This window comes from Pinus tabuliformis, chromosome J (genome assembly GCF_031772625.1).
Source record: "Pinus tabuliformis cultivar Carrire ecotype Pingquan chromosome J, CPIR1, whole genome shotgun sequence".
NCBI lineage: Eukaryota > Viridiplantae > Streptophyta > Pinopsida > Pinales > Pinaceae > Pinus > Pinus tabuliformis.
The window spans coordinates 1,419,539,313-1,419,827,670 of record NC_142295.1 but is presented as its reverse complement, the minus strand read 5'-3'; the positions used below and the strand labels follow the sequence as shown (position 1 = coordinate 1,419,827,670).

At 40.7% G+C, this 288,358-nt stretch overlaps 2 protein-coding genes across 4 annotated transcripts; both read right to left on the bottom strand.

The window, feature by feature from the left end:
• Positions 1 to 71,705: 71,705 nt before the first annotated feature.
• On the bottom strand, positions 71,706 to 198,313 carry LOC149232657 (putative proteasome inhibitor). 3 transcript variants are annotated; one of them, XM_089379472.1, is made up of 9 exons: positions 197,998 to 198,313; positions 197,648 to 197,846; positions 196,995 to 197,141; positions 126,873 to 126,983; positions 72,954 to 73,040; positions 72,625 to 72,659; positions 72,397 to 72,466; positions 72,143 to 72,220; positions 71,706 to 72,018 (listed from the first exon to the last, which is right to left on the bottom strand). In XM_089379472.1, the coding sequence occupies exons 1-9, from the start codon at positions 198,161 to 198,163 to the stop codon at positions 71,952 to 71,954; spliced, it is 960 nt and encodes a 319-aa protein (XP_089235598.1). In that variant the 5' UTR covers positions 198,164 to 198,313; the 3' UTR covers positions 71,706 to 71,951. The 3 variants fall into 3 exon arrangements, with proteins under 3 accessions (XP_089235598.1, XP_089235599.1, XP_089235600.1); XM_089379473.1 differs by having other exon boundaries at positions 72,954 to 73,031; positions 197,998 to 198,311; XM_089379474.1 differs by lacking the exon at positions 126,873 to 126,983 and having other exon boundaries at positions 72,954 to 73,031.
• On the bottom strand, positions 107,252 to 108,258 carry LOC149232658 (uncharacterized). The gene is made up of 3 exons (XM_089379475.1): positions 108,138 to 108,258; positions 107,913 to 108,054; positions 107,252 to 107,808 (listed from the first exon to the last, which is right to left on the bottom strand). The coding sequence occupies exons 1-3, from the start codon at positions 108,253 to 108,255 to the stop codon at positions 107,325 to 107,327; spliced, it is 744 nt and encodes a 247-aa protein (XP_089235601.1). The 5' UTR covers positions 108,256 to 108,258; the 3' UTR covers positions 107,252 to 107,324.
• Positions 198,314 to 288,358: the final 90,045 nt, after the last annotated feature.

Here is a 288,358-nt window from a genome sequence, read left to right as displayed (position 1 = left end):
GGAGAAATCATTGAATACAGGATTCCTCAATAATCAAATTCCCGCTCTGGTTGTCACAAAGAATCACAATGGTATTCATCATGTGTACAAACAGATCACTTAAGAGCTTCTGCAACCAGGCAGCTTCACACAAGATCATACTCGTAGCTATTTATTCGGTCTCGGTGGTGCTTATAGCAACCGAATTCCGATTCCTTCTCATCCATCATATCAAAGTAGAATCCAAAGAGAACCAGCGCTGAGAAGTGCTCTAGTGATCCTCCACACTGCCTGCACAGTCAACATTCAAATAATCATGTAGTTTCATATTTATGGCAGTGTATCTCAATCCATGAGAGGTTGTGCCCCGAAGATATCTCAGAAGATTCTTGGCACCAATCCAATGAGGCTCAACCAAATATGAGCTGACCATGCTAACTGCAAAACATATATCCGCATAGAAGTTCACCAAGGACATCAATGCAAATGAGTTTATGAAACTCAGAGGCGTTTCCCAAGTTTGGTCCGTCATCACCACCATATAACTTCTAAAATTTAAGCTCCTTGAGGTAGTCACTGGCTTGTAATTTACCATTCCCCATCCAGAATCCAGCTCCCTCTTACTTCTGCAAGTGAGAGGCTCTGCACCTATCATAAATAGGTCGTCCTCAGAAGGTGGCAATATGAGAGGTCTATCATCCACAACTTTCGAGCAATGGTTTGGATCGGTTTCACTCCTAGTGAATCTCAGCTTCTTCAGACAGTTATCAATCCTCTCATACTATGCCCGAGGTGTTTTGCTTCAAGACATATAGGGGTTTCTTCCACCTGTATACATGAGATTCCCTGATCGTGAATCTCAAACTCCTCGGGTTGTTCCAAACCTGTGGACCAGCTACATGAGGGGAATGGTCCCCTTGTGATATTTTCCTTCAGTACATCTCAAACATGTACCTTCATGCTCCTTTTGAATTCAGGCATCCCTGTCGTCATCTTTCCATCAATGAATGCCACCATGAAACCTTTGACTTCCATTACCGAAATGAACACCGGGTTCTTGCGATCAGGTACATAAAAGAGATTTTGTAAATGAATCGAGTTACCCTCATTCAATTGAAGAGTAACATCCCACACACTTTTCGGAATAGGTGGCATTGGCTCCAAGTATAATCCCATGATTGCTTCCATCTCTACCAAATTCGAGAGAGCACCCTTCTATCCAATGAGGTGCCTTGAAGTACTACAATCAATAAGCCAAATTCCCAAAGAATCTGAAGGAGAGGGCCAATACAAGATAATGCTTCTTTATCTTATTAGAAACAACATTTGATTCCTCATACCTGAGTTCCTTGCTTTCATTGAAGGGTCGGTTGTATCCTTTGTGACCTGCATTACCTGTCATTCCTCTGATCATTGAAAATGTCCCTGGAATGATTATTATCATCATCAAGAGATGTGTCCCTGCCAGTCGAACACATCAAGACATCAAATGTACATCATTGTTGCACAGATAATCATCCAATCAAAGGGATGATGGCTCTACCAGAATCATCAGTCTACACTCAAACGATTGTCTGTCCTACGTACATGAAAATGAATTTATAACGTTGAGCATGGGAATGCCCGCCTCAGCTAGATCATGAAAATATTATGAAGATAATGTATTGTATTGTATCTTATTACAGGTCTCCTCCCAGCTTGAAAGAACTTCGGATCCTCATGATAAAGCATTTCACCCGACATCAAAAAAAAAAAAAAGATTAATGACCTCATGCTCTAGGGGGCAACTGTTATAGACATTTTTGGGCACTGCAACCCCAAGCATAAAATGTCCATAAACCAAGGGCTCCTAGGTCCCTAAAAGTGTTGTTCCAACCCCTAAAGGAACAAGGTCAACTAATTACAGCTTCTCCCATAAGTTCTCCATGAAAAACTACACAGAACTAGTCAAAACAGGATCATTTCACCTGCTCCATAGGCAAAGTGCGTTGCATCTCACCTAAGTACACTCAGTGGGTGCATTGCATTTCAAAAATCCCTTCTATGGGGTGCGATGGGCGAGAAGAGACAAATGGCAGTGTCAATCCGCGAGGTGGAGAAGCATGGAATCTTCCAGAAACTTCTCCTGTGACACTTGACATTTTGAATTCGACCAAGGATGAGTAAGAGATCATCAATCTCCAAGTGGAAGCAAGAACTATCAGAGGGAAGACACTAATCAAATCACAAGCTGACTCATCTCTCTTACAGATATCTATATATGGATCCCTCATCCCAGAGATCCGGAGGCTGGAATTTTGCATCTTGTAAGGAATTGCTATTGGTTTCTTGAGGCAACATCATAGTGTTGGGTGATCTAAGCTTTGCATGAGGTGAAGAAGGGCTTACTAGCTGAGAGGATGATGCTGGGTTAGAACAACTGGTTGTAACTCTCTTGGCTCTTTCTTGATTATCAATAAAGCTATTCAAGTTTTCCTCCATACTCTTGTGTCATTTATGTTTCATGCATTTGTATGGTCAATTTACATCTGATCCTAGATTGTTTATGATAATAGATCCATGTTCTTGTATAGTGTTATGCTGCTTTGATTCTACAGGTACTCTGTGAAGCTGGGTGTACAAGGAAGCAAGTAGCAAAGGACTATCAGAAGAGAGAGGAATCGAGCAAGGAACCAAGCACAAGACAGAGGTTGGTCTCCCTTATTCTTCTCTCATCTATATTTCATAAAGGAAAATGAAAGTAGTTTTACTTTGTTTGTTTCTAAGGTAGCCACCACACCTTAGTGGGATTAGCAGTTCTGCATAGACACTTTTCCCTGTAACAAGGCCCTCATGCAATCAAACCACCATGACTAAGCTCCAAGGGGACGGAAGGGCTCCAGTCATTTATATGTTATTTAAGTCGTGAGCTAGAATTTTAGGGCTCGAAAGAGCCAGGAAACTCACGCCTGGGGACGCCAAGTGACCGTGTGTAATGACCATGTGTGTCAACCTGTGAGATTTGGGGCATTGATAAATAAGTGTCCATGGTTGTCGAATGACCCTAGAAGCTTGGTAACTAGGAGGTTTTGTGGGGATCACCAAAGGAAACTCTCAGGATCAAATCCCCCGAATGATGTGTCAAGGAGGGGCCAAAACTCGAGAGTGCCACATACACTTTGGAAAGGAGGAGAAAAACCCGAAATTTCTTATAACGGGAAGACTGTGAAACACGAGTCGAATTCTAAGTGGAACCATGTCTGTGTGGAGGGTATGATGCAAGATGATTTCACCACAGATCCCAAACCCCTGAGGATTTAGATGCAACGCATGGCGGAACAGTCGAGATTCACTCCACGACATGACATGGAAAGTGAAACCCTTTTGGTGGGGGTCAGTGTCAATGCGTGGTGGAACCTATAGTTACTAGGAATGTGGCAAGGGAGGCATGACAAAGGGTGACTTCACCCCGGATCCCTGGACCCCAAATATTTTGGATGGAGCACATAGTATAATGCACCGTATTTAAGTCTCGGGGTGACTTGGTATGTGGGGCCATTTAGTGGGGACGAGCATCACAAGCTGTAAATACCTTGGCGCTCATGTCTGGTCAGTGGTTGAGCCTGAACACAAAGTTGGCATTGCCAACACAGCCAAAGGACTAGCCCTAGTTGTTTTAGTGTAGAGTGAGACGATAACCCTCTAAAGATTCTTTGCAGCAGGGTGACGTGGTTTTCGAGGGGCCCACACTCGTATACCTCTCTTATGGCACACTTGTTTTCTGAATTTGGTCACGCATGCTACATAGTGAGTTACTACATGACCAGTATGAGAAGTTCGATAGCTAAGGTAATGCTACCATGTGGCAGTGAGAAGCGGACAAGGACAGCCACATGGGCACCACATGGCAGGTTGGTGAAGTGCCATTGTCTTATAGGATAGTTTTCAAATGGACATATCTCTCAATCTGGGAGTCAAATTGAGACAAGTTTTATGACGTTGGAATGGTCTCGACGAGACAAACACAAGGATGTTATCTATTTTTTGTTTTGAAGTCGTAATAGGTCGAAACGTTTAGACCACAATGCCATGACATGAATATGGGAGTTGGGCCAACATAGTAACCACCTCTTGCTAACTTGGTTGGGGTTGGGTTTAGTAGGGAATATGTTACATAGCGATATCAGAGCTTCCAAGTTCAACACTTAGACTAGATGGTCTTTATCGCAGAAGTAACCAAGTGAAGGTTGAACACTAAACTTTGAAAGGTCCAGTGAGGCCTTAAAGCTTCATGACAAGCATTAGAAATTTGGTTGTTGTGTATTGATTATGAATGTTGCTTGGTGCATTTTATTGTGATATTTTCATGTGGCATAGTATTAATGATTTACTAGATTTACTAGATTCTAATGCACTAACTAAGGTGTAATGTTGCAGTTAGTTTTACACGAGTAGAATTCCATCAGCAATCCAAGGTGATAGTGTTTATTACGTATCTGAATTTTGTTAAAATATAATAGCTGTGTGTGCATGACAACACATAAAAGACACCCAAAGAGATGAAGGTCAAGCACCACAAGCAAAGGGTGGTATAGCATAGAACCAATAGACCAATGAAAGAAAAGTAAAATGGTGCAGTATAGCTCCAACCAATCATAGCAAAGACACGAAGAGGAAAGATCAGTTGAACGAGGGGTAGACTCTCCTGATTGGGTGGACACGTTGAGAAGCTTAAGAATAGAGATAAGGATTTGTAAAGTCGATAATGAGAGGCATGTCAAAGCACAAGAAAATTAAGTTGAATTCAATGCAGTCATACTACAAACCCTATCAGACTTGCGAAGGCAGAGGCAGTATGAGATAAGGACTAGCCATAAAGACATGAAAATCCCATTGGGGCAAGAGGAAAGAACCAATGGGGAAAATGAGAGAAGATCTAGAAAGAGGCACCAATTGTCCAATGAAGACACAGTGAAGGTCGCATCATCGTCGCTATCATCATCATCATCATGGGATAATAAGGGAAAGAGAGTATATATCATAGGAGTTTAAAAAGGCTAAGCCTCCTACCTTTTATGGTGAAATGAGGAAATCTGATGATGTTGAACCCTGGTTGCAAGGAATGAAGAAGTTTCTCCAAATCCACGATTATTCAAAGAACATGAAAGCAAAGGTACCCACTTTTAGCCTAAGAGGAAAGGCTGATATATGGGAAGATCTAAAAATGTAAAGGTAATAAAGGAAGAAGAATTGTCCTGGAAGTAGTTTGAGGAGTATTTCAAGAGAAAATATCTATCTGAAAGATACTTTGATAGCAAGGAGAAGGAGTTCTATGAGTTCAGATTGGGACAAATGATAGATAATGAGAAACTAGGGCCAAAATTCATGTGAGTCATCTTATTCATGGCTGATAATATGTTTATTAGATTCCTCTCATCGAGAGGTGTAGGAATGATATAAATATCATCCGATTCCGATAAGTATTCATGGAGATATGAATTTATTTTGATTATGGAATTATATCAAGCCGACCTACAACTCATGTAGGCTCAAAAGCCCAACAATCGCATCTATTCAAACACCAACATTGTGTATAAATATAAGAGGACTTTTCCTCATTTGCACTCACTCTTCTCATCACATCTCTCTCTCTCTCCACTGCGCAGAAATGAGTCTCTTCTCTACTGCGTAGAAATAGGTCTCTCTCTCACACATGTGAAGTCGGAAGCTGTTGAACCTGAAGCTACAATTGCAGATCCAAAGATTGACCTGCGTGGCCTAGAAGATCTCCTCTTTGGAATTGCATTGTAGGTCCATCTGGATCTCCTCTTAAAGCCGCAACTTTTGGTGGTGGAATGAAGTCAATCCGACGAACAGTTTGCAAGATATAGACTGCCCTAGTTTGAAGCCGGAAACTGCTGAAAATGAAGCTACAACTGCAGAAGTAAAGATTGACCTACGTGGCCTAGAAGATCTCTTCATCTGAACTACGGTGTAGGTTCATCTGAACCTCCTCTGAAAGCCGCAACTTTTGGTGGTAGAATCTAGTCAATCCGACGGATGGTTTGCAGGATATCGACTGCCCTAGTTTGAAGGAAGCTGCCAAAACTGAAGCTGCAACTGCAAAAGTAAAGTTTGACCTGCATGGACTAGAATATCTCCTCATCTGAACTGCGCTGTAGGTTCATCTGAACCTCCTCTGGAAGCCGCAACTTTTGGTGGTGGAATCAAGCCGATCTGACGGTTGGTTTATGAGATATGGTCTACCCTAGTTTGATGATGAAGCCACTAATGTTGATGCTACTGATCTAGGGCTTGCTACTGCTGATATGAATCATATTTATTGTACTATTTTTCTATGCTGAATTATTGAAGATAAAAGAAGATTTGATCAAAGGGTTTCCCCACACACTGTGGGGTTTGTCCCTCGCTAGCCGCCACATCTTGTGTCTCTTGTCTTGGCTTGTTTTCTGTCGATCGTTTAATGTTCTATCTGCACTTTACTTTATGTACATGTGATTGCTAATCTGTGGAATATAATAAGAAAAAGAAGTAAAGTGTTATATGCATAGAACATACCATAACTTAACATGGTATCGGAGCTGAGGTGAAGGCAAAGCCCGAGCAAGAGCAAGAGCAATCACCGAAGAGAAGATTGGCATGGCTATCCTAAAAGAACTATGGGGTCCTCAACACTCCTTCCTGCCGAAGACAAGCTCCGTGAGAAAGATGACTATCACGCATGGAAGATGTCTATCGATCTAACCCTAGAAGATCCAGGAGTGTTGGACCATGTAAGAGGCAATATTGTTGAGTCTCCATCAAATGCATCCTTTGTTGCATGGAACAAATGGAAAACCGAAGAAGTCAAAATAGAAGATCATACAGGACTCTATCGACAAGCACTTGGTGGCCTACATCTCTGCACTGGACACCTCCAAGGAAATCTATGATAGACTGGGAAATGGCACTCATGACTCTTGGAGGATTACCATCTGAATGGTACATGTTCAGGACTCTCTTCTAAACAATAATGTAACTCCTAGTTTCAAGGAATTAATGGCTAGATGCATTCAAGAAGAAACAAGGGAAGAAGAGCAAGAAATGCCCATGCCTAAAGGTCCTCATGCTGCCTTTTCTTCTCATGGTAAGAAAAGAAATAATTCAGGGACTAAATCAAAAGGAAAGGCTGGACCTAAGGGTGGAAGAAAAGGACGATGTTACATCTGCGATAAAACAGGTCACTATGCAAGGGATGCCCTGATAGAAAGGACTCACACTGGGACGATGATCAAAATCCCTCTGATGGCAATCAAAAGAATGAAAAATTCAATAACAAAGGTAAGAGGAGAGTTGGGAATCAAGGAAAAGGACAACCATTCAAGAAGGCTAGAAATTCTAGGATGTATTAAATGCACCTGACCTCAAAAAGAACCTGGTGTCCATCTCGGCAATGGAAGACAAAGGCTACAAGGCAACCTTCAGCGATGGCAAGGTACGTATATGGAAAAATAATGTTAAAGATGCATTTACTCTTGGGTTTCATGTTGGCAAGGTACGTATATCAGGTCGATGGAAGACCGCTAGGTGTCATGTCTTATGACACATCTCTTTAGTCCGAACCTTGGCATCAGAGGTTTTCCCACCCTCAATATAAAGCTCTACCCGGTGTAAGACAAATGGTGACAGGGATGCCCGAATTCCGAGTAGAGAAAGAAGGTGTATGTCCAAGATGTGCCGAAGGAAAGCTCAAAAGGGGACCATTCCCCTCAAGCCAAAGCAAGACCTCCGATATATTACAGTTGGTTCACTCAGGCATATCTGAGGCTGGCATTAAGAGGGAGACTACTACACCACATACTCCTGAGCAGAATGGTGTGGCAGAAAGGAAGAACTGTATGATTGTGGAAGCTGTCTCTATGGATAGATGATGCCTGATGTGGAGGAACCCATGGAGCCTCCCTCTTCTAGGAAGAGGCCTTCATGGCTTAGGGGGATACTTGATGATGCTGAAGGACATGCTGCACCCCGACGAACCTTCCGTGAAAGTAAGAAACCTAATAGGTATCAGGTACACCTGACCATCATGAGCACGATCATACAAAATGAGCCTTCATCATTCTTAGATGTCGTCAAGCATCAAGTATGGAAGGATGCTATGACCATTATGGAGAATGATGTCTGGGAAGTAGTTCCCAAACCCTAGGACAAGACAATTGTTACTTCAAAATGGATTTACAAGATAAAGTTGTAGCAGATGGAAGTACAGAATAGTATAAGGCTTGTTTTGTGGCTCGTGGTTTCTCCCAGAAGAAAGGTATAGACTATGATATGATATTTGCACCTGTTTCCAGATATACGACCATCCGCTTGATCATAGCCCTTGTGGCTTCACAAGGATGGAACCTACATCAGATGGATGTCAAGACCGCATTCTTGCATGGTTCGATCAAAGAAGAAGTCTATGTGGAGCAACCCGAAGGATTTGAGATTTATGATTGAAAATATCATGTATACATGTTGAAGAAGGCTCTCTATGGGCTGAAGCAAGCACCCCGAGCATGGTATGAGAGGATCGATAGCTACTTGATGAAGCTGGGATTCACTAGGAGTGAAGCCGATCCTAACCTTTACTTTAAGGTTGAAGATGACAAGCCTCTCATACTGGTATTGTATGTGGATGACCTCTTTCTAGCAGGTGCATACCCTATCATTCACAAATGTAAGAGGGAGTTGGCTTCTGAATTTGAAATGAAGAACCAAGGACTTGAAGTGTGGCAGAAGCGAAGGGAAATTTTCCTATCTCAAGGAAAATATGTGGTAAAGATATTGGAAAGATTTGGTATGATGGACTGCAAGCCTGTGACCACCTCGAGGATCTTAACTTTTAGAAGTTATATGGTAGTGATGTCGGACTAGATTTGGGAAATGCCTCCGAGTTTCAAAAACTCATTCACGTTGATGTTCTTGGTGAACCTCCGTCTGAACATATGTTTTGAAGTTAGCACTGTGAGCTCATATTTGGTTGAGCCTCACTACATTGATGCCAAGAATCTTCTAAGATATCTTCATGGCAGAATTACTAATGGATTGAGATACACTACCGGAAATATGAAACTGCATGATTATTCGAATGCTGATTAGGCAGGTAGTGTGGAGGGTCACTGGAGCACTTTTTAGTGCTGTTTCTCTTTGGATTCTGCTTCGATATAATGGATGAGCAGGAAGCAGAAGTCAGTTGCGATAAGCACCACCGAGACCGGATACATATCTATGAGTATGATCTCGTATGAAGCTGCCTGGTTGCGGAAGCTCTTCAGTGAGTTGTTTGAACACATACCATTGTGATTCTCTGTAACAACCGGAGGTGGGATTTGATTACTGAGGAATCCTGTATTCGTCGATTGCTCCAGCAGATAGACATCATCTGGGGTATGGTAAGTCGATGAGCAAGGAGGCTCCATCACATTAAGATGATGTACAAGTCGATACACCTTGTCAAAGCCCTGAGGAATGATCTAATCTGTGATTTTCCCAAATGACTTGGAGTCGTCAAGAAACCCTTGTACAAGGGTCCTGCATGTTGCATATTTGAGCTCTAGGAGCTCTGAGGGCTTGCGGTTCTTACTGGAGCAACAAACGACCACAGGGTGACTCACCTCCCCTGATGGTGCGCACTGGAACAAGATGATTCGCTCTCTTGTGGGATAAGATGATTCACTCTCTTGTGGAACAGGATGATTCGCTCTCCTGTGTAGCAAGATGATTAGTTCTCCTGTGAGGCCTGGATTGATGTGTTCTCCATGGTGATTGTAGCAGGATTGATGTGTTCTATTGTGAGGCCTAGATTGATGTGTTCTCCATGGTGATTGTAGCAGGATTGATGTGTTCTCCTGTGAGGCCTGGATTGATGTGTTCTCCATGGCGGCCTGGATTGATGTGTTCTCCATGGCGATTGTAGCAGGATTGATGTGTTCTCCTGTGAGGACAGGATTGATTAGTTCTCCTGTCGAGGCATCCTACCCATGCAATTTGGGACTCATGGGAAGTACCTCTCATCTGATCAATGAGCAGGGAAATGAAGTTAGGGACCATAGTAGTACCGATGGATGCATCGTTGTATCTACCGTACTCCCTATGCTAGGATGACCTCAATTGATCTGGGATCAATGATACTGGTCTGGGACCAGTGGTAGGAGTTGTACCATACTATGACGCTGACTTTGGGTCGGCTGAGACTGGTCTGGGACCAGTGGTACATACTCCGAGACTGACTTCGTGTCAGTGCAGTACTGGTCTGGGACCAGTGAGAGTGGTACATACTATGACGCTGACTTTGGGTCGGTTGAGACTGGTCTGGGACCAGTGGTACACTCTGAGACTATGATACTGGTCTGGGACCAGTGGTAGGAGTTGTACCATACTATGACGCTGATTTTGGGTCGGTTGAGACTGGTCTGGGGCCAGTGGTACATACTCCGAGACTAACTTCGTGTCAATGCAGTACTGGTCTGGGACCAGTGAGAGTGGTACATACTATGACGCTGACTTCGGGTTAGTTGAGACTGGTCCAGGCCCAGTGGTACACTCTCTGAGACTGTGATACTGGTCTAGGACCAGTGGTAGGAGTTGTACCATACTATGACACTGATTTCGGGTCGGTTGAGACTGGTCTGGGACCAGTGGTACACTCTCTGAGACTGCGATACTGGTCTGGGACCAGTGGTAGGAGTGGTACTTACTATGAAGCTGACTTCGGGTCGATTGAGATTGGTCTGGGACCAGTGGTACGCACTCTGAGACTGACTTTGAGTCAGTGGAGGATGATACTGGTCTGGGACCAGTGGAGTTGTACTCACTATGACGCTGACTTCAAGTTGGTTGAGACTAGTCCGGGACCAGTGGTACATACTCTGAGACTGACTTTGAGTTAGTATGATACATCCTCGATCATTTCTTCTTCTTCATAATTCGGACAAAAGCATAGCAGAACAGAACAATGCAAGAGCAAAGCAGAACAGAGCAGAATGATACAGATCAGTACAAGGCAGAACAAGACAAAGCAAAACAGGCAGAATAGAGCAGAGCAGGGCAAGGGTCAGGCTATACAGGGCAGTGCATTTGATGGATGAATAGTAGCGACCAACAGAGAGATTGCAAATGAAGTTATCCCTAGTTGAGAGGGAGTGTTAAAATTGGCAACTAGGGCCAAACTTCATGTGGGTCATCTTATTCATGGCTGATAATAGTTTTATTAGATTCCTCTCATCAAGATGTGTAGGATTGATATAAATATCATCCGATTTCGATAAGTATTCATGGAGATATGAATTTATTTTGATTATGGAATTATTATCAAGTCGACCTACAACTCATGTAGGCTCAGAAGCCCAACAGTATCATCTATTCAAACACCAACGTTGTGTATAAATATAAGAGGACTTTTCCTCATTTTCACTCACTCTTCTCATCACATCTCTCTCTCTCTACTATGCAGAAATCAGTCTCTTCTCTACTGCGTAGAAATGGGTCTCTCTCTCACACATGTGAAACCGGAAGCTGTTGAACCTGAAGCTACAACTGCAGATCCAAAGATTGACCTGCGTGGCCTAGAAGATCTCCTCTTTGGAACTGTGTTATAGGTCCATCTTGATCTCCTCTAAAAGCCACAAATTTTGGTGGTGGAATGAAGTCAATCCGAACAGTTTGCAAGATATCGACTGCCCTACTTTGAAGCCGGGAACTGCTGAAACTGAAGCTGCAACTGCAGAAGTAAAGATTGACCTGCGTGGCCTAGAAGATCTCTTCATCTGAACTGCGCTATAGGTTCATCTGAACCTCCTCTGAAAGCCGCAACTTTTGGTGGTGGAATCAAGTCAATCCGACGGACGGTTTGCAAGATATTGACTGCCCTAGTTTGAAGGACGCTGCCAAAACTAAAGCTGCAACTGCAGAAGTAAAGTTTGATCTGCGTGGACTAGAATATCTCCTCATCTGAACTGCTTTGTAGGTTCATCTGAACCTCCTCTGGAAGCTGCAACTTTTGGTGGTGGAATCAAGCCGATCCGACGGTCGGTTTGTGAGATAGGGTCTACCCTAGTTTGATGATGAAGCCACTAATGTTGATGCTGCTACTCTAGGGTTTGCTACTGCTGATATGAATCAGATTTATTGTACTATTTCTCTCTGCTGAATTATTGAAGATAAAAAAAGATTTGATCAAAGGGTTTCCCCACACATTTTGGGGTTTTTCCCTAGCTAGCCGCCACATCTTGTGTCTCTTGTCTTGGCTTGTTTTCTGTCGATCGTTTAATGTTCTATCTGCACTTTACTTTATGTACATGGGATTGCTAATCTGTGGAATATAATAAGAAAAAGAAGTAAACTGTTATATTCATATCACATACCATAACTTAACATCAAACAAGCGTGATCTATATAAAGGACCAAAGATGACCGAATCAGGTTGTTGTTAACCATTAGTTGTTGGTTGTAGATTGAGTTGAAGATAGCAGAGGATTCAAAGTTTTGTTAGTTCTTTGTTGTGTAATAACTTGTTAGAGTCTAAGTCTTCTCTCTATGAAGTTTTGTTATGTTTCTGTAATGCAATGTAGTCCATAGTATTAATATCTCGCAGCATGCACGAGTTTCTGGTGTAATTATTTGGCCAATGAATGAAGGAGTTGTTGCGAGAATGAATTGTGAATTGATGGTTGATGATTGTGTGCCCCTTTTAAAATTTTAATTGTCTTTGCATGATTATTCTATTGTGTTTAGATATGAATGTTTAAACTGCATGTCGGCTTTGTTGCAATGGTTAATGAAATGCTCAGAATGAATGTATAAAATAATGATTAAGACTTCTTCACTGCCAATCTAGATCCCTTCTCTCTCTCTTGTTGTTTCAGAACGCCTCAAGTGAGGCATTCCTTTTTCCTAAAAGAGGATTGAAAATGTCGGCGATAATCTAGACTATGATGATGCTTTTTGTTGGCAACTTGAGGTTGTGTTGAAAAACGTGTAACTAGGTTCGGTCTTCCAAAGTATGAAATGTATTCTTGTAAATTATAAAATGAAAAGAAATTATTATTACTATTGGAGCATGGGTTTCATGCTCAAGTTATTTTATTTTATAGGTCAAGCACCCATTGAGTGCTTCTAGGGTTTTTCCTAGGTTTAAGATTCATTGTCATATATTGAAGACCCTATGGGCACATTGTATCTTGTAAATAAAAAATTATTGTCTTTAAAGTATCAAAATACCTTGAAGATCAAGTCGACCTACATGAAAAGCCACATCTACCTTTAAAAGAGCTTATATGTAGATAGGAACTTGTCCTCCATTAGACACACTCACTCACACTCATTCTATGTGAAATAGAGGACAAGGAAGAGTCGAAGAAGAAGGATGAAGAGGAAGTCGAAGAAGTCGAAGTGTGTGGGCTAGTTCTCTCTCTCTCTTGTGAAAGTCGAAGTCAAGGTTTCTGCGTTGGGGCTATCTTTGGTTCGATCTTGGAGAAAGAAGAGAAGGAAAGTCAAGTGAAGGTCACTTAGGGTGTCTCACTAGCCCTAGGTCTCAAGAAAAGGCAAGTGAAGGAAAGATAAGGCTATACGAAAGATATCAAAGTCTCTAAGAGGTGCAGCAACAGTTGCAACAGTTGTTGAGAGACAAAATTTTGGATCCACAATAGGAGGTCGAAGTCCTTGCAGTGGGAGGCCAAGTTGATATTGATCCTTGAGGGTATTTGTCAAAGTCATTAAGTCATGATATTTGTCAATTGAAGATCTATAAGAAGAGAAGAGATTTAAGGGTTTTCCGCTCAAGAAGAGGGGTTTTGGCCCTGACTTGCAGCCTATATTTTGTGTCATTGTTCTTCGTTTTGGTACTTACTTGATGTATCTCACACCGTAATAATAAGGAACTAAGCTAATAAGGTAAAAGGTAACACAAGAAGTTATCAAGTTAAAGAGAATTAACATATTCCCTATTAGTCAAAGAATCAAATGAAGGACTCTTCTTGGCTCTCTCTGGCACATTCCAAGATGAAGACATTTGGGTGACTGACAGTGGTGCATCAAGGCATGTGACTAGCCATTCCAATCTATTAAAGACCTTATCAAAAGGAAAATCCGCTTATTTAGTGGAACTTGGAGATAACAAGAGCTATCTTGTGAAAGTAATTGGATCAACCTCCATAAAGCTCAAAGACGGAAGCAACATTCACCTCAACAACATTCCATTTGTTCTAGGTTGGCACAAGAATTTACTTTCAATTTCAAGTCTAGAAGATAAGGGTGATAGAGTAGCCTTCATTGATGGAAAGGTCGATGTATGAAGAAAAGACTCAAATATAGATCAAGCTAAAGTGATTGGCACTCGAGAAGGAAGACTCTACAGACTGATATCTCTGATGGCCCAAGCCCTAGTTCACATTGAAGTTATCCCATGTGAACTTTGGCATAGAAGATTTGGCCATCTACACTTTAAAATCCTTCCAACTCTAATTTCCATAGTAGATGGACTTCCTAATCTAAAGGAATATCATGAAGTTGTTTGTAAGGGATGTGCATTGGGTAAGAATGCCGAGAGACCATTTGGAAGCATTCCTTCACGGTCAAAAGAAATCTTGGATCTCATTCACTTCGATGTATCTGGCCCTATGACTCCCAAATCACTTGGGCGTCATCTATATTATGTCACATTCGTATATGATGATTCAATAACGAAGTATTTACAAAATTTCAAGAATTCAAAGTTGAAGTGGAGAACCTTACAGAAAGAAGAATCAAGATATTAAGATTTGATAATGGAGGAGAATACACATCCAAAGAGATTATAGCATTATGTAAGGAGTGTGGGATTAAGAGGGCGCTGATAGTCCCATATAATCTCGAACAAAACGGAGTTGTAGAATGGAAAAATAGATCCATTGAATAAAGTGTAAAAGAAATGTTACACAATCAAGATCTACCTAAGTTTCTATGGGTGTAAGCCACGAAGATAGATGTCTACATTCAGAATTGAAGTCCCCATAGATCTCTAGACAACAAAACTCTGGAAGAAGTGTTCACTGGAAAGAAGCCATCTATAGATCATCTCTAGATATTTGGGTGTCATGTATATAGCTATATACCAAAGAACAAAAGAAAGAAGTTGGCTTCGTCCGGCATGAAGGGAATTATTGTTGGGTATAGCAACTCATCAAAAGCTTATATGATCTACATGTAAGATGGACATCACATAGAAGTCAGTCGTGATGTCATATTTGATGAAAGCATAGCATTCAAGGAATCAAAAGAACTTTCCATAGACTCTGATGATGAAGAACTTCTGATATTAGAGGAGGAAGTTGACAAGGGGGAAGAAGAATCACATCATGAAGAAGGTCCTAGTGAACCTGTTCAACCTGTGGTCATCCCTGAAACGAGGAAAAGACCTAATTGGTTGAAATCTACACTACTTGATGCAAAAGGTCATGGAGGAACAAAAGGCTCATTTAGAGAAAGCAAGAAACCCAAGAGATATTATGGATATGTTTCATACATTAAAACACTAGTAAAAGAAGAACCATCCACTTTTGAAAATGCTGTAAATAATCAAGAATGGAAGGATGCCATGAATGAAGAGTATCAATCTATAATGAAAAAAGGAGTCTGGGAGATCATACCTAGGCCTAAAGACAAATCTGTGCTTACTTCCAAGTGGACCTATAAGATCAAACATGTGGTTGATGGAAGTACAGATAAGTAACGCAAGAACTGTGGCTAGGGGCTTCTCTCAACTTGAAGGCATCGACTATGAAGAGATATTTGCACCTACATCAAGCTATACAACGATTTGATTGTTAGTCTCTCTGGCAGCATCGATGGGATGGAACATCCACCAAATGGATGTCAAAACTGTTTTTTTGAATGGCACAATAGATGAAGAAGTCTACATCGAGAAACCCTTGGGATTTGAAGTTAAACATGGGAAGGCATATGTTTGCAGATTGAAGAAAGAATTATATGGACTCAAGCAAGCACCAAGGGCATGCTATGCTAAAATGGATCCATACCTACAAAGAATAGGCTTCACAAAAAGTTTCGTTGACTCAAACCTTTATATAAGGTTGTAGATGGTGAATCTATAATCATTCTTTTGTATGCAGATGATCTTCTCTTGACAGGTGTAGAAGGTCGAATTGAAGAATGTAAGAAGAAACTAGCAGCAGAATTTGACATGAAGGATCTTGGGTTGATGCATTACTATTTGGGACTATAAGTTTGGAAAGTGCCTGATGAAGTTTATTTGGGTCAAGGAAAGTATGTGATCAAGACGCTGAAGAGGTTTGACATGATGGACTGCAAAGTTATGACCACTCCGATGATCACAAACTTGAAGAGACTAAGAAGTTTTGAATCAAGCCATGTGGATCCTTTCAAGTATAGACAACTTATTGGCTCACTGATGTACTTGGTGAATACTCAACCAGACATATGCTTTGCAGTTAATGTTCTCAGTCAATTCCAAGTGGAGTCAAAGCATGATCATTGGATAGCAGCAAAACATATTCTGAGATATCTGCGAAGAACCATTCACTATTGTCTGAGGTATGATAGAAGAAGTGATGTCCAACTAATTGGATATACAGATTCTGACTTGGGAGGCAGTGAGCTAGATGTAAGGAGCACTACGGGAGGATGTTTCAGTTTGGGATCCTCCATGGTTTCATGGATGAGAAGAAAGCAAGACACAGTTGCTTTGAGTAGTGTTGAAGCATAATATGTTGCAGCCTGAGAAGTAAGAAAAGAAGCAATATGATTGAGGAAGTTGCTATCCAATTTGTTTGAAGGACCAATTAACCCTACAGTGATACTTTTTGATAACACCAGGTGTATACGCTTGTCTCAAGATCCAGTGTTTCATGGAAAGACAAAGCATATAAACTACAAGTATCACTATATTCGAGAGCTAGTACAAAATGGTGAGTTGCAGCTATAGCATATCTCCACTTATGAGCAGGTAGCTGATATATTGGCAAAATCACTTTCAAACAAGAATCTTGTGTATTTGAGAGACAAACTTGGTTTGGTTGGTGTATCCTCCTTAATTGAGAGGGAGAGATAGACACTACATTCTTGTCTTCACTTGGGAAGAAAGAATCAAAGATTGGGTAACCATCTGGCATTCGATATTCTTTAAGAATGTGGTAGGGAATTCAAGGCAAGAGTAGCCGTAGCCTAGTATTCTTTGAGGACTAGCTATCTAAGATAAGAATAGTCCAAAGGAAGGTCATAATCGGTGAACACCCAGGTGGAGTATGTACCTCGAGAGACAATGATGATGGTGTCTATAAATCATTGGTCTCACCAAGCATTGCGCTCTGATCTTGTGGAGAGATAGAGTTGTTAGTCAAGGCCTTGCTATGTGACAATGTTGGTTAAATATTATGCTAGACAGACGGGTTACAAATCTGACACTTTTTATGAGATATCTTCAAATTGAGAATGACTATGTACCTCTTATGAATACCTCCCTAGTTAAGAGGGAGTGTTGAAAAATGTGTAACTAGGTTTGGTCTTCATAACTATGAAATGTATTCTTGTAAATTATAAAATGAAAAGAAATTATAATTGTTATTGGAGCATGGGTTTCATGCTCAATTTATTTTATTTTATAGGTCAAGTACCCATTGAGTGATTCTAGGGCTTGTCCTAGGTTTAAGATTCATTTTCATATATTGAAGACCCTATGGACACATTGTATCTTGTAAAAAACAAAATATTTTTTCTTTAAAGGGTCAAAATACCTCCAAGATCAAGTCGGCCTAGAAGCTGTCAAGTCGGCCTACATGAAGAGCCACGTCTACCTTTGAAGGAGCCTATATATAGAAAGGAACTCGTCCACCATTAGACACACTCATTCACACTCATTCTATGTGAAGTAGAAGAGAAGGAAGAGTCAAAGAAGAAGGACGAAGAATTCGAAGAAGTCGAGTGCTTGGGCTAGTTCTCTCCCTCTTGTGAAAGTCGAAACTATGGTTTCTACGTTTGGGCTATCTTTAATTCAATCTTGGAGAAATAAGAGAAAGAAAGTCAAGCGAAGGTCACTTAGGTGTGTCTCAGTAACCCTAGGTATCAAGAAAAGACAAGCGAAGGAAAGAGAAGGCTATATGAAGGAGATCGAAGTCTCTAAGAAGTGTAGCAGCAGTTGCTGGGAGACAAAATTTCGAACCTACAGTAGGAGGTCGAAGTCCTTATAGTGGGAGGCCTAGTTGATCTTGATCTTGGAGGGTATTTGTCTGACTCATTAGATCATGGTATTCGTCAATTGAATATCTATAAGAAGAGAAGATATTTAAGGGTTTTCCCCTTAAGAGGAGAGGCTTTGGCCCTAGCTTGCAACATATAATTTGTGTCATTGTTCTTTTGTTTTGGTAGTTGTTTGATGTATCTCACATTGTAGTAATAAGGAACGAAGCTAATCAGGTAAAAGGTAACACAAGAAGTTATCAAGTTAAATAGAATTAACATATTCACTGGCCTATTGAATTCTCAACAGGTTGAACCATGGGTCTCTGATAATTAGATTTTACGCCAACAAATGGTTTTGTTGCCAGGTGTTATAGATCCATTTGGGCACATCAACCCCAACTTATAGATCGATACTATTAGGGCCCATCAACCCCTAATGCAGTTGTTACATACCCTAAAGAAGTTGAACATCAAAATGTGTCACTTCCCAAAATGTTCTATCACTGAAAACATCCAGAAACTGCCTCTAAGAAGATCAGCGCAGATAGGCCTTCATTAGGGTGCGCTACAATGCAAACCATACACTGTTAGGGTGCTATGCAGCGCACTTGGTCCCTCTTTGGCCTGCACTGGGTGAATTTGAGCGAATTTCTGTGAGGGTTTGAAGATTCCTTATCCATTGGAAGCCTCTAGAATTTTCTCAAGGCTAACCACTCCTTTGAGTTTGCATTTGTATGAGGAAGGGAGTTAAGGAACATCAATCCCCTATCCCTTCTTCCATGGAATTGATTTCTAAATTTAGAAAGGCATTCATTATCACCATTGATGACATAACCTCCTTCATTCACCTATAAAAATACCACTCATCTAAGTGATCTGGGGGCTGAAGATTGTAGAGAGATGTTGTTGGTATGAGATTTGAGTTGATTGAAAGTATTGTAATGATGTCAAAGTGTCTTGCTTGTTGTGAGGAGAGGATGGGATTGAACTAGAGGAGTGATGCTGAATCAGGAAAATTGGGTTGTAACTCTTCCTTTTACTAATAAAGTATTCAAATCTTTTTCCATATGCTTGTATTGTCTTTTGATGCTTTCATATGCTTATCATGTACTTGATTCCATGCTATGTTTAATCAATATATCATTATCATATGCATTGATGGGTTCTTGTTTCTATCTGTGTGCAGGTACTTCTCAAGTGGCTTAAGTACGGGAAGGAGCGACAAAATCGGTCAAGGGAGATAAAGAACAAGCGGAAGTTACAAGTAGGCTCTCTGTTCTCTTATTTTATCTATTGTTTATAGAAAAGGTAGAAAATGCTTTATAATGTTGTTTCTAGATTGAGCTACTAGTCTAAAGGGCTAAGCGTTTGTCCAAGAACACTAAATTTTCCCAAAACAAATTGGCGACTCCACTGGGGAAAGATCACATTTCCTAGTAGCTTATCCACCTCCTTAGACACCTTGACATACTTTACTTTTTGTAATTCAGCCTTTTGCATTGAATTTTGGTCAAAATTTCAGGTTAGATGACTCTTGAGTGGCCTCAAAAGAATCAGCGCAGGCTAGCTTTAGAGACAGTGCTCTGTAGCACAATTAGGCCTTCTTTGACCTGCATTGAGTAACCTTGGAATATTTTAATCAGTGCAGTTTGGTCCTCTTTGGCCTGTGCTGATCATTCTTGAAATCATTGAAATCAACGCAACCTTTAGTGAGAGACAGTGCTCTACAGCGCAGTTAGCCCCTCTTTGACCTGTGCTAATCAAAATTAGGTTAAATTCCCACCTTTCGATTGAGTTTTTGCCAAAATTCTTCTAATTTCTTGCTTGTTGAATATCAATGATGTCTTATCTCTGAAAACAATCTTTTCATCTCCTTAGCTAGCCCTACTTTGATTGGATTGATTAATGTTTCTTTAATGTTTTCTTTGTCACTATCATTCTATAGTCAAAGTTAGTTTTTGGTCAATTGATCTTTGTCGAAAGAAAGTGTCGTAAAGTCGTCTTTTCCTTTGAAAACTGAATTGTCATAAATTCTTCATTCATAAAATATTGATTAACTGATGTGTGCATATGATTAATCTTTGTTCGAAAGAAAGTGTCGTAAAGTCATCTTTTCCTTCGAAAACTGAATTGTCGTAAAGTCTTCATTCATAAAAGATCGATTGATTTATATGTGCATATGGTTTGTCTTTTCGTCGAAAGTGTCGTAATTCCTCATTTCTTTGAAATCGAAAGTGTCATAAATTCTTCATTTCCTTGAAAAGAAATTGTCGCAAAATCGTCATTTTTATGAAAAGAGATTTTTTATCGATTATGCATATTTCCTTTTTGTTCATCATAACATTAAGGGATTTGAAAAGAAAAACATGCATTGTGCATATTAAAGTTTGTGAATGCTTGAAAAGAATAGTGTAAGGAATTTTCATTTAGATTGTGCTCTTTGCTCTATGATCAAAAGAAATCTGATTGCTCTATCCCTAAGTAGTTAAGATTTTCATTGTTAAAACTGAATGGAAAGAATGCTTATCATGATAGTTGCATTCCTAGGAATTTCAGAATACATCACGTGGTGAACTTGAGTGGAAAATTCCTAAGCAAGATCAACTTAAAATGAACATCAATTTACCTAATGGAGCATTGTCATTAACGAAAACATTTAGTGGTTCTAGGCTAGAGACGTGTTCCGGCATCATTAAACCAAGCAGTTGTCGCTAAATTGTCTGCAATACATCTCAAGTGTGATACCTCATTCCAATACGTGATTATATCGTAGCTCGTCCACGTACCTTTGGGTATATAGGGCGGTGTTACAGTACGTAAAGTATATGGGAATGCTCTCACTGTGCGGTTTTGCATTAGACGTCGCTTATACGGATTGGGCCTCCATGTACCTTCGAGTATATATGGGAGGACAACTCTAGGTTGCTATCCATCCTTAGGTAACCGATTCGGCTGCCTTGTAAACTGTGATACACCGAACACAGCATTCGGGGAGATTGTCTGCCCGTACTTCTTGGTTCGCCAGGAGGTATTCTACAGTTCACAGTTGCTTGGTAAACCTTTTGCCTAGATCATCCCTCTTTTGTTTTGTTATGTTACTTTGATTAAAATAAAATTAATTGACTACGGATAACATCCTCCACACTCACTCCTTAGTTGATCTTAGGTTGAAACATATGGCGACAAATCTGGAGTCCACCGATCAAGGAATTCCTTTTGATGGGAATCCTAGTCCTTTTCCTCCTTTCGGAAATATTGGTGCTCCATATATGGCTACATTGTCCCTTCCGGGATTTACCATTGGCTTGCCAGTATGGTTGTTTTCAACCTCCTTGGTTCAAAATGTCATGATTTCTCCGCAATTGAGTACACCTCCAACTGGACAAAATCAACCTCCAGTTGATCCTAAAGTTGACCCTTTGCCTTCTTCCTCGTTTGTTTCTTCCTCCTCTTCTTCCTCTTCGCTTGGTGAAAGTATTGGTACTAGTAACCAGGTGGCTAAGAAGAAGAAGGAAGGGAAGAAGAAGAAGAAGAAGAAAATTCAACAGAGGAGCAACCAAGAAACCATTGCTTTGAATGCAACATCTCATGACAAACCGTCTGTCAAGCCTCACAAAGTTCGATATCCATGCAAACTTTGTGCGGGAGACCATCTTCTTTGAAATTGTATTGATATTCCTCAGATCTTAGAAGAATGGTCTTCTCGTTGACATCATCTGTGTCATCAACTTCTCGAGATCATGCTGGTGACACACCATCAACTAGTGATAGCAAAGTTGATGGAAACAAGGGTAAAGTTAAGTTTCCCTGTAGGTTGTGTGAAGGGAATCACCCCATTCACCTCTGTCCCTATCTAGATGAAGCCAAAAAAGTGTTGGATAACCGTCTTGCTTCACTGCAGTGACTTCCATTTGGTTACATGAAACTATCCCTAAATCCTTCACTAGTAGATGAATTTACTGACCAAAATCAACCGTCGATCAAACCCACTCTCTCTGAAAGTGAATCCTATGAGTCTATACCCGACCCAAATCAACAGGTCAAGGTAATAGTTGACCCGATTTCACCTTCAGTAAATCGTATCTTTCCCGAAGAGAGTGAATATGATACCACTCAAGTTCTTTTTGTTTCTTTAGTTTCTAATGAGCTTGGGGGCAGTGCTCCTGTTCCATCAAGACAAGAGGAAAATCATCTAGTTCTCGTAACTCAAGGGGTTAATTCTCTCGTTTCTACGGTACCCCCTCCAAGTAGTCTAGTCACTTCTTTTGATTGGAATCAACTAGTAGGTTTCTGTCTTCCTTCTTATGTGTCTTTCCAAATCATAGTACACTTTTGTAATATGACTGTATCCGACACTATTATAGATGAAGACGCATCCGTGAGTATCATGTCCTCAACTGCTTGGCAAGCACTTGGTTCGCCTCCGCTTGTGCCTCTTACCTAGAATCTGTTGGGTTTTAACAGAGGAACCAATCAACCATTAGGGATCCTCCCTTAGTCACCTATTACTATGGGAGGAAAAGTCATTTATCTAAACATGATGGTAGTCCCAGGCCCTTTAGATTATAACTTACTTCTTGGGCACAACTATGTTTATGGCATGGGAGCTATTGTTTCAACACTCTTTCGAGTGATTTTTTTCTCGTATGAAGGCATAATTGTCACTGTTGACCAGCTTTCATTTCCTAATCCAAATATGGCTTCCAGTCAACCATCTTCCGTAAATGGTCCTTTTGTACCAATGGTGTCATCCCCACCATGGGCCAATTATGTGGCAACCTATTCCAAACCTACATCAACTAACGATCAATTCAGTGATGTTGTACATCATGTACTGGGGGCATTGGAACCAGATCTCTCCTTCATGACCACTTATGAGTTGTGATCGAAAGATTTGAGGATAGTTTTTCATTGTGTCAAACTCGTTAAAAAATGAAACAAGTCCATGAGGATAGTTCATTGTCATGTGTCAACCTCGTTAAAAAATGAAACAAGGGTCCATGAGGATAGTTCCTTGTTTTGTGTCAACCTCATTAAAAAATGAAACAAAAATATGAGGATGGTTCTTTTACTGTGTCAACCTCATTAAAAAATGAAACAGTTCCCATGAGGATAGTTCTTTTATTGCGTCAACCTCATTAAAAAATGAAACAGCACCTATGAGGATAGTTTTTTGTCTTATGTCAACCTCGTTAAAAAATGAAACCAAGGAAATGAGGATAGTTCCTGGTCTTGTGTCAACCTCGTTAAAAAATGAAACAAAGAGAATGAGGATAGTTCCTTGTCTTGTGTCAACCTCGTTCAAAAAATAAAACCAAGGGTATGAGGATAGTTCTTTTACTATGTAACCTCATTAAAAAAATGAAATAGGCCCACGAGGATAGTTCCTTGTCTTGTGTCAACCTCATTAAAAAATGAAACAAGGAATATGAGGATAGTTCTTTTACTGTGTCAACCTCATTAAAAAAAAAAACAGCCCCCATGAGCATAGCTCCTTGTCTTGTGTCAAGCTCGTTAAAAAATGAAACAAGGAATTTGAGCATAGTTCTTTTTCTTGTGTCAAGCTCATTAAAAAATGAAACAAGGTCCCCTGGAGCAAAGTTCCAAGTCGAGTCTTTGAGTAGATCTCGTAAAATCCCAGTCGAGTCTTTCACTTGATCTTGTAAAAGAACCTTCATTCCATCCACTTAATAGCCACAAGTACTCTACTTAGGTGAATGTAATGAAGCTTGGGGGGGCATGCACCTAGTGGTAAAGTTAAGTTTCCCTGTAGGTTATGTGAAGGGAATCACCCCATTCACCTTTGTCCCTATCTGGACGAAGCCAAAAAAGTGTTGGATAACCATCCTGCTTCACTGCAGCGATTTCCATCTGATTATAGGAGACTCTCCCTTTCATCATGTTGGAGGCATGTAAACCAACTTCAAGCATAGTTTTTCCTCGTTTCCAGCTTGTGTAAAAACCAGTTTCAAGCAAAGTTTTTTCTCGTTTCAAGCTTGTGTAAAAATGAAACTAGTTCCAAGCATAGTTTTTCATTTTAAGCTTGTGTAAAAATGAAAATGAACCCAAGCATAGTTCCCTATGGTTCAAGCTTGTGTAAAAATGAACCCATTTCCATTTTTAACCCTCGTGATTGCCATTCTATCAGCTTTTTCGTCAGATGAGCCTTAGTTGTTTTCATCCCATTGCCACCATCCCTTTGGCCGATCATACGCTTTCCCTTGGTTGTTTTACCTTTTTTGAGGAACAGTTGCAATGAGTGGTCTTATTAGCCATCCTCTTCACATCAATCAACATGTTTTGAGAAGTTCCTGTTGGAAATAATACTGAGAGGGGGGGTGAATCAGTGTTATTAAATCAATAAAACTTTTTCATTTCCATACTTAGATACATATACGCTACTTCAATTAAGGGAACCCGCGTGTATACGCAACTATGTCTAATGCAACTAGCGTATATCCAGAATACTTATGATTCAGTTAATCCATTAAATGTTGATCTTTAGTTAGTGCATCAGAACTTCATTAACCATATGTATAGTAAGCAGGTGCAGTAAAACAAAACAGATCATCACACACAAGAAGCACACATGAACACCATGATATAAGGTGGAAACCCAATGTGGGTGAAAACCACCTGCTGCAAGTCGTCTCTATCTTCTTTTAATAAGAAACTTCATTTTACAATAGTTTTGTATTGGTGCAGTCTTATACCAGTACGCAAGCTTCTACCTGCAGAGGGCTACAACCCTCTCTCGTTTTCTAGACTCTCCTGGATGGGAGCTACAACCCCCTTAGCTCTTGTACTAGCTGATCCATTTACTAGTACGTAGGTGCCTGCCTACTGAATGCTCCAATCTTCACTTGTTCTCTAGCTGCTACTGGAAGGGAGCTACCACCCCCTTTTCTCTTGTACTAGCTGATGTACTAGTACGTAGGTGTCGGCCAACAATCTCCTTTCATCCTCCAGGGACCACATTTCATACATTTTCAGACTGGATACTCCTGAAGCACAACACTATAATCTGAAGGCCATGTTTCATCCAATTTTCACACTGAACCCATCAATATCATTGAAGCACAAAAACAATCAATACTAGCATCATCAGTCTATGAATCACCCAATATTGAATCATTGAGACCCTGTCAACAAAATGCAGTCACCAGAACACACAGAGCATAACACTGAACTCTGCAACCATATTCAGAACCAACTATATCATCAAAATCATGCATCAGAGTGCATACGCTACTTGGAAGTGCCGAAACAACGTGTATACGCAACTTCACCAAAGCGAACCAGCGTATATGTTATTAATTACTTATTCATAACTTCACTGCACTTCCTGACTTCAGACATACCCAGATCATTACATATACAAAGGTAATACATGTGTTAGCAACCAGATCTAGTTCATCAGATCACATAAGGATAAGTCATTCTGATCCTGATCCACTATAGATCTCATCCATCAATACTGAAGCTAAACATAATCAACCAACCTGAATATGCAGAATACTGACACCAGTAAACAGTCATCAGAACTCATCATCAACCAGAATCACCTGTAACTTCAAACATCATAGCTCAAAATGTATACGCTACTACAATGAACCAAACCGGTGTACATACGCGCTTTCACCAAAGCCAACCCGCGTACATATCTATAAATATTGAATCATGACTTGCAGCGATTTCAAACTTAAGTTATACCCAGTTTAGATCATTACATGCGTCAGTATACAGATCTAGAATAAATATAATCAACCATATATAGATAGTTCATTTCAAACCATTTGATCCCGATCTATCCTTAGATCTTGTTCTCCATCAACTGGTGAGATCCCTCCTTAGCTCAAATCAAGAAATGCATCATAAACCCATAACCTGCATACTAGATCTCATCCTTCATTAGATATTCAAGACTTTTTTGATACTCTTACCTAATGATCTTCTTCTCCTTTTATAGTCTTAGGCCTTGCTCAATACCATGGTCCAAAACCATAACAAACCAATACCATGGACCCAATACTTGGAATCGACACATCTGACGAGATACTATGGTCCAAAACCATAGGTTCAAATACCAATGACTAACTACCACGGACAAAAAGTAAGTTCTCCAACATATACGCGCTTTTCCTTGCATGAAAATGCGTGTATACGCATACGCGACTTTGTAACGTCTAACCCGCGTGTATACGCCGCTCGATCACGATGAACCTACGTATATATATTTTCTCTTCATTCTTGTAGTCTGATCATCAAATCCTTATTGTTGACCTACTGCACTATGATCTGTCATCTGTGTGATTTGCCATCAAGGACAACACTTGTCTCATAATGCCAACAATCTCCCCCTTTGGACTTGATGGCAAAGCTAACTTGTCACACTTAGAACTATCATCTGATTCCTTTGAGTTGTCCTGCATCCCATGCATCCAGTGACATCTGATATCTCTTCTGAAGATTCATCTAGTTATAACTAAGTGAGATGTTCTTCTATGAGTGGGTTGCCATCAAGTACAAAACATGCATCATAATGCCAACAGTTCCAACATCACCGGAACCAGTTGCTACACTAAACACCACTCGTTCCTCAAAACGGAGTCCTCTTTAAGCTTTTTTTAGACTCTCTAAACATGAAAAGATTGTCGAGCGCTTGTCCTTTCCAGCTCGTTAACGGATTGGAAACGATATCTCTCTTGTATTATTTTACGCTTTTTCGGACTTGAGAGATTATTTTACGAAAAAGAACTTGTGGAGTTTTCTTTTCGTCCCTTTTCAAACTCTTTAAACATGAAAAGGACCGAGTTGTCTTTGTCATTAAACTCGTTAAAAACATCGAATAGCGACAAACTTGTCCATCAAGACAAGACCTAGTTTCACCTTCGCTAAACTCGTTAAAGCATCAAATAACGATGGATTCGCCCGAAGGGTGAAATTATACAAGCATATGTTATCCTCCTCAAGCTTGATAAAAAATAAAGAGGTATTGGTCAGCAATGACTGGGGAAAAATGGAAAACCCGAGAAAACTTTATGGTAGCAAATCGCTCTTGAACATGACACTTTCACCTCGTCATCGTGACTATGTGGGTTGGGTCATTTAGCTTGATGGTTATCACATCGTTGGTCTATCATACCATCCATTACTTTGTTTTGGGTCAATGCTACCGATTCATCTTAGTGTCGCCGACATGTTCAAGAGAAGTCATTTAGTTCAAACTTCATCCTTTGCAATACTGTAAACCTTCATTTTCATGACCGCCATTCCTAAACTTTTTGTCGTCAGTCGATTTTTCATCTCTAAAATCATTTACCTCGTTTCGTGTCATAGATGTGGGATATATCAAGGTCCTCCTGCGACGAGTCACTTCTTGTCGACATCAGCACATCATCCAAGAAGTTGACTTAGAAACACCCCTTCAGTAACTTGAAGCTTGCATACATCAATGGCAGGTTCCTCGCTTCGATGATAGGTTGACATCACTGGCCTTCGACCGAAAGACTTTGTCTGGTGTTCGACATCAAATCATTTATTCACACCATGCGAAATGTATTTTAGTACCTTGAGGGTCATTATCATTATTGGTGATTCCTCTCACGCATGTTAACGGCTTACATCATTGGTTGGTAATCAGCCGATGCCTTTCCATGTTCGACTTCAGAACATCTATTCACATGGTTAGACTTGTACTTGAGCAAAATATTGAACGAGATTGAAGACCCCAGATCTAATTTCATCTATCTGAGCTGCGATTTTTTCAGTTGTACTAAATCAATGTACAATGGCCTTACATTCATGGTCAAACATTCATGGGTCTATATCTATAATTGTACGCTGAGCATGGAGATGCCTTCCCTCAGCTAGTTCATGAGAAAAATCAAATTATCATGATAGATGTATTGTAATTGATGCAGGTCACCTTCCATTTCGAAACCTCCTCTCCTCATGATAAAGCATTTCACTCGACATATATATTTACGACTTCATGCTTTATGGGGCAACTATTACATATCCATTTGAGCACATCAACCCCAACTTACAAATTGATACTATTAGGGCCCATCAACCCCTAATGCAGTTGTTACATGCCCTAAAGAAGTTGAACATCAGAATGCCTCACTTCCCAAGAAGTTCCATCATTGAAAACATCCAGAAATTGCCTCTAAGAAGATCAACGCAGATAGGCCTTCATTAGGGTGCACTATAATGCAAACCATTCACTGTTAGGGTGCTATGTAGCGCACTTGGTCCCTCTTTGGCCTGCGCTGGGCGAATTTGAGTGAATTTCCATGAGGGTTTGAAGATTCCTTATCCATTGGAAGTCTCTAGAAGTTTCTCAAGGCTAACCACTCCTTTGAGTTCGCATTTGGATGAGGAAGGGAGTTAAGGAACATCAATCCCCTATCCTTTCTTCCATGGAACTGATTTCTAAATTTAGAAAGGCATTCATTATCACCATTGATGGCATAACCTCCTTCATTCACCTATAAAAAGACCACTCATCCAAGTGATCTGAGGGCTGAAGATTGTAAAGAGATGTTTTTGGTATGAGATTTGAGTTGATTGCAAGTATTGTAATGATGTCAAATTGTCTTACTTGTTGTGAGGAGAGAATGGGATTGAACTGGAGGAGTGATGTTGAATCAGGAAAATTGGGTTGTAACTCTTCCTTTTACTAATAAAGTATTCAAAGCTTTTTCCATATGCTTGTACTGTCTTTTGATGCTTTCATATGCTTATCATGTACTTGATTCCATGCTATGTTTAATCAATAGATCACTATCATATGCTTTGATGGGTTCTTGTTTCTGTCTATGTGCAAGTATTTCTCAAGCGGCTTAAGTACGGGAAGGAGCAACAAAATTGGTCAAGGGTGATAAGAAACAAGTGGAAGTTACAAGTAGGTTCTTTGTTCTCTTATTTTATATATTGTTTACAAAAAAGGTAGAGAATTCTTTGTACTGTTGTTTCTAGATTGAGCTACTAGTCTAGAGGGTTAGGCGTTTGTCCAAGAACAATAAATTTTTCCAAAACACCAGGACCCATGAAAATTTCAAAAGGGATCTAGATCATGGTGTCGAGGACTCTTAGTTGAGACATTCAAGATTGGTGGCATGAGAATATTGTTCACCTTATTTTGCAACAACCTTAACTACAGCTGAGAAATTTAGATTGGGTTATGGAGGAGATTTTGTATTCAGAACCTGCTTGAGATCAATAGAAATTATTTTGGTGCAAGTTCACTGAAGAACTACATAATTGGTTGAGGAGGCTACAAGTTAAATTCGGAGAAGGGAATCACCTCACGCTTCGCAAAGATTGCACTACGGCGAATTTGGCTAAGTTGCACAAGTTAGATACTGAACTAACAAGACTTGTTGATTTTTACATTCATGCAACACTAGAAGGGTACATTATTGAGTTTACAGCTAAGAAGCATCAATATTTTTCTAAGACTGAAGCAGTATTTAAATACGAGTCGCAAGGAAGACTGTTGAAGGAAATTTCTTTGTGGATCAAAATTTTGTTGGTCGAAGAAAACGTTGTTGTTCCAAGAAAATAGGATAGTCGCTTAAAACCCTCGTTGTTGGGGGTGTTACACAGCAATTTGTCACCGTTTGTCACCGTCCCTATTACCCCTCACCCGCACACTGGAGGACTCATTCCGGGACCTGTGAGAAATGACATAACCTGAAACCACTTGCATCATATTCCTCTAAGTATGAGCTTCATATGCCCTGAAGACATCTCCTGTAGAATACCCATGAAAACAGCTCTTTTTGCATTAGGATGGGTCCACAATTTACTGCCCGCGCCAATGAGGGAAATCCTCTAAAGAGGGCGCACTATTGGCGCTCTGTCTCAGAGTCGCACTCGTGCCAACCGAATTGAGTAAAGTTTTCAACCAACAAGCTTCCGAAGGTTCTCCTTAACCCATTCACCAACTGAACCTATGTTGAGCTAGGATGGTTTGGCTTCGAATCTCCATAGAAGGGAAGTGGTTTGCCACCTTTCATGGAAGTTTCTAAGTGATAAAGCCCAATCCCATGAATAATGTGGTTGATCCTATCTCTTTCCTCTCTATCTATAAAAGCTTGTCTCTATGCCTTGAGCAAGCTAGTTCCAGTTCCAGCATAGTGATAGAGAATACCAGGAATTCAAGAGTTTGAAGCTGCAAGAGCCTTCTTTGCACCCATAAGGCCAAATCTAAGTGAGGAGATTCTTGTCACCTAAGAGAGAGAGGCTTGTTTCCCATCCCAACAAGCTTTGCAAGACTTGTGTAGCTGACTACCCAGCCAAAGGAGGATTTGACGTCAGAACAATGGTTGTATTCTTCTTTGTTATTTATCAATAATAGATGACTATCATTATGGTTCCACTCTCATTGTCTTATGATTGATGTTGATTTATATCTTTTCTGACCGATATATAGTTGCATCTATTGGATTTTATGCTTGTATTTGTGTTGTTCTTTGCATGTGCAGGTGTCCAATCACGGAGATCGTGGGGATCGTGACCGGCTAAGGCAAAGGAACGAGGGCGACGTCTCTTCTACGAATATTAGCGTCGGAATCCAAGTAGGTTCTCATCATCCACTTTTAATTTGCAATTAGGAACTTGCGTGGTAGCATTGTTTGATTGTTGCTAGACCCGGTCTGGGCTAGTAGGGATCGTCTCTGTCCGCAGAGAGGATTTACCTCCACAACAATTTGGCGACTCCACTGGGGAGTTAGTCTTGTCTCTTTGGTTCTCTTGTTTGATTGCTTAGATAGCTTTCTGGGTTGGATTTCTTGTTGTCTCTTGCTTCCTGGTCTACCTGGATACTGTTAACCAAGCCCTGAACTGCTCGTTTTTATTTTTGGCTTAGCAAGCTTGATTAGCGCGCTTTTTAGCCTGACAGTCGCGCCAATTGGCGCATGTTGCTCTAAGACAACCCGCGCCAATCCCTTAAAAGCACGAGTTACAGCCTGACAGTCGCGCCAAGCCTGTTAACTTTTCCAGTTTGCTTGTTTTCGAGCCCTCTGAGTTTGGATTTGTATCTTGCTGCGACTTTTTCAATTATTGGAGTGTGTTTGATCCTTGTTTGACTGGTTTTAGACCTCCATCCTTCGGGTGTTTGCCTCTTTCTATCGATTTCACATTTTAACCCTAGGGCATCTAGTGGCCTTATGTATCGAGCCTTCCGTAGGAGTCTTAGGTTCTTTGATCGTCCGGTCAACTTTGTGATTACTCGTTTGCATTTGCTCAGTAGTTGTCAAAGCTTTTTCTTGTTATTCAAGTGATTTGCTTCTTTTTCGCTTGGGTTTCGCTTGGCTTCGTTTGGGCTTAGATCACATAGCTCATAGAGGTCTTTGTGCTTTCTTCTTGGTTTGAAGGACTGTCTTGGTGTTTTGGGGATTTGATTGTGTTCTCATTGAGTGAAATTTGTCTCTTTTACTCGATGTTATTATCTCTCAAAATTTGTTTAGTGCACTTTGCTATTGAAAAGAAAACGAACAAGTCTCTTTTGCGTTGAATTAGTTAATGGAAATTAGAGCTTTTCATTGATTAGTGATTTTGGAAAAAAAAAAGTTTCGTTTATTGCCATTAGCTGCATTAGAGTGGTCCTTGATTATTTGTGGTCATTTTGTTTGATTGAAAAATTCTTAACCCTCTCGTAGTTAGTGTTCATCGAACGAAATGATATTCTTTGGCATATAGCTTGCATTTAGGGAATTGTGAGAGATTACATACGGTAGGACCTGGAAATCGAAACCTAATCAAAGATCAACCATAAAATGAATTGAATGAACTTAAAAACGCATTGGAACATAACGCTCACTGTTTAGAGGTCTAGGCTAGAGATGTGCTCTGGCGTCGTTAAACCTAGTCACTGTTGTTTCACATTACGGTTGGGTGATTCCTCCTCTTGTGACTCGATAGTGGTCTAGCACAGACTTGAGCTCCCACGTACCGTCGCGTATATAGGGGAGACCCCACTAGGTTATCATCCTTTATCCACAGGAAGCTGTGTCTGCCGCCTTACAAGACGTAACGCACCGAACACAGCATTCGAGAAGATTGACTGCCGTCGGGAAGTCCTTGGTTTTCATATAACTGCCAAGGTGTATATGCAGTTTTACGGATTTGTTTGGTAAACCCTTTGCCTAATCTCTCCAGAGTAGTCACTTTTGATCATTTTCGGACTCCTTAAAAGAAAAGGCTCACTAGAGCAGTTTGTCACTTCGGGCTCACAAAACATTCGAAGGCGACTAGAGTCACCTTTTTGTCCTTTTCTCGACTCTTAAAACATGAAAAGGTCAAGTTATGTCCTTGCGTCTTAAAATTTATTTGGCCGCGATTAACATTACCTGGTTAGATCTTGTGTGCGTTAGTTTGAGTAGGGTCCTTTATCGTTAGATTCCCTTAGGTTTTGTTTGAAGTTTGTCATCCTAGTTGAACCGTCGACTCCCGTTCCAAGTGATCAAGGGTCTCCGTCTTCCGTTGCTCCTGAGGTACCGGTTGTGAGTGATACTCTTCCTGTTATCCCGAGTATCCAACCGATCAACTCTCGTGCCCCGGACGACGAGGATTACGAAATTCATTGGAACCCCATCTGGGAGCCTGAAGAGGACGATATTCCTTTTACCCCCCCTGGTGTCTCATCTTCAATGTCTACCTCTCACATGGATGAAACATCTCCTAGAGTGAGTGAGACACCCGTTTTGTCGAATATCGACACTCCTATCCCGGCTACTTCTCTAGTACCCTCACGCTATAAGTCATTGAGAGACAATATAAGTGCCAGGATCCCTGCTTCGAGTATGTGGGACCCCCATATCACTCCCACTACGGGATCTTTTGTTTCACGAGTCCACAGTACACCTGTCACTTCAGTTCCAACGAATCCAACTGTTTGTGTAGCACATTCAACTCCGATTATTAGTGCCGTTACTGCGTCTTCAGCGCTGGATACTAGTGCTGGTCCCCCTCACGTTCAAGTGAGTAGCGGCCAGCCGGCACACACACCCAAAGTTGTTCACCCTACACAAAGTGCACCACCCTCTTCTGCTCCCGTTCCAGAAGGGGGGCCGTATGATCAGTATGGGCAAGCTGTTCAGGATCCGAACGTGCAAGGTCGTTTCTATTATTACGATTCTACTGGTCAGTTCCTTTACCGTTCCGGACCCTTGCTTACTCAACCTATTGTTGAGGTTTCGGTACCATTATCCGTTGCTTGGAACGCCACCACTTTCCATGGGGGCCAAGCAATTCCTGCACAGCTTCAGGGACTGCCTAACCAAGGCCAGCCGTCTTATATGCAAACCCCCCAAGGGCAGCAATATTACGGCCAGTCTTACCCAGGACAACCTGGGGGCCCACAAGGACAACCCTATCAGGGACAACCTTCGGCCGCTGGTGGTCCATCCTTTACTTATCTGAATCAACCTTCTGGTTATCCGGGGCACCCTGGTACCCAGCAAGGTTACCCGTCTGGACAACCAGGACAACCTTACATCCAACAAGGTCAACCTGGTGTCCAGCAAGGTTATCCCTCTAGACAAGCAGGACAAACTTATATTCAACAAGGTCAACCGGCAATCCAACAGGGGTATCCTTCTGGGCAAGGGGGGCAGCCTTACGTACAGTAGGGCCAACCCACTGCCCAGCCTAGCCATCCTTCTGGGCAAGGGGGTCAGCCTTCCGTACAGCAGGGCCAACCCACTGCCCAGCCTAGTCATCCTTCTGGACAAGCTGGCCAACCTCAAGGTCAACCGGCCGTCCAGCCCGCTCAACCATCTGTTCCGCAAGGACAACCCTTGGTTGCACAAAGACAACCTGCTACCCAACAAGCTCATCCTTCTGGGAAAACGGGTCCGTCCCAAACCCAACCAAGACAACCTTCCGGCCAGATGGTCCAAGCTCAACCTGTTCAAGGACATCCTTCTGGGCCCCAAACTCAAATTGGTTATCAGATGCAAGGTGGGTTACAATCCCAACCTTCTTACCAAGCGCAGCCTTCTTACCAGGCTCAGTATGGAGCTCAGCAACCGTACGGTTACCAGCAACCCCAGGGGAAAACTCAGTTTACCCCTTATCAAAATTATCAACAAATGCAGGTCACCCCTTATCAGAATTATCAGCAACAGTATGTTGCACCTGCAAGTCAAGTTGCTAATCCATGGGGTGCTAGGGGGCAGATCCAGGGTCAGTTGTCTGCTTATGGATAGAATCCTTATGGACAGAACCCCTATGGGCAAAATCCCTATGGGCAGAACCCTTATGGGCCAGGCCCATCTGGACAAAGTCCATGGGGGCAACCACCACCTGGTTGGAATCCTGGTACTACCTCTCTTCCACGGCCACAAATGTCCTTCAATCCTCAGTTACCTTTCTTAGCGACATTGGAACTGCCAGATGTGTCCAAATTGACAAATGATCCCATTCTTCATAATCCATATTGGCCACCAGTTCCAACTAAGATACCCGGTGATTGCCCAAAATTCGATGGCAAAGCTGGCGAGGACCCTCAAGCCCATGTTATGACCTATCACCTTTGGTGTTCATCCAACTCGTGGCTTGATGATTCCATCCGGCTCCGCCTCTTCCAAAGGACTCTCACCGGCTCGGCCGCTAAGTGGTATATTGAGTTGAATCGCGGAACATTTCAAGATTTCAACTCGTTGGCTATGGCTTTCCTAACTCATTTTTAGTTACCCATTCGGTATGAGACAGGGACACATCTCCTTACGTCTCTGAAATAGGACACGGCCACGCATATATCCGATCATATACATGAATGGAGACGGCGTCGTCGCTTGATCAAATTCTGGATTCCTGATTAGCTCCTAACCGATTGGTTCACAACCTCCTTTGTCCCCGCGATCGCGCGAGACATAGCCATGGGAGCTTGTGTAACTGAAGAGCAAGCTATCGCGCGTGCTTAGTACCTCGACTTAGTTTATTCTCAGTCAGGTACTTTATATGATTATTTGCCAGATGCCCCGAGACCCGGAACATCCAAAGCTCCGCCAAAACCATCTGTTGACGGTGTTATTGGCTCTGTAAACGCATCTTCAAAGAAATCATCCGCGAACCCTGGGAAGCAAAAGCCGAATGCTTCTAGCGAAAACACTTCCCAGGGTCAATCTAATTCTGGAAACACTTCCGAGGTTAACGCCGTCCAGTCCACCACGGCAGATAAATCCTCGAAAGGGAAAAAGAAAGGGAAAGCCAAGAATAAATCTGAACAGCCCAAACAGGACTCCTCTAAACCTCCACCTGAGGAAGGAGCCAAACGTAAACCTAAGTATCCTTGTCTTATCTGTGACGAGGATCACTATACCAAGGACTGCCCCAGGCGGTCCGAAGTTAGTCGATTGTTGAAAGGTGCTCCTGGGACCCCTGCTGTGCTTAAAGAACCTTTCCCTTCAAAGCAAACTCAAATGGTGGCGGATCCATCGCAACCCTCTTCTTCGTTCGGCTCTCAAGTATTTATGGCTGGGACGATTCCCGTCCATATCACTACTCGAGCAAAAGAATATCCATCTCATGTCGGGAAATACCCTGAGGTTTCCCCTAGCGCTCCACCGTCCAGTTCTGGCCCACTCCACATTGAGAGACCTAGCACTAAGATGACTATCTGACCCCCTCCAAAAGGTGTACTCCAGAAGTCTTCTTACAACCCTAATGCTCGTGCCGCCCAGCACTACAGCATCGTTAAGGACTTAGCTCAGGCCCCATCTGCTATGTCCGCTCTAGAAGTACTCCAGAGTTTCCCCTCCCAGAGGAAGTCCTTGCTATCGGCCATCAGTGGCATAGACCCCGCTGACTCGGATCTGATTTCTTTCGACCTCGAGGGCCATACGCCGAGACTGCCTCACCAAGTCGCTTTCCTCATATAGGTTATTATCAATACTAAAACGATTCGTCGTACAGTCATTGATGAAGGTGCCTCAACTTGCATCATGTCTGTTGCCTGTTGGAAAGCTATTGGTTCTCCGACATTGAGCCAGTCTCCTACAACATTGGAAGCCTTCGACGGAAGAGAGTCCCGTCCTTATGGTATCCTCCAACGGTTGCCCATCTCTTTGGAAGGGAAGACGGTAGAAGTGGAGGTCGAAGTTGTCGACGCTAATCTTACCTACAACCTCCTCCTCGGACGTAGCTGGACATACGCCATGCAAGCCGTGGCCTCCTCTCTTTTCCGTGTCATTCGTTTCCCCCATCAAGGGAAGATTGTCACTGTGGACCAGCTCTCCTTCTTCGCCTCCTCTTCCGAAGGCAACGTGCCTTTCGTGGAGCATACCTCTAAATCGTGTGAGAGCGTGGGAGCCGGACTCTTTAAAGATCCCGCCCTGATGGGTGTCTTTCCCCTCCCACCTCCCAACCTCGCTCCTATTAACATGATTTTCGTGCGCTCTGATCCGTGGGTCCTTCCTCCCGCCGATCAGATAGAATCTTGGGGCGATATGATGCCGTTGAGTCCCGCCGATCTCAACTACGTCGAAATCGTTGCCGCATCGGCTCCACCTCCCGAACCTGCTCCTTCGAGTGGTGTTCCCGACCCATATGTTCATTCCCCTTGGCTTGGAGATGATGCTACTTAGGATCCATTAAAGGAAATATTTCCTTCCGATGAAACCATTATAGAGACTATGTCTCTTGAGAAACCCCCTTGGTCCGATTATCACCACCGTTCCTCGTTCCTCCCTGCCCATCAGGAAATGATCGCCTGTCTCGAACGGTTTGCTTCTTGTATCCCATTTCAACCCCTTCAAACACCTATTCAAATTTATCAAGTGTCTTCTGAAGGCAATATGGGAAACATTACGCAGACCCAACCCATCAACATCTCTGTGAAACTAAGGATTGTCGATCATATTCACATTGGAGTCACTTGCACTCCAGAGGAAGTTCAACTCTACACAGATCTGTTTCACGAATTTCGTGATGTCTTCGCTTGGTCCTACGAAGAGATGCCCGGCATTTACCCTAGCATAGTGGTGCATGAGATACCTACATATCCGGGTGCTAAGCCCGTTCGTCAATGACTACGCCCCGTGCACCCCCGAAAGGCTGCAGCCATTAAAGCAGAAGTCGAAAAGCTTCTCAAGGCTGGTTTCATTTACCCCATTCCACTTACGGATTGGGTTTCTAATATAGTCCCTGTGAACAAAAAGCAGGGCACCATTCGAGTCTGTGTTGATTACCGTGATATCAACCGCGCCTGTCCTAAGGATAACTTCCCCACACCCTTCATCGATCAGCTCATTGATGAGTGTGCAGGAAGTGAAATCTACTCGTTTATGGACGGTTTTTCTGGGTATAACCAGATCAATATCGCGCCCGCTGATCAGCATAAGACGGCCTTTATCTGTCCTTGGGGCACTTTTGCCTACAAGAAGCTCCCTTTCGGTTTGAAGAATACCGGTGCTACCTTCCAGCGTGCAATGTCCTATGCTTTTCATGACATCCGTCACATTGTACAACCGTATCTGGATGATCTTCCAGCTCATTCAGTCAAACGTCAGGACCATCCTTCCCATCTTCGTGAAATCTTTCTCCGTTGTCGACACTACCGTATCAGGCTTAATCCTCATAAATGTGTCTTCTGCGTTGCATCAGGCCGACTACTCGGGTTTATCATCTCCCGAGAAGGCATCCGTCTGGATCCCCTCAAAGTCGAGGCTATTCTGAATCTTCCTCCCCCTGCTTCTTTGCAGCAGTTGCAGAGCTTGCAGGGCAAAGCAAATTTCCTAAGACGATTCGTTCCGAATTATGCCGAGGTGGCTAAAGGTTTTACACGGTTATTGAAGCAAGACACACCCTTTCATTGGGATGCTATCGCTCAGGAGTCTTTCGAGCGTCTCAAGGGTCTCCTTGTTTCCGCTCCATTATTGAGACTTCCGAATTACCATCGTGATTATACTTTGTATCTGGCCGCCACCGATACCACTATCGGCGTGGTTCTCGTGCAAGACGATGATGATGGCAATGAGCACGTTATCTATTACCTCAGCGGCAACCTCCTGGATACGGAAACTCGCTACGCTTACGTCGAGAAGTTGGCATTGGCCGTCGTTTATGCCGTCCAACGCTTCCAGCATTATATCTTGTTGCGCACCACGACCGTGATTTCTGACTGCAACCCGATGATGTACATTTTGTCACGTCAGTCGTTGGGGGGCAAATACTCAAAGTGGATCGTCATCCTCCAAGAGTTTGACTTGGAATTTACTGCTGCCAAGTCTAAGAAGTCCCTGGTCTTTGCTGAGTTACTTTGCTCGTTGCCATCTCCTTCTATACCCTCTCTTTCAGAGGATCATATCCCGGACGAAACTCTTTTTCTAATCAGCACCCTCGATCCCTGGTACGGGGATATTATTGTCTATTTGCAGACGTCCTCTTTCCGCCCCGCTGTGTCCAAAGATGCTCGGCGGCGGATCCGTCATCAATCTCAACCCTATCGTATCATTGGGGACACCCTGTACCATCTCGGCGTTGACTCCGTCCTCCGCCGATGTCTAACCCTCGAGGAAGCTGAGAGAGTCCTGAATGACTGCCACTCTGGCGCCTGTGGTGGTCACATGTCCGGATATGCCACAACTCAAAAAATCCTTCACGCTGGTTATTTCTGGCCCTCCATTTTTAAGGATTGCATTCTTGTCGTCCGTTCGTGTCATGCATGCCAGATATACCAGCGGAAGATGCGTGCGCCACCAGCTCTGCTGCACCCTGTAGTGACCGTTGGCCCTTTTGCAAAATGGGGCATTGATTATACAACCTGTAAGCCTCGCTCGGCCAGGGGGCATGGGTTTATTATCGTTGCCGTCGATTACTTTACGAAATGGGCCGAGGCGATGCCCACACTAACTGAAGACGGTCACACAGCGGCACAGTTTTTGTTCAATCATGTTATTACGCGGTTCGGAGTTCCACAGGCCATTGTCACAGATCACGGAAAGCATTTCCGTAATCACATGATGACCGAACTGACAACCCAACTAGGCTTACGGCATGATAGTTCGACCCCGTACTATCCTCAGTCCAACGGACAAGTTGAAGCCATTAACAAGATTTTGGTCACGATGCTTCAACGTACTATTGACATACATAAGTCTAATTGGCACCTGATGTTGTTTCCCGCCTTGTGGGCCTACCGAACCTCTGTGAAGGATGCCACCGGTTTCACTCCATTTCAGCTAGTTTACGGATTGGAGGCTACCCTTCCTATAGAATGTGAAATTCATTCGTTAAAAATAGTCGTCGAGTTGCTTCCCAACACTACTCCGGTAGAGGAACGGCTTCTTTATCTAGAACGGTTGGACGATACCCGTCGCCTAGCCTCTCTAGCCATCGAAGCTCAAAAGAAGAGAGTCAAAACTCACTTCGACCATACCATCCATCCTCGTTCCTTTGTTGAGGGAGACCTAGTCCTGCTATACGACCAAGCAAATGACAAGCTGGGGGCAGGGAAACTCGAGCCCATGTGGCTAGGCCCTTATATTGTAAAGAAAGCCTTGCAGAAGGGGGCATATGAGTTAGTTGACTACGAAGGTAATCCTCTTGATAAGCCCCGCAATGGGCTGTACTTGAAAAAGTACTATGCATGATTCATGCACTTCAATTTGTACATGCGTGTGTGTGTGTATGTGTTTTCATGTTTTTGGCTTGGTGTGAAGGCGTGATTGCCCCTTATTGTGTTTTGTCTTCTTGTGCAGATGTCAAGTGCACCTTATGTTGGTTTCGTTGTTGGTGCCTGCCGCAGCACTCGCAATTTGTCCTCTGCGGCGTGGGTGATCTACGATCCTCACGGTGAGTTGATAGATCTTCAAGGTGTGTGTTTAGGCTGCACTACAAACAATGTTGCTGAATATAGTGTTGTTATTGAATTATTAGCCGAAGCGATTAATCTCGGTATTCGTACATTGGTTGTTAACCTAGACTCTCAACTTGTCGTCCATCAGCTCAATGGGCGATATTCCATCAGAGACCATCACATTTTAAGGTTGTACTTACGTGTTAAATTGTTAGAAAGGAATTTTGACTTTATCACATATCAGCATATTCCACGACGATTAAACACATTATCTGATGCATTGGCCAATCATGTATTAGATAGACATTTGCGTAATTTATAATCAAAACATCATACAAGCAAGCACATAAAAGCACAATAATAAACCATAGGCATATGTATATATATATGTGTGTCATAATGTTTGCACCGCGTGCGTTACAAAACCCAAAAAATAATACATGTTCATCCTGATACATCCTGGGACGACATGTCCCTCAAAAAATATGCATGAAAAAGCCTAGAAGTCTAGTCGCGGTGGTGCTCATGATAGCACGTCACCGCGCGCACCAATCGTCTCAACAGACGATGAATGCGAGTCGGCACCCCCACTGTGTGCCTCTGGTATGCAAAAGGCACGTCCGCCAATCTAGCGTAACCCAGAATCCCTTGGGTGAGTCCCTCGAGATTCTGCACCAGCTCTTCCCCCACGGCACCTCCTGCCTGAGGGTCAGCTACGGGTTGGCCCCTCCGCGCTATAGGAGACAAGCCAGCTGGTCGCTCTGGGCCTACATCTACATATACATATGACTGTCATCAGAACATGCATGTATTAACAAAAAAATGAAAATACATAAAACATCGAAAATGAAGAGATCATACCTAACTCCTCGTCCCACTCCTCTCCCTCTGGCAGTGGGAGGTTTGGATCCCCGATGAAATTATTCCCCGCGTATGGCCAATCCTCCACGACGATCAGTTGATGACGGAGCCATATGAAGAACTTGGGCCGCCAAGACATCTGCTGGCCCCCTCCTCCTCTGGGCATCAATGCTGCCCAGCGGGTCATCCTAGGCTCTCATGGCAATGCATCAGCCACTACAGCTCCCTGAATCTGAAAGAGAGGTAATCATTCCAAGAAGAATGACACCACAATTGAGCCATACCCGAACTGTTTCACTCCTCTGCGCTTACACTTTGTAAGCTGTCTTTTGATGTTGGTAGTCACCGCTGTAGCCCAGTCAAAGATGGTGGGGCTGAGGCATTCTGTCGCTAGTAACAGATGATTCTTGCTAGCCTCATGGGGCGCCTATACCCCAGCTGCACGCGTGATGGTGAACAGTATCACCTTAAGAACCAAGTCCTGGATGGTGGCGATATCCACCTTGGCACTGTTTCTCCCAAATTGTGCCTCTGGACACACTCGAGCCTTCACTTCACCTATCTTCTCTCCGGAAGGTCTGCTTCCGGTCAAAATAGGGTTCGCCCCTCTCCGTGACAGCCCAGTAATGAAATACACATCAGATACGTCCAGCTCTAAGGTTTGGTCCCGTAAGCGAAATACTTGGTCATCAGCATCCCAAGCATCAACTATGAACTGCAATAACTCGGGCTGAGCTCGCAGGTAAGATGTGAGGAAGAATTTCTTGAGGCCACAGTCCCTCAAAGCGTTCATGCATCCCTCATCCTCTATGGCCAAGGCATCTACGGCATCATGTTCCCGTTCTTTCCATTCCACCACCATTTTTTCTTGTTTCCTGCACCCACAAGGATGAATAAATCATTATTAGAACTCTGGTAAGCTTACAAACCGGACAAATTTTAAAAATAATGACAAAATTCCACGTAAAAATTAGGTCGCGCGGTTGGCGCGACTGTTTCTAAAACAGTCGCGCCAATGGCGCGGCACCTTTGGGCAAATAACCCCATTGGCGCGGATCCGTGCCGGATACCCGCGCCAATGGGGCGCGGCCCTAAATTTTAAATTCCTCCTTGCAGAGGCTCAATCAGGGAACAAAACGCGTAAAAAAGGTACGGAAATGGAGCTAAGGAAAGCGCCTCTTACCTGGAACCGACGAAATCCCGAATGGTTGCACAGATTGGTTGAAATCACCGTCCGAAGTTTGCTCCCCAAATGGACCACTCCTACTATTCAAGAGGTAAAAAGTAAAAGTGATTCTATTTTTTACATTTTCACCATATTTATAGACTTTTTGACTTATTTTTAGGTTTAAAAAGTTATTTTTTGAATATTTTAATATATTTTGGTCGAGAATGGGTTTTACACTTACTTCTTGTGCAGCGACAGGTCTTTTACGCAACTTCGATGGTGAAACGAGTTGTATTTTATACTTTTTCGGACTCGGTAAATACACGAAAAAGTCACTGTGGAGTCATCTTTCAGCTCTTTTCTGACTCGCTAAACATGAAAAGATCGCCGAGTTACCCCTCTTGACTCGTTAAACATAAATAAGAGGCAGTCGTCTTTAAACTCTTTTCCGACCGTGTAAAAAATGAAAAGATCGTCGGACCCTTGTCGTTTCAGGTTCGTTAATGGTTACGAAACGACGTGATATCGATCGCTTTTTTACTTTTTCAGGTCGGTGTCACTACATATGAAAAGTACTCCTCGATCGTAATGATCGGGCGGTTCTTTCGAGCATTGTTTTATACTTTTTCGGGCTCGGGAGACACAACTTTACGAAAAAGGACCCCCCTGGAGTTTTCTTTTCTGCCGTCTTTTCAGACTCTCTAAACAGGAAAAGACGCCGAGTTCTTCCTTTGTCAGACTCGTTAAAACTTAATGACATCGGATTCTGTCCTACAAACATATGCTATCCCCGTCAAGCTTTTCATCGAAAAATAATCAGGGTACTCGCCAAAAATGGTGGGGAAAATGGACCCATAATTGTCGTCGTGTCGGCAGTATGTCGCTCTTGAACATGGCACTAGTCTGCATTCGTGTCTGGGTGGGAACATCTCATCTTGTTTCACATTAGCCTCTGTGGGTTTGGGTTATCCTGTTTGACCTCTCATCTGCTCATTACCTTGTCACCATGACCTCTGCCCATTTAATGTCAAACACTGCCAAGTCCACTATCGTGTCGCCGATATGTTCAAGAGAAGTTGACCTCTGCAGCATTACAACCTCCCTCTGATACCTCGCATAATTCTTATTCACCACAACATTCTTCCTCTGTCTCGTGTCAATGATGTGGGAAACACTATGGCCCACCTTTGATCAAGGTCACTTCCTGTCGACTTCAGCTCATTATCCAGGAAGTTGATCTAGAGACTCCCTTCCGGTACCTTGGAGCCTGCATGCCTCAATGGCAGGTTTTTCGTGTTCGACGCGAGGTTTTCATCATTGGCCTCTGATCGAATGATTCTACGGGTGTTTGACACCAGCTCATTGATTCACACGCCGTGGATTGTACCTATAGTACCTTGAGGACCATTATTATTATTGGTGGTACCTCTCGCGTCTGTTAACAGTTTTCATCATTGACTGGTAATCAGACGATGTTCATGCGTGTTCGACTTCAACTCATGTATTCACATGCTTGAACTTGTACTCTGTTCGGGTCGAGATGGAGCGCAAGACCCTGGATTTTGTTTGTTGGGATCCAGGTTGCGATTTGTGGCTTATTATGATCATTACATGACTCATTCACTGGATGGCTGCGACCATGCCTGAGTCTATTTATCGATCCTCTCTAGATGGCTGCGCCCATACCTTGGATCTAGATTGTTATGTACTCTGTTACGGATGGCTGCGCCCATACCACATATATCATGTACTTGAGATATCAGTTGTACTTCTTTACGCAGGTTCTTCGACGGCAGTGTTTTCGGTTACGCATGTTCTTATAAAGCATTTCACCCCTCTCTCCCTCGAGCCTCATGCTTTAGGGGGCATCTGTTACACAGCAATTTGTCACCGTTTGTCACCGTCGGTGTTACCCCTCACCCGCACACTGGAGGACTCATTCCGGGACCTGTGAGAAATGACATGACCTGAAACCACTTGCATCATATTCCTCTAAGTATGAGCTTCATATGCCCTGAAGACATCTCCTGCAGAATACCCATGAAAACAGCTCTTTTTGCATTAGCGTAGGTCCACAGTTTACTGCCCGCACCAATGAGGGAAATCCTCTAAAGAGGGCGCGCTATTGGCGCTCTGTCTTAGAGTCGCACTCGCACCAACCGAATTGAGTAAAGTTTTCAACCAACAAGCTTCCGAAGGTTCTCCTTAACCCATTCACCAACTGAACCTATGTTGAGCTAGGATGGTTTGGCTTCGAATCTCCATAGAAGGGAAGTGGTTTGCCACCTTTCATGGAAGTTTCTAAGTGATAAAGCCCAATCCCATGAATAATGTGGTTGATCCTATCTCTTTCCTCTCTATCTATAAAAGCTTGTCTCTATGCCTTGAGCAAGCTAGTTCCAGTTCCAGCATAGTGATAGAGAATACCAGGAATTCAAGAGTTTGAAGCTGCAAGAGCCTTCTTTGCACCCATAAGGCCAAATCTAAGTGAGGAGATTCTTGTCACCTAAGAGAGAGAGGCTTGTTTCCCATCCCAACAAGCTTTGCAAGACTTATGTAGCTGACTACCCAGCCAAAGGAGGATTTGACGTCAGAACAATGGTTGTATTCTTCTTTGTTATTTATCAATAATAGATGACTATCATTATGGTTCCACTCTCATTGTCTTATGATTGATGTTGAGTTATATCTTTTTTGACCGATATATAGTTGCATCTATTGGATTTTATGCTTGTATTTGTGTTGTTCTTTGCATGTGCAGGTGTCCAATCACGGAGATCGTGGGGATCGTGACCGGCTGAGGCAAAGGAACGAGGGCGACGTCTCTTCTACGAATATTAGCGTCGGAATCCAAGTAGGTTCTCATCATCCACTTTTTATTTGCAATTAGGAATTTGCGTGGTAGCATTGTTTGATTGTTGCTAGACCCGGTCTGGGCTAGTAGGGATCGTCTCTATCCGCAGAGAGGATTTACCTCCACAACGGGGGGTCAGATCTAGGAGGAATGTTGCGCAGTTGCAGAAGATGAGGAGTTGTTGCAATGGATCAAGAGCAGTTATCGAGGCTTAAGAGTGATACGGAGGGCACGGATATCTCATGAGTGGAGGGAGGGAAAGTTGTGGGCAATTAGGTTTAGAAGAAGAGAATTGCAAATGATAAGAGAAGCAGTGATGAATCAAGCGTTGCGGAAGGAAGGGATAGATAGTTCAGGGTTGTAAGGGAAAGGAGAAAGTGAAGGATCTCCTTCTGGCAGAATAGGAGGCTCCAACAAAACTGTTGTGGAAAGTTCAAATGGAAGAGATGGGCCCTACCCTAAGTCAGGAGTATTTCATACGCTCGAACCAGTCAAACAGATGATTACGATGAGCGATGAGCATACTCCAGTAGACGGTGACGTGCATTTTGTAATAAAGAGATTATTTTTTGAGGATGACTCGGTCCCTGTAAGTAACAGTCAGCAAGCTAGTGGTGCAACTATTCCTCTCCTTAACCGTCCCCTGGTACTCTATCAAGATCCAGGTAACTTTTTTTCTAAATTGTATAAGACTTTAACATTTCAACAAGTGCACTTTAGGTACGCAACAGGTAGTTCTAGTGGAGCATAGTTCTGGTAGTAGTTTTCAGTCAAGTTCAAGTAGTTATTCTCAGTCGGGTTCCCAAGTATTTGTAATAGTTCATCCAGGGAAAATAACTATGGCTGGAAATATCACAAGATTACTTACCCTGTATCTAATGTTTTCAAGACAAGGTGGTGAAGACGTTGACGAGCATTGGTACTTATGTGACGCAGTTTGGAGGGCAAGACAGACTCTTGAGACCGCTAAGCTCATTGAGTTCCAAACGACTTTTTGAGATCACGTTATGCGATGGTTAATTAAATTGTTTGATTTCAATCCAAACCCCACCATGGATCAAGTTAAACAAGATTTTCTTCAAGGATTTAAACTCCCTTAGTCAAATCAGCAAGGTTTAGCAGAGTTATTGGATATTAGGCAAAGAGAAGGAGAATCTGCTTGGCAATGCATGTAACAATTTAAATATGCAATTATGAAATTATCTTATCCAGTCGACCATCATCATCAAAGAAATTGCTTTATTAAATCTGTGTTACCAATGACTAGGATTTCGTTGTTGCAACAGAAGATTAACACTTTGCAAGATGTTTTAGAGCATGCAATGCAGATTGAGGTAATGGCGGGATATCTGCAAGACTATCGACCAGGAAGTACTCCCATTGACCCTACTATTATGGGACTCCAAAATAAAATTGTTACTTTTCCAGAAAGGCTACGCCTGCACGACCAATGAGGACCCACGTTTGGTGTACCAATTGTCAAGTTGAGGGACATCATGCCACAGAATGTCCACGGTTGAAGGGTATGGGCCTGACTACTATGCCTATGGGACCCCCTCTATCGCCGCACAAAGCTGGGTTTGCGCAAATCTCTTCAACCATGCCATTCCAAGGGCACACTTAGTACCATGTGTTTCCTAATCACCAAGTTATGTCTATGAATGAGTATTGTGAAATTTGCAGATCTTTTTGTCATTTGCCACGTTTGTGTCCTATTTTACAGAAGTATTCAAATGTGCCAAACAAAATATTTTGTGAATCTTGTGGATCTCCTATGCACTACACGGATCAGTGTAGATATTTATATCCTCTAGCAAATCGTCTTGATCGTACAGCATTTAAAGTGAATGAAACTCTGCGTCGTTGAGGAGGAGGTGCTCCAAGGGGAAGAAGGACTAGAGGCAGAGGTCCGATCAGATGCTATAATTGTGATTAAGAGGGTCAAGTTGCAAGTGACTGTCTGATGCCAAGTAGGCTTTAGTGTTCGCATTGTCGTGTAAATACACATGCCACTGAGGATTTTCCATAAATCATTGCTCGGTGGGAGGAGTAAAATCGAGTAAAAGGGGAAATTTTGATCAATGCAAAACCACGAGAACCAAAGCCATTTGTGCAACCTAACATAAATATAGTTATCTAAGGAGGAAAAATAACTGGAGCCGATATTAGAACATCTGAGAACCTTGTTGTTATAAGTTCAACATCACCAAAAAGGTCTTATGACCCCAATCAACATAAAGAATATTATAAAGATGCAACTGAAATCTTCATACAATTGGTTTCCTCTCACAGCCCTTATGCAGAGCAACAGGAATGAGTGCAGGCTAAGAGTCCTAGATTTTCACAGGAAATGTCTCAAACTATTCTAGAGTGGCTCCAGTTATTCTTACAAATTATGAATGATGAGCAGTTGATTGACCAATTGTGCAAGAAATTGAAGGCAATTTCGCAAGATGACCCACTCTCAGAAAAAACTATTTCTGATAATTTACTTGAAATACATTCTCGAAGAGTTTGGCAGAATAAGAAAAGAACGAAGGGAATTCGAAGTGGATGCACAAATTGTAGGATACCATATTAAATATTTTATTCTAGACCTGGGATCGAATGTGAATATTTTGCCAAGGAAAACTTGGGAGGTGTTGGGAAGACCAAAGCTAGTTTTTTCTCCAATCCAGCTACAAATGGCAAACCAGTATTGCATCTTGCCTATTGGTATATTAGAGGATGTTGAAGTTGATATTGCAGGTGTTAAAACATATGCAGACTTCGAGGTGATAGACATTATGGGCGATAAAGATTTGTATCCAACCTTGTTGGGAATTGATTGGGCATTTGAGAACTATGCAGTTATTGACTTGAAGAGGGAAACTGTGACTTTTGAAGTAGATGGAGTTTGGGTCATACAGCCTTTAGACCCTTACCAAGGTCCAATATTTACAGAGCTTGTGGACGATTTGGAGCAGTGTAACTTATTGGACGAGTTGGATCAGCTTACTATTGGAAAGAGGGAAGACTACATCAATCCGACAGTGGTTGGTTCTATTACTTAGAGAAACATTCAAAGTACTGAGGTTGGTTCATACATTGCGATGGACGACTGGTAGCAATGAGATCATAAGCTTCATTCTCGGCACTGCACAATTGTCAGATTTTTTCAATGGATTGTTACGGAGGTACAAGAATATCATACTTTTAATGGTCTTGAATTTGTAAATTTTCTTAAATAAATTGATTCTAAAATTGAAGAATGTCAAAAGATCCCTTTGATGAATGTTTCTTTGCAAGCGATCCTTGCGAGATGGTGGGGAGCCCATCACGACCACCTCCATGATTGGGAAACTATTAAGCTTGCCATGATGTGTAGATTTTCTGCTCCAGAGAGTCCCTTTAGTAGAATCCCTATATATGATGGGTATACCAGTCCGCAAAAGCATATACAAACTTGCAATTATGTTTGGTCAGAAATTGGCTTACCAGTTGCGATGTGGACACACCAGTTCATCCATACATTGGGAACTTTACCATGAGACTGGTATTTGAAGGAGGAAATGAAGAGGCAGATGATGGATTGGAATATGTTGACAACTCAATTTTGTAAAGATTTCTCATTTTCAGATACAGATGTGAGGCTTGTTGAAGCCTTAAAATCTATTAAAAGGTTGTTGTTCCCTTTTGGAAAAGTTGTTGAGGAATGTAGCAGGTATGCAAATTTTGCACATCAATATGACTTGGGTTTTCATAAGGCTATAGCTTGTGGAAAATTTGATAAAGAACCTGATGATGACTTAGAATAGTTAAGGCATCTATCTTTTAAAGAATCTGAGGGGGAGAGAGGGATAAATGAGGATCTTGTAAAGGATGCCCCTCATTTGAAACCACTCAAGCTACAAAAATTGAACATTGGGATCGATGAGAAACCCAAAATCACCTCTACTGGTGATTATTGGGATGAGCATACCACTAAGGAGATCTTTGACTTGTTAAAGGAGTATGAAGATTTGTTCCCTGCATCAGTCTCGGAGCTTAAGGGGATTAAAGGAGACTTGGGTGAGATGAAGATAGTTTTGAAACCTGATGCAAAGTCGATTAAGCATTGACCATATCGATTAAATCCTCGAGTCAAAGAAAAGGTGAAGAAAGAGATTGATAAGATGTTGGCTGCGAGACTCATGTTTTCGATTGATGAAGTTTAGTGGATTAGTCCCATTGTGATCCGGGATAAGAGAGATTCATAGGAGATCTGAGTCTGTGTGGACTATAGGAGCCTTAACAACGCTTGTGTCCATGATCTGTTTCATACTCCTTTTAGTGATGAGGTCTTGGATAACGTAGCAGGTAATGAAGCTTATTCCTTTATTGATGGGTTCTCTAGCTATCACTAATTCTGTATTACATAAGAAGATAAGAAGAAAACCATCTTCACGACGAAATGGGGTTCCTATTCTTATAATGTTATGCCCTTTGGCCTAAAGAATGCTCCTGTTGTATTTTCACATATTGTGATTGCAACATTTCGTGATTTTATTCATAAGTTTCTTGAAGTATATATGGATTATTGGACGATTGATAGTTGAAGAATCATTCTAGTTTGCTCATAGTCATGTTTGATCATTGTAGGCAGTTACACATTTCTCTTAATTTAAAGAAGTGCATTTTTTTTCCCTTTTGGAACATTGCTAAGTCATATCGTTTGCAAGGAGGGAGTATGTGTAGATCCTGCCAAGGTTGCAGTAATATTGAATATGCCACGACCAACTAGTTTTAAACAATTAAAATCCACTCCCGGTCATATAAGATACTATCACAGATTCATTCGTAATTATGCTCTCATTACTGCACCACTGGAGAAATTTGTTTGGATTGTTGAATGTGACTCTGCATTTGATCCCCTAAAGGAGAAGCTTGCAAGTGCATCAATCCTAGTTTATCCAGATTGGAATAAAGAATTTCATGTCCATATAGGTGCATCATGGATTGCCTTGGGAGCTATCTTGACTCAGCCTGGCGAAGTTAATTTAGACCATCCAATTTATTTCACCAGTAGAAAACTTTCTACTACAAAGAAGAACTATACCACTACTGAACGAGATGCCCTATCCATGGTGTATTCATTACAAAAGTTCAAACATTATCTGTTGGGTGGTCCCTTTAAATTCTTTATAAACCATTTTTCTTTGAAGTATTTGGTTAATAAGTTTGTCTTAGAGGGAAGGATATGCAAATGGATCTTGTTCTTTCAAGAATATTCATTCGTAGTCATTGTCAAGCCAAGTCACTCGAATGTGGGTCCGGATCATTTATCCTGATTGGAATCAGGGGAATTTGAAGGCCTTGTTGAAGACCAATTACCGGATGCACATTTATTCAAAGTTAAATCAATCCCAAATTATTTCAAGGATATGTCATTGTTCCTCGCCACTGGTAAGTGCCCAAATGATTATACAGCCACTCAAAAACAGCATATGGTTGTCTAAGTTGTCGATTATCAACTTATTGTAGGGCAGTTATATAAAATGGGGCTTGATCAAATCTTGCGTCGTTGTGTTTTGGACCATGGAAGGGATAATATTTTATGGGAATGCCATGCAGGAGTTGTTGGAGGTCATGTTGGAGGTAAAGCCATTGCTCGAAAACTTTTGCAGGTTGGTCTGTGATGGCCAAAAGTATTTTCCAAGATGCTAAATAATATGCTAAGAAGTGTTATATATGTCTATGTTGGTCGACCATATCAATGGGATGAACTTCCTCTTCATCCCGTCAAAGCACTAAGCATTTGAAAAATGGGAAATTGATTTCATAGGGCCGATTAATCCACCTGCACAACACTCACATGCTAGGTAGATCATCACCACAACAGATCATCTGACACATTGGGTAGAAGTTCCTCTTGTTAAGGATTGCATTGCTAATATGGTTGCACAATTTATATTTGAAAATATCATTACCAGATTTGGTTTTGCGCGAAATCTTACCAGTTACCAAGGCTTGTATTTTATTAATGAGACATTTAGTTCGCTACTCCGCAATTTTATGATTCAACACCACAAAAAAAACCCTTATCACCCACAAGCGAATGGAACTATTGAAGCCTTTAATAAAATTCTAGAGAAGGGCCTCACTAATTTTTTCTCCATGAATAGGGATGACTCGGATGAGCAGATTCCAGCAACTTTATGGGCTTATCACACTACAGTTAAGAGATTGCACAAGTATACACCATTTCAATTTTTTTATATGTGGGGAGCAGTGGTTCCAGCAAAATTCATAGTCCCCAATCTCTTCATTGCTCAAGCTACCAAAATGTCCGATGATGAGTCCATTTTTGAATAATTATAGGAGTTATGGCAATTGGATGAGAAGCGGTTCCTTGCAGAATTTCATCACACAATTGAATAAGAAAGCCAAAAAGCTTGGCATGACAGGCACATTAAGAAGAAATCATTCTTAGTTGGCAACCAAGTACTACTTTATGACATCAAATATCTTAAGTATCTATCCAAGTAAATTACAAATGCATTGGCTTGGACCATTTTATGTTGCAGAGATTCGAGATTTTGGAGTTGTCAATCTTGCTCAGTTGGATGGTATCCTATTGCCTAGTTGGTTGAATGGTGCGTAAACCCAATTTGATTTTGCATGCTCTATGCACAGGGAGTATTAGTTAGGTTTAGTGTTTAGTCAGTTGCGTCAATCTTAGTCAGAGTCTATGTTTTATTTGGTCTTGTCTTTAGTTGCATCAATAAAATTACTTTCGTTTAGTTATGCCCCACCGCAACTCATTGTGGTCGGGGAGGTGTCATCATGATCAGTGTGTCAAATCATCAGTTATAAATATGTGTATTTTTCGTCATTAAGTCTTGTCATTTCCGTAACAGTTTTCCTTTGTATTAAGTAATATTTCCATATATAATTTAGTTAACATCCCAGTCTTGTCAGTCCATGGTTTAAATTCTTCAGGCAAGTTGAACAATTCTATTACTCTTTGTGCAGATTTTTGAATTCGCACTGATTTTCTCACGTATTGCTTCCATCAAGTAACGATCCAGTCTTTTTGAAGTCCCGCCATGTGTTTTATACATCCCTCGCTGCTCGTCATTTCTTTATCGTTGCACTTGTGTTTTCATCGAGTTTTCATCTTGGCTCCTGTGTCTTCTACCTTTGTGTCTCCACCTCGTTGTCGACCCATTGTTCATCTTATCTACACCTGTCACTCATCCTCAAGGGGTTGTTCTTCAAAACTTGTCGTTCACATGTTCCCTTTTGACTCTCGCATTCACACCACAGATGACCTTTTGGGGAAATATGAAAAAGCTAGCCTTGTCAACAACGATTTGTCTGACCATGTCCTCTTTCCTGCACTCTTCTCTGATGTATTCATGCAGTTGAATACACGACCAAGTACTTGAGCCTCTCATAAGATCAAACGATACTTCTGCCCTCTGAAGCTATCAACCCCAATGATATTCTGAGACCTACCTGTCTTTGGTACCAAAGGATAAGTTATGTGTTGCACCAAATTCTTGATCCACAAACTTCAAGGGGTTCCTTATGGTTAGATAGGGAATACCTTATTCATGTTGAGGATATTTACAAGCTTACAGGATTATCTCCCTATGGTAAAGATGTTTCTACAGCTTTTCAAAGCATTTCCAAGCACAGCAAGGAGATAGTTGATAATAATCTTTATACGAAATATGGCACCCAGCCCAAAGGGCATGGAGCAATAATTGATTTGATTAATAATGCGCAAATTAAGTTTGATTGTTATATTATTGTCGGTAAGCTTATGCGACATTACATGAAAATGGAATGTTCCTTGGATGTTATCTATGTCGTTGAAGTCTCCAACAATGGTGTACAACTCAATTAAGCTTCTTGTTAAATGAGCTCTTCGAGGCATGCAAAGATGTTCATAACCGTGTGCCACATATTTTATTTTTGGCTACTTATTTATTCCATTGGCTATGATGAAATGGTGTCCCCCAGAAGTCTGAGACCTTGCTAAAGTTGCAGATGGAGAAACCTACACTTATGCATATACTCCTTCGAGAGTTGTCGTTGACTCCGCTAATAAGGAATATAATGAACAAGTTTTTACAAGTGGTGCAATAGAGGTCACATGCAACATATCCAAGGTGCCTTTTCCTTTAATTAACAAATATGTTTATCATATATGGTTTGGTATCATCCACGGCAATTACCATGTTCGCCCTCATATTGTGAATTTGGCGACCTTCTCTATGTGCATATTACCTTTCTACCTAAATGATGAGGCCTTCCACACTGAAGTAATTTCATGGCCAAGCATCCAAGATATGGTGACAGAGGGTGAACGTATCTACTCTCTAGAGGGAATGATGTCACGCAGTACTGGGGATGACACTTTGTCGTCCTCGAAGAAATGTGTAGTCGATTTTGAGCAAGAACTTCAACAAATGCTAAAGAAAGCCCAGGAGTTTGTCTCGTTAATCTACAACACTATGTTCGAGGTAGGTTCTCTAATATACTCTGATACACCCGCCTTCGTTATTAGTCCCATTTTTGTTGCTCCACCTACCATCGCTGAAACCCTTCCTATGTCCACGACTCCAAATACGTTTTCCCCTAGGATGCGTCCTCAAAACCCCAAACCTATGAATTCTAGTGTCATTGATCTTACCAGCAAAGGCACTATTGATCCTCATGATTCTATTGTTGTTACTGAAGAGAAGCAAACCACACCCACCCCCCATTCTCATAATTATTCACCTCAAACCACTTCCGAAGCAACTATCTTTGACCGACCTGATCCTAGTACTACCCTCGGCCACACTGTCGATATGGAAATTGAGTTTGTCTTTGTAAACCCCATTATTGTACTTGAGACCGCTGCCCCTACATAGACTCAATTGGAGGAAGTCATATTACCATTGGTCTCTTCACCCATTGTCCCTCCTTCGGAGCCTACTCCATTACTGTCCATCGAGCAAGTCGCTACATTTTCTATTGACCCTAAAAACTATCATGAATTTATTTCCTTGGTTGCCCAACAACAGGATATCATCCCTCTACTACCTGTACCAATTCTTGCTCAATTATGCACGGAAATTCAGAAGGAACACAGTCAGGATTGGGAATCCTCACCCCAAGTTCATTCAAAAAATTCGGTTGACAGCAAAAAACCCCTACAAGCTCGATTCCCACAATTAGATACTCTTTCCGCTGATGATCTTCAAAGCTAGTCAACATCAAATTTATTTCAATTCATCATAGCTTCGACCACGCAGTTAGAAGGCCGCCTCACTCTTGCGGATTCCAAATGTAATGAACTTTCTGCCACGTGTGAGCAGCAGAGGCAACAACTCTCTTTGGTTACAACTGAGCGAGAGCAGTGGCGTAGAGAGAAAGAGCAGTTGGAAAACCATATTTTAGATTTGGGCTCTAGGTTTCAGAAGATGTGACTCACTATTGTTGAATTTGTACCTACGCCTCCTGAAGACATCTTTGTATGTTACCCGATCAAATGTTGCGATTATGTTAAGTTTGCCTGTCTCAGACTTGTTGCAGTGAATTAGGAATTGCAGGGTACTATTGTCGAACTCCGCCAAGCACTTCTAGATCCCTCCGTGTAGTATCGAGAAAGGATTACTCGGGAAATTGTTGTAGCATCATCAATTGTATATTCCCTCAAGAAAGCCATGGAGGAGGAGGATTCCCGGGCAATTTTCAATCAAGTTTCAAATTGGAGCAGTGTCCTTGCAAAGAAGAATCAGTGGGTGTACATGCTCCGTGAGACTATGAAGAAATTATTTGATCAACCGATGCAAACTCCTAACTTGGGTCAACAAAAAAGTCTCCTCGAGCAAGTTGATATTTTGGACGCCCATATCCACCAAATAGAAGAAGCATCACAAGCAACCAAGCGCGTCTGAAGGGACCTCTGACCTATTGTGCAGAACCACTTTGTAACTATGTAGGCCCTTAATGCTACAACGGACAGCCAATTTTAGTAAGTCTTTCAATCTCAGCCCTCTGAGCCTACCGTAGAGGCTACTGAGCATTTTTTCGGGAAGGTCATTGTTATTTTGGATAGTTAGAAGGTTGTTGTTCATACATATACCAGTTTCAAGGAGAATGTGTTGCATGATGTGCCAGAGTTGGGTCTTTCGTTTGAAGGAGAGACAACAACGCAGACAAATGAAGCAACAAGTGAAGAAATACAAACAGATGCAGGATCAAATGTGCCAACAGCAAATTAACTCGAGGACGAGTCAATAGTTTTTGGTCGGGGCCTGTTGGGTCCTTCATTTTTTGGAAGAATTTTGAAGAATATGATTGAAAAGCCATTGGAGAGAAGAAATGGCTAGACTTGCAGAAGCGGCCATTGAAAATTAGCAAGCAACAAAGAATTGAAAAGGCAGTTATCTTGGGATTTGCAAAGCCACGAAAGAAGGAAGCATGGACCAGATTTTGAAAATATCAATGCTGATAAGGACAAAAGCACCAGAACTTGTCAAAGGGGACCCGATCGAGATTGGGATCAAGGAAGTTACACGTTAGACCAGATCAAGCGAGCGTGATCTATAAAAAGGGCCAAAGATGAACAAATTGAGTTGTTGTTAACTATTAGTTGTTGGCTATAGATTGAGTTGAGGTTAGCAGAAGAGTTGAAGTTCTATTAGTTCTCCATTGTGTAATAGCTCGTTAGATTCTGAGTCTTCTCTCTCTATGAAGTTAAGTTATGTTGCTATAATGCAATGCAGTCCATAGTATTAATATTTCACAGCATGTGTGAGTTTCTGGTGTAATGATTTGGCCAATGAATGAAGGAGTTGTTGCGGGAATGAATTGTGAATTGATGATTGTGTGCCCCTTTTAAAATTTTAATTGTCTTTGCATGGTTATCCAATTGTGCTTAGCTATGAATGTTAAAATGTATGTCGACGTTGTTGTGATGGTTAATGGAATGTTCAAAATGAATGTATAATATAATGGTTAAGACTTCTTCAATGTCATTTTAGATCCCTTCTCTCTCTCTTGTCGTTCTGGCACGCCTTAGGTGAGACGCTTTTTTTCCTCAAAGAAGAGTGAAAATGTCGGTGATAAGCTAGACTACGACGGCGCTTTTTGTTGGCAACCTAAGGTTGAACCTTGGGTCTCTGATAATTAAATTTTACACCAACAAGATTCAATGGAAATGCCAAGTTTAAAGGGAAAAAGCAAAAGGCAATTAAAGGAGCAAGTGTGACCCAACGCTTCTACTCAAGATGAAGCCAAAAGTTATGGGAAATGTCCATATAAGTATTGGACTTGTGGAGAAAATTGTAGAAATTCCCACTGTAGATCACCTGGTAATGCAATGTACTAAAGCAAAACACTTGATCTACTTCTAAAAACAATTGAGCGGAAGCTTAATCGAACAAGAGCAACATCAAGCATGAGCATATAACTGAGAATGAGAAGTAATCAACCATAACACAGAAGATATATCACTAGGGAAAGCACCAGCCTAAAACCCCAACTCTGTATTATCATACAAGTGGAAATATTGTTCAAGTTACAAAAAGAATTAGCTCCCAAGCTATCCTGATCTCTCTGCACTCAAAACAATACAGCTCACATACTCAATAGACATAGAATATACTTCCTCAAGCCCTCCAAGCCTCCTATTTCCTTACGCAATTTTGGTTGGGGTCCAATGATATCACATGTGTGAATTGGCCTCATCACACTCACTGTAACCTCAGGTCCAACTGCACAATCCATAAGGAATAATATTCCTTCTGCATGCAAGGAATATTCACAAAGGAATATCCTAGCAACTGATAGTACATTGTCCCTCCATCTGATCTCAATTGGGTCTCTGATTGAACTGACATGCATGAGTTATCCATGAGTGAACACTCAGTTATCTGAATTACAGTGGTTACATGCATGCAAGCATTAACTAACTGAACTCTCATTAATTTAACAAACTGTTAAATTAATCTAACTGGACTTCACTAAGTTAAACTAAGTCCACTGATTACAACTCAATATTACAACTCACTCTTATCTCTTTAGCTAAAGGTTAAATTCCTCAATTAATGGAGACACTGTTGCATGTGCTCACATAGACTTCAAGTTTGATTTTCCTTAACTAATTAACTCAAGATGAATTAATTAATTAATTTCCAAATTGATGTTGATATCAAATTCGAATTTTACTTCCTATGTTTACTCCAAGGACTGACTAAAATAAGAAGGGATCCCAAAATGCTCTTTTTAGAAAAGTTATTTTTAACACTTTCACTTTTCACCCATTGTATCTAAGACCTCCAATGGTTGAACTGCTATTTATAGTCTGGCTATTTATAGCAGTGCTATTTTTAGCATTTCTTGTTGCACACTTTTCAACACTCCCTCTCAACAAGAAAGGGATTATCAGCAACCTCGATCCTGTCTCTGTGGAACTCGAACTTGCATTTTGACAATGCCTTTGTCAAAATATATGCATCTTGCTCCTCGGTCAAAACATACTGCAACATCATGATCCTCTTGACCACACAGTCTCGTAGATGATGGTAAAGGATATCTATATGCTTGGACTTGTAATGAAACATTGGATTCTCAGAGAGTTTTATGCAACTCTGATTATCACAGTATATCACTGTAGGATCCATCATCTGACCAAACAATCCCACTACAAACTTCCGCATCCAAATGGCCTCACATGCTGCCTGACTCACAGCCATGTATTCAGCCTCTGCTGAGCTATGTGCCACTGATCTCTGTTTTCCTGCTATACCAAGAAACCGCAACTAAACCAAGGTTGAAGATTCCTCCAAAAGTTCTCTTCCTGTCTGATGGACTACCTGCCCAATCCACATCCGTGAAGCCTTGCAGCTTCACTCCCTCTGTCCATATGTACCATAATACGTGCCGTGTGGTGCCTCTAATATATCTAAGCACATGCTTCGCTGCCTTCCAAAACAGCTTGGTAGGCTGAACCATAGCTTGACTCAGCTGGTTCACCGCAAAGCATAAGTCGAGTCATGTGTTCATCAGATACATGAGTGAACCCACCAACTGCTGATAAACAGTAGCAGCTACTACCTCACCTGAAGTAGCATCCTCCTTCCTCCACTTCCCAGCTAGAGGAGTCTGCATGAGCTTGCACTTCTCCATGTGAAAGCGCCTGAATATCTCATTGGCATATTTGCCTTGAGACACAAATATTTCCCCATCTTTATGCCACACTTCCATGCCTAGAAAGTAGTGCATAAGGCCCATGTCCTTCATCTCGAACTCTCTTGCAAGGTCCTCCTTTCAAGACTGTATCAGCTGCTCATCACCTGTCAAAATCAGATCATCGACATAAAGTACAATAATCAAGGGCTTACCATCTACCATGATGTGGTATAGGTTCGCATCTGCTTCACTCTTGGTGAAGCCCAACCCAGTGAAATAGTTGTCGATCCTAGTATACCAAGCACGGGGTGCTTGCTTCAGCCCATATAGTGCTCACTTGAGCCAGCGAACATGCGACTCGCGATCAAAGGTCTCAAATCCTTCGAGCTTCTCAATGTATACCTCTTCCTCAATCTTCCCATTGAAAAATGTCGTCTTCACATCCATCTGATGGATCTTCCAACCCATCTGAGTTGATAGAGCTAGCATCAATCTGATAGATGAGTACCTTGCTACGGGAGTAAAGGTCTCATCGTAGTCGATCCCCTCAACCTGTGAAAAGCCTCAGGCAACAAACCTTACCTTGTGTTTCTCAACACTGCCATCAATTGCCTGCTTTATCTTGTAAAGCCATCAGGAACTAACCACTGACTTGTCCCCAACTCTAGGGACAACATCCCACACACTGTTCCGTATGATAGAGTCGTACTCTTCTACCATTGCATCAACCCAGACCGGTCGCTGCACTGCCTCTTGAAAAGAAGAAGACTCGGTCGCTACAAACTCCCCAACCAGGGCCATGTAGCCAGTGAATCTCTCGGGAGATCTCCTCTGTCTGCGATGAGAGGATGGTTGCCCCACATTATCTCTCACATCCTGCATTAATCTGTTAGCTTCCCACGAGCATTTCCGCCCGTCTCTAGAAGACTCTCCAGGAGTGGTGGTCTCCACTACTGGATCCTCTGCATGTGGTTGATCCACATCATCAGGAGGCTCCTCCTCCTTTGGAACTAAAAGTTCCTCATCACCATGCAACTTGAGCTCCCTCTCAAGTGACACTTGCATGGCTCTCTGCTCGTCGAACTTCAGATCCCTGCGCACTACGGTCCTCTGACTGGCAGGCAGAAACACACGATAGTTGTGGGGTGTATCTGTGTACCCCACAAGTATCCCCAACTCAGCTGTTGGGTCTAGCTTCTTTCGAGCATCTTTGGTCACATGACAGAAAACTGGTGATCCAAAGATACAGAAGTGACTCACATCTAGTCGCTTCCCCGAAAAAGCCTCCATAGGTGTCTTCATCCCCAAAATACGATGAGGACTTATGTTCTGAAGATACACTGTTGTATTACATGCCTTAGCCCACAGATGAAGTGGTAGGCTTTGGTCATGCAACATCACTCGAGCTGCTCCCACAATAGATCTGTTCTTCCTTTCGGCCACCCCATTCTGTTGTGGGTTATGAGGTGCCGTCAGTTCTCGTTTAATTCCTTCTGCTGCACAGAAGTCTTTAAACTGCTGGGAAATATACTCTCCACCATTGTCTCTACGCAAGGCTTTTACTTTCTTCCCAGATTCTCTCTGTCGAGGCTTTAAACTCACAAAACCTCAAGAAAGTTTGATCCTGCTTTTGCATAAAGTAAATCCAACATCTACGAGAAAAATCATCAATGAAAATAACATAGTACCTTTGTTTAGCGATGGAGGTTGTAGAGAATGGTCCACATACATCTGAGTGAACTCGCTCCAGTATTGCTCCGGCTCTACTATCCCGATCCTAAAAGGAAGCTTTCGCATACTTACCCAGGGTGCATCCTTTGCATGTGTCTGTTTCCTCTAGTTTTCCCTTGGGTAAGCCGGTAGAAATTTGCTGCATGATCTTCAAGCCCCATGATGCAAGTGGCCTAGTCTCTTATGCCATAGCTCACCAACATCTTGGCTTTGCACCACCTCTGCTTTGGAACTCAGTGCAGCGCAGTCATCTACCTCCAGCTTGTAGAGATTCTTTACTCGAATCCCTATTCGCTTGGTTTGTCCGGTGCTGATATGCCTCGGGAACAGTTTTCTTTTCCTAAAGACTACATCATAGCCTTTATCTTCTAGCATAACAACAGACACAAGATTCTTTTTCAAACCTAGTACATATTTAACAGCAAATAGGGTGAGAGGAGCACCATGCTCCCTCTAAAACACAATTGTACCTTCACTTGAGACACAGTACTTTCCATCATTGCCCATCTCAATCCGCATCTAGAGATCCTTCTCCTCCAATGTATTGCAAAGATTCTTGTCACCCGACATGTGGAAAGAAGCTCCACTATCCAGGTACCAAACACATCCCACCATAGATGAAACCATGCATGCGATAAGCAAGAAATCCATCTCAAATTGTGAAGCTAGTGCATCACCATCAGATCCCTTTGAGGAACCCTTCTTGGATTTCTTCTGTGGACAATTCATAGCATAATGGCCCACTTCATGACAGTGAAAGCATCGCACCTTCGACTTGTCAACCTTCTTCCCACCATGAGAAGATTTGGATTAAGACGCCTTCCCTTTCCCTTTCTTAGCTTTACTCGCTAAAGCTAGATTTTCTTCATCATTTTGTTTTGATGAAGATCCATCCCTGGTGCTTCGCCTTATCTCCTCCTGCATTAGTTCCAACCAAAGTCGTTCCCAATCTAGCAGTTTCTCTCTTCCATTAACCGAGTCCCGGTAGCTATGCCAGCTCTTTGGAAGACCGAGGAGTGCTAGACTCACCATGTCGTCATCAGCAGTCACGACCCCTACACTTGCAAGCTCATCCCTGCAGGTGGTGAGCTTGTTCAGGAACATAGAGATTGTGTTGCCCTTTTCGCACTTGATCTTGCGAAGTTTGTCCTTCAGCGCCAGCTTCCTCTGATCGCTGCTATTATGATAAAGATCTTTCAATGTTTTCCACGTCGAAAACGGAGTCTCTTTCCCATGGAGGCTCGAGACAATGTGATATCCAACTCCCTCCAGGAGGATTCTCCTTGCTCTAGCCACACACTTTTTCCCTTCCGCTAGTTGAGTAGCATTAGTGGGCTTTTGGACTTCTTGATCAATGAAGTCCTTGAAACCGTTATCTTCCAACACTGCCTCCATGCGATCCTTCTAGGCTATATAATTCAAGTTGCTATCAAGGGCATATTCGAGTCTTAAACCACTGAACGCCATCGGTGAAATAGATGTGATAAGAACTCAATTCAATATTCAGAAACCAAACTTCGTACTTCTCCTGCTTGTATACTGTTCTTCCTTGATCACCTTTGCTCCGATACCATGTAGAAATTCCCATTGTAGATCACATGGTAATGCAATGTACTAAAGCAAAACACTTGATCTACTTCTACAAACAATTGAGCGGAAGCTTAATCGAACATGAGCAACATCAAGCATGAACAGATATAACTGAGAATGAGAAGTAATCAACCATAACACAGAAGATATATCACTAGGGAAAGCACCAGCCTAAAACCCCAACTCTGTATTATCATACAAGTGGAAATCTTGTTCAAGTTACAAAAAGAATTAGCTCTCAAGCTATCCTGATCTCTCTGCACTCAAAACAATACAGTTCACATACTCAATAGAGATAGAATATATCTTCCTCAAGCCCTCCAAGCCTCTTATTTCCTTGGGCAGTTTTGGTTGGGGTCCAATGATATCACATGTGTGAATGGGCCTCATCACACTCACTGTAACCTCAGGTCCAACTGCGCAATCCATAAGAAATAATATTCCTTCTACATGCAAGGAATATTCACAAAGGAATATCCTAGCAACTAATAGTACACTGTCCCTCCATCTGATCTCAACTGGGTCTCTGACTGAACTAACATGCATGAGTTATCCATGAGTGAATACTCAATTATCTGAATTAAAGTAGTTACATGCATGCAAGCATTAACTAATTGAACTCTCATTAATTTAACAAACTGTTAAATTAATCTAACTAGACTTGACTAAGTTAAACTAAGTCAACTGATTACAACTCAATATTACAACTCACTTTTATCTCTTTAACTAAAGGTTAAATTCCTCAATTAATGGAGAAATTGTTGCATGTGTTCACATAGACTTCAAGTTTGATTTTCCTTAACTAATTAACTCAAGATGAATTAATTAATTAATTTCCAAACTGATGTTGATATCAAATTCGAATTTTACTTCCTATGTTTAGTCCAAGGACTGACTAAAATAAGAGGGATCCTGAAATGCTATTTTTAGAAAAGCTAATTTTAGCACTTTTACTTTTCACCCATTGTAGCTAAGACCTCCAATGGCTGAACTGCTATTTATAGCCCAGCTATTTATAGCAGTGATACTTTTAGCAATTTCTATTTTTAGCATTTCTTGTTGCACACTTTTCAACAAAAATCACCTAATGAAAGATTGTCTGCATCACAAGCATGTTAGACCAAAATTGTATAACACACAGGATGCAGAGACAGTGAAGGACGTAGCTCAAAGTATACCCAAAATTTACGCAACAATGGATAATCGCCAAGTTGATAATTAGGCAACGATTACAGAGATGGAAAGTATGATCCATGACCAGAACATTTCTATTTTGATTGACCCTAGTTCCAATTTTAGTTATATCAATCCTATTATTGTTGAGAAATGTTCACTAAAGAAGGAAGCACACGATGAGTCTTGGCTAGTTTAACTGGCCATAGGGACGAAAGGAAAAGTGCAGCATTGGGTGAAGGCTTGCCCAATCAAATTAAATAGGATGACAACAACGATGAACCTCAATGTGCTGACATTGGGAGCATATAGCGTATTGTTGGGCATGCACTGGTTATATGCACATCGAACCAAGGTCGATTGCTTTAAGAAGATCATTGAATGTTTGGATGAAGCTGGAAGGCCTAAAGTATTGTAGGGAAAGATGAAACCCACATTAGTGAGATTAGTTTCAACCATGCAAGCCAAGAGAATCCATATAAAAGGATGCCTTTTATTTTTTGTACAAATATCTAGCAACGCTGAAGCTAATGGTGGTGTTGAGAATGATGACATTGATGTCTCGAGGAAACACCCTATTTTATAGCAATTTTCAGATGTATTTCCTGAAGAAATTCCTGGTTTGCCTCCTCATTAAGAAGTATAATTTTCCATCGAATTAATGCCAAGCGAAGCTCTGACATCGAAAGCTCCATACAAAATGAGCACTCCATAATTAAATGAGTTGAAACTACAACTCAAGGAGATGTTGGACAAGGGCTACATAAGGCCAAGTGTGTCTCCATGGGGAGCACTAGTTCTATTCGTGAAGAAGAAGATGACACACTCAGGTTGTGCATTGATTACAGACAACTGAACAAGGTGACCATCAAGAACAGGTATCCATTGCCACGAATTGATGATTTATTTGATCAGTTGAGAGGAGCAGCAGTCTTCTCTAAGATTGATTTGAGATCAAGCTATCATTAGGTGCATATGAAGGATGAGGACATCCATAAAATAGCCTTTAGAACAAGGTATGGGCATTATGAATTCGTGGTAGTGCCCTTTGGGCTTACCAATGCACCTGCAACTTTTATGTGCCTTATGAACAATGTGTTGCACCCCTATTTGGATAATTTTGTCATAGTCTTCGTTGATGACATTTTGTTCTATTCAAAGACCAAGGAGGAGCATGAAGAATATTTGGCCGCAGTACTACAATTGCTAAGAGAGCATAAGATTTATGCAAAGCTTAATAAGTGTAACTTCTTTTAGTCACAAATTCATTGTTTGGGACACATTGTCTCAAGGGAGGGAGTAGCAGTTGATCCAAAGAAGGTTAATGCCATCATGGAATGCCAACACCTAAGAATGTGGTTGAAGTTAGGTCCTTCATGGGACTGGCAAGCTATTACAGGAGATTTATTAAAAATTCTCCAAGATCAGTTGTCCACCTACTGCCTTGCAAAGGAAGGGAAAGATGTTGGAATGGACAGTTAATTGTGTTGCAAGCTTCAATTAGCTTAAGTAGTTGTTGACCAATGTTCCAGTGCTAAGAATCGCAGACCTAGAAAAGGATTTTGTTGTATGCATAGATGTCTACAAAGAGGGACTAGGTGGAGCCTTGACGCGGGAAGGCCAAGTGGTCTACTCTGAATCTTGAAAATTAAATGAGCATGAGCATAATTATGTAACTCATAATCTAGAATTGGCTACCATCATTCATGCCCTGAAAATGTGGAGACACTACCTTCTTGGTAGGAAATTTACTCTAACAATTGATCAATGAAGGCTGAAATATTTGTTTGAACACCCCAAGCTAAACGGAAGGCAAGCTAGATGGTTGGCCACGCTAAGCGAATTTGACTTTGAAATCAAATATATAAAAAAGCAAAGAAAAAAGAGTGGCAAACACACTCAATAGAAAATTGCAAATAAATCGTCTAGCAACTATAAGTTCCTATGGGACTGATCTTGATGAAAAGATCAAAAATGTTGGGCGGCCAGATGAAAAATACCAACAGTTGACAAAGAAGTTGCAGCAAGGTTTTTTAGAGAACGGAGAATAGGTAATATAGCCTTGTTGAAAGAAGACTGATTAAATTTGGAATCAAAATTTGTGTCAAATAACAACGACTTGAAGAAACTCATATTATAATATTTTCAAGTCAAGCCATATTCTAGTCACCCAAGTTATCAAAAGGCCCTCATGGCCATCAAGAAGTTTTACTACTAGCCTGATTTGAAGGGAGAGGTAGCCAATTTTATCTCCAAATGCATAGAGTGCCAATAAGTAAAAGTTGAGTGCAAGCACCCAACTGGTTTAGTGCATCCCCTTCTCACTGTGGAATGGAAGTGGGAGGTGACTTCTATGTATTTTATTACAAGGTTGCCAAAGACTTCAAGGCAACATGATGCAATCATGATAGTGATCGACAAGTTGAGCAAGGTGGCTCACTTCATGGCTATTAAATCTACAAATGCTCAAATTTGCATAAAGGAAATTGTAAGGTTGCATGGAATTCCCAAGAAAATCATCTGAGAAGATGCCAAATTTACTTTGAAGTTCTGGGGAGAACTATTCGCATGCTTGGGAACAAAGTTGGCTTTTGGCACAGCGTATCATCCTCAAACCGATGGGCAAAAAGAGAGAACAAAGAGAATTCTAAAGGACATGTTGAAAATGTATGTAATGCACCATCCAAGGAAGTGGGAAGAATACCTTCCACTTGAAGAATTCGCATATGACAATGGGTATCAAGAGTCGCTAAGAATGAGCGCATTTGAAGCACTTGATGGGAGGAGTTGTAACACTCCTATCAACGGGAGCAATCCAGTGAATAGGGTCCTTATTGGGCTCAATCTGTTGAAAGACATGGAATAGTAAATGTAAACCATCAGAGGAAATTTAAAGGTGGCGCGGGACAAGCAAAAGAGCTATGTGGACCAACATGGAGTTCACAAGGAGTTTCAAGTTGGGGAACATGTTTTCTTGTGAGTTAGACCCAAGAAGAGATCCTTAAAATTCGAGTCATGTGCCAAGTTCGCACCACGATTTTATGGGCCTTTTGAAGTGCTCGAAAGGATAGGACCAACAGCATATAGGTTGGCTTTGCCTCCAACCATTAGAATGCATGATGTTTTCCATGTTTCATTGCTTAAAAGATGTGTCGGATGTTAATCATGTAATTTACTGGTCTATGTTACAGGTAGAACTAAAGGGATAGCTCCAACTGAAACCTATGTGCATCCTATATCAGAGGTGGCTCACACTCTAAAATCGAGCAATAGAGAAAGTCGAAGTGTAGTGGAGGCACTTTGACCCCGAGGAAACCATGTGGAAAATCGCTGACCAGATGTGGGCAACATATCCTATCTTATTTGTTGAGTAGAAGCAAATGTAATTACAATGTAAATGTTGTACATAGTTGTGTATATAAAGCTCCATAACCAACAATGCTTGGTCTACATGTTTTGTTGTACAAGGTTTGAAAACAGAGGACGGTGCTCCCCCTAAGGAGGAGGGGACCATGACATCCCCTGGTTAATGTTTCTTCCATTGTAAATAAATCGTAATTAATTAAAGGCTAAGAGAAAGGGACACAAATTCCATATTGCTTGAGGAGGGAGATTGCTTGAGGAAAGGGTTGTTTTAAATATCAGTGTTCACTAATTGACCGATTTTAATTGGGTTGACTGAGCAATAAATTTAACTAAAGAAAGAGGACAGGCCCGAGTGTCCTTTAGCTCCAACCATAAGCTGAAAAGGACAAAAACTTAAACGCGTAATGGGTTGTGTTGTCCTGCGCAGTTGACTGGCATAGAGTTGAGATAAAGACGGACAGTTAGTCTATTTGACAGGACACGCTCCATATGCATATGCAACAGGGAAGGGCATTCTCTCACGCTATCATGTGAATGTAGAGAGAGAACGCAGGGGCCATGAGAGAAGGGACGCACGCAAAGACAATGAAGGAGAGTGCACAAAGAATGGAGAAGAACATTGGAAGACTCATAGAAGACTACAATCAAAATTGGAAATTAATCAAGTTGTGCAGATATTAAACCAGTCGAAGAACCCTCATAGAGCCTTGTTGGATAAAAGCAATATAGAGAGTGGTGGCTTGCCTGTAATGCTGAAAAACCCATTGGAAGCTTGTGGATTGAGGAACCTACTAGATTGGGAAGAGTCACTCAGGTGCTTGTGAGGGTTGATGAACAACCAATAATTTTCTTGGGGTTGAAGCTCTAGTGCTTGAATCACTGATGAGCTACCTGGAAAGGTGACCTCTTAACCCAATAGTAGCTTATCCATTGATGAACCTTCCTTAATGTGGACTCTCTTCTCAAGAAAGTGAACTGAGACTCCCTATAATATGGTATCCTGGCATGAATGGTAATTATGTCTGAGAAAACTGAATGAAAACTTGTGTAGTTGGTGGATGAATGTAGTGTGGCCTTGTGACATCCTATTTTAGTTATCTATATTGGTTGAAGTTTCCTCTCAGAAGCACTCCACCTCAAGCATTGGAATATGGCTCAGGGCTGACAGCTACAAGTAACAATGCTTGTAGGTTCGGTGGAGAAATAAAGTCCCACTCTTAGTTGCCAAAACATTTATAAGTACAATCTTATATTTGCGCTTGTGATCACTATCATGTTTCTGTCAATTCCATCAAAATAATGTGAGGAGTGTTGTTTCTTGCATAAAGGAGGAATGCCAATGTTGTGTAAAGGTTTTATGAAATAGTCCACTCTTCGTGGATATTCTAAGCTTGAGATGACTTAAGAATGTTAGAGCCTAAAGAGATAGAAATCTCTATTCAGGAGCAATTATTGACACTGGCCTGTTGGTGTATATATATATATATATATATATATATATATATATATATATATATATATATATATATATATATATATATATATATATATATATATATATATATATATATATATATAAGGTCATTGTGTTAATATCTGATTTATGTTAATAGTAAGGAATGTGGAGTTCTGTGCAGAAATGCTCTTGCATGTTTTCCCCTTGAAATAGTTTATTCTTATCACTGTCCCGAGTCTGTGGAATTAGTTTTCATGACCTGCATGTAAAAGGTAGATAACCTTTGTTAAGTAATTGATCGACTGCATGAAAATGATGAGACCAGTGGGGCTTAGCTTATAAGTTGTAGTCTCAAGGGGATGGTATACATGCTTATGTATGTAAGTACACTCACATATGTTTTGCAAACCAAGTTCCTGTAACCTCAAGAGAGGTATCGATGGGTATATATATGTAAATATACCTATATACATATGACGGGGACAAGGGAAGAGTTCCTTGAAAACCATTGGGTTCAATTCCTTCCATGTTTATGCATATGGGCACCAAGCAGGGCTAAATCCTCAATAACCTATAAGCTTAAGCATTAAGCCATGATAGGCCCTCATGCAATCGAATCACTATAACCGAGTTCCAAGGGGGCGGAAGGGCTCCAGTCATTCATATGTTCTTTAAGCCACGGGCTGGAATTTTAGGTCACAGAAGAGTTGGGGAACTCATGCCTAGGGGTGCCAAGTGACCGTGTATTGTGACCACACACATCAGCCTGTGAGATCTTGGGCGTTGATGAATAAGAGTCCATGGTCATCGGATGACCCCAGAGGCTTGGTACCCCGGAGGTGGTTTCGAGGGGAGCACCAAACGAAACTCCCAGGATCAAATCCTCGAGATGATGTGGCAAGTGGGACCAAAACTCAAGAGTGCCGCGTACACTTCAATGATGAGGAGCAAAACACCAAATTGCTTATAACGAGAAGACAGTGAAATGCAAGAGTCGAATGCTAAGTGGGACCCTGTCTATGTGGAGGGTGTGATGCAAGATGAAGTCACCCCAAATCCCGAACCTGGGAGGATTAAGACGTAGGGCATGGCAAAACAAGTCGGGATGCACTCCCTGGGATGACATGGTGAGTGGAGCCCGCTTGGTGGGATCATTGTCAACGCGCGGTGGAACCCATAATTCTAAGGCACATGGCAAGGGAATTGTGACAAAGGGGTGACATCACCCTGGATCCCCAGACCCTAAAGATTTTGGACAAAGCACATAGTATAACACGCGAGATTTAAGTCTTGTTGTGTCTTGCCATGTGAGACCATTTAGTGGGGATGAGCATCACGAGTGGCAAAGACCTTAGCGCAATAAGTATGGTCAATTGTTGAGCCTGAACACAGAGTTGGCGTTGCCAACGCAATCGGAGGAATAGCCCTAGTTGTTTCAGCATGGAGCGAGACGATAACCCTCCAAGGATTCTTTGCAGCAAGGAAACGTGGTTTTCGAGGGGCCTGCACCCATATACTATTCTTGTGGCACACCTATTTTATGAATTGGGTCAAACCTACTACATAGTGGATTACTATGTGGCCAGTATGAGTGGGTCAACAGCTAAGGTAACACTGCCATGTTGCAGGGAGAGGCCAACTAGAAGAGCCACATGGGTGCCACGTGACAGGTTGGTCAAGTGGCACTATCTTATAGGCTAGTTCTCAAATGGGCGTCTCTCTCAATCTAGGAGTCGGATAGAGACAAGTTTTATAACATTGGAACGGTCTCGACGAGACGAACACAATGATGTTATCTATTTTAGGTTTGGAAGAAGTTGTAAGAGGTCGAAAGATTTAGATCCCAATTCCATGACATGACTATGGTTGTCACGTTAGCATAGTAACCACCTCCTACCAACCTGGTTGGGGTTGGGTTTATTATGGGGTATGTTACACAATCTCTCCACCATTCTTTGCTACAAGATCAAATTTTGATTGGAGGATCATCTTCATGAGGCAAGACAAAGGCTTGAATTTTAGTTTTTGTGGCAGAGAGGGTTGGATTAATCACTTTGAGGTAGCAAGTCATCTTCTGAGGCAAGCAAAGGCTAGAAACTCAGTTGTTTGTGGTAACGAGGGTTCGAATCAACCCTATAAGACAGCAGACCATTGTTCTGAGGCAACGAGAAGGATGGAAACTAATTCTCTATGGCAACGAGGGTTGGAGACCCTTCTCTAAGACAGCGAAGTTGATATCCCACCTTTTCTGAGACAGTGAAGGGTTATATCTCGCTTGTTGAGGCAACAAGACGCCAATACAAGCCTGTCTAAGGTAGTAGGTAGTTGAGGATCAATTTCCTATGGCAGTGGATGATCATGAAGTGATTTCTAAGGTCGAGAGTAGCAAAAGGGGTTACAAATAGAAGGTCACAAGGATTTAAGGTGTTTTGGCTTACTAGAATCTGAAACATCCAAGGTAATTAACAGTACGGAATAGCAAGCAAGGTCGACTGGTATGATTTGTGACAGTGGGACTGAGACAGGACCCTAACCTATGATGATTGCCTAGAGTCTGGTAAGCTATGTTTATGATGATATATGTAGATCTTTGTAAGTCTGTAATTGCTTGTTAAATCAACACTAGTTTATTGACGGTTGTTTGTGGAATCAATTGATTGCTTAAATTATTTACTATACTACTGTGTATCCAATTAAGATCATTGTTGCTTCATAGATTAATGTTGTTATGAAATTCAATTCTTTCATGTATCCATTGAAAACCCTGGCTCATAATTGCATCCCAAGGGAAATCTCCCCATAGGGACATTACGTCTCCAATTGGAAAATGGAATGACACGTGTTGATCTTTCGTTCTTATTATCATTACATATCAAAACCTAAACAAATGGGAAAATAATGTATCACCCCTTATTTGTGTAACAAGATATCCCTCTATCCAAAGATTTGAGTGTTTAGTCTAAGAGATTGTACATACCCAGCCCTCTCAAAATCGAACCTATAACATATAATGAGAACAAATGTTCCTAATTGTTAAACCCACTCAAGTTGTACACATGAATTGACCCAATATTCTTAGAAAAGTATTTTACCAACCAAAAAAAAGTTCTTTCACAATGAAAACATGGGATAAAAAACTAATAAGAAATGCTTTCAAAGTGAAGATCTAGAATCCAAGGCGCTGTCATAATGAAAAAATAGAATCAAAAACTACAACTAGTTTACCAACCAAAAAAATCTTTCACAATGAAAACATAGGATCGAAAATTAATAAAAAATGATTTCAAAGTAAAGATCTAGAATCAAAGTACTTTCAAATGAATACATAGAATCAAAAACTGATAAGAAATACTTTCATAGTAAAGTCTTGGAATCCAAAGATAATATAGACATAAAACTTGAGTTAACAACAAACATCAGTAAAAAAAATAATAATAATAAAAATAGAGAAATTGCCCTAAATTACCCATTTAAGTTGTACACATGGTCTAACCCAAAGTCCCTATAAAAAATAGTTTACCAGCCAAAAATAAGTGCTTTCACAGTGAAAACATAGGATCAAAACCTAATAAGAAATGCTTTCAAAATAAATACCTGGAATCCAAAGCTAATGGAGACATGAAGCTTGAGGTAACAACAAACATCGATAAACATTGGTTAAAATAAAACATAAAACAAAAAACATTGGTTAAAATAAAACATAAAACAAAATAAATAAATAAATAAATAGGACATTGCCCTAAATTTAGACCTTACATATAAACATTGGTCGTCAATAACTAGGGCAGAATATGATAACCAGCTTTGGTCACTGGCTTTTATTGAGTTCAATCTATAGAACGGTAATTTTTGTAACGATGATTGGTTCACTAAGTGTTCTTCTCACCAATTTATTAAATGTCTCTAATAAGTACTTTCAAAGTTAAGAACTAGAATCCAAACCTGACATAGACACGGAGCTTGAGGTCATTGGCCCAAATTTGGAACCTTAACACAAGCATTGCTCGTCTTTAACTAGGGAAAGATATGATGCTCGTCTTTAACTAGGGAAAGATATGACCATTTGTTTTGGTTGAAATGCATATAACGGTAATTGTTGTAAAAATGATTGCTTAATTGAGTGTTCCTGTCACCCATGTATTAAACGTCTGCCTATCCCATTGTTCGTAAGTTATAAATTTAGTAGAAAGAGATTTACTCAGTGAAAATTTTATCATTTTCAGATGAAAATATATATATATATATAAAGTGAAACTAATTTAGCCTTTAGAAGCTACATAAAACTTCAAATGACTGGCCACTTTGAATTCGTACAAAAATGACTGATTAACCATATATTCCTTATGCATGAGAAATTTAAATTGATTTATTAAAGTAATTGATCATAATCCACCGCAGGTTGTGGCAAAAATCTACCAGCCAAAAAACTTAGTTAAACTACTAAATTATTTGGATAGTGGACACTGATAACAAGCCTTTCGCGACAAGACACTACCTTATTATGTATGTTTTTCAGGTCATCTGAATTTTAAACTGATACATTTGTACATGTAGAAATTTTTTCCAAACTTTTAACATGCCAGCATTCGTTCTCCTACCCAAATGGCGAGAAGTGTTCAAGATCTGGATGAGTGCCACGTCCAGGTGGCCGCCGTGGATCTCTGCAAACATTTGAGGATAAACAGAAATAAGCAATTTGGTAGCATGATTTTTCTTGCGGTCAGAGTAACTTAACCCTGATGTAGGAAATTTTTAAACAATTATTTATTAATCTTATACATGTACCTAATGAATCGATTGGGTTCGAAACCAGGAACACCTGGAGGTCCAAATGGATCAAACCTAGCACCAGGTGGAACGCCCCTGTATCAACATAACCTCCAGTCCTTAGAAACAGTTTTACTCTTCATATATTAGATACTCATACTCTATGTGAAACGAAATCTTCAACATGTAATATGACACTATAGAGAGAAGAAAGTCGGAGAAAATATTATATTGAAGTTGGAATTTGCAATGATAAAACCATGACATCATACCGGATTCCACCGGGGATCTGTGGTCCCCCCACCCCATCTGTACCAATACGCCATCGTGGATCATTAGGTCCTGCAAATAGAAAAATAAAGGACAGTTAAGCACGGACAAAATAGTTCTAGAAGTCCTTAGACTTTAAGAGAAAGGTTTATGCTTATTGAAACGAGAACTATGAAACCCACTAGTTTGTGCTCTTTGTTTTATACGAAGGAAAATTCACAGCAACCTACCTAAAAGCATGCTACCTCCAATTCCAACGTCACCTCTAGAATATCAGCCAAGAACATTGCACCACAGTTTTAGTTACTTGGTTAAAATTCAAAAAGTAACATTCGCACAGCTGCCTATGAAATTTTGCAAGAATCCCTTTCTTTTCATAATTCCTAACAAAGATTTTCCCAAAGCTGCACCGTTTTATCTATTTTTAAGCATCCCGTGTTATGAACATGAACTTTTTAACGCACATTTCTACAAAAAATGTCCTTAATTACAGCATTTACATTAACATGCATTTACATTAACATGATTTCATAGATGGGAGTTGCTAATGGTGTACTACCTGTGAGGATAAATGCCAGCCCCAGGGCCCGGAAAGAGATCACTACCGCCAATTGGAGGAACAGGAGGGTACACAAGCCTGTCAAAACTGTTTGATGTAAGAAAGGGCAGTCTAGTAAATCTGATTTAAAATAAAATATATCAACTAGAAAATTTGATTACGTAGCATAATTGTTCTAATCCTTTTTTTTTTTAGAGAAGTTATTGTCTTGGGAAAGCTATAAGCTAAAACATCTTCACACATAATTTGAAAAATCGAGTATACAAACTCAATATGAAATATAAAGTACAGAGGTAAGTGTTGCAACCCCTTAAAGTACAGATTGTTCCTTATTTACACAAGGAAAATTAATGTTTGTCAGTTACCTGTCCTCAACCATCAGGCATACGATCTGGACAAAACTATTGAAGCTAGGTATGCAATTGATACTTCAGAAAATATTGAAATAATGATGCCAAACCATGATTATGACATCATAAACACTGGAAGAATACATTGCCACTGATTTCATCGGTGTATTTGGAGTAATCTAAATCAAGTGATACGGAATGCCAAATCAACCAGAGTGTTACTTTGGTTATGCTGATAAGAGACATCAAATGTACATTGCTGAAAATGTCCATTCTTTCCCAGTATTTTTTTGGATGGGGAATTAGCAACCTCCCCATATATATGGAACAGCCCACAAACCACATATATCAGAAACTCATAGTCCAGCCTAGGACCGAGACGTCCGGAGACCACCAGAAACTGGAGTCAGGATCCCAGACTCCAACGGGACGCCTATCCTTCCAGCGCTACTATGACAGGCCATGGTGCCCCCCATGAGATTTGAAACCGGGTGAGGGGATAACATCCCAGTGAGACAACCACCACGCCATTCCAGGAGGAGACCAATCCTTCCCGGTATTAACAAAAAAAAAAACATATAAAGGACAAACCATAAAATTCCAGGTTATGATCCTAGAAATATATAGTAAGAGCCAAAATAGTTTCTCATTCTAAGAACACCATCTTACACACAAAGTGAATTTTTTTTACAATGCATTTTTGCCTACAGAACCTTTACAGTAATCCAATATATTGGAAAGTGAGCTGTGGCATAATCTGATCGAAATGCAAATAAAAAGCAATTTCCCAAGTTCATTGAGAAAAGGAGAACTATTGAGCCTCCAACAAGCAAATAGTGTGAAGCATAATATGAAGTAGGAATGATAAACATGATCATTAAAATGAGAATTGCAAGTTGCATCCTCCAAGTGATAGTTCAAACCAAGCCAATGCCCATAATATACCAGTGAACTGGATATTTGTGCATCTCTTGCATCAAGTAATGCCAAGCAAGAAAGAAATTGAACCTTAGACTCAAAAAGTGTTGAAATTTGGGCAGCTTCGGCATGAATTCCCCAAAAATTTCCCCAAAGGAAACCCAGTTACCCCAAGGAAAACCCATCTTGCCCCAAAACAAAAATTCGAATTGGACAAAAGAAAAATAGTATTATTAATTAATGAGGCAAATCAATTTGGGCCAAGATCTCATTAAGGAACATGGAAAATTATATTTAATTACTTTTGAGCAAATTCAAATTTAAAATGTTTTCCCTCTAAGATTACAAGTCAGCCTGCCTTTCATTGGCACCCTTTCGATCTTGAAGAAGACAATAAAAAGAGGCTCGATCTATATCCAAAAGGGAGATTTAGTCCTCATCTAAGGCTCGCATTTCTGTAGCTCATGTATCTTGAATATCTCTAAGGCTCTGTGGTTTGAATATCTCCAAGACTCTGTTGAATTACAGTGGCACACTAATATACTCTGAGGCACGCGTTTGAATTATAGTGGCACGCTAATATACTCTGAGGCACGCATTTGAATTACAGTGGCACGCTAATATACTCTGAGGCACGCATTTGAATTACAGTGGCACACTAATGATCTCTGAGACACGCAATTTTGGAAGCTCATGGTTCATATATATCTAAGGTTCTAATCTCAGCGGCAAGGTCACTATATTCTCTGTGGCACAAAATTATGTGGCTCGAATTTTCTCCATCTCTGGCATCGCATCACACTACAGTGGACTCAAATTGTATTCGGTATGGCTCGGCTCACATTACAGTTATGAATGGTACGTATGGCTTCACATTATCTAAGGTTCATATCACGGTGAAATTCACAATGTTACAGTGGATCACACATTATCTAGGGCTCGATGAAATGGTTCGTATACTTGTCATGGCTCGTATATTTATTCCTTTGGCTCGATAGACTATTGACATATGGCAAACAATAGTATGACAGTAATATAAGATACAAACCATGCCTTTACATTCACCTAAAGATATATGTCAATATAAGATTTATGACAGCGTATTTATTGGTTTGGATGAAAGTTCGTATGGCAGAGACATATGGTTATATGACAAGGATTTTGATCAAAATATGTTACAGTGATATGTGATACAGTTTATCCATGACAGAAATTTCAGATATGACAGTGACCTTAGTGCATAAAAGTGATCCTTAATATGACTGCATATGACAGTGACTTGGATGAATGATATGGCAGTATTGAAACTCTCTCTCTCTCTCTCTCTCTCTATATATATATATATATATAACCATATGACAAGGATTTTGATCAAAATATGTTCCAGTGATATGTGATACAGTTTATCCATGACAGAAATTTCAGATATGACAGTGACCTTAGTGCATAAAAGTGATCCTTAATTTGACTGCATATGACAGTAACTTGGATGAATGACATGGCAGTATTGAAACTATATATATCTATATATATATATATATATATATATACATATACATATATCAGTGACCTTGATACATATGGGCTCTTGATGTATAACAGTGACCTTGCTTATGTACATAATGACAATGATCTTGCTTATGATACATGCAGTGTTCATGTGACAGTGACTTTAACATTCTCTTGATGCCAGTTTCTCCATGACAGTTGTGACAATGCCTTGACAGTTTCTCCATGACAGTTGTGACAGTGCATCTATGACAATGATGTATGATAACAGTTGTGTCAGCATCTCTATGATGACCATATGACAGTGATGATAGAATCTCTATAACAGCAACAGCAAAGTATATGATGTATGTTGTATTCTCTGACAGTATGTTGGATTGGCCTAGGTGGCCATGATATTGTATCATGATAGTTGTACTTTGTATCTCAACTGAACAATTGATGAATATCTAATAGAAGAAAAAGTTGATTGGGTTTCCCCCTTGTGGGGTTTTGCCCCGGTATCTAACCTAAATCCTAGTGTCTCTATTGTGTATGTTTTTCTTCTACTGTTCTTGTTTTTCTTCTACTGTTCTTTATTGTTCCACTGCACTGTTGATGATATTGTTCGATATTGTTCTTTCTACATAATCGCTTATGATGTTATGGGGTGAATGCAATATGTATTCGGTTTCTTAGGTTTCACATAGTCTACATTTCCAATTCCCCCTAGTAAGACACCACACCTTTTAGGCTTCGTACTCAAAACACAACTTCGTCATCATTATCAGTGTCATCGTCCTTATCATGAAGATGAATAATAAAATTACTTTCACCTTTCCTCTCTGTACCCTTGACTAAATTTGTTCCACATAATATTCATTTCCAAGTTCCACAACAATAACATACGCATTCTTTACTCGTCTCAACTTTCCCACCTTCATTGCCTTTGAAAGGAAAGGTCATTTCTACATTTTCCTCTTTAGCCACACCTACATGCTTTTCTTCTGCAAAGACAACTTAAATCATTGTTTCCAAGGACTATGTAGGTACCTGGAAAAGTGTGGAGAAACAATACTTGAGGGTAAGCTATTCAACAACATTGCCTTTGCATCTTCCTCATTGACTTTTTCCAACTGTGTTTGTGTGATTGAGCATGCTCTCACTATTGGTTATCTTGAGCCCGAAGAACAATTCTTTAAAGTAGTTTAAAATCATTATTTCTAAGAACAATGTAGGTACCTCGAAAAGTGTAGCACAACAATACTTGAGGGTAACTATTTAACAACATCGCCTTTGCATCCTCATCAAATTTTCATAAATGTGTTTATGTGATTGGGCATGCTCTCACTATTGGTTATCTTGAGTCCAAACAAATGTTGTTTAAAGTAATTTAGTGTTTCCTATTTATGAGCCAAACAACTTATTGAGTTCATCCAAGGATTCTTTAGGACTTTTCAACAAGTTTAAATGATGTAATTCTATATATAATGTCGGGAATCCACTTATAGACTTAGCCATATCATCCCTAATCTCCCTTCCAACAAGCTTGTTTTGTCATGTGGGTTTCTGTTCAAATCCTTTCACTATTCCCCACAAGGTCTATTAAATTTCCATGAAACTATGCAACAACTTTGATGAATAACTGAAAATAGAACTGAAAACTGAAACCAAATTTGCATTCACCAAGATACAGAGTTTCTTAACAACTTATAAGCAGCAGAAAATAATCAAGAGATAAAAACACAATCACACAAATTGACACACTTATTTACCCAAGAAACACAAAAGGGAAAACCTGCTTTCTTTGTTATGGTATTTATTGATTGTTCTTGAGCAATTGGATCTATTACAAAGCAATCTCTCTGAGAAAGCATTATGCTTCTTCTCACTAATTTCAGTTGATACAATTGATCTCGGCTTACCTTGATCACTGCTTACAATTGTTCGCCTGCTGAAGCCTTGACTTGCCTGCTTCCTGCCTGATCCTAGCTCCTTCATCTTTGCACTAGAAGCTCCTTGATCTTTGTGCACTTGGGCCTATTTCCTTTGGCATTAGGTCCCTGTTTCCTAGTGCACTAGATCCCTATTTCCTTGTGCAAATCAGCTCATCATCTCTAGCGCAAATCCTCCTATTTTCTTGCACACTTGTGGTCTCCTATTTCTTGGGACACAAGCTCTCAATTCCATGCACAATCTCCTAAATCCTTGGGCACTTGTGATCTCTTATTTCTTAGGACACAAGATCTCAATTTTTTGCACTCCACAATCAAAGAATGATCTCACAAAAATTGTGATTTCATGTGCCTTTGTCCTCCTCTTTATAGGCCCAATTCAAGCATGCAAGGAAGGCCCAGCTCAATTTTAGAAGTCAAGTTCTGATAGCGAGTTAACTGAGAGTGATACTCTTTCTCTCTCCAATCAACATTTGGAGTCTTAACTCGTTCTTCCTTCAATCAAGACTGAAGACTAACTCGCTCTAACTAAACTTGTAACTGCCACCTCATTCTATAGTCAAATTGATGAAGACTCCACCTAATTGAAGCTTCAACTCTGTGCATGCCATTTTGATGATTATTCCAGTAAACTGGAAATAAACTCATCCTAACTAAAGTCTAACTCATGAGCTCGCACTCATGCTAGAGAAAGACAAATTGAGGTCTTCACTAGCTAAGGCACAAGCCAGAAGACCTTTACTCACTACATTTTCAACACTCCCTCTTAGCAAGGAAGGTACTTCTGGAAGAACCTCCTCCACCTGGATCTGTCTCCAACACCACCACATTATCCATTGTTGTAGTTGCTCCCTCTGAACTAGAAGACTTCCTGCTGCGGAATCTAATCTGAAGACATGTTCCTTCCAACCATGCTGCTAGGATCCTGATCTTGAGCATCTAACAATGTGATATCATGCCAGCTGAGGCTCTTGGCAGTACCTAAAGAATCACTCTTCTTTGCCACCTACTACCTCTGGGCAACTGACATCGTTCCTGCAACCAAGACACTAACCTTGTACTTCTCCACACTTCCATCGGCTCCATCCTTTACCTTGTACACCCATCGTGAGCTTACTATTGATTTTCCCTCTCGACGTGGCACAATCTCCCAGACATCGTTCGTCATGATGGAGGAAGCTTCCTCCACCATGGCATTATGCCAAACCTAATAAGAGGTTGCCTCCTCATAACAAGAAGGCTCTGAGTCTATCAACTCAGTTATCAATGCCATGTACACAGTGTACCTTTGTGGTTGCTTGCTCTGCCTAAGCATAGAGCTAGGAGTCTCAACTCGCTCTTGGGCCTCCTGATCAGCCCACTTGGCTCTCCTCCTCCCTATGCTGGGAGTCACTGACTAAGTGTCTGACTCCACTCATCCTGGTCTCTTCTCCTGATCCTATGTTGACTCTTGGTCATCCTGCTGTGTGGCCCTCTTACCACCTGGCTAAAGACTCAATCTGTGATATTGGTTGAAGCTCTTGCTTGGGAACGAGTAGCTCCTCCTCAGGTACTCTAACCTGCTCTCACTCTAAGGATTCCCTCAAAGCTCTTCTCTCCTCAAACCTCACATCTCTACTCTAAGCACTACCTACCTTACTGCTCAAGGTTGCGCCTATCTCAACCTACAAGAAGTACAAATTCTTCATCCTCACACCTATCTGCTTCATACATCCAGAAGCTAAGTTCTTGAGGTAAGCATTATCTCTGTTGAAGATGACATCATAACCCTTATCCCTATATTGCACAGGGACCCGTCCCCACCAAATTTCATGGTGTTTCTTGCGTCCCGACGATCCGAGTACTTTGGAAGTTTGGAACTCATCAAAAACATCCCCAATTGGTCGAGAACTCCATCGAGAACTTGGGGACTACCAGGTCATCCCCGAGCCATCCCTTGAAAAATCAGAAACCTTTAGGGGACTTCCCAAACATCCCTTGATAAATCGGGGACTTTAGGACGTCCCTTGCTATCTTGCTCCTTAAACGTTTAAAAAATGTAACCTAAGTTCAAAGTCTAAAATTTAAATAGTAAAAAATAAAAATCAATTTTGAAATTTAAAAACCTAAACACTATACATACTACCTAAATCTACCTATCGCACGACTCATATGATACCTATCGCACACTAAGCATATGGATGTGACTATAGTCTATGACTATAATTTATAAATTTATAATCCATGGTTTTTGTTATGTAAAAATTAGTTAGATTAGGTTTATTATTTAATTTTCAGTTAAATTAGACAAAATGGCACGATCATAAGATCATGCCCTTTCCCCAAAGGGTGTCCATAGCGATATATAAGCCAGGAACCCCAATTGTAATCATCATCATCTATAATTCATCTTTTAATAAAATATTTATACATATATTACTGCTTTTCAAGAATTTTCGGCATTATCTGGTATCAGAGCCTACGACCCTCGGTCGGCAACCCCTCGTTGTTCCGCTGCGATCGATCTGCACATCCTCGTTGTATCAATACCGCAGTTCTCTGCCACTCTCGCTGTATCATCTGCTCAACATTCCACCCCGCAGTGTCAACCGCCGCTGCCATACAAACTCCCATCCACAGTCTTCAGCATACCCATCCCCCGTGAAAAAAAAAAAACGATAAGTTCTGAACAGTCAAAAGAGTCAACGAAACGTGACATTCGGTTGGGACGTCACTGTAATGTGACTGTCCATTCATTCGATTATTTAAAAAAAAAAAGTATTACGTATCACATTATATGTAATTAATTTAATTATATAGAATTAAAACTATATAATAATAAATAAAAAAATATTACATATATGTGAATAATATTAATTAATTAAAATAATATTTAAAAAAAATATTATTATTAATTTAATAATATTTTTTATTATTAAAATATATATATATATATATATATATAAACTGGCAGATAAATACACGCCCCCGCAAACCCGCTCGATGTCGACAATGACAATGGCAGATTTTCAAAAAAAAATTGTTGGATTCGGAGCATAAGATAAATAACAACCACGACGAGGTTAGTAAAAGATTAAATGAATTCCAGATCAAGCTTGGGGAGCAAGCTGACGAAATCAAAAATCTTCACGATACGACAAATCGAATAGAAATAAAGATGGAAAATCAACATGTCCAAACAGAAGTAAACATCAGAGATGCCTTAACAATGCTGAAAATTCTGTGTAAAAGGTCGAATTGTACACCCGAACAACTACTAAAAGAAGGTGAAGAGAATCAAGAACACATCTCGTCAGATTCAACAAAGTCAATAGACTCTCATGAAAAAGTTGAATCCCCAAAATAATCAGCGACACCCCGCCAAGAAGCGAGTAACACAGCCTTTACAAACAAGCAACTTTGGGATACCTTTACTAATCAACACCCTTTTTTCGCTCAACCATTAGCAACATACCAGCGAAGAGCAAAAGTCGAGATGCCTAAATTCGATGGAAACGAAAAAAACAATGTTGCATGGATAAACAAAGCAGAAGAATACTTTGAGATATATGACATCAATGACGATGACGAAAAGCTCAGGCATGCATCCATGAAAATGGAAGGAGAAGCATATAACTGGTATATGTGGTGGAAAAAAACAACACACGTCATTAGCTGGAGAAAATTTAAAGATGCCTTCTTTAAAAGATTCCAAGGTGTAAGAGAAGAAGAGTTCTTTTCAGAACTCATCAAGTTACGACAAAAAGAAAGTGTGAACGAATACACTCAAGAAGGGGAGACCTTAGTAACACGAGTACCTGGGTTATCAGAATCTCGTCTAATTCAATCATACATCTCAGGACTCAAAACCCATTTACAAGTAGAACTTGGCATGACATTTCATCAATAGAAGTAGTAAGATGAAAAGCAAAAACAGCCGAAAAGAAATTCGAACAAATATTTTGGTCAAAATCCGAAAAAACATATTCAAGACGAAAAACACCTCAGTATGCGGATGCAAAAAATACAAGATATGTTCCACCACATCGACGTGAAGATGAAAAATCTAATGTGGAAATGCAAAGGATAAAAGAGGGTAAATGCAAGTGCTGTGGTGAGAAGTAGGACCCCAAGCATAGGTGTGCTAAAGGAAAAGAACCAAAGAACCTATATAATTGTGAAGCAACCAATGATTCAAACAGTGAAGATTCTGACATAGAAGAAACAGAAGATGCCCCAGAATTCTCACCAGAATTAGATGACGAAAGTATTCCGCAAGTGTCATTATCAGCCATGACAGGTATATCACAACCTCAGACCTTAAAGTTAAAAGGACACATAAAGAAGAACAACGTAGTGGTTCTCATCGACTCTGGTAGCACACACAATTTTTTAGATGCAACCATGGCAAAGAGACTCAATATTTTTTCATTTCCTTTACCAAACATGAAGGTGATGGTAGCTGACGGTAAGAAGATTGAAAAGGTGGGGAAATGCCATAAGGTTAAATTGCAGATTCAAGACTTCAGTTTAGAGTCTCCGTTTTTCACAGTGCCATTAGGAGGAGTAGATGTAGTCTTAGGTATCCAGTGGTTACGAACTTTAGGTACTTATGCCGCCAACCACCAAGTACAATTTATAAAATTCAAATGGGGAGGTCAGAAGTACAAATTACACGGATTCCAAGCACCAGAAAATCAAATTGTATCATCATCACAGATGATGAAGATGATTCGAAAGGGAGCACCCGCTTATGTAGTACAATGTCATCAGTTAGAAATGTTATCTGCAAATATGACCAGTGAAGAGTCACCAGAGATACAAGATCTAATTAGGAAACATGAAAAAGTATTTCAAGACCTACCTATGAAGATGTCGCCTAATAGGGAAATTGAGTATACAATAGAAGTCAAGGCAGGATTAGACCCAGTCAACATCAAGCCATACCGATATCCACATCACCAGAAAACAGAAATCGAGAGATTAATCCAAGACCTCTTAAAGTGTGGAATCATCTCGAAAAGTAAAAGTCCTTACGCTGCTCGAGTGGTGTTAGTAAGGAAGAAAGATGGGTCATTCAGGCTATGTATTGACTATAGGGGATTAAACAAAATAACAATTAAAAACAAGTTCCCAATCCCCTTTATCGACAAAATGTTGGATGAGCTACATGGCACAAGGTATTTCTCAAAATTACACTTAAGATCAGGGTACTATCAAATTAGGATCAGATAAGAGGACATACCAAAAACGACATTCCAAACACACGAAGGTCACTATGAATTTAAAGTAATGCCGTTTGGATTAACCAATGCACCAGCAACGTTTCAAGCAACTATGAACGAATTATTTCTCCCACATCTTAGAAAGTTTGTATTAGTAATTTTTGACGATATTCTAATTTACAGTAAAACTTGGAAGGAGCACTTGCAACATTTGGACAAAGTTCTTACACTACTTAAAGAACACCAATTTTACGCAAAAAAAATCCAAATGCACCTTCGGAAAGGAAGAAGTAGAATACCTTGGACACATTATATCCCATGAAGGCATAAAGGTGGACCCTAACAAAATCAAAGCTATAAAAGAATGGACCGAACCTGCTAATATATCCAAGCTAAGAGGGTTCTTAGGGTTGACTGGATATTACCGAAGATTTATTAAAAACTATGCACATATAACTGCACCTCTAACAAATCTTTTAAAAAAGAATTCGTTTCTATGGGATGAGGAAGCAGGAAGGTGTTTTGAAAAATTAAAGGAAATTATGTCTAATGCCCCTGTATTAGCAACACCAGATTTTTCTAAACCATTTATCATTGAGTGTGATGCTTCCGGATTCGGTATAGGTGCAATATTAATGCAACAAGGACATCCAATAGCTTTTGAAAGTAGGAAGCTCAACAAAAGAGAACGCCTCAAATCCACATACAACAAAGAAATGCTCGTTATCATGCACGCACTAGCTAAGTGGAGGCAATATCTTTTGGGAAGTAAGTTTTCTATTCGAACAGACCATAACAGTCTCCAGCATCTCCTTCAACAAAAAACACTTTCCGAAGAACAACAAAAATGGATTGAAAAAATTTCCGCTTTTGACTTGGAAATACTACATAAAAGAGGTAAAGACAATGTAGTAGCAGATGCCTTATCCAGGAAAGATGAAGAACCAACACTACTTGCAATTTCGGTTGTTGTCCCTGAGTGGCTTAACGAAATTCGAAGTGAGTATGCCAAGGATCCGAAAATAACGACAATAATCAATAACCTTCCCAACAACTCAAAATTTGAGTGGAAGAATGATATCCTATGGTATAAGGGAAGAATCTAATAACGACAATAATCAATAACCTTCCCAACAACTCAAAATTTGAGTGGAAGAATGATATCCTATGGTATAAGGGAAGAATCTATCTAAATACAAATTCCAAGTTTAAGTTTAAGATACTCAAGGAATTACATGACTCACCGTCAGCTGGACATGTAGGATTCTTTAAGACTTACTACAATGCACGTCAATCCTTCTTTTGGAAGGGAATGAATCGTGATATTCAGAAGTATGTAGCAGAATGTGACACATGTCAAAGGAATAAAAGTGAAAATATTACGACACTAGGATTACTTCACCCTTTAAACATTCCAAATCAGAAATGGGAAGAAATCTCGATGGACTTTATCGAAGGATTACCAGTATCTGAAGGCAAGGACAAGATTTTTGTAGTAGTCGACAGACTCACCAAATATGCTCACTTTATGGCAATAAAGAAGTCATACTCAGCAAAAGAAATCGCTGAAATATTTTGCAAAAATATATATAAGTTACACGATTTTCCGAAAGTCATTGTGAGTGATAGAGATGCCAAGTTCAAAGGTAATTTCTGGAAGGAATTGTTCAGCCATACAGGAACCTACCTAAATATGAGTGCCGCTTATCACCCTCAAACAGATGGCCAAACAGAGGTTGTCAATAAATGTTTGGAGGCCTATCTACGTTGCTACGCTACAGAAAAACAAAATAAGTGGGCTCAATGGTTACATCTCGCTGAGTGGTGGTATAAGTCCACTTATCATACATCAACGAAAATGACGCCATTTCAAGCTCTATATGGGTATGAACCCCCAAAATGGAAGGATCTAGCTGTTGTCCAGACAAATCTACCCGCTGTTAAAGATCAACTAGAAGAAACCCAAAAAATCGTCCAAATATTAAAAGAAAACCTTAATAATGCAAGGAATCGTATGAAGCAACAAGCAAACCGTAACAGAACCGAAAGAGAGTTTGAAGTTGGAGAATGGGTATTTGTTAAGCTCCAACCATACAAACAATTATCCTTAAAACAGAAAGGAAAAAACAAATTGGCACCAAAGTTTTATGGACCTTATCAGATTAACAAAAAGATTAGCCAAGTTGCGTATGGTTTAAACCTTCCATAGACAAGTCGTGTTCACAATGTCTTCCACGTATCTTGCCTTAAAAGGGCACTAGGTAACAATCAAACAGCGCAAACAACACTTCCATCCCTAGATGATGAGGGAAGAGTCATTTTAGAACCAGAAGGTATTTTGTCTACTAGAGAAAGAAAGCTTCGATATCGTACTATCAAGGAATATCTGATCAAGTGGAAGGACTTATCCGAAGAATAAGCTTCTTGGGAGAATAAAGCATTTTATCAACAACATTCGTCGTTACGTATGCTTTGAGGACAAAGCATTCTTTCGAAAGGAAGGCAATGTTATGTAAAAATTAGTTAAATTAAGTTTATTATTTAATTTTCAATTAAATTAGATGAAAGGGCACGATCATAAGATCATGCCCTTTCCCCAAAGGGTGTCCATGGCGGTATATAAGCCAGGAACCCCAATTGTAATCATCATCATCTGTAATTCATCTTTTAATAAAATATTTATACATATTTACTGCTTTTCAAGAATTTTCGGCATTAGTTTTCTAGACTCTTAATTTGGGAATTATAATTGAATTTTAATGCCTTGTTCATGTTTACAATTTTATGAAATTTTACTTTTATGCTTTAAAGTTTAGCTGCTATTTAAATTTTAAAATGATTCATCATACATTGCAACATCATATAATGATTATGTAGACAGTAGTAGATTGTGTTATAGTAGACTAATAGTACTTCTTAAGTTCTTGAAAATAGGCAATGATAAGGAGATTTGTTTTGTGATGCGCAATGATTATTAGATGGTATTAGTATTAGACAATTAGTATTTTATTTTGTAAATTGAATTTCAAAATTAGTAATAGTTCTAATTTTTATATTTTAATTTATCATTCATGTTCATTGTTTACGTTGAATTACTAAATTTTATTTTAATTTTAATTTGTTAATAAATATAAAATTAGTTGTCGCACTTGTCATCCATGTTACCCACCACTTAGTGGGTGATATCCCAAGGAGAATTTTTTCTCCATGATGTGCCTCAGTCGGCAGCCCCTTGATGCCTCCTACTAGCTCGTTGTGCCATTTCTCTGCTACCTGAGCCAACCATGTGATCCCTCACCCACCTGTATTGATTGTATGTTTGAAGGTGGGCCTCCCGAATCTAAAGGTATGTCTTGTGATTTGGTAATTGAGTATTGGGTTTACCTATCATGGATACTTCTGGGTATGGATTCATGGGGGGATTTGGTGGAAAGAGTGGGCTTAGTTTGTGCTCTTGTCCCCTTGATCTCTTTTGGTTGTTACCCTTGGATCTTAGTCCTGTGGGATCTCCTTTATTGACCATTTGGTTCTAGGGTGGTACTACTTGGGAAACCCTGATTTTGGGTGCGTGGTCCTGCTCCTTTATCCCACATATCACTCCCTTTCCACTCACTATACCCCCATTCATCTTTTCCCCCACCTAGGTCCACATAGGGCTAGCCTCCCTATACTCTTACCTCCACTTTGGGTCATGCCTAGAATGATGCCACGGAGGTTGAAGCAATTAGAAGTGAAAAGTGAAAAGCATAAATGACCACATTTAACAAGAAATTGTACCACAAAATGCAAAAAATGGTCGAGACAAATAATTAGCACGTGGGCAAAAGGCATTACATGAGCTCTACCCCAATCATTGGCCATCGCCCTGGTTTCATAGGCACTAGATGAGCCTCCTCTATCATTCAGGAACCCATGATTGTCCCAACCCCTGGAGGGCAATAAACTGCCCTACCTAAAAGGGGGTAATCACTGTTATATCTTGCACATCATGCTCTTGTCCTTTGAGCCCCGAGCAGTTAATTAAAGAAAATTCATAAAAGGCAAAAGGTCTATGAAGAAAGGTGGAAAAATCAAGACGATTGCTCCCTCCTATACATTACATACCCAGGTGTGGCCTTCCCCTTATCTAGCTACCCCTATGCCCCACTATGTGGCCCAAGATTGCCCCTCTCATTCCCTATTCCATTCCACTTATTTGTCACTTGCCACCCCCATTAGAGGGATGTACCTTGGACATACTATCCCCTTTAAGGGCTGAAAACACCTAATAAGGTACTTGGCTAACCCCCTTTGGAGCTTGGAGACACTAGCACATGCCAAAGCCCACTACGAAAGGGCATGCCATTATGAAGAAACCACGTTGTTATCCATGATTTGTAAGCTTTTTACCTAATTATTTTGATGATTGGTTGTACTGGAAGCCTAGGGGACGCATTAGATCTTATGCAGGATTACATGTAGTTTCCATTTGCGTTTGGTTTCCTTATATGGGATCCTAACCCCCAGAGATCTACATTGGCACATGTAGGGTGTACATAGAGAGCCATGGGCCTCCACAGCAGCAAACATCACTCCGCAGATCCTCATGGATGCTCAGAGATTACTAGCGATCCACTTTTGGGATGATGATGATATGCTTGGTACATTATGCCCAACAGGCCCCCACAGGAGCCCCACACTCTTGACAGGTGTCCCAGGACTTGTACGATGTCATGGCAGCGTTCATTCCACCACTTGGACCCTTGCAAAAGATCTCCAATTCATATGGAGACCCACGGGGTCATCTATGTGCCATCATACCAAATGAGTGCACCACAGGTCTACTACTTGGAGAATAAGGGGCCACCCCCTTGTCCATCATACTCTGAGGAATTTATTCCTCAATATGGCACTTCAGGATATTATTGAGCTTTTATAGGGCCCTACAACATGCACATATCATTATTTTGCCCCTTGTGAGGCTTGTTTTTACTTATGAGCTAGTTTGGTGGGCTTATCACCAATAGGGGTTTTATTTGCACATTATTTTATCATTAGGGGCTAATGTAGGCCCATAGGCTAATTCGAATTCCTTAGGAGGCTATATATTGATGTTAGATATATTGTTTTTACTTATGTGCTAGTTTGGTGGGCTTATCACCAATAGGGGTTTTATTTGCACATTATTTTATCATTAGGGGCTAATGTAGGCCCATAGGCTAATTCGAATTCCTTAGGAGGCTATAAATTGATGTTAGATACATTCATTTGTATCATCACTTGACTTGGGACCTCTCTAATCATAGAGAATTTTCACACTTTTTCCTTGGTGGATATTTTTTGGAGATGAATGAATTTTGATGTATGGATTTCGGCTATTTCTCTTGTCTTGGAGCTATATTGAGCAAACGAAATGCTGGTTGGATATACTCTATAACGTTGAAAGTAAATTTTGATGCTATTATTGTTGCTGCATACTGTTAAAATGAGGGCTAGTTGTTGCATTATCAAAATGTTGAATTAAGCATGTTTTTGCTAATTTAATGTATGGGCCAATGTTATATGAATGAAATGTCATAGAGATTTATTTATCTCGAGAAGCTTGCATCATTTGCTTTGAAGTATAAACGCTTGAAGGTCACTTTTCTTTTCCTCAACATTGGATGAAGTTGACTTTCTGGGCCTCCTTGATCAAGAAACCAAGTCCTTACTCATCATTATCCCTGACTCCATATCCCCGAGTGAATTAGGCACTGATCCCTCAAAAAAGGGTGATCACTTCAACCCTCTTTTAACCAGTTTCCCCTTTTTCCCCAAGTCTAGCCCCATTAGGTCACCTAGGGCATCAATGTCCTAGGAATTGACCCAAGGAAAAATTATGATCTCCAATAGGCTACTGCGCTAGTGTGTCCCCTCCCTCTCCTCCAAATTTGAAGCGATTCTAACAATGGAATCTCTGGGAATCTCAAGCCCTAGCTCTAGGATAGAATTGTGCCTACGCATCCCCAAGGCTAGATCTCAATAGGATCAATTCAACCTTTTGAAGAAAGTATTCTTATTGGGTCCTTTCCCCTCACATTGTCTAGGATAGGAACATCATTGGTAGCTACATTCCATCCTCGAACCTGTGTTGAGTTCACTTGGCCCAGTGTGGTCCCATTTCTCAATAAAGATTATTTGTCAATGACCATTTGGGAATCCAAGTTTCCCAAGGATTATAGGGATTAAGAACCTTGTTTATAAGCCTATCATTTCTCCCTCAACCCTCCAACCCTCACCCCTTATCCCCGGTGGACCAAGTCCTTTGCTTAAAGAGCAAGCAAGTTCCATTCTTCACTCCATCCTTGGGAAAGGGTTTTCAGGGTCACATCTCACCTATCCATTGACATATACTTTACAAGTGAATCCCTACACTACCGGGACTCCTCCCATCGGTGAAAGTCCGTAAAGAGCAAGGAGACTTAGTTGTGGTGACAGTGGGCTAAGCCTCCACAGTTGCCCTTAATCTAGCAGTTTCACTCTCAGTAACCCCCTTTAGGTCCCCTAGTGGTTTGAGTGGTAAAAGTCCCCAACCTATCGTTCCCTGAAAATTTGGGGATGCGCTCTAGCCATCCCAGGAACTCATCCCCCCATACCCCTATCCCCCTGTCCCGACAGCTAGTGCAACATTGTCTTATCTTCTAGGGCAGCAACAAAAACAAAATTCTTTTTCAATCCTGGAACATAGAGGTTATCTCTGAGATGAAGAGAGCTACCTAACTCCCTCACAAAACTAACAGTACCAACTCCCCTAATCGTGTACTTGCCATCATCTCCTAGCTCAATATGAAATTGCATGTCTTTCTCCTTAAGGTGGCTGAAATATTCCTTATTCCCGGTCATATGGAAGTATGCTCCCGATTCAATATACCATATGTTGTTGCTTATTGAGCTTGCCATGCAAGCTATCAATGAGAAATATTTCTCGAACTAAGAAGAAAACACATCTACCTTGGGCTTCAGCTGATGTGGCCACATGATCCTTACTGGACTCCTTCCTCTAAACCTAACCCTAAAGTCCTCACCTCCTCCTCCCAGAAATCTTCGTACCTTGCTTGATAAGCAAGAAAGCTCTATTCTTAAAACCCCTTCTAGGAAAAGGATTATAAGGGTCACTTCATATCCATTGGTCGATTTATCCTTGTTAAGTGACCTTTGTATATATCAGGTCTCCTCCCATCGATGAAAGTTTGTAAAGAGTAGGGAGTCTTAGCTGAGGTGACAGTGGGCTAAGCCTCCATCATTATCCTTTGATCTAGCAATTGCCCTTTAGGAATCCCTTTTATGACCCCTGCTAGTTTGAGTTGTAACATTTTGGCGTCATTCCCGAGGAGGAAGAAGGCCTACCTCCCCAGTGAATCATTGAGGAATTGATTCATTGACGACATCTATAAAGCATTCATCTAGCAACTGCACTCATTGTCCAAACCCCTAGTTTACTTGAAGGCGACAACATTCATTCTTTAACTAGGGTTGCCGCAAAAAGGGGAGAGCAAACTCCATCACCTGTTGGAACCACTATTTTCCCTGAATTTGAAAAATTCAATGATCCATCTCCCAACATGCCCTCTAGTTCTAACACTAGCCCAAAACAAGATCAACCCAAGATGATCAAGAGTGAAAGGCACTTGGTTAGTGTCTTGGCCCCTTTGAAATTGAGTGATGATCCCAAACCACTACCTGAAAAATATAACAGATGGTTACCCAAGTTCATAGGGGATGCTACTTCGACTGCCCATGGTTTTATTGAAGAATTAAATTGGCAAATGTCCCCTAGAATGATCTTCGATGAAGATAGGCTCATGATACTTTTTGCTTTATCACTTGAGGGACAAGTAGGAGATTGGTACCTTAGCCTTCCCCCGGCATGCATACAAGACTTTGATGACTTTGAAGACCCATTCATGAAGAGGTGGTCGTGCAATGCCCAAGGGACCTTTAACATTGAAAAAATCTACCAAATGGGAAAATTTGTAAACCTGAATCCTATTGCAGCATCTGGAAATAATTCTCCTAATTGTTAAATTAATTCTTAACAATTTATTTATTGTTTGCTACAGCAAATACTAAATCAATCACACTACAACCTACACAAATAAATTGCGGAAGAAATAAACGCTGGAAGAAATGCTAGCACACACACATAAATTTACACGATTATTTTTGGACTAATGTCCCTGGAAAAACCCAACTTGGGAAAATTGGTGCAGCAGCTGAGAGTTTTATTATTATGCAGCTGTGAAATCATCTGAGTACAACTAGAAGATGAAACTAGCCATCCTACAGAGAAAAACTGGTAAGAGAAATCTAGTGAGGAATTTCCTCACTCCACAGGGAAATTCGGGCTCTGACCTCAGCTAAAATTGAGCCGTCCAAATTGGCTCTACGCAGTCACAACGTCACACTAGCGCAGTTGTTTCTGCACCCAACTCGGAACGGTTGGTTCTCAAGCCGTCTGGTCAACTATTGTCTGGGAAAATGTCTCTCCTAGCCTGTGGAACCTCTGCCCAGCTTCTGGCACTGAAACTCTGCTTCTCCCCAGCAAAAACGAAATTGCCTCTAAATGCTACTGCGCAGCTCTACGTCAGCCTCATTGTGACTCCTCTGCCTCTCTGCAAATGCACTCACCAGAACTGAAATCCTTCATCCGACTTCACTGTTCGAGCCCCTCTCTCACTGCTTTGATTTCTCTGGCTCTCTCTCTGGCAACTGAATGCTGCTACTCAGGAAATCGATTTGCTCATGAAATTGACTGCACAAGTGCTTTCTCTAAGCCCCATTGACTTCTTTTTATAATCCTCTGTTGAGACTTCAGCGGCCAACATTAGATCTTAATCGATGGATAGTATTAACTTGAAGTCGATCTATGTGAGTTTCTAAAACATTCACACATTAACTTAATTAATTCTGAGTAATTAGTCAGATTCCCTAAGTTTAGACTTAGGAAATATTTAAAAAGTGACTAATAATCTAATTAAGTTATTTCTAGGCACAAAACCCAAAAACGATTTCTGAGTTTTGGAGATCTCATGCATTCTAGCCTCTCCACAAAATTTTGTGGCTAGAACACCTCTGATGCTACAAAAACTAACACTCCCTCTTAGCAAGGATTGTGTTTAAGGGTCATTGCCTCCTACAGTAACACCCTATCTCTACATCATCTCCTGTCACATTGCTGATGTCTGGCTGCTACTACCCACCAACCACTGCATAACTTTGGTATGTGTTGCATCTGTGTTGTCTCTGACTCTGTTGAATTGCTGCCAACATTGCATTTGCACTGCAACTTTCTCTCCATCTGTTGTTGCTACCATGCAACTGAGAAGCATCCTAAATACTAAATCAATTGTGATCAGTATAATGCTGTTAAAATTGGCAACTAGGGTCAAACTCCATGTGGGTCATATTATTTATGGCGGCTGATATTTTTATTGGATCCCTCTCATTGAGAGGTGTAGGATTGATCTAAAGATCATCTGATTCCAATAAGTATTTATGAAGTTATGAATTTATTTATGTTATGGACAAATTGTGTTGAAATTTGGTACCGGAGGACAGGTGGTTCCCTAAGGCTTTGATCTTTGGCCTAGGGAAAAGTGTCCAAAAGAATTTAATTTTTTCTCCTAAAGTAACTTTATAATTTTTATAAAGTTAAATCTAATTTGAAAGTGACTTTAAGTGATAAAGTTACTAAGTCTAATTTTAAAGTGACTTTATAAAGTCAATGAAAAATTAGAAAGGAAAAGTGACTTTGGAAATAAATGACTAAGTGGGTCTTTATTAAAGTGGGGTGAATTAAAAAATAGAAAGTGAGATTTAAATGAGCATTTAATCTCAGCCATTGATCTAAATCTATTTCAGCCATTGGATTTAGGGATCACCCAAAAGTCATTTAGGGTTGGGTTAAGGGAGGAAAAGGAGGAAAAAGATCATTCATTCTTTCATGAGCAGATTGGGAGAAGGAGAGCAAGAGAGCAAAGGAGATTTCTGGACAAGGAGGAGAAAGAGGCAGCAGTTTGGCACACATACCAAGGCAGCACTTCAGTAAATCCGTACAGCTCGAAGAACAAGCAGAAAAAGGCAGATTTAGTGAGCAAAACAGTGAAAAAATTGATTTTCAGCACGAATATCGAGGAGGCGATTTTCTGCACGAATTTCGAGGTCTGTCCGTACAAGTCCGTACGGTCGTCCGTACAGTCCGTACGGTCCGTACATCTGTACGTCCGTACAGTCCGTACATCTGTACGATCCGTACAGCTCGTACAGCGATTTTCCAGATTGTCTGTTAGCTGAAAAACAGATAAGTTTGCTTGCTGGAAAAATTTCTGTTTTGCTGATTTTTTGCTGAAAAATTTTCTCTGTAAAAGGCATTTTCCAGAAATAAAGAAGAGCTCTCAAACTGGTTTTCCCCAAGAGTTGTAGGGGGTTTTTCCAGGGTCAAGTTGACCAAAAATCACTGAGTTTAAATGTGTTTTTATGGCTGTTTTTAATTGCTGATTTTTATTTCTGCAATTTCCAGCATTCTGAAAAATTTCCAGAATTTGTGTTTTCAGCAATATTTATTTTTTTCAGTCTGTTAAATGTATGGTTATGGGAATGGGCATTTAACTACATGGGAGAAATAAGGTGAAACTGAAAACCGGGGTGGGAAACAGAAAATTTTACAAATTGTTAAGTCGACCAGCAACTTATGTAGGCTCAGAAGCCCAACAGTCATGTCTATTCAACCTCTACGTTTTAGTATAAATAGAAGCAACTTATGTAGGCTCAGAAGCCCAACAGTCATGTCTATTCAACCTCTACGTTTTAGTATAAATAGAAGAGGACTTCAAGTCATTTCTACACACACTTGGATCTCTTCCTCTCTCTACTTGTCTTTGGGTTTTAGTAGGAGGAGAGATCCGTCGAAAAAGCCGGAACTGCTAGAAAAGCCGGGAACACCGGAAAAGTCGGAAATACCGGAAAAGCAAGAAAAGTCGGAAATGTCGGAAAAGTCGGAACTACCAGAAACTGCCGAAACAGTCGGAGCATCTGTCTCCGAAGGAAGGCAGCATGATATAAGATATCACGGGCAGCATGAAGCATAATGATCATGGACAGCATGATAGATGAGATCATGGGCAACATGATGTATGAGATCATGGGCAACATGATGAATGGGCAGCATGATAGATGAGATCATGGGCAACATGATGCATGGGCAACATGATGTATGGGCAGCTCAGTGATGTATGAGATCATGAGCAGCATGATGATGTATGATGCAGCATGATGGTACTACACGGTAAGATGCAACAAATGGATGAGATGCAGCACTATGATGGGTGAATGAGTCACCTTAGAGAATCAGTTGAAGCAATATGTTTTCAACTGATCTCTGCCAATATCAAAAGCCAAAGGATTGACTTCGATTGTAAATGTACTATCTCTCTCACTTTCTTTGCTGAACTTTGAAGAACATAAAATAAGAATTGATCAAGGGTTTCCCCACATTGGGGTTTGTCCCTGGCTAGCGCCACATCTTGTGTCCTCTTGTCTTGGCTTGTCTTTTGTGATTTATATTTATGTTCTATATGCAGTTTACTTTATGCTGGTGTAATTGCTAACGTAGAAAAGAAATTGAAATAAATTGCTCTAGCATAGAACATACCTAAACTTAACATGGTATAAGAGCTGAGGTGAAGACAATGCCCAAGCAAGAGTGAAAGAGCAATCACCAAAGACAATAGGGACAAGACAAAACGATCAATGGGTTCCACATCTCTCTTCTAAGTTCACAAAGGGTGAAGTCGAAGCAGAACATATTATCAAAATGGCGTAGTGGAAGTTTCTAATGGCCAATCTAAAGATCACTTCATTGGGAAGTTCAGATCTAAGGGTGGACGGAAAGGCAGATGCCTTGGTTCCAATAAGTTCGGCCATTATGCGAAGGAGTGTCCGAAGGTAATGCAAGTCATCAAGGAAATGGTCGACTCTTCAAAGAAAGCAAGGAACCCCGAATCACTTTTATGTACCTAATCGCAAGAAGAACCTGGTGTCCATCTCGGAAATGGAAGTCAAAAGTTTCAGGGTGGCACTCATCGATGGAAAGGTACCTATGTTGCAGGAAACGTGGGGCAGAAGGGCGTTTCCGTACGGAAACGGGTACGAAACGCTAAAACGCATTTGGTACGGCCCTGAAACACGTTTCAGGCCAAACTGCCACGTTTCACGAAACTGAAACGTGGCCAGTATGGCCTGAAACGCGTTTCAGGGCCGTATGACCCACGTTTCAGCATTTACTTGTGTTTTATTTTATTTTATTTGTTTTCTAATCTATTCTTATGTTAGCCTAGTGACTTCTAGTTGCTTCCAGATGCCTGTCTAAAGTTATAAAAGTGAACTTTTGCCCTAGTGTTGATATGCAGTTCATGGTAATGTTAAATTCTTAAAGTAAAAGTGATATTCTCCTTTATTTTTCATTTTCATCCTTTTACTTAAATTTTTAACATTACCATGAAATGACTCAAGATGTTTGAGAGTGGTTTCGCCCTCATTGGATTTCATATGGAGAAAGTAGAATTTCAGATCTCACTCAAAATCCAGCAGACTTATCTGTTTTTCAGGATTTCAGGATTGGGGGGATTGCAATGTTTCCATTGGATTTTATCATGTACTAGGGTATGGAACTTGTATTTAATCAAGAGAACCAAGCCCTCTATGCAGGGGAGACTCCCAATAATCAAGAGAATGTAGGGTACTAGGATATGAAACTTGTATTTAATCAAGAGCATTAAGGTTGTTCGACTATGTAGGAGGAGACTCCCAATCAAGCACGAGACAAGAAATTAGAAATTTCTCGTGGCTGATTTTGGATATTTCTATTTTCATTATGTGATTATTCATGAGTAAATGTGATGCAAATTTAGATACTTATAGTTTATGCATTGACAATTGACAGTTTTATCATAATGTAATAAATTAGAATGTATCATATATGCTTTATGATTGCACATATTTCTTAAATGTCCTAATATATATATATATATATATTCGCGTTTCCCCGTTTCCAAAATTTGGGGAGGTCGCGTTTCGTATCGCTTCCCGTTTCGGAAACTCGTACCTGTTTCCCCGTTTCGTGCAACCTTGAAAGGTACGTGTTTGGAAATAGAATTTTCAAAGATGTTTTTGAGTTCAGGGTTGTATCAAATTGCAGGAAGTCCACTGGGGACCATGTCCATTGTCACGTAGCACCGAAGGCCTGTGAGTCAGATGGTAACAGGGATGTCTGAGTTCAGAAGGAGCATGAAAATACATGTTTGAGATGTACCGAAGGAAAATCTTACAAGGGGACCATTCCCCTCATGTAGCAGGTCCACAGGTCTGGAACAACCCAAGGGGTTTGAGATTGATAATCAGGAATCTCACATATGCAAGTGGAAGAAAGCCCTCTATGGCTTGAAGCAAAACACCCTGGGCATAGTATGAGAGGATCGATAACTGTCTGATAAAGTTGAGATTCACTAGGAATGAAATGGATCCAAACCATCCGAAGGTTGTGGATGATAGACCTCTCATACCAACACCTTATGAGGACGACCTACTTCTAACAGGTGCAGATCCTCTCATTTGCAGAAGTAAGAGGGAGTTCGATTCCAGATGTGGAATGGTGAACTGCAAGCCTGTGACTATCTCGAGGATCTTAACTTTCAGAAGTTATATGGTAGTGATGTCGGACCAGATTTGGGAAATGCCTCTGAATCTCATAAACTCATTCGCGTTGATGTTCTTGGTGAACTTCCGTCCAGACATATGTTTTGCAGTTAGCATGGTGAGCTCATATTTGGTTGAACCTCACTAGATTGGTGCCAAGAATCTTCTGAGATGTCTTCGGGGCACAATCTCTCATGGATTGAGATACACTGCCGGAAATATGAAACTGCATGATTATTCGAATGTTGACTGGGCAGGCAGTGTGGAGGATCACTAGAGCACTTTCAATGTTGGTTCTCTTTGGATTCTGCTTCGATATCATGGATGAGCAGGAAGCAGAAGTCGGTTGTTATAAGTACCGCCGAGACCGGATACATAACTACGAGTATGACCTCGTATGAAGTTGCCTGGTTGTGGAAACTCTTCAGTGAGTACACATGATGAATACCACTATGATTCTCTGTGACAACCAGAGGTGGGATTCGATTATTGAGGAATCCCGTATTCAATGATTGCTCCAGCAGATAGACATCAGATACTGCCTTATCTGGGATATGGTAAGTCGATGAGCAAGGAGGCTCCATCGCACTGAGATGATGTACAGGTCGCTACACTTTGTCAGAGCCCCGGGGAAAGATCAAATTTGTGATTTTCCCGAATGACTTGGAGTCATCGAGAGACCCTTGTAAAAGGGTCCTACATGTTGCATACATTGAGCTCTGAGAGCTCTGAGAGCTCTGGGGGCTTGCGGTTCTTACTGGAGCAACATACGACCACAGGGCGACTCACCCTCCCTTGGTGGTGTGCAATGGGACAAGATGATTCGCTCTCTTGTGGGACAGGATGATTCGCTCTCCTGTGGACAAGATGATTCGCTCTCCTATGGACAGGATGATTCGCTCTCCTGTGGACAAGATGATTCACTCTCTTGTGGGACAAGATGATTCGCTCTCCAGTGAACAAGATGATTCACTCTCTTGTGGGACAAGATGATTCGCTCTCTTGTGGGATAGGATGATTCGGTCTCCTGTGTAGTGTTAGTGTCAGTCTTTGCAGCCTTCCTCCAATGATCAAACATGCTCTTACAAAGTGATTTTAAGGTTTCAATGTCAAATTTTGTCATTTCAGTGAGTCTTTAAGCAAAATTTGGTCACTAGGCATTAGGTCTAGGGTTTGCTTTTACTCCTTTCAAAGTTGTCCAAATGTCGGTCCATGTCACCATTCAGCTGAGTGCACCATCATTCAGAGGGTTGTCATCATCATGTCAGGGTCCAATGGGTCATTTTACACCTTGTTCATGCTTCATTTGTGCCTAGGTAAGGTTCATTTCCCTCTCCTAGGGTTTTGAAGGCAATTTCTCTTGGATGGTCAAATCATCAGCAAAACTTGCATCCTGATGTTCATACACCTTCCCCTATCCTTAATGTACCTTATTAAACACTTCCCATCACTGAGATCCCCCAAATTCCTCATTTTTCCACAAACCCTAGTTTCTTGCTACAACTTGACAATTTTCTAGGTTGGGCCTGTGTTTAGCCCTTTTGGACCCCTTCCCCTCACTCAATCTTTGAAATTCCACTTTCCCCTACTTCTTAACATCCCTCCCTACTTCCAAAAATTTTCTCAACAATTTAGAAGCCCCTTATCCCCTTCATTTCACTTCATTTCGACAAATCCCCTGTTCCACACATCGGGATAGGTTTTACTCAAATGATGTTTCTGAGAAAGAAAAGATGAATTTTGGAAAACTGAGAGAGTTTTTTGTCCACAATAGGCCAAGTGACCTTGGGAAAATCAAGTTTTCTCCTAGCTTGGTTGGCCAAATGACTTTCTTGATGAGTCAAATGATAAGTAGACACAAAGAGCTTTCCAATGAGCTATCATGAACTCAATTTGGGGTTGAGGAAGACCTTCAAAAGTTGACTGCAACAGCACTCTGCCTTTAGGCAGCCTCATTTTGCACATTTTGACCAGTCTTGGGAGATTTGATTTTTGACAAGGCAAATGAACTCCAAATTGAAAAATTCCAGTTGGGTTGGAAAGTAGACTCAATGACCTTTCCAACGAGCTATCCCGCGCCCAATTTGGACACCGGGAAGGCCTCCAAAAGTCTCCTGGAAAAAGCGCGACGCATTGGGCAGGTGGCGCGGCGCACATAACTGGCATGATGCATTGGGCTGCAATTTCCAGTGCAAATTTACACTGGCATAGCGCATAGAGAAGGCGCGGCGCATAGCGCTGCCAAGCCCAATTTTATCCTAAACTCTCTCAAGTTGCCAAAATTGCTTAAATCTTCGAATGTGCAAGTAAGTCACCATCTCTTCATTGCTAGTGGAGGAGTTTTCTTTAAGGTTTATGGTGATCGTGTAAAGACGAATCAAACCCTACCTCTTGTATCTCTCAAAGGAAACAGTACCTAGGGTTTGCACTGTTGTTTGGTTGCCAAGTCATTCCCTTACCTTGCCACTCCCTCACTCATTTTCCTAGTTTTTTCCCCTATTACCTAATTCCCATAATCCCAAAACAAAATCATATATCCCTATCCCCAATCCTATTTTTCCCAAACCACAAAATTCCCTAAACCCTAATTGTTTTCCCAAACTCTAAAATCATTCCCTAAAACCCCCTCATTCCCTCAAAAGTCCTACAAACAATCTACCCAACCTCTCATACATAGTTCTTCCACATTCCCTCCACAGCCCCTCATACAAATATACCTTTGGCAGCAAAAACCTAATCACCATAAATCTCATCAAGAAACCTCACACATTAGCAAGCATCGGGAGTCTTGGCTTGAAAGAGCCAACATCCACTTAGAGAGACTGCTGGACAAGGCCAACAAGGACAAGGCATTGCTGAGACACATGGCTTTTCATTACATGGCAAGGAATAAAGTTTGCAAGGCAAGAATAAGGAGTTTAAAGGCAAAATTAAGGAAGGCATCAAAGAGGCAAAAGAGGCAAAAGGAGCATGATCGACTTCGGATATTGGCTGAGGCTTCCTTGGCTCAACATAGCTCTTGATAGAGAAGGTCCAGCCCAAATTTCAAAAAATTTGGAGCAATTTTTGCATTTTGAAAATTTTTTGCACAAAAAACAGAGTTTTCCTCCCTATGTGCCACGCCACGTGGAGCTCACTTTTGCTAGGGGGCTCCAAATCACAAACTTTTGCATTTCTAGATTTGTCATGAAAAGTTATGCTTACCTACCTATGGCCAAGAAATTTGGGCGGGTTTTGAGCCCTCAAAGAGGTCAAAAACACTCAAAAAATGACCTCACTGCCCCTATTTTGACACACAAGCAGCAGTCTTGGGAGAATGGACTTTTGGAGGGGCAAATGGAGGCCAAATTGAAAAATTCCACTTGAGTTGGAAAGTAGACAGGCAGACCTTTCCAACAAGCACACTTGCAGCTAATTTGGACACCGGGAAGGCCTCCAAAAGTGGGTCCAAACAGGCAGTACACATAGAGAATCAGGCGCGACGCATAGAGGAAATTTTGCCAGTTTGACCAAGTATTGCTCTGTTTTTCGCCCAGTTTTGGCCAGTTTGACTTCTTCACTTCCTTAATGGCAAATTTTTGATGTAATTTCATGTATATTGATGGATCATGATGTAAATATGTCAAATTCTCACTTGGTAAGGTAGATTCATCAGTTAAAAAGTTGTTTGAAACTGAATGAATCAGTTCCCTAGTTTATAGAGGCAGGCAGTTTCATGGCCTAATTTCTAGTTCCTAGTTTAGAATCAGTTGGATCAGCTCCTAAACATGTGAGCTCGACCCCTAGAGGCTAGGATGAGCTATGGTTTGTCTATATTATGTTGTTTTTCAGTCATTAGCATGGTTGGACTCTTGAGAAAGCCTTGAGCTTCATTGTACATTCATTTTAAGTATTTTGGCTAAGGAATTGAGACTGGGATTTGCAGCACTCTTTGGGATTCATGTGGCAATTTGTCTTGGTACAGTGTTTCTCTTTGTGATTGTGAATTTGTTGCATTATCTATCTTATTTCTTCTGAACTAAACAAACAAGAGTGTAAGTAGAATTCATTGAAAATGCAATGCTCTACTTGAAGTTTTCTTTAGTTGTTTGATGTTTTCAGCTGTTTGGGGAGGATTCATGATTGCTCTTGCCCTCTTCAACACCTCACCTGTCTACTCCGTCCATCTCACTCAAATTTAAGTGCCAAAACAATTGCCTACCTTGCCCCATCGAGATCTCTGCAGAACTGAGCCTCAATCCCCGCACCCCAAAATGTGCCTTTCCCTTTGAGCCAACAAATCATCTTTTATTCAGATCAACTCTCTTGTACTCATACCTAGCCTAAGATCAGAAGATATTTCAGTCATCTCAAGCCCTCATCGATCATTATTTGCTGAGATTGACCCGGAGAGAGCCCTCTCCTGACCTGGTAGGGCTAGCTACCAGGTTGAGCGTGGTTTGATGTTGGCCCTGGATCCTACCTTTTCAGCTTGAGGTAAATCTAGGCACTAACATGTAGCAAGATGATTAGTTCTCCTGTGAGGTCTAGATGATGTGTTCTCTATGACAACTGTGTAGCAGGATGATTAGTTCTCCTATGAGGTCTGGATGATGTGTTCTCCATGACGACTATGTCGCAGGATGATTAGTTCTCCTGTGAGGTCTGGATGATGTGTTCTCCATGACGATTATGTAGCAGGATGATTAGCTCTCCTGTGAGGCCTGGATGAAGTGTAGCAGGATGATTAGTTCTCCTGTGAGGATAGGATTGATTAAGTTCTCTTGTCGAGGCATCCTACCCATGCAGTCTGGGACTCATGGGAGGTACCTCTTATCTAATCAATGAACAGGGAAATGAGGATAGGGACCATAGTAGTACCGATGGACGCATCGCTATATCTACCATACTCCCTATACTAGGATGACCTTCATTGATCTGGGCAATGATAATGGTTTGGGACCAGTTGTAGGAGTTGTACCTACTATGACGTTGACTTCAGGTCGATTGAGACTAGTCTGGGACCAGTGGTACATACTCTGAGACTGACTTCAGGTCAGTGGAGGACTGGTTTGGGACCAGTTGTCGGAGTTGTACCTACTATGACGCTGACTTCGGGTCGGTTGAGACTGGTCTGGGACTAGTGGTACATACTCTGACACTGACTTCGAGCCAATGGAGGACTAGTCTGGGACGAGTGGTAGGAGTTGTACCTACTATGACGCTGACTTCGGGTCGATTGAGACTGGTCTGGGACCAGTGGTACATACTCTGAGACTGACCTCGGGTCAGTGGAGGACTGGTCTGGGACCAGTGGTAGGAATGGTACCCACTATGACGCTGACTTTGGGTCAATTGAGACTGGTCTGGGACCAGTGGTACACACTCTGAGACTGACTTCGGGTCAGTGGAGAATGGTATGAGACATTCTCGATCAATTCTTCTTCTTCATAGTTGAGCAGAGCTAAGTTGAGCTGAGTAGCACTGAGCAAAGCAGAGTAGAGCCAGTAGAGCTTAGCAGAGCCAGCAGAGCTGAGCAAAGCAGAACAGAGCCAGCAGAGCTGAGCAGAGCTAGCAGAGCAGTGCAGGGCACTAATAGCAGAGATAGTACAGTTGGACATATGGATCAACGGATGGAGTTCTCCCCAGTTGAGAGGGAGTGTTAAAATTGGCATCTAGGGCCTAACTCCATGTGGGTCATATTATTTATGGCAGCTGATATTTTTATTAGATCCCTCTCATTGAGAGGTGTACGATTGATCTAAAGATCATCCGATTCCGATAAGTATTTATGAAGTTATGAATTTATTTATGTTATGGACCAATTGTTAAGTCGGCCAGAAACTTATGTAGGCTCAAAAGCCCAACAGTTATGTCTATTCAACCTCTACGTTTTAGTATAAATAGAAGAGGACTTCAAGTCATTTCTACACACACTTGGATCTCTTCCTCTCTCTACTTGTCTTTGGGTTTTAGTAGGAAGAGAGACCCTAAGGAAAAGTTGGAAAAGCCGGAAAAGCCAGAACTGCCGGAAAAGCCAGAACTGCCGAAAAAGCCGGAAATGCCGAAAATACCGGAAAAACCGGAAATGCCAGAAAAACCGAAACTACCGAGAACTGTCGAAACAGCCAGAGCATCTATCTCCGAAGGAAGGTAGCATGATATATGAGATCATGGGCAGCATGAAGCATAATGATCATGGACAGCATGATAGATGAGATCATGGGAAACATGATGAATGGGCAGCATGATAGATGAGATCATGGGCAACATGATGTATGAGATCATGGGCAGCTCAGTGATGTATGAGATCATGAGCAGCGTGATAGTACTACACGGTAAGGTGCAGCAAATGGACGAGATGCAGCACTATGATGGGTGAAGGAGTCACCTTAGAGAATCAGTTGAAGCAATATGTCTTCAACTGATCTCTGTCGATATTAAAAGTCAAAGGATTGACTTCTATTGTAAATGTACTATCTCTCTCACTTTCTCTGCTGAACTTTGAAGAACATAAAAGAAGAATTATCAAGGGTTTCCCCACATTGGGGTTTGTCCTTGGCTAGCGCCACATCTTGTGTCCTCTTGTCTTCTGCGATTTATATTTATGTTCTATATGCAGTTTACTTTATGCTAATGTGATTGCTAATGTGGAAAAGAATTGAAATAAATTGTTCTAGCATAGAACATACCTAAACTTAACAATCTGTCATACGAGTCTCTGACTGCTGCTAATATCTCTGTCACTGAGGCATCTGCATTGCTGCTAACTTTGCATTATGCCATCTGCACTATTTCCAACTCTACACTACGCTCCCCATCATCTCACTAAAATATGTAGGATAGATGTGTTGAAATATGTAACTAGGTTTGGTCTTCATAATGACGTGTAGGAAAAATTATTTTTAGGTCAAGCTCCCATTGTGAGCTCTTAGGGTTGGTCATTGAATCATCAAGTCATTAAATGTCATTGTCATGTATGAGAGACCCATTTGGGCATGTTACATATTGTAAGAAAAATATATTTGAGTCAAAGTCTAGTCAAAGAACTCTCCAAGACCAAGTCATAAAAGCAAAACACAAGTCGGCCTTCTCCAAGCTTCTAGTCGGCCTCAGAACAGTTATAAGTCGGCCTTCAAAGATGGACATGAAGCCTATATATAGGAGGGACTCAGCCTCATTCAAGAACACAAAACACTCTCACAAGTTCGATCAAAGAAGAATAGAAGTGCGAGGAAGAAGAAGGGCATAAAGGAGAAAAGAGAAATCGAATATTTGAATCTGTTTTTGGGTTGAAATCCTTCACACGTGCGAGGTAAGATTAGGGCATCCATCTGTTGCTAGAAGACCAAAGTGCAGACCTCAAGGAAGCCAAATTCTAGCACATGAAAGATATATTTTTGCAAGCCAAAGTTACAAGAAGACAAGTCCAAGGAAAGCGAAGAAGAATCTCTCTCTAATCTGCCCTAGTTTGATCACGTGCGAAAGTTGCAGGAGGTCGAAAGCTGCAGGTAGAAGAGGCCGAAATTACAGTCAAGATTGCAGGTCCGAATTGTTGGTCAGAGGTAAGGTGAAAGCAGTTAAAAAGCAAGTTTGACTTGGATTGAGAAAAACACTTCAAAGAGATAAATTGACTTGGTCTTGGATTCGTCCAATTGAAGATTCTATAAGAAGAAGAATTCAGTGGGTTTTCCTCTCAAGATTGGAGAGGTTTGGCCCTGGCTGATAGCCTATATCTTGTGTCCTTTGTCTCTTTGTTTACTACGTTTTGATAGGTGTTTGATAATAAAAAAAAAACACTATAATAATCAAGCTAAAAGAAGAATCTAATCAAGAAAAGTAAAAAGCATTCACAAGAAGTTATAATAAGCTAGAGAAATCACCTATATTGCTGCCCGTAGATTTCTCAACAAGATGGCAGACTTAAACGCTTGTGGTGCCAAAACAAATATTCAAAAAATTTAAATTGTCTCTTTGATAAATACAAAAATTTGATTCTCATGAGCATGAGGAGCATGCTTTATATGAACAAGTACAACAATAAATATATCAATATGAAGACCGACCATAGCTACAAAATTCAACAGTTTCATGGTTAATAAAGTTCATTTCATGTATCACAAACAACATATGTAATCAAGGACTCTATTGCTACACAGCAAAAGAAGTATGCTAAAATCTGCTTGGAAGGTGTCAAGAAGCATGATCCTTAAATTATGAAGCAACACCCATATTTATGCCAAATCTTGTAGAGTGACAAGTTCAAAGTATTCTCTATATTGGTGAAGGATTGTTTCAAGTATTATGCAGAAGCTCGATGGAGCATACCTTGTTTGATTGTTGACATTTACATACTATTATCCAAGTACTCATGAAAGCTCAGAATTACCACACATAAGGCCTACCCCAAGACAAGATAAGCATGCTAATAAGAGGATGGACCAATATACAGAAGATATCTTGCATTGCACTATTGAGATTATGATTGTATCCGATGCCATTACTTATATGGTAGAGTGTTATGAATAAATATATAGGAAATAATGTAAAATAATGTAAATGATAATAACCGTAAACAATTATTAGTTAATTAGTAATTAGGTTGAAGAGTCATGTCTAAATGAGACATGACTCTCCATGAAGAGACACTTGCTTGGTATATAAGCAAGCCTCTCGTTCTCATTGTATAATCATTCTTATTCACACATTTAATATATAATATTTGTATCCTCATGGATATCTTTATATTCCAAATCTTTTGGAGTAATTAATCTGAAGAAGGAACTTTGTTCACTTCATTTGGTATCAGAGCAGTCGATCCTTTGGCCGCTTCACTGTTGCACAGAGCTCGTTCTCCGGTCACCGGCCCTTGGCCATCAATTGTCATCAACCTTGTTGCTGTCATAATTGAAGCGTTCGCTACACATTGGGAGATTCTCCATTTTTCAGGCCTTTGGCCATTTTTAAAGAAGAAAAAAAAGACCTCTATTAAAAAATAAAAATCGTAAATTTCTTTTTATTGGAAAATTTAAATTAAAAGAAAAGTATAAAAGAAAAATCAGAAATAAAAAAACTGTGGCCATCAAAATTCCAAACTTCCAAACTAGTCTCCCAGCATTGCAGCGCGCGAGCATAATCTTGTGAACCGCAGAACATAGCTTGCACCCTGATTTTCGACTATCAAATGAAACCACAACCATTCCGTCTTTAGTTTGCCATTTCCTCTCTATTTCACCAGCCACCATACGAAGGCATCTGAGTAGTCTGCCCGACTCTTTTTTCATTGCTGCATACCGATTGACGTCATTGAGTAACGCATGCAAGTTTTCTGGCACCGAATCAGTGTAACCACCCGATCGCATTGCTGCTCATTCGACTTCACGTCATAGTGGTGCTAATAAAGACACACCCTAAATTGGATAGGGATTGCCACCTTGCAAGATAACGCCCTGTTGTCATCGCATCCATATCCATAGCCGTCTGCTGCACCCACCGCCGGAGCCCTGATTCCCATCCGCAGCGTTCAGCAAACAGACACGTTGTCACAACATCAGCAACTGAAGTGTTGTCCTCTGCTCGACTCCCTTCAGCCGCCGCCAGTTTCCACTCAAACACCATTCACGTTGTCGCTCGAGCCACATCAACACGGTCACAACCACTTGCGGCTAGCTGACTGTTGTCATCGTAGTGTTGCCACCGGTGCCTACTCCACCGCTCTGCAAAGACATCCTTACAAATTTCCGTCACCGATTTTCGTTACATAAATTCGCACCTATGTGAAGCTCAGACCCTCTTGAAGTGCATAAAAATCAGATCTGTGGGGTATTCCAAGTCTGTTGGTGCAATAGAAAATTGAAGGGTCGCTCAAATTGTATGGTGAACATCGTGACCCTGTCATATGAAAAGACGTGACATTTATATTTATTAAGTGTGGTGACATCATAAAAATTTATACTAAGTGGAACTATTATTATAGTAAGATAATAAAGTTATTAAGGAGGGGATCTTAATATAAAGAAAGGCATAGATATATAGTAGAATTTGAGGTCTTAATTAAAGAAAGGAAGGGTTACTAAGTGAATAAAGTAAAATATTTTACTTTGAAATATAAAATATTTGAAGAACAGAATAATAAGGGGAAATTATTATAAAAAAAAAGAGCTCAAGTTGACATATTGTTTACGTCAAAACATCAACGTAAAATGGAAACTAGTGAGGGAAGATTTCCTAAAACCTTTAGTAAATGTGTTGACACACTATTTAAAATGAAAGGATCACTCGCAGGAAGAGATATCATAATCTCTATCAGTGCTATTGAAAGAAGTAATTATGTTAGTCCTAAATGTGCTAACCAATTGGTGATTCCTAAATCAAATATAGTTGAAACAATTTTCAATGTGGAAAAAGTCGCTGTCGGGATTAATTCGGCAAGGGTCCAAAAGTTGAAAAACTCGGCAAAGTCGGGAGTTTTTTGAAAAAGTCGGCAAAAAGTCGGCAAAATTAAAAAAACACAAAATTATTCATTTTTTTTAACATCTAGAGTATCCACAACATCAAATAAATGCATTTCCACATAAACATGTAAAGAAAGCTAATATATAATATGTATATGAAGTCTAGTGCTGCATCACATATCAAAATAGTGAATCCACTCCTGAATTTTGAGTCCTGTCTGAGTTTCAACTCTCAAGAGTAAAAATATCAACAAAAAATATAATAAATGTACATCATGAGTCATCTAAAAGTCATCAAGTAATCACTAATCAGTCACTGAGATCCTCTTCCCCTTTTACGGGAATAGGGAATGGCTTTGCCTTTTCCTCTAGAGGAAGAAGACCCTGCCCCTGAGGATACAAAAGGAAATGGACTCAATCGTCCTCTAGAAGCTGATGGAAGAGGTGGCCTCTGTGCTACGCTGCCGCTGCTGCTGCCCACCCTAGATGGTGTCACCTCCTCCTCAGCATCCTCATCCAGCTCTGCTACTGCCTCCTGACCCTGATGTTGCTCCGCCTCCTCCTCCTCTATCTCTAGCTCTCCCTCCTCTGCAACTGCTACATCCTCTAGATCCACACCTAACCAATCCGGGATCGTGTCCAAGATTGGCCTCTCAGTCTCGACTCTCCATGCAGCGGTGGTATCAATATTGTCCAATGAGATGGCTTCCACATCAGTAGGTTTCTGAAGCTGTCTCACCCACAATCGAAGATTGTAGTAGACGTATACCATGTCATTGAGGCGTTTGGATTCCAATCTGTATTAAGGTCATAGATTGTAAATTAGTACTTAAAAAATTTAAATATTAAAATTAATCAAATGAATTCAAAAAATTTAATTTGAAATCTTTTTAGTTTTTACCTGTTGCGCTTTTTGGAGTGTATTTTGTCAAATACACTCCAGTTGCGCTCACACCCAGAGGAACTGCATGTTTGGCTGAGCACTCGAATGGCAAGATTTTGGAGATTTGGTACTCTGGCACCATAGCTTGTCCACCAAGCATCTACAAGTTAAAAGAAAAATGAGAAACATAAAAAAAAACATTGAAATTCTAAACTTGAAAATTTGAAACAAACTGAAACTTACCTGGCATTTTGGTCGTCCTATTCTGAATAGCCATGTCAAAACAAAATGTGCCAGTGGCCATCCTATAGACCTCCATTTCTTTAGAAATCTCCTCACGTTCTCGCCTAGATGACACCATCCTCTCGACACAAGTGAAGAATCCATCCATCACCTCGGCATCAAATCTGAAACCACAAGCATAAGAAAATGCAGGGTTGAGGTAGACACCTGCAGCATGAATGGGGCGATGGAGGGTATTGTTCCATCGCTGATCAATCACTCCCCATATGACCTGTTGTTTCTCCAACCCCTCGTCTCCCTTATCTGCATAATAAGCACAGATGGCTTCTTTGGCCCTATCCATGGCCTCATACAAGTAGCCCATTGCGAGCTTCTCTCCATCAACCAACCGAAGAACCTTTACCAAAGGTTCTGAAATGGCACACACCTCCTCTACTCCTGCCCAAAAGCTCTGATCATATGAAACTAGTCTGCATATGCCCTCTCCCTCCGGTTTGCGACTAATAGATAAAGAACGCCATTCCGCTGAGAGAAACATGCTCTTCACCTCCCACATAGAATTCAACAGAGACTGAAGAGATATGAAAGTAGTGGCAAATCGTGTAATGGCAGGCCGCACCAACTCTTTTTTGTTGGTGAATTTTCTCATCAAGCTAAGCACAGATGAATGATTATAAATAAATTTTGTTATGCTCTTGGATGATTCAACAATATCCCTCACAGTAGGAATTTTACCTATATCCTCCAACATCAAGTCAATGCAATGAGCAGCGCAAGGTGTCCAAAACAAGTTAGGATACCTCTCCATAAGCATCTTGCCAGCTGCAACATAATTTGCAGCGTTGTCCGTTATGACTTGGACAACATTGCTTGGGCCTACTTCCTGAATGAAGATGTCCAACAACTCACATAATAAACGTGCATCTTTAATGTGGTCAGATGCATCAACAGATTTCATAAACATTGTCCCCTTGGGACAACTAACCAAGAAGTTAAGAAGGGTCCTACCCTTCTGATCAGTCCAACCATCTGACATGACTGTGCATCCAGTGTGCTCCCATGATGCCCTAAACTCTGCCAATCTAGCAGTGCACTCAGTCTTTTCATCTTGAAGAAGAGGCCCTCTCAACTCTGCAAAGGTGGGGGCTTTGTACCCCGGGCCAACGACAGCAACAGCATCAAACATAGGCTGGTAGAATGGGTTTGTCTTGGCAATGTTGAAGGGAACATCGCTCCATAGAAGACACCTACTGACCAACTTGTCAGCTTCTGCCTTTTCCTTTTTTTTCAATGATGATCTAATCCCAGGTTGTGAACCAGCTGCTGTTCTAGGAACAAAAAAAGATGAGATAGAAGGATGAGTACCACTACCCAATGTACCCATGGGTGAGGAAGGTGATGCTGCTATAGAAACATTGCCACTCTCAATTCCCCCCGCTCTTGAGCCCCCTGCAATTTGGTTTCTTAGTGTTGCCCTGGTGTCTTTTCCTTCCTCTTTATCCATCAATGATTGAATGGCCCGTCGGATGATTTCTGGAGTTGTCTCTTTGCAAAGTTCAATATTTTGGCCTGGAATTTGCCTCAAATGGAATTTTAATCTGTTGATGCCTCTTGACATATGCTTTCCACACAATTTGCAAGTCAAATACATTCTATTGACCGTCCCAGTTTCAGGTATAACATCAGGCTCACCAAACTCCCACATAGAATCCAAAACCCTCGGCATTTTGTTTTAAACTTTGAGCTGGAATTTAAAGTTTAAACCTGGGCACAAAAAGAATGGAAACAAATTCAAATCAGCAAATTATAATTAGTAATTTACTAATTTGTATTGCACTCAGAATTTAGAAACAAATTAGTAAATAATAAATCATAAATGTATGTACAGTGAAATAATTTATTACAGTCATAATTTATTAAATAATTTATTACAGTCATAAATATTAAATAATAACAATAAAATAAATATAAATAAATTATGTTAGACATAAAAATCCAAATTTTTTAGTAACGAGAACATTTACAAAACACTTGGAATCCCTTCAAACTGCAACAGTTAGTGATGAGATTCAAGTGGCAGCAAAGAAGTCAAGAAACCAATGATCACAACAGTGAGAGAAGCAGCCCAAATCACACAAGAAAACACTTACCCAAGATGCAAAAGATGCAAAGAGTGAATGCCCAATGAGACAAGATGACTGTCAACTAGTCTATTCTTTACACCACTGTCATGTCTATGATCAGACCTTACAGTGCCTATATCAGACCTCAAATTAGAGTAACAGTCCTCCCAAAAATCTCAAGAGATGCCAAGTAATGCAAGCTCAACCAATGCAAATGATATGCCAATGAAAATAGACGACTGTTAATTAGTTTTATGCCACTGTTACATATTTATGTCACTGCTGTATGTGACTTACTGTAGCTGTAGGTGATATATCAGACCTCTGAAATGTCTATGTCAGACTTGTAAAACTCTGAAATTTAATACTTCAGTTCTCTACAAACCATGAAAAATGCCAAGATGAACAAACTAACCAATGCCAATGATCTTATGATGATTGTCAATGAATTTTATGGCACCTTTGTGTTACTGTATGTGTTATTTAGGACTGTTATAAGACTGTAATACAAAGTTCAAAGTTTAGACCTGACTCTTCTACCCAACTTCGGACCTCTGGCAAAAGATTTCAGGACAGTCACTATAACTCAAAGTTCAGAGTTCCATATGGTGGTATCTTATGTGATACAGAGTTAAATTTCTTTAAACTTTCATGATTAGAGATTTGCTTGAGTGTTTTCATGATTAGAGATTTGCTTTGAGTGTTACGTAACAGTTATAAAGTATAAACTATAAACATTAAAGTTTTAAACTTACCTTGTCACCTTGCCGGGCTTGACGGCGGACGCTTGCGGCTAGCAAATGCACACCCACGGGCCACAACTTCTTCGAACTGGAAAGTTGGAAACCCTCGTTTCTCCTCCACAGCGAACAAGCCAGCCCAAAACACAATTAAAAAATAAAACGACGAATTCTGGTTTTTATGCCCGCGGACGAAATTTTTTTTAACTTAGCCGATTTTTTGCCATCGACTCCCGATTTAATCGGGAGTAATTCGATTTAATCCCGATTTTTTCATTTTTTAAAAAGTCGGCAAAAAGTCGGCCGATTTAATCCTTTTTTTGAAAAAATCGCATTTTGGGGAATAAATCCCGATTTTATCGGGACTTTTTCCACACTGACAATTTTTGTTGACACATGTGACAATCTATACGACATAAGCATAAGTAGTGGAGATTATACTTTTACCTCACAATTCACCGTAAAAACCTTATTTTTTGACAATAGTGACATTGTTTTGGGCTCGCCCTGGATGGAAACTCTAGGGTTCTTTATTCTAAATACAAAAAAGAAGTTTTTGACATTTTCCCACAAGAAAAAGAAATAACACTCCAAGATGTTACACTGAAACCAAATTCAATAACGCCAGAGGATATATAAGATATTTCAAAAGTGGTTTCTCAAGAAGGTAAAAAAGCATTACAAAATATGCAAAATGAAATTGACAAAATCATTGTTGATAAAAATGAAAAAGTTTCTCGACTTAAAAACCATAGTGAAAAATTACTGACGCAAATTAAGAAACTTAAGAAGGATAAGAAATCATTAGAAAACAAGGTACAACAACTTATCGAGAAGGAAGCGTCAAATGTAGGAATTCAAGTTGATGACAAAATAACAGATACCGATCCAGTGAATATCGCAACTCAAGAAGAAGACAAGTCAGTTGAAGAAATGACACACTTAGATGTTGCAGTTCAGACAATGAACATCCCAAGTGAATGTTCCATAACCAACTCGACAACATCTTCGCCAAAACAAAATCTAAAAATTGCCACATGCCCAATAAGTGAAAATCAAACCAAAAAAGCTTCGTATCGACATCTGAATCACGAGAGTAGACAACTCAATGAAGCTACCTATATGTACCATTCAGAACTGAAATAATAAATTGATGTTCCAGATAATAGTGATATAACCTCAATCCAGTGTTATGCTAACAAGTCATTACAAAATTCCAGTGATCACAATACTACACAGAAGATTAATCTAGGATGGTCTGATCCCTTCTCAGTGTGACAATTTTGTTTGTCACTTACAAGATCATATCAGCTTGTATCGACGAAGATGACTATTCCGAGACAGAAAGACATTCGAAGCCGAAAAAGAGATCAAGTCTTTTTCATCGACAAGCTTTGAGGGCAAAGCTTTTTGAAGAGGAAGGCAATGTTATGAATAAATATATAGGAAATAATGTAAATGATAATAACCAGAAATAATTATTAGTTGATTAATAATTAAGTTGAAGAGTCATGTCAAAATGAGACATGACTCTCCATGAAGAGACACTTGCTTGGTATATAAGCAAGCCTCTCGTTCTTATTGTATAATCATTCTTATTCACACATTTAATATATAATATTTGTATCCTCATGGATATCTTTATATTCCAAGTCTTCTGGAATAATTAATCTGAAGAAGGAACTAAAATGCCACAACACAAAACACTTTGCACAACAGAAAATGTATAGCAGTGAATCAATGAAGTACACAAAATTTTGTCAACCCAAAACTTGTTATATTAGAATACTTAATACAACAAACATAGGGCTCTCGTACCAAGGATCATGGCCCTTACAATTAGCCCTGATACAAGGAAAACTAGGGCTTGATGTCTATTGAAATTTCCAAGTCTGACACGTTAGAAATCCCTACTGCATTATCTGGTTTTCTTTCTCCTACTTGTTTATTCCATTAACAAGTTATAATACAAGGAAAACTCGGGCTTGATGTCTATTGAAATTTCTAAGTCTGACACGTTAGAAATCCCTATTACATTATCTGGTTTTCTTTCTCCTACTTGTTTATTCCATTAACAAGTTATAAATATAAATACTGAAATAAACACAAATGCAACCTTAACTCATATACAGATCAGCAAATGAAATACTGAGACAAACACACAAGGGACATCATTATTTTTGGACAAATGTCACCAGAAAAACCAAATGCGGGAAAACCGGTGCAACAGTTCTAAGGGTTTTATTATTATGCAGATTCTTGAGTACAACTAGGGTGCCAGAAATGGCTCACCCAACAGAGATTGTTACACAGCAATAATACCTCTTCTCAGAGACAGATATTCAACCTCTCAGCTCTAGTCTGCCCCACGAAAATCCTTTCGACGCTTCCTCTTAGCCCTGTGTCAGCCCTGCTAGCTTCAACTCAGCTCCTGAAGCCTCTATGTCAACCTCCTGGCACTCTGCATTAGCTCTCTAGCCCTCTGCGTCACCCACGTAGGCCTCTCAGCCTCTGCGCAATCCCCAGTTGCCTTTGTGTGGCTCCTGTTGCCTATCCGTAGCTCTAGTTGCCTCTACGTAGCTCTAGTTGCCTCTGCGTCAGCCTCTTCGGTCATTGCGCTAACCATTTGGCACTATCCCTGCCTCTCTGTTATGTACTCACTGCCCCTCGCTACAACAGACCACTATCTCAAATTTTCTCAGCAAACCCTGCTCCAGAAAATCGAATTCGCTGATCCACTTGGTGTATCTCCAACAAACCCTCAAGCCTCCTCTTATACTTTTCCTGTTGAGTCTTCAATGACCGAGATCAAGTCCCTAATCAACGGCTAAGATTAGACTTGGCTTGATCCATGTCATTTAGAACATTCTCACCCAGTTTTATATTAATACCCATTAACATTTTAATTTTCCTAAGTTTTGACTTAGGACCCCCATTAAAAATATTAATTATTTTAATATCTCTCCAACCGGGTGGAATTTCCCCAAACCATTTCTGGGTCTTGGATCTTATGTGCCTTAGCCTCTCCACTAATTTTCATGGCTAGAGCACATCCGATGCTACCACAAATCAACGATGTCCACTACGTATGACAATCAATCTACCCTTGAACAAGACACACTTAACTTACTCGCTGAAGAAGTGCTTACACCAGCCCTTTTAGTCCACTTGCCTTGAACACCTGGTAGGTCCTTTGCCACCTATACGCGCATAGATCTTGTTGCTCCAACACCTCTGCCACAGCTGCTCACAAATTCCTCTACAACTTCAAATTTGCTTGCATGATCAGCACCTCAAACTGCCTTCTATCAATGGCACTGCTTCTCCAATGTCACTGAACTTAGGCCTTCTTGAAACTGCCTTCTAACAGTGATTGACCACTTCAATTAGCATTGTACTTAGGCTTCAATATGATGCCATCTTACAGACCTCTTGCTTCTCCAAAATGTTTGATCATAGGCTTCTACAAACAACCCTCTAACAATCTTCTTGTTGCTCCAAGATGACTGTACTTGGGGCACACTTGGACAACCCACACAATAATGACTCAACAGCACATGAGTAACAGTACTTAGGGCATATAGCAATCAGCCTCCTATCAATGATATTACACATCCAATATCACAGTACTTGGGCACCAAACTAGTTCTTCATTACAGCTCAATGTCTTCTACGCATCACTGTAGATAAGACCTCTTACAACATTGTCCAAAACCCTTATTGAACAGACTTTCACACTCAGCAATCATCAACTTAAAGACAACAAAACTTACCTCCTTTAGGAACTCGGCACAGCCCTAAGGATCCTCGGTCCTGGGCATGAACTTGACTAACATTTTCGGTCTACTTTACAAACCTCTACGGTCCCACAGTTCGAACAACTTTAGTCGCTTAGACGTTGTGATAACCTCCCTTATCAACTTATGATCTCCTTCGTTGCTCCTTGAGGGGACTTGGCCCTCACTTGACCTTGTCTTCCACCATCAACTGGGGTCTCCCTCCTTTAACCCACAGATTTCAACTCGGTGAAGCGAACAAAGTTCCTTATACAAATTAATTACTCCAGAAGACTTGGAATATAAAGATATCCATGAGGATACAAATATTATATATTAAATGTATGAAGAATGATGTTAATACAATGAGAGCGAGAGGCTTGCTTATATACCAAGCAGGTGTCTCTTCATGGAGAGTCATGTCTAACATTGACTTCCTCCTCAAAAAGCTTTGTCCTCAAAGCTTGTCGATGAAAAAGGCTTGATCTCTTTTTCAGTTTCAAATGTCTTCTCATCTCGGAATAGTCATCTTCGTCGATACAAGTTGATATGATCTTCTAAGTGACAAACAAAATTGTCGCACTGAGAAGGGATCAGACCATCCTAGATTAATCTTCTGTGGAATATTCTGATCACTGGAATTTTGTAACGACTTGTCATCATAGGACTGGATTGAGGTTACATCATTATTCTCTGGAACATCAGTTTGTTGTTTCTGTTCTGAATGGTCCTGATATGTAGCTTGGTTGAGTTGTCTACTCTCATGATTCGGATGTCGATAGGGAACTTTTTTGGTTTGACTTTCCCTTATTAGGTGTGAGGAATTTTTTTGATTTTCTTCTTGTGAGGATGTTGTTGAGTTCGTTACCAAACCTTCACTTGGGATGTTCATCGTCTGAACTACAATATCTAAGTGTGTATTTTCTTCAACTTGCTTGTCTTCTTCTTGAGTTGTGACATTCACTAGATTGGTATCTACTCCCTTATCTTCAACCTGGACTGCTACGACTGGAGACTTTGATACTTCTTGAGCAAGTTGTTCTAACTTGTCTGTTAATGACTTTTTGTCCTTTTTAAGCTTCTTGATTTGTGTTAATAATTTTTCACTATGGTTTTTCAGCCGAGAGACTTCTTCACTTTTGTCAGTGGTGATTTTGTCAACTTCCTTTTGCATATTTTGTATTACTTTTTTACGAAGAATTACTTTTGAGATTTCTTGTGTCTTCTGGCGTCACTAAATCTGGCTTCAAAGTAACATCTTGTAGCATTATTTTTTTCTTTTTGTGGGAAAAGGTCAAAAACTTCTTTTTCGTATTTAGAATAAAGGACCCTAGAGTTTCCATCCAGGGTGAGCCCAAAACAATGTCACTATCGTCAAAAAATAAGGTTTTCACAGTGAATTGCGAGGTAAAAGTATAATCACCAATACTTAGTTGTAGATTGTTTATGTCGTATTGTTTGTTACTTGTGTCAGCAATTTTTTTCGATTATAGTCAATTCAAGAATTACTAGTTGGTTAGCACATTTAGTACTAACATAATTACTATCTTCAATAGGACTGATAGAGATTATAATATCTCTTCTTGCCAGTGATCCTTTGATTTTAAATAGTGTACTAACACATTTAATAAAAGTTTTTGGAAATCTTTCATTACGGTTGGTTCCCATTTTTATTTTTATTTTTTATTTTATTTTTTTTTTTTGCTTTTAAATAAATTAAATAGTAATGATAATAAAAAAAATTAAATACTTAAATTAATTATATAATTAATATATATATACAATTTTAAATACATATAAAATATACTTTTAATTATATAATTAATTTTTTTTAATAACCTTTAACCATGAAACGTGACCGAAATATTTTCGTAAGGTCACGGCGTTTGACTCCAGAGAAAAAAAAAACGGTTGATGCAGATGTGTTGGTGTTGATTGACATATTAATGCAGGTCAAATGATTGGTACAATAGATATGGCGATCTTGGCTGGTAGTAGTAATTGTTGTAGACAATGGAACCATACAATATGACACTCGTTGAATAATAGATTGCAATCGTGATACAATGACGAAGGAAATTGCAGTGGCGCTAAACACTGGAAGGGTGATGTAAACGACTGGAAAACGGCTACAGTGTACAGTGTATAGGAGTTTTGTATGGATAGCGGTGGTTGTTGGTTGGTGGCAGAGGCGGACAGTCCGTCAGATAGCAGTGTGGACGGTGAAGTTGTGGGTGGTTGGTACTACGGCTTTGCCAGGCAGGGGCATCTCGATGATAGCCAGGTAAAAAAAAATATTTGTATTTTATATATATATATATATATATATATATATATATATATATATATATATATATAGATATATATATATATATGTTTACTTTTTTTCTTATATTATTTTTTGTATTTCGTTTTCTTTTTTATTTCCTGTATTTTTTTATTTATTTTTTTAATAATTTTTTTTGTTTTTTTAAATGGCCAAAAGCCTAACAGCGAAAGCTAGAGAAACTCCAAACTGGTAGCGAAATGCTAGAATTGCAACAATGTTGACGAATTTGATAACCAAAAACCTAGATTGGAGAACGAGCTCTGTGCAATGGTGAAATGGCCAAAGGATCGACTGCTCTGATACCAAATGAAGTGAACAAAGTTCCTTCTACATATTAATTACTCCAGAAGACTTGGAATATAAATATATCCATGAGGATACAAATAGTATATATTAAATGTATGAAGAATGATGTTAATACAATGAGAGTGACAGGCTTGTTTATATACCAAGCAGGGGTCTCTTCATGGAGAGCCATGTCTCATTTAGACATGACACTTCAACCTAATTACTAATTAACCAATCATTATTAATTATTATCATTTACATTATTTCCTATATATTTATTCATAACACTCGGCCTTGTCATAGAAGTTACCACATAAAATATGTACAAAACTATGCCCAGAATGCCATGATCAATGCTCCTTAAACTTAGCATGCCAGAACACAAGAAAAGAGAGAATCAAGCTGTCCCTCCTTCCTCCTAGCTCGGCTCCTTGAGGTCTGCGGCTACTTGTGCTTGTCTTCCTTTGATGAATTGCACTTATGATGATACCAAATGAACTTCATCTCATCTCTTCTTATATTGTTCTTAGTGGAGACATTTTCCACCAAGGGTCATGACATCTAGTTCAAGCCGAATGGAGCCTACATACAAAAAAACCCACTAACATTAGAAATAAAATTCTTTCATTTTACTTTCGCCCACACCATTGAAGCACTAAGTGCCCCTTAGTCCATAAAGGGTGCCCCTTATGCATCCAACGAATAAACAATCAATTTTTCCTTGGGTCTTTCACCCATGACCTTGGTACAAAGCCCACTTCTTAGGTACATTGCCCACAAGCCACATTTTGTGGGTCAACTCCTCACAAACCCAGTACCCCAGGGGTTGTGCGAGTACCTCCCAAGCTACACATTTCAACAAGATACACATGTTTGAAGTGTCATGGACTGATAAGACATACTGATGATCGAATTCAAACCAATGATCTAAATACGAAAGCAAGAGAATTCATGTTTATCACTATGCTATTTTGATCATGCATAGAAGCAAAATTCAATTGATATGGTTTACTAGAGGTCGAGCCAATTAATTTGAAAGGATCAAGAGAAATCATCTCTGTGAATAGATCTTGTGGACAAAATTTTCTAAATGATTCTAAAGGAAGCCTTGACTGTACTCACGCCACCTGAAAATTGTTCTTGATGGAGCTAGGTCTCTTCTAAGATGCTACAAAGAATATTGAAATGTCATTCCCTCCTTGGAGATTTGTATCTATGACTCAACCTGCTATATTTATCCTTGATGATAGTTGGAGGATGTTGTTCGAAGGATACAGAATACAAATACTCCAAAATTATAATACTTTTGCTTCATATCAAGATGGAACATCCTTGATTGTTTGATGACATGATGGATTTCAAATGCTAAGGCATAGGAACTCAATGGTTTTAGACATTTGAAAGAAAAATTTACATATGTCAAAGTCTATTGGAATTGCAGAAGGTGTAAATGAGAAATTGCAAATCTAGGGTTTGTAAACCTTAGAAGACTTGAAATCTTGGATGCAAATGCCCTAGGGTTTGTGGATAAAACACTAGAGTTGGACCTAGTTCAATGTTTCCGCTAAAAGAAGAAAAACTAGCTCATTCAAGGAAGGAAGAAAAGACTACGTAAGGATAATGAGTTTGCTATGACTTCTACAAGAAAACAAGGATCAAAAGGGAGTTGTCAAGTCCCTACAATCCTCAAAAGATTAGTTTATATATGTCTTCCTTGATTGCTATTGTCTTGTTGTTAGTTGGCCTCTGGTCTTTATTTATCTTCGTTGGGTTATAATCATTCTTCCATGGCCTCCTAGGGAGGATTGCAGGTACATCGTGAAGGCTGACAAGGCCCTAGCAGCAGATGGAATTTGTGGAAGGACGAAGCAAAGCTTGTGACAAGAGGACACTCCCAAAATCAGTAATTTGTGTTAAGAGATAATGTACTAGATGAGATCCTAGCTCAGAGGGAGTAGGCAGGCCAGCAAGTTTGAAGGATGCCTTGATGGAGATTTTGTTGAAGAAGTCAAGCAGATCTTCCAAAATGTAGTAGATGGCATCATAGAGAAGTACAAAGCAAAAAGTCATGAGGATTCTCCTAATGAGAGGGAGAGGACTATGAGGATACATTTGATCTTGCTGTCAGGTACACTTCCGTTAGAACTGTTATTTCTGTTGTTTCTATATGGATTGGAAATCTCATCAGGTGCACATGGAGACGACTCTCCTCAACGGAGTAAATTGAGGAACAAATGTACATAAAACTACCTCCGGTACAAGAGAGGAAATCTCATGTTTGCAGACTGAAGAAAGCTTTGTATGGACCTCAGGCATGGTATGGATATGTCAAGAGTCTTGGCTGACCTTGTTTTGATGGGAGCAAAAGAACTCATGCGATAAAGGGAGTAATCAAGCCCTCTTCACTGATAGAGGGATTTGACCTCTAGATTCAAGATAAAGGATCTTGATAGTAGAGGGAGCAACCAAGATTGCCGCAATAGGATATGTTTCAGGATGAGCACCCAGTTAGGGTGACCAGAAAGCAGTCATGATGATGGCTCCAACAAAGGAAGTCAGTCTGTTTATGGTTGAGCCAAGACATGCAACTCAACATGTGTTGCGGTACTTGCATGGTACAATTGGACATATAGATTGAAGTGATGAAGTGTGGTTGTTGGAATATACAAATTCAGATTGGGCAAAAAGTGCAGAAGAATTACTCCAATGAGCAAGAAGCAAACATCTGTCGCACTATGTTGGCTGAGTATATTGCAGCTTGGTTAGCAAGTTGTCAAGCAGTATGACTTCATAAACTACTTGCAAGATTAATTGTTCAAGTGTAGGTGTCGAACATGATGATAGGTCAAAGCACAATGAGATCTAGTACCAAGACATGGTACAGAAGGGTGCAGTATGGCTCCAGTACTATTCTATAGTCAAGTAGATACCTGACAAAACCTTTATCCCAGGATGAAGTCTTTATACCTCGTGGACAAGCTTGGAGTGATTAAGCATGTCTCTCTCAGAGAAAGGGAGTGATGAAATTGCATCATCAAGGACGGTCATTCTCCCTGGGTCAGGAGGACCAAAATTAGGGAGAATGGTCCAAAGTGTCAATGTGATAAGCATCAGGGACAGTGATTCTCCCTAGATCAAATATGTTGACCAGGAAATGGTCGACAAAGGACAGTCATTCTTCCTGGGTCAAGTATGTTGACTAGGATTAGGAAGAATGGTTCTAGAAGCTCGAAATTACTTAGTTGAGTGTGTTTCATCATCAGGGTCAGACTCTCTAGGTAAGTTGAGTGAGCACATTTAAGGCCTAAAATTACTCATGTAGAGTGAGGCCTTTGGGGTTTCACCATGGGTCAAAGAACTTGACCAAGATGATGGTGAACTAGGACTAGTCTGTATACCAAGGATCTGAGTGACCAGAATCATGGTGACTAGTTGATGCTAATGATGTACCATGGGTCAGAGGTACCGACCAGAATTATGGTAACTAGTTGATGTTGTTGATTTACCATGGGTCAAAATTGCCAACCAGGATTATGGTAATCAAATGATGTTGATGTTGATGATGAATTGTTTTAACCTTTTTCTTAGAGAAATTTGTCAACAAGAGAACATATGGATAGTCATTATGAATAACTCCCTAGCTAAGAGGGAGTGTTGAATTTTATAGCTATGGCCAATCTTCATAATTAATGTTTTATCCCTTCAAATATATGTAATAATAAATCCAAGACATGTTCTTCATGTCAGCTTCAAAAAGAGGGAATTTTGAATTTCTAAATTTGAGTTTTTGGCTCCAAGAATGTCAAGTTGGCCCTCCAAAAGATCAAGTCAGCCTGACCCTTCAGACACACCACTTTGGGTTCATCCAATCACTATATATACCCATTAGACTTCATCAATTGGGAGGCAATTCGGATTACTTTTGTTCAAGCAAAGGCTCACTTATGTTCAAGTCAAGGAAGAGAAAAAAAAGGGAAGATGGAGTTTAAAGGGAAGCCGAGAATCTGAGCAAACCTAATTTATGAAGCAGTAACAGATTGATTTCTAGGGCAGCAGGTCGAAATTTCAAGAGGCCGAAATTGTTTGTAGTTGACCAGGTTTGACCTAGGTATGCTTGTGGTCAGTTTGACTTCAATTTTGACTGGAAGGTCAGATTGTATCTCTTGTTGAATTGAATAATTTCTCTAAGGAAAAGGTGGTTGGGATTTCCCCCAAGTGGGTTTTCCCAAGGTAAAATTCTACATCTTATGTGTTTGGTTGTCTCTATATGATCCTACTAGCATTTTTGTTTCTACTGTTGAGATCTTTTGTGTAATTGCTTTATGATGAATGTGAACACAAGAAATATTAACATAAGAAATCATAAGAAGTAATTATCATATTAGAAGATCTTTGGAAAATCAACAAATGCAACCCTGAAAGGCAGATTACTAGCTCAGACAATTAGATTAGAAACTTGCCACAAAGTTACCCTTGGCAACAAATCCATTGTCACAAAATTTACCGTCGAAGCTCCCGATTTATCAATGAGTAGGATCTAGTTAGCCTACTATGAACAGCCACAATGGTTGCCTTCCAAACAGACTTAGCTCAAATCCCTTGACTGCAAGTCTAGTGCCTAAAACAAACCGCAAATCAATGCTTGTGCCAAAACAATTCTTTCCCTTATGCCTCGCTATCGTTTGGAAACCCAGAACTTGGGTTGTCCGCAAAAAGGTCGCAATTTTCCACAATTAGGCCTTGCGGCTGCGGCCCTACAAATCTCGTTGCCCAGAAAATTTGTAATGGCCCAATATTCCACAGAAATGCCTTCACTAACCTCAAAATGTACTCAACAAAACTGTAGATCAAATTCTACTGTCCAAAACAAAGCACAAGCCGAATCTTCCAGTTGAACGGAGAACGTCAAAATGTGCCAAATTCAGGACCAGAACTATTCCAATGACCTGTGCCAAAACAAGGAAAATAGGTGTCTAGGTAGGGTGGGATTAGCTCCACTGAAACTAGACAAAATGGATTAGATAGGTTGGGATCACGTTCACCGCAGTGTTTTAAAAACTCCGACTCGGTCGAGGGTCAACTCCGACTCCATATCAACTCGATCGGTTTGATTACAATGACTTGATCATTGTAAAAAATACATTAAATATTTATTTTTTATAATTAAAAAAAAACAAAACAAAACAAAAAAACATAATTTTAAAGATTTTCACTCATGTTTCCAAACACAAAGCTTTAGAATATAGATAGAAGACAACATATGATCAAAGTAGGCTCATGAATATATCCATTATATCAAATGGCACCCAATGCACTGTTCAATACATAAATGATGATGATAAAGAGATCAAAACAAAAACACCTAACCAAGGAGGCTAGAAATGGCCTCTACAACAAAAGTAAACTGTGAAACATCACTAGTCACCACTGACTAGTACTACTGGCTACTGCTAGAAGAGCCAACATCATCTGGCTCAACCTCTGAATTAGAGTCAGACAAGGAAACCCATGGCTCCTCATCATCATCTCCAACTACAACTGTAGAAGTGGTAGCACTAGCAGGCTGTGCAGCAGCTGCAAGCTGAGATAGATGAGATATGCGCTTCTGTCGTGGCTGAGCAGAGGAAGCGCCTGCAACTGGAGGACTTGGGGTTGGGCCTAAGGCTGGTACAAGTGGATCTGCATTCAACTGAACATTATGTTCGAGTGATGCCTCCACCTATAAATCCAAATCAAGATCCTCATCAGAATCAAACTCTGCTAGATGACTCTCCACTACCCAATCTAATGTTCGATCAATATCTTCCAACACAATGGGATCTGAATCAGGTATTTTGTTCAGCAATTGGTTGCGTCTGAGCCGGAGGTTGTATTGGACATAGACTAGATCATTTAACCGTTTTTTATCCAAACGGTTTCTCTTCTTCGTGTGAATCCTCTCAAAGACAAACCAATTGCGCTCACACTCAGTAGCACTACAAGTTTGACTCAAAATACGAATTGCAACCTTCTGCAATTGAGGACAATGGCTACCAAAAGCCTCCCACCATTGTGCTAAAAAAACATAATAGTGTAATGAGTTAGCTCAACAAATTATAAACAATTTAACAAAATAAGTATTAAGAATTTGAAAAGTGAAATTTTTGTTTACCTAGCTCATCTACTTCCCTTGCAATCTTTGTTAGGTTCTTCCCAAAGGTACCTGTGGCTTTGCTGAAGGTTGTGATCTGTCGATGTATCTTCAGTTGATCAGACTCCAATGGGATCATGCGATCAATGCAGTCAATCAAACCATCTCTAACCTCCCCACTCAAAGCTCCCGCCGCCTGAGCTTTATAATGATACCATTGGTTAAAAAAATACCCAGCTACATGTATAGGGCAATGGAGTTGATTGTTCCATCTTTCATCAATGATTGCCCAAATGGGCCCATACTTAGCCACTTTATCCTTGTATGCCCTCTTTATTTGCTCCTTTGCTTGATCCATAGCCTCATAAATGAAGCCCATAGCCAATCTTTCCCCATCCACCAACCACAACACCTTAACCAGTGGCTCAGCAACCTTTACAATCTCTGCTACCTTTCTCCAAAATATTTCTTTATTAACTTTCTTTTTCAATTCTTTGCCTTCCTGTTTGAGAGACCACTAGCTTTGATTCCATTCATCACTAGAAAATATCGTTTTCAAGTTTCTATGTTGTGAAGGCATAGATTGCAATGTCAAAAAATGAGTAGCAAATCTAGTGATGGCAGACCTAATAATATCCCTGCCCCCTGTGTGTCTCCTCATAAGGCTCAAAATCCATGAATGATTGTAGATAAGTTTTGTTATGCTTTTGGCATGATCTATAGTGTTTTTGACCCCTCTAATTTTCAAATATCCTCAAGCATGAGGTTTATGCAATGTGCAGCACATGGGGTCCAAAATATGATTTTGTGTTTTTCCTCTAACAATTTACCAGCAAGAACATAGTTAGAGGCATTATGTGATGACTTGAACAACATTAGCCACCGCTGCCACCCCCACCTCCTCAACAACCTCATCCAATAGTTGAAACAACAATTTTCCATCCTTCACCCTATTAGATACATCAATTGATTTTAGAAACATGGTTCCCTGTGGGCAAAAGATAAGAAAGTTTATGATGGTACGGTTCCTTTGATCAGTCCATCCCTCTGACATGATGGTACATCCTGTTCTTTCCCATGAGTATTTAAATCTTTCAAATACTCATTAATGGAGGAAATTTCTTTCTACAAACGATAACCCCTTATCTCATGCATAGTAGGGCCTTTGAAGCCTTTTCCAGCAGCAAATATGGCATCAAACATAGGCTCATAATATGGTGAACGGGAAGCATTGAAGGGGATATCATCATCATACCACCATCTACATATGTAATCACAAGCAGTCTCCCTCAATTCTTTCTTCCAATGGTCATCTAAAGTGAGCTACAAAGTTCTAGTTTCATGACCATGTGCATCTGATGGAGAGGAGGGTGTGACAGTGAAAAAACTTTTGATATCCATATCACCCTTATTTTTCATTTTACCCTTACCCTTTTCTTGAATAGACTCCAAAGAGAAAGGAACATATCGGAAGGGGTTGGATGCATCAGTACAAAGGATAGAAGAAGAACCCTCCCATTTTTAGCCTCTATTTCTTTTTGCCTAGCCTTTTCTTCTTTAAACTTCTCAAAGCTATTTAACAACTCCTTCCTAATCTCTCCAATTTGTGGTGATTCACATGGAGTAATTTGGCCTCTAATCCCTGCCAAGTGTTGTTTCAGCTTATTAATGCCCCCAAGACCATCCTTAATTTTTCTATGGCAAAATTTGCAATGCATTTGACTATCAACCATTCCAACATATGCCCAAGCAACATCTTTCACTCTAGGTGCCATTTTTGATTTGGAAATGAAAGGAAAAAAATTTGAAAATGAAAATAAAAGAAATAGCATTGCTTCAATGTTCATTTCTTTCACAAAAAACACTCTTTTCAATTTCCAGATTTGCATAAAAAAAAATAAGCAAAAACAAATTTTTAGAAGTGAAAAAAAATACCTCTAGGCACAAACTGCCTCCTCAAAGTTGCTCCAACAAACCAACTCTTCAATGTTGCTACAATGGCTACCCAAGAAGCTCCTCACTCTTGCTCCAATGCTTGCCCCAAAACTCCTCACTGCTGCTCCAAAAACAAACTCCACAACTTTTCACGAACTGCTCACAAATTCTCACTCAAATGTAATGAGATGGTCGTGAGGAAATGAAAGGGGTTGAGTGGGTTTTATAGGATTTGGGAGAGGGAAATGGACCCAAAAGAACCCAAAGGCACATTATAATGGGCTTTGGAGTCCCCAAAAACCCAAGCTGCAAAAAAAAAAATGCACTTTACGGCCGCTCCCACCGAGTCGGCCGAGTTGGCTCAATAACGACCCGGTCGGCCAAACCGAGTTAGCCACTGAGTCGACCCGGTCATGCAATGACTCGGTCTGACTCTGCTGTTTCGGAGTAGATTCAGCCGATTTTTAAAACAGAGGTTCACCAAAGCTAATAAAGAAGAAGAGGTCCTCACTCCTAACCCTCAGAGCCTCAGCTCAAGAAAATAGAGATATCAAATCCAAATTGATGATCCCAAATGACTCCAACTCTCTTTTATTTATAGATTTCTCCATGGAGTTTCATCTAATGTGAGGGGTTGTAAGTGCAACCCCCAAATTTGGGCTTTTTGCCCCAGCCGACCCAAAATCTACCCAATGTTGCCCCAAACATTGGATAATTTGGGTTTTCCCCCTTTATCAAGACTATAGCCTATGGGGTTGGATAGGCTATTCCATCCTCCCGTCAGCAATGAATCGATTAGGGACATTACAAGTTTTCAAGGTTGATCCCCCAAGATGGCTGCCTCCATTGCATGCCTCACTCAATGTCCCTCCCACGTCAGGCAATGAATCAGCACCAACAGGTTTACAATAGGTACCATCCATGAAATGTGGGAAAGTACCCAAGGGTTTCCCTGCATAGTGTTCCTCTGGAAAAAAATGTATCAGTCCAATCAATTGCTAGATCTTGGTATCTCCAGCAAAGTGTTCAATTTTCTCAAACTCCCAACTGGAATTTTGTTTCAATATGATGAATTGTCCAATATGCTTATCTAAGATAAAAACACATTTCTTCACTATAATTTTAACACAAAAATAAACCCAGCATAACATATTCTTTAAAACCAATAGGAATTTACCCACTGAGGGTAGCTCAACATATTCTTTAAAACCAATAGGAATTTACCCACGGAAGGCAGCTCAATTGGCGATCGCCATGTTATGAAGTATTATGTAAACCATGAGATTCAAAGTTCAAATCCCTCGTAGGTCAAGCCAACGGAAAAAAATAAAAATAAAAATAAAATAAAACAATATGAATTTGAACAGCTAAAGCTGGGCTTGAACAATCAAATAAAAACACCAAAATATTGTACCCGGAGGAATCTGATTGATTCACTGAAGAATATGGTTGATGGGAACAAGTAAAACCAATTTCCGGTTGGTCTCGAGTTGCCTCCTGTCCTCCACTGGTTTCCTTCTTTGACCTGCTCAACAATACAACAATATTAACTAAGCATAGAACCTTTCACTGCAAGTCCAAGTAGGAAAGTCTATAATGTATTGCAGATGTAAGAAAAAAATGACTGGAAGCTGTGTCTTACACAATTAATATCTCGATTATTTAAAAAATCAGACATCAGATTAGATACTATCATTGTCACATGGTTATCATAAAAATGAAAAGCATTCGAGATTCTTGCAAAGGACAAACCATGAATGTATTTTTAATACTAAGAATCATAAGTCACGTGATAATTATTTCAAGATTTATCCCAAGGCTTCCTGCAAGGGAGAGATAGCATCATTTATCATCCCATTCATTCTATTCAAGGTCACCTGAAACGACCTGGAGATTCACTCAGAGAGGCCAGAAAGTAAGAGTTGACTTGATCTTGTGAAAAACACAGTAGTAGCCGCAGGAAATTCAAAACAACAAGATGACAAGGAAATTTCCGTCATAGAAAGGCTAAAAAACTGAGTATATAATCCTGTGCCCCAATGAGTCCACATCTTTGCTGAAAAAACCGACTTCAACTTTAAGCAGCAGAGTCAATCCTTGCTTAAAGAGCTTCACGTGCCCCAAGCTAAGAGGGGATGGTTCCCCATTAAAAGTAGCTTTACACCAAATTTTCCACAGAAAGCCAATAGCAGATGGCCAAACCGTGTGCTATAAAATATCTCCGATTGTCTCTAATCATCCAAGTGTCCCCTTAGAAGAGGACTTCTCAAAGAAAGCAAGGCAGTAAATAAAAAGTAAAATTCAGCCTGAAACCACAAAGAATTACATCATGGAAAAGAAAAGAGTTACAGCAAACAAACAAGAAGTTGACAATGAAATTCCTCCTAGAAAGGCCAAAAAAGGGAGTATAATCCTCTGCCCCAATAATTAGTCCACATTTTTTCTGAAAAAGATGAATTTGACTTTAAGCAGCAGAGCCAATCACAGATTAAAGAGCTTCAAGTACCCCAGGCTGAGAAGGGATGGTTCCTCATTAAAACTTTACACTGGGTTTTCCACAGAAAGCCAATGGAAGATAGTCGAACAGAATGCCATAAATATGTACAAATGTCTTTAAACATCCAAGCATTCCGAGAAGAGGACCCATCCAAGAAAACAGGGTAATAAAGAAAAAGTTAAATTCATACTGAAACCACAAATACTTACCTCTGGAACAGAGAGAGTCACAGCAACCGAACAACAAGATGACAAGGAAATTGCCATCCTAGAAAGGCCAGAAAAGCCAGTATATAATCATGTGCCCCAGTAAGCAGTCCACATATTTGCTGAAAAAACTTAATTCAACTTTAAGCAACAGAAACAATCCCTGCCTAAAGAGTTCCAAATACCCATGCTAAGAGGGAATTGTTCCTCATTAAAAGTAGCTTGACACTGTTTTTTCCACAGAAAACCAATAGGAGATAGCCGAACTGTGTGCCATAGAGAGCTACCATTGTCTCTATAGTCATCCAAATGTCCACTAGAAGACTCTCTAAGAAAACAGGGCAGTAAAGAAAAAGTTAAATTCAGCATGAAACCACAACCAAAAGATATTAGCAGACGGGTATCTTCAAAATCTATGCTCAACTGTTCCATTCTACCATAAATTGTCCATGCAGCAATTGCAACATCATACAAACCCTGCTCTTAGCACAAATCAACCATGCAGCATTTGTAACACCAACTTTATGAACCCCAGTCTTGATGGTGAAGCATAAGCCACCCTATACTTTGCACTTAAAAAAGAGCGAGGCTTCCAAATGGACTAGCACCTTCTTAAACCACCATGCTTCAAGATGCCCCCCCCCCAACCCTCTGTTCAAGCAATAACAGAGGTCTCTAACAAGGTCATAAGGAGATTTTGCCACATATATGTATAAGGGGTTTCCACTATTCCATTTCCAATCTCTCCAGAGCAGATATGACCCATGGAGCTGCATTTTAGAAAGGCAGAAGACAATTATCATACTGCAAATGGCCTCACAAACAGTGGTCTTAACTATTTAACATTTGAGCTCAGTTAAGATCATGCCAAGAATGTCATTGTTGATGCTCAAGGTCCCAAAAATCCCTCCTGCTGCCCCTCATCATATTATATGAAGCAATAAAGGTGTGATATTTATCACACCACCTGTGATTTTCATCACGTGTCAAAAACTTGGAAGATGACACTGATAGAGCATTGGATGGACTAGGGAACATTATTGGTGCAGGCTTTCATAGAGTCGATTCCATTGTGACAGTTTATCTGATGACCAACTCTGGGTGGGTACTGAGACCTATGACGGGAGTTGTTTATTTGCATGTCTGTTGATCGTGGCTTCTCCATAGTAATTAGCCTGGAGAATTGTGCTGTCAGTTGATTGATTTTGATTGAACATCTTGGTTACAACTTAGAGGACACTCATCCATCTCATCCTTGGATTGATTATTAATTTATTATATATGGTGGCTTTACTACTGGTGCCCTCCTCATATTGCGTACTTTTCATTGATGGATCAGCCTTCTATTGGATATTTTTTATGACTTTCATGAGATGCTTTCCTTGGTTATGGAGCAACCAAGATAACATGGATTTTCCCAATGTTATGGTTTTATTCTTGGTATATCTTCCCATCATTTTGTGGGAGCACTCCACATTTTTACAATTATCTATATTGATCTAGCCCTCATTTTGACTAGACATTGATGAGGTTTGATGACACTTGTGTCTTATGGAGGAACACTCTAGCACATGTGGGTTTGTTTTGCATTGGTACACAGCATCTTCATGTCATTGGTAGGTGGTGCTAGGAGAGTGGTCGTCAATTTCACACTAATAGCTGGATTCCACCCTCTCAATGGCTAACTTGGATGTTTGAACCAGCATTGATAAGATCACCGATTTTTCGGCAATGTGCCAAAAAGTTGCAATTTTTTTGGCCAGCCAATTTTTCAGCCTGAAAAAATCGCAATTTTTTCCTTCAACGATTTTTCCCAATTTTTTCTGTTTTCTGATTTTTTCTGAAATTTCCCTGAATTTTGCTGATTTTTTTGCCAATGTTTCTGAAAATATGTTTTCTGGACCCTTGCCAATTTTTGCCAATGTCGATGTTTTCAACACTGGTTTTGACTTAATGAGCCTTATTACTTGGACTACCCTTGCTTATTTAACATGGACTAAGTTATGATCAGTTCGGTTACATTTCCTAGTGGAGTGTTCAATTCATTCCTTCTTATTGAAACATGTGTTGAGGCATGATTAAATATTTTAGTACTTATGTAATGGGGCCGTCCCCTTGCTTTCATCGAGTTGTTGGGCTACTTTAATGACCTTGCACATATATTGACACTAGAATATTTGGGTTTCACTCCTTAGATCATGCATCTGATAATTGGCAATTGATCTAGTGGTTTTAACACCTTACTTGCACATGGTGCTAAGTTGCACCCCATTGAGTTCTTGATCAGATACGTACACTCTTGGGTAACACATTACTAGAGCAACTACCTTTTTATATGGACTTAACTAGTGATTCAGAGTTGCACTAACCGGGATCTACATCATAGCCCTTGGTTGGAGTTCTCCTTGTGTTACAATTGGCAACTAAGGCCAAATCAATGTTTTAAAACTCCGACTCGGCCGAGGGTCAACTCCGACTCCGACTCTGACTCGATATCGACTCTGTCGGCTCGATTTCAATGACTTGGTCGTTGTAAAAAATACATTAAATATTTTTTTTATAAAAAAACATAATTTTAAAGATTTTCATTCATGTTTCCAAACACACAGCATTAGAATATAGATAGAAGACAACATATGATCAAAGTAGGCTCATGAATATATCCATTATATCAAAATGGCACCCAGTGCACTGTCCAATACAATGTACATACATGATGATGATATAGAGATCAAAACAAAAACACATAACCAAGGAGGCTAGAAATGGCGTTATCCTCCAAAATAGATTGTAAGTCATCAAGGAACTAATACAAGGGTCCAAGAGTGTTCCTCACTCCAAGAAAGTCCCAAAGTGCATGTGTACATCTTCAAAAGGTGCATCCTCCACCATGATGTCATCTAGGAGAGACCCTATGTCACACTTTTCAAGCATGTGAGTGGCATGGTACCCCTAAGGGTAAGCATTCGCATCAAAGAGGGATGTGCTAGCCCTCCTAAGTCATCTCAATGATAACCATCCTCATCTGTGCTTTGGAAGAAGGCACCATCCTCCAAAATAGGGTCAAGGCCAGCCAGGGGGTATCTTCAGTCCATTTGGGCATATCATCAAATAATCAAACATCCAAGCTTTTAAGTTTAGTGTTTTAGCATTTGGAGGCTCATCAAGGGGTGTAGCATCACATGGAATCAACTCAAGGCTCGATGCTCATCTTTGGAGGGCCAAGGTTGGGGCCACAAAGTTAGGTTTGCTTTAAGAAGGGGGCAAAGAACCTATTGGAAGGTTTTGAAGAAGAATGAAGCTATCCCTTAAAGAATCTCTACTACATATGTGATACCACCTAAACAAACCTCTCAAGATCAAGCGAGATAAACTTATTTAGGGACAAAAAACCATTAAAGTATCATAGTGAAAACTTTGGAGTCCACCAAAAGCAAAAAAGTAAAAAAAATCGTTGTGTTTAGTTCATGGGCTGTTGTCATCCAACCCAACGGAGTAGGCTCAGACTCGGCCGAGCCGGCCGGGTTATTACCGCTCGATAATAACCCAGCGGTTCGGCTCACTGGCCGAGTCCACCGGGTGAGGCCTTGACTCAGACCAACTCGGCCGAGTCGGTTCCGAGCCGGTCGAATCTTAAAACACTGCGCCAAATCCCACCTTAGGACAGCTCATATGATGGAGATGATTATTGCATTGGATTCTTCTTTTCGAGAGGCCCAATTTTGATATAAAGATCATCTCATTCTGACAAAGCAGAAATGGAATTTTGAATTTATTCTCTCTGATGCACAAATTGTCAAGGTTGGCCTCAGTCAAATGTGGCTCATAAGCCCAATAGATGTGTCCTCACCCTCAACGAAGTGTATAAATAGAAGAGACCTCTCTGATCATTTGGACATCACTCATCTCATCACACCTCTCTCTCTCCTCTCTTGATTGGTTCATACAGCTTGGAGGCAGCCTTCTCTACTTCGCACATGTGAAAGGAGGACGAATTTCTGGGTTAGTTTGCTGGCCGAAAATTTCAGGAAACAGGACAGCATTGACTTGGGTGTGTTGACTTCGTTCTAGTGGGCAGAATTTTGATTTTTGGAGGCCGCATTGATTGGGATAGGTTGACTTCAGATTTAACTGCAGAATTTACAACAGGGTTTTCTCTCTCCTTTGACTGGTTTGACCGATCTGTTTTGGGCTGACTTTGACCCTCTTGGAAGGCTGAATTTTTCTACTGTTGACCGAGCTGCTTGGAGGACATTTTGGAGCTGCTTTGACCACTGTTGACTTTCTGGTTAGGGCTGCAGTTGACTGCTGTTGACTGCTGATTTGACAGGACTGTTTTGGGCAAGTTAATTTGATATTTGTACTCTCTCTCTGCTGAACTATTGAAGAATAATAAGAAGATTTGATCAAAGGGTTTCCCCACATTGGGGTTTTTCCCTAGCATCCACCACATCTTGTGTCCTCTTGTCTTGGCTTGTCTTCTGCACATGTTTTTATGTTCTATCTGCATTTACTGTCAATGTGTTTAAGTTAATGTGATTGCTATTGGATATAATTGGAAATTGTCATTGGGCTGATAAGAAACATTGAAGTAAATTGTGCTAAAGCATAGAACATACCATTGTTATCTAAAATTAACACCTTTGTATAAGGAGGTGGTTATGACAGCTATATTTTTCCTTTGGAGCATATTTCTATGGGTTAGTTGACTTCTTGGAGAAGACATCCTGGATGTTATTTCTATTCTTAGCATGTTATGGTTACTTGATGATATTTTCATTATTACTTTAGTGAAACGCTCATTTATTTTTGGTATCTAGACACTTGCCATGGTCAAACTTGTAGGGTTGTGACATCATAGCTTACTGCTCACATTACTTTTTTTCCCTATATGTCATGTCCTTGCATGGAACCCCAAAACTTGGCCCTAAGAGTTTGATGCAGCTAAAAGAAAGATTAAAGCCTACATAGGCACACTGAAACAAAAATTAAAAAAGGAAAAAGATGGCTAAGACAATGTGTAAGTGCATGGAAAAAAGCCTAGCCTGAGCTCTACCCCCTCAGAATCCCTCACTCAATTCCTAGTATGTCTTGATCTATATAAATAAAAGAAATTTTTGAATGTTTGAACCCTAATGAGCAATGAAACACTACATCTTAAGGGAGTATTTGATTCAGCTATTGAAGCTTGTAACCCAAGTTGTTGGCCTCACATTTTGAAATAATCTGTTGCCCCATTTTTCATCGTTATTCTATCTTTTACCTAGAACTTACCTATATTACCCTAGATTTCTAGGTCTTTAAGCTCAAAAGCCTTCAACAAGCATCTAGAGGTAAATGTTGTTTATTTCATTCCAATTCGTAAAGTCTTTACTTAGCAGGTTAAAGGGAGATTTTAAGCTAACCTTACTAATAATGAATTGTTTAGTTTAAATGTTGCACCTTTAGGTTAATTCTGGTACCCGAATCTCATGATTGGCATATATGCGCCTGCCCAAATGAGAAATGACCACATGGGTTTTCAAGGCTGAGTTGGCAATATGGAGTTTGTCCCTTGGTTCACGCCCAGGTTTCTTCAAGCGAATGTGAGATCCAGGTCAACATTAGTCAAATTTTCTTGTGCGCAAGCCGTTAACAAGATCACTCTTCACAATGCAGAGTTACTAATCGTATGTGTTTCATGTCATATGAATAGTATATCAAGATTTGGCCATCTCCAATGCCATTCTAAGTTTTGCCTATATGATCAGACGGGATTAGAGAGGGCCAATCCAATTAGTTATATTATCTCATCTTGATACTCTATTTCACAGGAACAAAGGAATCGGGTTAATCCCTGTAACTCCTCTCTTCCACATTTGTATTCACTTTATAATATAAATCAAAGGCAAAGAAAGGAAAAGAGGGTGGTTATTGAAGAAAGACTGTAAAACCACTTGTGTGATTTATTGTTATAGTGAGATATGTATAGACTGGTGATATTGTTGTAACATGAATAGATCTTTTCATAATATAAATCTGAGTTTTGATTAATGGTATTCTTGTAATCATTCTCTTGCACCTGTAAGTAAATGCCTCATTGCCCAGTTGGGAAGGGCCCACCAAACTGGAACATGATGCTACCCTATATTTTGCTTAGTCTAGTTATAGTTTTGATTTAGGGATTCCTCTTGTAGTGTTTAAATCATTGTAATGTAACATTTGATTCATTACTATCATTGTGAAATTAGATCGCTTGGAGTATTTGCTTGTTTTGTTCTTGAATAAATACATTCAATCATTTATTCATAGTTTTCACATAGATGATATGATGTTCCTCTCATTACTTTTCTAGCCCCTTTGATTTAGCATGAATTGGGATTGTTGCAATTGTTATTTGGGATCTAGATTAGTCACTCTTTACTAGAACAAAAGCAAACAAAAAGAAAAATTGTACTTAGAGCCCCTTGTGAGGTCAGGTCCGCAAAGTCTAATAGGTAATTTCATTGTGCTCTTTAAATACTCTGTCTCGACTCTCAATAACATTTCATGTCATATTGCAGTACCATGTTTCATTTGGTTACAAACAGCACTTAGAATTCTTTGGTATCTAAATCTAACCTCACTTTCGATGGCAAGAACACTTAAATTCGTTAGGTGAAAGATTGTATCTTGAGCCTGTATGGACATTTTAAACAGAGAGCTAATCGTTGCTTTTTGAAATCGATGTGTTCCTTAGCATCTTAGTTTCCTTCATGCACAAATAGCTTGAACATTCATTGACCAACATTAAAAGATAAGACCAAGTTGATCTATGAGTTAAGTAATTTATGACACAATATGAAAAGCTATTGAATCCTAGTTGCACTTAATATCAGTTTTGTGAATGAGTAAGATTGTCCGAGATTTCTTCCTCAAAGCAGTTTTCTTCAATTTGAATAGATCATAGAATGGTTTCTTCACTTTGCAAGTGAATAGGGTAGCTTACTTCATCTTGTTGCCTGCACATATTGTGTTTACAGCTCATAAGTTTATGAACCGGATTGACAAGTAAAGCATTTATTGAACAAGAATTAAATAGCCCAGCACAAGCTATCCATGCAAAGAAAAAGGTGCACTTGTGCAGTGGTGAAAAAGACCGAGGAAAGGGATAATTCAGGCCCCACAATTGCGCATAGATGGTACAACATAGTGACATCTCCCATAAAGTCAAACAGCACACCATTTCACTCTTTCACTTGCACCTTCTGATTGATGTATCAACCTAGGGATTGTTCCTCCCCTTGAAGTTGGAGGCACCTAATAAGGCCCATTGATAACCCTCCCATCCTTAAGTGGGTCACTTGTTTACATGTCTTATGCTAGAAATACATTACATGTCTTATGCTAGAAAGACATTACATGTCTTAAGCTAGAAAGATATGTGAAAATGAGACTTGTGAGATGTACTTTTATGCCTTGTTCCATTAAATATGGCCCAATCTGATAGATTTATGGTTTGAGGTAGCTTTTATGATGATCTCACTTGATTCTGTGAGCCATATTACTATATTAGGTGTTTGCTTCAGGTTTTACTGGACATCCCATGAGGGATAAAATCATGCTTCTTCAATACTTCAGAGATGATGTCCAGCCCATGCTTTGACTTAAACCAAAGCACTTCCAGGTGTTGATTTTTTGTAGAATTGGGATGTACTCACGCATGCCTAAGTCAACCTAGAAGAGTTGTGAAGAATTAAATGAAAATTTGATTTTTGAAATGACAAGTCAGTGCAGGGAGGTGAAGGGACATGTCCCTTGGGTTATTTCAGCCCCTTCGACTAGTATAAATCTATGTTGCACGGGGACCCATCCGCACCAAATTTCATGGCATTTCCTACGTCCCGATGATCCGAGTACTTTGGAACTCGTCGGAAACGTCCCCAATGGTCGTGGACTCCATCAGGAACTTGGGGACTTCCAAGCCATCCCCGAATCATCCCTCCAAAAATCGGGGACTTTTAGGGGACTTCCCAAACGTCCCTTGATAAATCGGGGACTTTAGGACGTCCCCTGATATCTTGCTCCTTAAACATTAAAAAAAATTAAATTAAAAAAAAAAAAAAAATTAAACCTAAGTTCTAAAGTCTAAATAGTAAAAATTAAAAATCAATTTTGAAATTTAAAAACCTAAACACTATGCATACTACCTAAACCTACCTATCACATGACTCATATGATACCTATCGCACACTAAGCCTATGGATGTGACTATAGTCTATGACTATAATTTATAAATTTATAATCCATGGTTTTCTAGACTTCTAATTTGGGATTTATAATTAAATTTTAATGACTTGTTCATGTTTACAGTTTTATTAAATTTTACTTTTAGGCTTTAAAGTTTAGCTGCTATTTAAATTTTGAAATGATTCATCATGCATTGCAACATCATATAATGATTATGTAGACAGTAGTAGATTGTGTTGTAGCAGACTAATAGTACTTCTTAAGTTCTTGAAAATAGGCAATGCTAGCGCGATTTGTTTTTGTGATGCACAGTGATGACTAGATGGTATTAGTATTAGACAATTAGTATTTTATTTTGTAATTTGAATTTCAAAATTAGTAATAGTTCTAATTTTATATTTTAATTTATCATTCATGTTCATTGTTTATGCTGAATTACTAAATTTTATTTTCATTTTTATTTTTTAATAAATAGAAAAATTAGTTGCCACACTTGTCGTCCCCAACCTGTCATTCCCTGAAAATTTGGTGGTGCGCTCTAGCCGTCGCGGAAACTCGTCCCCATGTAGCCACCGTCCCCCCATCTAGACAACTAATGCAACGTTGGTATAAATAGATGATATGACCTCTCATTTTCTACACCAAGAAAGAGCAAGTTTGAGCAAGGAGAAGCCTATTTTGGAGATCCTTTGTCTGTCTTTTATCTCTCTCTTGGACACACGTGTGAGGAGAAGATCGAGTTGTTTTGGGCCAAGTTGACTAGACCTTGACTGAGCTTTTTGACCAAGGATTGACCGCAGATTAGTGACCACATGAGGACCGCACATGCGGACTGCTAGCCGCAAATTGGACTGCAGTTTGACCAGCCACAGGCCGCACGTGCGAGTTTGACTGCAAGACTGTTGACCACATGCCACAGGGTTGACAGCAAGACCGAACTTTGGCCGCAAGGCTAGACTTTGACCATAGGGCCAAATTTGACAGCAAACTACAATTTGACCAGCGTTGAATTTTGACTAGTTTGACCAACATTGACTTGTTGGAGATTGACCAAGTTTGGCTGGTATTTTTGACTTGGATTATGGGCGCAAATTTCTAGACAAAATTGATTTTGTAAACCTTGTTGAAGAATAATTTCTCCTAAAATAAAAGTTGGGCTTTCTCCCGAGGTTAGATTTACCAAGGTAATGATTTATTCTCTCTATTGTGCATGGTTGTCTTTCTATGATCTTTATTGTTTCCACTGCATTTAATGTTGAGATTTTCTAAATTCTAATTATTTAGTGATGGTAATGGAATAAATGCTAGTTGAAAATCATTAGAAAGTAATTATCTGGCAGAAAATCATATTTTACTATACATCTTGTAGAAAATTCAACATGGTATCAAAGCCAAGTTGAAAGAGCATACATTGAAGTCAGCCTAAGAGACAAGCGTCCAGTAGCCTGATTGCATTTTCAAATCTCTTGTCAAAATGGCACCAAGTGTTGTTTTTCCACGATCCTGGTGTCTAGGATATAATCTTAAATCACAGACGCTACCAAACCAAGAATCACAACAAAGGTACTTTGCATAGCGGACCTATATACAACAGTAAATCTACTAGTGCACAAAATATAGACAACTTTTTACAAAATATAGACAACTTTTTACAAAATATAGTACAAATATGTACAACAACCCAACTTCGTTATATTAATCCAACTGAATAATACAACAGTCTAGGGCTCTGGTACCAAGGATAATGGCCCTCATACATCCACTGATACAGGATACAAAACTAGAGCTTGGTGTCACACTGTCAGTCCATCGACAACTAATCCATCCTCAACAAGATACTTTGACCATCTGGCTATCGCATGCTCTCTCAACTCCTCTCGGTCATACCTTGTACCTGCCTGATCCGTCGACTCCCAACCTGCAACACCTGCCTTTATCAATGCTCCAAGTCCATCTGAGCACTAAACCTCAGCTGTCAATTTGCTCTCTAATTGTGCCTTTAGTCCATCAAGGACACAACTCATCGAGACTCCTGTGGAGTTGTTCACAACTCCACCTGTGAAGTACTCTCAACTGCCCACTATAGTCTTCCTGCGTTGCTCCAATGAAGACTAACATAGGGCAACGGAGGGCTACCCAACTTTTGTTGTAGATGTCCTTCTCCACACGCAAGTCAAGGGCTGCAGCAACTGCTACTGGCTAATCAAACCTTGAGCTCAATCATTCTACCACTCCTAGCAGCCCTTAGTCCATCAAGGCACTGCACCAAGGACTCCACACTTGGGCCCTCTCACCCTGCCCTCCAAGAAACCACGAGGTATCCAATACTTGTTGTAGCATCTACTCCTAGTTAGGGCACCCTCACACTAGGATCACCCTTCCTCTTGGCTGCCAACAGACTTCACCAGTTGTCCTCTCCTAGGACACTACATCCTCTAGCGTCCAATCATCAACAAGGTGACATCTACAACTCACTATTGTTGCCTCCTTGACTTCGATTTTTGTGCATTCATTAGACTAGTTAGGGCACACAACAACCCTAAACCACAGCTCCAAAAACCACTGTATTCCTTATCCAAACAACTACTAGGTCTTTCCACACATTGTTTGGGCCCAAGGCTCCTCCTTAAGAACCCTCACAACATGTTAGTCTGCTACAGTAAAGGTTGCTGCCCTTTAACACAAGGAAATACTACTTGATGAAGTCATCCCTGCCTCTGATTACCTGCACTGCTGCTCTTAGTGGTTGCGGCCTAGAGACTACCCTCTCTTGTAGCAAAGATTCCCCACACCTTAATGGACAGAAAAACACACTAATAACTTACCTTTGACTGCAGCTAGGACCTGCAAGGAACACACAATCCATTCAAGGGATAAATTGCCCTAAATCATCCTCCTTGCCTCCATGCAAGGTGCCTCAGGGTTGCGTCTCTTCCCCACAAATAAACTCGCACTCAAAACAGAGATATCCTCCCAAAAACTTGTGCTTTTGTCCTTGCTTCCTTGTTGCCTTGTTGGGGCCTGACCCAGGTTCAGAAGTGATTCAGCCAACAAATCCCGAAACTACTGGCCCTTTCGGCAACAATCAGTGGTGCACAGACTGAGGTCTCACTCGAGGTAGTATGGGAGGGTGTTGGAACCAGGTTTCCGCACCCTAGGGATGTCTTGATGAAGTCTAGGAAGTTCGCGAACCGAACCTGCATGCTTGCGCTGCTCCACGCAGCCGTCTGTCCTTCACAACTTGTGCAACTACTTCCGCACAGCTCTGTAAAGAGCGCGAAGAGGTGTTGTCTAGATCCTTTATCCTTATTGTGCTATTATTATAGATCTTAACTTAATTGTGTGGGCCCAATATTCTCATTAATCATTCAACATTCATAACAAGTGTGCGCAATCATAAAACTGTAAAGAGATGCATAAATATAACAGAAGCATAGACACACAATATTTTAGAATCAACTTATCTTTTATTAATTCTCTATCCAAGTACAATCCCAACTCCGCCCTACGCACTCAGCTGCAGGGGTCCGCGCACTCAGCTGCGGACTCTACTAGGCCTCTGCGCACTCAGCTGCAAAGCCTCTACCTATCACTACGACCCAATACCTTCAGATCTACTTCTAACTTCTAACCATGCCTTCGCATCTATCTATTACTTGTCAAAAACTAAGACCCCCTTTACACTTAGAGCCTCGCTCTATTTATACAATCCCATGGTCCGCGGACCATGGGTAGGCCGACACACTTTACATTAAATTACATTATCTTAGGGCGGACAACCCTAGACTCTTGCGCTCCACACCCACATTTCGCAGGGTCTTTACATTACACTTTGACCAAAATTCGGGCTTCAAGCCCCAAAAACCTGCTATGGGGGGATCCGCTGTCCAACAGGTCCCCAACATAATCATCGTGACTCTTCCCGAGTCTTTGCGCAAAGTCCATCCAACTGTGCTTGTGCTGCGCGAAGATCCACAGCGCACTGCTCTGTCGTCCGCTCGATCCGCTCTGCTCGCTCGGCTGAATGCTCATTGGCAGGGTCAAATCCCTGTCTCAGGTCATGCATCACTTTCATTTGTGCAAGTTTTCCTTCGATGTCGGCCATGATGAGGAAGGCCTCATCAATCCAAGGCTGGACGCATGCTTTAAGTACTGCCTCTTTTTGGCGCACTACGTCCACTTGCTCCTTCAATGCCTTTGCTTGTTGTAGCCTCGCGAGCCACTAAGTTAGGACCACTGTCTGCGCCATCCCGTGCACACTATCATATTGCATTTGAAGCTCTCGCGCCTCTGTTTCCAACCGTTGTATGGTGGGGTCCTCCTGTAAGGTTGTGAGGACCCCGAAGGATTCTTCCAACAACGTGGTGCAGCTCTACACTGCCTGTTCAATTTCTTCCAGCCCTTTTCGGATATCGTTGGCACACTGTTCTCGAACTTCTGGGGGCGTGGAGGGTTGCGCCTTTAATCGTAGTTCAGCAATTGACAGGTTTAGATCCAACTGTATCCTCGTAGCTTCCTCCTTTGCCTTGCGGAATCCACTGGACAATTGTGGATCTTCCTATGGGTAGATCTGTCGCAATTTCCAGTTCTGGGACGCGGCGACATGCTTCCTCTACGATCTGCTCTAACTGCCGGTTCTGCGCCACTGCTTCATCGCGTTGTAGGCTAAGTTGTTCGATGTTGATTTGTTGTTCACTTAGCATCTGTACTGCGCATCCCTCCCTAGCGCGGAGTTCTACTCTCGCTCCATCCTGTAGCTGGTATAAAATATCCTGCGGAAGGGCAGCCAAGTTTACGCCGAGTCCCTTGATCCTTCCTACTGCGGCTCTATCCTCCATGTTGTCCGTTGTCAATGCTCCTTCCGGCAGCGCGACGGTGTTAGTCATTTTGGCCTGCAATAGCTGCTCTATTGCTGATGTTCCCGCGGCACTGTAGGTGACTACCGTTCCTTCTTGTGGGGGCCGCACCTGAAGTCCCTAGAGTTGTGCCCTGAGGGCCCCCAACACATTTTGCTGCTCCGCCATTGCTTCCTAGAGCACTTCCCTAGTGACCTTGCGAACTATGTCACTGATGTCGTATAGATCACCCTCTGTCAGTGTAATAGGCTCCCCATCCAGTTTGGACACCTTGGTCTTCTCCTGTGGCCCTATTCGTTCTGTACCGCGCGATCATTTCAGTTGTGTTGATGTCATGCTCGGGTCCGTGCCTTCCGCCGTGTCGTCTGTCCCTTGTCCTGTGGTCAGATCCGGGCCTCTTCCCTCCTGCGTCGTGGTTGCCCCAGTTGTCGGTGTTGTTGCTACTTTGTCCGCGGCCTTGGTCTACTCCGCAGCGGCCTTCGCTGCCTCACGGGAAGCCCTTACCTCCTCGGCAAATTGCTCGTTCCGCTTCTGTTGTGCCAGCAGCTTGGCGACATCCTTCTGTCTTTGTATTGTTGCCTCATCACGCACTGCCAGATCCGGGGCGCGCCACTCGGGTGGCCATGAGTCGAGCACTGTGAACACAGCATCATCAATCGCGATGAAGGGGAGTTTGGTCCATTTCTGCTCTGGATCCTTCCGCGCCCTGATATACACATTGTGCATATCTGCCTTAAAGTCTGCAAAACTCCGCAAACTGTCGTATACCGTGGGGGATAGGCACGGTTGTTTGTTGATCCACATCCGTACGCTCGCCTCCATGAGTATCCAGAAGATCTTGGTCTCGCAGATCTGCGTGGCGTCCCTTGTCGCCCATAGCGATGCGTACTTCGCTGCCTCTGGCAAGTCTTGATCAAGAGGAGGAAACTGACTGTCCTCCGGCAATTTCCCTGCAACCAACAAGATGGATAAGAGCAACCACGCGTAGTGGAAGGTCTTACCCTGTTCCCGATCCTCCTTGCAGTTCGTCAAGAACTCCTCATAGAGGAACTGCACCCAGTTGAACTGTACCCCTTCGGCGCATTGATTGGCTAACACAATAGCCATTGCTGGTTTGCCACAACGTTTTCTCATCAATTTTCCTGCCAACAGCTAGGTGGCTACGCGCACCCCTTTTTCTTGAATGCTAGTAATGACATAACCCCTTTGCTTCTTCTCCAACTTGTATTTCTTCTTCATGGCCTCTGCGAACGCCAAGTCTCCGCTTTGGCCAGCTATTTCCATGGGGTCCCTTCTCGTACAGGGAAGCTGAGAAATCCCATGAATAAGCTCCCCCGTGACGGGAATCAGCTTCTCCAGCCACAAGTACCCATCATGCACTAGGCAAAGCAGTTGCCTGATGACGAATATTGTGATTGGTGCCCGGTGATAGTGTGGAATCCATAGTAGGTGGAGTAGCTCGGCCTCCTCCACACTGCGCAGCCATTTCTGCAGCTTTAGCGCTGTAACTGACCCCTCCTTGCTCTATTTCATGAGTTGGCTAGTTTCCAAATGTGGGAACTTTTCGCTGTCCGCGAGGTCCCAATCTTCAAATTTCATTGTGGCATGCAGCCCAGAACCGATCCTTCAAACAGAATTCCATCTGGGAGAAACGGGGTTTGGAGTGCACTCTTAACGGCATCCAAATCTTTGGGTACTTTCACTCTCCCTTTCCGTAGAGGGACATACTTGGGCAGTTTTGCTTTAGCGCGCACTGGCTGAATGTCTTCCTCCATTTCTTCATCCGCCTCGATTTCTTCTACGAACGCTTGGAGATCCTCCTCCTCATCATCTGTCTCAAGATTAACAGTTTTTCCCTTGTCTTCCATATACAGTTTATCAAACCGCGAATTTTGCGAAGACATGTCGACTGGTCCCACTACCTGTCGATCCGTCTTAGGCCTTGGCATCCGGGGCGATTTTGGAATTTCCGGTCCCACCTGCAGCGAAGGGCTCTGGGTGGCTTCTTCAGCGTTACTTTCGACAAATCGCACACCTCTCCTGGTAGTTGTCATCTTGTTTGAGCTGTCTGTAGTTCGCGATTTTGGAGGCTCAAACACCACTTGGCGCTCAACACTGTGGGCTCTTTTTAACAACTCAAATCTCAAACAAACAAGTGTTGTCTCATGGCCCGCCTTGGTAGTTTTATAGCGTCCTTCAAATTTGAATTTGACCATTCCCCCCATTTCTGAGTCATTAATGCATTCTTGGCAGTAGATCCCAAATCTAGTTCCGGCTCCGTGTCTTAATTGCTTGTCGTCCGCTACTTGCCTTAAATTGGACATCTTGTCATGAACAGTGACACCAACGGTCACTTCCCAGCTTACCCGCGTGACAGTGCAGCCCCTTGTACGCGGGCGCGACCCGTGTGTCATACTGATCCTGCGCGCAACCTCCTTGTCGCGCAACTCCCATACAGACTCTTTTATAGTCCCGCGCTCTCTTTCAACTGCTTGGAGCGCTAAGACTGTGCTTCCTATGGATAGTCAGGTGGTCGCACCACCAATGCGAGGCTTCAAGTCACCTTCCAACCCAGTCCGCGGGCCCTCCTTAGTTACCCTCGCACCAGTCAGCGCCTCGCGTTCTTCCTTAGACGGTGCACTCCCCTGGTTACTTTGTCTGATAAGGTGCGGTTGCAGCCATGGTAACAGAACCAGAAATTCTCAGCGACAATCTTCTAATGTGGTGTTATGGCTGCCCATATCTTGTCCTGTCCTTTTATTGACGCGACATGTTTGCGCGATTTTGGTTTCCAGTTTCCTGATTTCCGTGTCCATTAACATGATTTTCTGCTTCAGTCATACCCGATCTTTTTCAAGTTCGCGAAGCTCAAGGTTCCCTCGCCGAATGGCTTCTTGAATCTGCATATGTTCATCCTCGCACGGCTGCATATTTCCTTCGTTCTGGTCCTCGCATGCTGTCCCCATTATGGGAGTTGTTGTATGGGGATTCTTCTCCAAAGCTATGGCCTCAACTCTGCTCATCGTCTTCGGAATCATTCCCGCGCTCAAGTTCTTGTGCATGGCCCTATAGGCCCATCAGACCGCTGGTACGCACAAGTCCCAATCAGTTCGCCTCACCTAGTCAACCCTATTCAGGATTTTGCATACCTTCTTGAATGCTTCTACATGGAACCTTTGTGGGGCGCGTCGCTTTTCTTGCTGCTACATCTGGTTCTGATTTTCGATCCTTAGTCTGGGGTGTGCTTGTGTGGACTGTATGGCACACGTTTGCACCCATCGACACAGGTGGGAGTGCAAGCTGCTTCGTCCTGGTTGCCTGCTCTCGTTCAACGTTGGGGGCTTCCAAACCGCAAGCTCATCCGCCTTCTACATTCGCGTCAATTTACAATGGTCTCCTGATGTGTACTCCACCATCATGAGGGTGTTGCGCGCAGTGCCCATTCCAGCGCACCATACCGCTGTTGTTCCGGTACTGCGCTTTCAAATTTGTCCAGGAATTCATCCACTGATGTCACTCCATCATATGTTGGCAGTTCCCTTGCCTCTGTCGTCACGCAGCGCAGTGATCTAATCATCATGTTGCAATTCAGCGTTGTCACTTCGTGCAACCGGTTCTGCCAGCGTTCTACTTCGTCTGAATCCGAAGTACAAGAGCTGTCGCGCTCCCACGAGATTCTCCCATCTGCAATTGGGTTCACACGATCCTGGTCTCACGTCGTTATCTGGTAAATACAATCCAGCTCATCGTCGCGCACAAGTTCAGTGTAGTGCGCTCCTTCGGTTGGGTCCAGTGGGACTACTACGTGTAGGGACTTTTTCTCGAATATCATCTTTCGCTTCTTCAAGTTGATGACTCCATTCATATTAGTGGCCCAGTCTATCCCTAACAACGTGGGATAAGGATTGTTGTCATCGACAATCTCTATTACTTCAAAGTCTTTCTGCGTGCTCGCGCCTTCGATATCAACTGTTACTCCTTGCAACCTTCCCATGGGCAAAATCTTTTGTTGGTTCGCCATTTGTAATTGAATAGGGGACCACTGTAACGCGGGCCTGCCCATATGTTCCCATGTTTGCTTCGGTAATACATTCGCGTCCGAACCCAGGTCTAGGATTACCTAATCCATTTCATATTCGCCAATCTGCGTCGTCAAACTCATTTCCCCCCCGGTGCGCAATGTATGCTTCCCCAATTTGCGGACTACACACGGTTCCCCTGACCCCGCTCACCTAGTGATCAGCTCCTGTAGTCCCTTAACTGCCTTGTTGTCGCGTAGCAGTTTCATGCATGTCTCCAGAAAGGTAGTGAGCATAGAAGGATCCATCCCGGGCTCTTGTTGATCCTTACTACCTGAAGTAGAGGCCTCCGCGAAGCTCTTTTTAGCTTCCATGAACGTCTCCTTTGCGCGTTCTAAGTCAAACTCAGGTTCCTTTGTAAGAGCCTTGCGAACACATGTATCTTCCTCAGGCAGCTTCTCCTTATCCTCCCCTGTGGTTGCACCGCTTCTGAGCGTCATGTTCACATTCGGGTCTTCTTCACGCGGTTCAGACCTCATTATTTGGATATTCTAAGTCGGAGGAGGCTGGAGTACCCCTTTCTTGCGCATCTGTGCGATCAACGTAGGACAATCTATCATTTCATGATCAAACTGAGTACACTATGAACAAGATATTCTCGTCGGGTTGGTACAATCGCAAGCGTAGTGCCCTGGTCCCCCGCAATTGTAGCAAATTAACTGTCCGCGACCCCTTCCTGGTCCCATTCCTCCTCGTCCCTGAAATCCAGCACGCACCATCCCCGCAGCTGGGTCGAGGGCTCGCATGTTTGTCTACATCCTATAGGCTGGGGTCTGATCCATCATTAACTCGTAGTTGCGACAACTACGCTCGTCATGGCCCACCGACCTACAGAAATTACAAAACAGTTGTTGGGGTGCCAGTGTATACTTCTGCAACAAATAACAATTATTTGTCATGTGTTTTCCTCCTATCTGACAGATCGCGCACCATAACGCGGGTGCTGCACTCTGCCCTGCCTATGCCTCCGGTGTCAACGGCATTGGCCCCCCTCCTGCCAAGTAGTTCGTGAATATTGGACAATGGTCCTTGTCATGGCCCTGGCCTTTGCATTTTATGCACCACACTTCCTCGCGCGCCTCTGGCCGCAGTGCCCTATCCTGCTTCAAGCTCTGCATTTCCAAGCAGAGATTCTGTAGTTGCGCATGGATTTGTTGAACTCCCAACCCCGGATCCTGTATCGGTGTCTCATGCAACCTCATCGCCATTTCCAACGCTTCGGCCTAGGTAGAAAGTTTCTGTTGCGACAGCGCCGTCCTTAGGTGTAGTGTTAGAGATGCCACAAACCATGCACGATGTTGTGCATCCGTGAGCGTCATATTAGCCTCGTGGATCGTACTCTTCAGCTGCTGATCTAGATCCCAAGGGGTCTCGCCTGGAAGCATCGCGATCTCTTTGAACCCAATGATTGACTGTGTCTCTGATTTCGACCGGCTAAATTCTCTGTTCAACGCATTCTGGATCTCTGTTCTCCCTGCATTTGGGTGGTCGTCCGTGACCCCTTGCGCTTCCCACACTGCTCTTACCACAAACCAGAACTGGTCTGAATCCTCATTCCCTACTCCTCTGAATACAGGTAGCTTGATCGCACTTGCCATGCTGAACTGCAGGGTTGGTGGGGGTGGAGTGGGTGGAGATGGAGCTGAAGGAGGTGAAGCAGGGGGTGGTCTAGGCAGAGGTGGTAACTGCAGAATGCGCTGCCTTATCAGACTGACTGCACTTCTCAGAGAGACCCAAGCAAGCTCTTCCTCGCTCTCTCGCGAAGGTGAAATTAAGGGACTGTTTCCTAATTCCCCGCTACCTTTGTAGATCTTTCCGCTCCGCGTCATTCCAAACATTAATGTATTCGCATAACCGGCTTTTCACATAACAACCTCTTAATCCAACTATTCAAAGATTTAATGTACTTACCTTGCGGTCCCTTGAGAAAACATCATTCTGCTTCATTGTAGCTCACAGTTGTGTGATTTATCCAGTCGAGCCAATGATCCATAGCTCGCGCAATCTTATCGTTGATGCCTCTACTCTGCGCACTAATTCCAGAGTCCACACTATCGGTTGGTCGAGCTTATACCTTCCCTGGCCGTCGGCTAACCTCGCGATCCATTCATACAGTTCAGAAGGAAAGGATGCAAAGAAGATCTCGTGGACTTCTGTATACACATAGCATTCCAGCCACCTTTTCTCGAATACCTGCAGAGTTCTGTTTTCCTGTGTCACGAACTCGTGAATCTTCTTGTCCAACCACTCTTCAATTTCCTTCTTTGTTGGGTTCCAGTGGCAAGACATCAGACATCCCTTACGCAGATCCCGGTCTCGGCAACGGAACCATTTGTTGGCTTGATGGGGCCTGACCCAGGTTCAAAAGTGATTCAGCGGAACAAATCCTGAAACTACCAGCCCTTTCGGCAACAGTCCGCGGTGCACAGACTGAGGTCTCACCCGAGGTAGTATGGGAGGGTGCTGGAACCAGGTTTCCGCACCCTAGGGATGTCTTGATGAAGTCTAGGAAGTTCGTGAACCGAACCTACGTGCTTGCGCTGCTCCGCGCAGCCGTCTGTCCTTCGCAACTTGTGCAACTGCTTCCGCGCAGCTCTGTAAAGAGCGCAAAGAGGTGTTGTCTAGATCCTTTATCCTTACTGTGCTATTATTATAGATCTTAACTTAATTGTGTGGGCCCAATATTCTCATTAATCATTCAACATTCATAACAAGTGCGCGCAATCATAAAACTGTAAAGAGATGCATAAATATAACAAAAGCATAGACACACAATATTTCAGAATCAACTTATCTTTTATTAATTCTCTGTCCAAGTACAATCCCAACTCTGCCCTGCGCACTCAGCTGCAAGGGTCCGCGCACTCAGCTGCGGACTCTACTAGGCCTCTGCGCACTCAGCTGCAGAGCCTCTACCTATCACTACGACCCAATACCTTCAGATCTACTTCTAACTTCTAACCATGCCTTCGCATCTATTTATTACTTGTCAAAAACTAAGACCCCCTTTACACTTAGAGCCTCGCTCTATTTATATAACCGACACACTTTACATTAAATTACATTATCTTAGGGCAAACAACCCTAGACTCTTGCGCTCCGCGCTAGCATTTCGCGGGGTCTTTACATTACACTTTGACCAAAATTCGAGCTTCAAGCCCCAAAAACCTGCTATGGGGGGATCCACTGCCCAACATGCCTCCTTCGTTGTCCTATTTCAGAGCTCTTCCTTTGTGGATGCACTTGGATGTGAGGAATAGCCCCACACAACCTCCTTATATAGGATTCTCAAGGGCTCCAACGAACTGCCCCTTTGAGGGCTTGACAACTATCATTAGACCTCCAACAAATAGGTCGACTTGACCTCTCCTTATGCAAGCCCACACTCATACCTCAAAAATTCGTAATTCCACTTTGACCACTCAGAATTCAATGATTCTCGATGCATTGTATTCGTCTCGACATCGTCTATCATCTCCATCCATCACATGTCAAAGTCTTCTCACGGTTTTTGCCCAACAGCTTTGGGTGCAAAACCCCAGGCTTGGGTTTCAAGCCCACAAGGCCACTTGTGGAGTTCCTTCCTCCAAACCCTCGATCCTTAAGGCTTGGAGTACCTCCCAAGCTACAAAAATCAACACCAAGTCTCAGAGTTGAAGATAGGTTAGATGGTGCCATCAACTTCAGATCTTGGAAGACCAGGATACACCTTATCTTGGAAGAGAATGAGGTTTTAGAATCATGTGGAGAAAGCCATTCCAAAGCTAGAGTGCGCTAAGGAGAAAACCAAGCAAAAGAAGAATGAAGCCAAGACGAAGAGAATCTTGGTAGACTCCATAAAGGACCACTTGATTCCTCATGTTGGCGCATTGAACACTGCCAAGGAAGTATGATGCTCTGATAGGATTGTATGAGAGCAGCAACACTAGTAGGAAGTTAACCTTGACAAACTGTCTTTGTAATGTCATGATGACTAGATCAGACTCTGCTCTCTCATATCTTATGTCTTCTAGATCAAAGATGAGCTTGTAGACATTAGATATACCATTAATGATAGAGAGCTTGTTACAGTGACTCTCAATGGATTTCCCTCCTCATGGGAGCCATTTATTCAAGAAATTTGGGCACGAGAAAAACTGACCAAGTTCAATAAGCTATGGACTAATTGTGTCCAAGAGGAGACCAGATCGTTGTCCAAGAATAGCTTGCGGAATCAACAAGATGAAGAAACTCAAGCTCTTGCAACTCACACAAAGAAAGGAAAAGGAAGAAGGACTTCGAAAAGATTGATAAGAAGAATATAGGTAGAAAACCTCCTCCTGTTCAGAATCATAAGAAGAAGGATAGGTCAAAGTTCAAGTGCTTCATTTGTCATGATTTTGGCAATTATGCTTCCCAGTGTCCTAAGAAGAAAAGGAAGGGAAAGCAACATGCATCAATAGCCAACGTTATTGTTGATGATGATGATGATGAGCATCCACCTCAGAAGGAGTCAAAGGAATTTCTCCTTTAGATACTATTACCAATAGTAGTGATGTTTGGTTTGTGGACAAGGCATATGACAGGCTTCTGAGACTCTCTTATAGATTTGTCAGAGAGGAAGTTGTTGAAATTTGATGACTAAAAAGTTTCTTGCAATCCCAACCCGGTTTTAATTTCACCTTATCATTAATGCCCTTTCCCATAAACATACATTCAACATATAGAATTCTGGAAATGAAATTTTAAGATTAAAACACATGGGACTGTCAACACATGCTGAAAATAAATATGGACATAAACAGACCAACACACATAAAAATACACAAATTTTTGGTCAACTTAGACCCAGGCAAAACCCCTTCAACCTTCTCCGAGGAAAACCTATTAGAGAGCTCTTCAAATTTATTTATCTTTCAAGTTCAGGAAAAATACATTTGCAGACAAAACAAAACAGCAAAATACAACTTATCTCTTCAACCCAAAACTCCCTGAAAACCATGCCCACTTTGCCTCGATTTCCATGCTCACTTGAAGCTGAAAATATGTATTGTACAGATATCGATTGTATTGTACAGATTTCCGTACGGGCTGTACGAATTTTTCAAAAAAAATCAAAAACTTCTCTCGAACGGCGTGCAGCTCATAGCATTAAATGTTGTTTATAATGTACCTTAAGTTGTCTTCTAAGCCTTGATTTTCATGCCCAACTTTGCCCAGAAATCACTCCTTCAGCTTGCTACAACAAATATCTCCTTCAAAACTTTTCTCCAACTCTCAGCCTCCTTTCTCCAATCTGCTTGTGAAGAATGAATGTAGTCTCTCTTTTCTTTTCCCCCTTCTGTTTCCCTAGATGACTTTTGGGCAACCCTAAGATCTAATGGCTCAGATTCATTTAGATCAAGGGATGAGAATAAATGTGCATTTAATTCTCACTTTCTATTTTTTAACTCACCCATTTAATAAAGTACCCACATTATACTTTTTGTCTAAAGTCACTTTTCACTTTATAATTTAACATTGACTTTACCACTTATAAAGTCACTTTCACTTTATAAAGTCACACTTAGGAAAAGAATTATTTCAGATACTTTTCCCTAGGTAGAGACTAACCCATGGAAAACCACTTGTCCAACGTACATTAAAAATCAACACTCCCTCTTACCGAGGAAAGTGTTTCTCACCACACCCATCTTGTCCCTGAAATGGATATGCTTGCCTCTTGGCAAGGACTTTGTGAGAACATCGGCCACCTGCTCATCTGTCAATATATACTCCAGCTTCACTGCCCCCTTTTGAACATAGTCCCTGATGAAATGATATCTGATGTCAATTTGTTTTGACCTGTCATGAAACACTGGATTCTCTGTGAGTTTAATGCAACTCTAATTATCACAGTGAATAACCGTCGGTCTCAACTCCTAATCAAATAGGCCATACAACAACTTGCGAAGCCAAATGGCCTCACAACTAGCCTAGCTAGCAGCCACATTCTCAGCCTCAAAAGAGCTCAAAGCAACTGACTTTTACTTTAGACTGAACCATGACACAACTATCAAACCCACTTTGAAGCAACACCCTAAGGTGCTTTTTTGTGTCAAAAGTACACCCTACCTAATATGAATCTGTGTAACCTGCCAACCTCACTCCATCTCCCCGCCTATAGTCCAGACCATAATCAACAGTCCCCTGCACATAGCGAAGAATGTGCTTTGCAGCTAGCCAGTGCACCCTCTTGGGCTCCACCATGAACTAGCTAAGTGTGTTCACTGCAAAGCATATATCTAGCCTAGTGTTGACAAGATACATCAAGGACCCAATAAGCTGCCTATACAATGTGGGATCCATCAAACTAAAATCTGAAGCATGAAGCTTCTTCCAATTGGTGATCATAAATGTAGACATGGGTCTACAATCTGCCATGTAAAATCTACTCAACACATCCACAGAATACTGCCCCTACCCCAGAAAGATATGCCCCTCCTCCTTCCACACCTCAAGCCCCAAAAAGTAATGCATCAGCCCAATGTCCTTCATCTCGAACTCCATAGCAAGATCCTCCTTGCAACCACTAATGAGTCTCTTTGCCCCAGTAATGAACAAGTCACCAACATACAACACAAGAATGAGTGGATCATACTCTACAACAATGTAGTATAGGTTTGGATCTGCATCACTCTTCGTGAAACCCATCTGTTGCAAATAAGTATCCATCCTCAAATACCAAGCTCTCGAAGCTTGCTTAAGTCTGTAGAGTGCTCGCCTCAACTGGCATACATGGGTCTCCCGCCCAAGTACCTCAAAGCCTATGGCTGCTCAACATACACCTTCTTCAGAAATGCAGTCTTCACATCCATCTGATGGATCTGCCAACCCAAGTTTGCAGTAATAGAAATAAGGGACCGGATAGAAGTGTACCGAGCTACAAGAGCGAAGGTCTCATCATAGTCAACTCCCTCTATCTGTGAGAACCCTCTAGCCACAAAACTCGCCTTGAACTTCTCAATGCTGCCATCCGCAGCATGCTTGATCTTGTAGAGCCACCTAGAAGTCACAACTGACTTTCCCTCAGGCCTAGGCACCACTTCCTAAACATTGTTCTTAATGATAGAGGCATACTCCTCCACCATAGCCTCTCTCCATACCTCCTGGCTAGCAGCCTCCTCATAGCTAATAGGCTCAGAGTCAACAATGTTGGTAGCCTTGGCTACATAACTGCAAAACCGCTCAGGTGGCACACTCTCCCTGTTCACCCTCTTCGGGGACCAACGGACTCTGCTTCCTTCAAGGTGTCTTGAAGCCACTTGGGCCTCCTCTTCCCTGAAGAAGCTTCCCCATAGGGAACCTCATCCTCTGCCCCCCAATCTGGTGAACCTAAAGGTCTTCCAACTGACCCTAGTGTTCTTGTACCAGCACCTGTCATCGAAGAACATGTACCGACACCTATGCCTATGTCAGTTGAAGTGCCATGTGAACTTTGTGCCAGTGGACTCCCTAAAGAAGTGCTCGGTGAACTCGCCATTGGTGCCCCAAATGTCACTGACACTGAGGTACCTCCTATACGAGTCGATCCAGAACCTTAAGGTCCTGCTCCCTATACCTGACCTTCCTACTGAGGAAAAGCCTGTGACACTCTCTCATCATACTCCTGTGATCTCCAATAGGCCCTCTCCTCCTCGAACTTCACATCCCTCCTAATCACCACTCTCCGTTTAGAAGGAATGAAGATCCAATAGGCCTTCGAAGTCTCGTTGTAACCCATAAAGATACCCTTCTCTGGCATGGGTTCCAACTTCGTCCTCTACTCCTTGGGGATATAAGAATATGTGAGACATCCAAAGATACGAAGATGTCCCACATGAGGCTTCTTTCCAGTGAAAGCCTCCTCCGAAGTCATATTCCCCAATACTCTGTGAAGACTCTTGTTCTGAAGATAAACCGCAGTATTGCAGACCTCAGCACATAAAAAAAAAGGCCACCCCTGATCATGAATCATCGCTCTAGCAACCCCAACAATAGATCTGTTCTTCCTTTCAAACACCCCCTTCTGCTGGGGGTTGTAAGGAACCATGAACTCTCTCCTAATGCCCTCCGGTGCACAGAAGTCAGAAAACCCACGATCGATGTACTCACCACCATTGTCTAACCTCAAGACCTGAATCTTCCTACCTGTCTGCCTTTCAACAAGAGCTTTGAACTCTTTAAAGTGACTGAAGACCTCACCCTTGGTCTTCAAGAAATATATCTGAGTCCTCCTAGAGTAGTCATCAATGAATACAACATAATACTCATAACCACCCAAAGACAGATGAGACATACGACCACTAACATCAGTATGAATCAAGTCTAGTATACCTGTAGATCTATTGTCGCTCGCTAGGAATGGTAACTTGATGTACTTGCCCAAAGCACACCCTTTGTAGACCTCATAATGCTCGGCACTGAAATCAAGAACTCCAATAGTGATCTCCCTCAATACTTTCAAAGCTCCATGATGCATATGCATCATCCTCCGGTGCCATAACTCGCACAAGTCTCTATTGTCGGTGGTACAAGTGTGAGTGCTACCAGATGTGCTACTCACCAATGCTCCTGCTGACTTAAAATTGAACCTATATAGTTTCCCAGAGCGGACTCCAATCACTTTGACCGAAGTGATGGAAGCTCCCCTGGAATGCATCAATCCCTGCCCTCCTAAGAAAGTGACATCAAACCCCTTCTCCTCCATAGCAGACACTAAATCAAGTTCTTCTTCATCCCCGCAACATACAAACCATCCATGACCTTCGAAGGAGGCAAAGACTCCCTCTCAAAGGTCACAGTCCCCACACCAACAGCTCTCACAGTGCAGTCATCTCCTAATACAATCTCAATATCAAGTGCCCTCTCTGCAAGCTCTGAAAAGAACTCTTGTGCACCTGTCATATGGCGGGAAGCCCCGGTGTCTATGTACCACACATCAGAAGATGTACTCCTACTAGATGTAGAAGTAATAAATGCAAAGTCCTTGTCAAACTATGAAGCAAACTGCTACACCTCTGTTGAAGCTGCAATACCCTTCTTCCCCTTGTTCTTCCTCTCAGGTCACGTAGCAACATAGTGTCCCATCTTCTAACATGCCCAACATTTGACTTTGGACATATCCGTATCTTTCTTCTTCTTATTCTCCTTTCCCTTAGCCCCATCTGATGAGGCCCCTTTCTTGGCCTTCCTTTTGTTCTTCCCCCTGGCTATCAAGGCTACATCCTCCTCATCTGCTATCTTCACCCCACCACTGTCAATCTTTCGTATCTCATGCTGCACACAATCATCCCAGAACCTGTCCCAATTGGGAAGATTCTCCCTAGCGATAAACAACATCTCCAAAGACCTCCCAAGACTTAGAAAGTCCCGCTACAGCTATCCTGACTAACTTTGTGGGTGTAATTGCCTCACCAATAGCAGTCAAATCATCACATACATGTTTGACCCTGCCAAGATAATGAACTACACTTTCAGCCTTTGTCATCCTGATGTTCTTCAATTGTTCTTTGAGTACCATCTTCCTGCTCTCATTGGTACTCTGATAAAGAGTGGTTAGAGTTGTCCACATCTGATATGCATGTGTGTTTCCTCTCACCTGAGGAACCACATGATCTTTCAGACTATCCATCAAAATCCTTTTTGCCTTTGCATTATTTTTTGTGAATTCAGCAAGTTCACCTGCAGCAGTAAGAGGTACAACCACTTGTCGCACTATGTCCCAAACCGCTGCCTCCTCAAACATTGTCTGATTTTTGTCCTTCTAAACGACATAGTTGGATATCCCATTTAGTTTGTCCTCTATCCTTAAGAACATGGCCATGACTGTTGTCCAAAATTTACAAAACCAAGAAAATGGAGAAATGAACTTTCCAACACACCTTGTTGCTCCAAAAGTTTAGTCTGTGTAAAATTTCACCTCGCTGTCCCAAAATATCAGTTTGCTATCCAAACTTCAATTTGTTACCCAAACCACTGTTTGTTGTCCCAAACTATTGTTTGTTGTTCAAACTGCAATTTTCAGCATGTAGCTCTGATACCATGTTGAAATTTGATGACTAAAAAGTTTCCTGCAATCCCAACCCAGTTTTAATTTTACCTTATCATTCCCATTCAGTTAAATGCCCTTTCCCATAAACATACATTCAACATATAGAATTCTGGAAATGAAATTTTCAAATTAAAACACATGGGATTGTCAACACATGCTGAAAATAAATATGGACATACACAGACAGCGACACACATAAAAAAAAACACAGATTTTTGGTCAACTTAGACCCAGGCAAAACCCCTTTTAACCTTCTCGGGGAAAACTTGTTAGAGAACTCTTCAAATTTATTTATCTTTCAAGTTCAAGAAAAATACATTTGCAGATAAAACAAAACAGCAAAATACAACTTATCTCTTCAACCCAAAACTCCTTGAAAACTGTGCCCACTTTGCCTCGATATCCATGCCCACTTGAAGCTAAAAATATGTACTGTATGGATACAGACAGTATTGACTATACTGTATGGATTTCGTACAGATTGTACAGATAAAAAGAATCAAAAACTTATCTCGAACAGCGTGCAACGCACAGCATTAAATGTTGTTTGTACTGTACCTTTTGTTGTCTTCTATGCCTTGATTTTCGTGCCCAACTTTGCCCAAAAATCACTCCTTCAGCTTGCTGCAACAAATTTATCCTTCAGAACTTTTCTCCAACTCTCAGCCTTCTTTCTCTAATCTGCTCGTGAAGAATGAATGTAGTCTCTCTTTTCTTTTCCCCCTTTTGTTTCCCTAAATGACTTTTCGGCAATCCTAAGATCTAATGGCTCAAATTCATTTAGATCAAGGGATGAGAATAAATGTGCATTTAATTCTCACTTTCTATTTTTTAGTCTCTCTTTTCTTTTCCCCCTTTTGTTTCCCTAAATGACTTTTCGGCAATCCTAAGATCTAATGGCTCAAATTCATTTAGATCAAGGGATGAGAATAAATGTGCATTTAATTCTCACTTTCTATTTTTTAACTCACCCATTAAATAAAGTACCCACATTGTACTTTATGTCTAAAATCACTTTTCACTTTATAATTTAACATTGACTTTACCATTTATAAAGTCACTTTCACTTTATAAAGTCACACTTAGGAAAAGAATTATTTTGGACATTTTTCCCTAGGTAGAGAATAACCCATGGGAAACCACTTGTCCAAGGTACATTAAAAATCAACAAAAGTTGACAATTCCCTACAATTCTCAAATCAAGAGATAAGTACCTTATATTTTTTTCTCCCTCAATTATTATTATTACTTTTATTTTTTTAGACAGCCTCTTGTCCTTGTATTTTGCACGGTTATGATATTTTTTCCTTTCGTTTCCATGGCCTCCTGAATGGGGAAAGGAAAAACAAGTCCATTGTGGAGGCTGCCAAGGCGATGATTCACACATTAGATGGCAACATATAAGCGAGTTTTGTGGCAAGACAATTCTCCCACAAAGAGGGATTGGACTATGAGGATATTGTTGCTCCGTTTGCCAGAAGGTCAAGTTCTTGTATGGACTAAGGGGCTCGCATAGACTCAACAGGAAGTGATTGATTTTCGAGAGAGACGATTGAATAAGTTGTTAGGACATCTAGGGCCGTGCTACATGACCAAAAGAGATTCCAATTTCGAGGAAGCATAAAGTCAGGCAGAATGGAAGGAGCAGCCTTCCAAGAGGATGTCATGGGTTGAGATTGTCAGACTAAATGCTCAGAGACGAGAGGTCTCTAGGAGCAAGATGCCTTCTATGAGAGTACCATTCCATACAGCAGGATATGCTTCATTGATATAGGGAGCAGCAGTGGCAGAGGGGGCAACCAGGATTGCCACAAGAGGATTTGCTTAAGTGTCAGAGGGAGCACCCAATCACGGTAACCAAAAAGGAGGTGGCGATGGATCCAATGAAGGAAGCTAGCTAGTTTATGGTTGAGCCAAGGCATGCAGCGAAGCATGTGTTGAGGTACCTACGTGGTAAAATTGGATATGGTTTGAGATATGTCTTAGGTGGTGAAGTAAGGCTGCAGGGATATATTGATTCATATTGAGTCGGGAATGCAGAGGACAAAAAGAGCACCTCAGGGTGCTACTTCAACTTGGGATTAACTATGACATCCTAGTGTATCAAGAGGCAAACTTTTGTCGCACTTAGTACAATTAAGTCAGAGTATATTGCAGCTAGTGCTGCAAGTCAAGAAGCAATATGGCTTCAGAAGCTTCTTTTGAGACTATTTGATCAAGTCACTTCATTTGAGACATGGTGCAGAGAGGAGCAGTGAAGCTCCAATACATATCCATAGATGAGCAAATTGCAAACATCCTCACCAAGCCTCTATCTAGAGCAAAGTTTGTATACTTCAGAGACAAGATTGGCGTGATGCGGAATGTCTCCCTTGTTGAGAGGGAGTATTGATCTCTTTGCAGGATCGGGAAGACCATCTCCTGAGAAGCCATGCTGATTTGGTTGGGTCATACAAATTTGACCAGGGGAGATGGATACATTCACCTCAGTAACCATGAAAGACTTTGGGTGGGTCATACTAATTTGACTAGGGGTGAATGGCCTAGGGCAACTGCAGGATTGGACAAATCTTCTCCTAAGAAGCCATGAAGGACTTTGGTCGGGTCATGCTAATTTGACTAGAGGAGATTGATGTAATTCACCTAAGAAGCCATAAAGGACTTTGGCTGGGCCATGCTGATTTGACTAGGGGTGAATGGTTTAGGGGCAGATCTCATCCTGAGAAGCCATGAAGGACTTTGGTTGGGTCATGTGATTTGACCAAAGGAGTTTGATACATTTACCTAAGGAGTCATGTTGATTTCACCAGGGGTAAATGGCCCAGGATACTCACATTGTGTTAATTTTAGATAACAATGGTATATTCTATGCTTAAGAGCAATTTACTTCAATTTTCTTATTAGCCCAATATCGATTTCCACATTAGCAATCACATTAACATGACAGTAAATGCAGATAGAACATAAACAAAACAATAGAAGACAAGCCAAGACAAGAGGACACGAGATATGGCACCAGCCGGGGAGAAACCCCAATGTGGGGAAACCCTTTGATCAATTCTTCTTATTATTCTTCAAAAGTTCAGCAGAGAGAAAGAGTACAATATGTAATATTCACTTGCCCAATCAAAGTGAAATCTATCCAGTCAAACAGCAGCCACATAAAGCCCTAACCAAAAAGTCAACACTAGTCAACAGGCAGAATTTGGCCTCCAAAGCAGCCTGGTAAAACCCAGTCAACTTGGCCTCCAACAATCATCTGAATTAGCCCAAAATAGTTCTGAAAAACTCAGTCAAACATGGTCACGATGCAGTCAACGTTGGTCAAACAATATGGATTGCCTCGATTTTTGTGCCCAGAAATGCAGCCTACCCAAACAGAGTTTTCCCCAACAAAAACGCAATCAAACAAGTCAATATTGGCTGGTCAACGCTGGTCAAACCCTTCCCGAAATTCAGTCAACACTGGTCAATGTCCAAAACAAAAAATTGTTGTCCTTTCCTTCACAGGTGTGGAGAGAGAAGTTGCCTAGAAATTTGTACCCAATCAAATGAGGAGAGAGAGATGAGTGAGCAAATGAGGAGGCGACTCCTTCTATTTATATTCAACAGTGAGAATGAATAGACGTGACTGTTGGACTTCTGAGCCTACATTAGATTGTTGGCCGACCTTGACAATTTGTCCATAAATAGAATAAATTCATAATTCCATTTGTACATGTCAAAATGAGATGATCTTTAGAGCAATCCTACACCTCTCGAAGAGAAGAATCCAATAAAAATATCAGTTGCATCATATGAGTTGTCCAAGGTGGATTTTGGCCCTAGTTGCCAAATTTAACACTCTCTCTCAACTAGGAAGAACTACACCTACCAAACCATCTGACAATTAGTGCCATCCCTGCTCTATTATGCTCTGCTGAACCATGAAGAAATAATGAAGAAGAAATGATCAAGAATGTCATACCATTCTCCATTGACCCGAAGTTAGTCTCCAATAATCAAGAGTGCATCATACTACTCTCCATTGACCTGAATTCATTCTCCATTGATCCCAGATCAATATCAGACATCCTAGCATAGAGAGTACGGTAGTACACGATGCATCCATCAGTAGTAGTATGGTCCATATCCTCATTTCCCTACTCCTTGGCCAGATGAGAGGTACTTCCCATGAGTCCTAGGCTACATGGGTAGGATGTACCGGCAAGAGAAGGTGAACCACTCATCCTACTCATATGCCATAGGAGAAGGTGAACCACTCATCCTATGCATATCCCACCATGGGGTATCATAGGGGAAGGTGAACCACTCACCTTGTACATCGTGCACCACTAGGAGAAGGTGAATCGCTCACCCTATGGTCGCTCATCGCTCCAAGAAGTATCCCAAGCCCCCTGGAGCTCCCAGAGCTCAACATCCATCTCATACAAGACCCTCATAAGAGGGTCTCTCCACGACTCCAAGTCGTTCACAGAAGGTTAAGAATTTGACCTTCCCCAAGGGCTTCGTAAGAATATTTGCGACTTGATCATCAGTCCCAATATGATGGAGCCTTATAACTCCTTGTTGTACCATATCCCGAATAAAGTGGTACCTGATATCAATATGCTTGGAGCGGTCATGAAACACGGAATTCTCAGAAAAGCGCATCCCACTTTGGTTGTCGCCATAGATCATGGTGGTATCCAACACATGTCCAAACAACGCACTAAAGAGCTACCTCAACCAAACAACTTCACAGGAGGCCATACTAGGAGCAATGTATTCAACCTCAGCAGTGCTCAAAGCAACCGACTTTTGCTTCCTACTCATCCAGGATATCGAAGCAGAACCTAGAGAGAAGCAACATCCAGATGTGCTTTTACGATCCACCAAACTACTAACCTAGTCAACATCAGAATAATCATGGAGCCTTACATTCCCGACAATGTATCTCAGTCCATAGGTGATTGTACCCCAGAAATATCTCAAGAGATTCTTGGCAACAATCCAGTGTATTTGATGAGGCTCGATCATAAACTAACTCAATGTGTTCACTGCAAAACATATGTCCGGACGGGAGTTCACCAAGAACATCAGGGCCCCCATGAGTTGATGATATTCAGAAGGATTTCCCAAATCGGGCCCAGCAACACTTCCGCATAACTTCTTGAAGTTAAGTTCCATCAAAGTAGTCACGGACTTGCAGTCCACCATCCCAAATCTTTCAAGTAGCTTCACGATGTATTTTCCTTGAGAAAGGAAAATCTCACCTGGCTTTTGCCAGACCTCCAACCCTAGGAAGTAATGCATCAATCCTAGGTCCTTCATCTCGAATTCAAAAGCCAACTCCCTCTTACATTAATGAATAAGAGGGTCAACACCAGTTAGAAAGAGACCGTCCACATAAAGTACCAAGATGAGAGGTCTATCATTCTCAACCTTAAAATAAAGGTTCAGATCAACTTCACTTCTCGTAAATCCCAGCTTCATCAAATAGTTGTCGATCCTCTCATACCAAGCTCGGGGAGCTTGCTTCAACCCATAGAGGGCTTTCTTCAACCTGCATACATGTGTCTGACGATCTTGAACTTCGAACCCCTTAGGTTGTTCTACATAGACTTCCTCCTTAATTGAACCATGTAAGAAGGCGGTCTTGACATCCATCTAATGTAGATTCCATCCTTGCGAGGCAGCAAGGGCTATAATCGAACGGATGGTGGTATATTGGGCAACAGGTGCAAATATCTCATCATAGTCCACACCTTCCTTTTGAGAGAAGCCTCGAGCAACAAATCTAGCCTTGAACTTTTTAGCACTTCCATCAGCTCCATGCTTGATCTTGTAGAGCCATTTCGAGGTGACAACAGATTTTTCCTTGGGTTTAGGGACCACATCCCAGACATCATTCTTCATAATCAACTTGTACTCTTCGTTCATAGCACCCTTCCAAACTTGGTGCTTCATAGATTTTTCGAATGTGCAAGGCTCAAGATTGAATAATGGTGCTCATGGCAATTAAGTACCCTTGGTAACTATCCGACTTCTTACTTTCACGAAATGTCCCCCTTGGTGCAACATGTTTCTCGGCATCTTCGAGAGTTTCCCTAAGCCATGAAGGTCTCCTTTTCGAGGAGGGGGGCTCATGAGGGGGCGGATCAATGGGATCCATTGGTCCTTCAGCATCGGGCATCAGCGCGTCCTACGATTCTCCCTGCTTTCCTGAATCTGCTTCTTTGTCCTTCCTTGGAATAGGAAGTTTACTAATCTTTCCAAGGGCACCATCTTCATCGAAGGCGACATCATGACTTATCTCCACTTCTCTTTGACCAGGCACATAGATTCTATATGCTTTAGAAGTTTCACTGTAGCCCACAAATGCTCCTTTCTTCTTAGAAGCATCGAATTTGCTTCTTTTTTCTTTCGGCACATGAAAATATATGGGGCTACCAAAAATTCTAAAGTGAGAAACATCAAGTTTCTTACCAGTGAAAACTTCTTCAGAAGTTTTGGAGTCTATTTTGAACATACACGGCAGTGTTTACAGCTTCGACCCATAAGAACTTCGAAAGGCTTTGATCATGAAGCATGGCACGAGTGGCTTCTATAATAGAACTGTTCTTCCTTTCAGCAACACCATTTTGCTCGAGAGTATATGCGGTAGTAGTCTCCCTCTTAATGCCAGCTTCCCTACAATAGTTATTGAACTCATTTGATTCATATTCGGTTCCATTATCGATCCTCAATATTTTGATCTTCTTCCCAATTTGATTTTCGACAAAAGTTTTGAAAGAACGGAACCATGAGAATACTTCATCCTTCTTCTTCAATAAATAAATCCAAGTCTTGCGAGAGTAATCAATGAATGAATTGAATTGATTTACATGAGCAAATGAAGCTCAATAAGTAATACAGAGATATTTACAGAAATAAAAACATCAAGTTTCTATTAGGAAATAGAAACAACCAGTTTCTTCTAAGAAACTGCTAAAAAGATAAAAATAGAAACAGCTAATAAGAATGAGCATTAAACACTAAATAGCATTATTCTAATAACCTCCCTTAATGCTCAATCTATTTACAACACCGATAGACCCTTTGAATTCTACAAACTTATGAGGATCAAGAGGCTTAGTGAAGATGTCGGCGGGCTGCTCCGTTGACAGCACCGGATCCTATATTAAACACATACCCAGTTGTAGATTTACAGTCATCAACCGAACCGGCCCAGTCAAAATCTGTGTAATCACTGAGTATAGGATTGGAACTTCGAGTGTACAAAAGTCCATAATCAGGAGTGCCACGCACATAACGCAACACACGCTTCGCTGCTATCCAATGATCAACCTTAGGCGCTGACATGAAGCAGGAAATGTAGCTCACTGCAAAACTGATGTCAGGTCTAGTGGCAGTAAGGTAGATGAGGTTGCCCACTAATTGCCTGAATAAAGTTTCATCCACAAGGGGTGAGGATGACTGAGCTAAAATTTTGAGCCCTGGTTCCATAGGAGTCATGGCAGGTTTGCGATCCTGCATTTTGAATCTGTCCACAAGATTTCTGGCATACTTGGACTGAGAGAGAAAGATGTTGTTCTCTGTCTACCAGACTTCAACCCCCAAACAGTAATGAAGAAGTCCTAAATCTATCATATCAAAAGTGTTGCACAAATCATGTTTGATCCCATGGATCAAATGTGTTGAGCTGCCAGTAATGATAAGGTCATCCACATAGACAACCACAAACAGAATATCATCACCAGTATGCTTGATATACAGGTTTGCATCAGATGGACTCCACTGAAAACCATAATCTGTGAGGTACTGATCAATTTTCATGTACCAAGCCCGAGGACCTTGTTTCAGACCATAGAGTGCTTTGACTAATCTACAGACTTTCTGTTTTTGACTGGCAACCTTGAATCCTAGAGGCTGCGTCATGTAGACTTCTTCCTGTAAGTTACCATTCAGAAAAGCACTCTTTACATCCATCTAATGGACTTTCCAATTGAACTGAGCTGTTAAGGCAAGGACAAGCCGTATGGTACTCATCTTGGTTGTAGGAGCAAAGGTCTCCTCATAGTCAATGCCTTCCTTATGTGAGAACCATCGAGCAACAAGGCGAGCTTTATACTTGTCTAGGGCTCCGTCCGCTTTGTATTTCACTTTATACACCCATTTGCAGCTAATGGGATTTTTTCTGCAGGAAGATCAGAAAGGGTCCAAGTGTGATTCTTTTGAAGACTCTGGAATTCAGCTTCCATAGCTTGTTCCCACTCAGGTGTACCCTTAGCCTCTGAATAGGTTTGAGGCTCAAAAATATTGTGCAGGTTAGCCATAAGAGCAAAAATTTACTGTAGACTGTTGTTTGCTCTTATGTCTAGAAGTTCTACCTTCAAGGAGCTCGTTATCCCGGAGATCACCAATGGTTTTAGCCCACCATTTAGGCCAGACAATAGAGGAACCAATATCGGGAGGAGATGGAGAAGGCTCAGGAACAATAGGAGTAGCAAGAGGAGGGTTATTTTCCGAAGGAAGCTCAGGCAGTGCATCATCAACTACTGATGCTGCATCATCCCTCCCATCAAGTGGACCTACCGGAAGAAGAACACTATGAGGCTGATCCTCAGAACACTGCTCAGAAGGAGGAGACTGAAAGAACCCTTTGTCTTCATCAAATACTACATCACGACTGAAGCTAAGACGACCAGTGGCTATATCTATCAACCTATAGGCCTTGTGATGATCACTGTACCCTGTCATCATGAGTTTCTGGCTTTTGGAATCCAACTTGGAGCGCTTAGCAGTTGGAATCCAAACATATGCAACTGAGCCAAATACTTTGAGGTGACTGATTTTAGGCTTACGGCCAGACCAAACCTCTTCGGGAGTCTTCCCCTTAACAACCTGAGTAGGTGATCAGTTAAGAAGATAGACAGCAGTAAATACTGCTTCAGCCCAAAATTTGTTCGGAACATTCCTGTGTTGTAACATGGAACGAGCCATTTCAACAACCATACGGTTGCGGCGTTCGACAACACTGTTCTGCTGAGGAGTGTAGGGTGTAGTTAACTGACGTTTGATGCCATGAGTATCACAGAAGATGGAGAAAGCAGAAGAACAAAATTCCCCCCCGTTATCTATCTTAAGAGTTATGATATTACAGCCAAACTCTTTTTCAACTAAGGATTTAAACTTCTGAAAGATACTAAATACATCAGATTTATATTTTAGAAAATACACCCACATCTTTCTACTGAAATCATCTACAATAAGCAAAAAATATTTGCAACCAGTAATAGAAGATGTATGCATAGGACCACAAATATCAGCATGAATTAACTGGAGTACCTTAGATGCATGCCAAGATTCTCCATCCTTGAATGAAGACCGATGTTGATTGCCAGCTTGACAGGCACCGCATACTCCCGACTGTTGAGTCTGAATATAAGGTAACCCTGACACAAGTCCCTCCCGAGAGAGCTGAGAGAGATACTGCATGTTTAGATGCCCATATAGCTGATGCCATAGAGTGCTAATGGGAGAAACACGAGCTGCTAGAGCTACTTCTGGAGAATCTCTAGTGTCAAGAAGCCTATATAGACCATGATCCTCTGGGCCAACAGCAACCGTAAGACTAGTGTCCCTGTCAATAATGGAGCACTTGTGCGCACTAAACACTACATCAAGCTGAGGAGAGTTCCTCATAATCTGGCTGACAGACAGCAGATTAATTTCCATACCAGGAACATAGTAGACATTCAGGAAGATGAGTGTGCACCCACCAGACTGGATTTGAACTGTACCTTTGCCAATCACTGTGTACTCTTCACCTCCGTCGAATACTACTAAAACACTGAAAGTTGGGAAGTCAATAAACCAGTCACGCCTATGAGAGAAATGTCGTGATGCACCAGAGTCAATGTACCAGGCCGAAGACAGGACATGATCTGAAGACCTTTTAGCCATAAAGGTATAAAAGGCAGATTCTGTCTGCTCGGAATGTTCTGCAACATTCGATGTCTGATGGGGCCCTCCCTGTTTCTTCTGTTCAGAAGCAATCCTCAGTCGGCAATCTTTCTTCATGTGGCCGAATTTGTGACAATAATTACACTGCACATTTTTCTTCCTAGCAGAATCAAAAAACTGAGAAGAACCTTTCTGCTGAAAGGACTAAGAGGACTGATATTTGGCAGCAAAATCATTTTCTGAGGAGGCTGATGGGGCACCACTACCAAACTGTTGTTTCCAACGATCCTGCTGCATGAGTTTGGTGCATAACTCCGGAAACTTCAGATCAATATTAGTGGAGGTAATGTTGAGTGTTTCTATGAAGTGCTCATAAGGTTTTGGTAGACTTTTCAGAGTGATGACTACCATATCTTCTTCCTCCATGGTCCGACCAATGGCTTCGAGCTGATCTCGAATGTCTTTAATCTTGTTAAGATGTTCCTGTAAAGACATATGCTCTTCCATCATGATGGAGAACAACTGATTCTTGAGAAAAAAAGCTCTGCTCTTGTCGGATGTCTCATGCAGTTCCTTCAAATGTTGCCAGATTTCGACAGCTGTCTTGCCGGAAGGAATCTGCGGTAACTGATCATCAGTCACAGAGAGTTTGAGAAGCATAACAAGCTCTCGATTTCTATCATCAAATTTATCTTGATCGGTACCAATTGTACCGGGACGGAGCTCTTTGCCCAAAACGAGCTGATCAAGATGCCTGTATTCAAAAATGGTCAACATTCTATGTTTCCAGATGTTATAATTGGTGCCATTATTGCCTTCCAACATCAGATTGGTTAGCGAGGCCATCTGCACATTTCCCAAGACATAGAAAACAACAAAGAAGTCTGGCACGGATTTCAATGCAGATGCCAACTAAACCAGACAAAATCTGACAGGTGTTGGAAACAAAATTTAAACCTGTTGTCTCGAAAAAACTAGTCAAGAAAAACAATGCACCCAAAAAATTATGATGTCTACCTAGTTGAGATATCGCAAAACCCTCATCAAATCTGCCCACGGAACAAAATCCTCGCGTAACACCGAAACACGTGCAGCGTTGTTTTAATACCGAGACCAGAGAATGTCAAAACGACCGCCGAGGTGGGATGACTGATACGTAAAAAAAAATGTGCTGACTGGAAATTGCAATTGAAAAATGAGCAACCAGAGCGCGGTGACATTTCTATCAAATATAGCCCGGGTGGCGTTCGGGCTGGGCCTGGGGGGTTCTCTCCTTGGCGCTTCTCTGTTCACAGTGGATGGAGGGGAGCGGGCAGTTTTGTTTGATCATTTCAGGGGAGTTTTGGACGAAACCCGACCACACACATTCTCCTCGGTTTCGGGCACGAAAGATTTACAGATGGTGAACTTGACCCTGCGGATGTTGTCCCGGCCACAGGAGGATCACCTGACTGGAAATTGGATTCTGAATCTAGTTGCATGAGTTCAATTCGCAATGCAACCTGTGCTAACTATCACAGAACTTCCGCGTGGATGTCAAACATTCGAAGTAGTGTCGGGCGTCTCCAAGGATCGATCGGACGTAGGAGCTTCTCAAAATACCTGCGTAGACTGTGTAGAAGCATCTCAAATACCTGCGTCTGACTGGTTCTAGCTGTTCGAACGACGGGAATTCGCCGGAAGTGAGCAGCCACAGAGGACGGAGGACTCAGGGTCGAGGAAAGATATGACTCCTTTCCGTGCTCTGTCTAGTTTTCTCTTGTTAGTTGTGCCGGCTCAAGAACGAGCTTTGTCGAAGAAGTTCGAATCTCTGACGGTGCCTGGGCACACGATGGCGGCCCACGAGACTGTCGCAACCACGTTGTTCAGCCTCTCGATGCTGGACGAGAATAAGACAAGAAAACGGTACTGCTAACGCAATGAGACTGCCGCAACCACGCCGTTCAGCCTCTCGGCGCTGGATGAGAATAAGACAAGAAAACGGTGCTCTTCAAAATGAAATGGTGAACTGCTTCAACACCGCACCAAGAAGACCGTAGTTGAAGACATCGCAGATTCTTGAAACAGGTACCCTCGGATCAAACAAGCAATCCGATGACCAAATGTAGAGAGAGAGAATTATCAGAGACGCACAGCAACAGAAACAATGAAAAATTTACTTCGAACAATAACCTAGCTCCGATACCATACTCAATGAATGAATTGAATTGATTTACATGAGCAAATGAAGCTCAATAAGTAATACAGAGATATTTACAGAAATAGAAACATCAAGTTTCTATTAGGAAATAGAAACATCAAGTTTCTATTAGGAAATAGAAACAACCAGTTTCTTCTAAGAAACTGCTAAAAAGATAAAAATAGAAACAGCTAATAAGAATGAGCATTAAACACTAAATAGCATTATTCTAATAGAGAGAAATCATCCACAAAGATAGCATAATATAAATATCCTCACAAAGAGTTCATGAGCATCATACCAGATAGATCAGAATGAACCAATTGCAATATATTGGTAGTCTTGCTATCACTGGAGGGGAATGGTCCCCTTGTATGCTTTCCTTCGCCACACCCCTGGCAAACACTTTCATGTTCTACTTTAAATTCGGGCATACCTGTCACCATCTTCCTCACATCAGGTAGAGCCTTATAATGTAGATGGGAAAACCTCCAGTGCCATAATTCAAATTGAAGAGATGTGTCCCAAAACATAGCTCCCAATGGATTTCCTCCAACTTGATATAGGCTATCAACCCTGAATCCAAGTGTAAATGCATCTTTAAAATTTTTATTACACACACGTACCTTTCCATCGATGAATGCCACCTTGAATCCTTTGTCCTCCATTGTCGAGATAGATACCAGGTTCTTCTTTAGAACGAGTACATATAGTACTTCTTGTAGATGAATGGTGTTCCCTTGATTCAATTGAAGAGTAACATTCCCAACTCCCTTCACGGGATAGGTGGCAATATCTCCAAGGATAATTTCCAACTTTGTATCCTTTTCAATCAAATTTGAAAGAGCTCCCTTATACCCAGTGACGTGCCTTGAGGCACCACTATCAATCAACCAATTTCCCAAGGTGTCCAGAGGAGATGCAGTAAAGAGGGCAGATATAAGTTGTTATCAACAACGTTAGATTCATCATACCTGGAGTTTCTTGATCTCTTGGGAGGGTGACCATTTCCATGTTGAGTAGCAAGACCATTCCTTTTTCCTTTGTTGTTGAATCTGCCATTCCTTTGATTGTTGTTGCCCCTGAAATTGTCGTTGTTGTGGTTGTCATCATCATGAGGTGTAGCCCTTCTATTAGGGCACTCCCTAGCATAGTGGCCAAACTTGTTGCAAATGAAGCATCTTCCTTCCTCCCATTCTTGAAACCCGGTCTTCCTTGACATTGCTTCTTTGAACCTACATTGTTCTTCTTTTTAGCATGAGCAGAGAATGCAGTAGGATCATTCCTATTTGAAGGCATATCTAGTTCCATCATCCTTGTTTCTTCTTGAGAACATCTGTTCAACAATTCTTTAGAACCTAGAATCTTGTCGTTGTTAAGAATACTAGTGTTGAACACGTGCCATTCACGAGGGAGTCCTCCAAGGGCAATGAGAGTAAGCTCCCTATCAGCAATAACTTCTCCAATTGAAAGAAGATCATTTTTTATCTCAGTAATCCTCATGAAGTAGGATTGAATGTCTTCACCTCTTCCCTTCTTTATATCCTTCAGCTTGTTTTTGAGAAAGAGAACTTGGTTTGCATTGCTAGCTTTGAACATGCCAACCAACATGTCATATATCTCCTTTGATGTGTTCAAATTGGAGACGTAAGCAACTAAATGATTATGAATAAAATCCCTACACCCTTCTTGTACATTGTCTTAGCAGCAGTAACTGCATTAGAAGGAGGTTCAGAAATCTTTCCCTGCACATAGCCCATAACATCTTGCTCTTCTAAAGTCAAATCAAGAGGCATCTTCCATGCATGATAATCAGACTTATCATGAAGCTTGTCATCAGATTTGAAGTAAGATGTGGACGCTATTGACTCTTGTCCTTGTCCAACAAATCTCAGTGATTGCTAGTTTCACTCTTGCTTAGGCTTTGTCTTCACCTCGGCACTGATACCATGTTAATTTTAAAAACAATGGTATGTTCTATGCTTAAGAGCAATTTACTTCAATTTTCTTATTACCCCAATATCAATTTCCACATTAGCAAGCACATTAACATGACAGTAAATGCAAATAGAAGACAAGCCAAGACAAGAGGACACAAGATATGGCGCCAACCAAGGACAAACCCCAATGTGGGGAAACCTGTTGATCAATTCTTCTTATTATTCTTCAAAAGTTTAGCAGAGAGAGAGTATAATATGCAATATTCACTTGCCTAATCAAAGTGAAATTTGTCCAATCAAACAGCAACCATAGAAAGCCCCAACCAAAAAGTCAACGCTAGTCAACAAGGCAGAATTTGACCTCCAAAACAGCTCGGTCAAACCCAGTCAACTCGACCTCCAACAGTCATCTGAATCAGCGCAAAACAGTTCCGAAAAACTCAATCAAACTTGGTCAACGTTGCAGTCAACGCTAGTCAAACAGTGCGGATTGCCTCAATTTCTGTGCTCAAAAATACGGCCTGCCCAAACAAAATTTTCCCCAACAAAAACACAGTCAAACAAGTCAATGTTGGTCAAACCCTTCCTGAAATTCGGTCAACGCTAGTCAATGTCCAAAACAAAAAATTGTTGTACTTTCCTTCGCACATGTGGAGAGAGAAGCTGCCCAGAAATCCGAACCCAATCAAATGAAAAGAGAGAGATGAGTGATGAGTGAGCAAATGAGGAAGAGGCTCCTTCTATTTATATGCAACGTTGAGGATGAATAGACATGATTGTTGGGCTTCTCGACCTACATTATTTTGCTGGTCGACCTTGACAATTTGTCCATAAACAAAATAAATTCATAATTCCATTTGTACATGTCAGAATGAGATGATCTTTAGATCAATCCTATACCTCTTAGAGAGAGGAATCCAATAAAAATATCAGTTGCATCATATGAGTTGTCCATGGTGGAGTTTGGCCCTAGTTGCCAAATTTAACACATTGCCTATGCCATGATGGAGTGATCTATAGATGTGCATGTGAGGAGTCACATTGCCTACTCCAGGATGGAGTGATCTATAGACGTGCATGTGAAAAGACACTACATCAACATAGCAAGCTCATGAACTTTTCTTGTGGAGGAGAAATTTCATCCAAGGAGAAATTTGTTTGCAACCAAGGAGAATACCTCCCTCGCTAAGAGGATGTGTTGATTTTTAGTAGCATCAAGAGTTATTCCCACATTCCTAAGTCGGCCTAGAAAAATTATGAAGAATAAGATGAAAATTTGATTTTTGAAAAGACAAGTCAACCCAAAAAAGTCAAGTCGGCCCGGGGGGTAAAGGGACATGTCCCTTGGGTTATTTCACCCCATTCGACCTCTCATTTTCTCCACCAAGCAAGAGCAATTCTAAGAAAGGAGAAGTCTATTTTGGAGATCATTTGTTTGTCTTTTATCTCTCTCTTGGCTGCACGTGTGAGGAGAAGATTGAGTTGTTTTGGGCCAAGTTGACCAAACCTTGATGGTGCTCTTTGACTGAAGATTGACTGTAGATCACTAACTACATGAGGCCACGCGCGCTAATTGTTGACCACAGATTTGACTACAGCTTGACCAGTCGTCGACCGCACATGCAGGTTTGACAACAAGACTGTTGACCACAGGCCACAAGATTGATCACAAGCCGCAAGATTGACTGCATGCTACAGGGATGCCCACAAGCCGCAGGGTTGACCATAGGGCCAAACTTTGACCACATCGCCAAATTAGACTGCATAATATAGTTTGACCAACATTGACTTTTGGTTGGTTTGACCAACATTGACTTGTTGTAGATTGACCAGGTTTGGCTGGTATTTTTTCTTGATTTTTTAGGATTTCCTAGACTAATAATTACTTCCAATGATATCTTCAATATTTATCTTCTGCCACTTCATCATTAACCAATTATACATAGGAAATCTTCAACATTAAAACAATAATTACAATAGAAACATGAAGAAACAGCTAAACAAAAGAGACACAATTTATCTTGAGAAAAACATGGCAACCTTTTCTTAAAGAAATTTGTCTATTCAACAAGGAATACAATCTAAATTTTGAAGTCAAATCAAATCAAACTGACCAATAACCAAACCTAGGTCAACCCTGGTCAAATTGCCCTCAATTAGCCTCAGAAATTCAGTCTGTTGTCCCTCAGAAATTTCAAGCTACTACGAATTTGTCCTTAGGACAAAGACATTGTGAGAATGTCAGCAACCATCTCAATTATAGAAATGCGTAGGAGCCTCACTGCTCCTTTTGTACTACGTGCTTTTGTACCACGCACTTTGACCTATCATCACGGTCGTCTCCCACACATGATAAAACAATTATGCAAGTAGCTTATGAAGCAACATTGCTTCACGACTCACCAAACAAACTACAATATACTTTGCTTTAGTAGTGTTGTCAGCTTCCTACTCATCATAGCAGACCCCAAAAGTTGAATTTGTGAATCCTAGCAATTGTACTCAACACATGCCTTGGCTCAATCATAAGCTTCACCCTAGTTGCTCTTTTGTCATCTAGAAATCCTGGTGCTCCCTATATCACAAAGGCAATTCTTTTTGCCACTATAGCTCCCTCTAGCACATGAGTCCTTCTGCGGTCGTTAGAAAATAAGTCATATAACAAGATCCACCGGGACTCATCAAATAACCAAGCCCGAGGTCCATACAAAGCCTTTTTTAAAATGTCTCCTTCAGGTCCTCTCCCTCTTCCTTGGAGAATCCTCTTGCCACAAATTTTGCTTTGTTCTTCCATTACTTCCATCTATTGGCAGAGCCTTGGCAGCCTTCATAATGTACCTGCAATCCTCACTAGGAGGCCATGGAAGAACGATTACAACCCAGCCAAAGAAACAAAGACAAGAGGCTAACTAATAGTAAAACAACGACAATAATAATCAAGGAAGAGAGATATAAGCAGTGTTATGAAAATCACGATTTTATCGCGATAACATCAAAAAATCGCGATTTTTTACATTTTCCTGATAATATCGCGCGATTAATTCAATGAAAAAAATCGCTGAATTTTTTTTTTAATTTTTTTTTCGTCGATTTTTTTATGAGCAAGAGGAGGTGACACAACCTACCCAGGCTACCCCTGTCACCAGTAGAGGATGTGGTCTACCTCCTGTAGCTCCTAGTTCTTCAGCTTCTAGAGCACAGCAGAGTCCATTGCCAACTCCACTAGCATCTACATCTAAAGGGAAAGCTATTGCATTTTCTCGCAAGAGGGGCAAAGGAAATCAGTAGTATTAGTTATTTGGTTCATTTCATTGTATATGACATTATGACTCATGATATGAGATACATTATTATATTTTTTGTTGATATTTTGAGGATGAGTTGGGACTCAGCAGTCAGGACTGACTATTCAGGACATGATTCATTGTTATGTGTGATGTAGCACTAGAAATGATATTACACATCTTATATATTAGTTCTTTTATCATATTTATGTGTGAATGTATTTATTTTATGTTGTAGATGTTTTAGATATTAAAAAAATTGAAAAAAAAAATAATATTTCTGTATTTTACGATTTTTTCCCAATTTTTACGATTTTTTCCGATTTTTTTCCCTTGTCGATATTATCCCGATAACGATTTTCGCAACATTGGATATAAGGTACTTACCTTTTGAGGATTGAAGGGAATTTGTCAACTCACTCTTGATCCTTGCCATCTTGCAGAAATCATCCATCTGCAAAACTCTTCATCCTTTTCATCATCAGTACGTTGTTTTCCTTTCCTTCCTTTACTGGGGTTTCTTCATGAAGCAAAATCATCGATCTAGGTCTAGCTCTAGGGTTTATTCACAAACCCTAAGGCTTTCACATTCAAGACTTCTAGTCTTCTAGGGTTTACAAACCCTAAGACTTCCAAATTCCATCGGCAGTCTATGAATCTCATCACTGCAATTTGTTGCTTTATAGATGAAGAAGCATTTTATCCTCTGGCTTCATTTGTTCTAGCAGCAGTACCCGAGATCAGCAACATATCTTTATCATCAGTACAACATATATGTAAGGCATCTTCTGCATATCAAATATACAGGATATTTTCACAGCGGTACAAGGTATATGAAATTAATATTTTAGATAAGAGCACTCTACTTCTGACCACATATCCTGCAGTATAATGCAATCAAAGGAAATATCCAATGAATTTACCCATCCTAGTAGGTAAGTTATCAGAGTAGACATTACCACCCACCTATAGAGCCAGCAGCACAGCCAGCAACATCACCACAGCCAACAGCTAGCCCAGTAGCCAGAGCCAGCAAGTAACTAGCCCGCTTTAGGCCAATCATATTATATGAAACTGGGGTCCTCTGTTGCAGGTGAGTTCTTACCCGCACGGAGAGCAGGTCAGTATCAAAAGCAGTCGACCGAGAAGCGTAAGAGGCGGATATTCGATTTGCCGAGAGATTCGCTGTTCAAATAAACCCTTTACAACTGCTCTGTTGGATGGTTCGATTGCTACTGGTTTCTGGTTCAGAAGCACTCACTGGTCTGGTCCAGTCGATAGGAAGGCTTAATATTCGTTTGACTTACCTTCCGAGGTTTCAAGTGGCGTTACAGTGCGAAAAAATGGTCATAGAATCGGTTTATCCCGGCACCCGCGATGAAAGCAATAATGAATACAGAGGTTGCGGTCAATAGGGTAGGGATCATCAAGACGCCGAACCATCCAATGTAAAGACGGTTTTCAGTGCGTGCTAACACAACTAGCTCTCTATATAGACTTGAAATGAGAAAATGGACGTCATCCACTAAGACCACATGCTCATATACATGAAATACTCATTCAACACAACATTGGCCTTAAGCCGGAAACCACTTTCTCTATTTCTCGTTGCTCCATTCAATCACTACTCGGCGCCTCATGAAGTACTCCAGTTAGAACCTACTTCCTTCAACTACAGTTCCTATACTAGAGTATCACCCTCCCAGGTGATCGGTGAGTGCTTTCAGTTCCCATTCCTCCAGCCCTATCACCAATACAGATTATGCTTTCAGGAACCTCCCATTAAGCCTTTATGTTATCTATCCACCATTCAGCCTTCTCAGCTGTTCACCCGATGCAGGAGAACCTGGGATCAACTCTTGGATCGACAGCATGTGAGTAGCAGATAGATACCATATAGAGTGACCAGAAAGAGACCAGCGTAGATACACCGGCATAGATACCAGCGAGTAACCCAACATAGAGTAACCAGCATCAAGTAGCATCATAAAGTACCAGCATATCCTCCAGTGGGATCTCTTCTTGGGATCTCCAGTGGGATCTCCTCTTGGGCTCAACAGCATAAAGTAGCCCCCATTGAGTAGGTCCCTCCTTGTGATTAGGCCTTGTGAGTAGCTCTATTTGTAGCTGTAGGAGTCTTTAATGACCTCTTAGAGGATATCTTCATTCCCGGTGCTCATGGATTCCGAAAAAAACGTAGCGGAGAAACCCTCTTTATAGCTGTGCAAGATTGGGTACCGGTTTCTTATTTCATACAGGCAGATATTGTGAAATGCTTCGACTGCCTCGATCATGAGAAAATATTGAGATCAGTCAAATCCTTAATCGATGATGAAGGAATAGTTAATCTCATTAATCTGTTTCTTATTGCGGATATCCGTGATAAGAAAGGAATTAATTACAACTATTCCTTTGAATCGAAAGGGATAGCACAAGGGGCTTCTCTCTCCCGTGATCACTCGATGACAGGACTCGATGCCAACCAAGTGTTGATGACGGGACTCGATGACAGGTTGTGATTCACTTGATGCCGGTAGGAGATGACTGGTGTTGATGACAACCAGCCAGCAATCCCATTCATCCATCCTTTTCCCTCAATCCCTCACTCAAACCATACTGCCCTTCTTCCTTACTTATTATTTCTTAGCTTTTGCACTTATTCCTTACTTTCTGTAGTGGTGCCATTCCTCTAGCTATAGCTGTTGTGGTGTAAAAGCATCCCCAGGCACTCACGCACTGGTGGATCATAACCTTACCCGATAGGGTTAACTAATACTGGGACTATGCTTCTGGGAGGACCTAATCTCACCATGCTCCTGGGAGGATATATTCAAACTGGGCTCAGGGTGTTCCAATCCAATAATGGGTGCATACATTGACACACACCTTAGATTTGTTGTCGAAGAGTTAGTATCTACAAGTAGAACTGTAGTGGCATATGAGCAACTGGTTGGAACTACGGGAAAGGTTATATTAAATTTTCTTACTCCGTGGGATCAACTTAAACGGGTTTGACAAGATCATGCTTGTGACTTGAATGCTTGCCCTTTGAGTCCCGCTTCACCTTCCTTTTACCTTGAATGCTTTTACCTTTCATGCCTTATCCGATCAAAAGGGGGCCCATAAATGGGGGGAACTAGCGGCAGTAACAATGGCCTTGCTTGTTAGTATTACCCATGTACGGCACCTACACGCACGAAACGGATTCTTGGTTGTCCCCATATTCGATTTTATGTATTTACTCATAGTATCGTTGCCCGTAACAGCATCATAGCTGCATCCCAAACGTCAGGCTAACTCAGGTTCTCAGCGAGCAGTTACCAAGAGCTTTCCAAAGGCGTAGGATCGAGTGAAAGCAGCACCCGTTTTATAAGCATCTAAGTGTATTGGTCCTTGGGGAAAAGCTCGTCGGTGGATATAGAGATTTTTTATATACTTCTTGCTCCGCCTCGATCCAAACACGTGGAGTAAAACTTATTAGATACCATTGAAAACTCGATGGCATCTAATAAGTTTACCTACTATTGGATTTGAACCAATGACTCTCAGTGCGATATCAAGTACCTAGAGATTCTCAGTGCTATTCGGCTATAGACCTATCAATACACAGGGTGGATGCACCGGCTTTTCATAGTATACGAGCTTCTCTCATAAGATGTTTTAATATCTTTTTCCCAATATAACTTGCTCCATCAATGCCATTGCCAAGAGGATTTGATCCCAAACGATGTGACTGCAGAATCAAGCTCAATGGACCAAACAAGCTCAGCACTTTCTTGATAGATCTAGGTTTGAAATTCACCATAGTATGGTGCAAATATTTAGACCAAGATACAAATCTTCAAGAAGGGAATGATATTCCAATGTCCTCTATAGCATCATACACGAGAACTTGTTCCAACAATGAGCAAGGTCCATACTTCCTTCAGAATCAAAATTTGTCCACGGATCTTGTTCATAGAGATTATTGCTCTTGCCCCTTTCAAATTTAGTAGCTTTGTCTCCTCAAAACAATTATAGTAAGGAATTCTGGAAATGACTAAGACTTTCAAGCACTTTGGCCTCTAGCACTATAAGTCAAGTCATGTTTTCAGATCTTCAACATCCATCATCTTCAATAGAGACTGCTTTATGAAAGAGAGATGTCTTCATCAAAAAAATATAGCAAGCCCTCAGCATACTGAGTTATTGCTTCTTATATAAGTAGTATTAGTAATGAATTATGGAATTCTTCACAACCTCATGACATCAGAAATTTCTCAATTTACCTTGCAAGCATAGTATTGCAACTATGCATTCTCAGCTGAATATTCTGAACCAAGTCCGCTTTCAAAAGCATTATAGCAGTAACAATAATTTTGCCCTTTACAAGGACAACTTCAGTTCTTCTCAAGAGAACTTCGATCTCAAAACTTGATGAGGAACTCAGCCTCTTCTTCATTGTAAACTTATGAATGCCCTTTCAAATGTCATGTCAAAATACTTTATGAAAGCAAGATGTCCTTATGACATTCCAATGTCCTTCTTAGCTTCCTCTGGTTCCAAGTAACCTTTTCAGATGCTTAGCAACAGTTACAATCAAGCAATGGTACCCTAGTACCAGCATAACTTAACTAGTACAATAATGATCACATCAGTACAAAACAAAGCATCTTTTGTATACTTGACAAGAGACATTATTCAGTCACACGATATCTCCATCGCATTAGAGACAACATCCATACAAAAACTTTAATCAACATATCGCACTTCAGGATGCAAGACTATCCCATCACAAGTATATGAAACACACTTGGTTCATCCTCCTATTAGCATGGCTTATCTTGCCTTGGGGTAGGCCTTGTGTATGATAACATTGAGCTTCACAAGTACTTGGATGATAGCATGTAAAAAAAAAACTTTTTTCACTACATACTTGTCATGTCTCTTAAGACAAAATAAGGTCATTGAATCAGTCATATGCAAATGTAGATTGGATCAAAATGTGCCATGTAGTTCCATGCTTCTCCTTGTCGATTAGGTGATGTCATCAGAGAAACAACATATGCTCTGTTAATCAAATATATAATGATTAGTAAGGGTTGTAACCTGCCTCCTTGTTGACTGGTGCCATGAAATTAGATAATGCAGCTCTTCCATTGAAACCCTCCAGGAGAACTCTCTTCACCAGCTGAGGCAAACAACCTTCAATGATACTTAATGATCCTTCACAGGTATAGAGAATACTTAGAACTTGTCACTCTACAAGATTTGGCATGAACCTGGGTGCTGCTTATAGACTCCATAATTAAAGGATCGTGCTTCTTGACAATTTCTTTTACAAACAGGTTTTTGGCATACTTCTTTTGTTGTGTTCTTTATAGCTCTTGTTTTATCAGTCCTTGTAGCTAGAACAAGACTTTAATGATACATGAAATGGTCCAGATATTGAAAACACTTCAACTTTATGAACCATGAAACATCTGTCAAATTCGTGACCTAAATGTGTAGTGTCTTCCATAATCAAAGGATTACAAACCACTTTTTGCAAACAAATTCTGGGTTGGCTTTTTCATTGACAGAGGTCCAATTTTATCTTTTGTGTATGAGAAAGACAAGCTGCAGAGGTTCAATCAGCAATCATGAGCTGAACACGCCCTTGTGATGATGACCACACTAAGGAGTTTTCTATACAGTACTAAGGCCGCACCGACCTGTACAGCCATATTAAAGAGACTTTCTGCAGTCAAGAGAAATTTGAAAATCAAAACCATTGATGTTGAAACTTCATTCAGCGACAATGAGTTTTAACTTTTGTAAAAACATAGTGCCATATCTCTCATACTTCTTGATGATCACTTTGTGCTGAGGGAAAGGAATTCATTATTGCCTTTCTTTTAGCAAGTTTCCCCCCATCGACTTCAACACGTCATCTGAGGGGTGATCTAGAAGTTGAGCACCTCAGTGGTCGTTAACCTCATTGGTAGTCACTTTACATCAATGTTGCATGACTCGTACTTGTATAAGACTCGTCACACTATTGACTCGTCGATTCGTATAAGACTCAGGAACGACCCATTTAAGACTCGTAAAAATACAAAAAAACATTAAAAAATGTTCCACCAAGGTTCCGGGACGAGGGGGCGCGGGAGCGGCCTATGCAAAAGCTCCCTACCATTTTTTAGGAAACGTGGGGGAGCGTCAGGGTCTTAAAAATTTATAAATATAAAATATAATTTATTAATTGAGGCCACTATAACAATTTGGTTTGAATTGAAAAGCTGCAAAGCATGATCATTGATATGAATTCCTGGAGCAAGAAAGCAATGAATTTGAAAATTTACACAATCCTTCTTAGAAGAAAACTTAAACAAAGAGAGAACTGTCCTTCTTAGAAGAAAACTTAAACATAGAGAGAACTCAGAACTATAGTGGATTATGTATAATGATTTTGAGAAACTGGACTTCTAAGTTCTTGACATATTAGTTAGGCAGGCCGTAGATTTTCAACTGATAATATTAATATATGAATAGCCTATTTGGCAATGCTTCCATAGGACTAGCCCATAGGTCTGATATACCTTCACAATTCTGTTTTAGATACTGCTAACCTAGAGAAAAAGTCTAAAAGAAATCATTTTTGGAACTTGGACTAAACAGAACCTGGATGCTTTTTCCACAGGTAAAGACCATAGGCCTAATATAGTAATAGGCTGACTATCTATTGTTTATTCAGTTCCCAGGTAACCATTGCGACAGCCATAACCTTGTGCCATAGATTTTTCCATCGGCAATCTCATGCAAAAAATGATAGACACGTAAGTGGAAGTTACTTTCTTCTTTTCATGTTGTTAGACTGCTTAGTTAGTTTCCATTTTACAGATCCTGCTGGTTTCTTTCTTTGAGCGAATGTATATTTTGAACCCTTTAAGTTCTCATGGGATCAAAATTAGATGTCAGGGCAGAATTTTGAGAAATCATATAGGAAAGTAGTTGGGTGGCTGGTGGAATATTAACATTCTGTATTTTATTAGGTCTTATTATATCAACAATATTATATTTCAGTCAGGTCTCATCAACACAACGCATGGTAGTCAACGAGGCAATCTTTTAAGCTTTTACAAGTCGGATTTTTCACCCATACTTGTGGTTAATTGGTTCCTGGAAACAAAATAGTCAGATCCACTTTTCAGAACATGTGACAGTAGGCTCTTTTCCTAAACCTACTATCACTATGAACGGGGAGAGCCCATATTGAACCGATTCAAGGTCTTGGTTTTCCTAGCTTGCACTTTCAACAAATTGTATTAATTCACTGACTTTTTTTAGGTAATTTACCTTTTGTATACAATTCCTAATACAATCAATAATGATACAGGCACTGTTTATTAAAATCCGAACAGTGAAATCCAACACTGTGAGTGGAGCGCTCAGCGAACTTGCAAACGCTGTGAGTGTGTTGTTCATGGTTCAGGGTGCCGTTTTTATAACATGAAACAACAATTTTCCAAAACCCTAAACGTTAATTAACTCTTAATTAAAGATTAAGTTCAACGTTTAGTTAATTAAAATGGTTTTTAATGCATTAAAGGTGTGCCACGTCCCCCCACGTCCCCTCTCGCCCCCCCTCGTCCCCCCACGTCCCCCTTTTCGGAAACGCCCCCTCAGGGAGGTGAAACGTTTCCTTGGCACGTCCCCCTGAGTTTCCTCCATTTTGGGAGCGTGGGGAAACGTCCCCTACTCGTCCCCAAGTCCCCGGAGCGTGGGGGAGCGAGGAAACTAGACCCCTGGGGGGGGGGGGGGGCGAGTCCCCGGGGAACACTGTAATAAAATATGGTAAATTTTAAGCTCAAAAAAGAAACTAATGACAATTCCAATCCTTATAAGTTATAAAAACCACAATATATGCAATAATTCATAACATCATCTCATATATATAAAAGTACACCATAAAATATTCGATTTTTGTAAGCAAAACATTTAGATACTAAATAAGAAAAGGACTCATGATTCCATAATTAAAACAAAAATGTCTGCAAGTTCAAAATTCAAATACATGGCATAAACGATAAATTATTGTCTCATAACAATCTTGAGTCTCATCACTCATGGACAACTACGCCTACAATAAGCCCTCATGGAACTAGTGCTAACATCGGAAGGCTGAAGCAACTGTGAGGCAGGTGTATTAAGAGTCTCCATTTGAGATGGCAAACTACAGAGATCCTCAGTCTCTTCATCAAGCCAACTCAAATCAGGGGACTCCTCCTCCACAACCCAATCAGACTTTAAATCAATAGTATCCAATAAAATTGGATTTGTATCCTTTGGTTGCACTTGTTTTATTAGCATTCGAAGGTTGTAGTAGAGATGAAAACCAACTTCTCCAACCTCTCATGCTCCAACTTGTTTCTCTTTTTGTTGTGGATGTGCTCAAACACTAACCAATTGCGCTCACAAGAAGAAGCAGTGCAGGGTTGACTCAGAACTCTGATGGCGAATTCTTGTAATTGTGGTGCCTCAATGCCACAATCTATCCACCAATGAGCTGTAAAAAATAACAACAAAGATTATTAGTTTGCAATGCCAAACATATAAAAGAGAACTAGCAAAATTACAAGCTAAGTTCTAACAATTTGCACTTACAAGGCATTTTCTTGTCCTTTACATACCTCGTTGTATGTTGATTTTGTTTTGAATATCTTGATTCAAGAAAATCTTCTCAATGCATATCATGACACCTCTCATCACCTCAGGATCTCTTTGAATGCTAGACCCCTCATTATAGAATAAGCTCAGATTGTGATATGCTCTTGCTGCATGCAATGGTGAATGTACTTGCCTATCCCACCTAGAATCAATAATTTTCCATATAGGGAGATATTTAGATTCGTTTCCCTTCTAGAAAGTCTTGATGGCCTCTTTGGCCATGTCCATGCCCTCATAAATATATCCCATTGCAGGTTTTTGTCCATCCATCAATCTCAAGACTTTCACAAGGGGCTCAGTGAAGCTGACAATCTCAATGACTTTGTCCCACAAACTATCACCAAAGACAGATGCTTTCACAGACAATGCTTCTGGTTTTGTGCTATCTTTCCAAAATACCCATTGCTAACTACAAAACATTCTTCTCAAAGCTTTGTACTCATACAAAAGGCTTTGGAGGGAAAGAAAGTTTGTAGCAAACCGTGTGACAACTGGGCGACTAAGCTCACCTTGTGTGAATTCCCTCATAAGGTTCAACACCCAAGCATGATTATAAATATACTTGGTAATTTGTTTGCATTCTTGCACAACATCTTGCACCGACTCCAACTTCCCAATGTCCTCTAGTATCAAGTCTATGCAATGGGCAACGCATGGAGTCCAAAAAATGGTGGGATATTTGGCACAAAGCAACCTTCCAGCTGCCACATAATTTGTTGCATTGTCCGTGATTACTTGGAAAACATTTAGAACCTCAACTTCCTCCACCACATCAATCAACAATGTAAAAATCAAATGTGCATCTTTTACATTTGCAGATGCATCAATGGATTTTATGAACATGGTTCCCTTAGGGCAAGCTATAACAAAATTTATATTGTTCTACCCCTCTGATCTATCCACCCATCAGACATAATTGTACAACATGTAAATTTCCATGAGCTTTTAATGCTCTCCAACCGTTCCTTGACACACCCAAGCTCCTCATCTAGCTCTTCCCCCCTAAGTACATGTTAAAATTGGACAACTAGGTCCAAACTCCATGTTCTGATGCTCAGATTAAGAGGCTAATATTTTTGTTGGATTCCTCTTTCTGAGAGGTGTAAAATCCATATAAAAATAGTCTTAATCCGATGAGCAGAACTTATATTTTGAATTTATTATTCTTAATAAATTATATGTGCAAGGTCAGCCAGTTTTGTAATGTAGGCTCACATGCCCAACAGATGTGTCACACACCCTCATTGATGGATATATATATATACAGGAAAAGTTGAAGAGAATTTGGAACACATCATAACTCACATCTTCCTCTCTCATCCTAAAAGTACGAGCTACCAGGAGGGTTGTTGTGACACATGCTGGGCTGACTGACCAAAGGAGACTTTGCTGGTTGAAGCATCCTGTTAACCGCCGAAACGAACACATTCATTTTTCTTGTTTCTGATTTGTCTTCTGTAAGATCTGCTTATATGTTCTATCTGCATTTTGCTTATCTACTTGTATGATTGCTGTGAGAAAAGTGAAATTGCTCTTAGCATAGAACATCTACAAAACTTTACATGGTATCGGAGCTGAGGTGAAGACAAACTCTATCTATAGCAATCATCATCGAAGAAAATGGATTCTTGAGTGATCTCCTCCTCTCCACGTCTTGGGTTTTTGGAGAAGGAGAGATCATAGAATACGCTGGCCTAGATGATGCCCTAGCTCTCAGGCAGATGATGCCCTAAATTACAGCAATATGAAACCCTATACGCTGGTCATGAAGACTCATACGCAGTCTTGGGTGCCACAGTGATCAAGCTGCAATTATGAAGAGGTCATTACGTATGATACAGTCATAAAGGAAGCACAACATTCACGATATATATGACACCTTAATTATGCACAGCATACAGTCACGCAGGAAGTATATACGCACTTCATGATACATCATGCAGGAAATTATGTATATGCCATGCTGTCATATATATATATATATATATATATATATATATATTGGAACGCAGTTATATATAATATCACCATACAAAATAGCCTAATCACTCTGAGCGTACGATCTACCTGGTCGAAACACATCGAAATTTAATGCACAAAACAGTTGATCGTCTGTTTTCGTTATACAACCGCGACGGACGTCTCCAGTTTTCCGGATTTTGTTCGCATAAAACCGTGCATTACGTGTTCAACGAATTCGGAGTTAAACGGATTCGCGTGATTGCAAGGCACACGCAGGCTTCACTCTCCCCTCAAATTCTTCACGTTCTATGCGTCCAATAGTTGCATTGAATTTGGGTTCAGGCTTTAACTCAACACATCCAAACTGGGCAAGAAAGGAATCTGCGAAATCCATTGTGGGCAGTGAAGGAAGTGGGGTTCGCAGGTATCTAAACATTTGGAGGGCAATCGACTTGAATTAAAGAAGATATATGCCTCAGGAGTCGGTTACGAATCGTCACATGGCAAAGCTTGGGACGGATCCCCAGCAAATCAGTTGGGATGAGTCTCTTACGTTCGACGAGGTCGCCAAATTTTTCTCGGTCCCCATTGCAGAAGCTGCTAACATATTAGCATGTAGCCGCAGTGATAACAAGCACGGAAGAACCGCAGGTAGAGTCGCATGCATAACATGAAGCCGCAGTGAGCCGCAGTTATATATGGAAACGTAGTTAACCGCAGTTATATATGGAGCCGCAGACATATATGAAGCCGCAGTGGGCCGAAGAGATCCAACGTATATGAAGCCAAGCCGCAGTCTGGTATATAGAACAGCTGAAAAGAATTACACGCAGTCAATGAAGGTCACGTATACGCTGGAGCTAATATGCCAGTCACAACTCTAATGCACAGGTCATGTCACATATATATATTCATATACGCTGAAATACATTCTGAAGAAACATGTGGAGACCACGCACTTGGAACGCTGTCATATATCACAATCATATAATACGGGGAATGAAGATATTTATTGGAACGCAGTCAGGATGGAGGCAAAGATGCGTAGACACATATATATCACGCAAGCCCTAGATCTGGCAGCGTGGTTTATGCTGTAGCACGTAGACATATAATACGCTCTCTGAAATCCTCATTTGTATATACGCATAGCATCACGCAGCTCATACGTTGTAATGGAGGCAATATATACGCACAACATTACGCTGTCCATACACTATAATGAAGGCAATACGCACAGCATTACGTTGTCCATGGAAACCTTTATACACAGTTAATGAAGCCACAGTAAGACCCTATGTGCAGTCATGGAGACAGTCATACGAACTCAAATACTTTTGATGTTTTGAAGAGCAGTTACAGGTATACGCAGTTAAGGAGAGACAGACTTCTCATATCCGCAAACAGAAGAAGATTCACATTAGGGCTTGACTGCACCTCGGTTGGGCATTAGGTGCAGTCATGGCAAAATCTCAGGTACATGATCTAATTCGATAAGGACGCAGCATTAAAGATGAATCTCAGATCTCATACTTTGTAGATCATGGATGGATGAAGGAGAAAGGACTGCGGATAAGGTTACAACATTAGCATGAAGTCTGTGCTATTACTGTCGGCATATACATAAGTGTTTTTGTGCCCTTACTATCCTCACTGTCTGGGTCTAATTGAGATCATAGTAATCCTGTAGTTGCTATCTCAGTCTTAGCATTGATGTGATCATGTTGGAGAGTATTTAAGTGATGACTGTGTTTACTGCACTCTAAGCATAATCTACAGTGATAAAATGGCTTACCTATAGCAGCCCTATCACAATGAACAACAGTGATAGAATGCCATCTGTCATGGCAGCAACATGATGATGATGTACATGATGATCATGGACATGAAGGGCAGCATGATGATGGATAAGATCATGGACATGAGCAACGTGATTTTGGAAATAATCATAAAGGTGTATGTAAGGGTTGTGCTGAAGGAAAACATACAAGGGGACCTTTCCCCTCAAGTGTCACAAAGACATCTGAGATATTGCAACTGGTCCATTCTGATCTTTCCGGTATGTTGCCTGTAACATCCCTGGGGGGATGTTCTTACTATATGACATTTACTGATGACTTCTCTCGCAAAACCTGGATATACTTCTTGAAGAAGAAGGATGAGGCTTTCATGTGGTTCCGTACCTTCACAGCCTTGGTGGAAAATATGACCGGAAAGAAGATCAAGATTTTGAGGACTGACAATGGCACTGAATATGAGTCAAATGAGTTCAAAGACTTTTGCAGAGAAGCTGGCATTAAGAGGGAGACTACCACTGCATATACTCCTGAGCAGAATGGTGTTGCTGAACGCAAGAATAGGACTATTGTGGAAGTTGCCCGTGCCATGCTATGTGACCAGGGTCTTCCAAAGTTTCTGTGGGGAGAAGCTGCAAATACTGCTGTGTACATTCAAAACCGATGCCCTCATTCCGCTTTGGACTCCAAAACTCCCGAAGAGGTTTTCTCTAGTAAGAAACCTGATGTCTCACATTTTAGAATTTTTGGATGTCTTGTCTATTTTCATGTGCCGAAAGAAAAGAGAAGTAAGCTGGATGCTACTGGGAAGAAAGGAATGTTTGTGGGCTACAGTGAGACTTCTAAGGCATATAGAGTCTATGTACCTGGTCAAAGGGAAGTAGAGATAAGCCATGATGTCACTTTTGACGAAGATGCTTCCCTGAAGAAAGTAGTAGATCTTCCTAGATCTGAAGAAAACCATGAAGAAAGACCTGGAAATCTGGAAGAACCCCAGGATGAGACTATGCCTGATGTTGAAGGGCCAATGGACCCTATTGATCCTTCCCCTTCTCTCAAAAGGAAGGAATTGACTATGACGATATATTTGCACCTGTGGCTCGATATACCACCATCCGATCCATCATAGCCCTTGCTGCTACGCAAGGATGGAGTCTTCATCAGATGGATGTCAAGACCGCTTTTCTGCATGGTGCAATAAAGGAAGAGGTGTATGCAGAACAACCTCTGGGATTTGAAGTTCAAGATCAAGACACTTATGTCTGCAGGTTGAAGAAAGCCCTCTATGGGTTAAAGCAAGCACCCAGAGCTTGGTATGAGAGGATGGATAGTTACTTGATGAAGCTGGGCTTCACTCGAAGCAATGCTGATCCAAACCTTTACTTTAAGGTTGACAAAGGAAAGCCTCTCATTCTAGTGCTGTATGTGGACGACCTCTTCCTGACAGGTGATGACCCTCTCATTCATCAATGTAAGAGGGAGCTTGCTGCTGAGTTCGAGATGAAAGACCTAGGACTGATGCACTATTTCCTAGGCCTGGAGGTCTGGCAGAGACCTGGAGAGATTTTCCTTTCTCAAGGAAAGTATATTGTGAAGCTTCTGGAAAGATTTGGGATGGTGGACTGTAAGTCCGTGTCGACACCAATGGAACTCAACTTTAAGAAGTTGAGTGGCAGCGCTGCAGGGCCTATCTTGGCCAATCCTACTGAGTATCGTCAACTCATAGGAGCTTTGATGTTCTTAGTGAACACCCGTCCGGACATATGTTTTGCAGTGAATACTTTGAGTCAACAGATGGTTGAGCCTCATCATTTTCACTGGGTTGGTGCCAAGAATCTTTTGAGATAACTTCGGGGCACGATAAACCATGGGCTGAAATACACTGCCGGGAGTGTGATACTCCGGGGATATACTGATGTCGATTGGGCTGGCAGTGTGGTGGATCGTAAGAGCACATCTGGATGTTGTTTCAATCTTGGTTCTGCTTCGATCTCATGGATGAGCAGGAAGCAGAAGTCGGTGGCTTTGAGCACCGCGGAGGCCGAATACATTGCTGCTAGTATGGCCTGTTGTGAAGCAGTTTGGTTGAGGAAGCTCTTTAGTGAGCTGTTCCAACATGTGCTAGATACCACTGTAATACTCTGTGATAATCAGAGTGGGATTCGTATGACTGAGAATCCTGTGTTCCACGAACGATCCAAGCATATTGATATCAGGTACCACTTTATCCGGGATATGGTACAGCGAGGCGCCGTAAGGCTCGATCATATAGGAACTGATGAGCAGGTCGCGGATATTCTCACTAAGCCCCTGGGGAAGGTCAAGTTCCTAACCTTCCGTGAGAGTCTTGGTGTCGTGGAAAGACCCTATGATGTGGGTCCTGTTGGACGATGAGCTCTGGGAGCTCTGGGGGGCTTTGGGGATAGCTTCTCGGAGCTATAAGCACTCATAATGCTTCTACCCCACCCTTGTGATTATTGAGCTGGTTCGCCACTCATTTAATCTGTGCCCCGTATGCATCCTACCCATTGAGTTCAGGGCTCATGGGAAGTACCTCTCATTTGGCCAATGAGGTGTGGAAAAGCTAGAGACTATTAGCAAAGACTGATGGACGCATCAGAGTTTGCCGTACTCTCTATCTAGGATGGCATGGTCCAACCACTTGATCTGGGATCAAGATTTGTGAGGTCTGGGACCTCTGGACTGATTATGTCAGTCGGGGAATGATGTCTTTGTGACTGACCCACTTCTGTTCTGAAATAAAGAAGCCAGCAAAGCAAGTTTCGGCGGGATGACTCACGATGTTAATTGCACTAATAGATGGAGTTCTCCCTAGTTGAGAGGGAGTGTTAAAATTGGACAACTAGGTCCAAACTCCATGTTCTGATGCTCAGATTAAGAGGCTAATATTTTTGTTGGATTCTTCTTTCTGAGAGGTGTAAAATCCATATAAAAATAGTCTTAATCCGATGAGCAGAACTTATATTTTGAATTTATTATTCTTAATAAATTATATGTGCAAGGTCAGCCAGTTTTGTAATGTAGGCTCACATGCCCAACAGATGTGTCACACACCCTCATTGATGGATATATATATACAGGAAAAGTTGAAGAGAATTTGGAACACATCATAACTCACATCTTCCTCTCTCATCCTAAAAGTACGAGCTACCAGGAGGGTTGTTGTGACACATGCTGGGCTGACTGACCAAAGGAGACTTTGCTGGTTGAAGCATCCTGTTGACCGCCGAAACGAACACATTCATTTTTCTTGTTTCTGATTTGTCTTCTGTAAGATCTGCTTATATGTTCTATCTGCATTTTGCTTATCTACTTGTATGATTGCTGTGAGAAAAGTGAAATTGCTCTTAGCATAGAACATCTACAAAACTTTACAGTACATTATAAGATGGCGCTGTTAGGATATTCTGACACATAGGAAATAGTTAAGTACAACTTGGTCTAGTATAGAGTTAGGTATAGAGTTAGGTAAAGTGTGTTTCTTTACCGTTGTACATTTTGTAACTTACAATCCGACGGTCACGATATGTAGTGATCCGACGGCTCATTCTCTCCTCGGTATTACCGACACTTGATCCGTGGCTTGACACCCAATTGGTCCATGATTTCTATTTAAAGCGCATGGAGGGTCATTTGTAGGGTAATCCGTGCATGAGAGAAACATATGTAAATTTTCATTCTTTTATTAATAAATTGCCTGAAGTGGCCGCGTTGGCTCAAGCCGTGGACTGTTTCCCTATTTGAGGGTTTTAACCACGTCAAAAATACTGGTGTATTGATCTGCGATCTGGTTGTGAGCGGTGTCCTTTGGTGTTCTGTCTGAGGAACTTACCCTGTAAATTCCTACATGGTATCAGAGCTATTTGAGGGTCGCGTCCGTTGGTGATCCAAATCTGAAGCTGGTAGAACTGCATCCGCCTGTTGTTTCCTAGATCTATTGTTTCTGACTGCTTTCGGGCCGAGAGGACTACTCTGTTGTGTTGGGAGCATCTGTTCCAGTGAGGAACCCCTTTCGTTTCACGCGAAAAGGTTTCCGGTAGCCCTAGCTGCGTCATTTTTAAGATCTGGAGGTATACAGTGTTTATTTGCAGTTTACTGTTATTTTCTCTCTGTTTATTTCGGTTTCGGTTTATTTAGCTTTTTTATTACCGGATCTATACCTTTCATTTCTGCGTATGCTCTTTGCCCTGCGACTCTGTGTGATCTGGGACTCTGTGTGATCTGGGCAAATCAGAAACAGAAAGGAAGGATTTTTCTCATGCGTATGCTCTTTTCCCTGCGCCTTAGGGTGATCTCGGAAAATCAGAAACATTGAGGAAAATATTTAGTTTCCGGCCAAAGCTAACTTTGAGCCGCAAGGTTCATTTTTTAAAATATTTAGTTTTTCGGCTAAAGCTAACTTCGAGCCGTAAGGTTCGTTTTCTTTGCATGTCCGTGTTGGGTTTTGTGTTTTTTGTTTTGTAGGGAAAAAGAGTCTTCTCAAAGCAAGCACTCAACCCAAAGCATCACCTCCCCCCCCCTCTCTCTCTCTCTCTCTCAAATTTTTTGTATAGCTCAATTGGTTCAAAGCTATTCTAAGAGAGTAGAGGTCTTGGGTTCAAGTCTCCATTTTGTGGGGGCGGACTTTTTCATTTCCGCACATTCCCGCACCTCATCGGCAACTTCAACAACTTTTTTTCAAAAAGCCATAACTTCTTCATCCGGAAGCCTTTTTCAGATCCGTTTTTTTTAAACCAGCCTAATTTTTCGAAATCTATCTATTGGAACACTTAGTTTCAGCATCTTTAGCTTCAGTTTCCGTTGAAATGGAAAGTCAATACCAAGTTACCCTTGACAGCACCAACTACTTCCAATGGTTGGCCTACATTGAGGATTTACTTAGAAGTAAAGGTCTCTACAGAATAGCCTCAGGCCAAGAAAAGAAACCGAAGGATGAAGATAAGGCTGCTAAATGGGAAAATAGGCAAGATCAAGCACGTGGATTGATAGGGATGTCTATTTCTCCAGATCTTAGATTCCATATTGCAGAACTTGATACTCCTGATGAAGCAATGAAACAAATCAATAAAGTTTTTGGGATTAAAAATGAACTTAGAGCCCATCAACTTGAAAATGAGTTGCTTACATTGGACCCTAATAATTTTTCTTGCATTGAAGATTTCTTGTCCAAGTTCAAGACCCTTAGATATCTCTTGGAAGGTGTTAAAATTAAGAAAGAAGATAGTAACCTTATTTATTCCATTCTTACAAAGTTGGGACCAGCCTACTCTGTGTTTGTTTCCACCTTCCATTCTACAAGAGAAGCCTTCATTTCTCAAGGAACAGACTACAAGTCCCCTTCCTTTGACTCTTTTTGTGATTCTTTAATAAGAGAACAAGAAAAACTCTTACACCTTGGTCTTCTTAATCTTGGAAACTCTTCCAAGAAAGCGTTAGCCGCCCAACAGCAACCAAATTCAAAGAATCCTAAGAAGTCATATCCTAAAAAGAATGGTCCTAAACCAAACAAGGGTCCTAAGCAATTTCAGCCCCAAAATGAAAAATCATTTCAACAAAATGATAAGACAAATAAAAACAAAGGGAAGAAGATTGATAGACATTGCAATTTTTGTAATCGAGATGGCCACTTAGAATCAAAATGCTTTAAGAAGATGGAAGCCTTGGAAGCAGCAATGAAGAAGCATAACATCCATTTGGGGCAATCTTCAACTCCAACTTCATCTTCAGGAATGGCACTTTCTGCATGTGGTTGTCAAGCATCTCGGTCTGGCTATGCATTAAATGTATCTTCTTCTTCTCATTCTCATGAGTGGCTCATTGATTCTGGAGCTTCTTATCACATGGCCAAAAACAAAGCCATGTTTTCTTCTTTAAATGATTGTAACACCAAAAATATATATGTTGGTGATGATAGATCTCTTAATGTTGTAGGGACTGGAACTGTTCATCTAGACAATGGTCAGTTTAATGATGTATTATGTGTTCCAACCTTATCCTGCAACCTTCTATCTGTATATCAGATAACTCATTCAGGTGAAGGTAAAATTGTTGAATTTTCACCTCATGATGTTGTAATCAAGGACTTAAGAGATCCTAAACAGATTTTGGCTACTGGCATTGCTGATGATTCTACAAGGTTGTATAAGTTTCACAACTTTGGGTCATCAAATCTTCCCTCAGTATTTGTTGCTCATAACGATGAAGTGAGCAAACTTTGGCATGAGCGATTTGGTCACTTAAACTATCGCTCCCTTCAACATCTATGTAAAGAAAATATGGTGACAGGTCTTCCTATGGTATCCTGCAGAGATGGTGTTTGTTCAGGATGTGTACTCGGAAAACATCATCGGCACAGTTTTGAAAAACGTGCCTCTTGGCACGCCTCAGCCCCTTTACAGCTTGTGCATAGTGATTTATGTGGTCCACTTCCAGTTGTGTCATTCTCTGGCTGCAAGTATTTCTTGATGATTTCTCCAGACGCACTTGGGTATACTTCTTAAAACTCAAGAGTGAAGTATTTAACACTTTTTTGGCCTTCAAGGCCTTTGTTGAAAAACAATATGGACATCAAATTCTTAAGTTAAGATCTGATAATGGCGGAGAATATGTTAAAAACACATTCATCAACTATTGCACTGAGAATGGAATTCAAATGCAACATATTGTTCCATATACTCCACAACAAAATGGTGTAGCTGAAAGGAAGAATCGCACCTTAAAGGAAATGGCTAATCGTATGCTACAATCTAAAGGACTTGGTCTTAGTTTTTGGGCAGAAGCAATTTACTGTGCAAATTACATAATAAATCGCACTCCTACTAAGGCTTTAAAGAATATCACTCCAGAAGAAGCATGGAGCTCAATCAAACCAGATGTAAGTCACTTTCGTGTTTTTGGAAGTGAAGCGTGGGCCCATATTCCAGATGAAAAGCATAAAGCTTTAGAACCTAAGAGTGAAAAATGTACTTTTGTTGGATATTCTGAAGATGTCAAAGGCTATAGACTTATTCCATTTAAGTCCAAAAATGTTATCATTAGAAGAGATGTAAAATTTGATGAAAATATATCGGCCTGCGAGCCTAGTCCGGCGGATGTGCCACCTCTCCCTATCTCTTCTACCTTTGAAAACATTTCTTCTTCAGATGATGAAAGTGAGGATGACAATCCTCCCCCACCATCTCAGGATCCTCCTTCAGCTCCTGAGCTTCCAAAATGGGTTCTTGCTACTCGAGATGCAGCAGGTGATCTTGCCGGTGATCCTACAGATCAGCGACGCACACGTTCTCAATTCGAGAGAGCCTCTTCTTTACTGGCTCAAGCTCCAGTAAATTATGATCCTGACACCTTTGCAGAAGCTTCAGGCCATCCAGATTGGGAAGCAGCTATGAATGAAGAATATCATTCATTATTGGCAAATGATACATGGGATCTTGTTCCTCTACCAAAGGGACGAAAACTTGTTAGATGCAAATGGGTTTACAGAACCAAGTATGGACCAGATGGGAAAGTTGATAAACATAAAGCTCGTCTTGTTGCTAAAGGTTTTTCACAGGTTGAAGGCATTGACTACACTGAAACCTTCTCCCCTGTTGCCAAAATGAATTCTATCCGCCTTGTTCTTTCCCTTGCTGCCTCGTTCAAATGGGAAGTCCATCAGATGGATGTTAAATCTGCCTTCTTGCATGAAGAAATCTACATGGAACAACCCATTGGCTTCATAAAAACAGACTCCAGCCTTGTATGTCGACTTCAGAAATCCCTTTATGGTCTCAAGCAAGCTCCTCGGGCTTGGTATGCCAAAATGGATAGCTTTCTTTTAGAATCTGGCTTTTCTAGGTGTCATTCTGACAATACTGTCTACACCAAGAAAGTGGGCAACTCTCTTATCATCCTTGTTCTTTATGTTGATGATCTTATCCTTACTGGTAGTGATCCCAACCTTATAACCATGTGAAGTCTAGCCTTAAAAGGAAAGTTGAAATGACAGACTTAGGACACTTACACTATTTTCTCGGTCTTCAAGTCTTGCAATCCAAGGAGGGTATTTCTCTTTCCCAGTCCAAGTATGCCTGTGATATTCTACGCCATTTTCACATGGAAGACTGTAAGCCAGCCCCTTCTCCCTTTCAGTCTGGAGTCAAACTTTCAGTCACTTGTACTTCTCCTGAAATTGATGCTACCTTATACCGTCAACTTGTAGGAAAACTTTTGTATCTAACCCATACTCGTCCTAACCTTTCCTTTGTTGTTGGCCTTGTTGCTCGGTTCATCAAAACCCCCGTGAAAGTCATTGGAAAGCAGCTAAAAGAATACTTCGTTATGTTCGAGGTACAGTTCAGTTTGGGATTCATTACAGTGCCGAAGCATCTCCTCTATTGGTTGGTTTCACTAATTCCGATTGGGCTGGTGACCCTGATGATCGGAAGTCTACTGCCAGTTATGTGTTCACTCTTGGTTCAGGACCTACTACATGGGCTTGCAAGAAACAAGGTGCCATTTCTCTTTCATCAGCAGAAGCAGAGTATCGTGGTGCCGTAGAATCTAGTAAGGAAGCCTTGTGGCTTCGTCAGATCCTGTCAGAGTTTGGCTTTGAGCAGCAGCATCCGACTACACTTTGGTGTGATAATCAAAGTGCCATTCAGCTATGCAAAGATCCAGTCCAACATCAGCGCAGCAAACACATTGAACTGCACATGCACTTCATCAGAAAGCTCATTCACGACCATGTTCTTGAAGTGCAATATTGTTCAACAGATGATCAAGTTGCAGACATCTTCACAAAGGCTCTCACAGAGGCGAAGTTCACTAAACTTCGATTTATGGTTGGAGTTCAGGAAGTTGTCACTAAGGGGGGATAGGCTCTAGTGCGGCAGTGCCTCCTTCCTTCTCCTATTGTGTCATATTTGTAAATCCTTCAATCCTATCCCAAGTTGTTCTTAAGGGGGGATGTTAGGATATTCCGACACATAGGAAATAGTTAAGTACAACTTGGTCTAGTATAGAGTTAGGTATAGAGTTAGGTAAAGTGTGTTTCTTTACCGTTGTACATTCTGTAACTTACAATCCGACGATCACGATATGTAGTGATCCGACGGTTCATTCTCTCCTCGGTATTACCGACACTTGATCCGTGGCTTGACACCTGATTGGTCCATGATTTCTATTTAAAGCGCATGGAGGGTCATTTGTAGGGTAATCCGTGCATGAGAGAAACATATGTAAATTTTCATTCTTTTATTAATAAATTGCCTGAAGTGGCCGCGTTGGCTCAGGCCGTGGACTGTTTCCCTCTTTGAGGGTTTTAACCACGTCAAAAATACTGGTGTATTGATCTGCGATCTGGTTGTGAGCGGTGTCCTTTGGTGTTCTGTCTGAGGAATTTACCCTGTAAATTCCTACAGGGGCTTTGTATCCAGGGCCAACACTTGCAATGGCATCCACCATGGGCTGATAAAAATAAGACTTTGCATAGTTGAATGAAAGACTGTTATGGTACCAAAACCTCCTCACTGCCATATTTGCCTCCTTCCTCTTCTTTTCATTAAAACTATCCAAGGTTGGTTGAGATCCTGGAGTTGTACGAGGACTGAAGAAAGAAGAGGTTATACTCATGTTTGCCAAAACACTTGAAGAGGAGTTACCAATAACTAGACTTTGAATTTGTGTTTCACTCTGAGATGAAGATCTACCTATCCCAACAATCTCATCCTTCCTTTTTGCCCTCTTAGAACTTTCTTCTTTAATGGCTTCCAAAGCAGCTGCCATTTCAGTAGTGACTTCATCAAGGCAATTTTGACAACATCCCACACCATTCCCAGGAATTCTAGCTAGGTGGTATTTTAGCCTATTTATGCCTGCATGCATTGTGGCATTGCAATAATTGCACTTGACATAGTGATCATTACCGGCAATGATTCGTTGACCATGTGCCCATGCCGGATCACGAGACTTTCTAGAACCCTTTGGTGGCATGGTGACAGAATCTGGAAGAAAATAAATAAATTTTAAAAATATTTTTTGGCTTTTTTAATTTTTTGGTTTTCAAATTTTTTTTAGTTTGCAAATTTTTTTGGGCCACAGAGACAAAAAAAAGCTAAAATGAATACAAAAAATTTAAAAAAAATTACATGGAAAACATTCAAACAAGGTTCATGAAGCCTACCCTAAAGTTGGGTCTGATCTGATGAAGCCTCCTCTAAGAGCTCCTTCACTATGCAATGGAGTCACTCAACACTCATAGAAATTAGCCAAACACTCAAATGACAAGTGAATGACAAATGGAAGGAAGAGAGGTGCTTATAAATCATTTTCTTCCCTCCAATTTCCCTTTCCCCCCTCCACCTTATTTCCAACATGCATAAATAAAAAATCAAAAAAAAATTGTCTTTTGAGGGTCAACGGGTCTTATAAGGGTTCGATGCGGGTCTTATGGCAAACCCACAAGTCTTACACGGGTAGCCGGGTTTAATGAAATACACGCCGAGTCCGAGTCTTAAGCACGAGTTCTATGTGAGTGACCCGGCTCGCTATAGAACCCACCAAGACCTGCGGGTACCCGCGGGTCTTATACGGGTGGTTCTTCACTGCTTCACAGCTGACAAGGTCAATCATCATTAGGCCTTGATCATACGACCTTTGCTCACTGTTCGACTCCAATACATATTTCACGGCAAGAAAGTTGTGCTCATACCTTAGAGCCTGTTAGCCTCATCACTGGGTTCCTTCATGTTTGGTAGGTGCTTTCATCACTGGCATCTGACCATGTGGTTGCCTCCCATGTGTCGACTTCAACACATCATCCACAGGGAGCAGCATACAGGTTATGTGGTAGCAGGCTGTGATTTCGGACAGGCATGAGTATGGATGAGAACCCCTTTCAATCGATCAATCCGGGCTCATAACCAAGCTCCACACTTGTGCCTCTCTCTAGCTCTTGAATCCTATTGAATAAAGGGCTATTATATGACAAATGTCGAGTGTTATAGGACAAGCAACCTATCAAAATCTCCCAAAGTGCAAGTTTTTGTCTTAAGCGCACTAGGGCTTCACAACCAACAACCTTGACAAGGTCAAGCACCTCTCCCAGGTATACAACAGTTGAAATACCAACTACCTCTATACCTAGAGTGATCTCAGCCACAAATGCTCTGATATTTTGTAGAAATTTACCTCAATTTACAGTTCAAAACTTTAACCTCTTAACTAAATGTTTCCCAGATCTTAATCCTAGGAGTTTTCAATCTTAAGAATGTTATGAAATATAAGCAAAATAGCAACAATAGTGGACTATATGTCAATTTTCTTAGAAACCACAATCTAAGTAGATCTGGAGTTGAGAGTTTTCTGCCAATATTGATAGCTTTTTACAGACTTATATAGACATCTTTTTTTATCTTTGCTTTATACAAGTCCTAAAGGAACCATGTGTATGAAGCTAACATATATAATGCAAAAATGTCGGTTTAATGTATATAATGCAGATATGGTAAGACTTAAGTTAAAACATTTTAAAAATGGATTGAGTACAAAGTAATCCTAATGTTCTCATCAATACAAGATGTTGAAATGTCCTTAAAAAGGCATTTAGAGGCATTGCAAATCAATCTCCGGATTCTTTAAAAACAACCAAAATAAGAAATTATAGCCAACAGAAAAAGAAAGGCACAACCAAAATAAGAAATTATAGCCAACAGAAAAAGAAAGGAAGAACTACGGACGCGGCCATTTCTCTCACTCAAATTGAACAATCTACAGGGAATGAGTAATAGAAAATCAGTAGTTCCACACCCAGAAACAAAGAACAGAGAATTAGATAACATACCGCGTTGAAGAAGTATTCCCTGCCTTCGGAGACGATTCTAAGTTTGAAATAATGGAGGAATTTATTTTCTCGACAAGGGCGGGCAAGTTCTTGTAGTGTTCTGCATAGTTTTTACTTGTGCCAGACTCGGTTGTATAGTCAGAGACACTGTAACCAAAGAAACAAAATATATTAACATCCACGAAGGACCAAAATAGGTCAAAATAAATCAATGGGGCTGTAAAAGTAAAACAAGCATAAAATGTCATGACACCGTGCAATGCTTTTGTCTTTTTCCTGGGGAGCTATGGACCCCATTAACATTTTCTAGGCCTTATTCCCTAAAGCCCCCATGGTGTTCGAAGATGGGTACCACTTCACCTTACTCGTATTGTTGCCAGCCTAATGATTATCCAGTGAAATTAAAATACGTAAATCAAGTAGAACCGTTTCTGAAAATCACAATAATCTGTTATAGTTTCAGTGAAGAATAAAGAACTAGGTTTTCCTTCAGTCATTTTCCCCATCCAACAGAGACCTCAGACATCCGAGAATGAAAAATAGTTTTCCCTTTGGGTAAATAGGGTTCTTGAAAGAGCGATTTTAAATCATTTTTCAAGGCAATTTCTCCCCCCATAATTAGAGAAACTTAGAAAAGAACAGGATTAACATACTTTATCTCCAAATTGTAAGGCTCAGGATGGTCCTTGGCGTCGGATTCGGCCGTGGGAGCAGCGTCCACTACAAGCATGTCTCCTATAATCCAAGCCTTAACAATCACCGACTTAGTCACTCCATCATGACTTCTGATGTAACAGAACGCATATGCATCATCCATCTCATTCCATCCTTCAATTCCAACTTCTTCATTTCCTACAAAACAACAAGTAGGCAGTGCCTCAATTCCCTATTTCTTTTCCCACCGACTTACGACATACGAAATAGCTCACCGACTAAACCTGCAATTCAGAAATTGAACGAAATTTTATCCTCCATTGTGCTGCCAATGACAAATGATATTTACCCGAAACTGGCGATGATAATGATGCGGCTTGAGATCCGGTGGCCGTGAGGGAATAACCCGCGGCTAAAAAGGAAGCGTGTACTGCAAAAGCTACCCTATCGTGAGAATTTCTGAAAGACGGCCGCGAAGCCCTTATCACACCTAGCACAGCACTGCCTGTAGCCATTGAAGAAGCTCGTCTTGCTTGTTTTACCAACTCACACACAGTTGCTTTGCTCTTTCTCGCGTCTCGGCGTGCCTGTTTGTTCTCCGTAGGATGTCCGAATGGCTTGCTCCCCACGCTGTTCAAATCTCTAATCGGTTTAACAACGTGTGTAAGTTTATAATGAATAAGTCATGCATGTCAACACATAGACTGTCGAGAGACCGCAAAATTGGCGAAACGTTACACTAGCAATTGTGCCAAAAGATTGTTAAATGAAATTCGGGTATTTTGGTTTGAGTAAATAATATTTTCTTATGTTGGAGGTGTTTTTAGGGTGAGGTTTTATGAGTTAACACGGTAGAGATTTTTGGTTTATATATTGACAAGTTTGAGGAGTGGTTAAATTCGTAAGGAGGTGATGGTATTTATTTGGGCAAGTTTGTTATAAGGTTTCTTTTGTATGCAGATGATCTTATTCTGATGGCTAAATTGGCTTTTGGTTTGCAAGAGCACTTACTATCCCTTGAGCATTTTTGTAAAAGTGTGAGGATGCAAGTCAATATCAACAAAACGAAAGTAGTGGTTTTCTCTAAGAAAAGAAAACATAACTAGCAAAAGTTTTACTTTGAAGGCAACATTCTCGAAGAAGTTGTGGATCACAAATACCTCGGAATTGACTTCAACAAAAATCTAAGTTGGAATGGTTGTAGAAAGAAAAGAACTTTGGGGGGTTGGAAAGCATTTTATGCTTTTCAAAATAGGTGTAGGGAGACAGAGTTATGGGACTGGAAAACCACTCAAACTCTTTTTGGGCTTCTAGTGATTCTGGTGATTTTCTATGGTTGTGAACTATGGGTCAGTAGTACATCTGACATGCATTGGAGACAAATTGAGAAAATTCAGAAGCATTTGATTACAAACAAATTTCAAATTAAAAGTGTAGTTCCTTATGATATCTTGTTAAGTGAAACAGGGACTGCTCCTATTGAAGCAATTGCTATAGTGTGAGCCATAAGGTACTTAAAAAAAATTGAGCAAATGGAAGAGGGTAGATGGCCTAAGGTTGTCATTAAGGATAGATTGTGCAAGAGCTAAAAAACTTGGATGCAGCAAAATAACAAATGGTTTATTAAATGGGATATTTGCTTGAACGCGTGTCCCATAAGGAGCTAGGAAGAAAGAAACAATATTATATTGAAGTGTTTAATCCCACTCATAGTCATCAACCAAAAGCATACATAGAGGCCAATATCTCTTGGAGAGCCAAAATTCTTATTACTCAGTTAAGGACTAATTCTCATCAACTTCGTTGTGAAACAGGGCACTGGAAAAGGCCAAAGGAAGTGTGGGAGGAAAGAGTATGCTTTTTTTGTTCTTCCGGAAAAGTGGAAACAGAAAAACATTTCATTTTAGAATGTGAGGCCTTCAAAGACAACAAGGAAAGTTATGCAGATATGCTGACAGCTAGCTCTTGGGATAATCTATTTAGCGAGGGGTTTGTCGAGAAGCTGGGAGCATTTATTTTGAAGCTTCACAGAAAAAGGGTTGAATACATCAAGATCTTTAGCCTCGTGGATGTTAAAATAATGTCTTTCTTTCTTTCTTTCTTCGTAGGCCGATACCATAGAGATCTTTTCCACATGGCGTTTTTAAAAGTCAACCCGACATTGCTCTCCCCTCCGTTTAATGTCATCACCCTCCCCCTCTGTTTAACGTTGTCACCCTCCGTCTTCTGTTTAACACCGTCGGTGTTCCCTTTGCACCCTAATGTGCAAATACTAGTTATTGTATTAAATATATTTGTGTGGGGACAGGTACTCAGTAATGTGCATTGTAAGTTGCATCAATGAAACCAATATGTTTTGAACATTAAGGACGTGGTGGATCGAATATTGTTTGATGAAAGTCAACACTTATAAAAGTCACACTAATCACCAACAACTCATTATAATGAGTGCTAAGGGTGAAAGGTTTACTGCAAATTCTTACAAATATATTCATTTTTTTAACAGATATATTGAAGAGTGTCGAATAGCATTTGATGAAAGTCAACACTTATAAAAATCACACTAATCACCAACAACTCATTATAATCATGGAAAAGTTCCACAAGCGTACTTGGGATAAGGAGCTAGGAATAAAGAAACAGTATTATATTGAAGTGTTTAATCCCACTCATAGTCATCAACCAAAAGCATACATAGAGGCCAATATCTCTTGGAGAGCCAAAATTCTTATTGCTCAGTTAAGGACTAATTGTCATCAACTTCGTTGTGAAACAGAGCGTTGGAAAAGGCCAAAGGAAGTGTGGGAGGAAAGAGTATGCTTTTCTTGTTCTTCCAGAAAAGTGGAAACAGAAGAACATTTCATTTTAGAATGTGAGGCCTTCAAAGGCAACAAGGAAAGTTATGCAGATATGCTGACAGCTAGCTCTTGGGATAATCTATTTAGCGAGGGGTTTGTCGAGAAGCTGGGAGCATTTATTTTGAAGCTTCACAGAAAAGGGTCGAATACATCAAGCAAATGAAGAAGCAATCTGTCCCATAGGATATCTTTAGCCTTGTGGATGTTAAAATAATTTCTTTCTTTCTTTCTTTCTTCGTACGTCGATACCGTAGAGATCTTTTCCATGTGGCATTTTTAAAAGTCAACCCTCCGTTTAATGACATCGCTCTCTCCTCCGTTTAATGTCATCACCCTCCCCCTCTATTTAACGTTGTCACCCTCTGCCTTCTGTTTAACACCGTTGGCGTTCCCTTTGCACCCTAATGTGCAAATACTAGTTATTGTATTATATATATTTGTGTGGGGATAGGTACTCAGTAATGTGGATTGTAAGTTGCATTAATGAAACCAATATGTTTTGAAAATTAGGGACATGGTGAATCGAATAGTGTTTGATGAAAGTCAACACTTATAAAAATCACACTAATCACCAACAACTCATTATAATGAGCGCTAAGGGTGAAAGGTTTACTGCAAATTCTTACAAATATATTCATTTTTTTAACAGATATATTGAAGAGTGTCGAATAGTGTTTGATGAAAGTCAACACTTATAAAAATCACACTAATCACCAACAACTCATTATATTCATGGAAAAGTTCCACAAGCGTACTTGGGATAAGGAGCTAGGAAGAAAGAAACAGTATTATATTGAAGTGCTTAATCCCACTCATAGCCATCAACCAAAAGCATACATAGAGCCCAATATCTCTTGGAGAGCCAAAATTCTTATTGCTTAGTTAAGGACTAATTGTCATCAACTTCGTTGTGAAATAGGGCGTTGGAAAAGGCCAAAGGAAGTGTGGGAGGAAAGAGTATGCTTTTCTTGTTCTTCCAGAAAAGTGGAAATAGAAAAACATTTCATTTTAGAATGTGAGGCCTTCAAAGACAACAAGGAAAGTTATGCAAATATGTTGACAGGTAGCTCTTGGGATAATCTATTTAGCGAGGGGTTTGTCGAGAAGTTGGGAGCATTTATCTTGAAGATTCATAGAAAAAGGGTCAATACATCAAGCAATGAAGAAGCAATATGTCCCATAGGATATCTTTAGCCTCGTGGATGTTAAAATAATTTCTTTCTTTCTTTGTAGGCCGATACCGTAGAGATCTTTTCCACATGGCGTTTTTAAAAATCAACCCTTCGTTTAATGAAATCTCTCTCCCCTCCGTTTAATGTCATCACCCTCCCCCTCTGTTTAACGTTGTCACCCTCTGCCTTATGTTTAACACCGTCAGCGTTCCCTTTGCACCCTAATGTGCAAATACTAGTTATTGTATTATATATATTTATGTGGGGATAGGTACTCAGTAATGTGTGTTGTAAGTTGCATCAGTGAAACCAATATGTTTTGAACATTAGGGATGTGGTGAATCGAATATTGTTTGATGAAAGTCAACACTTATAAAAATCACACTAATCACCAACAACTCATTATAATGAGCGCTAAGGGTGAAAGGTTTACTGCATATTCTTATAAATATATTCATTTTTTTAATAGATACATTGAAGAGTGTCGAATAGTGTTTGATGAAAGTCAACACTTATAAAAATCACACTAATCACCAACAACTCATTATAATCATGGAAAAGTTCCACAAGCGTACTTGGGATAAGGAGCTAGGAAGAAAGAAATAGTATTATATTGAAGTGTTTAAGCCCACTCATGGTCATCAACCAAAAGCATACATAGAGACCAATATCTCTTGGAGAGCCAAAATTCTTATTGCTCAATTAAGGACTAATTCTCATCAACTTCGTTGTAAAATAGGGCCCTGGAAAAGGCCAAAGGAAGTGTTGGAGGAAAGAGTATGTTGTTTTTGTTCTTCCAGAAAAGTGGAAACAAAAAAACATTTCATTTTAGAATGTGAGACCTTCAAAGGCAACAAGGAAAGTTGCAAATATGCTGACAGCTAGCTCTTGGGATAATCTATTTAGCGAGGGGTTTGTCGAGAAGCTGGGAGCATTTATTTTGAAGCTTCACAGTAAAAGGGTTGAATACATCAAGTAGATGAAGAAGCAATTTGTCCCATAGGATATCTTGAGCCTTGTGGATGTTAAAATAATTTCTTTCTTTCTTTCTTCGTAGGTCGATACCATAGAGATCTTTTCCACGTGGCGTTTTTAAAAGTCAACCCTTCGTTTAATGGCATCGCTCTCCCCTCCGTTTAATGTCATCACCCTCCCCCTCTATTTAACGTTGTCACCCTCTGCCTTCTGTTTAACACCGTCGGCGTTCCCTTTGCACCCTAATGTGCAAATACTAGTTATTGTATTATATATATTAGTGAAACCAATATGTTTTGAACATTAGGGACATGGTGAATCGAATAGTGTTTGATGAAAGTCAACACTTATAAAAATCACACTAATCACCAACAACTCATTATAATGAGTGCTAACGGTGAAAGGTTTACTGCAAATTCTTACAAATATATTCATTTTTTTAACAGATATATTGAAGAGTGTCGAATAGTGTTTGATGAAAGTCAACACTTATAAAAATCACACTAATCACCAACAACTCATTATAATCAACGCTAAGGGTAAAAGGTTTACTGCAAATTCTTACAAATATATTCATTTTTTAACAGATATATTGGAGAGTGTCGGCCATATATAAGAGACTATATTGTAAATTTATATGAGGTAAAGATCCTAAATTGTTAGACCTCAAATCATAAACTTGGCTGGACCAAAATTTCTTCCAATGTGATTTGACTCTTCACATTAATTATATGTGTTGTTTCATGAATTCATTTATATTTATTTGAATTGCAATTATTATCACGTCATTATATGAAAATCCTTTATACAATATTAATTCATCATAGTTCTTTTTGTAGGTGTATTTTTTAGTGGTAAGTACATGAACTCAACAAATAGATATATACATGAATTTGCTCAATATAATCATTTACACAATTTCAATTGATTTTGAGTTTTGGTGTCTTTGTGATAGATCCAACTCACACATGCATTGTCTTTAAAAGGCTTGGATACAAGACACTTTCATAGTTGGTTACAATCTTTGGTTTAATTTTGACCCAATGCATTTAATGAATTTTTTTTCATCAATTTGATTAAAACTAAAGGTTTTGAAGAAATTAAAGCTAACTATTTTCATAATTTCATTAAAGAAAAAATTGCAACCAAATTAGAGTTATGCATATGCTTATATTATTTTTTGTTTAAATATATAAAAGTTTTCAACGAACATATAATAGGTTTTCTTATATTTTCGCCCAATCAAATTAATTGGATCCCAAATTTTTGGAATTATTGGCTATATATGAATAATTAGTTAGTATAACCCACTTATTAGAAGACCATCAATTTTTAATTAAAATAATGTAAATTTATGTAAGGAAAAAAAGTATTTACTACTTTACTTCTATTATTTTTTTCACTTATTCCATCATTTTGTAAATTAGTATAAGCTATTCATGGAAAAACCATAAATTTTCAATTGAAATATTGTAAATTTATGTAAGCTATAAAATGTATATAAGACAATTTTCAATTGAAATATTGTAAATTTATGTAAGATATAAAATGTATCAAAGACTTCTATTTTTTTTTCACTTTTTTCAACATGTAGGCAGCATATTATGTTGTATATTAGTGTGTAATGTGTATTTTTAAATAAAACAGAAATGGCCATTGAAAATATTTTAAAGAAAAAAATAAATAAAATACTAATATATAATATGATGTAACATATGTATGTTAAAAGAAACTACTGGATATTTTTTATTTTTAAAAGTAAGTGATTGGAAAAATTACACATTTATATACATATGCTTCCTACATGTTAAATATATATATATATATATATAGAAATATTTTGATACATTTTATATCTTACATAAATTTACAATATTTAAATGACAATTCAACCATCTGGTAAATTTGCTTCTCCTCCATAGGTGAAATTTATTTATCAACAAACTACCATCTACTGCGATGCACACAAAGGGTTGCCTTGACTGAAAAGGATCAACCCTTCAAGCAAAAAGTTTCAAAAATAACTCCAAAATAATTAACATTCCAAGAAAAAAAGATATTTCTAATCTTTTATGATTTGCTTGAACTGAATTACTATTACATATGATTGCAATTTGACACTAGCTGATATACATTCTAAGAGTACAAGCCAGAAGTGAAAATATTTGATATGTGTCAGTTTCCTCTATAGAGTACTTATGAAATGAAAATTGGTCTTGAAGAGTCTCATTCTATACTCAAGACCATAAACGACTTATGCATTGCATAAAAAGTCAAAATGGCATTTTTTCACATTCCTTTGACCCTTAGGAACAATTTCTAAAAATATAACAAGGTAACAACTTGGCAAATTTTCCATGTTAAATACAATGTGGCCTATTATAATCTCTCAATATGCATAAAACAGATGATGCTCAAAATCATGCATCATTGATAGCCCATTCTTTCAATAACAATATATAAGCATTGGAATCTATAAGTAGAAGTTCAGCTCATATACAAAGAAGAAGCCACTTTGTTACAAGACCAGTAACAATTTACATTATTTAGAAATTGTTCTAACAGAATCAAGCATTAAATGATAAAAACCAAAAAGATGATGAACCAGCATCAGGATCTCTAATAACATGCGACCTTTCCTCTCAAGACTGAAAGATTGAGCAATAGTCGGAAGAGACTCGACGAATCATTCCCTTTAATGCCATATTGAATACACTAATATAAATAGGGGCAGATGCTTTGATGTTAGAGACAAGAGAAGTATTGCAATAATTGTTAACATCTAACGCTTACTTACAGAACTATATAAGAATCTCCACAGTAAAATTTACCATAATCAGATTTTGGTATAGGAACTGGGCAGAAATTTTCGATATGCCAGATATTTGTGCCCCTACAATTTTTCATTAAGTGTAACACAAGGAAAGAACCCTCCGTGTTTTTATTACGTATGGAAAATCCTATTCATTCCAAGCTTTGAAGCCAACAAATATCTAAGCAAAGACGAAAAGGCTTAAAAAAGCTTAAAAGGAAAGTCCAAAGTAAGTTTGATCCAATCTTTAAAATCAGTCAAATCTTTTGAGAAATGTGTATATTTTAGAAATCAATCGCATCATCTCTTAGAGTGGAGTTTAGATATAGAAGGATATGCTTTCTAACCAACGCCTTGAAATGTTGGATCAGAATTTTTCATTCAGACAGTCATGGTAGCTCACCAAAGCAACTTAAAACTAGGGAAAATCGAGGAGACACAACTCAACTCTGCTCATCAAAAGAGTAATGTTTTCCCTTTCCGCCACGATCCAACACACCACCCACCATTCCACTCACACACCACCCACCATTCCTCTCATAATTGAAAATCGAGGAGACACAGCTCAACTCTGCTCATAAACAAAAGTAATGCTTGCCCTTTTTGCGACGCAATAGACAACTCGCCATTCTAGGCTTCTAGGTCAAGGAAACATAACTTAGCTTAGCTAATCTCATTAGCGGAAGTAATTCCCACCATTTCGGACTTCCAGGTAGAGGAAACAAAACTTCACTTAGCTAATCTCATCAATGGAAGGAATGCTCGCCATTATGGGCTTCCAGGTTGAGGAAACATGACTTAGCTTAGCTAAACTCATCAGTGGAAGTAATGCCCACCATTTCGCTCATAACTAAAATGCCTTTCGTCATAATTAAAGAGAAATATGTAAATTTAGGAACAAAAGGAAGATGAGATAGATGTCACTCTTATTCACTCAACAGATGTGGACAGCTTAAGAAAAGTGTAGACGATAATGCTTAGTGAATTGATTCAAAAGGAAGGCCTTGTGTTGTTATATCTCCTTGGAAAAATTCTACTCTTTTTCCTAGAGATGTGGGTAAATCTACATTATCTTTACTCTAGTCACTCTCCACACTTTTCTCTTGGTCATCCAAATTTTTGGGTGAACCTATGGATGAAGCCTTCAAATATATGATTCCCTATGTCCACTCAACTTGTAATGGTGGAAAAATTCTTAGTGCTAGATGGATTGTTTGACATGCTCTTCTTCTTAATGTGCCTTTGGGTTTGTTGTGGGTTTGGGGAAGTCACTCTTTTCATTATTCCTTTAAAATCCTTATAGCTTGCGGCACGTGGCTTGATTCTTTAACAAGATATCACATGTTATCATTTCTTCCCATAGAAGGAAAATACCTCTAACTACCAACAATTGGTAGCACTATGACCTTTCCTCTTATAGTAGTGACATATGAGGGATTGCTTGCTTGATGCACACCTCTTTCCCTTTTTCTTATTACTGAGTTGGTCGACTTGTTGTTTCTTCCAAAGTTGGTGTAGGTCAAGTCTTTGCACTTTTCTCATTATTTCCCTTGTACAATCTACCATAATAAAGATGAAGTAGGATTATGATGTCATCTTTAGTATGTGTTTCCCTTTCTGTTAAGAATTAGAGTAAGCTTAAGACAATAACATGATTTGGTAGAAAAGGCTTTATGCCATATCCAACACATCGAATTGATCTCATGATATCAATTTATAGCACATGATTTTGACCATTCTAGATCTAAATCTCATTGATAACTCATCAATAGTTAAGCTTTTATAACTCGCGATAATGTGGTTTTAGACTTTTTTATTGTCTTGGGTCTCAAAATCTAACATTCCCCACCAATCACAAGTTTTAATAATTGTACCATTAACAATACCTTATATAATCTTCAATTTGAAGTTATTGAACGATGCATCGATGAAGATATGCCTGAAAAATTTACAATATATGGATATTGAATAACTCATCTAGAAGTGAACAACTACCATGTATGAACATTCCCATTCTGTTGATTATCATCCTAATAGTTGATTTGATTTATTTGATTAATTTGTGGAAACCAATTGTTATGCTAAAATTCACAAATGTGATTTATTTTTATGACTAATAAGACTTCAAATCTTGAAGCCTAACTATCATCATTGATAACTAATATTCCACCCTAGCAGGTGTAACATGATAAGTTTGTTGAAGGGATCTAGGATTTAGCTTTGAATTCTTCATGTGGTGGTTTTGTTGGTTGAACACTAACCATGTTCACTTCATTTGGTGGTTTTCTTGGTTGACCACTAACCATATTCCATTGATATTGGTCATTTTTGGTTTACCACTAACCTTTTTCACTTGAACAATGTGGTGGTTTTGGATAACCACTAACCAATTTGATTTGAACAATGTGGTGATTATGCCAGTTTATCACCAACCATCTTTACTTCATTAATTTACTGCCCCCCTCCCCCTCCCAAAAAAAAAGAAGGTCTAAGAGAGTATATTTTCATCAATATGATCTCCACCTTGAGGTGTATAAAGCACCATCTTTGATTCATTTTTTAATTTTAAAGAATATATGGAATTGGATTTGGGGTCATGAAAAAATTATCTCCAATACTTATTTGATAGATTTTTCCTTTTGTCATTTCTCCTTTTTTCCCATTTCTTTACCTCTGCCTTGATTTGATAGTAATACTTATGCAATTCATTTACTTGTTGATTCCATCTCCAAGAATTTATCCATCTAAAATGAATATTTTTCTTAACCTGCTTCTTTTGACAATTTCAGATAAGTGATTTGTCTACACACAATGAAGACAAGAATTGACATCAAAACATTGACTCTCCATATGATCAACTCTATGAAAATGTTGGGACTTATTACCTATATTATAAAAATCTTCAAGAAATTACGTGTTCACAAATTGAAATGGTTTGGAATAATCTAGAATATGTAAGTTGTTTCCCATATCATATCCCAAGCCATGTCATTTTCTATTGAAAGATAATTCTTCCCAACTTTTAACAACCATCTTGGAAAGTACTTGACATTGTTCTTTTGCTTCTTCAATTTTGTTTTTGCTATAATTGTTGTTGTCGTTCTTTGCTCCTTCTTGTAACTCATCTTCAATCATTGTCTCCTTTGCCCATTAATTGGAATATTCCAACTCAATTATAGTTTCTATTGTCTCAAAATCAGTGACCAAGTATCGTATCTCACAATTAGCATCAATCATTTGTATTATGCCTTGTTTTTCATGAGTCACATCAACCTTTTGCATGATTTCATTTGTATCACATGTTGCATCAATATTTAAGCTTCTTTATATCACAACCTACATCAACCTTTTGTATGTGGTTATTTGTTTTAGATGTTGCATTAATCATGTCATCAATTTGATTCTCATGCTCACTTGTCATGTTCACTTGATTATATGATGAAGTGTCACACTCAATTGATTATAAGTCACTTAGGGTGTTGGGTACTACTGATCGTGCACCCCAAAGTGTGGTTTTACAATTAATTTTGGCAACTCTTTGAATTCCTTATTTCATTTTAGGTAGTTCTCCTACAATGCAATTATTACTTCATTCAATGACTTAAGCTTATGTTTAAATTTTAAGATCTAGAGAACATTTGAATTAAAAACCATGGACTACGTAACTTATGACATATTTCTTGGACCACATATGATTATCTCATGTTGTAAATATGCTTGATCATGATTTGAGAGATATAACTTATTGTTCCCTTCATCAAAAGATTTTAATGATCAATATTTGTAGGCCATTTTTTCCGTGTGTGAGTGTATTGTTTTCCAAATTAAATGTGTCACACTAGACATGTAGAAATTTGATAGAAATTGCAACTACTCAAGATTTCAAACTGAAAAACAAGATACACAATTCTACTGTACTGATTTGCAGAATGGAAATCACAATTTAAAACAACATGCATATACATGCAACAAGAAAAATCACAAGTGCACAGTGATTTTTAGGGGAACCCAACTGGGAAGAACCCCTCAAGCCTCTTTGTATTAATCAGTTGAATAGAGAAACTATTACAATTGCTTGCTCTAGCTTTGAGCACAACCTATAAAAGAATAACTATTCTCTTCGTTGAATGAGAAACGTTGGCCAACACTTAGCAAATTATTTGCTCCTCCAACATCCAATTTCCTTGTGCAATTCTTGAGGAAATTAGCTCCTAAAAGATAGGAATTTCTTGTTATTTGCTTGCGCAATTCCCAAGGATTTATCTCATGACTAATGCAACACTTGTACACTCAAATTAATATATAACTCATGTTACACTGCCTTGTCATCTCCACTTCAACTGAGGAATTCAAATTCCTTGCATGCATTAGCTATTTTGGGTTGATTGATCAGTTAATTGACAAATCTTCGAGTTAGACTGTTGTCCCACTACACAACTGACCTTCAACTGACTCTATCAATAGTTAGAGGCCAATTAATTGAATACAACTGAGAATAACTAAAGTGGATTGCTAAAATATACCAATCACACATGCACAACTGAACTCCAAGTCCTCTAACTTGAATTTACTGAGCTAACTAAGTGAAAAGAGCCATGTCACACTAGGTAACTACCTCCAAGTTGTCCTGTTGATGTGGAAATTCGGTTTACTCAATTTGACTAAGGCTAAAGTCAAATTCAGCCTTTCTTGCAACATTTTTTTTAACACTCCCTCTTAGCAATAAAGGGAATTTTCACCACCCCAATCCCGCACTAATGGAATTCAAATTTACCTCTTGACAATGTCTTTATCAAGATATCAACATCTTGCTCTTGAGTTGGAATGTACTGTAGCAACATAATTCTCCCTTGCACACAGTCTCGCAAATGATGATACTAGATATCAATGTGCTTGGACCTATCATGAAATACCAGATTCTCGGAGAGCTTAATGCAACTCTGATTATCACAATATATCATTGTTGGATCCATCTCCTAACTGAAAATACCCACAAGTATTTTCCTCATCCATATGGCCTCACATGTTGCTTGACTTGCAACCATGTATTTATCCTCTGCTGAGCTTAGCGCCACAGACTTTTACTTCTTGTTGTACCATGAAATAGCTGCGGACCCAACTCTAAAGATAACACCTAAAGTACTTTTCCTATCTAATGGACTCGCTGCCCAAACTGCATCAATGAAGCCTTGAAGCTTCACTCCCTCTATCCTCTTATACCATAATACATACTCGGTAGTGCCTCTGAGGTACTGTAACTATAGTATACCTATAGGGACGATAATATGGAGTACAAAGGGAGGTACCCATGGGAATAATGTGATGTAATAATATAATGGTCTGTAGTTAATAAATAAAGTGGTTAACCCACATTATGCAAGGGACCACAAGAAGTTAGGAAATAATGTGATAAGCACATTGTAATGGATGTATGGTATTGAGAGACACATGGTAATTACCCACGGTATTGTATGTAGGAAGCCTATATAGAGGCTAGAGACTCTTCATTGAGATGTCAAGGATTATTGTATTGGCAAGCATATGGCTCGTGGAGAGTTCTCCTTCCTTAAGGAGTGATTGTATTGTGTTATCCTACCTCGAGGGTTTTATTAAGAAAGAGAAGCATTTCTATATTTCGATCTTGTTATTTCTGGGCATATTTTCTATTTTCATATATTTTCAGATAGATTTACTACAAGTGGTATCAGATCACTTTCTTGGGCGATGAGGGGGAGATTTTTTTTTTTCATTTTTTGAAGGAATTTTTTAGGGAAACGAGTTTGCAAATCAGATCTGAAACTTTTGGTGAAAATTTTGGCAAAAGAAAATAGCAGACCTGGATTCCTTACAAAAAAATACCCAATTTCAAAACAAACAAACAAAAACAGTCGAATCAGAGTCTGGATGAGGGAGATATCATTGATTTAAAATCAGTTGTGTCGCAGAATCATTTCTAACGACAATTCGTGGACGACAACTCTCTTGTCAATTTTTACAGTTTTGCGCAGAATTTCAAAAAACAGATTGAAGATCTGAGCTCCTCTTGAAAAATTACCCAATTTCAAAAAGAAAAATCGGTCGAATCAGAGTCTAGATGAGGGAGATATCGTTGATTTAAAATCAATTATTTCTTTTTCAGAATTTTCTGTGACAGCAGGACAATTGTAGTGTAGTTTTGAGTTCCTGAGTGCCCAGATCACGATTTCAACCACCTGAGAAGATGCAAAATGGTTGTTCCATTTCCGAAAATGGACTATAATAAGGATTCAGAGCCATATTGACCGAGTTGTGGCCATTTTAAATTTTCCGCATAAAGTAGGTAAAACAAAAATTCAAAACCCTCATTCTTTTTCATGGCTTCTACTAAGTTGTGGTTTATAGGAAAAGATGATGGCCCTACTATTGAAGAATACCTAAAAAAGGAAAAGTCAATAAATCTGAGATTTTGGAAAAATACAACATGGCTTATTTTTAAAGATGAGGTTGCCATATGGTGGGACTCACTTGACCGAAAGAAGTTGGTAAGCCTTCCCGATGAAGAATTTGAAAAAATCCTTTTGGAAAAATGGTCTCATGCTAGAAAACAGGATAATGAGAAACATAAGGGGTTATTTTCTGTTGGTATCTCCTTATTACAGGTTCATGGATATATTCAGAAAGAGAAGATCATTATGTCTATCAATCCTAGTTGCAAGCATAATTTTATTCATGATTATTTGGCTAAAAGATTGCGAGTCCCGACCAAACAAACGGAGCACACACGGGTTTATAATGAGGAGGTGCAAGTTCATAAAGAATTGAATATTTATATGGGTAAGTATGTATTGCATTCTAATTTTATGCTTCAGATATGGTTGATGTGGATGTTGTTTTGGGATACCCTTGGATGGAATCTGTTGGTACTATCAATATTAATGTGCAGAAGAAATTCTTGAAGCTCTGGTATAAAAAAAAAGACAATTACATTACAGGATATTTCCATCACTAAACAGGTAGACTCCAAGGAGGTCGAAGAAGAAAATATTGTAGGTACTGACACATCATATGAGGAGTCTGTGGTGGAAGTAATACTGGAAGATAAGCAACAACCTCAGGGGCCACAACAGGCACTAGATACCACTCAGGCTCCATTAGGTGGTGAATTACAAAAAGACATACCATTAGTTAAAACTTCAGCACATCACCACCCACACCACCTAGCTAGACAACAACCAACAAGGGGACAAAGAATTAACAACAAGGACAACAACCCTCGAATGACACAAAGAGAGGCAAGGCGATCCACCCATCTCAGGCGAGCGAGGCATCAACTATATTGAGTAATCATCTTTCTCTTGGATGGCTAGATGCACGTGCATGGTACCAGTGGAATACTCTTTTGAGTAGATCATATTATTTGTGTTTTTCTCATGTTTCGGGGACGAAACATGTTGAAGGGGGGTGGAATGTAGTATACCTAGGGGGGATAATATAGGGTACAGAGGAAGGTAACCAAAGGAATAATGTGATTTAATAATATAGTGGGCCATAGTTAATAAATAAAGTGGTTAACCCACATTATGCAAGGGACCACAAGTAGTTAGGAAATAATGTGATAAGCCTCTTGTAATGGATGTATGGTATTGAGAGAACCATGGTATTGTATGTATGAAGCCTATATAGAGGCTAGAGACTCTTCATTGAGATGTCAAGGATTATTGTATTGGCAAGCATTTCCTTAAGGAGTGATTGTATGGTCTTACCCTACCTCAAGGGTTTTGATTAATAAAGAGAAGCAATTCTATATTTCAATCTTGTTATTTCTGGGCATATTTTCTATTTTCATATATTTTCAGGTCAAATCTAATACAGTAACACATGCTTTGTTGCCTTCCAATGCAGCTTATTAGGCCTTGCCATGACTTGAATCAGCTGGTTTACTGAATAGCACATGTCGGGTCTTGTGTTCACAAGATAAATCAAAGATCCCATAAGCTACCTATAAATGGTAGCATAAACCTCTTCACCTGAAGTGGCGTTCTCCTTCCTCCAATTGTAGCTAGAGGTGTGTCCATGGGCTTACAATTCTTCATGTGAAATATTTGAAGTATTTCAGAGGCATACTTCCCCTTAGACACAAACAATTCACCATCAGCTTGCCATACTTCCAACCCGAGGAAGTAATGCATTAAGCCCATGTATTTCATCTCAAACTACCTTGCAAGAGGGGATCAAATACTCATCACCTCTCAGTATTAAATCATCAACATATAAAACAAGAATAAGCAACTTACCATTTACCACAATGTGATAGTGGTTTGCATCTGCTTCACTTTTGGTGAAGCCCAATCCACTAAGCTAATTGTTGATATGAGTGTACCATGCCCAAGGTCCCTCTTTGAGACCGTACAATACTCTCCTAAGTCTGAACACATGTGAATCCTGATCATATGTCTCAAATCCTTTTGGCTGCTCCATGTAAATTTCCTCCTTAACAACATTGTTGAGAAAGGTGGTCTTTACATCCATATATTGGATTTTCCATCCCAATTGCATAGCCAATGCTAGAATGGATATGATTGAGGAATATCTTGCAACTGGTGCAAAAGTTTCCTCACAGTCCACTCACTCTACCTGAGAGAATCCCTTGGCAACAAATTTGGCCTTGTACTTCTCGATGCTCCCATCGATTGCATTGCTTCACTTTGTAGATCCATATAGAAACAACCACTGATCTCCCTTCTGGTCTCAACACCACCACCCATACATTGTTCTTCATGATGGATTTGTATTCTTCCACCATGGCATCAACCCAAACAGGTTGAGAAACTACTTCCTCAAATGAAGAAGGATTTGTCTCAATGAGCTTTGTCATGAGATCCATGTAACCAATGTACCTATCAGGTGACCTCCTCTGCCTACGTTGTGATGTAGGGGCTCCCACATTCTCCCTAGCATCTTGCAACAATCTATCAGCTTCTTTGGTTCTCTTTCTCCCCTCTCTGGAAGATTCTAGTTGAGTGGGTACCTCCACTCTGCCTCTTGTCTGCTCCACTACATGTGGCTACTCCACAACCTCCTAAAGCTCATCCTGAGGCTCCTCCTTTGGAGCTAGAAGCTCCTTCTTGGTGGGATACTCAACTCTCATTCCAGAGAGCATCTCATGGCCTTCTCCTCATCAAACTTAACATCTCTCCTTACAGTTGTCATCCTCAGTGAAGGTATATACACCTAATAATTATGTGGAGTTTCAGTGTATCCTACAAAAACTCCCAACTTTGTTGTAGGCTCATGTTTCTTCCTTGAATCCTTTGAGACATGATAATAAATTGAAGCTCCAATCTTTTTGAAATGAGACACATTCTACTTCCTTCCCGATAAAGCTTCCTCTAGTGTGATCATACCAAGTATTTTATCACGACTCTGGTTCTGCAAGTAGATTGTTGTGTTGCATGCTTCTGCCCATATATGTAATGGAAACCCTTGATCATGCAACATGGCCCTTGTTTCTCCCACTATGCTTATGTTCTTCCTTTCAACTACCCCATTTTGTTGTGGGTTATGGGGTGTTATTAGCTCTCTTCGAATACCTTATTTTGCATAGAAATATTTTAACGCATGTGAAACAAATTCACCTCCATTATCGCTCCTGAGAGCCTTCGCCTTCTTCCCAGTATCCTTCTCAACCAATGCCTTGAATTCAAAAAAAAATTGAGAAAACTTCATCCTTCTTCTGCATGAAGAATATCCAACATTTTCTAGAGAAATCATTAATAAAAATAACATAGTACTTATGTTTTACAGTGGAGGTTGTAGAAAATGGTCCACAAACATCAAAGTGGACTCACTACAAGATTGCATTTGCTTTTCTATCTCGGCCATGGAAAGTGGATTTGACATATTTCCCCATTATGCAACCCTTGCAGACATCCTGCTGGTCAAGGGAGACTTTAGGGAGACCAGTGGTAATTTGTTGTGTGATTTTAAGGCACCATGGTGTAGATGACCCAATCTCTCGTGTTAGAGTTCTCCAACATCTCGACTCTTCACTTTTTCAGCCTTACTGCTCAATGTAGTTCAATCTCCCACCTCAATTTCGTATAGGCTATTCACTCAAACCTCGATCTACTTCACTTGTTCGGTAGCTATGTGTCTGAGAAAGGATTCCCCTTTACTAAAAATAACATCATAGCCTTTATCCTTCAATACTGCTACAAATATTAGGTTCTTCTTTAGCCCAAGTACAAACATAACATCTTTGAGGCAAAGAGGAGAGGCATTCTCCCTCTCAAAGGTGATAGTACTAATTCCTTTAGCACTATACCTCCCATCATCCCCCATTTCGACATGCATCTGGAGATCCTTCTCCTCTAGGCTACTGAAAAACTCCTTGCACCCTGTCATATGGAACGAGGCACAAGAATCAAGGTACCACACACTCCCCATAACAATGTTGGCCATGCATGCTATTATGGTGAAGTATAATTTGAATTGTGAAGACAATGCTTCACCTCCTACTCCTCCTGAAGTCTTCTTGGTAGATTTCTTGTGCATATTTTTTTTTTCATAGTGCATGTATTCGTGGCAGTGGAAGCATTTTATCTTGCTCAAGTCTTTCTTCTTGTCATTATTTTGGTTGGAATCAGGATTGGTATGGGTTTCCTTTCCTTTTCCCTTCTTTCCCTTTCCAACCAATGCAAAATTTTCTTCATCCTTAACGTTGGATGATGTTCCATCTCTATTATTTCTCCTAAACTCTTATTGAACCAAATCAGACCATAACCTTTCCCAATTCAGTAATTGTTCCCTTCCATTCACAGGGTCCTACTAGTTGTGCTAGGATTTTGGAAGGCCCAGAAGAGTTAGGATCACCATGTCATCTTCTGAAACATTCATACCACCCCATCCAATCTCATTTCAAACTTGTGTAAACCTAGACAGATATTATGGAATAGTATCATTCTTCTGCATTCTAATGTTTCGAAGTTTGTCTTTCAGGTCCAATTTTCTATGGTCACTAATATTTTTGAATAGCTTAGTTAGTGCCTTCCGTGCAGAAAATGGTGTCTCTTTGCCATGGACATTTGAGACCACATGGTATTTCACACCTTCCAAAAGAATTTTCCTGGCCTTCGCAACATCCTTCTTCCATTGGGCTAATTGTTGTGCATCAAACTGTTGGGGTTTTGCAATGTCAGTTTTAACATATTCTAACACACCATTATCATCAAGCACTACTTCCATTCGATCCTTCCAGGCTATGAAATTCAAGCTACCCTCTATGGCATACTCCAATCTTAGTCCGTTGAAAGACATTCTCCCAATCCTAAAGAAAAAATTGTTGCATAGAAGCTATAAATTCAAAATTCTTGAGGGATATGTTCGAAATACTGGTTCTAATGTGATTTCAAGGCTTTGATACCATGTTTCATATAAATAGAAACTGCTCAAGATTTAAAACTAAAAAACAAGAGACACAATTCTACTTTATTGATTTGTGAAATGGAAATCACAATTTAGAACAATGTGCATAGACATGCAAAAAGAAAAACCACAAGAACACAGTGATTTATTAGGGAACCTAACTGGGAAAAACCCCTCAAGCCTCTTTGCATTAATCAATTGAATAAAGAAACTATTACAATTTCTTTCTCCAACTTTGAGCACAACCTACAAAAGAATAAATATTTTCTCTTATGAATGAGAAACTCTCTCCAACACTAGCAAATTATTTTCTCCTCCAACCTCCTATTTCCTTGCACAATTCTTAAGGAAATTAGCTCCTAAAAGATAGGAATTTCCTCCTATTTTCTTATGCAATTCCCAAGGATTGATCTCCTGACTCTTGCAACACCTGTACACTCAAACTAGTATACAATTCATGTTACACTACCTTGTCATCTCCACTTCAGCTGAGTAATTCAATTCATTAGCTATTTTGGGTTGACTGATCAGTTAACTGATATCTATTTGAGTTAGACTATTGTCTCACTGTACAACTGACCTTCAACTGACTCTATCAATAGTTAGAGGTTAGTTAACTTAATACAACTGAAAAAATAATTGAACTAGATTGCTAAAATTTAGCAATCACACATGCATAACTAAACTCTAAGCCATTTAACTCGAATTTACTGAGCTAATTAAGTGACAAGAGCCATGTCACACTAGCTAACTGCCTCCAAGTTGTCCTGTTGATGTGGAAATTCAATTTACTCAATTTGACTGAGGCAAAAGTCAAATTCAACCTTTCTTGCTACATTTTTTTAACAAGACAACGTAAGCATCAAAGGAAATAATGACCATCCAAGAGCACAAATTTCCCTTAGATCCCCTTATTCAATTTGAGGTGATTTATGACAAGAAGCAAAAAAAATGGATTTTATCTGGGTATCCATCTTAGGATCACATTATTATGTGCAAATACAATGATATATATTTTAATGGTCTTTATGACCTTCACAACTTAGCTTTTAGGCTGACCTCCCGACTCTCGAATGTCTGCCCCTCTCGCCGGCAACGCTCCATCTTCTGGGTACCTGTCTGCAGACTTCTCCTTCATTTGATTCGCCTCTCCAGAACCCTACTCTACCCTCTTTGCCTACACCCCCTCCGCCTCCACCGCCCTCAAACCCTGCATCCGTTTCATTGATGCCGTCGAACTCCCAGGGTACACAGCGCCCCCCCCGTTCACTGCTTCCGGGCACCAGCAGTATCGGCCCCCGTTCCCCTATCCGCTCGGGTTGTTTTAACACGCCGCTGCTTCCTGCACGCTCTGCGGGATCTGCACAGCACAACACTTCTGATCCGTGCCGCAAACTACTAAAGGATTTCCCTATTGGAAAGCGCTCGGAGAAACTGAAAAAAGGCAAGTGCCTTCGGGCTATAGACTCGGATATCAATCTTACATTTGGTGAAGACGTTCAGATGGCAGATGCTTTGGAAAATGCCCGAAAGGTTCTGGTCGGCAGGGTAAGAGGTCGTACCTATTCGGTTGAAAGATTAAAGCTATGGACAGAGGAGATTTGGGGCTCTCTCCTAAAAGAGCTACCAGTGATCAGGGTCCTTGCGAGGGGTTGGTTTGCATTGCATTTTCACAGGCCCGAATATACTCAATGGATACTTTCCCAATATTGGCATATTGAATTGGCACCAGTCTTGCTAAAGCGCTGGGATCCTCTTTTCGACCCGAAGCGTGAACAATTGGGTGCCGGACCTATTTGGGTATGACTTCCTGGTTTGCCCATGCAATTTTTGACTCCGCAAGTTTTCAAGAGAATAGGTGACGCACTGGGCACCTACCTGGAGCATGACAAATCCTATGAACAAACTGGAATCATGACCATGGCTCGCATCCTGGTTCACCTTGACACTAGGCCAGGACTGGAGGAGAAAATCACCCTGCATCGCAGACACTTCTCGCGCAAGCAACTGCTGGACTATGAAGGTGTACCGTTTCGATGCCGTAGATGCCACAAAATCGGCCATCTGTACAAAGACTGCCCTCTGCTTTCGGGGGTGACATCCGAGGATACAAAAGGACCCAGACAGCAGCCTACAGTGGATCAAAACATAGGAGTAAATAATCCTGTGGAAGGGGATCTGACTCATAATGAGACTCCAGCAAATGTGGTATCAGAAGGCGCCAAGAAGACCAACAACAGAAGGAAGGCTGCATCCACTCCTGCACCGCCGCGCACCCGGTCCAAGACAGCGGAGACTGCATCATCTCATCCGGGTAACGCATCTATTCCCATATGTTCTCATAATTTATCTGAAGTTTTGCATTCTGTTATGCACACCTCTTTGCGGTCCCCTCATATTGATCTGGCACCTCTTCCTTCCATCCTCTGCACTATTGCTCCCCCCCCCCCTACCTTCTCCACCACACCCTCCTCTCACAAGTTGGAGCAGGGCCTCCCCGATCCCTCATCCTCCCCGGCCGGCTCCGGATCGCACCCCTACCATCTCAGACCTCGGGCCCGTACCAGATTGCTTGGACTGGGTTCTTCCCCAGGTCGATACCGCAAGCCAAAGAGGGGTCGTCCATCTAGAATCAACTCGGCTATTCAAAGCGCTGTAGCTGATGTCGCCCAGGGGCGACAATACACCATAGAACGGGCACTTAGAGCAATTGAGCCCCTGGCAAGTGGTTCCCCATGATTTGGCTCTCCTTCAATTGTAGGGGATTAGCCAACCCCAAAAAGCGATTGGCTCTGAAACGACTGATACATGAATCCAGATGTGACATACTTTTCTTACAGGAGACCCTATGCACCTCAGAGGTGGCGGTGCGAACCCTTCAGGCTCTTCTCCCAGGTTGGATATTTCAAGGTATGGATGCTAATGGCCGGTCAGGAGGTCTGGCCATTGGCATAAACCCTAGAAAAGGCAAGCCTCTCTCCTCATGGGGGGGCAGAGGATTCCTCGGTATGGACATCTTCTTGGGGGAGCTGGGTTTCCCTATTCGTATAATCAACATCTATGGCCCTAACCTGAATAGGCTGTCCTTCTGGCAAAACTTTCTGGATAGCAACCACATTACTCGGGCTACTGTACTGGGGGGTGATTTCAACTTCTCCCTGGGCGTTGGAGAATCTTGGGGACATCATGCACAGATTGATCCCATCTCTGAACAGATGAGTATGCTAATTGATGCATATAGGCTTGTTGATATTCCTATGAATAAGAAAGTTCCAACTTGGCACAATCAGCGAACTGGGGAGGCAGCTCTGGGGAGACGGCTGGACAGGTTTCTGGTACATGAGGATCTGATTCCATTATTCCCCCTGTATAGACAATGGGTCAGCTCAGGTGGTCTTTCTGATCACCTCCCAATCCTCCTACAAGTCAGTGATGCAAAAATCAAGCCCCGCTCCCCTTTCAAATTTTTTGCTGGATTCCTACAAGACCCGGATTACATTAAAATGGTCTCGGAATACTGGGGATCTCAACCTCCTCTAAGAGAGCAGAGAAAAGCTGTGGAATTTTGTGACAGATTAAATGAGCTAAAGAAATTGACTGAGACCTGGGCGAGAAGGAAGCGACTCAGAGATGAACAGCTGCTTATTGATACAGAAACCCAGATAGCTCAATTGACGGACGAAAAGGGGACTGGCTACCTATCTGAGGCATCGAAATCTTTACTGAACCATCTGGTTGCACAAAAATCAAAGATCTTACAAGAAAAAGAGGAGCTGTGGAGGTTAAAAAGCAGAGCCATTTGGCTCAAAGCAGGTGACAGTAATACCAAATACTTCCACAACCTTGCAAATGGTAGAAAGGCATCAAACACTATTTGGCAATTGCCATGTGAACCTGAAGGATGGGCTACCACGCACCAGCAACTTGCCAAAATGGGGGTATCACATTTCAAACGGCAATTCACTGCACCGAATGCCATCAATCTTCCAGATATCATCAATCTTGCAGGTCACTTCCCTAGGTTTGTTGGTCAGGAGGATATTGAAGAACTCACTCAACCTGTTACTAAACAGGAATTGGAAAGCACCCTCAAATGGTTCAAGAAAGATAAGAGCCCGGGGCCGGACGGCTGGCCAGTGGAGTTCTATCTGGCTTTCTACGATCTACTAGGCGGGGACTTATTGGAGGTCATTGAAGAAAGCCGGATCACAGGGCACATTCATCCCCCAATGAACAACACCTTCATTGCCCTGATTCCTAAATCAGATGACCCTACATCCTTTAATGACTTCCGTCCTATTTCTTTATGCAACTGCCTCTACAAAATCATTTCCAAGATCATAGCAAATCGCATCAAACCCATTCTGTCTTCACATATCTCTGCTGAACAATTTGCCTTCCTCCAAAATCGACACATTCAAGAGGCCATTGGCACCGCCCAGGAAGCTTTACACTCCATAAAGCATAAGAATCTCAAAGGCATATCTCTTAAGATTGATCTTGCAAAGGCTTTTGATAAAGTTAATTGGCTCTATCTGAAGATGATACTCACCCATTTGGGCTTCCCCCTCATTCTTATAAACTGGATTATGGGCTGCATATCTTCTGCCTCCTTCGCTATCCTCATCAATGGCTCGGCCTCTGCTCGTTTCAACATCAACAGAGGAATCAGACAAGGATGTCCTCTATCCCCACTCCTCTTTCTAATTGTCATGGAAGGGCTTAGCAGGCTCATTGCAACTGCTAAAAGGAATGGCGATATCAGTGGACTCAAAATCACGGAGCATTATTACCTCACTCATCTACTTTTTGTTGATGATATCCTTATTTTCATGAATGGGAGTGTCCGGGACACCACTGCCCTAAATGACATTCTCCAGCTTTTCTGTAAGGCTACGGGAATGGAGATCAACAGAGAGAAATCAACTATGTCCATGGCGGGGTGCACAAATCAGGAATCTCAGCTGGCGACTCAGAAATTCCCTTTCCTGGAAATCAATCTGCTGGATGGCATCAAATATCTGGGCTTTAGACTAAAACCAGATGGTTACAAAATAGAGAACTGGTCTTGGCTCATCTCCAAAATAGAAAAGAGGATCAACTGCTGGCATCACCGACTCCTATCCAAAGCAGGCAGACTTCTGTTGATTAAATCTGTCCTTGAGGCTACTCCAGTATACTGGATGTCACTCACATGGATCCCAAAGGGCATTCTCAATAGAATTCAACAAACATGCAACAGATTCCTTTGGAATGGAAACAAAAAAGGGAAGATTTTTGCCTGGACTCGATGGTCCTTGATCACTACTCCAAAGAAATGGGGGGGGTGGGGCCTTAAATCTCTCCCAGAATTTGCGCAAGCGTTGGCTGCCAAGCAGGGCTGGTTATTACTTAAACAGAATAGTCTTTGGGCTGAAGTTATTCACCAGAAGTATATATGGCCCTTGAACATCATCGACTGGATCCGGAGGCCTCATTGGAACTGACAGGGCATATCGGCGATCTGGAAGGCCACTCTAAATGCTATGCCTCCTATCAGAGATAATCTTTTATGGCGCATTGGTAATGGCACCTCAGTCCGCATTGGTTTTGATCCATGGCCGGGCTCAGGTAATGCGCACATATTACCTGAAGGGCTGGTTCTACATCTAAACAACAGGGGCATCAAATATCTCGCGCAGATAGGTGATCAACAGCATTCCACCATATTCTCACAAGCTTGGATAACAGATCGGCAATGGCAACTGACAGAAGAGTGGAATACTATCTGGAAAGACTACATACAGGCATTAATAGAATCACATATCAGACTCAGGGAGGAAGAGGATGAGCTAATCTGGGTTGTATCCAAAACTGGTCAATATGTGCCGAAGATCGGATACTACAAACTGATTGAAGCAAAAAATCCAGACACTCATAAAAGCTGGTGGTCCGCTATCTGGCACCTGCAAGCTCAACCACGAACTAGACTTCTCATGTGGAACATTCTTGCAGACAAAATCCCTACCGGATCCAACCTTAGGAAAAGGGCATTTGCTGGACCAACATGGTGTGTTTTATGCAGAAAAGAGGAAGAAACTACCCCACATTTATTTCTTACCTGTGCGGTCACCAAGGATTTATGGATACAGGTCACCCAGGCTCTTAATATAAATGCGGTATGGCAGGGGGAAGACATACCTACGGCATGGGAACAGTGGTGGACCGCAGTGGCATCAGGAAAACCCAGGAATTTGCCACTTTTGGTGGCCTGGTATATCTGGAATAGGCGGAATGCAATCATCTTTGAGGATTGCATTGTAAATTGGAACCTTTTACCCTCTACCATATGTGCGGCATATATTGAGATTCCTTTTGATATCAAACAGAAAAACCCCAAGATCATAAATCCAGAAAACATAAACAAAGATATGCCGTGGGCATATTTTGATGGGGCAGCTCAGAGACAAGGTTGTGGGCGAGGCATACTACTACATCTTTCAGACTCACACTACTTTCATATGAGATTGGGACTCGGTCCGGGTACAAACAACCATGCTGAACTCATAACCCTGAGGCATCATCTTTATTTTTCCTTGTCCAAAAACTGTCAACAATTACAAATTTTTGGGGACTCAAAGACTGTGGTTGATTGGGTTAACAACAAATCCATCTGTCATGCATATTCATTGAAGCATATCTTGGAAGAAATTGTTTTTTTCAAAACACATTTTGACCAGATAACTGTTTCTCACATTTACAGGGAAAGAAATACAATTGCTGACCGGCTCTCGAAAGAAGCGGCGGATCGTCCTCTAGGAGAATGGCTGATCGAGGAACACAATCCAGAGGGGATGCACAGTTTCTATCATAGACCATATATTGATGGTCCCCTTCAGGGAGGCGATGGCCTCTTCTAAGTTTTGCACTACCATGATATTTATTGTACATTCCGCAGTATTTTACAGTTTTTTGATCTGCATCTGTATAGCGATTATACACTATTGACCTGATTTTGTATAGCGATATTGCACTACTATGAGGGACACTGATCCTATACTGTATCCCTGTGGGTACTTATATGTAATTTTGCTTTTTGAACAGTGGTGAAAATCACATTACAGCATATGCCTAAAGGCATCAACAGCATGTAATTTCTTTTAATAGAAATTATGAATTTTCTTCTTCGGAAAAAAAACTTAGCTTTATTTGATATATTTTTCCTTATAACCATTTTCAGGAAGAAAAAACTCCTTATTGATAACAAGAATTCAAACCTTCAACTGTACTACACTAGACTTTGAAAATGTCTTTGACAATGATAATGATTTGTTGGTGAATTTATTTTATTATGGAGACCCAAGCGTTCAACTGGAGGGTGCCAAAAAATGGCCCATTGTAGTATAGCACAACACCGACATTTTTTTTATCTTATGCAAGGGAAGAAAGTCTCACTTGAGGCGTGCTAAGATTTATGAGTGATGATGAAGGTTTAGATGGTGATAGAATACATTTCATCGATTAAAATATGCTTTCACACTCATTATCATTCATAGATCTAGTAACTACTCCTTGCACAAGAAATAAATAAATACATTGCATATAACTTAGCTTGAAACCTTAAAGAAATTTTTTAAAGTAGGCACACATACATGATCACATCTATACATAAAACACGTAGATATTTCCCCGCAACAATCTTCTCTTTTATATTCAAGTCAGTTCAATATTACGTATACAAATCCATATTGGCTCAGTTAGATCTATTCATAATTTCTCCCAAGTCTCTCTTTGCAAACTAAAAATTACAACAAGATTACAATAAACATGTATTTTCATAGTATAGGTCTTGATTCTGGCAACATAACGACCTTCTTCTCCTATCTCCACTTGCAACTCACTCTACATGTCTATATATAGTTTTGGTCCCTTTTAACTTGTCTACACTCACTTGATGGAGTTAGTTTTAACCACCTTAACAGGATCCATGCTTGCTTGATCCTTTCAACTTTACCAATTTGATCCTTTTTTTGCGGACTTTAACAAATTCTAACAAAACCGCTTAATCCTATACTTGTTGATTCTTTATTTTCACTGCTATCTTCTGGCAAAATAAATCAAAATCTTTTCCGACTTGTGCAATCTATTCTCTGCGATTGTATTCCAACAAAAATTGATCCCCAAAAAATGAAGGACCCAGCAGGCCCCAACCATAATATATTGACTCGCCCTCAAGTCAATCTTTCATTTTGGCGCTTGATCCTTCCTTTGACTGCTCGACTGATGCTGATCCTTCATGTGCAAATGTTTCTCCTTCAAATGAAGGACCCAACTCAAGGATATTCTCCAAAATTTTGTGGCGAAAACAACTATACATATTTGGTTTATCTTTCTTCTTCCCAATGAAGGTAGAGGACTTAATAATGAACTGTTTAGTTGTCTCCACATCCAGTTTCTTCGGCCATGTTGTGAGCAAGGAATTCCAATGAGTATTTGCATATAAGTTAATCTTGTACAACTGCAAACATTTTTTGGACTTAAGGTGTGATATCCCAATAACAGATTTGGACTTATGGGACTCTTCTTCTAAAGAAACTATTTGATTGTATGTTTCTTCCGCCTAGTCATTGAGATGTTGGTATTGCACAAGATCAATAGTAGCAAGAATCTCTTCCATCAACCTTTTACTTTTCTCTCACAACTTATATAGAGGTTAGTTGCGCTTAGCGAGTAGTCCAAGCCAGTCCTGCACTTGGCGCATGATTTCTTGGGATTCCTTTGTTTGCTGCTGAAGAGTAAACCGAAGTGTAGACCCACCCTTAACAACCTAATTTATTTATTGATTGAAATATGTCGTGGGATCTAGAGTCTTGGTGTGCAATTATGAAATAGTAGGGTGCGTGTCTTTATTCGCAACAACCAATTATGTCCAATAAATTTCAACAAATTTAATACACTACATGTCTTATTGCAACAACCAATTATGTCCAAGAAATTTCAACAACTTTAATACACTAGATTGGCTCGTAGGAGGAAAAATCCTCTGATGCACTAGAATCATTTTTCTGAGACAACTAGCCACATCTTTTAGAATTTAGAGTTTATATTTGCTACCTACTATTTGAGTTTCTCTTTTTATAGGAACAATTGATCTCGCTTCTTCGTGACTTGAAGGAGTTGATACTATTGTTGTTCATATACGAAAGTCAAATCATTTTGCCTGGTATCTGCTAGAATCAACTAATTCTCCAACTGGTTTGATGAAGCCCTAATAAATTGAAATAATTTATTAGAAGACCGATGTTGAAGGTATTCAAAGATAAAGTATCAGTTGGTGGTAGTTTAAACTGCAGGGGTTGTCCACTTGCTACAGACTTCTCAAATTGAGCCTGTGACGAAGTCTCCAGAACTCTTGCTTGTTCTTGATGGAAATCCTGATGGACCTTGGTAATCAATTCATGAGGAAATATATCCACTAACTAAGCGCAAAGCTACAATACCTATCTACAGTGAATAGGATCTCGAACAAAGTGAGATAACTCTGTAGAAAGGGCATTGTTGGTTGCTTCCGATGGTGACACTGAAGGTGGCAGAGTAAGTTGTAAAGTGAGTATTTCAGGTGCCTTCCCCATCATTGGTACATTTTTTGGTCCTAAATTCATTTCTATATCGTCTAAGACTTCAAGATCTTGGGATTTTTCTGTAGTGTGTTCCAAATCAAAATGATGAGAAGAGACATCAGAAACAATGTCAGAAGGTACAAGTGATTGGGGTGAAGAAGTAGGACCCTTGCAGATTGGATTTAGGAACTAGAGAAATGACTTGTTCTTCAATAATAGGCATTGGTCGGACAGGTTCTATGGGTTCATCATTAAGGATGTGGGAACATCAGAAGGTTTTAAGACAGGAGGAGGGAATTTGGACACAAGGGGTGCCAGGGATTCTGAAAGGAAAGACAAAGGAGGAATTAGACTCGAAAAGTCAAATGATGCAGAAACAAAAGGTTTGAAAGTAGAATTGTTTGAAGGTGTGGATAAAGGAGCCATTGAATCCATGGGAAGATCCTTCAGCTTAAAGGTTTTTCCCTAAAAAGGAACAATGTCAGGAATAAACAAAGTTGTGGTAGGTGTACTTACCAGAGATTCAAAGCTGGAGACAATGGCACTAACAAAAGAAAAGCAAGTGCAAAGCCTTTTGACTAAAGGCTAAAAGTCATAACCAACTGCAACAAAATGTTTCTAGGATGAGGATGCAACAACGGAAGACAAATCTCTTGTCATCAAGCCCTCGAGTGAATATGAAATTCATGCAGGGGTTTCCATCCACTAAATACCTAGCCAAGACATAATTTCCTTATGAAAGGAAGCTTCAATCAAATAGAAAGGCAGTCCTCGCATTTGAAATGTGTCCTTCACGACGACCTTTGAAATGATATAAGAATGGGTATGGTAAATGTTGAGCCACATCTAGTATGTATGCTTGTCTAGGATGGATTGAGGGATCCTTATAGTTTGAGTAACATCAATCATCTTATTATACCAACCTTTCAAAGTTGTCTCATTGAAAGGAACATTGGCAAAGTTTGAATGACCATTCCAAGGATCAAAGGAAAGAGCTACAACCTCACCATTTGATATCTCAGCTAAAATATGACCTTTAGGGGTGCACCACTTCATCATGGTGATAACAGTAAATAAATACCAGAGATAAAGTATCTCCCTCGTTTGTAAACTTATTCGCATGCAAATAAGAGCTCATCAAGTAGAAACTTGCACCAATTCAGTCGTTCACCATGAGCATAAAATTAATCTACAAAGATAACATCACAGGTGAATTCACCTTTGGTGTAGTGCCGAGGTACTTTTCCTACAATGAGATAATAAGAGAATTTGATATGCTCATTGTTGATGAGCTCAATGACAACTCCATGACCCTGATGCTTGGTACCATACTTCTCATAAAGGTCAGTGGTCCATGTTTTATTTCCATGTTTAGAAGTGCCTTGAAAAGAAATTGACACATCCTCCCCATCCATTTATAGCCCTGTGAGTTTGTGAATATCAAACACATGGATTGGGTAGTCGTTGTCTAACATAAAGAGCCATTAAGAATTCAGTTGATATTCAAGAAATCAATGCAGTGCACAACCTCACTAGTGGTCCCAAATACTGATAAATCCCTTAGCTTCATAATGGTAGACCTATCCAGTAGCCGAAAATCCTATTTGATTTCTAGAACAATTTCATTGGTTGGGTTTGAGGTAAAATCCATATAAATCTCCAGACTAAGAGTTGGAAACAAGGCATGGTTAGAAAAATCATTGTCGATCAATGTTTCCTTCTCATATTTCCCTAATAGGCCTTCAAGAGGCTTGATATGAGAATTGGAAAAATCAAAAGGAACAATAGATTTAGTGGATCGACTCATAATGGAAGACCTATGACGATAAACTAGATAAATAGGGGAACATGTTGGGTGCAACCCAACTTGGCCTAGATTTTTGGCAAAGACTGCATTTTGTGGAGCAGAGTGCGCAGTGGAGCACGAAGTCGACTGCATAGTAGAACAACGAAGTGTAAAGTGGATCGGGTAGTAAATATACTGCACGTTGTGGGGGATTTGGGGTAGGTAAAAGCCCCTCCTTTTTGGTAAAAGAACACAATTTTGTAAGAGATCAATGGTTTTCGAACCATAGTAGCTTGTTTTAGGGAGTCCATGGTTTTATGATGTAAACCTTGATGTAATAATATATATAGGGTAAAGTAATAAATAAGAGAATCATCTTTATGATCCAAATCAGTGTTATGGTTGTATTGTTGTGATCTGTACTTTGGAGAGAGGCAAGTCTCTGCAGCTGAGTATGTGGAGGCCTGAGTTTGCAGCTTAGTTCGTAGACAGCCTGTAGCTTAGTGTGCAGGCCAAGAACTGTTTGGTGTATGCAGATTCATTATATAAGCAACAGTTCTTGTGGACGTAGCCCCTCATTGGGGTGGACCATGGTAATTTGGTGTCTTTATGTGTATATTTTCTTATTATCTGTTTTTAGTGTTGCAGTTATTACAATTGCATTTGAGTGCAACACAATAATGGTTTATGGCTTGATACGATATGCTTAAGTGATTAATGTAATGTGGCAAATTGATTTATGAATGTTAAGAATAAAAGAACATAATAATACCACATCTCCACATCCTTCAAGGCTGCAGAAACTTGGTTCTACATCATCCCATAGTCACTTCGGGTGAGACTGTGATCTGGTTGCCAGTCATTGGCGAAAGGTCCAACGATTGAGGGTTTTGTTGGTGCACAATATAGATAGAACTTGGGTTAGCCCAAACCAAACCAAAAAATGGTTATGTTTCTGAGACTGGGATCTGTTTGAAGGATATGTGGATGTGGCACCCATCGAAGAAGGAGATTCAAGACTGGATAGAACTAAAAGAGCGAGAATTTGTGGATCAAGAAAATAGAAACCCTCGTATGAGATCTGAAGCTTGGTTACAAAAGTATACTTTTATAGATTAATACAAAATTTTATTTGCTTCATTTCTTGCTGATTTGTACGAGTGGATATCGAGGTTAACCGATAGAAAGGATTGTTTTAAAGGTGCAGAACCTATGATGTGGAATCTTGAACTGATACAACGACTCAAGAGCATTGACAATAGGATTTCAAGGGCTGTTGATTTTGGATTAATAGCATCTTGGGAGGATTCATTACTAAATTAGCAGTAGACTCGACTATATCCTACAGTGAAGCGGAACAACGATTCTTCAAAGGACCGCGAGGTAAGTATTTAAAATCTTTGAAACTTTGGATTAAGATGCTTTTGTGTGAAAAGGGAATTTTACAGATGTAGTCAGATTGCTAGTTTACTTATGTTTGGAAGAAGAGGGAATAAATTTGAGCAAGACATCGCAGTAACGCGAAGTGGAAAGAGATATAGAGTAGATACCAGAAAGAAATCTCATGGAGAAGATTCAAAGACTTTAATAGAGACTAATTATAGTCCTCTCTTGAGTGAATATGAAAGTGAAGAAATCCTCCCTGATAACCCTCAGGTAACTCTGTAGTATTCACCCTTCTAGCCTAAGAGTTCATCGAAGCGAGAATCCAGTAATAACCAGGGTGTTTTTGGATCTCCCCCTTCCCCTCCCCCTCCAAGAAGAAGTATGGCTGGCGATATTAAGCTACCCGTTTTCAAAGGAATTGGATTGGAGGATCTTAAACAATTTTGGTTTTTATGTGAAGCAGTATGGACAGTGAAGCAAATTAATGATGAGAATATAAAGAAAGCACAACTTGTTACAATGTTTCGAGAGAGAGCATTGAAATGGTATATGAAGTATTCAAATTAGAATAAAACATTTGCAGATATTAAAACAACAATGATAAGAGAGTTTAAGAAACCGAAGTTTGAGTTGCAATGCATCACCGAGTTGAGAGAGATCAAATAGAAACCTACTGAGTTTGTTTGGGAATCAGAGATTTAAGGTGTTATTTGATCAAGTAAGTTTCGACATAGATTCGTATTAACATCAAGAATGGTTTATAGCTGCTGCCACCACATATCAGATTGTCATTAATGCAACAAAAGATAGGAACTCAAGCTGAAGCTCTAGAAATTGCGATGAAATTAGAAGCTTCGCCTATAGGAGATACTAATGCAGGCATGCAACAGATTCAGAGTCAGCTAGCGAACCTAACCCTGCAGTTACAAGACATCAAGAAAAGAAAAGAAGTTAGAGAAGAAGTATGGTGTACAAAGTGCAGATCGAAGGGCCATTCTAAAGAACAATACCCTATCTTCAGGAATTACATGGCTGGTGGAGCACCGAATCCTCTGAATGTACGATCCAGCCTATGGTGCAAAATATGTAAGACTAGAGACGAACATCGTTTAGAAGACTCTTACTTGTTACAAAAATATATACAGACAATGAGGAATCTATATTACAAATTCTGTAAATTAGTGGGACATGATGAGAATAATTATTGGCCTTAAGAACTAATGATGGAGCACAACGCTACCACTTATAGAATGAAAGTAGAAGAGCATGGAAAAGAGGACAATGGACAGCGCAGTGGTCGAGGAGGTTACCAGGGAAGAGGTCGAGGTGGTGGAGCTGGTCAAGGACGTGGACAAATCATTTTCTATAATTGCGGCCAGCCAGGTCATTTTGCAAGAGATTGTCAGAATCCCACAACAACATGTAAGTACTGTAAATCCTTTGACCATGTAATTGAAGAATGTCCTGTACTTATGGAAAAGATGCAAGAAAAAAGGAATCAAAAACTGACACAGAATATTCAAATGATGACTGCTGAAAGGAGGACCTATGAACCTCGAATTAACATTGTCACTAGAAGTAGTGCTGCGACTGGTGGTGATAAAGCAGATGAAAATAAAGAATATGAAAGTAAATGGGTCAGAAATACTGCTGAGAAGGGTCCTGTTTTTTATATTCATAAAGAACAAAAAGTATTTATGGAAGCAAAGCGAAGTTTTATGGATTTTGGAGCTTCGACATCTAGTGCACGACCAAAGCTCGATCAGAAAAGTAACTGCGACATATCATCAACTCGATACAAATCCGAGCTCTGACATAGGATCAAGCTCCAACACAAGACCAGGATTCAACAAATCAAGTAGGTATTTTAAAGTCTTTTCTACAGACTTGTATGAAATTGTTAAGAGATCAAAAGGTTATAGAAGGGCTTCAAGAGTTGATAGATTCTTGTGCATCCAAAGAAACACTGTGAAGTGAGATGCACACAATCAATAATTTGCATCGACAGAAGAGAACCAGAAGAGAGATGAGGCTTAGTGCACAAATAAGAGTATATGAGATGGATCAAGTTATTTTGGATCTGGGATTTGATGCTAATGTCTTGACGAAGCAGACATGGGAATTAATGGGTAAGCCGAAGCTACAGTGGTCACCTATTCAATTAAGGATGGAAAATAAAAAAAAGATCTTCCCTCTAGGAAGACTGCTAGGTGTCACAGTGGATATTGAAGGAGTTCACACTATTGTTGATTTTGAAGTAATAGAGATCATCGATGATAGTAACCCTTATCCTGCATTGCTTGGAATTGACTGGGCATTTGACAATTTGGCCATAATTAATCTGAAAAAGGGACAAATGATATTTGAAGGAAGAAATATGAGAGTAAGTGTTCCCTTGGATCCATCAGAAGGAGCAATATATATAGAACCAGTGAAAGAAGAATATTGTGCAACTGACATAGACAACATCTATCAAATGACAATGAAGGAACAAGATTGTGTTAACCCTACTATGGAGGGAAAGTTAAGTTGGGAGCGTGATAGTTCTTATACCTCAGGCTTAGAGGAAGAGTTGGAGAACTGACAGAATAGGCTGCATGAAGTATCCACGAGGAATTGTGCAAGAATTACTAAATCAGTTCGTTGTATGATATCTGAGGTATGTAACCTTCCTTCTTATGATGGATTAGGTGATGTAAATACTTTTCTTAATGATTATGAAGAACAAGTTCCAGAAAATAAAAGGTTGTCAGCCTTGGATATAGCCTTGAAAGCTACCCTTGCTAGATGGTGGAATGCACATAAGAAGAATATAGGAGGTTGGCAGGAATGTTGAAGATTGATGTGGATAAGGTTTGGACAGATAGATACAGAGATGGAGATAAAATATGATGGTGAAACTAATCCTAGGAAGCATATCCAGTTATGCACTACAACATGGAAGGAGATTCCACAACAAGAATGGGTACATGGATTCATTCATACATTAGAGACAATCCCTAAGAACTGGTACCTAGAAACAGAGCTTCAACATGGTACAATGAACTAGGAAGACATGGTTGATGGCTTCATATTAACATTCAACTTTGAGGATGATTGTCCATACATAGATTTGTCCCTTCAGACAGTCAAGAAGAGGATATTTGAGAATGTAACCCCACTGACATGGAAACAACCTGATTGGGCTGCGTAGATAGAAAATGCACTGGAGTGCTATAACCTTACTACAGATGAAGAAGATCCTCGCAACATCGACATAGCAGAATCAGAAGGATACCACGAAGTAACTGGACCTGAGCCAAAAATACCAGATATAACAAAGCCATTGAAGACCAGGAAGGTGAACATAGGATCAGAAAAGGAACCCATAAGTATAAGGAAAAACTGAAAGTAGAGCTTGATAAGATGATAGCAGCAGGAATTATTGAACCAATAGAAGAATCAGAATGGGTGAGTCCTATGGTGGTGCAAGAGAAGAAGACTCAAGGAGAAATTAGGATCTGTGTTGATCTGAGAAAGTTGAATGATGCATGTTTACATGATCCCTTCCCTACCCCTTTCACAGATGAAGTGCTAGACAATGTAGGAGGTCAAGAAGCTTACTCATTTACAGATGGATTTTCAGGCTATCATCAGATTAGAATTGCACCTGAAGATCGACATAAGACCGCATTTGCTACAAAATTGGGGCTCATATCAATACAAAGTAGTGCCTTTTGGATTGAAAATTCCCTTGATATATTTTCTAGCGTGGTGGTTGCAGCTTTTAAGGAATATATCCACAAGTTTTTAGAGGTATACTTTGATGATTGGACAATATTTGGATTGCTAAGCAAACATGTTGGAAGTTTAATATTTTTTCTCGACACATATAGACAATATTAGATCTCTTTGAAATTAAAGCAATGCATATTTTGTGTACCTCTTGGCATATTGTTTGTAAGCAAGGACTAATGGTTGACCTTGCTAAGATTGCTATCATTGTGCACTTACCTCCACCTAAGACACTAAGATAGCTTTGCATTACGTTGGGACATACTGGGTGTTACAAAAAATTCATCAAGAGGTATGCTCAAATTACTGCGCATATGGAGAAATTGTTGAAAAAGGATATAATTTTTCAGTGGATGAAGAATGTAAGAAGAGCCTCGACATATAGAAATAAAAAATGGTAGTTACACCTATACTAGTGTTCTGTGATTGGAATAAGGAATTCCATGTCCATGTGGATGCCTCTTATATAGCTTTGGGAGTAGTACTAACACAACCTGGTGCAGGAGAGATTGATCATCCTATAACTTTTGCAAGTAGAAAGTGATCTAAAGTAGAAAAGAATTACACCACTATAGAAAGGGAAGGACTGGCCATGGCGTATGCTTTGTATAAGTTTAGATAATAATTGTTGCGATCACACTTTAAAGTGTTTACAAATCTTTCGGCACTAAAGTATGGTTAATAAGCTTGTCTTAGGAGGGAAAATTTGTAGATGGTTACTGTTATTTCAGGAATATGACTTTGAGATCATTGTTAAACCAAGGAGACTGAATGCAAGACCTGACCATCTGTCAAGATTGGAAACAGGGGAAGAACCAACCAACATAGAGGATAATCTCCCTGATGCGCAATTATTTGCAATCAGAGTTTCAAATGACCATTTCGCAGATATCATTCAGTTTTTGAACACAAGAATGGCTCCTTCAGAGTATACTACACAACAAAAGAAAGAATTAGTGGTTAAGGCAATTGAATTTTCATTAATAGCAGGACATTTATATAAGATGGGACCAGATGAGATACTATGTAGATATGTTCCTGAACATGAAACAAATGATTCTAGCAGAGGCTCATGGGGGCGCAACTGGTGGACATTATGCAAGAAAATATACTGCGTAGAAGATTTTGAGAGCAGGATTGTGGTGGCCTACACTACATAAAGATGCAAAGGAGTACTACCGAGCATGTGATGTGTGTCAAAGAATAGGAAATCCTTCAAGAAGAGATGAAATTCCATTGGTACCACAAGTTACATTACAGGCCTTTGACAACTGGGGTATTGATTTTGTTGGACCCATTAGCCCACCTGGGAGGAGGACTAGTGCAAGGTACATAATTACAATGACTGATTATTTAACTGGATGGGTTGAAGAACAACCAGCAAGGGATTGTATCGCAGAGACTGCTGCGAAGTTTATTTTTGAGTACATATTGTCTAGATTTGGATGTCCAAATATTTTAATGAGTGACAAAGGTTCACACTTCCTAAATAAGACTATTGAAGCATTGACTAAGGAGTTCCAAGTTTATCATTAGAGGATTACTCATTATCATCCCCAAGCCAATGGAATGATAGAAGCATTTAAGAAGATTTTGGAGAATGCACTTACTAAGATATGCAATGTGAATAGAGATGACTGGGACCTTAGAAAAAAGTGACAGGTCAAACACCATTCAATTTAGTTTATGGGCAAGAAGATGTGATTCCCATGGAATACATCGTGCCTAGTTTGAGGACTGCAGCGTTTACAGATATGGAATATCCTGATATAATGAAGGAAATAATGACACAATTGCTTGCTTTGGAGGAAGACAGATTTATAGTAGGATAACATCAGCAGGGACAGAAAGAAAGAGAAAAAACTTGGCATGACAGACATATTAAGAAGAAGAAGTTTTGGGTAGGAGACCTTGTTCTCCTCTATGATAGTGAGTTTATGAAATTTCCAAGAAAATTCAAGATGCATTGGTTGGGCCCATATATTATCAAGCATATTATTGATGGAGGCGTAGTTCAATTAGTGAAGTTAAATGGAGAATTCATTCAGGGAAGAGTAAATGGCAGTAGGTTGACGCTGTACATGGACAATCCTGCCCCTACAGCTTTGCTCTGAAGAAGAAAGGAGAAAAATCTTAGTGACACTTGCAGTTGAAAGTGGGAACACCATAAACTACGTTGCAGAGAGATTTGACATTGGAGGTTACTTCGCTACAGTCTGGATTATCTCGAAGTTCATAGGAGATGTGACGTAAGAGGGGTTGTTCGCTACACTATAGGATGCATCAAATTTCAGCGAAAAAATATGACTATTAAAAGGGAAAGTTAGCATTAAAACACACAGAAAGTTGCATTTATGAGGAAAGATCGACAAGATATAGGGATAGATATGCAATTAATGAGCACAATTTGAAAAAAAATTTGAGCTAATGATGGGGTTAAAAACTCAAAATTGTTATAAAAAGCCGCCTCCCGCCCAGATTTGGCACTTTGTTGAATTGAGAATTTGAGTGTTGGTATTGCAGAGAAGTTGTAGAAACTTTTGTTGTCGTATGTCATCTGAGTGTTCTTGGGAAGAAATTGTTCGTATATTTCGTGAGAAGGGCTTTCCTGGAATCATGGAAGCAACATCACCCGTAGAAACATCATTACCCATGCACTAGAGATATCCACGAAAGAAATCGACTAAAGAGGAGAGAACGAAGAAGAAATAGGATAAGAAACCTGTCGAGCCTCAACAAGAAACCGAACAAGTTAGAGACAGCGAGGAAGATGAAGAGCAAGTGGAAATGGAAACGGATGGCGCAAAATTTCTGTCGCCTCTACCACCATATATCCCATCTAGAAAACCAAATGCAAAATCAATAAGATAATTGAAGGATGTTAAGTATGGCACCTTCACACCCCTATTGCCAGAGTCAGTACCATTTACTGGAGAAATCCTTGGGAAAATTCCGCAGTTGAAGTTCGCGGACTACGATTTCAATGACAGGAAGAAATATCCATAGTTCGCACCAGATAGATACTTAAAGCAAGTGCACTACCCTAAAAGTGGTGTGATGAGGTTAGAGCCACAATAGTGAATGGTTGGGTTGGCACAGTCGGGGTTATTGAACATGTTGAATGTGCCGCACTTCGACAGAAGTCCAGGGAGCACAGCCTGTGTGATACATTTGCTCGTGTTGGTGCACGATGGATGCCTATGGATGGGGAAGATGATCCCTATAGACCAAATTCTCATATGGAGAATCACAAGACTACCGTATCAAGGGCAGAACCTCGCAAAATAATCAGGACCGCGCCAAAGTCGAAAGCATGAAGAAGAAATTTGTACTGACACAAGGGAAGAGAGGGTATGACATAAACTCAATCAGTGACCAAGCAGTTCACTTCGCAGTACACAAATTGGCTTAGAAGATCAGGAGAAAGTGACGGGATGATGAAGTCCTTGCGTCGTATGGGGTTCAATACAACTAGGTTGCATATCTATGCCAGGAGTTTCTGGATGACTATTGTGAGGTTTAGGAGAAAGGTACCACATTTCATTATGCATGGTTTATTTTAATAATTATGATGCTAGCATGGAGAGAGGCGAGGATTCGCAGTTTCCTCCCGTGGCTTTAGATGTTTGTGAAGCCGCGCAGTATGCCTCGCTGTGGTATACCACTAAAGCGTCACGAGCACAAGAGAACATGATGTTCTTTGTATTATACCATATGTATTTACATATGTTAGTGAACCAACATCCTTGCCTTTCGCCAAGCTTATACGAGAAGTATACCTTTGTTGCAAAATTTAAAGCCGATTTCCACAAAGTGTATATATAGCCTCGTAGGGACACAAAGAAGAAATGGCATCCCCTGTCATACTTAGTTGTACAAGATGATCTCCTCGCACTGGTATAACAATGGCCTGCAGAATGGATGACTGCACTGGAGGTAGAGGCAGCAGATAGTGCGACAAAGGAGGACACATCACAACATGGAGAAGCGAGTGGAAAGGACAAAGACAAGGATGAGCATGACTCAGAGGAAGAGGAGCAACATGATGAGGGTCACCAAGATCCTCCTGAAGGATATGAGTAGAATAAGGAGTCTAAAAGACAGAAACAAAACAAGTTGTCGCTGAAAAGAGGAAGGCACAGGGCGAAGCTGCCACGAAGAGCAAGAATAAGCAGAAGGCAGACAATACAAAGGATATCATGCCATTGGTTCTTAATAATGGGGACCTAGATCAGATTGGGGATAGGATTCAGGACGCGACAATAAAATCATGGAACAAGTTAGAAGATCACTATGATGCACTTCTAACATGTGTGCAAGAGCGCATCGCAGAACTCAAAATATTGGCACAGAGAGTGAGACAACCAACACAGGTAGTGGAGAAGATTGGGGAAGAAAGGAAAATATGGCCTACACTTGCAGCGTGAATAAAACTGATACTTGTTGGAGCCCTGCAGTTTGACTCCACTGAGGTTCAATAATAGGCTAAATAATGGAGGAATGTCAACATGAACATCACAATAGTACCATTGCAGAGATTACACAAGCTACACCTAGAGATAATAGAGGAGTTGAAGTTGCACGAACAACACAACTTGCAACTGAATATTAAGGTAGAAAGAGAGTGAGATTCGCTGAAGCAAAAGCTTGACCAGACGATCTAGGAGAGGGATCAAGCAGTTCAAAAACAACAAAAGATCAAGGAGGTGGTTGAAGCAACATGCAAAGAGATTCCGGACCTTGATGTCTGAGAAGAAGAGCTAGTAGAGGACAAGGTCATGAAGCTCGACCTTGTAGTAAAAGGATATAAGGAAAAGATTATCGTATTACAATTTAAATATGAAATGCAGATCACTGAACTACAGATGGAGCTTCATCCAACCATGCCATAGGAAATACGAGAGCAGAGCGAGACTGACCTAAAGGCCGCAATGGCCAAAATCTCTGCAACAGTGGAAAACTATGGGAAAATTTTGGATGAGAGTTTACAAATTTGGACTTCACTGTAGGAAAACCCAAATGCGTAGAAACTGTAGGAAGAAATTCAACAAAAGAAGTAGTAGCTGGAAGAGAATTGGGCAATTGTGAAGACACTACTAATCTCACAGAAGCTCACAAATATTAATGAGGGAATTTTCCTCCAGAAGAAGATTGAGGAGGTGAGGAAGGAAGAGAATGTTTTGATAGAGAGAACTCAACCATGGCAGGATGAGGCTCTCTAACTGTCCCAAGCAGTAGATGATAAGCTTCAAGAGATTCAACATAGTGAGACAGTGATGGCACAAAAAATAATGGGATCTGTCACATAAGCACTGCTAGAGGAAGTGCGCAATGAAGAGAAGTAGGTTACAGATATTTTGCAGAAATTCACCAGTACCTACAACAACATTGCAACAAATATCAGAGGCAAAGCAATCGAGTGAATTGGGATGAGTCACATGTGAGTATTGAGGATGTTTCCGGAAAAACTAGTGTCTTTTCGATCTGCTAGTCCCACTAGGATTGATAGTTATCCTAGAAACAATCAATCGAAGAAATTTGCGATTTCCTCTATGTATGATAGATAAGAGAGAAGCAAAGGGACCAACCTGGATCTTTCACTTGACTCCTTGCTTGATTTCTCTCCCCCTTGATAGATCTTGCGCCTCTTCTCCTACTTATCCCACTTAATGAATACTTATAGAGACAAAGTAACAAAACACCATCAAAGCATCTCGATCTATTATATCATAAATAATGCAGAATCAGAAATACATTGAACATACAATAGCATTCACAAATAACAAGATTCACAAATACACGATTATATGGAGGAAAACTCAAAGAACTTTATTAAAATAGAAGGGAGAATTACAACCCAGCTGTCTGATCCAGCATCATCCTCCCAGCATCAAAGCCCTCTTCACCTCATGAAAAGCAAGATCACCCAACAATACAATGCTCTTTCTCAGATACAAACTATCAACACTTCCTTACAAATTACAAAATTCCAGCCTCTAGATCTCTCAGATGAGGGATCCATTTATAGATGTCTGCAAGGGTGTGAGTCATCTCTGGGTTTTTGATTAGTGTCATTCCACTTGTTGTTCTTGGTTCCACTTGGAGATTTCTTGGATCTCTTACTCATCCCTGGGCGAATTCAGAGAGGCAAGTGTCATAGGAGAAGTTTCTAGAAGATTCCATGAGCATCCACTTAGTAAACTGTCTCAAACATTTGTCCATTATCACTCATCGCACCCCACAGAAGGCCTCTTCAGTATGCATCACACCTGGCTAGTGTAGAAGTCAGTATGCATCGCACCCTGACAGTGGAGCAATCAGTATGGTCCAATTTTGGCCAGTTCTGAGTGGTTTTTCAGGTGGAACTTCTGGGGAATGATGTAATAAGTTGACCATGATCCTTTAGGGTATGAAACAACACTTTTAGGGGTTAAAGAGCCCTTGGTTTATCGACATATAAGATTGGGGTTGCAGTGCCCAAATATGTCTATAACAGTTGCCCCTAAAGCATGAAGTCGTAAATCTTTTGATGTCGGGAGAAATGCTTTATCATGAGGATCCGAGGTATTCGAACTGGAACGTGACATATATAAGATACAATATAATACATCATCATCATATTATTTTCATGATCTAGCTGAGGCGGGCATTCCCATTCTTAGCTTTATAAATTCATTTTCATGTACATAGGACAGATAATCGTCTGCAGTTGCAGACTGGTGATTCTTTACATGTAGAGTCATCATCCCTAGCTTGGATGATCATCTGTGCAACTTCTGTTTACATTTGATGTCTTTATATTCCTAAATATATCACATCCCGGATGGATGAAACTAGATCTGGGGTCTTCAAACTCGTTCAATCTTCGCCCGATGTACAAGTCGATCCATGTGAAAATATGTCTTGAAGTCGAACATGGAAAGACATCGCATGATTACCAGCCAATAATGTAAGCTATTAACAGGCAAGAGAGTGATCAATGATAATGATAATGACCCTCAAGGTACTACAGTACAATTCACGTGGTGTGAATATATGATCCGATGTCGAACACCACGCAAAATCTTTCGGTCGAAAGCCATTGATGTATACTTGTCGCCGAAAGTGAGAAACTTGCCATTGAGGCATGCAAGCTTCAAAGTACTAAAAGGGTTGTTTCTAAGTCAACGTCTTGGATAATGAGCTGATGTCGACAAGAAGTGACCCGCCGTAGGAGGGCCTTAATGTATCCCACATCTATGACACGAAACAAATCAAATGATTTTCTGGAGGTGAAAACGATTTGATGATACAAGGTTCAGGAATGGCGGTTATGAAAAATGGAGGGTGAAGGTATTGCAGTGGATGAGGCTTTAACTGGATGGTGAATTCTCTGAATGACTTCTCTTGAACATATCGGCGACACTGAGATGGATTGGTAGTGTTAATCCCAAAAGATGGATGGTATGGAGGACCAATGGTGATATGATCGGCGAACAGAATAACCCAACCCGACTCAATCATGGTGATGGAGTGAAAGTGTCATGTTCAAAAGTGACCTGCTACCATAAAATTCTTTAAGTTTTCTTCCTTTTTTCCCCAGTCATTGCTGACCAATACCTCTTTATTTTTGTCAAGCTTGAGGAGGATAACAAGTGCTTATTCTATAATTTGCCCTTCGGGCAAACCTGTCGCTTTGTTTTAGCGAGTCTAGCAACAGTGAAACTCGTTCTTGTTTGGGTGGACAAGTTTGTCGCTATTGTTTTAACAAGTTTAGCGACAAAGACAACTCGGTCCTTTTCATGTTTAGAGAGTTTGAAAAGGGACGAAAAGGAAAATCCAACAGTTATTTTTCATAGCATAATCCCTTAGGTTTGAAAAAGATTAAAATAATACAAAATAGATGACTTTTTGATCACTTTAGCGAGCCGAAAAAGACAAGCGCTTTCGATTACTTTTACGAGCTGGAAAGGCGAATAGCTCGACAATCTTTTCATATTTAACGAGTCTGAAAAGGGTTTAAAGGGAACTCATTTTTGAGGAACGAGTGGTATCCAGGGTAGCAACTATTTCCAGGTAATCTTGGAACTTCTCAAAACATGGTGATGTGAAGAGCGTGGCTAATAGGACCACTCGTTGTAGTTGTTCCTAAAAAGGGGTAAACAATCAAGTGGAAGCGTATGATCGGCCAAAAGAATGGAGGTGATGGCAGGAACACAACCAAGGCTCAAAGGTTGATGTAATGGCAATCACGAAGGTTATTTACCGAAAGCGGGTTCATTTTTTAACGAGCTTGAACCTTGCAAAAACTATGCTCAGTTTGGGAGTGGGTTCATTTTTTAACGAGCTTGAACCTTGCAGAAACTATGCTCAGTGAAGGCCGGTTCATTTTTTAGCGAGCTTGAACCTTGTGGAAACTATGCTCAGGGTGGTAGGTTTATTTATTAATGAGCTTTAAACCAAGCAACAACATTGCGCATTTGGCAGGTTTATTTTTTAACGAGCTTGAACCTTACGGAAACATTGCTCATTTGGTAGGTTTATTTTTTAACGAGCTTGAACCTTGTGGAAACATTGCTCATAGGCAGGTTTATTTTTTTAACGAGCTTGAACCTTGTGGAAACATTGCTCATAGGCGGGTTTATTTTTTAGCAAGCTTGAACCTTGCGGAAACTATGCTCGGGGTGGTAGGTTTATTTTTTAATGAGCTTAAACCATGCGACAACATTGCTCATTTGGCAAGTTCATTTTTTAACGAGCTTGAACCTTGCGGAAACATTGCAAATTTTGCAGGTTCATTTTTTTAACGAGCTTGAACCTTGCGGAAACATTGCTCATTTGGCAGGTTCATTTTTTAACGAGCTTGGACCTTGCGGAAAAATTGCTCATTTCCTTTTTATGTGGGCTAGAAACGACTAAACTACAAATCTAAAAAACACTAAAAAGCTAAGGAACTACTGAGGTTAGGTAGGATGGTTTCATCAACAGTTTAGACAAAACACTTCCTTTGCTTTGTCTGTAGCGCAGACAAAGGTGAATGGTGGATTAGACCAATCACCTAACCTAAGAAGTTGAAAACTAAAAAGCTAAAAAATGAAATCGGTCGTTTTTCGGTTGCATAAAAAGGTTTGCATGCCCCCAGGCATCGAGAAAAGGAGAGTCTCTAGTAACCATATGGGAATCACTGTGGTTAAGCAAGATTGTTTTTGTCAGCGGTTAGACAAAAACACTTCCTTGGCTTTGTCCGCCAATTAGACAAAGGTGAGTGGTGTGTCAGACCAATCACTTAACTTACAGGGACATTCATATGGTAGGATGGTTTCGTCAGCGGTTAGACAAAACACTTCCTTGGCTTCGTCCACAAAGTGGACAAAAGTGAATGGTGTGGGATGGCACTTCCAATCACATAACCTACAGGGAAACCTATATTTTCAGCTGGGTTCGTCCACCAAATGGACAAGGGTGCATGCCCCCTAAGCTTCGTTACATTCACCATACTACCCGTGGTAATTAGGTGGATGGAATGAAGGTTGAAGAGACACTCTCGACGCAAAAGGACCATTTAGGGATGATGTTTGACTTGAAGCTGTGTTTGAACCGGGAAATGAAAGCTAGTGAACAGTGACAATTTTGCCTTCATGCAGGAAGCACATCACTCGAAAGAGTGTTGAAACAATAGTTTCCATGTTGTAAACATAGTCGCGTCCAAGGAGTAGATTGTAATCTAACGGTCCTTGGACTACCATCACGTTCAAGTGAATGGTTTTCCTTCTCAAAGTAATTGGTAACTTAGGAAGGATCTCTAATGGTCGACTAGTTCCTTTGTTAAAGCCTGATAAATTTTGAGTAACAGGCATAAGTGATGGCAAACCAAGCGCTTTCCAAGAAGTTGAGGAAAGGATACTCACTGATGCGCCTTCATCTATGATAGTGCCAGACATGATCATTTTTTAAACTTGTACTACGATCTAGAATGGTACATTAGAAGGAAGGCGGGATATTGCTAGTCGATTCCAATCAAAGGAAGTAACCAGACTGCTTGGAGGGGGTACCGAATAAACGATTGAATTAACCCCTTGAGTCGTGGGAACTAGGATATTCTCTTCCTGTTGTGAAGGAACGAGTGGATTGCCCCCAAGTTCATTGGACTCTGAAGTAAGAAAAATAATTTGAACAGTATCATTCTTACTCTCTTTGTGAGTGGTATCATCTGAAGGTGGACCTTCTGAAGGCAAAACTAGGTCGACTGCCATTTCGACCCGTTGACTTTGGTCCGATATGGACTCAAAAAATTCACTTTCAATGATAGGTGTTTCGATCGACGGTTGAGTTATGTCAGTCAGATTTTCAACTAGTAAAAGACTTGGGGAGAGTTTCTTGTATCCAGATGGAAGTCGTTGCGGTGAAGCAGGACGGTTATGCAAGACTCTTTTGGCCTCACCCAAAAAAGGACAACGGGGAAGTATATGGTTCCCTTCACATAACGCACATGGAACTTTGACTTTTCCTTTCTGTTCGTGGACTTCACTATCACTAGTTGATGGTGTATTATCAACATGATCAGTAGTGGTTGATGACACCGATTGGTGCGAACGAGGGGACCATTCTCTCAAGATCCGAGGAATGCACAGACAATCTCGATGATAATGGTCTCCTCTACAGATTATGCAAGGATATTTGGGTTTATGAGCTTTAATGTGCGGATTTTCACCAGCTGATGCATCCAAATCTATGGTTGCTTGGTTGCCCCCTTGCTGAGTTGGCTTCTTCTTCTTCTCCTTACCTTTCTTCTTTTTCTTAGCCACTTGGTTATTAGCATCACCACTTTCACCAAGTGAAGAGGAAGAAGGGGAGGGAGAAACAAACGAAGAAGAAGGCGAGGGGTCAATTTTAGCATCAACTGGATGCTGATTCGATTGCTGAGGAATCACGTTATTTTGAACCACAGAGGTTGAGAATAGCCATACTGGCAGGCCAATAGTAAGTCCTGAAAGGGACAAAGTGGCCATATGAGGTGCACCAATATTTCCCCAAGAAGAAAATGGACTAGGATTCCCCTCGAGAGGGATTCCACGATTGGTGGACTCCATTACCTCAACCTAAGATCAACGAAGGAACAGGGATGTTATTCCGAACTAAATAAGTTTTAATGACGCTTTGACACAACTTTGCTTTTTCAATTTTTAAGAGTCCAGAAAAAACTAAATATGACTCTAGTCACCTTCAATTTTTAATGAGCCTGAAGTGACAAGTGCTCAGATGGACCTTTTCTTTTAAAGAGTCGAAAAGGAACAAAAGTGACTACTCTAGAGATCTAGACAGAGGGATTACCAAACCAATCACAAAACTGCAAAATACACCTTGGTGATAAATTAAAGAGAAATTACCAAGGACTTATGTACGACAGTCAATCTTCCCGAATGTTGTGTTCAGTGCATTGCGATCGATAGGGCGACAGACACAACTTCCTATGGATAAAGGATATAGTCTCCCAATATATACTCGACGGTACAGGGAGCACAAGTCTGTGCTAGCACTTGTCGTATCAAAGAGGAGGAATCACCCAACCTTCGATGAAAATGATAGTTACTAGATTTTACGACGCCAGAACACGTCTCTAGCCTAGACCTCTAGATGTGTTGCATTAGGTTCCAAAGCATTGTTAAGTTCATTGAAATTTATTTTAGAGTTGATCTTGTTTAGAAGTTTTCCTTTCAATGGTTCATCGCGTGATGTAGATGTAAAATTCCTAAATATGCAATCTAAAATGATAAACAATCATTGTTTATTTTTAGTAATGAAAATCCTAGCTACTAAGGAAAGAAGATTACGATTCTTTCAAACAAAGAGCAAAGAGCACACACTAAATGCACTTTTCCTAAATAATTTTTCACACAAAGTCTAAATGCAAATGAAAATGCATGTATTTGTTTTTCGTTCCCCTTAATGTGAAAAATGCCAAAAAGGAAAACTAAGTATAGATCTGAAATATTTTCTTCAAAACAACATTTCGACAATTTCTTTTCAAAATGAAAGGAAGACTTAAATGACACTTTTCAATTTCATATAGAAGATGCTTTCGACACTTCAAATATCAACAAATCAAATCAAATACATGACAAAAAGTTCAATCGACTATCCAAAGAAGGAAGACTCAACGACACTTCTCTTTTTGACACAAAACAACAGTTACGACACTTTTGTTCCAAAACGACAGATCGATTTAAGCAACTTTTCGACAAAGGATTGCAAATGATGGACAAATACATAAAAACACTTACTAATCCTAATCAATGGAGGCTGAATTATGTAAGGCAAGGAGGCTTCAACAATGAGATATTGTTCATAAGCAGCAAAACAATTGAATAGAGCTGAAAACCAGGACAAAAACCCCAAATTCCAAGGAGAGAAATAGGATTAATAAGTCATCGCACCTGTGCTTCACAGAAAAATGGATGCATCTCACCGGCTACACTCGGGAAGTGCGATGCATACTGGCTTCCAGTGATAGACAGTGCGATGGGCCAGGGAGCGCAACTGAGGTGGGTTTTGGCTCAAATTTGCAGCTGATTTTAGTGAGTTAAGTTGAGCTATTATGGACAGTAAAAAGCAAAGTACAGAGGTATGATCTTGGGAGGTTACTAAGCTACCACAAGGGCATCTAGAATGTTTGTAAGTCAGATGTTTAGTTCATAAACTAAACCGGAGATTGATTGAAGCAACATTCATCTACTGTGCAATTGCAGATTAAGAGCAGTTCGAAGGCTATTTGGCTAACTTCAGGCTCTGTCTATAGTTTATAAAACAAACAATCAATAAGAAACAAACAAACTATTCGCTCCCTAGTGGAGTCGCCATTTTGTTTCCGGGAAAACTAGTGTCTTTTCGATCTGCTAGTCCCACTAGGATTGACAGCTATCTTAGAAACAAACAATCAAAGCAATTTGCGATTTCCTCTATGAATGATAGATAAGAGAGAAGCAAAGGGACCAACCTGGATCTTCCACTTGACTCCTTGCTTGATTTATCTCCCCCTTGATAGAGCTTGCGCCTCTTCTCCTACTTATCTCGCTTAGTGAATACTTGTAGAGACAAAGTAACAAAACACCATCAAAGCATCTCGATCTATTATATCATAAATAATGCATAATCAAAAATACATTGAACATACAATAGCATTCACAAATACATGATTATATGGAGGAAAACTCAAAGAACTTTATTAAAATAGAAGGGAGAATTACAACCCAGCTGTCTGATCCAGCATCATCCTCCCAGCATCAAAGCCCTCTTCACCTCATGAAAAGCAAGATCACCCAACAATACAATGTTCTTTCTCAGATACAAACTATCAACACTTCCTTACAAATTACGAAATTCCAGCCTCTAGATCTCTCAGATGAGGGATCCATTTATAGATGTCTGCAAAGGTGTGAGTCATCTCTGGGTTTTTTATTAGTGTCATTCCACTTGTTCTTGGTTCCACTTGGAGATTTCTTGGATCTCTTACTCATCCCTGGGCGAATTCAGAGAGGCAAGTGTCATAGGAGAAGTTTCTAGAAGATTCCATAAGCATCCACTTAGCAAACTATCTCAGACATTTGTCCATTCTTGCTCATCGCACCCCACAGAAGGCCTCTTCAGTATGCATCGCACCTGGCTAGTGTAGAAGTCAGTATGCATCGCACCCTGACAGTGGAGTAGTCAGTATGGTCCAGTTTTGGCCAGTTTTGAGTGGTTTTTCAGGTGGAACTTCCCGGGAATGATGTAATAAGTTGACCATGATCCTTTAGGGTATGAAACAACACTTTTAGGGGTTAAAGAGCCCTTGGTTTATCGACATATAAGATTGGGGTTGTAGTGCCCAAATATGTCTATAACAGGGGGCCTGTTGGGCGCAACCCAACTTGGCGTAGATTTTGGCAAATACTCTACATTTTGTGGAGCAGAGTGCGTAGTGGAGAATGCAACAGAGTGCGAAGTGGACCGCACAGTAGAACAATGGAGTCTAAAGTGGATTGTACAATAAATATACTGCGGGGTGTGAGGGATTTGGGGTAGGTCAAAGCCCCTCCTTTTTGTAAAAATGTAGAAATTTTGAATAATATGACACTTATTCACAGAGATTATCTTGATTATACACTATTGTGGAATACATGCATAATACATAACCTCCTCTACGTTGATCATCAATTTTGCGGAATTAAAAACAATGAAACATCAATCGCATGCACACATTAACACAGTATGTAACCCGGGGAAAGCATACAGCTGAAAACCCCACACTATCTGTATATTATAATGATTGAGAACATGTAACAATACATAGTACAATACTCCTCACAAGTACTCAGTAATATCTCCACCTGTTACACACAAACTAGCTCAGATCTGAATCAATCACAAGTTCAAATCTCCTCCACTGTCTGCCTGCCTCCACTGCGCAATCCTGCATGTGAATAATGATGAATGGCTGATCCAAACTCATATTTCCTTGGCTGAACCACGCAATCCTCATTGAAAATACTAAATCCATGCATGTGCAAAATCTCATGCACAACTATAGTCACAACTTATAGCAATCTCAACCTCTAACACCTGTCTCCACTGAACTGTCCATGCACTGAGTTAACTGATGTATTCTTTAGTTGCTTTATAAGTTAATAATTAGTGAATTAATTAACAATTAATTCACATCACTCATCACTAGTTTATTCTGCAGTTAGACTAAATACAACTAGTTTAACCAAGTCAAACTGAACACAACTCCATCAACTCCTCAATCAACTCCACCAAACTCAACCACATGAGTTCTAACTGGAGTCCACCATGCAATAGCTCAACTGACCCATAAGAAAAGTGTATTTCCTTCTGACAGCTGCATGTGCCACATCTGTAGCTCAAATTGAAGTGCTCCAAGAGGATAAGATAATGTTTATAGTCCAAATATTATTATGAGCTAATACGGCTGTTCTATTTTTAGCATGGCAGTCTAAAAATAGAAACCGCCCATATGTCTAAAAATAGAAGTCCATCTATTTTTACCAACATGACCAATCATCCACAAATATGTAGAAATTTTGAATAATATGACACTTACTCACAGAGATTATCCCGATTATACACTATTGCGAATACATGCATAATACATAACCTCCTCTACGTTGATCATCAATTTAGCAGCATTAAAAACAATGAAACATCAATCGCATGCACAAATTAACACAGTATGTAACCCGAGGAAAGAATACAGCTGAAAACCCCACACTATCTGTATAATATATTGATTGAGAACATGTAACAATACATATTACAATACTCCTTGCAAGTACTCAGTACTATCTCCACCTGTTACACACAAACTAGCTCAGATCTGAATCAATCACAGGTTCAAATCTCCTCAGCTGCTTGCCTGCCTCCACTGCGCAATCCTGCATGAGAATAATGATGAATGGCTGAAGCAAACTCGTATTTCCTTGGCTGAACCACACAATCCTCATTGGCATTACTCAATTCCACTGATTGTGCAAGATCTCATGCACAACTATAGTCACAACTCATAGCAATCTCAACCTCTAACACCTCTCTCCACTGAACTATCCATGCATTGAGTTAACTGATGTATTCTTTAGTTGATTTATGAGTTAATAATTAGTGAACTAATTAACAATTAATTCACATCACTCATCACTAGTGTATTCTGCAGTTATACTAAATACAACTAGTTTAACCAAGTCAAACTGAACACAAATCCATCAACTCCACAATCAACTACACCAAACTCAACCACATGAGTTCTAATTGAAGTCCTGCATGCAATAGCTCAAATGACCCACAAGAAAAGCGTATTTCCTTCTGACAGCTGCATGTGCCACATCTGTAGCTCAAACTGAAGTGCTCCAAGAGGATAAGATAATGTTTATAGTCCAAATATTATTATGAGACAATAATATTCGACTGTTCTATTTTTTAGCCTGGCAGTCTAAAAATAGACTCCGCCCATATTTCTAAAAATAGAAGTCCATCTATTTTTACCAACATGACCAATCATCCATAAATAGCATCCTGCAACTCATAGGCCATGATCCATATGTCTAAAAATAGAAATAGTCTAAAAATAGACTTTGCGCCAAAAATAGCCTGCGGGACCACTTAGTGAAGGCGACTCCTTTTCACTAAGCTCCATCATCTTGTTGCATTTTCAACAAAATAACATCCTACAACTCATAGACCATGATCCATATGTCTAAAAATAGACTTTGCGCCAAAAATAGCCTGCGGGCCCACTTAGTGAAGGCGACTCCTTTCCACTAAGCTCCATCATCTTGTTGCATTTTCAACGCTCCCTCTCAACAAGATATGGATTATCTGCAACCCCTATCCTGCAACTCTGGAATGCTCTGCATGCAACAGATTTGCCCGGTCCACTTGCTCCAACAACACTTGGAACAAAAACACTCCCAACTGACCACTCTGTTGGGCTAGGAACACACTCTGATGCTGAAGCTCTACCTTCTGCTGAAAAGTGCTCCCTCTCTGACATCTATGCTACTGCAACATCTCCATGCATCTTGCACCATTGCACACCTCTCTGTGCCACCTAGCACTGTGCAAAACACTTGTGCCTCTCGCATTGCTGCAGCCTGCTAGCTATGCGCTGTCATGGGATTCCCTACACTGTCGCTCTCTCTGCCGCTCCATCCGCATCTATCTCTACCCAATCAGTCAGTTCCTGCTACTCCACATCGGGGCTCCCGTAGCAAGGTCTCATCCAAGAGATTGGGTACCTCAAGGATCCTGCCCCTCCTCCTTGGGATGATCAATCCACATCACCCCACCTCCTACCTGGAGGTATGGCTACGTGCGATCCCTCAACCCACCTAGCTCGAAGTTTCCCCCTACTGGATGTCTCTACATGAGTAGATGTCTCTTCTCGATCTCCTCTCAGCTTCCCTTGTTGTGGCTGCTCCACAACCTCTTGAAGCTGCTGCACCAATCGTGGCTCCTCCACAACCATCTGAGACTTCTTCTGGCTCTGCATGTTGAGAGGTAATATACGCTCCCTCTCAACCACCAAGTCTCCATCAGTTGCCTCACTGCTCAATGCTTTGCATGCATCTTGAACCTCAAGAGCATATAGGTTCTTGACCCGTGAACCAATCTGCTTCACCTGTCTAGTGATGATGTGTCTAAGGAAAACCTTTCCCTTACTGAAGACTACATCACAGCCTTTGTCTTCCAGCATCGCGATCGACACCAAGTTTCTCCTCAGTCCTAGTACATACTTGACATCGGTCAAGGTAAGGCGAGCTCCATGCTCCCTCTGAAAAATAACCATGCCTACTCCTGAGACACTATACTTCTCATCATTACCCATCGCTATGAGTATCTGGAGATCTTTCTCCTCCAAAGTACTAAACAAACTCTTGTCACCAATCATGTGGAAAGAAGCTCCACTGTCAAGAAACCAACCACTTCCCACCATGGATGAAACCATGCATGAGAAGAGTGTGAAATCCAACTCAAACTGTGAAGCAAGTGCTAAAAATAGACTTAGACCATGATCCATATGTCTAAAAATAGACATAGTCTAAAAATAGACTTTGCGCCAAAAATAGCCTGCGGGCCCACTTAGTGAAGGTGACTCCTTTCCACTAAGCTCCATCATCTTGTTGCATTTTCAACAAAAAGAACACAATTTTGTAAGAGATTAATGGTTTTCAGACCATAATAGCTTGTTTTAGGCAGTCCATGGTATTTAATGATGTAGCCCTCGATGTAATAGTATATATATGGTAAAGTAATAAAGAAGAGAATCATATTTATGATCCAGATCAGTGTTATGGTTGTATTGTTGTGATCTGTACTTTGGAGAGAGGTGAGGATTTGCAACTAAGTGCACAGAGGCCTGAGTCTATAGCTTAGTGCGTAGACAACCTGCAACTTAGTGTGCAGACAACCTGCAAATTAGTGCGCAGGCTAAGTATTGTTTGTTGTACGCAGATTCATTATATAAGAAACAGTTCTTGTGGCCGTAGCCCCACATTGGGGTGAACCACGGTAATTTGGTGTCTTCATGTGTATAATTGCTTATTATATGTTTTAGTGTTGCAATTATTACAATTGCATTTGATTTCACCACAATAATGGTTTATGGTTTGATATGATATGATTAAGTGATTAATGTAATGTGGCGAAGTGATTTATGAATGTTAAGAATAAAAGAACATGATAATACCACATCTCCACATCCTTCAAGGCTGCAGAAACTTGGTTTTGCATCTTGTGTTTCTACAACCTCCCACAGTCACTTTGGGTGAGACTGCGATCTACTTGCAGGTCGTTGCGAAAAGGGCCAGTGTTTGAGGGTTTTGTTGGTGTGTAGTATAGATAGAACCTGGGTCAGCCCAAACCAAACCAACAGAACATTGGTGAGAATAGGAAACTGAAATCTTAGATACAGATGCCAGGGTGAAAAATGTAAATGAAAACTTAAAATGAATGAGTAACACCACTTCGACTTCCCCTTCTTATAGAAAATCCCTTTAAGTTGGAAGCTAACTCACCAGTTAGACATTAAAGGGAAATCTTGACTAAATCAGTTGTTTCATGCGAGAATTTATGGTAACTTAGGCAAAAAAATTATCATATGACGCAAAGGACCAAATGGGAGTTAACACGACATATGTAGAAATTTTGAATAATATGACACATATTCACAGAGATTATCTTAATTAAACACTTATAAGCGGAACATGCATAATACATAACCTCCTCTACGTTGATCATCAATTTACAGAAGCAGAAACATTCACAGGCGCACATAGAAGCATCAGTCAAACTCATTAACACAGTATGTATCCCGGGGAAAGCATCTCGCTAAAAACCCCAACTATCTGTATATTATATTGATTGAATCATGTAACATTACAAATTATAATGCTTATCACAAGAAATCCAGTACCAGCTCCACCTGTTACACACAATACAACTCAGTTCTGATCTCCAAATCTATTCCACTGCTTGCCTGCCTCCACAGCTCAATAACTACTCAAGAATGAATGAGAATGGTTTACCAAACTCGTATTTAACCTCCAAAGAATCACTCACACTGGGAAAGACGTGAGCAGAGGCTATAATACTTGGTATTGGCCAATTCATTGGCATACTCAATCCCTTTGATTGTGCAAATCATCATGCACAACTATAGTCACAACTGATAGCAATCTGATCCTCTAACACCTGTCCCTCCTGAACTGAACATGCACTGACATGCAACTGAGTTAACTGATGTATTCTATAGTTGCATTATGAGTTAATAATTAGTTTAACAACTCATCATTAGTCTATTTGCAGTTAGACTAATTACAACTAGTTTAACCAAGTCAAACTGAACACAACTCCATCAACTCTACAATCAACTCCACCAAACTCAACTGATTGAGTTCTAACTGAAGTCATGCATTCAACAACTCAACTGACCCACAAAGAAAAGCGTACTTCCTTCTGACAGCTGCATGTGCCACATCTGTAGCTCAAACTGAAGTGCTCCAAGAGAATAAGATAAAGTTTATAGTCTAAATATTATTATGAGACAATAATATTTGACTTTTCTATTTTTGACAACCAGTCTAAAAATAGACTTTGATCACTCCTGCTATGATCACTCCTGCTGTGGTCACTCCTACTGTGATCATCTGTTAGGCCCCTATACTACTAGTGTAGCCCCTTATTGTTATTAGTATAACCCACTTATTATATTGATGTACCCATGTAGTGCCCATATTGTTACTATTGTGCCCCATAGAAGCCCACTATTGTTATTATTGTGCCCTTACATTATTATTGTTATGTCGGCTCTGATTATGTTATGACCCCTTAGACTCCTATATATAGAAAGGAGTTCTTTTCATTTGTATCATCAAAGAATTGTTCATTTATGTAATGTAAAGCAGGTTGCCCCCTCGAAGAGGCTGAATTCTAAGGCGTTGATCTATCTTTTCTATCTTTTCTTGAGCTGGTTTCATAACATTTGGTATCAGAGCTTTGGATTCTAGGGTTTCGCTGCTCCAAACAGGTCTTCGTGGCATTTTCGCCATAACTTTTTTTCTGTAGCGTTTCAGAAGTTGCAAAAAAACCCATTTGAGAAGAAATTGCGCTGAAAATCGGGTCCGAATTTCATAGCTTTTCGCGCTATATTTGCGGAGATATGATCTGAGGAAGTTGGTCTTTTTGCAGACTCCTGAATTACATTCCAAACAGGTGACCTGGGGAAAATCGTCATAAATTTCTCTCTGGGGATCGGATTGAAATTTCGTAAGAAGGTACAGAAAGAGGACGGATTGTAGTTTCTTGTATGCATTTTTCAGATCCAAAGGTTGAAACAGTGATACGTGGCACTTCATACAATTTCGCTCTTCTGGAAAGGTCTATAATCAGGTCATCTTGGGAGATTGTGCATAACTCTTTATTAGAGAATCCAATTTGCATCAGACTGGTGGCATTGGAAAGAGGACACAGAGGGCTACTATAGGTCACAATTTCATAACTTAAAGATCCGAAAGTACATAGTTACAGTCGTTTCAAGTTCGACCTCCTAAAATCAAGAAAAAGCAAGATGAGGAAGTTTGATGGCAAGGATCCGGTAAATTGGATACTTCAGATGGAGCAATATTTTGATCTACATGGTGTACAACTGTTACAAAAGGTATGTATTGCATCTTCATATTTAGAACAAGATCAATTTTTATGGTACGAAGGGCTTTGTTCTCGTAAACAACTTGTTACGTGGTCAATTTTCATGGAGGAAATTATAGCACATTATGAGGATACAAAGAGCAACACCTTCTTTAGAGCAACGCCACAACAATTGGAAAGAGTAAAAGGGCTTTGTGACATAGTGGAAAGCAAAATTATGGAAACCAGGAAGCGTACCGCTCACAAATATAAAGATGGAAGTGTTGTTTTTCCTAGCCTTCCACAACCTACAAGGGTTACACCACAACAATTGGAAGAAAAAAGAGAAAAAGGGCTTTGTTACAATTGTGATAGCAAATGCACTAAAGGTCATAAGTGTGCTGAGAAGAAATTATTTTACATATAATATGAAGATGAGGAAGAAAAGGATCAAGAAACATCAAAAGAAGAAGATATACGCCAGGACCCCACCCCAGAGAAAGAAGAAATGAATCAGACCATATCTTGTAAAGCATTGGCAAGAATTACCACTCCTCAAACTCTCAATATAGAAGGACATATCAAGAAGAAAAAGGTGCAAGAAGTGAAAGATCACATCGAGAAAGAAGAAATTAATCCAACCATATCTTGTAATTCATTGTTCGAAATTACCACTCCTCAAACTATCAAGATAGAAGGACGTATCAAGAAGAAAAATGTTCAAGAAGTGAAAGATCACATCGAGCATCAAGAAATGAATCCGACCATATCTTGTAAAGGATTGGAAGAAATTACCACTCCTCAAACTCTAGAGATAGAAGGACATATCAAGAAGAAGAAGGTTCAAGCAGTGAAAGATCACATCGAGCATCAACAACAAGTTCTCCAACTTTTAAAGGATAACGCCACTTCGGTGCAAAATCAAACGAAACAACAAGTAGATCAACATCGTAGTGAAAAATGTTTTGATTTAGGTGATTGGGTCTTTTTACTGCTACATCTCAAGCAAGCTATTTATGAGAAGGAAATGTTGGCAATACTACATGCACTTAAAAAATGGCAACACTACCGAATGGGAAGACTCTTCAAGGATGAGGATGTGGAAGCATTGTTTTGTGCTATTTATATTATCCAACCAGATTGGATAAATGAAGCAAGGGATGAATGGAAGAAGGATGAAGAAGTATGGCCACTTATTCAAAAGTTGCAAAAGATCCCAATTCAAACAATATTGCCAAAAATTGAAGAGGAAGGAAAAATCATATTGGAACCTGGAGCAGTCATAGAAACAAGAACTCGATAGCTACGAAATCGATCAATTTCAGAGTATCTCATCAAGTGGAAGAACTTACCCGCTGAATATTCCACATGGGAGGACAAGAATTTTATACAGAAGCATCAAGAACTACTCAAGCGTTGAGGACAACGCTTTTTGAAGGAGAGGGGCATGTTAGGCCCCTATACTACTAGTGTAGCCCCTTATTGTTATTAGTATAACCCACTTATTATATTGATGTACCCATGTAGTGCCCATATTGTTACTATTGTGCCCCATAGAAGCCCACTATTGTTATTATTGTGCCCTTACATTATTATTGTTATGTCGGCTCTATATATAGAAAGGAGGTCTTTTCATTTGTATCATCAAAGAATTGTTCATTTATGTAATGTAAAGGAGGTTGCCCCCTCGAAGAGGCTGAATTCTAAGGCGTTGATCTATATTTTCTTGAGCTGGTTTCATAACATCATCCCTAACGTGGTCACTCCTACTGTGATCATCCCTGCTGTGGTCACTCCTGCTGTGATCATCCCTGCTGGGATCCAAAAATAGAACTTGCGCCATAATTTTCTTGCGGGCCCACTTAGTGAAGGCGACTCCTTTCCACTAAGCTCCATCATCTTGTTGCATTCTCAACAAGCATTTCTTGTTGCACACTTTTCAACAACATATTCATAGAGGCAATAATACAATCAGTAAAGCAAAACGAAGAGCCATGTTAGCAGACTTGACTATTACAAGGAAAACACTAGATAGATGGAAAAGACACACATTAAATGACTTAACTAACGATTAAATGAAACATATGTGACCTTCTCAACCATAATGGGTTGTTGTATGACACAACAAGAAATTGATACATTACTGACGCAACTAGAACAAACAAATTAATTCAAAAAGATGAACTAACTCTACCCAAGACCTAACTTACACTCTCAAACATTGAGCAATAAAAATAATATGAATTTAGTGGCCATAATAGGGTTTTAGGTGAGCAACATTCACTCAACTAGGCATGAGAATTCCATCAAGTTGCATGAGATTAATAGCTCGAGACTCCCTTATCTCTGAGACTATAAAAGGTCCCAACCAATGCATTTGAAGATTGTTTGGTCAATTTAGTGTGTCCTAAATTGCTATTTAAAATGTCATTTCGAGAGTCGTAAACTGCTGAAGTGAAGTGGACTGTATATGCAAGATAACCGATTTCTTAGTTCTTTGTCGTTTTTGAGTTTGTTGTTTGTTTTTGGGTTTATCTTCTGTGGATTCCCTAGTGTGAGATGGCAAGATTGAAGGTCAAGTATGGATGGTAATGGTGATTTCTACAATGATTTTCCAAACTTTAAAGTTCTCAAAAAGAAGGTTTCAAGCTGACTATGATGAAATCAATTCTCAAAGGAAAATAAAAATGTACCAAAACAGTGAACTAGTGACAATGAAGCCCAGTATCCTTACTGCTGTATGAAAAGAAAATAAAAACTGAACTCAAAGAAATTCAAAGACTGAAAGCAAAGCAAACTAAATCACACTACTTCAACCCACATTCTGACCCTTCACCTTTCGACTCGCTCCGGCTATAGGAAGTAATCATAAACAAGCCGAGTAATATGATATCTAAATTGCAAGAAATCAAATTGCATAAAAGGAAACTAAGATTTAACTACTCATTCATATTTCAATTCCTGAAAATGACATAAGTAGTTTAATCACTAACTTGCAGGAAAGTAAACTAAATCATACTACATCAAATAATATTCTGATTCCTCACTATTTGAGTCGCTTGGCTATAGGAAGGAAATCATAAATAGATGAGTAATATGATATCTAAGTTGTAGAAAAGTAAATAAGCAAAGCAAAACTGAAAGAAATGACAATGCTGGAATTAAAACTCAGTAAATGAATCAACAGAAAGGACAAGATGATCTCATGTCAGTAGTCATTAAAACTATGTAATTTGCCCGGGCTGCCTACAAGAACCCGAAAGAGAAAACACTGATCAGCTAGCAATCATATAAAAGAAAAGATGAACAACAATTAGTTATAAACATCAGGAAATATATACACAAGCAACTGATTATAAAAGCAGTAACATAATGAAAGAAAACGAGAAACTATACAGTAGATACAGAGCCTTGGTGTACAGGGGCCCTCTGCAACCTCAACCAATCAATACTGAGTCACAAATGGAACTCAAGGATGCTATCTTCTCATATATTAAAGTGCAATAAAAACATAGAAATAGAGCACGATACAATGGGGTTCGTAAACACAGTCAAGATTACATATCAAAGCTAACTATCAAGCGTACGATAACGCGTTATTTATAAGTGAAAAGGCTATAACTGATTCCTAGATTCTACGCTGCCAAACAGACACGTAAATCTCCACGGCCTGAGATCTAGCGGTATGGTAATCATGACAGATAAATCCATGGAGTGGTGGCTGCTCGATTCGGTTCACGGATTGATCCATAGCTGTTAGCACACCTCCGTAGATTGAGGATCTTGCCATGCAAAACTTCACGTGGGCAAAACAGAGCCGTGCCACCACGAAACTCTTGGTTTGACCACTCCTTTGACCGTCTTTGACCATGGCTGTTTGTGAGTGATTCAGCTGAACCATGGGGACATGCTCCATGTACATGTCATTTGCAGCTTGCCCATGTGGCGGGATTCTCCATTGGACACCTGTAACATAGTATTTAACAAAATGGCTGCGGAAACTTGAGCTGGCTGCGGAAAGTGACAAGTTTCCGCAGCTGATTGAACAAAAATCTAAATCAAACAGCAGTCACAAACATAGTTAGGAAACCATTTTATAAGCTCTTTTTAGACTAATATGCAATGATTTGACAGCTTGGTGGATCAAGTAAATGGAAAAGAAGGCTGAAAAGGTATATAGGGAAGATGCAGGTTTGGGACTCAACAAAGATTCCTAGGATTCTTTAAATACTTACTATCATATAGAAGAACCTGATCTCCAATTGAAAAAGAATTGTTCTTAATATGACAATCATGCCAAGCATTCTGCCTTTGTTTCTACATGCTCTGATGGAAATATGCTAAAAATATTTTCTCATCAAGCTCCCATAACCCTTGAAGGCATTCCACAACTAATTCATCATCATACATCTTAGTATCTTGTGCAATATATATATTAGGAACAATAAACTCAATAGGAACCAAAACCTCTTTACCATACACTAGTTGAAAAGGGGCATACTTATGCAACCTCTTAGTGGTAGTCTGATAAGCCCATATTCATCCCAACCATCTCTGTTAGAATAACATACTTTAGTAAAACCCTTCTCCAAGATCTTATTGAATGCTTCTACTGTCCCATTTACTTGTGGATGATAAGGACTGCTCTTGTGATGTTGAATTAGGAATTTTTGTGTCAAAGTTGCAATGGTCTTATTGATGAAATGGGATCCCTGATCACTTGCCAAACTTCTTGGACAACCAAATCTAGTAATAATGTTCTAAAAAATAAATTTAGTTGTAGTACTAGCAATACTATCATTAACAAAAATTTATTCTTCCCATCTCATCAGGGAATCATTTGTGGTGATGATATAGCGGGCATGTGAGTGTCGCACAAGAGGATTTATAGGACCAATAAAATAAACAACCCATTTCTTAAAAATCTTGCAATGCTCTAACTCGATGAAGTGGAAGCTCAAAATACACCTATGCAAGATACTATCAAGTTCCAACTTGTACAGTTGTCTTGCAATCAAATGACAATCATCTGCTCTCATGACAAAATGCTTCTTTTGAGTGACAGAATAATATTTTGGACACTTACCAGTAGTTAGAAATAATGCAATATTTTCAAGATATTCTAGAACAACCTCCATTCTAAACAAATCTGCATGAGGAAGTTGATCATTAATAGATCCTCCAGATTCTCCTAACTCAAAATGGGAAAGATTATCTAGCCTTGCATTAAATAATCTAGGTTTCACAACTGTTGGGCCGTTAATATGTCATTATTATTATCACTTTTTAACACCTATTTCATCCATTTCTACCATTCTTTATCACGTCATTTATCATATAATTCCATCCTATAATTATTTATGCTCTTATGTATAAATATTATTTCTTTTCCTCTATTTTTAAGAAATTGATTATTATGCATGTTTTTACCAATGATGGTTTATTAATAAATTTGTTCACCATTTTAGCCTCCAAGATATTTTCCAGATTGAAGATTTGATCATTAAATGTGCCAACTCAGAAATTCGCTGGAATAAGAAGTGACAATTTTGTATTGAACGGTTCGGGCAAATGGAGAAGAATCTGGAAAATCCGAAACATGGGTTTTGTTCAGAATAGACCAAATTAGTTTTGTAATGAGTATTTTTTCCAAATTCGGCCCATACTAAGAGAAACAAAAGGTTCTCTGAAGACGTTTTTCTTAGATTTGTTGTTGTGGATGTTTTCCAAATTATCCCAGTAGCAATGCCAAAGTCGACCTGTTCCTGTTGAATGCTGATGGAAAGATATTTCATATATGATCTTGTTGATCAATTTGTTGTGAACAATCCAATTTTGTAGTAGGAATCACATTGTAATCAACTTTGTTGTAACAACTCTCTCCTCTCTGTGTATTTAAATGAAAACAGAGATCAAAGCAGGGAGGAAGAGGATTCATGATGGATGATTAGAGAGAGAATTAGATAGATTAGAGATAGATAGGATATGATAGAATGAATGAGAGAATTACTATTGAGAAATTGTAACTGTTATTGTTGACTCTCGTTGTTGAAGCAGAGAACGAAACTACTGTAATGTTTATGCAATGATTAACATATAAAAACAGTTGTAGTTTCTTCGCATCTCCTGAAGTAATCTGGCGGTGCTTCACTAGCAGCTAAGGGCCCAGGCCTGGTGGATCCACCTGCTTCTTGTATCATTATTTTATAGTTCCGTGTGATGGTTTGATTTCCTTTTCATTTCTTTAATTTGTTTTATTCAGTAATCTTCTGTTTCTGAGCATTTCGTTGAATCGCCCTGTTATATCAAAATCATGATTGGATTGCGTTGATGGCAAGATTATTATTTACAAATTAAAATGTCATGCTGTTAATTCTGATATAATACTGCGCTGTCCATTTCAGAATCTGTTCATTTTTAACTACGATTGTTGTTCATTTAATAACTACGATTACTGTTTAATTATAAATGTGATTGTTGTTCATCTATACTTGCGATTGCTGTTCAATCTGCTAGATTAAGATTGCCGATTCAGTTACATTTGCAGTTGCTATGTATTTATATATAATTAGCTTTGTTATTCTGTTATATTTAAGATTGCTGTTCAATTCTAGTAATTTAGTATTACTGTTCCTTTCCATTAATATTTCATTTCTGTAAGATGAGCTTTGCTGTTCAATTCATTTCCGCTATATTTAAGCTTTGCTGTTCAGTTTTTCAGCAGACTTAGTCGCTGTTCTTTTCTGCAAGGATTTGATTTCATCTTTTAATTGATATTCAACAGGTGTGTTTTAGTAAGCATTGCCAATTGAATTGCCATTTCCAGTTATTTTCTTTAGTGTGGATTGAAAGATCAACAATTGTAAAGAACATTGACTATAGCTGTCTAAGTTCTCAGATTGTGGATCTTTTTTATGTTTGATTTCATTTATATCAGTTGACAGAGGAAAGAGTTATCACTACTGCATCCTTGACTGATAAATTGCTATAGTTTTTTGAGCGAATGATTTAAATTTCAGACTGTTAAGTTTCTTTTAATTGTAAGTAGATTTTATTTCAAGCATCCGTTTACTCTTGTATTTAAAGCACTGTACTACAAATTTAGAAACATTACTCTTGAGTAAATAGCCACCTCAAATTGAGTATACTCTTGGAATAAAAAATCGTTCCTGGGTTGACAATTTTTTTATTTATTTATTTTTTATTTTATTTTTAATTTCTTTATTTATTTTTTTTGAATCAGACTACTTCTATTATTGATACAAAAATTTTACAAAGAGGCGGCAACCTCTTGAGGTCTAGCCAGATATTGGCTGTCTCGCATGAAGGATTTGAAAAACTAAAAAACAGACTGCCTGAGACTAAACCCGAACTGTCATAACAAAACGCATACTGATTGAGGTTCCAAAACTGCTGAACATAAGTAAAACTATGGACGCGAACTGTTGACATAGACAGTAAACCATTAAACAAAGACAGAAAACCACTGAGCATATTCTTTGACCAGACACTATGATTCCAAAAGATGACGACATCCAGATTAGGTATCGTGAGCATAGGAGGGCGATTCTTCCACAATTCGGCAACCATAACTGGAGAGGTCATCCTCGTCAGAGGAAAGGCCCTTATCATATGGCTGACGCCCATCATCCGGAGGATTTGAATGCACCATAGCCGGCTGAGCCAGGAGAGAAGAATTTTTAGGTACCTGAGACTGCTGGCGATGATTCTGAGATGTGCTTGGCAGATCATTCGTCTTCTGCTCTGAAGTATCATGCAGAGTTGCAGCAGCCACATCTGCGACGCCTTCACTGAGCTGAATCGTGATAGTAGCGATGAAGGAGTGGTTGCTTAGCCTGCAAGGGATTTGAAAGCGGGCCGAGTGCTCATGAGAATGATGAGGATTCGAAATTGCAGCCCGTTGTCCCCTGCCACGGCCACGACCACGACCACGACCACGAACAGGATGACTTTCAGTTGTAGTGTCCTCGGAGGAGGAAGAGGCATGGCGCAGGGGCCGACCACGAACTCCTCCTCTGCGGCAACCCATTCTCTGTCTCAGGATGGTCATTATGCCCAGAGAATGGAGAATAGTGCAGACAGCAGAACTGGGCTGAACAGGTTCAACGAGAAGGGGGAGAATTGACTTGATTATCAGAGAATTAGGAGAGCTGGAGAGCTTACAGGGGAGGAGAACGCTGAAGGGGCAGAGGCGTTCTAGTAAAATCTTAACAGAAGGAGCATCACGAGCCTGAATATCTTGGATACCTGAAACCTCCACCGGAAAGAGCTCTGCACCTGCGTGGAGGCCGAAAATGCGAGAGGAGGGAACAAATCTGAGATGGATATGCGCCATCGATTTAATGCCAGAGAACCTGTGGGGAATGTCAAACCAAGATAGCTCGGCTTTGAATGAACTTGGCAGAGAATTGAATGCCATCTGCAGGTGGAACCAGGTGGCACGAGGCGTACTCCACGCGCCGACTGCTTCCGCCGCCATCCTCCGATCATTTGACCTGTGCACCCGCATCCGGGAGGGATAGATCTTGTTGCACCAGTAGAGTGCACTCTTGTTTGAGTTGCTCATCATTAGATCGATTGAGAGGCCCAGAGAAGAATGGGAGCTGCTGATCAGCCCCCTGGTTAGCCAGTCTGTCAGCTACTTTGTTGGCAGATCTTCGAACATGCTGGAAGGTGACACTGCGGGGAGACCTGAGCCAATCTTCAATTTGCTCTAGTCTGCTTAGGAGATGCCAACTAGAGGCGATTTTTCCAGCAGAGGTGCCTAATTGGATCTGAGAAACCATTTCAATTAGGATCTGTGAATCCCCTTCTATCACCAGCGGGAAGAAATTTTCAGTTGCAGCTATGCAGATACCCTTCCATAATCCTTCCAACTCAGCTGCATTGTTGGTATCTCTACCTATCGAACCATGATAGATGTAGAGAGCCGAGCCCTCAGCTGTTCTGAAGATGCCTCCATATCCAGCCAGCCCTGGATTACCCTTGGCAGCACCATCGAAATTTAATTTTATTGTCTGGGAGACAGGAGGAGACCAGTGATGGGGGGATTCAGCATGGATGGAGGGAGTACGGGTGGAATGAGCAGAGAAGGTGATATTCAGATTCCAATTATCCCAAACTTGGCATTCCTGAGGAGTGGATGGCATGTCCGAGTTATGCCAGAGTTTCAGCGCCAGAGTTTCTTGAATGTTCTGTTTAAGAAGAAGCCAAAGGGAGTCCAGGGGAGAATAGAGATTTTTAAAGATCCTATTGTTCCGCTCCTTCCAAAGGATCCAATAGACAAAGCCTGGGATGAGGATCCATAGGGAGTTGAGGACCGGGCTCTGGAAGGGTTGCTGAGGCCAATTTTTGATAGTATTAGTAATGTTGCTTGCTTTTCTTCCTGATCTTCTGTTGCATAGGGCGATCCTTTCCCAAAGATCAGCAGCTAGCGGACAGGTATCCAAAAGATGCACAATGGTTTCTGGATGGAGGTTACAATTGGGGCATTTGGAAGGGCCAATGAAACCTCACTTTTGAAGATTATCCCAGGTGAGGACTCGCTGTTTGCTCAAAAGCCATAGAAATATGGAGACTTTTGGCCATATACTTGGATGCCAGATCCTGTCCCAAAGCTGATCTTTTGCTAGCTGTGCTGGATGATAGAGAATTTGGTATGCCTCCTTGGTGGTGAAAGTTCCTTTTGTTGTGTATCCCCAACGGATTTTGTCCCTTTGATTCGAGAGTTTGATTTTCCTTAGTGCAAGCTCTTGATCAATCTCTTCATAGGTTTCCTGTTGCCAGTTGGCTTGCCATGTATCTGCTGATCTCCATTGTTGATAGCCTTGAAGGGAGTGTTGCTGCCAGAATTGATACACCTGGTTTTGGTCACTGTGTTGCATGGTAGCTTGCCAATTGGGTTTGTGGAAGAGAGTTGCAAGTTTGGGGAGCTGCTGCCAGGAGTCCTCCCAAAATCTTGCTGTGGTACCGGAGTGTATTTCCCAAAAGCTGTGTGCCTGAATGAAACCACTATGTTTTCTAGTAGCGTTCCAGATTAACGAGCCCAGGTTTCTGATGCTTATACGAATCATCTCTTCCAGGGGCCTTCCTGGAGTATACTTGGCATGCCAGATGCGAGCCCAGGGAGAGTGCGGGTTGGAAACCCATTTCCACCAGATTCTGGTGCCCATGGTGTTGTTGCTATGGAGGGGGTCCCTTAGACCAATTCCGCCAGCTGACTTTGGTAAGCAAGCCTCCGTCCATTTGACAAGCACCCATTTTCTATTGAGACCTATGGAACCCCATAAAAAATTCCTCTGAAGATTGCGGATTTTCTTCAGAACCCATTTGGGAGCTGCCAATGTGGAGAATAAATACAAGGGCATGGCTTGAAGAACTGATTTGATAAGAATAAGCCTGCTGGCAATGTTGAGAGAGCGAAAGGTCCAGGAGGAAAGTCTGGATTCTATCTTGTCAAGGAGAGTTCTCCAGGAGGCATGCTTGTTGGCTGAGATTATAAGGGGAGCACCAAGGTATTTCGAGGGGAGCGTGGCTAGAGGGAATCCCAAGATTCTGGAGATATTCTTTTGAGTGAGACTGGGAGTATTGAAGAAGAAGAGCTGAGATTTGGTAGCATTGATGGAGGTGCCTGAGGCTTCAGAGAAAAGATTAAGCAGGTCAAGGAGAGCAGAAGCTTCCTGAACAGATGGATGGCCAAAGAGCATGGTGTCATCAACGAACTGTTGGTGCGAGAGGGGGGAAAGTCCATGGATAGAAATGCCCTTGAGAGAGTGATTAGAAATAGCAGAGTGGAGGAGACGGCTGAGACCTTCTGCCATGAGCACGAAGAGGAATGGAGAAAGAGGATCGCCTTGGCGAATGCCCCTTGAAGGCCGGAAAGGCGAGGAGGGGGAGCCATTCAAAAGGATGGAATAACTGGGGGAGGTGATCAGATTCATGAGCCAACGCGTCCAAGTAGCGCTGAAGCCAAAAGCTAAAAGCATTTGATTAATGTAGGCCCAACTAAGTTTATCGAATGCTTTGGAAAGATCTAACTTGAGAATCATACCTGGCTTTTTTAGCACCTTGAGCGAGTGAATAACTTCATGGGAAAGAATGATGCCATCCAGTATCTGGCGCCCTTCAACATACCCTGTCTGCTCAGGAGAGATGAGAAGAGGGAGGAGAGGTTTGAGCCTGTTTGCCAATATTTTGGAGATAAGTTTGTAGATTACGTTACAGAGAGCGATGGGCCTGAATTTATCAGGAGTGCTGGAATCTTCCCCCTTAGGCACAAGCGCTATGAATGTGGAGTTGAGAGAGGGGAGGATCCAGTGCATCACTCTTGCTTCTTCCACAAGTTCCCATACCTCTATTTTGATGTGCTCCCAAAAAGCGTGGAAAAAATTTGTTGTAAAGCCATCTGGTCCTGGGGCTTTGCCGTCTTTTAATTGAGATAATGCCTCCTCCATTTCCTGCATTGATATTGGCAGGAGCAGCGTTTGGTTGTGGTCCTCCGTGATGATCTTGGGTATGTGCTGCATGAGGGCTTGTATTGCTTGTGTTCTGCTTCCTGGGGGTTCTTTCAAAATGTCCTGAAAGTGCTCTTTGAATGCCTGTTCTATTTCTTCATGCTTTTCCAGACGTTCTCCATGTTTGTTATTGATAAAGGCAATGTGGTTATGCATTCTCCTTTGAACTATGGATCTATGAAAGAACTTGGTGTTTTTCTCTCCATCCTTGAGCCATCTGACCCTTGACTTTTGGCGCCATAGCGTTTCTTCTTGCTTCCTACGAGTTTCAATCTTGGTAAGGAGCGACTTCTCCTGTTGCGCATAGTCTTCAGTTCTTCCCTCATAGATGATGCGCTGTTGCAGTGTGTTCATTTGCTCCTCCAACATCTTCTGATGATTAAAAATATTTCCAAACTGGGTATGATTCCAGGATTTGATCACCTGTTTGAGAAATTTGAGCTTTTGCTGGAACTGGTACATTTTGGCTCCTTCTGGGGGATTGTAAGATTTCCAGGCATCGATTACCACATCTTTGAAGTTGGGATGTGAAAACCAAAATTCTTCGAAGCGAAAGGGTCTATTGCTCCTGACACCCGGATGCAGCCATTGTAACGTTATGGGCCAGTGATCGGAACCGGCTTGAGGCAAGATGGAGGCGTGAAAGTCTCCCCCCATGTGAATGGCATTATCCGTCATGAGAAATCGGTCCAATCTGGAAGCGATTTGCTGTGAACCCCTTCTTTTGTTGGACCATGTGAAAGTGCTATTGGATGTCTGAAGATCCATAAATTGATTCCGGTGAATGATGTCTTTGAGGCTATCGCTGTCTTCATCCAGCCTCTGACGTCCCCCTGTCTTTTCCTCCAGAGAGGTAATGATATTAAAATCACCCCCACATATCTAGAAGGGGAAGCATCTGTTTGCGTTGAGTTCCGAAAGAGTTTCAAGCAGATCCATTTTTCTCTGAAGATCTTGCGGAAAATACACGTTGGAAAGATGACCATGGCTGTTAGTTCCAATAAGGTGGAAGGTGGATTGTATGAAGAAATGGGAGGCATGAAAGTCCTGAAGGTATAGTTCTTGAGGATTCCATAAAATTGCGAGCCCTCCAGAAGCACCAGAGGCGTCCACTGAGACTGACCTGCACCCTGGCCATGCTTTATTGAGAATTTTTTCTATAACTGTACTGCTACATTTTGTTTCTTGAAGGAAAATTATAGATGGTCTATCCTGCTGAATCATTTTTTTGATCATCCTGTGTTTTGTAGGGCTGTTGAGCCCTTGCACATTCCATGAGACGAGCTTCATGGGGAACAGTGGGGAAGAGTTTTGTAGAACTTGGTCAGCTTGGGGAATCTACCAGAGTCCACCAGCATTTCTCCGAGGATGATAGTCCGCTGCAAATCTGTTTTTCGCCCACGTTTCTTTGTCTCCTTCAAGATTTTCCTTCCATCCCAAGGACTGCCTGCTTGAATGCCTAAATATTTGTGATGCTGAGCTCTGGTTAACACTTCTTCTAATCTTTCTATCTCCCGAGTATGTATTTTACTGTATTCCTTCTGTCTACATGCTGCTTCCAGCTTTAGTATGTCCAGACCTGCCAGGTCCACACTCTCTGGTTCCTCCTCCATATGGCTCGGTGTACTTTGATCTTCCTCTTTTGAAGGCTGTTGCATGCTCAATGCCAGAGCTATGTCTAACTCCATGTTGGATGAAGGTGGAGCTGAGTCTTTGTCTGGAGAAGCATAGGATGTGGAGGCGGGGGCGATGGTGGCTTTGGAGGACTGAGGTATATCTGAAGATTTGGGCGAATGAGATGGCGATGAGGGAGAAGGATCTGAGAGGGGAAGCGAGGGGTTGTCATCTATGTTATCCGTTGTATTCAGGATATCAAAACTATTTCTGGTTATGTGTTTCTTAAGATTCTTAGGATCCATTGGGGTTTTCTTAGCATGCCTTCTTCTATTTGGGACTTTTGTGAAACCCTCAGCATCTTTGCTTGCTTCCGTAACAGGAGTTTTGGACTGCAGATTCAGAGGACAGTCTCTGAAGAGATGGCCATGTTCATGGCACTTCCTACAACGAAAGGGAATATGCTCGTAATCTATGGTTTGAACCCATTCATAATCATCATGAAATAAGCTTACCGAGTCAGTCAGAGCTTTGGCTAGATGCATGTGGACGTAGATCCTGGCGTATGAGGTGTACTTCCGGCTTTTTGTTTCCTCTGCGACTTTGATGAAGACCCCCAGGCTATTACCTATGTTCTTCAGGATTTCCTCCTTCCAGTATTCCAATGGGAGAGAGTACATTCTGATCCATACTGGAGCCCAGTTAAAGTCTTCTTTGTCTGGATTGAACCTCTCAACCCAATCACGCAGGTACAGGCCAGCAGCATTGAAGAAGTACGGGCCACCCTCGAAGATGCGCGTTTTGTCCTCCAGGCAGTTGAAGGTAGCGGTGAAGAAGCCCTTTGGTCCAAGGTGCAAGGTAACTTGACCTTTTGGCTTCCATTTGGAGGCAATCCAGCCTTGCAGTGCTTTTTCAGTAGGCCAGAAACCTAGAAACTTGCCTATGAGGGCGTGATCCCTCATGTATTGAATCTCACTGTTGATGAGCTGACTGGGGAGATCTATTTTGATTCTTTCTGCCATTTTGGGGATGCATGTTGCAGAGGATGCTTTGGGTCTTGCCGCGGAGTTGTTCTGGTCAGTACCTTTGTCATTAGCTGTCGATGGGTTGGTTACGAAGTCACCTTCAGCATTGGTACCTGGATCAGTGTCTTGCTCTGTCAAAGGATCAGAACCGGGTCTGTCGTTTTGCTCTGCGCTGTTGGGCTTGTCAGGATTTGTATTGGGGGGAGGGGGAGAGGGGGACGAGCCCACCCCTCCGGAATGCGGCTTCATGGTGGCGTCAGTGGGAGCGACAACATCTGTGAATTGAGGGCATCTTGGGAGAGGCCAGGCGGCGCAAAACCCTAGCAGTGCCTATCTGCCATGAACCAGCATCGCTCCGTGACTTGAATTCAAGACTTCACGATTTTATCTCTCCCTGGGTTGACAATGAATGTGAAGATAATTAGGAGTTAAAAAGACACCTTTTTATCACTCAACATTTTGGCGCCGTTGCCAGGGAGAGTGTAGCCATTTCTAAAGAGTAGTGTGCATCTGATGAGTGCCTGTTAGGAAAGAATTGGGTATTAAAAACGGAAGGTAAGAACCTACGTACGAAGCATGTAAAAGCCCTGCTCCCCCGCCCGCTTTCCAACAGAATTGTTAAAGAACTTAGGGTAGAAATAAATGTTTGAATTTCTGTGTGAATGACTAAGAAAAAAAAAGAATTAAAAAAAAAACAAAACTCATGATTTCACTCAAGTGGTGATGTAAGCACCACCCATTTCACTAACCGATTGACAGGAACATTTGAAGAAGGAGCCTCGAAGAAACACATGAAAAACATCTTCTATTATGGTAAGAAATGGCTCACATTACAACTTTTGAATTTCCTATCAAAGATCTAGGAGGAGTAACACAAATGCACATAATTCCCCCATCTTCTCTACCAACTTTTCATGGTTTGACAAATGAAGATTCAGATACATTCTTATTTGAGTTCGAAATACTCTGTAGAGGATATGATTATTGTACTAATGATCAAAGGTTAAAAGTGTTTCCTCTTACTCTAAAAGGAGCAGCTCTTTGATGGTTCATGAGCTTAGGTGGCAACTGCATCCAAACATGGGAGGACATGAAGAACATATTCTTGAAGAAGTACCAAGACTATTGCAAATCCAATGAAGATATTTTCGATATGATACAAGGGGAAGATGAAAGCTTGGAGGACTATGTAGAGCGATTTCATTACAACCTTCAAAAATCAAAGCATAAGCATTTGAAAAAAGAGATCTTAAAAACACTCCTACTCAAAGGAATCAAAGATGAATTTTTAGAACTCTTAAATTTGATAGGAAAAGGTGATGTTTTTCAGTTGTCATATGATGATGTTTGTGAATTGTGCATAAGGTATTCAAGAGGAATCTCCAAGGCTGGTAAGAATTCTAGAGATGTTTGTTCTTTCTTTTCCAAATCTACTACAAGAACATGAGACATAAGAGCTGAAATCAATGTTTTATTTGAAAATTTTAAAGTTGATTTTATTAGCTCTCTAAGTTCAAAATTGGATGCTTTGCAGGTTCAGAAAAATCAAGAATTTGATGAAGTGTTTTTCCCTCATGACCGAAAGGAGCATCCCATAGATAGTTGTTCTTCCTTATCTAGGATGGAAGTAGCATATCAAAGAGATGAGGAAGCTGCAACAAGGTCAAAACCATGGAAATCATGGCCTACAGGTATGGTTCAAAACACTTCTTCTCCATTCTCTTACTTGCATAATCCATTATGGAATACTAATGTGTTAGGGCAGCCATGTCAATATAACCACCACCAAATGTGTCTACAAGTTTGGCATGGTTCACCTTATGATTGCATGATTACTCTCCCTCATCTTGTAGCACAAACACATTCTCCATATTTTTCACCAGCTCTTCCACAACCTCTTGCTTGCATATCAAAATCATCCACTCAACCCAATCAACTACATCATCAAAATGCTCCATTTCGTACACAATTTCCTGCTCAACTCATTCCACATCCTCACCATAATAAACCAGTACAACATGCTTACAGTGTTGAACTGCAAAATTTACTCACCCTTCCCACCCATTCTATCTCACATGCACCAATGGAGAAAATTTACAATGAGATTCAGAATGTTTCAAACTCAAAAATTGTAGAAGTTATGGAAGAAATTGAGGTTTCTTCTAGTCTGCATCAACAAGCCGTTTTAAAATCTCAAGAACTTCATGATATGATGGATATGGGAAACCAAGAAAGTAAAGGATATATTGAAGATTGGTTTCACTCCATCATTTGTTTGCAGCATCACTCCATACTTCAACAATTTTTGATACCATATTTTCAAGAGACGTTGGCTTCTCATACCCTAACATTCATTAATATGCATTTTTTCAAATTTGGCTATGTGCGTACATGAAGCCTTATTTCGAAAATGGTTCCATTGGAAGTACTCCTATATGTAATCATATTCATTTTTTTAAATCAGAGTAGGGTAGTGTAAAAAATAAAAAAAAATAAGGACATAAATAAATACATTTTGTTTGATGTAAGAATAGTGTTTTTGTTGCAACACGCTGTGAAAATCAACATTGGTGATAAATGTTTTAATCCTTTTGTGTATGTAGATAAATTATAATGGAAATAATAGTTCTACAAACACTCATATTCATTTTTATCATCAATTTGGAAAAAATGCTTGAATATCATTTTTTTTGGCTTGTGGGCTTGATGAAATTTTTGAAAACATAGTCGGGACAGTCATGTTTTGATGGACCAAAAGGGAATATTTTTAAACCCTGTTTCTATCCTAAATAGCCATTGATGTCTACTTTCCAACCCAATTTGAATCATTCAATTTGGATTTGAAACGAAAAATTTAGAACTAAAACATTGACAAGGTGTCTAGCAGGTAGCTCAGGAACAGAGTTGGGACAGTTAGTTTTTGGAGGCCTAAATGAATATATTTTTAAAATTTGTTTCTATACTAAGTATCCCTTGCTGTCTACTTTCCAACCCAATTTGAATCACTCAATTTGGATTTGAAACGAAAAAGTTAGAGCCAAAACATTGACAAGGTGTTTAGCATGCAGCTAAGGAATAGAGTTGGAACAGTCTATTTTTGAAGGCCTAAATGATTGAATTTTCAAAACCTGTTTCTATGGTATATTTCCTTATGAATTTAGTTTACAATATAATTGGAATCACTCATTTTCAATATTGTATGAGGAAGTTATGATCAAAATACTGACTATCTATTGTAAATCAGCATTCTTAAAACTCTATATTTCCGGTTGTTCCTTAGAGTATTTGACCTATCAATTCTTCTTGTCTTCAAAACTTGTTTCTATTGGAGATAAATAAATGAATCTACTTTCATTTCCAATTTTAATCATTCAAATCCGACATCAAACGAAGAATCTATGCTTAAAATATCCACTGTTGTTCTAAGTGGGGTAATCGAAAATGACTCTGTTATGCAGGTTGTTCTAAGTAAAATTGACATATCATATCATTGAATTTTTAAAACCTGTTTCTATTGGAGATATACCTTTGAATTAGCTCTCATCTAGCTTTATAATCACTCAATTTGGACGAAAAACAAAGAAGTTGTGATTAAAACACCGCTGGTTAGTATGGCCGGCCACTACTCTCTTGCAGGTGACAAATAAATTTTAATGTTATTTTGTCAGTGGATTTGTTATATAGAGTAACTGCTTGTTGTTTTTTGCATAATTCTTGGATTAGGGGAGCCGGATCATCTCTCTTTCTCCATGATTTAATATTTTATTGTAGGTAGACACTCATTTTTTGCAGGTCCTAGGAGAATAAAGAAAGTCAATTTATGGACGAGCGATTATTGAAAGAAATTTTAATGAAACAACAGAATTTCATCCAACTCATTACCCAACGGATTCATAACAGAAGAAATGAAGAATTCATTTCCAGTTGAAGATTCATGTCATCTTACTGTTGCCAATACATTTTTCCAAAGAGCATTTTTTTCCTTGCCTTAAGAAATAACATCAACATCATAGCGGTTGTAACTTAATTTATTTATTTACATATTGTTTTTAAATAAATGTTGTTTCTTTTCTGATTTCTCTTATATTTTTGTGTTTCAGGTGTTGCTTCCTTCAAATTGTAACCCATCCTCAGTATCAATGCAGTGAACAACTAATTCATTTTTTGCGTGTTTGCATTTTATGATTATGCATATTTGTTGTTCTTTTTTGAAGGAACAACACTTTCGCAGTTCCTTTCAAAGGAACAACACTTTCACATTTTTGCTGTTCCTTTCAAAGGAATAGCACTATCGCATTTCTGCTGTTCCTTTCAAATGAACAACTCTTCCACATTTTTGCTGTTCCTTTCAAAGGAACAACACTTCCGCATTTCTGCTGTTCCTTTCAAAGGAACAACACTTTCACATTTTTGCTGTTCCTTTCAAAGGAACAACACTTTTTGGGCAAACTGGTCAAAAATGTAGCACCATTTTCCACTTGCTTTTGGAGGCCTTCCCCTTAGCCAAATTGAGTGCACAATAGCTCGTTGGAAATCTTGTCGAGTCTACTTTCCAGAACATCTTGAATTTTGCAATTTGGAGTTCATTTGCTATGTCAAAAGTCCAATCTCCCAAGACTGGTCAAAATGAGCAGAATGAGGCTGCCAAAATGCATAGTGATGTTGCAGTCAACTTTTTAAGGCCTTCCTCAACTCCAAATTGAGCTCATGATAGCTCATTGGAAATCTATTTGTGTCTACTTATCAGTTGACTCATCAAACAAGTCATTTGGGCATCTCATATAGGAGAAAAATTGATTTTACTAGGTCACTCCAAAGGCGCACTAACCCTCCTGAGGCAAATGATGTTTTCGACATTTCTCCCAAACCATGAAACTTGTGTAAAAAATAAAAGAGGTTTTTCTTCATAAGTCAATTATGGACAAAAACCTCTCTCACTTTTCTCAAATTCATCTTTTCTTGCCCAGAAACATAGTTTGAAGAAAACTGTCCCTTATGTGTGGTGAATGGCTTGTTCCTTGGAATGACTTCTTGAAAAATGATGGAGACCTGATGTTTGATGATATGAAATGGCCTCATAACTTCTGATATCCATCATACCTCCTCTTCTCAGATATATCTGAACAACACTTCTACGTGTATTTTCCTTTGCTGTTCCCTACAAGGAACAACACTTTTTTGAGTGTTTTTGTTGTTCCTTCAAAGGAGCAACACTTTGGGAGTATTTTCGAGAACAACCATTCCTTCCTCTTGTGGGATTATTCCTAGTTCATCTCAACCACATTTTACTAATTCCTTTCATGACATGAAGTACACTACTTTTATGAGGATAAGAATTATGGATTCTATTGAAGCGAGTTAATATCATTCACGTTATGATCTTTAACAAGACAGCTCCTTGATGATAGATTATTTTCAAAAGGGACACAATTATTTATATACTACTTTACTGCATCGTTTTCTGCTGTACATGATATTGATTGATCATCTTAATACCATGTTGGTTCCACCCTTCTTGGTGATAATCTTCTCTGTCTGTACTAAATGAGATTATGGGTATATTTTTTTTCTATTGACATGTTCAACTTCTTCCACCATCACTGCTCTTAAGGATTAATGAACCTCCCTCTTTTTATCATAAAAATGTGTGTTACACAGTAATTTGTCACTGTCTCCCTGTCAGTCTCCCTACTATGTCATGAATTCAAATCAATCATGCTCATGCTCTCTAATCTGGCCAAATGACCCACTTTGCCAAAGTTTTTGCTATCAGCGCGACTTTTGGCCAAATAACCGCGCTGATGGGCGCTCCATAACAGACCGAATGCGCTGTCAGCGCGGAAGCACACGTGTTTTCCGCGCTGATCGAATTTCATGAGCCAGCGCATCCTATGTTTGTATTAAGTCGCACTGACACAGCCTGCTCTGTTATTAAGATGCGATGTCAGTGCTCCAGTCCAGTTATGCACCTGCGCTAATCCAGTTTGGGCGAATTTGTTCCAACAGCCAGCCTTCCAGATGATTCCAGACTTGGTTGTTGGCCTCGTGAGTATCGCCCTCCCTTCTATGGAATGTCTGTTCGTCATTTGAAACCACCTTCCTTGAAGATAAGCTTATCCTCCCATCATTCATGGAGACCCCTTCTCCTATTTAAACCTCCACCATTGCCATGAGCAGCTAGTTTTGGATAGTGTGGAATTCATAGTGCTTAGACTGCTGCTGCTAGTAGGTAGTTGGTGTGACAAGTGTGGTTTTGCTAGAGGAAGCTTAAGGAAGGTTGTGAGTATTGCTTGTGTGAGAGAGAGCTTTGTTTTGGGAGAATCTACCTCCAAGGGTGAATGCTTAAGAGACTTGCTGGCTGGACCCTCTAGAGAAGGACTCAGCGTCAGAACTTTGGTTGTACCTTTCTCTGTTATTGATTAATAATAGATGACTACTGTTATGGTTCCATTCTCATTTGTCTTTGTAATGGTTAATGTGAATTACATCCTTTCTGACTGATGTATAATTGCTTTTATTAGATTTCACGCTTGTGTTTGTCTTTCTCTTCGTGTGTGCAGGTATCTATTCACGGAGATCGTGGAGGATCATGACCGGCCAGAGCGAAGGAGCGAGAGCGGCATCTCTTCATCAAACAATAGCGTTGGAATCCAAGTAGGTGTTCATTGCCTCTCTTTTATTTGCAATTAGGAACTTGCACAGTAGCATTGATTGATTGTTGCTAGACCCATTCTGGGCTAGTAGGGATCGCCTCTATCCGTAGAGGGGATTTACCTCTCCAACAATTTGGCGACTCCGCTGGGGAGCTGGCCTTTGTCTCTTTTTGTTCATTTTTGTGTTTGAGTTTGATTGTTCTCTCTTTTCAAAATTGGGGATTAGTTCTCTGCTTTTAGACTTCCTGGGTCAGTCTGGGAGGTGTATAAATTGTTTAAAGAGTTCTGGCCTTGGTTTGGGAGTTTTTGGCTTGATTTTGCCTCTTTTTTAGCCTCAGCGCGGTTTATATCAAAACAGTCGCGCTGACAGCGCACAGCTGTCTCTTTGACCCCGTTGTCATCGCGTTTGTACGTAAAACAGTCGCGACGGTTCTGAAATCGAACCAGCGCACTTAAGTCGTGTTCTTCCGCGCTGACAGCGCATTGTTGCTATGCGTGACCTCTTGTCAGCGCATTGTTGCTGAGCGCTACCCGCGCTGATCCTGTAAAATTGAATTTGTTTCAATTTTGCCTCCTGAGCCTGTTGGTTTGACTATCTCCAACTCTTTCTACTTGGTTTGTGACTTGATATTTATTGTTTGAATTGTGAAACACTTGCTTGCGAAGTCTTGTCGGACGAATTTCGTTTTTGTGTCCTGTGACCTAGTGCCATCATCCCGTTGTCATTGGATTGACCTTGTTTCATCACTCGTTCACAAAGAATTCGTTGCTACTCGTCTTTGCTATCGCGGAAACCTTCCTCTTTTTGCTTCCTTTGCTTGTTTGTTTGAGGTGATTGTCGTTGAACCGATCCTCGGATTGTTTCACTACCCAGACACAGATCACGGTTGCTAGGGTTCAATCAGCTCTTTTCACGCTTGTTGTGTTTGTCATTGAGTGATTTTAGTTCTTTTTACTCGGTGTTGCTGTCTCTCAAAATTCATCTTAAGTGCACGGTGCCATTGAAAAAAAATCAGACTAGTGTCTTTTGCATTCAATAGTTAATGAAAAGAAGAGCATTTCATTGGTTTGTGTTCTCAAAAGAAAAATTTCATTTCTTTGTCATTAGCTGCATTAGATTGTTTGATTGTTTGAGTTCGTTTTGTTTGATTGAAAACTCTTAACCCTCTCATAGTTAGAATTCATCGAACGAAATGGTATTCTTTGGCATGTAGTTTGCATCTAAGTAATTGTGAGAGATCACACGATAAGGCCTGAAACCGAAACTTAATTCAAGATCAACCATAAAATAAACTGAATAAACCTAAAAACGCATTGGAACTTAACGCAAACATCTAGAGGTCTAGGCTAGAGACGTGTTCCGGCGTCTTTAAACTTAGTCACTATTGTTTCACATTACGGTTGGGTGATTCCTCCTTCTGTGACTCGATAGTGGTCTAACACGGATTGTGCTCCCACGTACCGTCGCGTATATAGGGAGACCCCACTAGGCTTTTATCCTTGATCCATAGGAAGCCGAGTCTGCCGCCTTGCGAACCGTAACGCACCGAACACAGCATTCGGGAAGATCGACTGCAGTACGGAAAGTCCTTGGTTCTCATACGATTGCCAAGGTGTATAAGCAGTTTTACGGATTGCTTGGTAAACCCTTTGCCTAGAGTCTCCAGAGTAGTCACTTTTGATCCTTTTCGGACTCCTTAAAAGAAAAGGTGCCAGTGAGCGTCTTGTCACTTCGTGCTCATTAAACATTCGAAGGAGACTAGAGTCATCTTTTCGTCCTTTTCTCGACTCTTGAAACATGAAAAGGTCAAGTTCAGTTCCTGTGTCTTAAAAATTTATTTGGCCACGATTAACATTACCTGGTTAGATCTTGTGTGCGTTAGCTTGAGTAGGCTTCTTTTTGTTTGCCATGGCAACTTTTCCGGGGTTCACCAACCCAAGTTCCCCTCCTGACGGGAACCCTGGTCATTTCCCTCCTCTCGGGAATGTTGGTGCTCCTTATATGGCAATGTTATCCCTTCCAGGGTTAACTGTCGGGTTGCCTGTTTGGTTGTTTTCAACCTCTTTGGTCCCTGCCGTGTCGGCTGTTAGTCCATCAGTCCCTCCACCTGAACAACATCATGTTGATCCTAAGGTGGACCTCTCCCCTTCGACCCCTACTTCTACGTCCTCATCTTCTACTTCGCCTGGTGAAGGCCTCGTTTCAAGTAACCAGGTGGCTAAGAAGAAGAAGAAGAAGACCAAGAAGAAGAAGTCTCCTAAGGGAGAGGTTACAAGTATAATTGTTACTCCCTCGAGTACACCTGAAGTCGGGCTCCCTTCCGCTCCTCCGCGGAAGGTTAAGTTTCCTTGTCGATTATGCAAGGGAGACCATCTTCTTCGTGATTGTCCTGGCATTCCCAGGGTACTAGAAGTATGGTCTCGCGATCCGGCCCACCCCTCATCGTCCTCTGAAGCTCACGGCAATGCTACCGTATCAGTTGGGAATGGTAAAGGAAAAGGGAAGATTCGAATCCCCTGTAGACTTTGTGGAGGCAATCATCCCCTTCACCTTTGTCCACTAATGGATAAAGCCTCTGTTGTCTTGGAAAGTCTTACAGCTCCTTCACCCCAACTCCCCGTTGGATATCAACGTCTTTCTGCAACTGCAGATCATCCGCCTTCCGACAATGAGATTGGTTCACATTCTTCTCTTGTCCAGGCCCCTCTTCCCGAACCCGGCTGTGCCCAGCCTGTTCCAGACCAACCATTGGTCGGAAAGAGTGTCGACTCGAGTCCGCCGCTCGCTCACTCTGTTTCGGAAGAGAATCATGCTCACGTTCTTCTCGTCTCTTCAGATTCTCCGGAGTCCCGAAATGACTCTCCTAACCCAGCTGCTCCCGAAGGTTCTCCTTCGTTCCCTTTAGCGCCTGGGGGCAATCATGCGATTCCCCCACCAAGTAGTCTGGTCGCTTCCTTTGATTGGAATCGCCTGATCGCCGGTCGCCTTCCGTCCCATGTGCCCTTCCAGATTACAGTACTTGCCTGTGATAAGGCAGTACCTGGCACTGTTCTGGATGAAGGTGCGTCAGTCAGTCTTATGCCGTACACTACTTGGCAAGCTTTAGGTTCCCTGCAGCTCGGGCCGGTCACGCAGAATCTGTTGGCCTTCGACGGAGGAGCCTGTCCATCTCTAGGAGTTCTTCCGAAGTTCCCTATTACTTTGGGAGGAAAAACCGTCTACATAGACGTCTTGGTTACCCAAGGTGTTTTAGATTTTAGTCTTCTCCTTCGTCGCGACTACGTTTACGCCATGGGGGCACTTGTTTCTTCGCTTTTCCGTGTGGTTTTCTTTCCACACGATGGAAGAATTGTGACTATCGATCAATTGTCATTCGATAGTCCCCCAATGCCTCCTGCGCAGTTGCCGCCCCCTCCTGGTTTTTATCCACCAGTTGTATCTGCCCCACCGCAGATCAACTACATGGCCACCTACCCTATGCCTGTGTCCAGTAATGACACTGTCGTGCGTAGTGTCCTGGAGGCATTAGGTCCTGACTTCCACGATGTGGTCCTTTCACCAGGAATAACACTCTTGGAAGCACCAACTTCCTATTCATTATGAGGCAGTTTGGTCGGAGCATAGTTCACTTTCCTATGTCAAGCTCCCTAAAAAATGAAATTGGGTCTGGTCGGAGCATAGTTCCTGATCTTGTGTCAAGCTCTTTAAAAAATGAAACAAGGGTTATGAGGATAGTTATTTTACGGTGTCAACCTCATTAAAAAATGAAACACCTCCCTTTCCAAATCGAGTCTTTCGATTAAGATCTCGTAAAATACAAGTCGAGTCTTTCACCGATCTCGAGAGTGAACCTTCATTCCATCCACTTTGTTGCATGCAATGAAGCTTGGGGGGCATGTACATCGATTTGCGTTATTATGCTGGGGGTATGCGAACTTATAACAAGCATAGTTTTTCGTTTCAAGCTTGTGTAAACATGAAACTGAATCCAAGCAGAGTTCTCCATGGTTCAAGCTTGTGTAAAAATGAACCCATACCCGATTTACATCTCGTGATTGCCATTTTTATTCGCTGAATTCTGCTAGATGAGACTTGGTTGTTTCATTCCATTGCTACCATCTCTTTGGCCGATCATATGCTCTCACTTGGTTGTTTATCCTTTCCTGAGGAATTGCAGCGATGAGTGGTTTTATTAGCCAGCCTCTTGACCACTACATACCACTCGTTCCTCTAGGACGAGTCACCTTTAAGCTCTTTTCTGACTCGTAAAATGTGAAAAGATTGCCGAGTATTTTTCCCTTTTTGACTCGTTAAAGAGAATAAAAATGGAGGTCTTCTTTCAGCTCTTTTCTGACCGTTTAAAGACGAAAAGATTGCCGAGTCCCCCTCTCGACTCGTCAAAGAAATGAGAGGCGGTCGCCTTTAAAGCTCTTTTTTTGACCGTTTAACTTAAAAAGATTGTCGGGTGTTTGTCGTTTCGCACTCGTTATTGGCTCCAAAACGACGTACTTCTGACCGCTTTTTTGCTTTTTCGGGTCGAAGTCACTATTTACGAAAAGTACTCCTCAATCATACTGGTCGGGCGGTTCTTTCGAGCATTGTTTTATACTTTTTCGGGCTCGAGAGACACAACTTTACGAAAAAGGACCCCCTTGGAGTTCTCTTTTCTGCTGTCTTTTTAGACTCTCTAAACAGGAAAAGACGCCGAGTTCTTCCTTTGTCAGACTCGTTAAAACTTAATGACATCGGACACCGTCGAAATGACGCTTTCCAAGCATATGCTATCCCCGTCAAGCTTGTCACCCAAAAATAATCGGGGTACCTGCCAGAAATGGTGGGGAAAATGAAACTGTAATAATGGTCGTGTCGGCAGTATGTCGCTCTTGAACATGGCACTCGTCTGCATTCGTGTCTGGGTGGGGATTTCTCATCTTGTTTTACACTAGCCTCCGTGGGTTTGGGTTATCCTATTTGACCTCTCATCTGCTCATTGCCATTGTCACCATGACCTCTGCTCATTTGATGTCAGATACTGCCAAATCCGCTATGGTGCCGCCGATATGTTCAAGAGAAGTTGGCCTCTGCAAGCTTACCACCTCCCTCTGATGTCTCACACAAAATCTTTTATCCTTCTTTGTCTCGTGTCGATGATGTGGGAAACATCATGGCCCACCTTCGATCAAGGTTACTTCCTGTCGACTTCAGCTCATTATCCAGGAAAGTGACCTAGAGACTCCCTTCAGGTGCCTTAGAGCCTGCATGCCTCAATGGCAGGTTCTTCGTGTTCGACGTGAGGTTTTCATCATTGGCCTCTGCTCGGATGATTCTGCGGGTGTTCGACACCAGCTCATTGATTCACACGCCGCGGATTGTACCTATAAGTACCTTGAGGACCATTGTCATTATTGGTGGTACCTCTCACGTCTGTTAACAGTTTTCATTATTGGCTGGTAATCAGACGATGTTCATGCATGTTCGACTTCAGCTCATGTGTTCACATGCTTGGACTTGTACTTTGTTCGGGTTGGGATGGAGCGCAAGACCCTGGTTATTGTCTGTTACGAGCCAGGCTGCGATTTTGTGGATTGTTATTACATGACTCATTGATGGATGGCTGCACCCATACCTGAGTCTTTGGGATGGCTGCGACCATACCTTCTTATCATCATGGTCTCTTCAGCTGGGTGGCTGCGTCCATACCACAGACCTTCTTCGTATGTCTTTTGGATGGCTACGCCCATGCCTAGACTACATGTAATCGAGATATCAGTTGTACATACGTGTAGGTTCTTCCTCGAGTTCAGCGAGTTTTGTAAAGCATTTCACCTCTCCCACTCTCTCGGGCTTCATGCTTTAGGGGGCATCTGTTACACAGTAATTTGTCACTGTCTCCCTGTCAGTCTCCCTACTATGTCATGAATTCAAATCAATCATGCTCATGCTCTCTAATCTGGCCAAATGACCCACTTTTCCAAAGTTTTTGCTATCAGCGCGACTTTTGGCCAAATAACCGCGCTGATGGGCGCTCCATAACAGACCGAATGCGCTGTCAGCGCGGAAGCACACGTGTTTTCCGCACTGATCGAATTTCATGAGCCAGCGCTCCAGTCCAGTTATGCACCCGCGCTGATCCAGTTTGGGCGAATTTGTTCCAACAACCAGCCTTCCAGATGATTCCAGACTTGGTTGTTGGCCTCGTGAGTATCGCCCTCCCTTCTATGGCATGTCTGTTCGTCATTTGAAACCACCTTCCTTGAAGATAAGCTTATCCTCCCATCATTCATGGAGACCCCTTCTCCTATTTAAACCTCCACCATTGCCATGAGCAGCTAGTTTTGGATAGTGTGGAATTCATAATGCTTAGACTGCTGCTGCTAGTAGGTAGTTGGTGTGACAAGTGTGGTTTTGCTAGAGGAAGCTTAAGGAAGGTTGTGAGTATTGCTTGTGTGAGAGAGAGCTTTGTTTTGAGAGAATCTACCTCCAAGGGTGAATGCTTAAGAGACTTGCTGGCTGGACCCTCTAGAGAAGGACTCAGCGTCAGAACTTTGGTTGTACCTTTCTCTATTATTGATTAATAATAGATGACTACTGTTATGGTTCCATTCTCATTTGTCTTTGTAATGGTTAATGTGAATTACATCCTTTCTGACTAATGTATAATTGCTTTTATTAGATTTCACGCTTGTGTTTGTTTTTCTCTTCGTGTGTGCAGGTATCTATTCACGGAGATCGTGGAGGATCGTGACCGGCCAGAGCGAAGGAGCGAGAACGACATCTCTTCATCAAACAATAACGTTGGAATCCAAGTAGGTGTTCATTGCCTCTCTTTTATTTGCAATTAGGAACTTGCACAGTAGCATTGATTGATTGTTGCTAGACCCATTCTGGGCTAGTAGGGATCGCCTCTATCCGTAGAGGGGATTTACCTCTCTAACAACATTGCACCCACGGACCAACATAAGATGGCTTTTATTTGTCCTTGGGGCACCTTCGCCTATAAGAAGCTTCCTTTCGGTCTAAAGAATGCCGGCGCTACATTTCAACGTGCAATGTCTTATGCCTTTCACGACATTCGTCACATTGTACAACCTTATCTGGATGACCTCCCAGCTCATTCAGCTAAGCGTCAGGACCACCCCTCTCATCTTCGCGAGATTTTTCTCCGCTGTCGACACTGTCGCATTAGGTTGAATCCCCATAAGTGTGTCTTCTGCGTAGAATCAGGCCGACTGCTCGGGTTCATCGTCTCCCGAGAAGGCATCCGTCTGGACCCCCTCAAAGTTGAGGCCATTTTGAATCTTCCTCCCCCTGCCTCTTTGCAGCAATTGCAGAGCTTGCAGGGCAAAGCGAATTTTCTTAAACGATTCATTCCGAATTATGCCGAGGTAGCTAAGGGTTTCACACGATTATTAAAGCGAGACACCCCCTTTCGTTGGGACGCCATCGCTCAGGAGTCTTTCGAGCGACTCAAGGACCTCCTTGTCTCGGCTCCACTCTTAAGACCTCCGAACTATCTGTTGTAGGGAAAAGTATCCGATTCGGATGACCCTATCCCACTCTAAGGGTGATAGTACCTCAGCAACAACTGTAAATAAAACTACTTAAGATTTACTTCTTTATGAAAGCAAGAGGGAATGAAGAAACGCACTAACCGTTGCCTTGCGCTTAATATTTGCTCCAATCTCTTCTCTTTGCTGCTTGCTCCTAGCTCTTTGCTCTTTTGCTGGCCCAACTACAATGAGATCCTGCAAAATAACAAAGAAGGAAACTACAAGAAGCATGCATTCATAACTGATTCAAGGATTAGCATAAATCAAATATACAATCATCACAATACATCATTGAAACAAATGCATATAGAAGAACCTCAATAGCTTTTATTAATGGAAGAAGTAAAGTTCTGAGAAGGTTACAACCATTGAAGGCCCCAATCCAGCAACACCTCCCAGCAGAAAGAATTTCTCCTCTTCACCTCCTTCAAGCAATCACCCAATAGTTCTATAGTGAAACCAACAGCATATCATTACTTTGCACAAAATTCCAGCCTCCTGAGCTCATAGGAGAGAGCTCAATATATAGATGAATTGAGAAAGGATGAGTCAGCTTGCAACTGATGTGTAGCTGCCTTGTGTCCTCTCTCTCTTCAGTTGATCTTCAGTTCTTGAGTCCACTTGGAGAACCTTGCTTCCACTTGGAGAAACAGAGCCTCTGACTCATCACAAGGCGAAATCCCTGATCCAAGTGTCATTTTTGGAAGATTCCAGAGCAATGACTCAGTGTGCCACTTGTCCCATCTCGCTCAGCGCAGGTGGCCTTTGTTCTACCTGCTTTGCAACGCAGGTACACCATGGAGGAGTTGAGTTTCAGCGCAGAAGCCTAGTGGAGCACCTGCTTTGATTTCAGGATTGCTTGTTTTTGAGTGTTTTCAGGTGGAGAACTGATCTGAGAGCTGTTGGTTTGCTGACCTTGTTCCTCTAGGGGTAGGAACATCATGTTTAGGGACTTTGGATCCCTTGGATTATTGACAATTCATGCCTGATGCTGTAAGGCACAAAATTGTCTATAACACTATCACCGTGATTATTCTCTCTATCTAGCTGCCGCTGACACCACCATCGGCATGGTTCTCGTGCAGGATGATGATGATGGAAACGAACACGTTATCTAATACCTTAGTCGCAATCTCTTGGATACAGAAACTCGCTATGCTTATGTCGAGAAGTTGGCATTGGCAGCTGTCTGTGCCGTCCAAAGATTCCGACACTATATCCTGTTGCGCACTACGACCGTGATTTCCGACTGCAACCCAATGACCTACATCTTGTCGCGTCAGCTGCTGGGGGGCAAGTACTCGAAATGGATTGTCATCCTACAAGAGTTTGACTTGGAATTTACTGCTGCCAAGTCTAAGAAATCTCTGGTCTTTGCAGAATTGCTCTGTTCTTTGCCATCCCCTTCTGTACCATCTCGTTCGGAAGAGCATATCCCGGATGAAACATTGTTTCTAATCAGCACCCTCGACCCTTGGTATGGGGACATCATAGTATATTTGCAGACGTCTTCCTTCCGTCCTAATGTATCGAAAGACGCTCGACGGAGGATTCGTCACCAATCACAACCCTATCGCATTATTGGCGATACCCTGTACCGCCTCGGCGTTGATTCTGTTCTCTGCCGATGTTTGACTCTCGAGGAGGCTGAGCGGGTATTGAATGACTGCCACTCTGGTGCTTGTGGCGGCCACATGTCCGGATATGCCACCGCCCAGAAAATCCTCCGTGCTGGTTATTTCTGGCCTTCTATCTTCAAGGATTGCATCCTTGCCGTCCGTGCATGTCATGAATGTCAGGTCTACCACCGGAAAATGCGTGCACCTCCTGCACCGCTGCACCCTGTTGTTACCGTAGGTCCATTTGCCAAATGGGGCATCGATTATACGTCTTGTAACCCTCGTTCGGCCGGGGGGCATGGATATATCATCGTTGCCGTGGATTACTTCACCAAATGGGCCGAAGCGATGCCTACATTGAACGAAGACGGTTACACAGCGGCGCAGTTCTTGTTTAATCATGTCATTACTCGGTTCGGAGTCCCCCAGGCTATCGTCACAGATCACGGAAAACATTTCCGTAATCACATGATGACGGAACTAACGACCCAGCTAGGCTTGCGTCAAGATAGCTCGACGCCGTATTACCCTCAATCCAACGGCCAAGTTGAAGCTGTGAACAAAGTTTTGATCACAATGCTCCAACGTACCGTGAATACGCACAAGTCTAACTGGCATCTGATGCTGTTCCCCGCCTTGTGGGCTTACCGGACCTCTGTGAAGGATGCCACCGGTTTCACTCCTTTTCAGCTTGTTTATGGACTGGAGGCCACCCTTCCTGTTGAGTGTGAGATCCCTTCGTTAAAGTTAGCTGTCGAGTTGCTTCCCAACACCACTCCGGTGGAGGAACGACTTCTTTATTTAGAACGGCTAGACGAGACTCGTCGCTTAGCCTCTCTAGCTATTGAAGCACAGAAGAAGAGGGTTAAGGCTCACTTCGACAATACCATTCAACCTCGTTCCTTTGTTGAGGGAGATCTAGTACTGCTCTATGATCAAGCTAAGGATAAGCTGGGGGCAGGTAAACTCGAATCCATGTGGCTAGGCCCCTATATCGTGAAGAGAGTTTTGCAAAAGGGGGCATATGAGCTGATCGATTACGAAGGAAATCCTCTTGACAAGCCCCGCAACAGGCTTTATTTGAAAAAATATTATGCATGATTTCGTGCACCTAGTTTGTACATACGTGTGTTCTTAGCAAGTGTGTTATGTGTGCATGATTTCATGTTTTGCTTTGGTGTGAAGGCGTGTTTGCCTCTTATTTTGTTTTCTGCTTCTTGTGCAGATGTCTAATACACCTTATGTTGGTTTCGCCGATGGCGCCTGCCGTAGCACTTGCAATTTGTCTTCTGCGGCATGGGCGATCTACGATCCTCACGGCGAGTTTCTAGATCTTCAAGGCGTGTGCTTGGGCTGTACCACCAACAATGTTGCGGAATACAGTGCTGTAATTGAATTACTAGCCGAAGCAGTTGATCTCGGCATTTGTGCATTGGTGGTAAACCTGGACTCTCAACTTGTCGTCCATCAACTCAACGGGCGATATTCCGTCAGAGACCAACGCATTCTAAGGTTGTATTTACGTGTAAGATTGTTAGAAAGGAATTTTGATTACATCACATATCAACACATTCCGAGACGATTAAATACGTTAACTGATGCATTGGCAAACCATGTGTTGGACAGACATTTGCGTAATAGATGAACAGCATACAAGAAGACATAGAAAACATAATAAGACCATAGAATAAGCATATGTAAATAATTTCTTTTCCAAGCATAGTTTGCATGTGTGCCTGCATGTGTGCTTTCAAGCTTGCATAAAACATGAAAATACATGGGTCGTGTGTTGTGCAGACTGATACATTAGATCACATTTGTATTAGACATTTGCATAGCATATAAAAACATCATCACATGTGAAAAGATCCATCCAAAAACAGTATATATATATATATATATATATATATATATATATATATATCTATATATATATATATATATATATATATATATATATATATATATATATATATATATATATATATATATATATATATAGTCGTGTGGTGCACTAAGGCGCTCAAAAATAAGTGTATATGTCTGAAGTAAAGCCGGTGTCCTCGGTACATCCGAGACATATGTCTCTCAAAAAACATCAGTGGAAATGAAACCTAGATGACTACTGAGCTGGGTTATGCTCTCTATAGCATACAGCTGCCCGTGCCACCCGCCTCAAAAGGCGGTGCATCCTGGGTTCCACCCCCACTGTGTGGATCTGGTGAGCTATGGGGACCTCCTCGACCCCCTGGTAATCTGGCACCCCCACCAGTAAACCCTCGAGGTTGCAAGCTATAGTCTCCGTCGTGTCAACTCCTGGAGGAGCCAGGGCCAGGACTCCAGCACCTTGCCCCTCTCTCCGTGCCTCTAGGGCTATACCAATGGGTCTCACGGGTCCCACATCTGCACACCGTGACATTTATCAAGACATGTACATGAAAAATCAAAAACATTAAAAAACATTAAAAAGAGATCAAGTGTCATACCTCCATCATCCCAATGCTCTCCCGCGGGCAGTGGCATGTCGGGATCATTGCGGAAGTCCATACCGGCATATGGCCAGTCCTTTACGAAAATGACTTGCCGATCCAGCCACTCTCGAAAATACACTCCCCAGTATGGTCGCCAAATTATTGGAGAGGTAAATCCCCTCTATGGATAGAGGCGATCCCTACTAGCCCAGAATGGGTCTAGCAACAATCAATCAATGCTACTGTGCAAGTTCCTAATTGCAAATAAAAGAGAGGCAATGAACACCTACTTGGATTCCAACGCTATTGTTTGATGAAGAGATGCCGTTCTCGCTCCTTCGCTCTGGCCGGTCACGATCCTCCACGATCTCCGTGAATAGATACCTGCACACACGAAGAGAAAAACAAACACAAGCGTGAAATCTAATAAAAGCAATTATACATCAGTTAGAAAGGATGTAATTCACATTAACCATTACAAAGACAAATGAGAATGGAACCATAACAGTAGTCATCTATTATTAATCAATAACAGAGAAAGGTACAACCAAAGTTCTGACGCTGAGTCCTTCTCTAGAGGGTCCAGCCAGCAAGTCTCTTAAGCATTCACCCTTGGAGGTAGATTCTCCCAAAAAAAAGCTCTCTCTCACACAAGCAATACTCACAACCTTCCTTAAGCTTCCTCTAGCAAAACCACACTTGTCACACCAACTACCTACTAGCAGCAGCAGTCTAAGCACTATGAATTCCACACTATCCAAAACTAGCTGCTCATGGCAATGGTGGAGGTTTAAATAGGAGAAGGGGTCTCCATGAATGATGGGAGGATAAGCTTATCTTCAAGGAAGGTGGTTTCAAATGACGAACAGACATGCCATAGAAGGGAGGGCGATACTCACGAGGCCAACAACCAAGTCTGGAATCATCTGGAAGGCTGGCTGTTGGAACAAATTCCCCCAAACTGGATCAGCGCGGGTGCATAACTGGACTGGAGCGCTGACATCGCATCTTAATAACAGAGCAGGCTGTGTCAGCGCGACTTAATACAAACATAGGATGCGCTGGCTCATGAAATTCGATCAACGCGGAAAACACGTGTGCTTCCGCGCTGACAACGCATTCAGTTTGTTATGGAGCGCCCATCAGCGCGGTTATTTGGCCAAAAGTCGCGCTGATAGCAAAAACTTTGGCAAAGTGGGTCATTTGGCCAGATTAGAGAGCATGAGCATGATTGATTTGAATTCATGACATAGTAGGGAGACTGACAGGGAGGCAGTGACAAATTACTGTGTAACAATGTGTAATAACAACAAAATTTTGTTCGCAGATGGAGGATAGGGGGTCTCATTACGAGCCAGCCTACCATGTTCATAAGGTTGTAACAAAGTGACATTCCCATTATGGCCACCACACTAGGGTTATGATCCATTGGATAGCCAAATTATCCTTGGAACATGAGGTCTCATCACAAGCCGGCCTGATCACTTTTGCTACATCCCAGTGAATGGCAGTGTGGTTATCTGGTTACCACGCCAGCACACTAATCTCTTCTGTAGAACAACGCTGGAATTCTCCATTTATAAATTGAGGATCTTGGCTCATATGGGTTAAAAAGCAACCCTGCTGAGGCTATGGACGTCTGCTGGCAGCAGATGCTCTGCTTATGGTATTGAAGTTATATCTTAATGTCAATTTTTATTATCATACCCTTTTCTTATTTTCTCTTTTTATCAAAGAATTTATTTCCTTAAATTTTTCCATGTTTTGAATCTTTATGCATGAGAAATTGTTTTCAGATCAATCGCATAATTTTCAGCTAGAAT

Excerpts from the sequence above, each read along its gene's own strand:
- LOC149232658 (XM_089379475.1), bottom strand. The coding sequence starts at position 108,255 with ATGGTGTCATCTAGGCGAGAACGTGAGGAGATTTCTAAAGAAATGGAG. Across the intron at positions 108,055-108,137 it reads TAGGACGACCAAAATGCCAG|ATGCTTGGTGGACAAGCTAT; the intron begins GTAAGTTTCAGT and ends TTTAACTTGTAG. Across the intron at positions 107,809-107,912 it reads CACTCCAAAAAGCGCAACAG|ATTGGAATCCAAACGCCTCA; the intron begins GTAAAAACTAAA and ends ACCTTAATACAG.
- LOC149232657 (XM_089379472.1), bottom strand. The coding sequence starts at position 198,163 with ATGGCTACAGGCAGTGCTGTGCTAGGTGTGATAAGGGCTTCGCGGCCG. Across the intron at positions 197,847-197,997 it reads ATTATCATCGCCAGTTTCGG|GAAATGAAGAAGTTGGAATT; the intron begins GTAAATATCATT and ends GTTGTTTTGTAG. Across the intron at positions 73,041-126,872 it reads AATCAATCAGATTCCTCCGG|TTTTGACAGGCTTGTGTACC; the intron begins GTACAATATTTT and ends TACATCAAACAG.